Source organism: Netta rufina (genome assembly GCF_964035555.1).
Source record: "Netta rufina genome assembly, chromosome: 15".
Taxonomy (NCBI): domain Eukaryota; kingdom Metazoa; phylum Chordata; class Aves; order Anseriformes; family Anatidae; genus Netta; species Netta rufina.
The window spans coordinates 14575206-14789895 of record NC_140138.1 but is presented as its reverse complement, the minus strand read 5'-3'; the positions used below and the strand labels follow the sequence as shown (position 1 = coordinate 14789895).

Below are 214690 nucleotides of genomic sequence, written 5' to 3'. Positions count from 1 at the left end.
AGGACATGCTGCCAGGCATCACCTCCAGCCCTCAGCCAGCACACAAGGTGCAGAGCTCTCCCCTCCCCACCCACGGGACAGTTTTAAGGTGAAATACTTATTTTGGAGTTGTTTTTACTCTCCTCGCTCTGTCCTTTTCTAACATGAAGATCTCCGCTCTGTTTTTAATCGCAGACTCCTAGCAGAGCCGTTTCTCTCAGACAGTAACCTAGGGCAGTTTCATCAGATGTCAGTTTGGTGGCTCCTTTTACCTTCTCTGGCTCGTTCATGCAGAAAAAGAACACGGCAAAATGTAGAGATCCATTTTCTTCACCATCTCTTTAGATGATTTTTTTCCTCTTTTCTATTATTTGGGCCGTATCTTTGAGAACAGTTTTTACTACATTTCTTGGAAATTAAACTGCACACATTCAAAAATGACTTCAGAAACAAAATCACTACTTCCTGCGAGATGTAAGTGTCTACCACAGTCTGCAGAGATGAACAAATCCAAGCCCATGCCCTCTGTCCATCCTCCAAGGCTGGCAGTGTCACTTTGATCCAGAAGACATTTAACTCCATTAGTGCTGTGTCCTGGCTGATAAACCCAACGTCCCCCATATCATCGTACACAGCAGACCACGAGACTGCAAGCTGAGTAAGCAGTTAAAACAGCCGTTATTTTACATTTAGAAAGGAGAGGAAATTGCAAAGCCACATTTGATTGCCAGGGGAAGAAGGTGGGAGACAAAAGAAAACCGAAAGGAAAATAATCCGTGCCCTGGGTGCAACAAAAGCTGCACCTGAAAAGGATGCAGCTCTGCGAGGGACGTGGTTCACTCAGAACACGAGCAGTTGTCAGCTTTGTGAGCCTGCCTGCCACCCTTCCTCTTCAATCACTCAGAGCTAAGAAATGAGCAGTGTATGAAGAAACACTCTGGTTCCAGAGGAAGTGGTAAAATTTAGTCATAGGGTTGTGGTTTTTTTTAAGACACTTCTGCATTTTCAACAGAAGTGACAAGTCTTAGGCCTTATAAAGCAATGCTCTGAGCCAGGTAATCCCCTCCCAAGCACGGCCTGAAGCGAGCCTCAAGGCAGCAGTACAGTTAATCTTAACTGGACTGTGTGAATAAAATAAGTTATGTGCAACTGCCTCAGCGAGCTACCAAACTGAACTGAGCTTCAAAAGACTGTCACCTGGAGACAAAGGATCTGTGCAGAAGCCAGTGTGTGCTGTTACCTCTGTTAAATGTGCTTCATTTCTCCACCGGTCATTATAAACACAGAGCTTTATGGGCTGAGCACTCGGCTCTAACACGACGTGCAGGTCTGTGCAGCTTCACGGGCTTACAAAGTGATTTGCTTTTTAATTTGTCTTCCCTAAAGATCCGACTCAGCAGATTTTCGCCTCACTTTCCACACGCAGCCTTCCACACCGTATCCTTGGCACCACGCTGTGAGCAGTCTTTGTACAACTCCCAGAGGTACCTACACACAGTTCTGGTCACTTGCCTTTGTAAAACCACGACCCACTAAGCAGACAATGAAAAAGACATTCAGGTTAATTTGCTATTATTATGACCGGAGAAAATGCCAGGCAGACAGAACTAAGAGTCAGTAGGACAAAACTGCTCATCCTCAAAGATCATCACCTCAAGGGAACGATTCCCCTGAAAGAAGCCTCGTTGAACCTTCACATCCAGATCTTCAGTACTTTAGATCTTCATCTGTTAACCTGAAACTTTCAGTTAAGATGAACTCTTCCTGTTTTAAGGCGATACAACACCTGTTCAGGGGGTTTCTACACTCTTTATCTGAGTTTATTCCTGTAATATCCTTTTTAAAATAACTTAATGAACACCGAAACACAAAGGATCTGTTTTTCTTTTTTTTATTATTATTATTATTTCTAGCAGACAATTTACATAAAATTCCCCTTTTAAGTTAGTGATTCATAACGTCCTGCAATAAACTACTTAAGGAGCAGCTTTGGTAAAGAATGGAATGAAACAACCAACTGAAAAAAATAAAAAAGAACAATCACAGCTGATTTTGAAACCAACACAATTCACCAAATTTAGATTCAAAAGAAAATCTGCCAAGCTGTATTTTCTCAGTGTTTCCAAATATTCCACCTTTCTCCTCCCTTTTCGGGTTTGTGCAGATGTGGGAGCTGCATTCTGTCAAGCAGTTTGTCCTGCTAGATCACGGAAATCCATCTTTACATGATTCGTAGACCTTGAATAGAAGACTCTAAGGTCTTGAAAGAGAGAAAATTTTAAATCACAGCCTGCTACAGTATCCGGTGTCAAATAATTCACTGTGAAGGGTGATGTTAAGAAAAATAGAGCAAAACAAACACAATACTTGAGATTACTCTTATTCAAGAGCCAGAAACCACTATAATTATTAATTTCAAACTCACACACACAGACCAATGGTTCCACCCCCTCCCCCTGAAACTGCATTCAGACAGTTCATATATTACCTCAATTTCTTATTTGGCCCCTGTGCCCACCACAGCTTTTTGGCATTATGTATTATAAACAATTATTTTCCTAAAAGCCAGTGCACAGCCTGGGGAGGCCAGCAGAGACCTCTGTTGGCCAGTCCTTGGCAAAGCAAGCAGGTGCATTAAATCCTTTTGAGGTTTTGAATACAGTGCTTAGAGTATTTGCTAATGTTTTGAGGTAACTTAACTACTTTAATAAGTTAATTAAGAGATGACAGGGCCCTGTTCTGCATAAAGACAGTAGGCAGAGTCCAAAAGGACAGGAGCAAGAAGGGACAGTGGGCCTTGTCATACCAATGATCATTCCAGCCCGACTGCGGCTAAGGTATGGGTTGGAAAAGGAAATAATTAGTGGGATTCCTACAGGGACACTAAGAGATCCCATTAAAAAATTAAGTCTGGATCAGCACCATCTGCTAAGCAAAGCGTATCTGCATTTACACTGAATCTTGAATCTGTCTTCCTTATGCAATTCACTAATGGTCTTGATATTCCAGGCTGGATTTCCCGCTGCTAATAAAACTCACATTAGGGTTGAGCCCTGGAAGCTGATCCTAGAGATCAAAAAAAAAGTCACCAGTGCAACCAGTTCACATAAACATGGCAGTAAAAGCATACCTTGAAATCCCAGATGGTCATTGCTCCATCAATGCCGGTGGTGCAGAATTTACGACAATCTCGTTTGTCTATCTCATAAATAGACACTTGGCTGAAAACAGAGAGCGAGAGCTGTAAGGCAGACACCCATTCCAGAGAGCCAAAAAGCTGGGAAATTTGGGCTGAATTCAACTCCTACTCTTCCAAAGGGAAACATGAGTATAAGAGAGCTTATGCTAGATCTTTGGTACAATGCTTCAGAAAAATAAGCAGAGAAAAAGGATGCTGAAAGCTTTTTTATCGCTTGGTGGCTCTAGTCTAAACATTTTCTTTGGAAAAAGACAAATTGCTTCAGAAACGTTAGCATCCTCTGGGCTCGTGTTCTTTTTTAAATGCAAGGATATTTTACTCGATTAACCTGAATCAGCCCTTTTGATAAATAATGCATACAGAAATAACATCTGAAGTAAGTTGGTACGTGAATTCCTGTTTCAGGTGAATACTCCTGACTGGATTTTGCAGTACTACCACCCTCTTGTGAATTATTTACATATTTGATAAGATAAACTGTGTTCAAGTTACAGAACACATTAAACACGAGCAAACAGAAGTAGCATGCATGCAATGTTAATGATTAACTTTATAAGCTTCCACGATTCCCAGAAACAGGCAGCTGTCAGTGAAAGGCTAAAATGGGAATGGGATACCAGCTACACCCCTATGGTATGGCAAATTCAAGCTCTCATAGGTTTTTTGGTATGCCCTGTGAAACCAAAGCGATGAGGAGAGCATTCCTTCCCCTCATCCTGACGGCCAAGACACTCACGTTATACTGTTTTGGTGCAGTGTCTCCAGGGTAGTGTTACGATCTTCTGTAGTGGCTCTTTTATCCATATTTCGGAAGCGTTCCATGGCGGAAATATTGCGCTGGATGCTCTGTTTTGGAATGTCTAGTTTCGAAATGAAGGTCAGCGAGCCACGGTCATCACAGTTAAAAAGCATCGGGCAGCAATCATGGCCCTGCAACCACACACCAGGAAAGCGTGAGAGGAAACACAACCACCAGAGCTTCTTTATTCTGCTGCCGTTAATTGCAGAAATGCAAAGACTGTCACTACAGGAGATCTTGCTTGTTACTAACTTTACAACGCATGGTGTTTCTCACTCTCCAAAATTCTAAAACGCTCTACAAGGAGGAAATAATAGACACTTACAGCTGCCACCACACTGTTCTCAGAGACAAATGACACGCTCAGGAGTGGGAGGAACTCTGTTTTCAGCTGCGAAACCCTGAACACAAGAACATTTGTTAGAGGACTTCAGTGAAACCTCACATCTTTGGCTCCAACAAAAAAAAATTAAAGAGACTGTTCCCACACAAGGATTATTGAAACAGAAGTCAGTGTAGCTCAGTTGTCCTGAGGTGACACCAGAAGGCTGCAATTTCTCATAAAAAGTTTTGACCTAATAAAGTGTCCTGGAAGTTCTATAAATAAAAAAAATCAACTTTTCCAAGTGAAAACATCTAATATTGTACCTAAACTGTGGCCAGAATTTAAAAAAGAATACCTTCCCCCCCCAAGTTTCAAATTGACAAAGCTATTAGTTTGATTTGCAACAGAAAAGCACTTGAAGTTTTAGTGTTTGACATCATCTTTTGAGGAGGAAAAAGCCTGTATGTTAAATTAGGTCATTTTTTGTGGTTTTTATAATAAATGAAAAAGGAATTCTAGAACTTTATACTTAATTACATCCTTAGCCAGGTACTTACACAGCTATAGCCATCAGAACCACAATTCAAAATTAAGCACAGCAATGCCTGAATGATCCACCAGGTACCTCTGCTACCAAAATCTAAGTGGAAGCTCTTCCTTAGTTAGAAAGCCACAGAGACTGAGAAGTTATCAACATCAAGATGAGGAACAGAAGGAGAAATTGTTAATAAAATGCTTTGCTGGATTGGAAGGTGTAAGTAGAAACCCTGCAGCAGTGTCTGAAGGACAGTGGTTGGAATTAACATTTCATGAAATGAACAAATTATTTCCCAGACCCCGACTGGACACAGGGTCTTAGTTATGGAGCGGGCATGTTTCTGCAGGTCACTCGGATCCATTTACAAGGAAATAATTTGTTTCCAATATCACCAGTAGAACTTTTTTTTTTTTCTCAAATGCTTTTCTCAACCCCCCTTTTTTTCAAAATCAAACGACTGTGCCCTCACTGAAGAATTCCTAAAAGAAACTAGAATTATATAATCTAAAACTCTACAAATTCTACCTTATTTACGTAGGCCTCAAAGAGACTCCTGGAACGTACGGTAAAACTGTCAAAACTGGAAATAGCAGTCACAGCTTCCCTCTTGTAGCTGCGAGCACAGCATTCCACATACTGCTTCTTTCTAGTGTCAAACATTTAATAGCCATCAGAAAGAGCATACTTACATCATATTTTTTGAGGCATCAGCAACTGACACAGTACTATCATGACTGACCCAGGCTAGGCGGTTACCGCTGGCAGAGAAACTGACACTATGCACCCATCCGCCACTTCCAGCGCCCCCAAATTCGGACATCAGCTGCCCAAAAGGCATTTTGGAGCCCCATGGTGTACTGGCTGGTTTTTCATCCACCTCCTTAATGTAAGCAGAAAACACCCTGCAAATAAAAAAAAATCTGCATGAACACAGACATTAAAAAAACCTCCTGGGAGCTGCATATACATTTCACATTGGGAGCAACTAGATGCATTCTATTTCTACCAAAATAAAATACTGTATTATCTTTCAGCAGCTGGGAGGATTCAGTAGACAAGGAGAGAAAACAACAGTACAAAGGGTGTAACATATATAGGTTTCTCATAAATGCTCTATTTTTTTTTTTTTTTTTACCTCTCCTTGTTTCCAGAAGATGGCACAAAACCACAGAATATCCTTACGTTTTCCACTCTGCTAAGATTTCCCTTTCATCCTTTTGCACTGCTAATAAGCCTCAGAGTCGATTCTTCAGTTAGAGGAAAACCAAGAGGTACAATCACAGAATCATTTAGGTTGGAAAAGACCTCCAAGATCACCCAGTCCAACAATGTATAACTAGACACTAATACAAACACCTAGAAAATTACCCACTTTTTAAGAATATTCACTTCTTAGCAGGATTCCAGTGGAAAAAAAATTAAAAAAAAAAAGATGTTCAAACGCCAAAGGGGCTCTGAACTACCTTAATCTGGCTCATTACTGAAAGAATGCCTTGAAAACCTGAAATACCACCATGTTTTTATATTTTTTTTCCCAGCACTACGATTTTCAAGATATGTTTAAATAGAAAGCCTCCCCCTTTCATCAAATTCCTTCTGCATGATTCAGACATGCCACAATATGGTGTTCTCCACTGTTACCATGGAAGTTACTAGGACGTCACAAACATAGGATTAGAGTCCATCGAACAGGAGGAACAAGTGAGCTATGCCATACTACTGCCAGAGAAATATTTCAGTAAAAAAAAAAAAAAAAAGCAGTCAAACATTCACGGTTGCAGTCAAACACTAAAAGGAATTATTTTATAGTGAGTTTAAGGAAACGTTGCTTCCTCTACCACCACTCTAGTTATGTTTTTTTATTTTATTTTTATTTAAATCTCTTACATGTGTGGGGTATGCACTTCAGAAGGTGCCTACATTCAGTTTATTCAAATACAGCTGATCATTTGGTACATGAAGGGTTTAACTGCAGCTATATTAGGTACAGATTTTCAGAGAATTAAGTACAAAATTACGCTCAGCTATATCAGTTTAAATATAATCTAATGGTAATCCTTCAACAAACTTACTTTTATAGAGCTGTCTGAAAGGATGGTTCTCTTAATGTATGGAAATAGGACAAGATGTTTAAAGCAGCAGCCTTTGACACCAGGCAGAAAAAGCATTCCTAAGTAGTGAGAGACCTTGAAGATAACTATTGGTTTAAAAAAAGTCTCTTCGCTTCCTCAGCTTGAAGGCCCCAGCCTTCAAAGAATATTGGGAAGTGATTTTCATTCCTGCAGCAACGTTGTTCAAGCAAGAATATAAAATTCACACCTATATGGTGCTGTTAGCTACGTGTATTACTAAAGACAAATGTAAGAGGAGCTCATCTAGGCCAGCCACCAAAAAAACCTGCTGAATACCTATCAACTTGGAGTCTCTTCTGCCCTCCATTCTTTTTCCAAAATGTCTCCCACTTAGCTGCTTATTAGCTGGCAGTGGCTCTGGCAGATCCATTGCATAATTTTATTCAGAACCACCTATCAGAACAGATGCGTACTTCAGGCCCAGATATCTTTATCATCTTTAATACGTAACTAAACATTCCCTAGAACTGGAATTCTAGAGATCTTTATTTATCATTTATCAGAGACAATATTCTTTCATGGGTTTGGGGAAACAACAGCAACACAAGCTCAGTACCAATCTCAACTTTCCCTTTCTTCCTTTAATATTCCTGTATGGAGATTTCTATACTAAAAGCAGCAATATTATTAAATGGTTCATCCTATGGTATAATCTAAATGAGAGCAGAAGGTTTCCCAAATGTTTTAAACCAAGATCTGTTTTAGTGTTTTTTGTTGTTGTTTGTGTTTTAAATATACACCATTTTCAGACAAAAGATGTAGGACAGAATGAGTTCCCTGATGGGAAACAATAGACAAAAGTAAGTCTTCTAGAAAACACACCTAGAAAATTGACAACCATGTCTTGACTTTCTTCCAAAAAAAAAAAATTAAATCATAATGAACAGAAAATAATTCAATTCCAGTTTCTCAAAGTAGGGAAGAGGAAATAATCAGGGATCCAATGTACGTAATAAGCACTGAACAAGGCTTGGAGACAAAACAGCAGAAGTCCAAAGTCAAAGACATATCAGCTGACCTAATGTCAGAATCCCAAGAAGCTTTATGAACACACATGAAAAAAATTCCCCATGTGAATAGCAGCTGCTTCTGGAAGATGAATGACTACTTTTTACATCACATTTTTTTAGTGAAAGGAAGTGAACATTCACAGTTGTTTTAATTAAAACTGGAGATAAGGCAGGAAAGGGAGACAACTCTCCTCTTCTTGCCCAGCTGCCATTTAACCTCTCTCCTTACATAAAAAGGTAACAAAGGATTGACTGTAGATGCACGTGCTTCATTCTGAAATAAGGAATGCAATAGTTGGTCCCACCTCCCCCTCCCACTCCTTCTTAGTCATTTTTAGTACACACTTTGAAGCTTTAAAATTGCCCTATTACATAAAGAATTTAAGAAAAGCGGCTTTCATTATTATTCAAGGTACAAGTGGTAAAGTAAAATATGAATTAAAAAGTCAACCACTCTGCGTACAGTTCCCCATGCAGGCTTTGGTGCAGCATCCCCAGTCACAGAGCACAAAGCAACTCGCAGAACCTATATCCCTCATGGTGTAACTTCACAGTCAGCTTGAAAAACTACCCCATCCACCTCACGTGCCCATCTGCTTATACCAGCCTTCTTCCTACTGTCCTGCAAAAATGGTGTTTTGTTGCACTGAGTTTCAGGTGGATAGATTTCTTGACCTCACTCAAGATATGGCTGCAAGAATGTTAGCACAGGAGAAGTGGAGTGAACAAGCAACTCAGGAAAGAGAAAGGTCAGGTACCTCCTCTGCAAGCTGCAGCATTAGGATGTTGCTTTTAATACTCTAAATAATTAGTAGTGGTGTTTTTCTACAAGATAGGACCTGTAAGTCTAATTTCAGACTAACAACTCAGCACTCACTGCACATATAAGAGTGGTATTTCTGTGCACTGCTAGTAAAGAAACCCACCAGTTCACCAAATTAAGGTGTACCCCCCAAGAGATAAATGTTAGTAGCCAAATTGTGCATGCAGTAGCAGCCAGGTCAAAATCTCTTAGGCTGGACATTTTATTCTGGCAATGACATCAGTATGTGCTGAGCTGTCTTCTATTTTGATAGCAAATGTGTGATCAACATGCTTGTGTTACTAACCAGCCCGTAACCCAAACTCATTTACTGGGGCTTTATTCTCTCTCACCTGCACTTGAAGTCACAGGATCCAGCAGCCAGCAAAACGTTGTTGGGGTGCCAGTCCAGGCTGAGGACAGTGGAACGGATGGGCTTTTTAATGTGCTTGCTCACCCACCTAATTTAAAAGAAAGGAGAAGATTTACATATGAAAATATTTTACCTGATTCCCCCAAACCCAAGAACTGTGCCTCAAAAAGATCACTTCTTGCCAATGACTAAACACATCAGTTTAGCACGAAATCTCATGTTATGCCCAAATCCTTCATATTTCCTTCTACAGTCCATGAACTCTATGTGGTTATCTAAATTAAAATTGTGAATACCACCACCAAATGTTAAATATACACGTCTTCCTCTGAATCCTTTTCTCCTTCTAACTAATTTTTATAACACAGAGTGAAGTCCTTAACACAGTTTTGCACAGCTTTGACTGTGATACTGAGCTAAGGAGCATTATTTTATTAGATCACTGAGTACACTTCCTCTCCAGCTCCTTCCAAGAAGTTTTACAGTCACCTCTCTTGCTTGCCAACTTTTCTACTGTTTAATAGAACAATAGTTATAAAGCCCAACACATAAATGGGTGAACTGCCAATGATTTATCTCAATTATTTCAAGTATAATAAAAAGTGGTTTTGTTTGAACCATTTACAAAGTAGTAAGGGAATCTGTTATTCACTGGATGGCCTTTGGGATAATGGTGATTTTTCTTTGAATTTACTTCCATCAAGCAGAAGCAGTTTTAAGGATCACATTAAATTATTTGTCTTCAGCACAGGAGGGGTTTGATTCTTCTGCAGGCAAGTGAGGCAGAAAAAGCATTAATAACTGAATATACTGGAAAGCAGAGAAGTCCACAACAAGCTAAAGAGAATTTTGCCAATGGTCTCATTGTTTAACATCTCCATATGGGAGAATGCACACAGAACTCTGGGAACAGAGACCTGTGTTTTTATAGGTTTACCCAAAATAATAGATACTTAACGTACTGATTTCACCTACAGGTGATACGGTAAACGTAGCTCCAATATGTACAGCTATAGCTGTAGATCCATTAAAGACCAGAAGCACTACATTAGGTTTGAAAGAGGAAAAGAATGTCAATGGTAGAAATTTGTGCTAATCCTGTCTGAAATCTATGAACAGAAACAATAGATGACAGAACGGGTAAGTGACAAGCTTGAACATCTTCTAATAGACCACCCTGGAGATAACTGACAGACTTGAATTCTTTAATGACAATAAATGATCCAAAATAATCAATATGGAAGACTTTACTCATTCTGGAAAGGGTGTGGAGCAAGAGAAAGCACTTCTTTTTTTTTCAATCACACAGCTGTGCTAAAGAAATTTCTACTCTGCAGAAATTCTAGCACTTTTAGAGCAGCAACATATGTTTATGGCAGTCAATGAGAACACACCCATGCCAGCATGCAAAACCTGAAAACAGGCCAAGTCAAAGGCCTGCAGGTGCTACGCTACAGAAAAGAAGTAAAAATCCTTTTCCCTAGGATGTAGAAGTCTGTGAAAGAACTGATGAGGTCTATCCCCCCCTCTGTTTCATGAAAATTTTAGAATTATTAAAAGAGTAACCTGGTTACTACCACTAATCACCAGGCTTTAGTTTTCCCAAGCTGACCTTAAAGGTATAAATGGAAATAAAGCAGCTCACCAGTCGTTTTCAGATTCAAAGTAGCACACAGATATAAGTCGAGCTCCACTTCCTACAGCAAATTTATTCTCCAAGGGAGACCATTTCACAAAGGTGGCTGCACGATTAATTCTCAGGATGACAAGTGTTGGCTTCCACACGCCGTCTTTCTGACTCCAGACGTAGGCGTTACGGTCGGCTCCGCAAGTTACGATGCGATCACTTTTGGGAGCCCAGTCAATACCTGCAATTCAGACCTCACGTTAAAAATCCTTCCCATTTCTACTGTTTGCTTTATAGTAATTCAAAACAGAGAAAATCTTGTAGCCTTCTCCCTCAGAGACAGTTAATAATGTTATGTTACCATTCCCCTTGTTCACTTATTCTCCAGGTACCATTTCGAAGCGTTGTGGATATCACGTTCTCCATCTAGCTTTCATCAAAATCACAGCTCCCGAGTTTCTGGATTCCACAGAGAATTTGCCCGCTAAGGAAGCCAGCTCTGACAGCTGGCCAACAGGTGGAGCTCTGCAGACTGGCTAAAATCCGTCCACTGGCACTCTTCAAATCACTGACTTCTTCTGCAAGAGGCTGTTGCAAACAGCTGAAACCCAGCAATTCTACAGCTCTGCACAAAGCTCTAGCAGAGCTGTCTGCGCAATGCCAGACCGCAGTCTGGATCTAAAAGTTTAGATAACGAGGTGTTTTTTGCCCAGTTAGCAGTTATTGATCTTTATGTACTGATACAATCCTTACATTTAGTCCCTGCTATTTAAGCTGTGCTGTAAGAAAGAAAAGTTTACCAAGCAAAAGAAACACATTCAAAGAATAAAACCAGATGAAACCTTTGATAAACCTGCCATTGCTTCCTTCCCTTTCCTCTGCACCAAAGGACATTCTTAACTGGAAACTCTCAGGGCAGCATTATTTTTCATCTTTCTTTAGCATCCGTATTTGAGATGCAGGGTGAAATCCTAAACTCTCCTGCCACAAAATTAGATTTCGACTGTTTTCTGTGCTCAGTATTAAAAATCCAATTCTGAGACAGCCTGAAACCACAGTTCTACAAGTCAGTCTAGCACTGCTTATGAAGGAGAGACCATCGTGCCTCTTTTTATCCTACCACCTCCCCTGCACCAGCACCAGCGTTCTGATCTGTTGGCAAGTTCAGATTTTTAACTTAGCAGGAAACTAACCCTGCAAAAAGAGTGAATAATGTTCTTACTAGAAGTGAACAGAAGCAGCTCACCACCAATCCCTGAATCAAGACACAAGAAGGCCAGATCAGGGACCTCATCCCTTATGATCAGAAGTCAGAGTGGCAGCAGCCTCCTGTCAGAGGCAACAGGCAGTTTCATCAATCTCTCTCCTGTGTCTAACCACAATTTATGTCCACTCTTTAAGACAACACAGCACGTAGTATTCCAAAGGTACATGCCTTGTTGGAAAGCAGTGTGAGCTCTTTTCCCAAGCCATGGTTATTTAGCTTCTCTCTAACACCAACAAGTAAAAGAAAAATGCAGAAAAACATCTTTGGGGAACAGCATGTCATTTGTAAATTCAGCCAAGTGGCTCTTCACAAAAGAGCACGTACAGTTGTGCTCTGACAGCAAAAACCAGACAAATTGAATAAAGGTCCTGCAAAAATGCTGTGGGGCAGACAGTTCTGCCCATTAACGAGTTGAGAACAGAATAAAGGATATTGCTGTTTTGGGCAGGTGCTTGTATTAATTACGGTCACTTCCTTAGAGAATAAAGCCCTCATAAAAGGATCTCTCACACACACAGAAGTAATATAAAAGACTACCACAGAACAATGACCTTTTAAAACTAACACCTTGTGACTCGTTGTGGCAGCCCTTCTTACATTTTCATTGGGGGCTCTACAGATACCAAGGGTCTGCAGTGAAACGTGCTCACTGAGTGTTTGCCTCAAGTCCAAGACTGAGCACTTTGAGTGGAATTATACCTCAGAACGATACTTTCCTTGAAAGACCAAATTTCTAGCCACCAATGACTAAGTGTCAAAATATGAATTATAATCAATACAATCTCTTCCCAAACATGGGCAAAAGAGGCTTTTTTTTGTTATCTTGCTTTTCACTTTGCAAAGTCAAGCCAGTTCTTAGAAGTTTTCTTTCCTCATGCACCTGACTGGAAAGGTGCTCCTCTTTTTGCTCACTGAGGATGCGAATTTTTCTGCATGAGCACAAAGAAAGGGAAAGACCGTTTCTCTTGGCAGCTGCGGTAATTAAAACACTTATCAACCCATTGCCAGAGTGATGTAGCAAAGACGAAGGAAAAATGTACTGATATGAACTTGGTGCAATGAATCCCTACAAAAGGATATTTATTGCTGTCGGAAACCAGAAACCAACACTTGTATAATTCATGAAGTTTTAAGCCAGCACTTGAAAGGGAGCAGCATGTACCACCAGGAGAGTTTATGACATGACCAAATTACTTCAGGGGACTGAAAGCTTGATCTTATTACGTTATTGGGGATGAAAAATAAGCAATAATTAAGAAAGAAAGTCTCAGTTACTCTAGTCTGGAAACAGAGAAGAGCTTTTCTTCCTAAAGTTCACAGTACGCAGTCCAGGAAAATGCTGCAAAGCTCTCCATAAAGTGGGAAAGCCAACCTATAAAAAGATCTACTTACTCGACGCTTGCAGATTTCCTGTTCAGATGCTCAGCTGGGGAAAGCAGGGGGCGGACGCATTTAAAGTCTGGCACAGCGCGTTGTTCTCTTACCTGTAATGTGTCCATTGTGCTCCTTTAGCTCGTGAGCTTTTACCCACTGGTTCCCACTCTTCTTGTAGATGTGGACTTCATGATTATTAGGGCTAATGGCGATCTCTTGAAGAAGGAAAGAAACAATTTAGTAGTACAGAAGGCTTTTTAGTACCATTAAACATGGAAAGAGATATCCTTATTATACACATCATACTTTTCCAGTCTAAAACCTGTCTTCTCAATTTTCAGGACAATTACATAGGTCTTGTAACCAAACGGCTAGCATCCCTGGATAATATCAAATAATCACAGTTTTAACAAGATCAGGAGTATACTGAACAGAAATACAGAGCATTTTCATCCAAATTTTAGTAGAAAAATATGCTATTAAGGTTAAAGAAAGTAAGGGCCAGGTCAAACTCTCATGAGCTGCAGACCAATAGGCACTAGCAAGTCTCTAAAAGCTCAGATTTTGAAGATTGTAGCATGCTTTTTTTGATTATAAATGGAGCGCTTAACATGCAGCACTGTATATCTGACCACACCTTCCTTAAACATGATCCAGAACATTACAAGATCAACACACTGACAAAGAGGTAAGAACAGGTGAAAGACTAAATTAAAACAAGCATAGTACTTACGAGTACGGTCTCTGTTCCACGCATGGCAGGTGATTGGCTCCAATAAAAACTGATGCAGAGACATTCCGAGTTAAAGATGTTCCTATGTTGCAAAAAGTGAAAAAGCTGAAAGGTGTAAAAGTGAAAACAAAACTCTTCAAAATTTAATAGTTATCAGAACAAAAATCACTCTTCATCACAAGGTTGCTCCAGCCCAGCATAATAATTCAATGACACTTGCTCAGTAAATATGCTAAGACCTCTAAAGAGCTCCTTTTGCCACACTTTGATACCTTCAATAGGCCAATAAATTTTAACTGTTCTGCTCACTATAATTAATTTGCAACTGCTTTAAGATGCCCTTGCTTCTTGGTATATCCTTAGAGGTGAGAGAAGAGGTTCTTATGAACAAAACTAAAATTGTGGAACTACAATATTATAAATAAATAGATCTAGTGCCTTATCTCAGTGAATTGAATCAAAATCCTGATACGTATCAAGGCTCCCAGCACTACAGTGATATCTATTTTTGATAGGAAAATAGGAAAGTTAAACTGATGTGTCCAGAACACTGATGTGTAACTATAATCTGCTGATATGTTATTTGATTTTACATGTATCCTAGGGAAAAATGACTAAGATCAGTAATAAATTAATTAGTAATTTCTTCAAATTAATCCTAGCACTTCACTGTTTTATAGTTAGGATTTTGCCCCCAAAAGATTCAAGCAGTGGAAGAACAAGCTGAGTTCTTCTCATCTGTAAATATATATATATATAGTTTTTTAATCTAAATACCTATTTTTTTCTTTAACCTATGGCTGTAAAAGACAGTGCTGAACATCTGCAATCAGAGGTGCACTGCCAAGCGACTACAAAGCTGTTTAAAATACCGTATCGTGTTCTATGTCCTGTGTTAATCAAGGGCAGCACGCACGGATGGGAGATAACTCTGTAACGACTCAAGGTCACCTGTAATAATTAAAACGCGCATAGCTCAACGCATACAACACAACTCGGATTTATCAATTCCTCCTTCCCTACATTCCACTCATTTTCAGGGCAATTTCTCCTTGGCTGATGGTACAAAGTCTTCTTCCCCCTACATATGCATCTAAAAAGAAAAATCTCTGTGATGTCACTCCAAGACATCCACACCCATTACAGCCTGAAATTACAACATAGCCAAGTATGGCCATGTTAGCAGAGGGTGGAGACTTCAGGACAAGGTAGGAATTTGGAAGCAAACAGGAAATGAGTGGCAGTCCAACAGAAACTCAGGAGTGAATGAGAGATGAGTAAGCCCGTAAGGAGCCGAGCAGTTACTATCACTCCGCTAGTTTAATAAAGAAGCTGAAAGTGCTGAGTCTTGGGGTCAGATGATACAATACCTCACCAATGCACGCAACTGGAAAGGTTTTTTTCTTTTTTTAAAGAAATCAAGCACTGTTATTCTAAAGAAATCTGACTTACAGTTACACACTAAATGTATTCTAAATATAGCTTTTAGCTATGTGAGCTTGAAGTCCAGTTCATGATTTTAACTGGCATGGTTTTCATTTTTCTTCTAATCATCACGTTCTACAGATCAAACACAACTAGTAACTACATGCAGTCCTAAGCAAAATTATTATTATTTTTTAATTAGTGTGAGAACACTGACATAATCCGAGTTACCTCTGACCCTGGGCAGCCATGATTTGGGATTCCGTGTGTTAATATAAGCAAAACACGACTGCAAATTGCGTTTTCCACAATCTCGCTTTAGCACATGCCAGCATTCGGTAGCAGCACATTTCCATATACAGGAAAAGTTGAAGAGCTGGGCGACCAACAAGGAATGCTCAGCCTTTTCTACTCTTTCTGAAATAAAATGTAAAAATATCCCATCTCCCCTCCCCAAGGAATGCAGCTATTTCAAAACACTTTCTAATACAACCCTGGTATTTATTTCACAGGCTGGCCCTATGCATGAACGCCACTGTCCCACCCCAATAACTTCTAGCTCAGAAATTTTTAGTCCCTAACCTACAGGCTGTTCCCAAAGCTTCCATCTAGCCAAGGGACATGACCCCTTCTTGTATCAAGCACCAGAACCTGTGGCAAGCTGTCTTCTGGTTTGGTAATAGGTTTATTGAAAAAAGCAGTGATGGTAATCGAAAAAAGCATGATTTTTTCATTCACCTGGTCTGACAGTTACAACAGGATTTTCTTTGGGAAGATAAATCTTTATGAAACCTTACAAACCGCATTTCACTAGAAACATGAACTCACACTTCACTAGAAAGCGCAATTGCCTGTATAATTCTTGACATTTCATCTGTGGTAACCCCCCAGTATTTCCCTATCAGCCAACCTCAGCATCTCATTTAGGAAAGACACTGTTATGACAACTTTGTTAGCCAGGTATTTAATGCAGCCATCCCCGATCTTTTTTTCCCCTTTCCAAATGCAAAACTAACTACCCTTGAATGTCAATTGCTTTTTTAAAAGGGGAGAGAGCAGAAGTCTTGCACCTTCACACTGCACAAGCGTTTTGAGCATGCAGGCCAAGAAGCTGGAGGTCGGGAAGCACAGGACTCAGCTGCTGTCAGCTCTCAGCGGGGTGCAAAATCTGTGGCACGAGGCCATCCCTGGACAAGCGGCGAGCAAGGATGCTGATTCAGAATTAGAGACAGCATACGTGTGTGTGACAGAGAGCGAGGGCAAGAGAGGAAGAGAGGGAAGGGGCTGGGAAGGGGCTCTTTTTAGACCTCACCTCTTTTCAGAGCACCGACACCGCTTTCAAACAGGGGGAAGAGAAGCACCCCTCAATAAAGGGCTGCCTCCTGCTGCTGTCATTCCCTCCCGAATCACCCAGCGCAGCCTTCCCACGGGGGTGACCCCTCGCGGGCCAGCCCCACAGCACCCTGAGCGTTACAAAGCTGCTTTGGGGGGGCCAGCTGGCTGCGGCCCTGCCCTGCTCCCACAGGAACCGGGGGTGAAATGGGTCGGGGGGGCTGAGCTGAGGCAGGAGGAGAGGGGCAGGGATGGAAACCAAGGCAGGAGGGTCTGGGGGGGCAAGGAAGCTGAAGCAGGAAGGTCATGGGGGGGGGGGGGAAGGACGGTGGCAGCAGGGTCGTGGGGGGAATGAGGCCGAGGCCAGAGGGCCGGGGACTTGATGCTGAGGCAGGACCCGCCCGGCCGAGCCCCCCCGGGCCCTGCTCCCCCCCCACAGCCCCCAGCCCCTCAGGAGGCCTCCCCCCAGCCCTCCCCTCCCCTCTCCTCTCTTTCCCTCAGCGGCAGGGCCGGGCCCGGCCTCCCCCCAAGGCCCTGAGGCGCCTCCCCGCCGCCATCCATCCCCCCCCCCCCCCCCCCCTCAGCACCTGGGGGGGGGCCGACAGCCGCTCCCCCGACACCGGGACTCACCTGAGGCGACGGAACCGGAGCGGGACTCGCGGACTCTGGGCAGTCAACGCGACTCCGCTCCGGGAACCGAAAAAAAAACCGAAGAAACCGGGACGGGGGCGGCGGAGGCCGGGAAGGGGGGGGGGGGCGCTGGGGGGGGCGGCCCGGTCCTGACAAGGGAGCCAGGAAACGCGCTCTGCGCATGCGCGCCCCCCCGCCCGCCGGCCGCGCGTGCGCCGCCGCTGCGGGGGCGGGGGCAAGGCGGGGAGCGGCGCGGGGCTGCAGTGCGCATGCGCAGGGTGGAGTGGAGGGGGGGAGTGGGGGGGGTTTGGGGGGGGTGCGCGCGCGCGCCGTGGCCGCGCCTCATGCATAGACACAAAGGGAGGGGGCGCATGCGCAGTGAGGAGTGAGAGCCCTAATGTTAATTATCATAGAATCATAGAATTATTAAAATTGGAAAAGACCTTCAAGACCATCTGGTCCAACCCTCTACCACCAATGTCACCCACTATGTCCCCAAGCACCAACCTCTCCTCAAACACCCCCAGGGACGGTGACGCCACCACCTCCCTGGGCAACTCGTCCCAACGCCTGGCTGCTCCTTCTGAGAAGAAATATCTCCTAATTTCCAACCTGAACCTCCCCTGGCACAACCTGAGGCCATTTTATTGTTGATACTTTTCAGGACACTTCGCTATCCAGAATGCCAGCATCCCAGCTATGCGGCCAGCATTAAAGTAGCACACGTTCGTGATCTCAACAAGCATTATTCTAATGGTCACTGCAACGGGACAAGGCAGCAAGGTGGATATTTATGGGTGAAAATGCACTTCGGATGGTCCAATTCGTCTGACATTATTGTTGGCTGATGCTTGCACTCAGCCTGTGTCAGGGGAGTTCTGACACCTGGTTAAGCCAGCTACTTAATTAAACAAATAACCCCTCGCCTCCAGGTTTATAGGATTGGACTGGTTAGAAATGAAAATAAGTTTCTTATAAAATACTGAAGTGGGTCTGGCAATGCTTTTTTCTGATCTCTGAGGAAAATAAAGAGGTGAATAAAAAATAAGGAGGTGAATGCCACCCAGTGTGGCCTTGTAGTGAATGAACTGAGCCAATCTCATGTCCTCTTCTGGCACCATGACTGGGCTTGCAGACAGGGGTGAGGCAGTGCACGTCATATATCTTGATTTTTTTTTAATTTTTTTTTTAGTAGGACTTATGACACTGGCCTGCAGGATGTTCTAATAATAAACTGGAGAACCAGTTTAGGTGATACCGCTCTAAGGGAGTTGCAAAACTGGTTGAGGGAAAATGTACCTGATGCCAGTGCTTGTACGGGGAGCTACCCTGGCTCCATTACTCATCCGCAACGAAACAGGCAGTGTAATTGCTGTATTTGAAGGTGGGATCGAGTTTGAGGCTGTATCAAACAACTAGAATGCAAGATGGGAAGTCTACAAAATAAGAAAAGGGATGCAGTTATTGACAGGTGTGCTGCTGTGTACTCCAACATAACTTCACGGTTATGAGATGAGGAGAACTGGGCAGCTGGCTGTGCTGCAAGGAAGGATGGAGGGGCTGCTGTGGGTTGTGAGCTGAATAGGCATCCATTTCCTTCTGCTGGAGAAGGTTTGAACACTGTGCAGGTCCCTATAGGTATGAAATCTACCAGCAAGATGCGTGCAGGAAGCCATCCTGCACTGCTGACCTGTGTTGGAAGCGTATGTCCAGAACTGGGCTCCACAGGAGATGAAATTGGGATCACTTGGAGGAAAAAATGGCAATAATGATATAGTTTTCGAGCACATGACTTTTATAGAGCCTGTTCAGAGAACAGAAAGCTGCGGAACAACGTGGTAAGTCTTCAAATAGATAAAAGGCTGTTGCCATGAGGAAAGGAACGATTTGTTCTCTTGTGTCCACTGGGGGTAGGGTGAGAAGCCATAAGCTAAAATAACAGCCAGGCAGATCTGGGTTACAGCGAAAAAATGTTTTGGTGATTCCTTTGAACTAGTCATGCGCTGTGTTGGGCTGCCTTGGCAAGACGTGGGCTCTTCTTAGAGGCTTTTAAGAACAGATCAGACAAATACGTGCCATAGCGGCTAAAGCCCAGTATAAGATCTTACACTGAGGAAGGAGGTTAGATTCGATGGTCCCCTAAGCTAGAGTTACTGTGGTTCTGTAACCCCAAGATACGTAATCATTGCAGCCCTTATTGGCTTAACAATAAAACTAGATCAGCTGCACAGATTAAAGATACTCAACTAGGCCAAGTAAAATTACGTAACAGGAATGAAATTGCGTTTAAGCATGGTTTTATGTTTTGCACCAGATGGGGTGAAAGTATCTAAATGAGGAACTCTGCAGAGCTTTTAAGCATTAAAGGCTAAGGCCTTGTCTCCAGCATAGCTTTCCAGAGAATTTTCCACCTTTGTTCTTGCTGTATTGCTGATGCAATTAAGTGGTGATAATCCAGAAAGGATGCCCATGTTTCTTGAGATTAAGGCCTGGCTAGGGTGAACTGATATTCATAAAAATAGTTTAGATACAAGCTGACCTCAAGATATACCTGGAAAAAAAAAAAAATGAAATGGAACGTCCTTTCTGTTTCTTTGTTATTTTTATTTTTTAAGCAGTAAGTACATGCAGTTGGTAGCAGCTAGTCGAAAAGAGGTATTTTGTAAGCGGGCTGTTAGATAAGTGAACTTGTATTTGTGGATTAAAACACTTGCCTTGAGAGGCATTCTAGACGTGTATTATCCACCCCAGCAGTTTCCAACACAGAGTATCATATCGTGCCTGGTGCTTAAAAGGAGGACAGAAGAAACGTCACTTTTCCTAAATGCATTCCTTGCATCTCTAGAACTGCCATCTAGATGCTAATAACTTATCAAAATTTAATTTGCATCAGTAATATTCTTGAATTGTTGAGAACATTTGTCTTAAGATCAGATGAAGCCACTGGTGATCTAAACAACTGCAAATTCAGGATTTCTAAGCATGGAAAGTCAGTGTGTCCAATTGTCCTGCTGGTTTTGCTATTAAATACGACGTCCTGCCTGACAACTGTTTTACCTTTGTGTAGTTTGTGCAATGGTCATAATGCAAACAGAAGGAAGGCAGGCTGCTTCCACTGCTCGCAGCTTGATCGGCCTTTCACTGTGCAGTCTTCCTGCATGCTGGTTTTCTAGGAAATGCCGAGCTTGATGCTGACTGCTTTTTCCTCCCTGCCAGAGGAGATCTGCAGTGAAGCAGGTAGGAGGCTGCGTGCTCAGGCTGTCTGCCCTGAGGCTTGGGCTCAAAGTGACCACCTCTAGAGCAAAGTGTCAAGTGTGTGATGCTTGGCAGCACCTGCCCTGCTGTTAGCCTGCCGTACAAAGGTTATGTGCCTAAATGCATTTGTTCTAGCTGTCCAGGCAGGGTTTGGTAAATAATAACAAGGTGATAGTGTTCACAGCACTGTGAACAACTTCATTTTCTTTTCCATACAATAAGCTTTATTAAGACCATTAATGAGACAAATAATTTGCAAGAGACATTCCAGATCACACCTTCTATCGTTGCCTTAAAATCCGAAGATCTGTGTTACTACAGATACTTTTCAAGTAGTGATGATGTCCTTTGTTATTCAAGGTATACTTGAAGTCTCAGGTCTCACACAGGTAACTTCTATCTGCAGGTTGTTGCACACTTTTTCAGTCTCTCCTAGTCTCCTCGTGCAGGCTTCTTTGCAATCTCACACCTGTTGCTGTAATCTCAAGCAGTTTTTCAATGGGTGGCTCTTGGCAAGGTGCTCAGTACTCTGGAAGAAACGAGATTAAAGCTGTATTGCAGCAGCATCTCATTTACCTTTCAAAATCTTGGTAGAAAGAAAGTAAAATGCTATAAGGTTGTACTGGGTCTGGCCAGGACGGAGAACTTTCCTCACAGCAGCTCTCGTGGTGCTGTGTGTTAGATTTGTGACCAAAACAGTGCTGATAACACTGATGTTTTAGCTGTTGCTGGATGCTGTTTGCACATCATTAAGGTCTTCTGTGTTTCTTACTCTGTTCCCACCCAGTGAACAGACTGGGGATGTTCAAGAGGTGGGGATGGGACCTGAAGGTACCAAAGAGATGTGCCATGCCATGTAATGTCATGCTCAGCAACAAAAAGGGGAAGGAGTGGGTTTAGGAAAATCAGCCTTCTTTTGCTCAGGAACTTTCTGTGCCTTGGTCTGCCTGGGCAACGTGGTGAGTGAGTGGTTTTTCATCACTTGTTTTGTTTTCTTTCTCTATTCTTCCACTTCTCGTTTGCTTATTAAACAAGCTTTATCTCGACCCACAGGTGCTCTTGCTTTTGTTTTTCCTTTCCTCTTCCCCTGTCCCACTGGGAGAGCGTGGGGTGGGAAGGAGCGTGAGTGGTGCTTGGTTGCCTACCAGGGTTAACCCACAACAAGTGTGTAGGCACGTTCCCATCAGACCTCACCATGTAAAGAAATCCATTCATTAAGCAACGATGTGCAACCCCTTGTTTTTTTCCCCTGGAGGAAGACAGAGAGGGAGTAGGAGTTAGGTGGTACTTGCTTTGTGTAGTTTTGTCCCTTCCTTCCCTGCTAGACTGCTGGGGTGTAGGGAAGTGTCCTGGAGAACTGTGCCCCCCAGATGAGGGGGACTTTTTCCTAAGAGAGGTCCTTGCCATGCAATTCTGGTACCCTTAAGAAGATTTAGCTCTTAATGATCTTTTTTCGCAAGTAGTAGGATGCTGCTCATTTCCCCTTTCTGTTTTACTGTTAGTGAAAATACATCTGTACCACTCACTTGCCATTTCAGAGCTTATTTCCATGCATGAAAAGTGACAGATCTTCCAAGTCTGTTTATAGGGAACTGCATAATCAGTTTCAAGAACACACCTATGCTTTCTTCATCTCAGTTCCACGCCCTTTTCTGCTCTAATAAATTCATGACAGGTGGTTCAGATATGAGCTCCAGCTTCAGAGCCGATTCCTGAACAACTGACAAGGAGGACGAAGGTTTAGGCACTTGGATGATCTCCCCAGAAGTGAGCCCTTTGCTTGCTGAGGCACAATTCCTGGTGTGCAGTCTTAGAGCTGACTCAGCCACCCCATCCCTCTCCTCTGTGTCATCCAATTTGTGTATGATCTTCCCCTACGTGGACAGGCTTTGGTTGGCCTCTTGTGCCTGTAGCAGAGATATGATTTAAGGAGATAATTGTTTGCACGAGAAAAAAACTGTCTTGGAATACGTCTGCTGTGTTCCTTCAGTATGACAGCAGGGTGAAGAATATGATCATGGCCCTAAAGAATGGTAGCTAATTGCTGTGATTTATATGCCCAAGTATGAGCACAATTACTGGAGACTGTGTTTGAGGTCAGGAAGTGGCTGCGAAGAAGGGAGGGGAGAGGAATTCTTTGTGAAGAATGCTGCATGGCTTGGGGTGAGCGTCTCCACAGGGGTGTTTGAGGCCACAATGGCCCTTATGCCTACAGGGAAGCTATCAAAGTGGACTGAATGTTGACGTCCTGCAGTGGGTGTTGTGGAGAGAAAGTGCCCATGGGGCATGAGATGTGCTTGTGTGATGGAGCAGCGAGCTAGAGCAGGGAGTAAATACAACTGTCTCAATTAGACTCTCCAGGTTTTCAGTTCTTCAGCTTCTCCAGCTATTCCTGCACGTGCTTGTTGGTTTTGTTGCCATGTTTTTGTGGAAGGTCAACTCTCTGAGAGGCCTCTTGTGCAGAATTTTCAGTCTGCACATGGTGTTTCTATTCAGAGGAGTCTAACGCGATATCCAGTTCTTTGATCTGAAAAGGAGCAGTTAGGATAAATAATCACAGAAGGGGCCTGAAGTGTTGATACGGAATTGTGAGAATCAGAAAATGAAATGGAAAGATGGTGTCTACCCCGGGAGTTTGGAGGTGCTCAAGCTCTAGGATTTTGTTGCAGCTCAAAAATAAACAGCAAGTCCTACCACTGCAGACAGTACCCCTTGCAAATCTTCCTTTGTGGCTGCAGATCAGCTGCTGATACCAGTAGCTTGTTCCTGCTGTGTTCCAGTGCTGTAAAGCTCGTGATTGATGAGTTCTGCACAGGGCACAAAGTGCTGAAGTTCTCTTGCGCTCCAGTGGACTGAGAGTGTCCTACGTGCATCTTTTCTGCCTAGTCTGGTTTTCCTTTTCCCATTTTCCTTCGGGACGTGTTGGTTGTTAAATGGAAACATTCCTTTTCAGGTATTTGTGCTGAATGTGGAAGCTGAGGTGCAGGCAAGAGTTTCACAGTTGCTCAGCTGGAATGAGCTGTCTAATATATTTGTACGTGTTTTTCTTAGCCTGGAGTTTTGTGATGGTTTGCTTTTCTTCCTTTCAGGCCTAGCTGCTCAGCCTATTCAGTATTAAATTACAGACTTTTGTATTGCCATTTAATAGTTCTTAATTTCTTTCAGGTTCTTGCTGTGGTCCTGCTCCTGACATGGCTCCTTTGCCGTAGAGGAAGCCCATGAGGAAGGTATGGGACAGATTGACAGCACAGCTATTTATACAGAGCATTGAAAGCTAGATATGTAGACCCAATACCTGTATGTTGCCTTCTGAGATACTTTGCCTCATTAACTTTTCTGTGTCATAGGCTGCCTTTCTGAAGACTGGATCCATTGAACTCAAGGGAAGTAATCTCAGCTGACTTGGACAGCTCTAAACCAGGTGACAGCATGCTCACTGGAGGTAAGCAAAGGCATTATCCCTGTCTATTAAGTCAATAGCTTTGGTTCTAATAATACTTTGAGCTTTGATTTCTACCCTTCAATGGAAAGAAGGTGGCTTCAAATTGCTATAGATGGAAAGTGAAGATACTGTCTGAATGTGCTTAAAGCAGAAAGGCAGGAGGCTCATCCTCGCTTAGGGAGGAAACTGTGCATTAAATCCATAGCTAGTTATGATATTTTTGAAGTGCCAGCTGTCAGTACAGTGCCAACGGAGCAATCTGCTGAGTGCTGGCAAGTTTTCTCCCCTCTGTGCCAGTTACGAATGCCATTGACTAGCTAGAAAGGGAAGCCTGCCTACTCTTGTGTTGGAGGCCTTAGAGGTGTGATGAGTGGAATTGTGCAATAAGTGAAAGAAGGGATAACGAGAGAGGAAATGGAGGAATTCCTCAGGGTGCCATCTGTGATGTAGATTACGAGAGAGGCATAGAGGAAGTAGATTTCTTTTGTAGATTAATTTTGCCAAACTGCAATCAGTGAGCTAACAAGCACTCTGCTTTTTAGGATCATAAAGAGCAATGCAACAGCTAACATGTATAATCAGCAGTGTGCCCTACAAATAAGCACTGGAGAAAAATAATGGAATATATACCCCAAGGTTTCTAGCTACCAACATAAAGGGCAGAAGGGTGGGGAGGTGACTTGCATCAGCCACAGCTTTCTGTGCTTTCTCATCAGCTTTACAGTGCTTGCTGATGACTTCCTCATGTTCATTAACAGTGTGCTGAAGGTCAGATTCTAGCTTGCATTTAATAGCAAGCAGACTATTTCTAGAGGGCAGGAAGAAGTCCTGGAGACCCAGAATACGTTAACTGCTCAGCTCCCAAAGTGGTTTGCGGATAGGTTTTCTGCAGTTTGTTGTTCTCTAAACTTTTGCACTGTTAAGCCAAGTGGGATTCACCCCCTCTGTATCTGCATTACGGAACATTAGGACCTGCATATTTATTGTCATATTAAATGAAAGCTAAAATAAGGATGTACCTTTGAGGCAGAGATAGACTCTGTTGTTTATGAAGTCCTCGAGCCTGAGTCTGTTTTACTGGATATTTGTGTGTATGGATTTGATTATATATACCAATATTATTTATTTCCAAGTGAAGCTGCAGTAGCAGCAGCTGGCTTTAGACCTGACTGAAACCGTGTTTGATTGCAATCTCAACAAACGAATGTAGTTTCTGCTCCAGAATTTATGATATGTATGTCTTTTTATCTCATGGAAAATATGAGCTCCACAGCTCGTTTAGTGCTTACTGTTTGCTGATATGAATCATTGGAGGACTGTTGTTGCTGTAAAAATAATAATAATAAAAAAATGAGCCCCACTCTAAGGAAGGAGGACTACAAGGGCTTTAACAGAACAACTGCATTCTAGCAACATGCCGCTCTCTAGCAAAACAACATCAAGTAAATGTGCCATTGTGTTCCAGAACACCGCACAGGTTCTGAGCTTTATAGGTGCTGTATAACAAAACTTGTAAACTCCAAATTTAGCATGGAGATGGCAGTTCACTTGCTAAAAATGTGTCCTTTCATCATCAGTCAGTTGTAAGTAAATGAATTGATTGCGTTGCTAATCTATTTGAATAAAAAATGCATTTATGACCCAATTTTTATAACTGATGTCCCTTAATTGCGGCTGAGAAATGCTTTTCATGGTATCAGCCCTTTCCAGAAGTTACACTTTCTTCCTTGCAAATGTTAGCAATGTTTCCTTTATGGAAAAGAACTGCAGGCTGTAATGGTGAATGTTAAAGTGGCTTCTAAATTCTATGCACACACAAAAAAAAGACGGCAGGTATGTCATTTCATACTGCAATCTGTAAAATTTCACTAAAATGGATCTTGCTGTGGGCTACATTCCATAGAAGAAATCCCAGCACCATGGAAACAACGAGCAAAACTGTAGTTTCATTGGAGGCAGAATCTTACGCTGTCCTTTTTAAGGTAGGGTTTTCAACCTCGCTGCCCTCCAGCCCAGTCCGTACTGCTTCCAGCTCTGGCTGTAGCAGGCTGAGGTGTTGTTCCTGCAGCTCCCCGTGCTGGCGAGCATCCCCATCCATTTGCTTCCAAAGGTCCTGAAAGCAGATAAAAGATTAATGAAAATAATGAATGGAGAGGAAGCTGAAAGATGTAGGAGGTCTCCCTGCAAAGCTCTTTTTTAAGGTGATGCCTTTTTTTTGTTGTTGTTAAAAGTGCTCGATCCCCGTATCGTGTATGCCTGTCATATGACTGTAGCCACACTGACTTTAAGAGAAGTATTTCAGACTGAGGCTGATGTAACTCAGGATGGGTTAGGTTTATGTCTGTATATACACAGTGTAATTAGAGGAAGAAAGAAAGAATCTTTGTTACTCTTTTAGTTACTAAAACTGGATTTTTGGCAGCAATTATATTACTTTATTCCAGCAAAGAGTCTGGCTTTTTTTTACTAGTTTTATTTTTGAAATGAAGAGCCAAAGGAAACTCCTTAGTTTTACTTCTTGGTTAGTTTCCAGTCTGTTACATGGCTATACCATTCAAACAGGTGCAGTCGATCCCTTTCTCCTAACAACACAACTTTTCTTGTTTTAATTACATACAGATAGATCTTTGGGTTTCTACTTTGACAAAAGCTGACATTAATGCTTATCCTGTATAAGGTTTGTCAGAACTACTGCAGGTTGAATTGGTATGACTGGGAGAACCAGGGCTTTGGAACAAATTGAGATTTTATATTCAAGATGACAGTCTAAACAAGAGTACAAAACCTACTGCTTTGTTGCTTAAGCTATAAAATACAACTGGCATGCTTTCCCATTCAGGTACCTGCTTGCATCCTGTCCAGTTTACCCTGAGATGCTCTTGCAGTTTATTCAGTGTCTCAACAAGCTCACTGTTATTCCCGTTGGCACGATTCACTTGGATTTCCATTTTGTTCTGGTCAGTTGCCATCTCCTTGAGCCTAAGAGCTTCAGCACGCCCTGTCACTTCAGCCTCCAGACTCACCTGCAGAGACTGGGTTGCGTGCTGGTGATTTTCTGCGGAGTCCAGTGAAGCATATGGTGCAACATTCTGTTCTGTTGAGTCTAATCCAGCCTTAGTATCACGTTATTGCCCACCAACTAACAAAAACACAGTAGCTTTCCAAAGCTGTTCATAGCTGTGGTACCAGAATTTTGAACCGAGCCATTTATGAACACGTTTTAAATAGAAGAACGTGACAGCTTTCAAATGGCAGCTTCAACCTGAAGCAGTTCAAGCTGAATGAAAATCAGTTTACTTTATTCAGCCTGTAAGGAAATATGCAACAGAAGGATGAATAAATACTCTTTGTAGGGTTATACACACACCACCTTCTGGTGGAAGGTGAGCAGTAGGCATTGGACCTGCCTGCAGCTCTCACATCTGTACCACAGGGCAGACTCTGCCTCCTCCAGTGCCACCTGCAGTTCATCCTTCTCAGTCTCCAGTCTCTTATCTTGTGCAGCTCATGAATGCTGTTCCCTCCCTTCCCCAGCTGATTGATCAGAACCTTAATTTCCTCTAGGGAAGAAAACAGATATTTCATATGATAGGTTTATTTCAGGACCGTGAACTTTACCAAGTGCACCAGACAGATTCTTTGAATGGAAATGTCATGAAATGGTTCCAGTCACTTTACATTAGCTGCCCTTTTTTTCATTGCTAAATATTATCCTGGATTTCTGAATGAGCCACACTAGCTGCATGTGTTTGTGGAGGCGGAAGAATGTAGCCCATTAAGTCACGAGAAATTTCTTCCAGTTTTTAACCCAGCCTTCCCCTCTCCCCCTTTCAGATGGCTGCTCATACAGAATGGAAATGGGACTCTGCATCATCTCTGTGCAGCAGAGTGCGGCTCTGTGCCAGGTGATGGAGGGCAGAGCAAAGGGTTGGGGGAGATAGCCCAGAAAGCCCTGGGGCTGTGCCAGAGAGTCCATCACTGATTTCTGTTGGCTGCAAGGGCAGCAGATTGTAGCATCTTCTAAACATTTACGGTGTCATCTTTCAGCCTCCTGTAGAAGATCAATTTTTGTAATTTACAGAAGTTAAAAAAAAAAAAAAAAAGGCAGCTGCTCTCCCTATATAGTAAGTGGGGGAGAAGTGATGCCAGGAGGGGAGACTGTGCAGGAGTTTAACCGACTTCCTTTGAACTGATTTCTGGAGATGCCTAATTGTCCCCACGGAGGTTAAAGGGAGCTTCATCTGCTAAGAGTAAACGTGGTGATTGTAAATAGTCTTTTGAGGGAATTGCTCAGAATTAGGGAGAATGCTGGCAGCTGGAATTGGGACTGCAGCTTCTGTTGTATTTAAGTCTAATGAAGTAACCAGTTTATTATCACCTTACGTAGCGCTCTAGTGATGCTACGTGGCCCAGCTTGGAGTGATGACCTCCTGGTATAACAGTGAGCACAATCAAGCTGCTATTGTGATCTTGCTTTGATGGTGCAGAAAGGATCTTTCCAAGTGTTGTCCCAAGAGTCAGTTCCTGGAGGCAGCACACAGGCGACTGTTAGCATCTTGGGTGAACTGGGTGCTGGGGTGAATACAGACCCAGTCCCAAGAGCAGAATCTAACTTGTGACTTCAGTGCTTCCAATGTATGTTGCCAGGGAATGAAAAGCACTGCTAGAAATAAGAAAACTGGAATTGGTGCTAGCAGATACCATAGGAGATAAGGAATAGATAAGTAGGAATCGAACGGCCAATGATTTGCAGAGGTTTTTAATGTCAAGCCAGTACTTACCATGAAGGGCCATGTTCTTTCTTCACAGCTTCCAGGTGCTCCAAGGGTTATTCACAGCCACTCTTAAGCTCAGAGTTTCCAGTCCATGTACATTCCTTCTGTGAAATATTCACTTCCACCTGCAGCTCTTCATATTTTTTGTTGCCATTCCGCCAGCATCTTATCAAAGGCTCTCTGCTTCTTGTCCAGGGCAGCACAAGCGGCGTTGGCCTGGAAAGATGAAGCCAAGCATTCACTGGACACAAGTTTTCTTTTCACTTCACTTCTCTGTGTGTCCTGCCAGCTAGTCACAGTTAAATTGGCAGCCTCTCTAATGACTGGCAGGGTTTCTCTTGGTCACTCTGAATGGGTGATTAAAATGTTTACAAGGCTTTCTTTCCTCACCATTAGGAATTTAACAAGATCACCCAGTTCCCAGCAGTGTGATAGTCTTCCTTGCTCCTGTGGTTATAATGATGCTGCTGTGGAGCAAATGTTTTCCACTTCAGATATTCCTTGTGCAGATGTGCTGTTAGTAATTGCCTGGGTTGATTAGTGTGACTCTATTTCAAAGACGATTCAGTTACAAACAAGATGTTATTCAAGACTATTTTAGACCGTGTTTAACTGCTTGTCATGAAGGGAAAGAATAAAGGTACATTTTTCTTTCCTAGGAGCTTTTAATCACAAATATTCTACATATCTTTATGATCTGCACATGCGTTCAGATACCATGGTGATAAGCACACCACAGGAACCAAAGAATAAAGGACTGCTTCATTAAAGAAAGTGACGGTGAAACAGATTTTCAGCCCAGCACTGTAATGCTGTATGTGGGATTGTCAGCTCTTGAGACCTGTTCTAAAGCCAACTGCAGTCACTGGCAGGAACCCAAGGACTTCAGTGGATTTGGAGCAGCCTTTGTGCCTATTTTAAGTAACATTTTTATTCAAATGTCCCACAGTTGCACTGCTATTCATGCTCTTACACTAGCACTAGCAAGAGGAGAAATACTAATTTAATGAAGGAGCATTCATTGCTGGTGTTTAAGCTACACGTTGTTTAGATCTGCTTTGAGCGTGGTAGTTAATAACCAGTGGCCAACCCACTGGTACTGCAACACTGCAAAGTTCAAAGCAGGATATCATTATCCTTAAAAAGAAGATGAATACCTTGCCTTGCAGTGAGGGAGGGCTTTTGCTTCAGCGGCACTCTTGTTTCTGGAAGACAGTTAATGAGTTTACAAGAAGCATGCTGAGTGCTCCTAGGAATTTGCTGCGGCTCTCATCTAGGTTTATTCACGAGGTGATAAATCTTAGCCTTGCTTCTCAGGGCCATACAGATTACTGTGACATTTGATAGAGAGATCTTAAAATACTAGGAAATAAGGGATCAGGGAATTAACAGAAAGACTCCAGCACCAGATCTTGCTCATCAGGCTTGTGCTGGATGCTCTTGAATGGCTGGCTTTCTTGCCTTTTCCAGGTTGATTGAGGTCCTCCGCTTCTGTCTGAAGCCTCTGCTTAGTTTTCTCTGGGCTGCCAACACGGGCTTGGACTGATTCAGCTGTCTGCTCTGCTTCCTGAAGCCTCACAGCCAGCATTGTCCTGAGGGAAGGAGGGCAGAAACATCTTGGTGAGTAAGTAGCTCATGGAGTGAGGAGTAGTAGAAGTCAGCAGCTGTCACCTCCTTGAGCACTATTGCTGTTTTCACCAGTAATCTTGGAAGCAATCTCAGAAAAGGGAATGAAAACTGCTACTGGGATGTGGCTGGATCTTCCCTTCCGTGTGTGGATGAGACAGATCAGGCTGCAGCTCAGCTCTTTATTGCTGGATTGTTACCTAGTGATAGACTCCTCCACTTCACATTCAGATATCACAAGGACTGGGGTAGCATCTAAGAGCAAGGCAGCTTCCCTCCCTGTGAAGATCTGTGTAACTAAGGCAGAGATGTAGGAGCTTATTTTGTCTCAACTTGTTTCAGGCTCACAGTGAAGCCCTCCAGGTGTCTTTAATAGCAACAGGAGTTAGGACTATGTGAAAGCATCTTTGTTAGGTCTGTTAGAGAGACTGTTACAAAGATTGGCTGAACTTCTAGCCTATAATACCAGATCTCAAAGTCCAGGTTGTAATGGATTTAATCTGCTTTGGTGCTTTTCTTTCTTCTTAGGAAATGCTAGTGGCTTTTGTAGGGCTGTTGGAGTAAAGAAAGGCTATTCAACTACAAGCATTTATTGGAAAGGTTCAGCATTGGTTTTCTGTTGTTAGCATACAAGTGTTAGGTCTCAATAGTCTCTGTTTATTATTGCAAGTATTTATTTTTTCTTTTCTCTTAGCCAGAGCATTCTACTTCCTTTCTCTCTTAGCAAGTTGAGTTCCAACAGATCATGTCTGTAAGCTGTGACTCAGCAGCTAAACTAAATAATAAACCACCTTAAGTCCTGTCCCATTCTTCCTGAAAGCTGAGTGCTCACTTTGTTTCTTCCAGCTCTTTGGCTCTTGTCTTGTATTTAGTCTTCCAGATTGTGATTTCAGTATTGAGTTTAGAGACCAGGAACCACGGTTCACTTTGCCCTCCTCCTTCTCTTCCAAATGCTCTTTCATCAGGTCCAAGTCCTGCTTGGCATTGGCCAGGCTTACTGCAGCAGCCGTGCAGGATTTGAGATAGTGCAGCCATTACGATGCATCTGTCTGGTTGGATTATGGATGCACTGACCTCACTGCCCTGAGCTGGAGTGTTACACTTGAACAACTCAGTCCTGGACCAGCTAGAAACATTTCAGGTTTCAAAATATCTTCCTGGTCAGGAGCCAAGCGTCTGTTCTCCGTACCTGCTTTTTTCTTTCTTTTTTTTTTTTTTTAACTGTACTGCAGTAAATTGAATTGAGTTCATATAACTGAAAACAGAACTTGGCTTGTCATCGTCACTGTTTTCTCTGCAAGTATTTCAAAAGAATTATGACAGTAAACCCATTTGGTGATTGTTCTGAACACAGAGAGAATTCTTGCCAAGCTTTTGATATGCAGGTGCAGCACTTGAATTATTCTTTGGAGATAAGGAAAAATTTCCAAGACAGACCTGTCAGACAGAGACTTGAAATACTGATACATCTTGAGCCAAACACGCGTGACCTATGCAAATAAACTGCTGTACAATCCACTGAACAGACACTGGACCGAGAATCAAGAGGTGTGTGTTCTGCTCTTTGCTGCTGACTCATGGGAGGCTGTCTTATTTCCATTTCCATACAAGGCTCATGCCCCCACACACCCCCATCACGATTAGCTGGTGACAAGCCCAGGGATTAATTCGGATGAGAAAGTTTCCCTTTGCGAGAGCTGAAACAAAAGATTTGTTTCTCTGAAGTGGGGAGCGTGCAAAAGAACAGGCACTGCATGTCCCAGGGGAGCAGCAACCTGTGTAGGCAGTTGGTGGTCCCCAGAACCTTTGACTTTTCATCCAGCAGTCCCTTGAAGTTGTATACCACACCTGAGAGTTGAGAGGGATCTTCATGTGGACAATCTGGTTATTCTAGGTCAGATCTTCCTTGTGTGCCTCGCTCAGCTGTGAGAAAAGCTCATAGGGAAGCAGGAGAGGAATTAATTCAATCCGACTCAAGAGAAAGAAAAGCGAAGGTAGAAGGATTGGGCAGATTTGCTAAAGGAGGCAGAGCAGGGCTGCCAGAGTTACAAGAAATGCAGGGGTAGAGTAGGACCCAAGGGAAGTAACATTGCACAAAGCTGTCAAGGAATTTACCTTGGAGCCTGATGGCATTAATTTCAGCTTGGCTCTTCTCCACCTCAGCCAGCTGGGCTTTGGCTTCAGACAGGTTATCTTCCAGCTTGTGAACATGAGTCTGAGTTCAGCTGTAAGAGAAGGCAGTCATATGATGCTGAGTAAGGCTTGAAGGGCCCAAATATCCTCCCTCAGTTGCAAGCTCGGTTTATTCCTGTTGGTTGTAATTATAAAGGGATGACTAACAGGCAGGGGGAGTGCAAATTGTCCCAATCTTTAGTGAGGGGGACGCCTGCGCCATCAGCCAGGGTGGGCAGTGCTCCGTGCTAGCCTGAAAATCCAGAGAGCTGGATTCTGCCTCGCAATGATGGTTGGAGAAATTCCTTCGTGTCCTCTCCCCCTGGATTTCTGCAGAATGCTAGCACTGAGGGCACTGATCTCTACTTTCATGACCTGTTTGCCCACCTCCAGCTTGGCCTTCACACGGTGGGCTCTCCACAAGCTCTGCCATCTCAGCCACAGCATCTGTGTGCCTCCTGCACGGGGCAGAGGCCGTGGCCTCGCTCAGCAGGGCTGCCTCCTCAGCTCAAGGAGCAACTTCGGCAGCCCAGCTTCCTGCTTGCAATTCTGTTAAAGCTGAGAAGGGGCCAAGTGAGTGTTGTCAGCTGAGGTCTGGCAGCCCTAGAGCCTCAGAAAGGCTCTCGGGGATGCTTTGGAAGAAAGGCTTCTGGAAGCCTTTTATTTAGTTTTAATAGGCTCTTTATTTGGGACAAATCCCATCTTTGGTATTACTCCATTAGCAGGTTGGTGAGTGGCATCTTCCAGAAGGATTAACCATTTCTAGGCCTTTCTGCTAAAGCAGAGTTTTCTCCAGACTGCGGGTCATGTATTTCTCTTGCAGAGCAAGAGAAAATGGACCAAACAGTCCTGCCTTGTGTTTTTATGGTGTGCTTCTGAATTGGCAAATCTAACAAATCTCAGACCACCTTCCACTCCAGCTATAGAGGAACATGAAAGCCCACAGCAAATTTCATAGAGCCATCGGTGCTTTACCCCTTCCAAGGTCCACAGCGTGAGGGGAAGGTTGAGTCAGGACTCCAAGATCTGGCTTGCTTATGAGCATGGAGAAACTGCTGAAAAAGGGTCATCTTTAGAAAGTCCCAGTGATGTGTGTGTCTGTCTGAGGAGAGCAAGATGCTCAGATGCTGGTGTATGGGAAGCTGCCTGACCTCGGGGCAGTGGTTGCCTCTTCCAAGCAGTCGGTGAGATCATGGGGCAGATCCTTTCCTTGTTTCTCCACCTAGTGGGAAAGTGTGGAAGAAATTCTCCGCCAAAGAGCCGATGAGTACTTAGAAGCATAACCACGTTGGGAACTGTGGCAGTGTGAGGTACAATCAGAGGGGGAACAGGAATTCTCAAAGGCAGGCCTCTGATGAACACTGCTGCTTCTCGTGTCACCGGATGAGATCCTCTACCACCGTTTTCCCATCTGTGCAAGGTGTCTAACAACACCGACCTATCTCCTGATATGGTTGAGAATGAATTAGCTAGCATTTCTAAAGTGAATTGGAATGGAAATGTTACTTATTATTGATGCTATCAATCTGTATTAGTCATTAGAACGTGTTCAGAGCATTATATTAAAATATAACCTTTTGGGGACTAAATTACCTTCAGGCTTTTCCATTGTTAATGAATCTGATTATATATTTAACATCCACATCCTGGCAATTTGCTGAAGATTTATTAGAGTAGATCCGTCCACCACTATAAAACTGTAAAAGTAGGTGGAGTGAGTTGATGGCTGAAGCCCAGAGAAATGCCCATTTTCCCCAGCCTGCTGCACTCTTACTGGTGAGGCAGACCTCCACAGAGCAGCTGGCTTCTTCAGAGTCTTTTGTGAAAGAAGTAGTGTTTGCAGTTTGTAAGAGTGAGTTTGCATAGGCTGAAACTGGAGTTCAATATTGTCTGTCTTATTACTCTTTCATGGGGAATTTTGTTTTTTAATTAGTAGTTTCATGTCTTTAGGCCTTTTCAGATATGTAATCACTTCCCTTTGGAGTTTTTTCTTCCTTAGAAAGAAGCTGCTACCTGTGTTCTTACAGCACGCTTAGCTTCCACCTCTTCAATATGTGGGCCTGGAGAGCACACCAAAAGCAGAGCAGGGTCTACAAGCAAAAGATGCAAGAGAAATTTGTGCAAATGCAATCAAGAGTCTTAATTTCTTCACTTTCCTCTCTATATGCTACAGGATTTTTTTATTTATTTATTTATTTTCCTGGGAGAGATCTACAGCTGGGAATACTAAGCCAAGAAGATGGGAAAGGCCTGGCCGTGTGTCTCAGGAGACAAGTGGAGTTATCTGTGGTATGGTTAGCTTCCTGTATTGTGTTGGGATTTGGCCATCAGGAATATCATCAAGCTGATTTGGTGACTTGTGGGAAAAAGAGGCTCGTTCACAGAAATTGCTGCAATGTAGGTTTGTTGGTCATTTTTTTGTTGCTGAGTTTTTGGTTGAGTATTTGGGCACTGAAATACGCTGGATGAAAGAAATATTTGAATTCAGAATGGCAGCACTTTACTTTCTTTGAGCTGAGGTCCCATTCTTGGCTTTTTTTTACCGCTTTTTCTTCCATGGTGAGCAGAAGAGTGCTTTGCAGGAGCTGCTATTGAGGAGGGGAGGTCAGGATTTACCCGAGGAAAAATAAATACCGTATCTTAGCTGGTTCTATTGCTTAAGGGTTTACGGGTTGATAGGCTCCATTTTAACAGGACAGGTTTAAAAGCACCCCAGAAAGTGGGATTGTCTGTGTGCACCTCTGAAGGACAAACACCAGCACTTTATTTTTTTTTCTGTCCACACTTAAGCATTCCAGTGCTCTTGCTCTGAAGCACAAGTATCTTGTACTCCCCATGGAGTTAGGATTTATGTCAGCAAGTCCTGCCAGTATGTATTAATGATTTTACATGTTACGGTAGATATTTAGCTTTTTAACTGGGTAGATTAGTGGTTTGGATAATATGTAGTTGTAAATTTGTATTCTGGAAAGTTAATTTCTAAGGGGAAACTTGTCAGAGAAGTACTGGCAGACCCATTACTAAAGTAGTCAATAATGACATTAAAATAAATTTAATTTGTGACAATATTTTGCATTTCTAAAACAATTTTTATCTGAGGATCATAAGGCCTTACATAAACATGAATCAGTTAAGCCTCATAACTTCCCGGTGATTATACACATTTTTTATGTGGGTGACTGTGGAAGATGAATTATGAATATCAGACAATGAGTCAGAGCAAAACTTCAGAACAAAATCCTGTATTTCTGATTTGGCTTGTCTGAACAACTGAACTGTATTTCTGCTTGCTGTGACGTTAGCACTAAAGAGACCGGGGTATGACCGTCGATTTTCCTAGTGACCTTCTGCTCCAGCAACTTCACAGGTGTAGGGAAACACCAAGGCTACGGTGCACAGAGTTGGATGAGAAACTAACACTGTCCTGGTGATGGGCTGGAAAAATAAATAAATAAATAAAAATAGATTTACCTGAGGTGCTTCCTGAAAGCAGTACGAGCTTTGAATACACATTTTCAACAGGCCTTGAGGGACTTGGTCCAGCAGTGACTATTTTAGAAGAGTGTAGCTCACTCTCAGCAATTCACAAAGCTCTTTTGGGCAGTGGCACAAATTGGCAACGCTTCGCTGTGCTGCCATGAGTTAATACCTAGAAAAACACAGTTGCCTTCCTGTTTGTGCAGCAAGCTGTGGTCTCTAAGCAAGCAGACAATGATTTTTTTCTTTTCCCTAGACTGGGAGAATGAGCGCTCCATTTTTCTTTACTCTCTCCCAGTTATTTCTGCCTGATGAACTTCCTCCAAAGCGCTCTCTTTCTTTTGGAGTTTAGCGACTGAGTCATTCTGAGCAGAGATCTGAAGCCAGAGTTCAAACTCTGTGGTCTAATGCCTGCAGGCAGGGAAGGGAACATCACACGGGTTTCATGGATCTCACAAACTATTGGCGGCATCAGGACAAAATGTCACTGGAAACTTGTATTTCTTTCTAAAGAATTTGAGATTCAGTTAATAAATTCTGAAACATATGAGACATCTGTGAGTTTAACATCCTGTGGATGTTAACACTGACTTCAGAAGAAGCAGCAGACAGCCACATGGTTGCTATAGTACAGATTTAAAACTTCTCCAGTTACATTAAATGAAAACCTATTCAGGTGCAGAAGAGGCAGAAGTATTCCCTAAGGCAAGATGGAGAGCAGTTACTGGCTGTGGAGGAGGAGGGGCGTTTTGTAAGCAGAGGCTTATCAGCACTGCCATGTAAAAGTGGGTGTAATTAGTAGGGAATGGAGAGGAGATGCTGCTGTCTTTATGTAGATGGATCCCTAGAAATTACTATGAAATTACTACTACTGCGGTGGTAAACATGTGAAATGTAGAATTAAATCTGGCTCAGGTTGAATGAGATACCAGAAGACAGCATCAAAAATTGTGGGGAGATAGCTGAGTGAGTGTGAGCATCCCAGGGGGTGTTCCCTCTGGTGGAGCTGTAATGGTTGTCAGGGTTCAGTTCTTTGGATAATGAGAAAGGGGGGAAGAAAAAACAAAACAAAACAAAACAAAAAATACTGTCGTGCTTCATACATGCATTTCCTTCTTGGTTTTAGGCCAAGGTGGTCTCCAGCCCTTTGAAGTCACATTTCAAGTCCCTGAGCTCATCTTCCAGCATCTGTGTGCTACTACTGACAGCTCTGTCACAGCCAGGATTTGGCTCGGTAGGTCGGTCGGTCCGTCTTTGATTTTTGTCATTTGGGGCAGGCACTCCTCAGCACCCAGGAAGTTCTCTCATTCTTTATGAAGGGATGGGAATCCAGAATGCACCCCGTGAAACACCTTGCTGTCAGTGGCAGGAGTTGCAGCTGCAAGCCTCTATTTGCAAGAAATGCAAGTTTTGCCTTGTTTGCAGAGTTTGTTGAAGATTTCTTTAACATAACTTATCATAAATGATCTGAATCTCTGTGACTCAGAGCATAGTCTCTTAATGTTTAGGCAATAAAAATGGGGTTTGTTCGTTTGTATACAGACGGTTTCTTAAATAAGAGTTCCTATTTTAAAACGATGACACCCTTACTTGCCAAAGACCTTGCTGAGCATCAGTGGTTGTCCAGGAAGAGAACTCAGGACTTGTGAAAACCCTTCTTTTGCTTTATCCACGTGGCCTCCTGGTCTCCTCTGTATTCTAGGGACTTAACTGTATTTAAGATACAGACTGGGTGTCTGCAAACCTCACGCATCATTCCCATATGCTCTTTTTTTTTCATTCCATATTCTGAAAATGAGCTTCTTACTGAGTCACTTGAGAAGCTGATTCCTTGCCTAACTGAATTCTAAGCCTTTAACCATCCCCTATGGATAACTGTCATCCTGCAGCTGGATGGTGAGGTCAGTCTCCTGGGTGAGAGTGGCTGTCTTCTCTGTTCCTTGACACATTCTTTGCATTACTGTGTCTCTGGTATGGTGCTTCTCAGCTCCTCTTCCTGCAGTTACGTTTCCTTCTCCTGTTGGGCCCCATCCAGCAAAAGTTCCACCTGGAAGTAAGGGGTTCAAGCGATGACGTTCCCAAAACAAACTTTTTCCATGATGATGGTTCCCAAAAACATGATTATCTTGTTCAACACTTTCTTTCTTCTCAGCAGGAAATCATCTGAGGTATCTAACCTGGGTTTAAGTGAAGAGAATCTGGGCTGGACCTGCCCCTTTATGCTGACAACATGGTCCCACTTCAGAGAAGTGCACCAAGCAGCTTTGTTTCAGCTGTTAAATGTTAATGAATAGTGAAAGCTTGTGTTCCCATGTTCAGAACCTCTCCACCTCTCTGTGCTGTTTTTAGAAGTGGGAAGTCCAGGTCTTGAACTGCTAAGGTGTTCTCTTTCCAGTCCCTGGAGGTAGCAGCTAAGACTCAGCTTTCAGGGCTTTCTCCATTTACTAACTTTCCTGGCATTGATTTGGAAAGCAATCAGTCAGGCCCATTGCCCTATTAATAATTAACAAGAAAGTCACTAGCTTTCAGTGTCTTTACTCAAGTGAACATGGCTGCTCCTTTTTTTTCCTGGTGCTTATCTTCCCTGCCCAGACGTGCCAAGGTTCTCAGTGTCTGTAATTGCCACTGTTTAATTCCTCAGAACAGGACAACCTCGGAGTATTTTCCTCACCTTGCTGTACAATTTGCACCTGCCTCAGAAATGCATCTGCAGAAACTTCTGGACATTCCTCTGAATTGCCAGAACGTGTATGGTGTAGAAACAACTGTTTCCAGGCAATGTATGGAGGGGGGCTCAAAGTCTTCGTGCTCAGCCATACTCAACAGAATGCTGGAGTCAGTATATTGTCTAAATAAAATGGGATAGGCTCAGATGCCCCTCAGTTCCTTGGTGTGTAGGAGTCACAGCAGTTTGCAGACATAGGAGAAGGGATGACAGAACCGAATCTGTTTAAAAAAATACTACTATGGTTGTAGGAATTGAGATTTCTCTGTGCTGCAAGAAACAAATGCTGCTCATAAACAGGAAGCTAATTGAAAGGACCTTTTTTGCTTCCTTCTCTTTCCTCTTCTCCATCCTGCCATTGCAGATGTTAAAGGCAGTGACTAAAAAGTGCACAGACCAAAACCAAAATCTTGTGACTTGTAAACGTAAGTATTGTAATTGAATTCCATGGGATTCAATGTATCACCATGTGAATTAGGGTTTCTGGATGGGACTAAGGCTCACACCCGAATTATAGAGATCCTCCAGTTGTTGGCCTTCAAAACCTTTTCCTTAATGAAACCCAAATATGCCTTTGTGCTTTCTTGCAGCAGGAAACACACTAGTTTCAGTAACAATGGAAAAAAAAATACATATTAGTAATCTTGTGGCTGTTGACTTTAAGAATAACGTCGGGGCTGTGTCTGGCCCACTTTAACCTCCATCCATAATTTGAAATTTAAGGATGGAATAGTCTGAAGGAGTGATGAATACTGTATAATTATTATAGAAGCTAGGAAATGCAGACTTTAGGTTCTTGCAAAAAGCAGAACGCTCCATTTTCATGCCTGTTACAATAGATACCTTCATTATGTTATGACAAAAACATATGCGCAAATTGATGATATATGCTGCTAATATTAGACAGCTACAACAGTCTCCTTCCATTTTCCTTTCTAGTCTTAAATTGGATAAGTGATCAGTTAGCAGGATTTTTGCCTGACTAAGGAATAGTAAAGAGCAAGTGAGATTTATCACAAAGCTTAAGGTGTACTCCATTTGCATCATATTAACGGTAGAGTCTGATTAAAAGTCAGGTTTGGGAGCATGTGTAAGAGAGAACATTATATGCATGAGGAAATGGGTTGCTGTAGAAACTCTAACTCTGCAGCTATATCTACACCAAAGGCATGCTGAGTCATAACTGCCATCAATTTATTTAGCTCCATTTGGTAGGAGTAAACAGTACCTTGTTATGTCCAATTCTGTTCTTCTCCCCCAGGTCAGGGGAGTCAAGCGGCAGCTCTGATGACTTCTTACTGTTCACCAACCCTGGAGGGATTGTGCTGGATTCAATCTCTGGTATCTAAAATAAGAAAGACGGGCATAATGATAAAAGAGCTACAGTTGTGCAGAAAGGCTAATCACTGCTTAAGACACTCTCCGGTTTAGCTTCCTAGCCTCACGGCCACGACACTGGCGTACTGGTGCTTGTGGACATTTGTCTATCTTTGCAAAGGGAAAGTTCTCAGAGGGGGATGCAGGAGTGTTAAAAGTAGACATTTCTACCCACTGCCTCTCTTTTTTGTCATGGACAAGATCACTCAGTGCACAGGATGCATATCTCTGTCATCTGAACGTGGAAGACATGGGTTCAGTAATAGTGTTGGAATTCAAACAGCATGACTAACTGCCTTTTCACAGCAGCTTTGTTTGCTGTTCACTGCCCTTCAAGTTCAATATATATTAGGTGGAAACTTACCTTCCTCTTCCCCTTTGCATCTGTTTCCATGGTTGATCCTGTGGGGGAAAAAAAAGGGTTGCTGGAGACAATGGAGCCGCAAAAATAATGGTGCCAGTTTGTCTAGTTAAAGGTCAGGTATTGGTCATGCATTTCCTAATTCTTTGGGCTTCTGTCACAACATGAGAAGATTATTAGACATCCTGCCTCTAGTCATGGCACTGCGAGCACCTCTCAGACTAACGTTCCCTTGAAACTCCCAAGATGGTCTGTGAAGCGATGACCCGAGCTCTGTCATTGCTGAAGAAAGATTTCTGTTCAGCCCACCACAGCTTGTGCTGCAGGCACCGTGTGGCTTTGCCTGAGGATTGCTCTACAGTGCTAGACACCCACCAGACTGTTTGAATTCATTTGGAACAATGCGGTGGATGAAATGTGGGCATACACGGTGCAAAGTGTGCAGAACTAACAGGAGTTACCAAGGCTGGAGAGAGAAAACCTCCTCTTTTATAAACTCATTCACATTTCACGACTGAAAAACAAGGAGACAAACAAACAAAGCACAACAAGGTATGAGGTGAGCCCGGTTCCTCGTGGCCCAGGGGAACGTGCTTACATGCATGGTGTGAACCCTGGGTATTCGTCTGTAGAAGGCACTTGTAGCAGTCCAGGTAAATGTCACTTCGTGATTCTGGCTTGTGGTGTTATTTAACGTTTCCTTTGGGGTTACCATCATACAAATAGCTACCAATGACAAGACGTGCCATCCACCAGCAAGCCTGTAGGATGATAACAGCACTTTTATTTGCTGGGTGCACCATCCCCTAGAGACAGAAGCGTGTTACAGAGGACAGGCAGCACGTAATAGCCTCATTTCGGCTTATGCGAAAATTCCTGCATGGCTGTCAGCAATCAAGAGAGGGTGAAGTGGCAGCATGATGCATAATAAAAGCAAAAAAAGAATGCCTGAAAGGACTGAATTGAATTCATCCATACCCATATCAGTTGGCAGTCAGCTTTGGACGCCATAGAAATAATAATGCAGGACTTTCCCTGTAATGTATTTGCTCTCTTCACATGTGATTTTTCAGACCAAGATGTTGACAGGCTTCTTTAGATCTTTCTTGTACTGCTTCTAAGAGTCCTGACAGCTAGTGTAAGTACCATGACACCGGCTTCAGGAAGGTGTACCAAGTCCTTAGGGTGCTGGCCTGCATCTTGAGAGGCTGGGATGTTTTCTGGATGTCATATCTTTTTGCCCCTTGAGGATGTCCCAGATACCCAAGGGCAATTTAAAAAGCTAGATGCCAAAGTTTTGGTAACTGAACAGCATCCTTCACTCTTTCAGTGCTGTATTGGTAAAATCAGGGTACCAGGGTTAGCCAGCCTTGGGAAAGGTTGAAGATAAACTAGGCAGACAGAGCTGCTGCTCAGTACAAAAGCATTGATGGCAGTTTAAATACAAAGGCATTGACAATTGCTTACCCCGTGGAACTTGGAGGTAGACACGAAAGAAGACCCTCTTTCCTGCCTCTCACTGCCATCAGCTAAAATCAATATTATTGTGCAGAATATGTGAGAGAGGCTCTTGAAGAGGAGTCTCGCTGAAGTGGTGTACTGTAGCCTCCAACATCAATCTGTCTTAACTGACTAAAGTTAGCAGTTCGGTCCTGTCGGAATAAACTACAGAGCAAGTAAGAAATATGCGTTACTTTAGCTGCATTCTTTCTTGGTTTAGAGACTGCTCCTATTTTTTTAACTGCTCTAAGGGAATCCTCGGACCAGGATTGAACACAGCCCTTGGAAAAGAAGAGAAGCTGCATTCACAACAGTCTGTTGGCATACATGATTCTTTGCACTCTGAGTCAGTCTCCTTGGTGTTATGCTGGTACTGCTTTACCAGCTTAGCATAGGCTGAGATGGAGTTGCACATGCAGGAAGTAGAAATAAAATCTGAGCCCATCTATGTGATAGCTTGAAATCTGAAAAATGGTCTAGTTTTTGCTAGACCATTCTATATTCACCTTTCAACTGCAGAGCCCTGAGTTGAGCTGATGACAATCCTAGTAGGCAGCAAGTTTTTCTGGTTGATAGAAACCTGACATTTGTCTGGGCAGCAGAAGGCCACTGACTGCCAGGAGGGGATTATTTAGCTTGTCATTAAGCCAGGACTGCACTCATGCTTCCATCTGTGCAAGCATGTTTCTGCAGCAGTGCTTGGTATTGCCTTCGGTGAGCAAAGTGAACAGTGCGCCTCTTTTAGTGCTGGAGGGGCAGAATTTTCAAGGACAGAGCTAGATCGTCTTTCAGCATGGAAGAGAAGCACACACAGGCTGTTACCTGGATGAAGAGAGCATTACGCTGACAGCCTTAATCCTTTCCACAAAGGAATGATGGGGAAGCACTGGGGACCAGAACTGAGGACATTTACTTGCCGACGTTGTGCTGACAATATCGATTGTGCCACATAATGTTCACCCTACCTGCACCTCCTCCTTGAAGAGGTCCCAAAGCACGCTGGATTTCTGGGGCAAGCCTGCCACTGCTTCATTCAGGGGATCCTCCCTCCTCCCCAGCCACCCTGCTACATGGAAAGGAGCAGGGAGAAAAGACATGACCAGTCCAGACACAGAGAGAATGTAGCAGTGCATAAGAAAGCAGATTTCTTCTTGTTAACCTGGCTAAAGAGAGGAAGAAATCCTCTGTGGGTGTAAGAAAAGGAAGCAAGTGAATGCTGGCATGAGAATAACATCAATGCATTCTTGGAGTCTTGGGACTTGTGGGGGGCCCTTGCCATGAAAAGCACAAATGCCCTGAATGAGGGATTCTGCAGGATTTTCAAAGGAAAGGATGTTGTGGAGAGATGATATTTTTACCTTTTAGGCTCGTACGTTTATACGCTGACAGGGGACAATGTGGCTTATAGGCTGGTATAGCCAAGTGCAATCAGAATGTATCTTGGCACAGTCAAATGTCACTTGCAAAAACCCGCTTGGTAGCAAGAAGGGAAATAGCTGCTAAGTGTAAAAAAGAGGGAGTGAAGGGCCTGTGATTCATGCTCTGATCATGTTCTGTCAGGATGTCTGTGCAGCGGAGTCATATGAATAACTAGTGGAGATTGATAATATGCTTAAATACTGCTCCTGCTGCTAAGCATTAGCATGGCTGCTTGACAGCACAGCAGAGAGGCAAGGCACATTCACCAGGAAAGGCCAGGCAAGCTGCAGCGAGCTGCAGGGCTCTGGCTCTTCCAGCAATGCGTGAGCAGCAGAATCAAAAACGAATTTAATCCTTTGGCTACCGTGCTTTTTGGGTAGCTTTCCGACAGCTTAGTGTTACTGGAAACAAGCTATGGCTTGAGTTTTTGGGGTTTTGTTTCTTTTCAGACTATCTGTAAGGATTATATTTTAAGCCAAGGCCAGTGGCAACATGTTGAAGAGTCATGAAACTGCCTTGCTAGTCTTTGTACATTAAAATGCCCAACTGTTGCGTCACTGTCAGGCATTCGCAGTGTTTTCAATTAATTGTTACTGAAAAGGATTTCGGAGCCACACATTTCTGTGTGGCAGAGCCAGTGTCTGGCTGCAGTACTCCTGTACAGCAACAAAGCCACATTAATTTGCACCAGCAAAGTACTTTTCCCAACGTTTCTGTATGTTAAAACCCATGGAAGTTTGATGTGATCCATAGGGCTTGGCCTCATGTCCAGCCTTGCTAAGAGCACGTTCTTAGCATGACATGCCAGCTCAGGGGAGCTTCTGCCCCTTCACGTTTGCCTCCCTTGGGCTGGAGGAGGCTGGGTGATTTGCCCAGGTGGTTATAGCTGGCAGCCTTGGGGAACGTGCACTGCTCTTTCAGGATGGAGAAAATGCCCATGGGCTGTGGGGATGGAAAAAAAAAGCATCAGGGTATTGATAGAGTCGTGCCACTGGTCCATTTTTTGCTCACCCTGGGCCTGGTGATGCTCTTCTGGAGCTTGCCAGAATTCAGACCACTAGGGAAGCAACTTTATCAGCCACTGTTGAAGGGAAGAAAATCACCCTTCCCCTTAATCCATACTCAGGAAAATGGTTATAGCCTCTGCTTTCAGGGACAGGCAGGCTCTCCAGCCCTGCTGGGGACAGACTAGGAAGGACAGAAGGACAGAAGTCTCAGCTCTGTCCCTTCACACACAAACACACCATTCTGCAGAGCTCGCTGGATGGAGAGGAGGCAACAACACCCACCTCAGACAAGGTGTTACAGCAACTGCTCTGAATCTGGGCACCCATATGCTCCGAGAGGTAGGCGCCTCTTTGCTCCAGCATGCCTCCAAGAAACACCTGCAAAGCAGGGCTCTTCAACAAAGAAGGATCCAGTCCTGAGCTGACAGCTCAACCATCTGGCTGGGCCTGCTGCCCCGTGGCAGCTGTGAATGCCAGCTCTGACTCTCAATAGCACATCTGTTCATTTAAACAAAACAAAGAAAAATAAATCAGTGTGTTGTTTAAGGTCATTTTATATTCCCTGGAAACAGAGTCTGGCTTTAGCAGCTTCTCCACTCCTAGCGAAGTGGCTGAGCTTGTAGCACGCTGGCTTTGTCCTGGTGTGTAAGCTCTCAGCCTACCTTCTTGGTGTCCACTTTCTGCCTGCTCCTCTCTTGGCTCCTGCTTGAACCTCGTAGCGCTGAAGTGCACGCTACCTCTCGCCAGCTTGTAAACACAGATCTTCTCTTCTGGACCAAAGCCCGGTACATCAAAGGCCACCTGGCAGAAGGGACACAGACCCGCACAAGGGGATTCTTAATCTGCACCATAAACTGGAATCCGGCCCATAATGCTAGACATCTAAAATAATTTTCCAGCCCATTGAAATTTGACCAGCCAGGTCCCTTCAGACTAAAATGGGACAGAGTAGCTTAAAGTTGCTGTAAGCCAGCACTCTGCTCGGCTCTCCTGTACTGATTTATGCAAGCTCAGGACCGGGTGCTTTGACAGCAGTTGTTCTCAGTGCCTCTGCGATCCCACAAGCAAAATGCGACGTATTGTCTAGGGTATCAGCTCGTTCCGCTCTTCACCACGCTTTTTAAAATCAGCAGGACGTGAGCAGCAGCATCCCCTCGCAGCGACCGTCCCACATCTCAGCTGGCACTGATAAGGAGGAGGCGGCAGCTCTGCTGTGCCTTGCTCCCACCGCCTGCCCAGGGACGGGGGAGCTCACGGCTTCCAGAATCCTGCAGACAATGTGAGACTCGCGAGCCGTGATTTGGGGCTGCCTGTCTTAGCGGCTAGGAAAATCATAGCTGCTTTGTGCAAAAGGCTTGTTTGCAATGTACAAATCCTGGAAGCTGTAAAATACCAACAGCTGCTAGAAAGGGCACTGTAAGTTCAGCAGCTGGAGACTGTTTGATCTTTCTGTAGCTCAAGTCCTGCTTATAATAATAGTCTCAGGAGCCAGCAGATATTCCCAATAAGCTCTTTTCGGTATCAGATACTCTTCAAAATGATATTAAAAAGGAAAATGTGTGTCAAAACCAGACAAAGGGTCAAGTCTTCCTTTACAAAATCTGCTCCTAGAGATTACATATGCACGTGAGACGAACAGGTTCTAACCCATGGTCCTTGCCTCAGTTTTCAGATCTGTCAGTTTTCGGGCTTCAAACAAACACCGTAGCCAGCTTGTTTGAAGTCCTGCAAACCCCAGGCCATTGAATGTTAACCAGAAACTCCTACGTCAAGCTCATTTGCTCTGGAGCAAATGTTTCACATCCAGGCTTCAGCTGAAAGAGAACTGAACAAATCTTTACATTATTACTAGCTGCTCTTCCAGTAGTTCATTTATCCTCAGGTTGAAGAAGCTGAATTTTATTATTAGGGGGACCTCAGGCTGGGGGCAGCGTCGTGTTTGCTGCATCAATTTCATCGATGTTTCTGCAGGCTAACATTATTGAGAAGTGGCTCTTCCCATTGCCCAGGTTGTCTGCTGTGATCCCACCTCGCTGCATCACGGATTAGGATTGGGCACAAGCAGCAGTTTCTGCAGCAGGAGACAGACCAAGAGGTTATTATACCAAATGCCCTAATCAAGGCACAGCATGAGCTTTTTGGCTGCAGACTGAGGGTTCTTCTAGGTTTCAATTCCTGAGCACATTTTGAGTGTATCACTTTAGAAAATAAAAATAAAAATCCATTTTGGGGATGAGTTGCTCAGGCTGCTGAGATTCTGACATAGCAGCCGCATCAATGTAAGTGGGATTGAATGCCCAAACCTTTTCAACATTTATTGAAAACCTTGTCCTGGCTGTCTTTCCTGTCCTGAGGAGATGTAAGCAGTTGACATGAGGCAGCTCAGCCCTTCAGTTTGAAAAGGATCGGTTTTACTTCAGTGGCAGCCCTGCCAGAACAAGAGGGACCTCGCTGTGCATTGATCAAGATACGGGAAGACAGCTTTCTTTCCTCACTCTGGCCTGCCTAAGGAGAAGTCACTTGCAATCCTCTTCTTCCTGGACATGAAGCAACAACCCCTCCACCGCACAGAACCTGTTTCAATCCCTAGCCAAGCACACGGCTCCTGTGGGTAGGTTTCTTATTCTAGAAACAGAGGATCGAGCAGGGAAGGCTGCAGGAAAGGGATTGAATCACTTGAACACAAAGTGCCATTATCAATAAATTCAGGTTTCTTCTTGGAGATAATCTGGTAGAAGAGGTGATAACCTCTCTCCTCTGCTTCCTGGGAAATGGCACGTGTCTTCTCTGGGTCTGAAACATGGGGACAAACACATCCAGGTGCAGGTGGCAGCCAGAGCTTGAAAAATTACAACCCTACATCAGTGGGGCTTTAGGTTTTGATACCAGTGAAACCAGCAGTTCCCCGATGTCCTTTGGAAGTCCTGTAAGTGCAGCATAGCTCATAATATCCTTCACTGATGCTCTCAGAGAGCGCTTTTAAGCTTCTCAACAGTTCCCTCTGGGATAAGTTTTAGTGCAGCTATTTTGGCAGCTCGTGACGTGGAGGCAAAAAGATGCCATCGCTTTTCCAGTTGTGTCAGTGCTGGGTTCAGGAGCGGGTCTCCAAACTGACTCATCCCACTGCTAAGCACCCTCTGAATTGCCAGTGCAAGGTTTGGAGATTGATCTGTGAAAACACCTCCCTGTACTGCCCTTTCTTTCTGAGAAGAGCTCTGGAAAAGATGTTTTGTGTGCTGTAAGCTCTCTGCCAATACCTCCTGTCAGGCCCTAACGTGGTTAGTTTGACTTCTGATATTGACAAAAAGCACGTGTCCCCAGTCCTCAGGGTAGCAATTCGTTCAGCTGTACCAAATAACCTCGCTGGCTGTCCTAGCTGGGCGTTTTTGTCTTTGCCTCTCGGCTAAGTCTTCTGCCCACATAGGTGTGTAGGTGAAAGGGATCGTGTGAGTTCTTCAGACAAATTTGGGTTAGATTATTGTTAATTGTTGCTAGTCCAGGTGACACAGATGCAATCCCTGCCAGCAGAGCTCCAGTGAGGGTACAGAGGGACCCCGAGCCAGTGCTGCTGCCTGCACAGAGAGGGTCTGCCCATGCCCTTGCTCTCCTGGCCAGGCTGGAAGGAGCTGCAAGCTGCCAGAAAACAACCTGAAACCTGCCTTGGCCCACGGTCCAGAGAGGCAAACCCAACATATGGTCTCTTGGTGTGATGCAAATCTGGGATGAGTTGAAAGTAGGAGGGATGCAGACAATCCCACATTAAAGAATAACCGGTCCATATGTTTCCTCTCTCCTTTTTCTGCGTGCTGAAGGGCTTTAGTCAGGAAGCATAATGGGGTCTTTCTACCTTGCGAGCTGGGATTTGAGGTTCTCATTTTAGTCTTAGGTGCACGTGTGCAAACAGAGAACAATGCACCTTCCCTGGACTGTTATTTTTAGGATCCTGATTGCAAGACAACTACAATGTTGTGCTGATGAATGTGAGGAACGGTTGCGATGTAATTGTAGAAGGAAAAGTGCACAGCTTTGGGGGCAAGCATTGTGCCCTTTACGTGTTCACACGGAGCCTCAGAGTCAACTAAAGAAAGAAGAAATAAATTTGTCATCATCTAAAGCACGTAACCCCACTGTGGAACCAGATTTGGGGTTCATCTAGAGCAGTGCAGATTCCTCCAATTAACAGAATTTGTTTCAGATTTTCTTGAGCCTGATGTAATCAGAACAGGGCCCGTTCAACCCCAGAAAAAATCCAAGGCAAAACGAATATAAAGAATTTTGTGGTTCCTCAGAGCTCTCAGCGCTAGCCCTAGCCAGCCTGCTTGTGCTACCAAAGTGAATTTGGATAAATTTGCCCTACATGAGAAAATAAAAGATGAGTCTGTTAATCAAGATTGCAATATCGGTAGGAAAACAGAAAGGAGCTGAGAGGTTCTGTGCGTTCATCAGGGAGAGACAGCAGTGCCCGTAGGGGCAAATTTGCAAGTCAGTGAGAGGAAATTTAATCTTTTCAAAGATCAGATCTATAAAAAAACTCTTTCTTCTTGGATTCTGTATTAGAGCTTAAAGAAATCCTCCTTCTCTGCAGCATATGGCAGAAGTATGTAGCACACAAACAGAGAAATGAGACTTCAGTTGAAAACCCCAGTGTTTTCCATTTTCACTGTCAATTTCAAATTTAAAAATAATAATCTGGGAGAAAAAAAAAATGAAAGCATTTTGAGTCTGCAGAAGTAAACAGTGAAAGGGCATTGATTTGGGATTGATCAAAACAATTTTTTTCTTTTGACATGTAAGAACATGAAGTCGAGACGAAATCCACTGAAACACTTGGTTCAAGGAAATGTGAGATCTCAGAAAATACACACAAACCGCAATGCTTTAGGAAGCACTTGAAACAAATTTTTGTTTTTATTTTTTTGATAGGGAATATCTTTGTATGATCTGCCAGTGACCTAACGGTGAAATCCAGAGACCCGGTACTTACAAAATGGGAGGACTGTTGTTCCTCTTAGTCTTAGCATTACCACAGGCCTCCAGAACAGGTTTGCTTGGATGATCTGATTTCCCAGTGATCCCTCTAGAAGGAAGCAGATAAAAGTCAGTGTCAGCAGGATGCCGAAGACTTTAGGCTTTGAGCACAGCTCCTCCTCACCATCCAGAGCAACCCAGTAAGTACATTTGCTGTCAGTCGGCTCCCGCTGAAAGCTGCCGTGCTGCTGGGAGGATCTCTGCAGGCTGTGCTCCTCCATCCATCCGGCACCTCTGCCTTCCCATCTGCAGCCTGCTTGCCAGCGCTGCTGACAGCAGCAGAGCACCAGATGACCTTCTCGTTTCCTTCGCCTTGCCAGCTCCAAATTCTCCACTAGGCAAAGTGAGTATGGAAAACAAGTATTGTGTTGGCACAAAAATAAAGCAAATAAAAGGGCAGATTGTACAGCAGCAAGGGGAAGAATTCAAGAGGCAAGCAATGCAGTTCCCGTGCTCTGTGCCAGGCAGGCACTTGAAAGGGGTTTTGATGCACCCTAGCCCTGCTGTGGATCTTGGCAGGTATCGAGGTCACCTTCAAGACCTTCTCAGGTTCATCCCTACTAAAGGCTTTCCCCAAAAGTCTTGTGGATTTGGGGCAGGCAGGAGTCTGGTTGATCTCCCCGGTTCCAAGAAGCAACACCAAATGCAAGGCACGATGCAATTTTCAGTGCTCAGTGCTTCACCCTTCCAGAAAAGGTTTTTTGGGACATGCCAGGAGTGAGAAGTCCACAAGGGAATGGCAGGGCAAGGCTGGGATGGGCAGGCAGAAAGCCTGGAAAGAAGGGTGAGCATCATTGCTTGCAGGAAGAGGAAGGTTATTCCAAGGATAGAGGGCAGCATAAGACAGGCTAGGAATGCGAGCGCGGTCGGGACAGCCTTGGGGGAGAAGTTGTGGAGGAGGAAAGAGGCGCAGAAGTACAAGCTGGGACACGACAGGCCAGAGCTCTGGTGGTAAGGAAGCTGGAAGGAGAAATAGGAAGCCACTGAAGGAATCCCACAAGGCTAGAATAACAGGATTTTTGCTGCAAGGCCAAATGTAGTTGGTATTGATGTTTGTAGGTTGTGAACTGTGTTACTGACCCCCCACAGCAGGGTCGGAGAGGAGGAGAGAGAGGAGAGGAGAGGAGAGGAGAGGAGAGGAGAGGAGAGGAGAGGAGAGGAGAGGAGAAAAGGAAAAAGAGAAGAGAAGAGAAGAGAAGAGAAGAGAAGAGAAGAGAAGAGAAGAGAAGAGAAGAGAAGAGAAGAGAAGAGAAGAGAAGAGAAGAGAAGAGAAGAGAAGAGAAGAGAAGAGAAGAGAAAAAAGAAAAGAAAAAAGAAAAAAGAAAAAAGAAAAAAGAAAAAAAGAAAAAAGAAAAGAGAAAAAAGAAAAAAGAAAAAAGAAAAAAAGAAAAAAGAAAAAAAGAAAAAAGAAAAAAGAAAAGAAAAAAGAAAAAAGAAAAAAGAAACGAATGCTGTCAGCTATGGAAGCTGCAATGCCTGTGGGTGCTGAAGCAGCCATTAGCACGGAGGGCTTCTACTTGCTCCCAGCTTCATTGCTATTACGAAAAAAAGGCCGGGTTTCCTCCCTGCTTATTGATGCATATGCCTCTCTTATTATTTGGACAACTTGCTCTTCACGTTTTACCCAGATAAAACACTTTTTCGGCAGTTTGTTTTTGCAGGTGGCAGGAAACAAACTGCCGGGAAATCCCGCCTGGCCCAGGATCCCCGAGGCTGCTCTCCAGCTCCGTGCTCTCCGGAATCGCCATGTCTCTGCAATCACTGTGATTAATCCTCCCACTGCTATATATTTCAGTTTCCAGACCACCTGCGAGTCCCCAGAGCTCTGTGTGAGGGTAGATCCGTGGCAGCCACAGATCAATATCACCCTCTGTTTTATGAATGAGAAAAAAGAAACGCAGGGAATTCGTCTGAAGGCAGAGCAGAGCAAAGCAGGGAACTCAAAACGTCCTGGTGCTTTGCTGCTTGCTTTTAACAAGTGACAGACGGGCAGAGAGAAGGGACCAGGACCTGATCTGGAAGATTTAAGCCTCACACACACACAATTCACAGCAGCACAGACTGGCCAGGTCAGGTGCTGCTTTGCTGTTTCTCTCTGCCCTTCCCCATGCAAACCTGTGGGTGTAGGGCTGCCACCGGCTGTCCAGGGAGCTGGCCCTGTTGAGGAGGGTCCCGTTGGCCCTGCCATCCATTTGGTGAGCTTGGGCATGTTCTTCTGCTAGACATCTATCCATCTGCTGGCCATTCCTCACCGTGAAGGTGTGCTGGGGAGCGGGATGGAGCAGGGGAGTGCATGGACATGGGTCATGTCCCGGGGCTCTGCATTTTCGGGGACCTGTCCCACGTCGGGAGCAGACTGTCCCCCACTCCACAAAGCTTTCCTTCGCAAAGCACCTGAACCAGCTTGAACGTTGTCAAGGCAACAGCCAAACTGCTGATGCTGAGCTGTCTCCGGCACTGTCCGGCTGCCTACAGACTCCTGGGCTGCCTCCTGGGGACCTCCGGGACCTGCTCAACGTGTTGCTCCGTGCGGAGACGAAGCTGATCTTGTCACGGCTATTATTGCCTGTGTTACCTAGATGAAAGGGAACTCGGGCTGTGCTGTGGCTTGGTTTCGCTGTGTGGACACGCTGCTCAGGCCAAGAGCTCCTCTCCTTTCCACTGCTGCCAGCCCCAAGCCCTGCTTTGTGCCAGCCTCCTGAGTCACGGCGTCTGCACAGGGGGAGAGCAGTGGGAGTCAGGAGAAGCCCCCGCTGTGGGCAGGGGACTCTTTGCCATCGGGGTCTGGTTTTAGAGGCTACAGCTTGGGCTGAAGTCAGAACAGCCTTGCACTGGCCAGGGACGATGCTAGTGCTGGCTGCTCTGGTGATCTCGTTTTCCCTGCCATCCTCCTGAAGATTTGGGTGGTCTGAAAATACCTGTGTGTGTGTGTGTGTGTGTGTGTGTGTGTGCAGGGACTCCCAGGCAGCAGTGCTGCCCCTTTGGAAACTGGTTTCAGGGATCAGCAAGGTCCTGGTATAATGCTATCAGTTGTGGTCTGCTAGTCCGGGATGAATTTCACCTATAAACCAGGAAGGAGACACTTTCCTCTGTGCGTTTCCGCTTCTGATCAGGCAGAGATAAGGAGCTATCATAGCTCAGCAATCACTTCCCCTTTCCACGTGTCCTGTTAAATCTGTAGGTTTGAGATGCCCAGATTTGCAGTGTATATTTGGGACTTGATCCTGCAGCCCCTTCCCACCCAAGGCCCAGGACTGCAGGCTGTCGCTCCCCTGCCGCACACGGACTGGCGTGGTCTCTGAAGCAGATCAATGAAATGTTAAACCAAACTCCTACAGAAGATAAACGCCTGTGAGTAAAAATAGCTCGTACACACATCAAACAGAGCTTTTTGGTGCAGGTCTCAGAGCTTTATGAATTTGAAATTCGTAAATTTGTGTCTCACCATCCTTCTGCAGCTGGGGAGATCGAGGCACAGCATGGGTCAGGGAAGTGGTAAGGCCATGCCAGTGAGGAGGTGAGTTAAAATCCTGAAATTTAATTTCCCCCAAATCACACGGAGTTTAATAAACGTAGAGTTAAAATACCCGTGGGTTCAAGCCTGCCTGATATAAAACACAGTGAATATAAACCCGGGCTGGCTTCATGTAGACCAGCAGGCACCGTGCTTTTGTCTTTTTGCCTCTGCTTGCAGTTTGTGCCCCATGGAGGTGTAAGGTCCTTCCTGATTCCACTGCACACCTCTTGCAGCAGTCACACACAGCACGTACCTGCTGGGCCAGGCCCACGATCCTGGAGGACGTGTGTGTGTTTACAAGGGCTGGCCGGGCTCTTTCATAGCTGTCCAAAGGGCCTGAGCCAGCACTCAGGTTTTAGCCAAGACAACACGTTCCTTATCCACGAGTTCAGCAGGCTGTAGTGCTGGGAGCCTGACGGGGAAAGCTTGGGTCCCTTGGGTGAGATCAGATAATGCCTTGTTTCTTGGGATTTCTTGTCTTTCCTTCCCTTACAGGGTGCCTTGGGAACTCAGCTGCTGGTGGATAAGGATGAGAGGCTGCAATAGAAAGATCATCTAATGAAGGCTTTGTTCAAACCACCTCTCCAGCTGCGCCCTTCCTGCCAAGGTGGACGGGCAGATTTCAGCGCAGAGAGGAGCTTGGCAAAGATCAGACTGAGTCCTCGGAGGGAGCAGGCAAGTTGGTGACCTAACTGGCTTGTAGCAGAATAGAAGTTTAATTTTAAAACCATTTCTAGCCCCCGTGTTGAAGATGAATAAATTCCATGTTTGCTATGAGCAAAGAGGATAAAGGCTATTGGTGAGTGACAGTCCTGCTTGTTTCAGTTGCTCAGTGAATTGTGAACTTCCCGAGAAGACAATTGCTTTGTATCAGCTTCAAGCATTTCTCTGCTGTGCTTGCCTCTGCTGGAACGTCTGGGATGTGGCTGGTTACTCTGCAGATATTGTCAGCGTGAGTGTTGCAGGTGAATACGCTTGGGATTGGGTTTCCAAGCAGGAGGATTCAGAGAAACAGTCCCTTTGAGGTGAAAATTAGAGAGTCCGTGCTACACCCACCTTGAATTTGTAACCGGCTATTCACACCGAAAATCTGATCCTAAGGACTCAGCATGTCCTGTCAGGAGCAGGATAATACCGCAGAAACCGTGGCCAGCTTGAGTGCTGAATATTGAGAACTGTGATTAACTCCCCAGGAATGCATCTGCAGCAAGTCATATTTTCTGGGCTTTTTTAGGTAATTATTTCAGACCTTGAATCTGTGAATGAAGATTGTAAACAGTTCTCAGGCAAACATCTTAAAGAAGGGCATGAAATGCATCTAAATAATGGGTTCTGACCTGTTCGCTCATGTGTAGCACACAGAAGTGTCTGTTTTGGCTGCACAGGAGGAATCAGCTGCAAAGGGAGCAATCGCGTCCCTCGGTGGAGCGATACAGGTCAAAATGTCAGATGTTTAATAGACACGAGCTCATCCAGCCCGTGGACAGATCAGCACCGGCTAGAACTCAGCCAAATTGCTTCCTGAGTAACTCAGACACCTATTTATTTATAAATGCAATTTATAATTTAATTTAATTTATTTATAAATGCTGAGTTTAATGCAATTTCTGCAATTTCTCTAACCCCGTCCTGCATCTCATCACTGGCCGCAGTGCTCCAGCACAGCACCACGCTGCAGAAATCCTGCTGGGACAGCCTGGAATGGACGGCAGCTCCAGCCACATCCCCTTAGAGCCACGCTGTTACCCGGGAGGGAGCCTTTTGGAGGATCTCTTAGAAAAGGAAGGAGCCGTTCAGCTTGCTGGGTCCGGACAGCACTGCACAGAAGGCAGCAGATCATGGGGAGGGAGCTGTCGGCTAGGCAGGATGTCTGCCTGCCACACGGGCTCAGTTTCTTGCTCTGACACTGATTTCTTCGTCGTAAAGTGAGCCTGAAAGGCCAGCCTTCCTGCCTGAAGGGACCGAGAGCATCACTAGGTTTGAGATTGGAAACTGGTCTTCAGATAAAGGGGCAAATCTGTCCCTACAACACAACCCACGCAGAAGAAAGGTTCTGGCCTCTCGCCCTGAGGGACGTCAGGGTTCCCAGGCTAAACAGCGACCCAGGTGTCCATGAGGGCATCCCCAGTTCCAAAGCAGGAGGTTGTAGCCGTGCAGAGAGCCGGGAGAGGAGCAGCCTGTACAAAACCGCTTGTGATGGCTCACTGCACAGCTTGGGCCTTTGCACTGTAGTGGCAAGCCTGGGAATAACAAGGAACTCCCTTTCGGATGCTGCCTTTCAAGGCTGCGTTTAAGCAGCAGCCACAAACCCATCTCCGGTGCTTAGGGGAGGAATGGCACTCGGGTCAGAGAGCCCCGAAGGATCACAGGGTTATACAAAGATCTGGCCCAGAAGGCAGCAAGAGGTTTGTGCGTTTGTTAATCGTTCAGAAAACGATGCTGGTTCTGTAATGAAAGCTGTATCCTCGTCCCCAGCTGGTGTCTGGTCCTGGCTGGGGAGGATCAGCGTATTCCTGCGAGGGCTGGAGGGGCGCTGGCTGCACGGGGACGGGGCTGGTCTCTAACCAAAGCAGGGGAGATCGCGGCTCCTGGGGCAAAGAGGAAGCTCTGAGCCCCCTTCTCCCCTTGTTTCCCTTTTTCCTGGGAGAAAAAGGGAGGTTTTACCTCAACCTCAGAAAATGGGGTACACGAGGACCTCACAAACTACCTGCCCTGCTCAGAGCACCGTGCAGAGTGTGAGCACACGTTTTTACCCTCCTAGTCCCAAAAAACAGGCTGTCCTAGTCCCCACAGCAGGCTCAGCATCCTGCCCACGTCCAGGGGAGCAGAGAAAAGCAGGGGCAGAAAGGAGACAGCACAAATGGATGCAGTGATCCCCAAAACCTCGTTACCAAGCCGTCTGAGATGTGAAGCAGTTGAAACGGAGATGATTATCACCCCCAGACACAGCAAAAACTACCTTCGGCTCCTAAGGGTCAGCTACAATACGCAACCTGAATCTTCTTTTTAGCATTTCCTAAGCAGGGCTTTCAAACAAAGGCCCCTAAATACACATTTTGAACAAAGACACCGATTTCTGGGGGAATGCTGTCCTTGGCTGCAATGACCAGGGATGCCTGAGCAAGGAGAGCCCACGTCTGGGCTGCTGGGGGATCTCAGCTCCCCCTCAGTCCCCTGGCAGCAAAGAGGCATCCAGAGGCCGGACACCCTGTGATTTATGGGGGTTTTCTGATATTTTTGTTGGGCTTTTTCACCTGACATGATTACAATATCCTCCACTCCTTTAGGAGTGCCTCAGCCTTTCCTCTGCTGGGTGCCACCCGGCAAGGTCACGCAGGATTTTTCCGCACGTCCAAGGTTTCTCCAGCACCCCGTTGTGCCTCATCCCCAAATTAACCACTGATTTTTTTTTCTGTTTCAGTTCCTTGAGTTACAGATCCAGGGGCTAAAGGAATAATCATTACTGGGCCCCCATTAAAAAATAAAAAAAAACTGTGAGATTTTTGGCCATAAGTGATTATAGTTTCCGCAGCTGAATAAATCAGTGTCCCATAACTGACAGAGGATAATGGGTTTAATAAATAGCTATGATTAAGTCTGATGTTATTTTTAAATAATTTCAAAAACTGTTACTCTAATCCCTCCGTGGCTGGCAGAAAGGATGCTGCTTAGAAGTTAAAATTAGTTCCTTAATGTTCAGCCTGGTGTGGAGTTACAGGCCCTCCAGGGCTGTGCTAGTTTTCGGAGGCATCCGCTTATGCTGCCTGCCTAATGGACGTTAACAGCTGCACTTGGCAAGCCTTAAAGGCCTCCCACAACTTATTCTCTGCTTTTTTTCTTCTCACTGGGGCTCGATGAGCTTGTCGGGAGCTCCCACCGACCGGTGGTGCCCAGCGGATGGGGTAATTCTTGGTGTTACCCTTCATCCTTTAGCCACTTCACAACCCAGAGGCTCCAAATCGGTGTTCGCGAGCTCTCTTCCAGCACAGCAATTCCCTTGTCCCTAATTCCCGGGGAACTCACAGCCCTGCCGAGTCTCTTTATCAATAAATGCGGATCCCTTTTGTGGGTTTTATCAGTGGGGCTTTCCAGCTCTACCTTTCTGAGTGAGCGATCCTGCTCTTGGCAGGGAAATGGTGCTGAAGAACTCTCGCCTTGAAAAGCGCGGCACAAAGGGACAAGTTTCACGGTTTGTGTAACCTCAGGGAAGCGTTGGATGTGAACACTGAATTTATTCAACCAAATACAAAGTCCTAGAAGCGAGCTTGGATGTCCCACGGTGCAGCAGTGGGACACCACGGAGCCACAGCAGGATCGATCTCAGCCAAACTGATCAATGTTTTTAGGAGGAACTTATTAGGAGGAACGACAAGCTGCACCCTGAGCCTCGGGAAATCCAGCTGCCGTGCTCGGCTTTGCCGCTGGCTCAGCAGTAAGACAGGGATAACAATAAATCCCTTCTCCCACCTTCTTTCTGCACGCCCTGATTAGACAGGCTGTAACGGGCAGGGGCTGTCACTTATTATGTGTGTGCTTGGTGCCCAGCACAACGCAGCTCTGACCTCGACCTCGATCCACGGCTGCTGCAGGAACAACAGGACCGCGACGAGCCCCGCGGGATGGATTTGGGGACATCACCAGCTGAGGGACCTCCGTACCCCCAGCAGGGATTGGGGCAGGCTGCTGTGCCAGGAGGAGGCTTCCCAGCCCCAAAAAGAGGAATTTTCAGGCTCCGTCCCCTCTGGGGCATCACCCTGGGGGTGCTGTGTGTGGGTTTGGCAGGGCAGGAGGAGAAGAGATCTGGGCGCGTTCGCGTCCAGCAGCCCTCACCCTGTGTGAACGCGGCTGCTGCAGCTGGGCTGGGCGGTCCACACGGGTGTTGCCTCGGTTGTACTGTAACTAATAAGGGAAATTAATTTGTTGATGTTAATTTAATGGACTACGTGAGAGCTGACTGAGAAAATACGCCGTCGGAGAGCGGGCGTGTAGGGCGTTGGCAGGGATCCCTGCCCGTGGCCTCCCTCTGCCAGGTGAGGGTTTCCTCTCGGGAAGGATTGCCCCGAATTGTGCCTGCAGCTGCACAGCCTCGGGTGAAGGAGCCTGGGCTGGGTCTGCCTCTTCTCACCCCGCTGCAGAGCTGCCACGGATGGGCTTCGTTCCTGGCCAGGTCCTTCTGCCATGTGCAGTGGGGACAGGATTGTTAGAGAGATGCAGACACAGAATGGAAAGGGAAAGGGGAAGGGAAGGGAAAGGGGAAGGGGAAGGGGAAGGGGAAGGGGAAGGAGAAGGAGAAGGAGAAGGAGAAGGAGAAGGAGAAGGAGAAGGAGAAGGAGAAGGAGAAGGAGAAGGAGAAGGAGAAGGAGGAGGAGGAGGAGGAGGAGGAGGAGAAGGAGAAGGAGAAGGAGAAGGAGAAGGAGAAGGAGAAGGAGAAGGAGAAGGAGAAGGAGAAGGAGAAGGAGAAGGAGAAGGAGAAGGAGAAGGAGAAGGAGAAGGAGAAGGAGAAGGAGAAGGAGAAGGAGAAGGAGAAGGAGAAGGAGAAGGAAAGGGAAAGGGAAAGGGAAAAGGAAAAAAAAAAAGAAAAGAAAAAAAAAGAAAAAAAAAGAAAAGGAAAAGGGAAAAAAAGAAAAAAAAAGAAAGAAAAAGAAAAAGAAAAAGAAAAAGAAAAAGAAAAAGAAAAAGAAAAAGAAAAAGAAAAAGAAAAAGAAAAAGAAAAAGAAAAAGAAAAAGAAAAAGAAAAAGAAAAAGAAAAAGAAAAAGAAAAAAGAAAAAAAAAAGAGGCAAAATCAGTGCATTTATCTCAGGGATTCAAACTGGTGTTTTCGGCCCTGGCACCAGTCAGTGTCCAGCCACTCAGTGGTGCTGTGCTGGGGGTGCTGGGCGCAGGCTGGGAGGGAGCAGCCACAAAGCAAACCCCCAAGCTGGAGCCGTGGCTTTCCATACCTGTCACCATGTGGATTTTCAGCCTGAGCACACAAGGCTGAGCTCAGGGGACGCTGTCATGTAGATTTAGGGTTTTATCTCCTTTCCTCTCCATTAGCTCTGATACCCTCTTATTATGCTGGAAACCGAAACGCTTTTTTCCTCCAGCGGCTCTCCCCTTTCCCCGTGGGCAAATATCGATCTGCCCGTGTCCTCAGCGCGGGTTGAAAGCAGCCCCACTCACCCTGGGCCTGTTTGGGGACCGAGCACCAAGCCGTGCCACCTCTGGTGCCATCAAGGATGGAGGAGAAGGGTGGGGAGGAGGGCACGGTGATCAATTCGGTTTTCTCTCCCCATCCTTTCTCTCTCCCTGCTCTGGCAGTGACAGGGCGCCGAGCAGGACGGCTCCGATTGCACTTGGCAGGTGGAATTGGGGATGAAAAAGGATGGAAAGGGTAAAAAGGGAAAGAGCAGCTGGGGTAACAGCAAACCTCTCCCAGCCCGACAGGTCCTGCAGCACCTGGAGAGCTCGGAAGGCAGCAGAGCATCTGCTCTGCTCCCAGCTTGGGGCTGGCCGGCGCGAGAGGCTGCCCCTGCTCCTCCTGGGGCCTGATTTTGGGCCAATTTAATTAAACTGCTTGGAAAAGTTGCAAGGACTCATCTATTTCGGCTCGAAGCAGGCCTGTTTTGATTTAGTGCTGGCTGATGAGGAATTAGCCGAAACAAACCGCTCAGGAAACCAAATTAGAGGGCGCACACTAACTTTTGCACCAGATTAAGTTGAATTAAAAAGCAATTGAAATGTAATTTTCCTGTCTCGGGCAGCCAAGAAAAGGAGAGGATGCAACCAATGGCACTTGAAACTTAGAAACACGGCAGCGAGGATCGGCACCACCAGCTCTCAGCGCCCACAAGCAACGGGTTTATTGGAGGTCTTCTCTGAAGCCCCCTCCCCACGCACCTTCTGCGCCAAGCTTTGCACAACCTGTATCCTTTGTCCCGAAAGGGAGCCTTGAATCCACGATGCCACGAAGGCCCAGGTGCTGCACAGGACCTTTCCGTGGGTGTTTCCATGCTGGAAATAGCCTCACTGTGGAGTTTTTTTGCTGTAATTCTCATAATTTACGTGGAAACAGCCACGGTGCTGCACAGCCGGCGGGGTCGGAGGGCTCACTGTGCTCCCAGGGGCTGGGGGCAGAGGGTGCCGACCCTAGCGCTGCGTCCTGTCATTTAAAATGTGTTTTTAATTACATATTTTAATAGTTCCTTGCCCCCCATTTGCCAAGTGCTGTTCTTCCTTCTGCCCCAGCCTCTCTGTTCATTCCAGGCTGTGCTCCCCGCACCGTGCCCCTGCCTGTGTGGGTTTTACAGGGCTTTGCCCAAAAGGGTGACGTTTTGGAGGGCTGGCAAAGCCAGGCTGAGTCCCCAGAGACTCTTCAGAGTCCCCAGAGCTGCCCAAGTGCCACACCAAGCAACACTGTGAGCAGTTATTTGATGCCCTGGCTGAAATCTAAAGGATTTGTGCAGACCACAGGTCCCTGCTGGGTGTCTCCGTGCCACCTCCTGCCACAGCCCGGTCAAAAAAGAGGCCCCCCCAGGCTGCTCACCCGAATAACACCAAACTGGGCGATGTGTAAGTGCATGGAGGGGGTGTTGGGGTGTGAGAGGGGTGGCTGGGGCTGGAGGACAGCTCAGGAGGGAAGGCACCACTGCTGCTCCTCCAGGTGCCCCCAAATTGCCTCGCCACACAGCAGCTGGAGCTAACGAGGAGGCTGCCCGGGGAGAGCCAATGCTGGGGCAGAGCAGGGCAGGATGAGGCCCTGGGGGCAATAAAAGGGGCAGATGAGGGGGAGGTGGGCAAGAGAGAGGTTGAAGGGTGAGTAGTTTCTTCTCTAGGGGGTTAGGGGCAGCTTTTTGTTCTCTGTGGGGTTTTCTTTGGGTTCCTTTGTGCAGGGTGTGGGGTTTTAGGTGCTGCTTGGGGTTGTGCTGAGTCTCCTCCACCTGCTGAGGTGGGCTTGGGGGAAGCCCCCAGAATGGAGAGGCTTTTTGGGGTCTTACTGGGGCTTCTTGGACATGAAATGGAGGCAGGGAGGAGTTTCTGCTGGGTGGAAGCTGTGGGTTTGTTTTTTTTTTCTGGTTTAAGAACTGTCTGGAGGTCTGGTCCTGGTCTTATTTGTGTGTATGCCTGTGCTTTTCTTACCCTAATAGGGTTAGAAATAACTCTGCCTGTCCTACTTAATTCCCCTCACCTGGCAAACCCAGAGCTGGGTCTGAAGGAGGATTTATCTGCTTGGCTGAGCTTGGTCACCCTGTGTCCTGTGTGTGACCCCATGCATTTACACAACTGGGGGTGGTCTCTGGTGCAGGAGCCCCCCTGGGCTGTGGGGTGAGGTGGTAGGGGTGGATGTGGGGCCTTGAGCTGATGCTTTTTGGGTGTCTCTGCCAGATTTGGGCTCTGTGTGTGTGATCCAGAGCTGGAGGAAGGTGCTGTGACCGTACTCATGAGAAGTGGGGTGCCCTGCTTCCTGCAGGGTTGTAATTCTCCTTGTTAAGTGGTGGTTTGTGCCTGTGTTTAGTTCAGAGGCTCGGCTGTGGGGTGTGAGGATCTCACCGAGCTCTGCATGGGGCAGGGGACCTCAGCACCCACATTGCTGGGGTGGTGGCTGTGCCCTAGGGGTGGTGGGGGTCCCAGATCCCCTGCAGATGGAGGTGGGTGTTGCTGTGACCTGACCCTGCTGTCCTGCACCCCAAAAGCACGTGGAAGCTCTCTGGCTGCTCCCAAGCCTCAACAAGATGCCAGTCATGAACGAGCCCAGCGAGAGGATGAAGAAGTTCAAGAACAGGGGCAAGGACGCAGCTGTAAGTACGGACCTGGGGCATCTCCTCCCAGGGCAGGAGAGCCAGAAGGGCTTTGGTGCCAGCAGAAGCTGGTGAGAAGGCTTCTGAATGGCAATCACCCCCAAATCCACCTGTATGGGGTGTTGGGGAGCTTAGAGATGTGGCGTGGAGCTGGGTGAGAGCTGGCTGGGCTGTGTGGTGGCAAGGGGGACTCAAGTTTGGGGTGGGTGGCTGTGATGGGGATGATGAGAATGGTCCTGCCCAGCTCCCAGCAGCAGTCACCCCAGCTATGGGGTTTATCCCGGCTATGGGGTCTGTCTGCTTGCTCTAGGGCAGTGCAGGAGATGAGGGTTTGCCTTCCAGCAAATCTGACTTTAAAATCAGCCTCTGGTTGCTGGTTCAGCCAGCCTCCTTGGGAGGCACCCAGTGAGATATTTCCTCCTGTGTGAGCCTCCAGGCCATGGTGAGGAGCTGCCTGAAAGCAGAAGCTGCTTCTGCTCCTCCTGAAGGAGATTTGGGGTTGTGGAGCTGGACCCGAATCGGGTGCTGTGGGCACTGATGTGGTGGTGTCCCCTTCTCCTGCAGGCCCTGCGGAGGCAGAGGGTGGAGGTGAAAGTCGAGCTGCGGAAGGCCCAGAAGGATGAGCAGATCCTGAAGCGCAGGAGTATCTCCATCACCTTGATGGAGAAAAGCCCCACTCCAGAGGACAAAAACGTGGTGAGTGCTGGGTGCCCTGCACCTGGACGGGATTGGTGCTGTAGCACACTGGGTCTTGCTGATACTTCAGTTTTTGGGCCATCCCCAGGTCTGGCTCAAAGGACCTGGGTTAAAATGGCCAGTGCCCTTCTTGATTCCCCATGCCCAGCACTGGGGAGTGCTTTACAGGTGGCTTAGCCCTTTTCTGGGTTATTTTGCATGGAAATGTGCCACGCAGCTTCCCTCAGTGGCAGGTAGAACTGGCTGGAGCCCCAGCTCTGGGAGCTGGCGGTGGTAATTACTGCTCGTAGGGCCAAAACGGTGTCAGTGACTCTTCCAGTGCTTGATTACAAGGATTAGTTGCCTCGAAGGTTTTTGTGGATGCTCTCCCTCTGCATCATCCCGAAACTGCGTTGCATAAAGAGTAGACACCGCTTAGATATGGAGTGGTGACTGACTTGGGTCTAGACAGCTGATTGACTGCGGAGATTAAACTGGAGGGAGCCTTGGCTTGCTGTCTGACTCTGAATCATTCCCCATGACACAGATTATTCAGCTGTCCTTGGAGGAAATAGTCGAAGCTGTGAACGGGAACAACCCTGAGCTCCAGCTGCAGGCTACGCAGGCTGCCAGGTATGCTGCCTGACCGGGAGGGACTGGGCTGGCTGCGGTGGGTCCTGCGGGCTGCAGGCATTTCTTCCTGTTGGAAGAGCTCTGGAGACATGACAAAGTGCATGGGGAAGGAGCCCGGTCACCCTGAGGGGCTGCAGCTGATGGCTGAAGCCCTGCAGTGTGCCCTGGGTGCCTGGCTGGGCTCCATCCCAGCCCTGGGTGGTGTGGTTGGAGCCAGCCCAGGGCTTGGCTGTGCCTCCTGGAGCCCCTGCGCTGGGGCAGGGGTCGTGGTGGCTCCAGCCAGCTGCTGAGACCATCAGGGAGGACCAAGGTGTCTGCTGGAGGTTGGCCAGAGCAGACCCTTCCTAAAGGGATGAGTGCTGCCTGGCTCCCCAGGCTGCTCGACAGCATGGAGCTGGCCTCCTGCCTACTCACACCCAGCCTGGCAGCGCCCTGAGCTTGCACCATGGGGAGATACCCGGTGGAGGTGGAGAGGCAGCTCTAAGCCATGGATTCCCACCTCTGCACTACCCTGTGCCAGCACTGTGGCTGCAGAGCGAGCCAGGCTGGGGAGTAGATCTGGCTGAAAACACTTTTTCCAGCTGTTTTTGAGTAGGTCAGTGTCCTGATGGTGCCTCACAGCCAAGTAGGGCTTGGTCTGCTCACGGTGGGCTGTGCTGTGCCCTCTCTTGCAGGAGAATGCTGTCCAGGCAGAAGGACCCTCCTCTCAACCAGATCATCGAGCTGGGCATCATCCCCAGGCTGGTGGAGTTCCTCTCCTGTGCTGACAGTGCTCAGCTGCAGTTTGAGGCCGCCTGGGCGCTCACCAACATCGCATCTGGCACCTCTGAGCACACCAAGGCAGTGGTGGAGGGAGGTGCAATCCCAGCCTTCATCGCCCTCCTCTCCTCCCCGCACATGCACATCAGCGAGCAGTCCGTGTGGGCGCTGGGCAACATAGCAGGTAAGCAGGAGCTGACATCCCCAGTCAGGAACTGGGGTTACTGGGGCTCCTCGGGATGGCCTTGTCCCCTCCTGGCTTTGTCTTCAGGCTGCTGATGCTGTTGAAACCCCTTCATCCCTTCATGGGGGACTTGAGCCTTTGAGATCTTGTGTGGGTTCTGCAGGAGGATTTTGGCCAAAGCCAAGTGCAAGCGTCCATCCTGTTGGGATGGTGTCCCCTGCTGGTGTCATTAGTGGGGGAAAACAATGGGATGTCTGGCTGGCCATGATGGTGCTCAGATTGCCTGGAAATCCTGAATGGTGTGGGGCTGGTCAGCGAGCCCTGGCCTCTGGCAGCAGGTCTGGCTGCTCCCTGATGTCAGCATGTCCCTGTCTCATGACTGGTGCAGATGCAATAAACTCCCCTTTCTTTCTGTGCAGGTGATGGCCCTCTGTACAGAGATGCTCTTATCAATTGCAATGTGATTCCTCCCTTGCTGGCTCTGGTGTCGCCTGTAACTCCAGTAAATAACCTTCATTTTCTTGACTTACCAGCTCTTAATCACTTGGTTGATGGGTGAATGGTGACTTACCAATAACCAGCTGGTTGCACAGTTGAATGAGACCTTTCTCTAAACAGTTTCTGGTGATTCTGCTTCTAAACTACATACAAGACCTGGGCATGCCAGGGGGTCTCCAGGTCGATGCAGTGACTTATTCCTGGCTTGAGATGGTCAGAGCTGGATGGGAAAGCTCAGGCTGAGATGTCACTGGGACGTGCACATGCATGTGGAAGGGCTGAACTTGCCCTTCAAGCTTCCTCCTGCTGCTTCTCGGGTAGCTCCAAGCTGTTGGCTCTGTGCCTTCTCCTGCCCTCCTGCAGTGGTCCTGCCCTGCTGCTTGCTCGGGGGAGGCAGGAGGTGGACACCGCAGCTTTGAGAGCGGTACCGATGCCTCCAGGTGTCCCACCCCTGGGTGTGGTGGAAGCCGTGTGCTTTCTGTAGGCATACCTACAGCCTCGCAGGGTAGTGTTAAGAAAACACCCTCCAGGCCTTCTGCGATTTTTATATTGCAAAATCCTTTTGAAGGACTTCTCTGGCTGCTGTTCCTGACTCAACCTCTCCTCTTTTTGGGGGTGCCCTGTGAAACAGGGCAGGATACCAGCCAAAACAGGGCAGAACACTGGCCCCATGCACACCTTGGTAGCTGGGATGCTCTGGAGGTAGCTCCACTGCTCTCCTGGAGCAGCTGTGACTCCTTGCTGAGATGAGCTGGATGGGGCAGCTTCAATCCTTGAGGTGCCCTGCTCTAGAACAATGAGCTGCTGATACTTAATAATGCTAATATTAAAATAACAAATTCCTGATCTTGTCCAAAGAATGCTTTGTAATTTGTCCCAGGGACCCAGCAAACAAGCTGTTGGGCACCTTTGTTAGTCATAGGAGCTTGTCACACCACCAGACTTGAAGTTATTGGAACTTAATATTGGAGAGGGAGGAGGGGAAAGGTCTTACTCACTTGTTTCATCTTCAAACAAGCCTCAGCCCTTATTAAGAAGGCTGCTTCTGGCTACTCCGATAACATCTCTGAGCTGCAGGGCCCAGAAGCAGGGTGCTCCCTCTCCTGTGCTTGTTGCTCCTGTGAGGCTCTGTCGGCCAGGGAGGATCTTACACCTTGTTTTTGTTCCAGGTTGGCTTCCTGAGGAACATCACGTGGACCCTGTCGAACCTCTGCAGGAACAAGAACCCTTACCCACCCCTGGATGCGGTGAGGAAGATGCTGCCGGTCCTCACCTGCCTCCTGGAGCACGAGGACAAGGAAATCATCGCTGACTCCTGCTGGGCAGTTTCCTACCTGACCGATGGCTCCAACGATCGCATCCAGATCATAGTGGACACGGGGATTCTCCCAAGGCTGGTGGAGCTCATGGGCAGCCCGGAGCTGATCATCATGGTAGGAAGCAAACTCCCAGCCTTGGGTTCCCCTCCTCTGATGCCCTACATCAAGGGAAGGGATGTCATCTTGCTGTGTGTGGCTGGCTGTTCCCCCAGACCCCAGTTTAGCTTGGTTACTGGTCAAGCCAATGCTCTGTTCCAGCTTGCTGTGGCTTACGGGCTCTAAGACTCTAAAGCTGCTTAGAGCAAAAGAGGAGGCCAGTAGGTCTGTAACAGTAATCAGCCATGGTGTTTCCTTTGCTTGAAAGATAAAGCACTTAGGGAACTTGTCCTCCTGGCATGTATCCCTTGAGATAAGGATTCTCCTCACCTCCTTCATCTGTTCTAATTTGTCTAGACCCCAGCTCTCCGTGCCATTGGGAATGTTGTGACAGGGACCGATGAGCAGACCCAGGCAGCTATTGATGCGGGCGTCTTGTCTGTCCTGCCCCTTCTCTTGCGACACACGAAGCCAACCATACAGAAGGAAGCTGCGTGGACACTCAGCAACATCGCTGCTGGGCCTTGCCAGCAGATCCAGCAACTCATCACCTGCAGGTTGTTGCCACCTCTGGTGGAGCTGCTTGATAAGGTAAGGGTGCAGTGCTGCCTGTCCTGCTGCTGTAGGAGCAGTGTTAAGCTTCAGTTGATGACATTTGGTTTGTGAGGCACTTGGTGTATGCTCCAGAGCCACCTGAGCGATCTCTGGAACAGTCTGAGCAGTCAGTATGCCTGCATGTGGCACCACAGCATGGCTTGGAGCTGCTCTTGGCAGCTCTGCGAGGTGTCACCAAGCTCTCCGACTGCTAGGGACCTGTCCAAGCTGAACACAGACTGGCTCTTGTCTCCTGGCCCCTCACCCTGCTCTACGAAGGATGCTGGAGCCTGGCAGTGCCTTCACTGTGCTGCTCTTTCAGGGGGACTTCAAGGCTCAGAAGGAGGCCGTGTGGGCAGTGGCCAACTTCACGACTGGAGGCACCGTGGAGCAGGTGGTGGAGCTTGTCCAGTCTGGGGTCCTCAAGCCTCTGCTCAACTTGCTTTTGGCTAGAGACAGCAAAACTATCCTGGTCATCCTGGATACAATTTCAAATCTCTTCCTGGTAAGATCTGGTACTGTTTCTTGCATCCTTTCCCCCTCAAAGCAGCAGGGTGTGAGATGAAGGCTCACATGGTGTGGCTAGAATAGCTCCTATGTCAGACAGTGGTCTTGCAGGAGTTGGGGTTGGACTTGATCTAATTTATTCTTGGATCCTATTGGGTTGTCTGGGCTCAACAAGATTAAGTTTCCAAGGGTTTTGGCAAGGAAAAGATGTGGTGTGCTGATCCCTGAGCTGCACGGAGGTAAAGATCTAGGAGAAAGAGTGTTGCTGGGGTCTTTACAGAAACTGAGTAGGGTTTGGCTCACTTATTTGTGCAGTGAAGCCACAGTACAATAATCCTAACAGGGACTGTTTCACATGCACAGTAATTGTATCCCAAGGATTTCTGCTAAACCCAAGGCAGGGAGGGATCATAAATGCAAGGGGCTGCAGACACTTGACTCCTAGGTTCAGGGCCTTACAGGAGAGATCATCTTGGGCCTGTTACTGACATGAGGTTGTATTTGTCTCCTTCGTCACAGGCAGCTGAGAAGCTGGGAGAGACAGAAAGGCTGTGCCTGCTGGTGGAGGAGCTTGATGGCCTGGAGAAAATTGAAGCCTTGCAAACCCACGACAACAACATGGTCTACCGAGCTGCACTGAATATCATAGAGAAATACTTTTCTGGTGAGGTATGTGAGCTCCTGCTGTTTCTCATCTGAAAATGAGCTATTGCGTGCTGAAATGAAGCACGTCCTTCAAGGATGCTGAGTTAGGGCCTTAGAAGAGATCTCTACATGAATAGGGTAGTTCTTGCAGCTTGCTCCCTTTACTTTTAGAGCTTTTTGAAAGCTATGATTTCAGTTGTCAGCTGATTAGTTGTGCAACAGCTATGGATGCCTTGATAGCATCTTGCTGCTGGAATTTAAACTGGCATCAGCTGGGGTTACTGCAGTTGCTGGTATGAATACCAAATGTGGAGAAGTTTCCTCCTTCAGAGCTGAGCTAGCTTGTTGCTATGAATGGAAGCCTCCTACTCGGCTGATAACTGTGCTCAGGTTCCTTCTGGATTACTTGACCCTTCTCACATTAACGAACTTGTGGAAAAAGAGCATAGGACATCAGCTAGCAGTTGCAAGAGCTCTGTAACTGTCACAGATGCCATTCTTGGATCTAGCCTTCGAGTCTTGCAGATGGGGGGAACACCAGGGAAGAGGCTTAGTGGTTTGGCAGACCTTGGAGCTGAGGCTTGGTCTAGATTTGAACCCCCTGCAGCAGGGAGCAGATGTCTGTCAGCTGTGGTGTTTGCCCAGCACCAGGGTGTCCTGGTGAGAGGGTGTGGAGGAAGCTGTCCTACACACCAGCACCTACCTGAGGGGCTGGATGCCAGGGCAACGCCTCTCCAAAGCAGCCCTGGTTGCTGTTGGAAGCAGACTAAACTCAAGCAAATTCTGCCACTCCAGTTACTCCTGTCTCCTGCCCCAGGTGTCTGAGTCTGTAGATTTGTTCACTTTGGCACCTGAGCCACGGGGACAATGACAAGGTGTGCTGTACAGAACAGGAGGACTTGGTGAAGCTGCTCTGCAGCTGTAACAGGCTTTTAAAAGGAGAATAAAGCAGCAAGCTGCGGCAGAGCTTTAGGCAACCTGGTACAATAACCTTCTGCTATAAAGATGCAGAACCATTAACTAGAGGCCATCAACTTCCTCCTAGGAAAATCCAGATCTGCAGCCTGGGACTGATGAAGACGGACTATATAAGTTCTCAGTGGAGAAGCACGACTTCAACTTCTGAAGATGAGGCACTGCACAGCTCTGAGCTAGGCAGTCTTGGTAGAGCCAGGATGTCCAGATCAAGAGGAGCAAAGATGTGGGATCTCTTTACATTTGAAGCTTATCAATAAATTGCACTTCTGGGTTTGTACCTTTATGCTTCTAATTGGTTTTGTTCCCCCCCCCATCATAAGCCACTGTTGCAGAGTTGTTGCAAAACAAATTCTACAGGGCCTAAACATAGGAAAGGTGTTAGAGCTCCTGGGTGCCTTTTCTAGGTGAAAAAGCACAGCCTGAGACTTCCTGCTAACTGCTTGACTAGAGTCAAATCCCTAAAGAGTGGGATGTTACCACCAAATCCAGCTTGGTTTCAGTACTTGTGCTGAAATTTCTAGGCTTGATTCTGAGCTGTTTGAAACAGCTCAGAAGCTGTTTGAGAGGCTTTGTCCTGCTATTCCAGCTCTCCTTGGATGCAGCAGGATCTGGACACAGGAGCTGAGTCAACTTGGGCCCTTTAGCAGCACAGATGCTTGCAGTGGTTGCTGCTTTGCCTCACAGTTGCTGCCCACTTTCCTGGAGCCCATTGATTCAGCTCTGCCTAAAGCTGCCCTCTACTAGCAAGGACCTGTATTCCAGGTGCCCATTGCATGTCACTGCTGTGGAGTCCTCCCTGTATCCAATCCCTCTAAATTCAGCCTCCCTCCATGGGCTGAGGAGGGTGGATGTGGCTCTGGGGTCTCAGGCTGGAGGGCTCTGCTGGCACCCAACAGGCCCCAGGGGCTGAAGCATTTTAAGGACTTTGTTTGATGCAGAACTGGGGGTGGGCAGCTCTATCATCCATGCTTTGCGAGGTTTGATTCTTCAAAAGGACCCCAGGTGCTTCAGGGCTCTGCTTTCTCAGATGTGGGGGGAGGTGGAGTGACAGATAAATTAATGTGAAGGGAAAACATGATTTCTGGAGGGAAGGACCTCTTCCTCTGCCCTGAATTTGTTCTCCACAGGATACAAGCATTTTTCTTCCCAGGCTGCCTAGGAACAAGGAGCAGAGCCTGGTTGTTCTCTGTGAGGGGCTGTGCAGCCCTCAGCTTGTGGGCCAGAACTGGGCATCACTTATTTAATATTAAAATCCTGGAGCTGCTGAATGGTATAGGGATTTATAGCTGTACTATATACTAAAACTATGTACTGAAAACTATGCCAAAGCCTGAAATGTGCACTGGAGACAAGTATCTCTGCACATCCTTTGTTCGTGCCCATGGCTTAACACAAAGGCCTTGGCTGCCTCTGCCTCCTTGTAGCGTGCTGCTGACAGGGCTGATGCAGCATCTGGAAGTGATCGGATTTCACCAGGTAAAAAGAATCTGAGGCAGGTGCTTCCTCAGTGTAAATGGAGATGCAGCCTGGAGCTGGGCTGTGAGTTCAGGCTGTGGAGCTGCACAGGCAGCCCCAAGGTGCTGGGGCAGCAGGGGTGCTGGTGCAGCAGGGGTGCTGGTGCTCTGAGTTGGGGCAAGTCAGAAGGAGGGGATGCAGCTACTGAGCTGTTCCCCTGCTTGCCTGTGTGTGCTGGACGTGAGGCTGCAGTAGAAAGGCTGCCTGCTTCCACCATCACAGCCTTAAGCCTCAAGAAATTAGTGTCTTTGCAGCTCTGCATGGGACAGAGAGGAGGCAGCTCTAAGGTTAGGGCCACCATCTTGTGGAGTCAGTGCCTTCCCCCTGCTCCTGGATGAGGTTGGCTGTGTTAATTAGAGCCCCTCTCCTTTACTTTATCCTGGGGTATGGGCTGTGGGGGGGATTTTTGACTCCTGCTCTGGGTGGGATGGGGTGGGTAAGCACCACCCTCACGCCATGCACTCACAGTGTCCCTATACACCCACTGTGCCAGCCTAAAATCCTAGACTCAAATCCTAGACTCATTAGGGTTCAAAAAGACCCCCAAGATCGTCTGGTATCAACGATGTCACCTAAACCCTGTCCTTGAACACCCCCAGTGACCCCACCACCACCCTAGGTGACCTGTCCCAATGCCTGACTGCACACTTTGAGAAGAAATACCTCCTCATTTCCAACCTGAACACCCCCCGGTGTAACTTGAGGCCATTCCCTCTACTCTTATCCCTAATTCCTGCGCCATTCTCCCATTTCTGCCCATTTTCCCCTCCAAATCCCCCCCCCACACCTCGCCAGGGGGCGCTCCCCCCTCCCTCCGAGTGTGGCTTCCCCCCCTCCCCACCACCACCACCACCCTTCGACCTTCCCAAGATGGCGGCGCCGCGCCGCCGCCACGCTGTGCGCGCTGACGTCACGCCCCCTCCGGCGGGCGCAGGGCGGGGCGGGGGCGGCTCCAGCGCCCTCTCGGCGGCCGGGCCGGGTCGGGCTGAGGCGGGCGGGCGGGCGGCGGCGGCGGCTGAGGGGAGCGGCTCCGGTTCCGCGTTTGGCTCCGCGGTAACGGCGGAGAAAGGCTCCCGGAGCGCTCGGTGGGGGCTTAGGCAAGGCCCGCATGGGGTTGCGCGGGGCCGCCGGTTGATCTGGGCGCGATGTCGAACCCCGGGACGCGGCGGAACGGCTCCAGCATCAAGATCCGCCTCACAGGTAACGGGGCCGCGGCCCGGGGGCTCCCCTAAACCCGCAAAACCCTCGGCCCCATCAACCCTCCCCTCACGGCGAGCTCCCCTCAGCTTCCCTCGCCCCCTCCCCGGCCCCCTGGGCGTGAGGGGAGGGTTGACCGGGCCGCCGTGGGCCGGCTTCGGCGGTAGCCGGGCCCCAGCCACCGCTCCGTAACTTTTATCCCTTTAAAAGCCCTTCTCCCACCCCCGGGGCCCTGCGGAGGTTCTGTATTTTGAAGTTATTTCTGTTAATTTTCATTTTTTTTTCCTCCCCTCGTGGCACGTTGTTACCTTCCCCCCCCCCCCCCCCCCCCCCCAACACAGCCCACGGGCTGCTTCAGCCCCTGGCTCCCTCAGATTTTGGCCTTCCCTGACTTTTAGGAAAGCTTTTCCTTTCATAATTTACCCCACTTTGATTTACTTAAACCATTTACCTTCCCCTTTTGCTGCCGAAGATAACCCCATTGATCTTTCCTCTGAGAAAATACCCGTTTCATTGCTTTTAGCATCCCCCCCCCCTTTTTTTTTTTTTTTTTTTGCTGTTTATCCTTTTTTTTTTTTTCTGCATTCTTTTTTTATTCTTACCATTCCCCACGACTCGATTGCCTTTTCCAATGTGACGCGTTCAACTTCTGAAGTTCCTTTCCCCGAGCTCAGGGTGACGAGAAGCGGCTCCTCCGAGTGTCGGGGCGTGCGTGCACGCACGGATAAGCCAATTTCTGTTGCACCCTCAAAAGGTCTGGATTAAATCTTCCACAAGCTGCTCCAGTTGGTGCCCAGGCTGCAGCTTAAACAGAAAAGGGGCACGGCATCTGCTTCTTCAGGCTGCGGGGTGAATTATTAATAAATAAGGCCCCATCCGGCCTTTCAAAGGCAACAGGTGGATGCTTGGAGATCTCTGGGTGCGAAGGAAGCGCTCAGCCACCGGCATTGATCTTCACAGGGTTGATAGAAGCTGTTGGGTTTAATTTTAAAGAGGCTGCAGGAGCATAAAAGGTGGCCAAATAATGAGAAAATGGCACTAGGTGAACTTCAGGGACAGGGTAACGTGCTCCTGGCAGATGCTGCAATCAGGCAGAAGCGTCTCTTCAAAAAATCCCTTTTTTCTTTTAATCAGTTCTCTGGTTCTGCGCCGCTCGTGCTTCAGAAGGCTGAAGTTGGTGAGGGAAATGTAAATCCGAAAGTCCTTTTGGACACGAGAAGGCTGAAAATATTTTGAAGGTGGATGGCTGATGTTTGATCTGAAACGAGTTGTGTGGCGATGGATACTAAATGTCGGATCTGTCATTAATGTGGCTTATTTTTATGCAAGTCAGTCAATAAAAATGTTGGGAGTTGAGTAACTTATGCTGCGGTCATAGCCCTTCTGAGCAGGAGGATATTATTTAAATAACAGATAGAAGCTGTTGGGTTTAATTTTGAAGAGCGAACGCTGCTTCAAAGTGCTCTTTTCCTTTTAGCATGCACAATTCTTCTCTCCTAGCTGAGAATGTTTATTGGAAGGGGCTGAAGTTTTACTTTATTGAGCAACTTGGTGGATTTTCTCACTCGTATCTTTTTTTTTTTAATAATTAAAGAAATCTGCTTGCTCAAACATTCCTGTATTTCATAAGCATGCGACCTGCGTAGTGTGAAAAAAATGCTGTATTTAATCACAAAATAAATTGCTCTGGGAGAGATTTCCCTTTAGGATCATTAGGAAACGTATTCTTGGCTTCGCTGGAGGCCAGCGTGCTGACTTACCTGTTCCAAACAGTTGTAGCTGGAGTGGCTTTTTCTCCCCTGTTTTGCTATTGGGAGATTGGAGTGGAATGAAATCAAACCGAGGGCTCCTTCCGTTATGATTTACTCCTTGCATTGTGTTTCCTGTGATTAGAAACAATTTGGTTTGCGCTACCGAAAATAGCTGTGTAAATAGCACTTAGTCTGAAGGCGCCTGTGAGCGGTACTTTGGGGAGTGAACGGGAGTCAGATCCTTCGTGCTTTTTCTTCGTTTTCTTGCATATTGGAAATGTATTCGTATGACTGGGATGTTGGGAGTGTTTTATTTGTGTGAATCTATCTAAAAGTTCTGGATCCTGTGGTTATTTTCAGAAGCAGTCTTTGTGCTTATACAGAGTGGTGTCGGTCCTACCCCGACGAGGACTGTAAGGAGGTAAAATGGCAAATAATGCTTCCTGTTAGAAAGGAGGAAGCAGCAGCAAAACCCAACAGCAAGTAACTTGGGTGACAGATTCAAACGATTGGTGTCCTGTGGATCACAAATGCGCTGCTCTCTTGTCGTATCTCAGTTTTTCCAAAAGCACGTGCGAAATTTCTCTTACTTCCACTGGAGCTTCACCACCTCTATTGGAGATGCAGGAGCCAAAGATATTTGTGGCCTTGTCTCTTGCCACTTAGAGCAGTTCAAGGCAAAGGAAGGTAAAACTTGGCGTTCAGTCCGTGGTCTTTTTGTATTTGTGCTGCCACCAGGGTAGTGTAACAGGGATGGATGTCTCAAAAAAGGGATGGAAATGATAAAATGATGTAGTGCTTGAAGAGTCCACCTGGGATCTTCTGGGTCAGGGAGGAATGTGACCCACAGATGAAGGCGCCTTTGTGGAGCATGTGTCTATCCCTTCTTTAACTGGTGTGCTCCTCTAAAACCTTTGTTTGCTGCTGCAGTCGCTCCCTGGGGAAGTTCCTGAGGGTTTATCAACTCCAGGGCTTACACGCTTCTTACTCATACTGTTCTATCACGCAGAAGTGCTCGTGAAAACTGCAGTCTCATTGTGCTGCTATCAGAGACACTCCTAGTCCAGGTAGCCTGCGGATGGAAGTTGCAAACGGAATTGGAAAAATTGTGAAGTGGACTCAGCGTGCAACTGCTGTACCCAAAAAAAAAAAAGCTGGAGGTTGGATTCTGACTTGGTCGCTACTGGCTTTTTCAGCGGTGTCTCGGCTGAGGTGTGGAAAGCTGGCTGCCTCCGGGGAGTGCAGAGGAACTGAGGACACATTGGGAAGGAAAAAGAATTGGTTCAGCCGTTACGGATGGCTTCAGACATGGAGCAGGAAGGGGAGAGGGGCTCATGTGTAAGTCAGAGCCCATGAAAACACATAGATGGCGTGTCGAGGGCTGATGGCAAAAGCAGTTTCTTTCCCAGAAGAGCAGCAGTTGGTGGAACAGAATATAAATAGTCAGCTCTGAGTGTTCAGCGGAGGCGTCCCTCGTCCCAGACCTGGTCTAGGAAGTGGCCGGGCCGCTGTTTGTCATCGCCTTGGTGGAGGTTTGGGAGGGAGGGTGTACGTGAGAGAAAGGAAATTCTGGTGTCGGAAGAGCCAGGGAGGAATGACAAAGCTGGTGTGGAAGTGGGTGGTTTGTGCGAGCTGCGGGGGCGTGTAGGCGACGCGTTGGATCGCTGCAGGAAAGGTTTTGGTGCTCAGCAGTGGCAAAGAAAGGGAACGAGGGAAGAGGTGGCACAGATAAGGAGCCTGGACACCGCTTTCGGTTCCCTGTAGTCAGCACGGTTTAGGGAAGTCCCATTTGCAAAGCACGAGCGGTTTGTTGCTTCTAGATGGGCGGCTTCAGGTCAATTTGGAGATATCCATTTGTAATTTAAGGAACCCGTTAAAGAGCACAGTGATTTCTGGTAGCAACTAAAATATTACGTCTCTTTCGTACATCCGTTTCGGATTGCTCTGAAGGCATATGTTAAAACGTGTCCCAAAAGCTTCCATTTCGGGACTAATGTAGTATTGATCGCTGCAGCAGAGTTACCGGGCTGATCGATAGCAGCGCTGATATCGACGGCCTGGGCAGTTTTCTGTCCTGTGGTCAGCAACGAAGAGCATCCACGTCGGGATCAGCAGCAGTACATCCCTCATGGGCTGCCTGTACTTTTAGTTTCTTTTACATTAGAAAGAGCTCTTGCAGCTGATGGTGTTGGTGCTAGTGCAAGGGAAGGCTGAAATGGCAGGCTGGTCAGCCCCGCATTTGGGATTTAAAATCCTACAACGGGGAGCACAACGGGAAGCAGCAGTTTAGTAGCTCCAAACTGATTTTTGCCTAGCAGTCCGGGAAGATGTTGCAATCTGTCCCGTTGCTTGGTTTTCTTCACGTGTTTGGGAGCGAGGTGCTCGATGTGCTGCTGGTTGGGGCGCTGGATGGAGCTGGGTCCTGAGCCCTGCTGAGCAAGGCGCTCAACCTCCCACCTCCATTCCTGTCTGCACCGTGGAGTACTGGCCTTTTTGTGAAGATAAACGTGGGGCTGCTCAGAGGCCCTTTGATGGGGACGGCCAAGAGGCTTAGGGCATGTAACTGGGGGGACTTAAAGAAAAAATTCTACTACTCATCTTGCTTTCATGGGGAGAAGTCTGGGGAGCAGCCTTTGCAGCCGGCCAGCTGGCAGCTTCGGGCTGCTGGAGTGGGAATCCAACGAGCTGCCTTTTCCTCTGGGCAGGCTGGTGGGTAGCGAGCCTCCTTTTGTCTTCCTCCCAGTAAGCCAGAGCCGTGCCAGCACCATTGTCCTGGTGGAAGTAAATTAAATCTCCAAAAGGAGTTTGCTTGAATATTCCCCTCAGGCAGGGAAAGTAGAAACAATAACTACTTTATTCCCGACTCGAAACTTTATTTTCTCCAACTGAATGTCTTCATATAAAGAGATGTAATTTGGGATGTCGCTCTGCAGTTCCTTAATGATTTCTTTCTAATTCCCTGCTAGCCACCAGTCTGCGAGCAGCTTTCTCCTCCACTTCCTTAAATGGCTGCATCATGTTATACAATTCTGTAGCCTCACGTTTTCTCCGGGTTGCAAAATTGAGCATTCCAGGGTTGTACAGCAATTCCCCTGCGAGGAAGCCAGTTTTACCCTGGGATTTTGCGAGCTGGTACCTGAATTCTTCCTGACGGCGACCGAGAAGCTGCTGGAAGTGCCCTTGCAGGTAAATCTCAGCGAGCCCACGGTGGTTGGTGGCTCACAGGGCGAAGAGGAGCTGTGCAGAAACACCACGTGTGCCTGTTGGCAGCCGGAGTTTCGGAGGTTTGTCTGGATTGCTGCCCAACTTTTAAGCAAGTCCAGTCGACGTGCTTAAAGTTGGATTAATCTGGTTAGATTACTTGCTACTATTTATGGTTCCAGACTTAAATACTCGCCCGGCTGCCTTGTTCTTTTGGGCCGCGTTGGTCAAAATAGCGTGAGAGGGAGGATTGGTTTGGAGAAGGTAAGGTTACATCAGTGTGGTAGGCGTGTGAAGCTTGGGTATGTACACTTCAGAGCAGCTCATTTAAGACTTGAGTGAAGAAAATATTAAAAAAAAAAAAGTCTGGAAGAGACTGTTCTATCTGCCATTTTTTTTTCCTAAGTTAGGAATTATTTTTTTCTTGATTTATTTATTTTTTTTCCCCACGATGATTCCTCTGGAACCGGTCAAAATGTTGTTGTGGAAGAGGCCCATGATTCTGCAGGATCATTGAAAGCTTTTATCTGTATTAGTGCTTTTGGTAATTTGCATTTGGGAACCGAAAACCGCTGCTGATTTATTCTCCTGGAGTGGAACCAAGGCTGAATGGCCCCATTACTGCAAGTGGTTTGTTCTCCCCTCTACCAACAGCTCGGGGTGTTGGGGGCAGGAAAACATCAGTGAGACCAGAAGTCTCGAGATCTTTGTTGGCAGCCACCCTGTCGTTTCTCCTGCCGTGGGTCTGTTTATGTTTTGGGGTACGTGCCGAGGTCTCAAGTGTAGCCCTTAGAAAGCCCAAAGGAAGACACACACTTAGTTAGGACCAAACGTGTTCCTGCTGGTGGTGGGGAAGCGACGCTGCTCTCAGGTGATGTTATCTCAAGATGTTATCTCCTTGCTAGCCCGCTGCCCCCCGTTGCCAGAAATTTGTCACCCACCACGAGAGAAGTGGTGGAAGAAAACCTGTGCTCATGCTTCACCTGCGTACGTGCAAGTCCAGCTTCTCGCTGTGAGTCTCAAGAATTTAAGGCAAGGTGCTGGACTTTGGAAAGCTGAGGTGTGAGCGTGTGTTGTCTTCTGGTAGGGGGAGGTCAATTTGGGAGAGGAAAACGGGAGACAGAGGGACAACAGTGATTTAAACCGTGCAGCAAGCTTTGCTGGAGCTTGCCTATTGGTATATATCAATTTATGAAAGATGAGATAAATATTAATGTAATAGGAGAAGAAACCTGTGTGTATGTTTGCTAAAGACCAGTCAGTAGGTCAGTAGCAGGTTAAGATGCTACCAAAAAATGTTTATAAGCTTCGTTTCCCGTTTATTTTGAACGGAAACTAGTAATTTTTCAAAGGGGATCCCTGGGCGTATTTCTCTTTTCCAGCTCTCTCTTCCCTTGTGAAAGTCTTCAAATGCAATGAGAGGACAGAGCAAAAATGTTTAAGTTTTTCTTCTGCATATTCTCTTAAGAACTGGCATCTGCATTGGGAATATTTGGGGATATTGGAGCAGGATGATAAATTTGACGATACTCGAGTTGAATTGGCAAAATAAGCTCGCATGCTGTTTTAGAAAGAATCTCTCCACAGGGCTGTAATAGCTTGATGCCTTCCTCTTCAGTAAGTCATTTTTGTCAAGTTAAAGGCCAAAATTCAAACTGGCTTGTTGTCAAGGACACTAAGCACAGCAGGCAAAAAATCCCCAAGGCTACCCAATTCACAGCGTCGATGGATAACGCTGGCAGAGCGGGCTTTGCTCTCCCCTCCCCCCTGAAAAAATCCTTTTTCTTTTTTTCCCTCTTTTTTTTTTTTTTTTTTTTTTTTTTTTTAGAGGATATGGACACTATTATGCATACTAATACAATTTACCCGAAAGTATTTAAATGGGAGGCTTGTTCATCTGTTTGCGGGCGAAACAATCCCTTATTGTCTGGGAGTAATGCTAAAATAATGCACAATCCCCCCAGCGACCGCGCGGCGCTGCACGCCGCTCCCGGGCCAGCTGTGCTCACCTCCGCTGCAGCTGAAGGCGATGGCAGGCGGCCGAGGAGCCTCTGCAGCAGCATCAGGGCTCGGTGAGCACCAGCCCTGTGCCTCGGCTGTGCCGTGGGGACGCAGCCCTAATCCTAAAGCACCCAGAAACGGTGAGAAATCCCGTGGAAGCAGGTGTTTGTAAGAGCTTTCCGTCTGATGCTTTGTTTCCCGGTTGTCACTTAAGCTCCTGCTACAGCTCGTTTAAGAATAAAGGGCAGCACTAAACCATGCTTTTAACTCCAAGTAGTATTGACTACTAGGATACTCCAGGAATACTACGTGGCCCTGGATTTCCTCGCTGATGCTCAGTTCTGGCCATGGTGCTTGTTTTTTTCCTTTTGAATGGTGGATGCTTCTTCCCCCCTGGATTATGAGGAAGCCCTGCTGAAGACAATAACAACACTTCGTTCTCTCACTTTCACGGGTAGCCTGGCATTATCTGATCTTGCAGTAATTTTTGCTTTTGCTGTTAACCCGTAGTAAGTAAAGAATCATTTTCAATAAGACGCCTTTTTTTCCCCCTCGAGTTGATGAGGGCTGTCTTGGTACACTTTATTATTTGGAATAAAATGACTTCGTGTGTGTGTGAGTGAAGGAACAGCATTTTCTTTGACCTTTTCAAATGTTTGCATTTTAGTCATCCATAAAAACCTGCCTATTCCCTCTAAACACTAGACCAAAAAACTGCATAGATTCATATCAATTTAAAGTTTCCATCTCTTGTTTACTTCATAATTAAATTTGCGTGTGTTAGAGAAAATCTATTCTCCTAATGAACCTTCCTAATTTCCAGGACACTATATTGAAAGTTCTCCATTGGGCTTCTTCCTCCTTAAAGCAAAGGTAAAAAATTGTTTCAGATAGTTGCCTTTGCGTTTATTTTGAATTCAAGGCGGCTGCTAACATCACTCCGAGCTCTTTTCTGTGGTCCTGTATTTTCTTCCTCGAACCCTGAATGTGGCCTGTGTCGCATCCTCAGTGTAAAGTGGGCATTACAGCAGGAAATTTAGTCCCTGTGGTCAACATGTTTGCATCTTGTAGTATGCAGGTGTACGGCTCAACAAGTTTCTTAAAAAGGAAACATCTTTTGAAATGCATATGCTTCATTTTACTGATGAGCATAAGCAAAAAAAAAAAAAAAAAAAGAAGCCCAGACTGCAAGACTGCACATGAAAATTAACTGAGTACATGGATTGTGCTGTTGCTTTAACATTTTTTTTTCGGCTTCACAAGTGCAGAATTTAGAAAAGTGAGGAATTTCAATTCGATTCAGACTGCAGCCATTGATTCATTTGCAGTGGAAGCTTTGTTCTTGATTCTTAGAGCTGATGTGTTTAGCTTTGTTTAACATGTGGACATTTTTATAAGGATGTGGGACCTTCACTTTAAACTTAGACTTAACTTTAGACTTACCTTTAAAATGAGAAGTCAGAGGTGTCATACTCTACAAGTGTAAGTCTAGTTAATGGATACCTAGTTGTTGAACAAGGCTTCTTGGGAACTTCTAGCATTAATGGGGAGGAAATCCATTAGATTTGGTAAAATTTGAGCTTGGTATTGAGCAGGTGAATGTCAGCTAAAGATATATCAGCCATTGAAAGAATAACTTGAATTTTCTGGGCTCTTGAAATGATATTTATTTCAGCATTATTGTAGCAGTAGGAACTACAAGCAGTATCTTTTGTAACTTTCTTAAAATTGTCTGCGGACAGGTAACGATCAAGCTATGATGGGCATGTTCAGACTTCATGTGTCTGAAAATACCCTATGAAATAACAGATCGGAGAGAACAGAACCAGCTTGGTGGCAAAAAAAAATTAAAATTCAGGCTTTTTTTCTTTGGGGGCTTTGAATTTGTGTATCTAATTTTTCTCTTTTTATCTCTCAGCTTTTTTTTTGTCTGTGCAAAGAGTTTTGATGCTGTGATCTGGTGACGTATTTAACCAATTCCTGAAATATTTTGACCAAAGACTGAAAATGCTTCCGTTGGGTTCCCCGTTTTACAGATGAGTGCTGAAATGCAGATGAGATACGCTTGAAGGTGTAAGCGAAGTTACAGAGCTGGTAGGTGCTAGCAAGTGTGTGGAACACAGCGTGGTCCTCCCGACAGTGAACACATCGGATTCAGGAAAAGAGTGCAAATTATAAACGTACTCTTTAATGACTGTGTTCAACTTGGGTAGCTGTGCGATGTAACCAAGTTAAATTTGGGTTTGAAAACGTGCCCGTGATTCGTTAAATAGTCTAATGTTAATTTGCTAATGCAAAAGCACAGGCTACAGGATTAAATGTCTGGCTGCCTTTGGAAGATTTGACTTCACAGATTGTGCAATAGCTATCGAAAATATGCCATGCTATATCTAAAGTTAATATGACATTATAGGAGCACCTACACCTCTTATTCCTCCTTTCCAAGATTTCTAAGGGATTGAATGTTAATAGACTTTTTTTTTTTCAATATATATTAATTAGATGGGTCTGTTGCAGCCTGATAAACCGGCACAGGTAGGAGAGTCAGCCAGACAGACTGTCACGAGCGTGCAGCCTTTAGATCTACTCAGGGGAGCATAATAAGTCCCAATAATTGTGCTGTCACCAGGCCTTATTAGCAGTGCTTTTACCTGGTCTTGTACAAGACTCAGGCAAACAAAAGAAACGCGTAAATGGGTGCTTTTTTGTGGTGTGTTCTCTCGTTCAAAATTAAATACCTTCTCAGAGTTAGAAGGGGCTGTCTGGTAACAGGATAAATAATGCTCCTGCGTAATCCAGCAGCCTGGCTTGGACTGGCAGGCACAAGAGATTTTTTTTCATTGTTGTTGTTGTTCAATCACAGAAGTAATTTGACTTGTCTACAAATAATGTTTTGATAAACTTCAATGGAAATTAGCAAACTGCCCATCAAATGGGATTTATAAAAAGTTGCTTGGGAAAATGTGCTGTAAGTAGTCTGCAATTCAAAGCATTTCCTTCGCAGGATGCTTATCAAGTCTGCCTGTGCTACTTCCAAATTGAACTAGAGCGTAGATGAGAACTGTTTTTTGATAGAAGGGAAAAAAAAAAGAAAAGGAAATAAAGCCCAGCTGAAAAATAGTACCAGGTTCCCTTTTTATTTATTTTTGTCATTGCTTTAGGATGTAAATCGTACAAGTGTGCAGAGAGAAAACAGACTTTGAAGCACCAGAAGGAATCAGATTAATCTGTGATGCTTGAGATGCTGCTGGTAGTGTAAACGTGATTGAAATAGTCATTGCAGGACTGGTGAGTAAATACACTGGAAACCTTTAGATAAACTGACTTCTCTTGGATAGCCTCTGTACCAAGGAAAAACAAAATGCCCTGCTTGTTTCTCTGATGTTTCCTTACTGCAGCGGCTCTACCAGGCAAAGCAGCTGCCAGTTGTTAAGACAGCCATGCTTCCAGATGCCTATGTAGAGCTTTTTTTCTCTTTTTTTAATGACAGCAGTGATCACAGAATCATAGCATAGACATGCAGAAGGTCCTGGTCGTGGCTGCCAACCCCTTCCGAAGTGGTGGAATTATTTTAAAAGGCCAGGGGGAAAAGGATCTGGCAAATAGTTTTGCAGGGACAGTGCTAGATCAGAAAGCTGATATTAATCAGTTTTCTAGGCTTCTGGAGGTTTTGCCAATCAGCAGTGAAACCTGGCACATGCCGAGCTGTCCGTGGCTCTTGGAGGACAGCACTGCCTTAGTTGACCATCAGGCTGATGGATAAACGGAGGGGACAAGCTTAAGCTTCTTTCCAGACTGAAAGAAAATAACCAGGCTGAAAAGGGGATCACACCTGTCGTTCTCTAAATAATTTGGGGGTCTTTATCCGATTTCAGTCAAATTTGGTAAGGGCAGAGATGCTCAATATACAGTCTCCACGCCCGCTGAAGATGTGGGGCTGGGCACAATCACTTCTCTTCTCCCTCACCCACCTGAGCTGCGGGCAGGGTGCAGGACTTGGTCCCTGTCTCACCAAAAGGCAGTGGGCTTGGGTCTGCAGGGATGGAAATGGAAGAGGAGCTCCGAGGTGAGCCACAAACCTGTAACGAGTCGCACTTCATGCATTTAGCTCGTAATCCAGCAACTGGAGCGAGCGGGCTGTTGTCTTTTGGGGGTTTTGTTTGTTGCCCAGAACGTCACGTCATGCTCCGAGGGAAACATCCAGAAGACTTTATCAGTCACCACTGGTAACACCTTGTCTGCTTCTGGTTTCACGTAGGGATTTCGTTTTGCTTCTCAACCCAGATGAAATTGCGCGGTAATTCCTTACCCAGAGATTCATCTGCATCCTGCGAGCCTGTCGCTTACAGCAGCACACAATGCATCAGCCTCCTACTGGCATTTTTTAATTAAAAGAACAGTGCTATCACTTCAAATTAACGCCACGTAGCTTATTTTAGTAAGGAGGGAAACGTTGTTTATAGGCTTTTCGCTTATGAAAATTGCTTATTAAATTTTGCTCTCTTTTGGTTCTGTCTAGCCGTTTGTCATCCGGAGCTCGGACAATATCAGATTGCTAGGTGTGCGAGCCGCCTCAGCGATAGGAATGGAAATAAAGGCTCACATTTAATATCTCGGCTCTTTGATAAATGGGAATCACCTTAATAAAAAAAATAAAGTGTTATTCTACAGCTCCCACAAAGCCTTTGCTTGTCTTCAAGTGCGTTCCCTGTGCTGAGTACACAGTGAAGAAATAGGTACTTCTAGGAGCTTCTGTGTCGAACTGTGAAGAGCTGGTTTTTGTAATCGTGTTCAGTGAAATTGTCAGGCCTCTGTTATACTAAATTACTGTGAGAGCAAGTAATACATCTGCTGAGAGCTCGCCCTAATATTCCTCGCAGAGCGTTTCGTTTTATCTAGAATATTAGCACTGCTAACCACCCATGCAAAATTTAATGTATTGAATCTATTTAATCAATTTAAAATGGAAAGCAAACTTCTTCGGCTTTGACTGAAGCGGCTGGCTCCATGTGTTGTTTTTTAAGTATTAAATTTTAGACATTAGACTTATACAGCAGGTCGATGAGACCAGTTTGTTTAGGAGAACTTCCTTCATATTTTATTGCTCCGTGATCCAGCAAGCGAGTGTTGTCACTTGGGTAAAATCTGAGTATGAAAGGCGTACACGAAGGCTGCGTAGGAAGAGACACGGCATCTTTTCATTCATGCTCCCTCTTACATACGTAGCACCTTTGATGGAGGTATGAGCGCAGTAGTGGGTTATAATTTATTGATGGAGTGGACGCTGACATTTCGTACAGGACAGGTAGCGAGCCCTCTCGCAGACAAAGTGCTGAAAGCCTAATGTCGAGGAAAATTGTAAACAAGCACCCTGGTCAGAATAATGCAAGAAAGCATTTTCATCAAAATCTCAGCCTTTGTGGCTGCAGATTCACTCGGGATTAGCAAGGGGGTTTCCTGCATTGAATACCTCTCATGGTGTTCTTTGAAAATTGCTGGGGGTTTCCACATCCCTTGCTGTTAAGCTGCTGTTGAGAAGCTGTTTGCAACGAAAGCTCTTTTTTTTTAAATTTAAAACCATCTTTGCTGGGAGGCTGCACGCACACTGTATGCTGTTTGTGTTCTGAACTATTTTTATTTAGCTCATCTGTAAGGAAAACAGTCCGTCTGCTGGCAGAAGGTTTAGTCAAGGACATTTGTCATCCTGCTTTCAAGAAGGTGGTTCCGGCCTTTCCCGAAGCGGCTCCAAAGCAAATTTCCTTCAGCACTGGGTACGGTGACAAGGAGGGAAGTCACTGCTTATGGTCCAAAGGCTTCCCGATGTCCCCTTGCTGTTGCCGTGTGCTACCATGGCTTAATCTGAAAACAAATGTGAAATATTTAACGTAGCTAGATGGTAGGAGATAAGGCTCGGAGTCCTGTATCCATGATGTTTGTCACGCTTGAGCTCACGCAGCTCGCAACTTGGCCATTCACAGAGCAACACGGATAAATGTTTTATGGACACGAAGGGAAATGGGGTGTCTGGCTGTGGCAGGGGGCTTCCCTCCCCAGCCCCTGACTAACTCGCAGGCTATTTGGTTGTGGATTTCTCATACGCACCTCACCTCAACTGCAGATTTGCTGTAACCAGCCTGTTTGTTTTGCTCTTCATCCCTGGTGACCGTCAGTAGCGCTGGGCTGAATAAACAGAGCCTATTGATCAAATTTGAAGTCATTAACTTGGCAGTTTAAATAGATGCTGTCCTATATAATTAGAACAAGGGAGTAACACATCGGCTGATACGGCTTGATTCGGAATCAAAGCCCGCTTTTCATGAAATCTTCTTTGGTGCTATTCAGCTCGCAGCCGTTTTGTGCCTCCCCGTAGGTCACGCAAGAATTAGCCGTTTTGTTGGAGGTACCTCAAGTGGAGAGGCCGGCGCTGCTTGTGGAAGAGAGTGATGACACGGATCTGGCGTGGACCCGCTGAACTTTGGTACTGCTGGGGAGTGCTGCTTGGCAGCAGGGCTGGCTGGCGAGCTGTGTGAGGTTACTGGTTAACCACAACCACTGCTGGAAGGAGGCGAGGGGATGCGTTCAGGGCAGGGTCCCGCTCATAATGTCCTCATTGCTTGCAGCTCTGGAGCAGCAGCAGCAGCCTGGTTGTCCATCTTGCTGCTGCTCGGCTGAGCGAAACACACGCCTGTTGGATCGGGATGTTTATAGGCAAACACAACGGGTGATTAATTGTTTTTTGAAGGCAGACGTTTCCTTTTAATGGCTACTGTTGCGTGATGTGCCTGTCGGTGTTCTACATCCTTCTAACATTCTCAGTGCTGTTCAGTACGGCCCTAACACACAATATTTTGCTTTGTGCGCGCTGGGCTCCTTGAAGATCTCTTCTAGCTGACTGGCAGCGTGGTGTGGACACGCCGGCAAGGCACGGTGATAATCTCATTAACAAACGAGCATCCTGAGCCTGCAGCCAGCCCGCTGCTCCTGAGTCACGCCGCCACGAGTCCCTGGAGAGCGCACGCTGGGCGGTAGGATGCGCGCTCGCTGACCCACATTTCCTCGGGCACGTGCCTCTCCGTGCCAGGAAACGCATCTCACTGCCTGGAAATCAGAGAGCTGGTGACATTGGTGACAGTCTCCCGGCTGCTGCGTGACCCAAGCCAAAGCACTTGTAGGGAATTACCAGTGGGGTGACTAATAGGTGATTAGGTAGATTGTGGAGGGTGAGTGTATGGGCTTCCTGAGGACATGGCTAACTGTACAACAGCAACAAAAACGTTTCTTACTCAGTGTTTCCTTCTCCTGTTAGACCTTTAGCTTGGACCGATTGTTAAATCAGATTTTTCTTCCTCCATGTACCAATAGCTTTCGTGCTAATTCCTGGGAAAGTTCATTACAGTACAAGGAATGTCTCCCCTGCAACAAGTGGGCAAACGTCGTGTAGAAGAAAACAGCGACTCCGTACTGGTGTTAATAGAAAGAGCAAAAGTAGGTGAATGAATTAGAAACTCTTGCCTTCCAGAAGCTATTAATATCCCTGTAATTACAGTCTTTTTTTGGAACAAGCCTCGCTTCTGTCCCATTCTTTTCCTTTCCCCTCTGCCGCAGCTTCCTTATAGCTCCGTGCCCCTGCTCCTGCCGGCTGAGGGGTGCCACCACTGTCACCCCCCGACTTGTCCCCACGTCCCCCTGGTGTTCAGCACCTGGCAGCAGGCCCAAGCAGTGAGCTGAGATGCACGTTGCCACTGGCAGGTAGCCAGGGTCACCGCTCACCTTTTCATGCTGGTCCCCTTCACCAGCCAGGAACAAACACTGGCGTGTGTTTGGGGCTTCTGTGTGTTTTTTATTTCATTTGCAAACAAGAAGGGTTTAAGCTGAGCTCTCCGAACAAATGAGGGGAAAAAAACGCACAAAGAAAGCGAGGAGCAGTTTGTAACATCTCAGGCGGATGTTGAAAGGGATTATAACGGACTGAGTAATTAGCAAACAAACCTAAGATTGTGGAGTTCAGTTTTTCCAGGAGTTAAAAACCAATGTTCTAAACCAGGCAATGTACTTCATTCAAAATCAGAAGCGATGCCAAGAATTTAACTTGAGCAAACAAAATTCTTCCTTTTCTGAATGTAAACTGTGCACCTTTAACTGGTGTTGGAATTCCTGGAGTCATTCTTCCATTTCTGTAATTTAAGTGCTTAAATTATCATTACTTTTGAAACTTTACCTGGGCATTTGAGGTGTCTTTTCCTACAGCAAGGTATCTAAATGGTATTTTGAAGTACTCTAGGGCGTTTTTTATAATAGTATTTTTTTATTGATAAAAACAGGCAATCTTCCCACTTCAGTGCTCCATTCTGTCTGTTTCGTATTGACAGCATCTGAAACGCAGCAAAAGGACTGAGGTTAGAAGGGTTCACTAAACGTTACAGGTAACGAGGTAATCACCGAACAGAGAGGTCGGTGGAATTCTTTAATTCCATCTTCCTCGGGCAAATCCTACAGTTTTTCCCACAAGATCCTAGGAGCAGTTATAACTCAGTCCTGAGGTCCGAGTTAGGATCAAAACGTCGTTTATTACGGGCCATTAGGCTGTGCCACTTCTCTCGAGCGCCAGCTCGATGCTGATGATCCGTGCGCTTGTTATCCTCAGGTTGATAACTGCAGCCCGGGGAGCTCTGGGAAGCAAGAAGTACTTCTGAATGAATTCCAGCTGGTTCAATTTTTGGCTGACCGTTTGCTAAGTAGCCCAGAACAAAATGAACTCATTGCTAGAGGCTTTTGCACGCTGTTAACTCTTTGCTGAGTATTGGCTTTCAATGCCCTGATTTTAAGTCGGAGCTCGCTCGTGGCCTGTGCAGAAAGTACTCCTCCACCTCATCTGTTTGGTATCGTGCTTACCGCAAAATGAACAACAGGTTTGCCAATGAGGAAGGCAAAAGCTGTAAGAGCATGAAAAAGGGTTTCTTGGTGGCGGGGCCTATGGCTTGGAGGAGCATATATGACAAGGCTTGTGGCGTTTTGTCTTTCTATCCGAACATGCCAAAATGCGCTCGGTATACCGAGACGTTTTCCTTAATTTCTAGCACATAAAGTATTTTTCCATACCCATATTCTAAGTCGTTCTTTACCTCAGGTATGTGATTTTAAAGCACTGATATGGTACTGATGCCTTGCTTGATATCAGGAATGCTTTTCATTTACTTATGAAAGAATTCGAGGGTGTTGACAGTCCCTATTGAAAAGCCATCCAGTATCCACTGGAATTTGTTCTGGTAGCAGTTGCTGAAGCTGTAGTAGTGCTAGAAGAGGTGCTTCATGAATATTATTCTCTGCAGAAGATTTTGAGCAAATACTTATTGCAAGAGTTACTAAAGAAACACAAAATGAGCCCAAGTTTTAGAAAAACAGCTTAAACACAGTACATGTTTTTTCTTCCCAAAGTCTGTTCTTTTTATTTACCAGGCATTGTGTAGGTTCAATTTCTGCTGGAATTCTACATTGGAATTTCTTCACTCGGATGATTTAAGAATGAATGAAGAAATGTAGATTCTTGAATATGCTTAAACGTGATGGTGGTTTGATACTTCTAAATTGTTTGGTTGTTCCTTACTTTGTGTTTTCAAAGACTTGGTTGTTGTTTTTCCTTTTGCTGGCGATTAATGTCACCATCAGCAGCATCCTAGCTCACCCAAGCAGTTCCCTTGCCAGCTTCCTTTCCCTGGTTCTCTGTGCAGCTCTAGGTTAACCCTGAGCTGAGCCCTGCCCCGACCAGGGCCCAGCCTGGAAATTTAGCTGTAAGGCAGTTTTCCATGGGAATTGTTTAACTAAAACTCTTCTAGTGATACATCTGAACCTGCATGACTAATAGTTTACATAGTTTACAACTTACACATGACTTCACACCATTCATTTTTGAAATAACAATGTTCGTGCTTTTAAGCAATCTGCTTAATGTTTGATGAAAACCAGACGTGATATTTTTTTTTTTACTGTTTATTAAAATACCCTCACTGGAAAATGTTCTTCCTTAAAGTTGATTTGTACTATATTTAATTGCTGTGAGATATCAAAGAAGCTAATATTGGCTCTGTCCGGAAAAACAAATCTTAGCTTTAAAATTGAGATTAAAAATGTGTTAAATTGCGTTCATATTTCCTTCCCTAGAATAGTTTTTTACAGACAAATTGGCTGAAATATTGACCCTACCCGCATATGAAGGCCTGTATATAAATACCAGCCACTCTTCGGAGATACAAAACACCTTTTAGGTTTTAAAGTGAGAAATGTGGTTAGTTTTAGCTTGGAAATTTTAGATTTTTTATTATTTCAGAGAAATCTAGTGGTTCTGTTGAACTGTTGCTTGGCTAGTCAAACTTTGCCAAGATTTTTGGTACCATGTTTCTGCTTTCACCGTTTTTGGCACATTTTGCACTGGAAGGTCAGATTTTTTTCTGCCTTCCACGAACCAGGAAGATAGTTTGAAGCTGGACGGTAGGTACGTAAAGAGAGCTGGAGGTAATGCTGGGTCAGAAGATAGAGGAGCTGTAGTTCCCTGTAGCCTGGGGTGGAACAGCTGACCCGTGGCTCTGTTTGTCCCATTCTTGCAGAAATGTTTTGCTCCGTGGACAGGACCCCAAGGCTGGATCAGCTTTAATTGGTGTGGTTGCATGGTCCGCTAATTTTAGCCGCGTGGTAAACATCCTCAAACGCGTTGCTTCTGGTTTTGGTCTTCAGTTTTCCACGTTTCCCTCTTTTATAAAGCAACAGAGAGCAGTTGGGCAGCTTTTCCTATCAGGCTTCGGCAACGAATGTCTTATAAAAACTCCAAGTCCATTAATTGGATGGTGTTTTTTGGGGGGGGAAAGCTGCTGTTAGCGTCTAAATGCACTTGGAACTGGAGTCTCACAAACTGGTTATAAAAAATATAGTCGTGCTAATGGTATGGGTAGCCCCACAGAGAGTATCTGCAAGGAGGGGAATCTTAAAGTTCTGTGTTTTATAGCGAACATAATGTTTATTGAAAAGCCTTTTATGTACTGAATTAGTAAGCAAATGATCAGCTGCAAGGGAGCGTCCGTGTAAGCTTCTTTTTGATAATGAAAATAAGGTGTTGAACGCTGTAGACATTTAACTTATGGAAATGGAGATCAGAGGCATTAAATGAAACACACCTAAATTAAACGCTGACTTAGCAGTAGGCTGTGCTGCACAGGGGCTTTCATTCCCAGAAAGGAGAGCCAGCTAGTTAAAATGTAATTCCTGCCAAAGTGGTAGTGAAAAGCAGCATAGCTTTGTATTCATCTCTAGAGTGGGTTGTTTGTTGTTTTTTTTTTTTTTCTGTATTTCCTTTGTAATGTACTGTTGTTCATCTGGTGCTTTCCAGAGAAACAAATACATACGTCTGAAGATTTGGATCCTTTCCTTCTAGACAGGACCTGTTGTTTATTGAGGGTATGGAATGGGGCTGGCTTTGGGCTCGATCCCGGCTCTATTTGTGAGCAGGGTTAGGCTGAGAGTTCAGTCCTGTCAGGTAGTGACACTTGTACGGCTTTGCAAAAGGTGCTTTGAAAGCTCCAAGTGTTAAAAGTGCAAAATATTTTTGGCAATCTGAGTAAAATTCAGTTTGGAATCTGAGTTATGAGTGCATGTGGGTGGAGGAACATGTTTTTCATGCTTCAGGAATTTTTTTCCAGATGCTTTTTCAGCACTTGGGTAACTATAAAAGCAAAATATTAAGACTTCAACACGGTTTTATTCCTTAGTTCTAATGTCATTTAAGAAAATTGAGCCCCGCAGTCAGTCCTGTGGCACGCTTTCAGCTTCACAGCAGCGATCTTGCACAACGCACGGTGGTGTCTGTTTCAAAATGTGAGCACAAGTAAGTGCAAGCCGTGCAGATAAGCCTATCTTGAGCAACGTTATTTGCTTAAAAATATAAATTATTCAGGTTTGTGTGGTGGGAGATGCGAGATGTGTACGGGAAGCAGTGTTGCTCCCAATAGCTACCACTTGCACAATGAAATGGGGAGTAACTGTAAAATGTTTTGTGTTTCCAGTAGGAATTTTGTTATTGCAATTGTTTTATTTAGCTGTCAGCTAAGAGGTTGAATTTGCCCTGAGAATAGAATATTATTCTGTGTGGTTTTAACAGAAATTTTGAGTTCTTTCCAGTTGTTTCTCTTTCTTACTCGTGTATACAGGCGCTGACAATATAGCCGAAGCCCGAGCATTTGCTCTGTTTTCAAGGAACTGCGAGGCCGTTTGTGGACATCTTCCCAAAACAAAAACTTGACTGCATTTGGTAAATCTCTACAGAATTATTTACGCCACTTGGTTGTGATCCTGGTGGATGTGTTGGTGGTGGAGGGCTGACTTTTAAAAGCCGTAGGGTAGTTCCCTCTGACTTCCCCTGCTGTTAATGTGTTCTCTGGTAAAGCCGTGAGCAATGGGGTATTTTTTGGGAGCGGCTCTCTTTGGATATGGGTTTTCCAGGTGCTGTAAAGTGAGGACAGTGACTGGTGACTCACCTCTTGAACTCCAGTGCTCAAAGAACATGTTGGGAGAAGGTCTGCAAGGAAAAGGTGAAGGAAGGTGAGGGTGGCCGATGCTGCAGGGGCACTTTGCTGATGGCAGCGGAGGCTTCACAAGGCATGGTCTCGCTCTTGTCCCATTACCTCTGGAAATTGCCCCGTTGTACAAGGGGCAAATAAATTCCATGGGTGGCTCCTGCTCTGAGGCTGTAATGCTCCAGCCGCTGGGGTTCTGGCGTTTGGTGTCTGACTGGGAAATAGAGAACAGGAGAAGGTTCTTGGCCTGGGTTAGAGGAAGCATAGCAAACTCGTAAGAAAACTGATGTCATAGCTAGGATTTGATGAAAAATCTAATCTGGGAGTTCGCCTTTGTGTCAGGCATTTGTTATGGGTGAACAGAGGGGGAAGGAGAGAAAGAAGAGTTACTCGGAGAGATAATTGGATGTGCTTATTTCCACTTGTCTGATCTGCGCGCCTTTCTCTGAGTCTGTACATCAGCATTAATTCAGCTTCCTATTGATCTCCTCTTTTTGTTTAATCCCTGCAAAGATCTTCAACTAATTCCATAACCGTTCATGTATCTCCAAGGTTGGTGGCAGTTCATTCTTAAACTTTACTCGCCATGCTGCGTGCAGTCTCAGGTAACTGGGAATTTAACGAGCCTTCTTCTTCCAATGGCCCCGTGCCGTTTGTTTGTTTATTTTTATTGTTTTACTGATTTACTTTCTTGAGGGCTAAGCAGCCCTTGCTGGCGTGTATCTGGAAGACCTGTTGGGCATTGCCCAAGAGGATTTTTCAGTTTGAGTACGTCTCAGGAATCCCGGAGATGAAACCGCTCTGTTTTGTCAACCTGGTGGTGTTTGCTCTGCGAGGGCTCTCTCATGCGTGACGTTTTTCTGCTTAGGTAGGATGGAATTTTGATTCTGGGCTAAGGAGATACTTTAATGACATGTTAATGGACTAATAAAAATGGCTTTTTCTGGGTGTGTGGTTTTTTGAAGATCTCTTCAAAGTTGTCTAGTGTTTGCGACTGGCTGCGTGAAGCCAAGTTCCAGCCCACGAGGAAAGCATGCCTTGAAAAGAGGCTTTGATTTTTACTGCAGCCTACACAAAAGGGCCACAAAAAGGCTTCGTGTACCAAATCTAGCAGCTCTTTGAGAGCTGAGGTTTTCTAATGAAGCACTGCTTTAATCTGCTGGCTGAGTTCAGCTCTAGCCTGAGTTCAGGCAGAGTCTTCAGGTGGTGAGGTGTGATGTACACAGCCCTGAAGTCGGAGGGGATTTGGGGTTTTTTGGGTGGCTTACCTGTCAGATTGCAACTTTCTTGGCACCGTGATACCGAGATCAGTAATGAAGGCAGCTCGGTGTGCACATCCATGCATCCGTGTCTGTAAAATGAGTTCTGTACAGGTAATTGCTCTGTTTTGCAAACGTAACGTAAGGCTTGGGGTTGTGTCTGTTCTGGGCGTTAGGCACGGCAGCGGTTCAGGCTCGGTTACTGAGAAGTTAAAGCAGTCTGTGGGTTTATGCGTTGCAGACAGAGAGGAAGACCAAAAGTATTCCTAAAGCAAACAAGAAAAAGACTAGAATAGAAACCTTGGCCTTTGTGGTGACAACTTAAGCTTCGATATGTGAATAAAACGGGGTGTTTTAGCTCAGTGATGTGGTTAGCTGCAAAGAAACCACATTTTTACACACTTGCTGCCTTTAGCCATCTTTCCTTTTCCATTCAACTTGCCTCTTGTACCCCATCAAACATAAATGATTGTCAGCCTTAAAAAAAAAAACAAAACCCTTAAAAACCTTCACGGGTTGCCTGGTAGTAGAAATAAAACCAGACGTTTATCTGCAGAGAAGTCTCATTTAAGGTTATGTGCAGGGAATAGGGACGCCAAGTAGAGCCGCTCGTAAAGGCGTTTCGGGGGGGGTGGCTTGTGGTATTCAGAGTATTTTCCACACAAAATGCACCGAACCGTTCGGATGAGAAGCGATCTCATAAAACACATCCAGCAAAGATTTTAATTGTGGGCTGCAGTGCCTCGGGGGGGCCGGAGCAGCATGCGGGAAATGGCTGATGCGCGCTCTTTTTTTCTTTCTGGGGGATTATTTTTTTACACTTGGAGCACGTTATTTGTCTGTGCAGTCTTCTGCCACCCTTTTCAGGATGGAAGAGCCTCGCCGAGAGGAGCAGGCAGCGCGGGGCCCTCCCCACCTGACCCACAGGTTGCCAGCCCCACGAGCCAAAAGAGCCCGGCAGGCTTCGACGCGTTACCAGCCACGTTCCCATCGCCTGCTTGCATCGCATTTTGCAGCCTTTTTAATTTTCAGTGGTATGCAGTAACTTCAGTTTCATTTTACGATGGGTTCCTTATTCCCCTCCGCTCCCAAGAAAGCTTTCCCTTGGCGTTCCTTGCACCTCCAAGCACTCGGCCAGCCCGTGGGGCTTTCCGTGGTCACGCTGCGTATCTCCGTGATTCGAGATGGTCTGCGCAGAAGTAAATATTAAGTCAAGTCCTTTCTACGTCACCAGCCCGCTGGCCTCGTGTTTACTTTCTGTCAGAAAGTAAAACGAATGTATCCTGGAATCCAGCTGCGTGTTTGTACAGGCACAAATGATTAACCTGGAATATCAAAGGAAGGCCGAAGCTGACTGGGAGCTTTGCCTGCCCGCGCCTTGCTGTACGACCTTCCCCCCGCTCCTGCAGCCGACGTGGACGCAGTGCTGGTTTGTCTCGTCTTCAGAATCTACTCGAGTGCTAAATTGAATGCTGTCGTTGGCTCGGCTCCTATCCACATGCAAAAAAAATCCTTAATTTGAGCAAGGAGGTGCTTAGCTTTAACTCAGAGCACAGAGCAAAGGGCGAGCGAGCGCGGCCCAGTCACAGATTTGGCCGCTCTGGGCGCAGACGAGTCGGGAGGAGGAACCTGCCCGCCCCGGCTTTGATTTGCAGCCTGGGCCTGTCTCTGCTGAGGGTGTTTGAAATGGTTCCTCGCCCAGGCTCTCGTCCTCGGCCTCCTTCCCGAAGAAGGATGGGTGGCCTGCTGGTGGAGCAGCAGCTTGCTGATGCAATTCTCAGCCCGGGTTGTGAAGGCAGCGGTGCCGCCGCGCCGTCCTTCCTGCGCCTGGCTGCTGGCCCTCCCGCAGCACCTCCCGAGCCACAGCAGGTGATTCACTCCTGCCCTGGGAGCTGGGTGGACAACAGGGGCTGGCACGGGCACGGCTCCACGCACTCAAACTGCACCGAAGACATCCCCAGGGTGAATACCGACTCCGTCTACGGCTCGTCCTTTCTTCACCTCCTGCCAAATACGCTTTCACGCTAGTGCTTTTCCCCGGCTGGCTAATTTACCCTTTGAAATTATCTCAGTAATGTCAGGTACTTTAAAAAAAAACATTCCCATCCCTTTATAAATATTATAATCTCGACGTGAAGACATTGTTTGAGCGGTGCTGGGGCTCTGCCCTGTAAAAGCAGCTCCCCAGCGCCGCGCGGCAATGCACAGCGCCGTCCAAACAAATCCCGTGTCAAGCCGAAACAAGTCCCTTGGCGTTCAGGAGGCAGAATGCAAATGACCGAGGCAGGAGAATCGGTAACTTCTGTAACTCTGCAACACACACGGGGAGATTCCTGCTGCTGACACGGAGCCGTACTGGCTTAGAAGAAAGTCGTGCACAAGTCCTGTTGGAGGTAGTGTGGTTAAGAAGTAAATCTGGCACGAGCACGGCTTTGCAGAGCAGGGAGGGGCTCTCAGCCTGGCTCCTGGCACAGTTTTGTGCCCAATTGTCCTGTTGGTGACCTTTGTCACCCGTTTCTCTACTGGAATTTTGAACTGTGTAGCTTTTAAGCGATGGGGCACTTGGAAATATTTTTGCCATAGCGAGTTCAACGTGCAAATAGTAGAGCAAAGCCACCGGTCGCTCTTGGGCAGGCTGCTTCTAGAGACAGCTCTGTCAAGGTTTCTTCCTGCTACCAGCTGCTGGGGCAGTGTTTTTCTTACTAGAAAGAGTAATGATTTTTGCAACCTGAAATTGAGGGTTTCACAGGCTGCAACTGGAAAATTGGCAGCCGTGCTCCTCTACTGCGGACCGAAAGCCTGTGGCAGAGGGAAAAGCATTAAATGCAGAATATAATTCTTCAATAATAGCTTATGAAACTTGGGCTGCTGGTTAGCTCTAGAGAGCACACCTGAAATACAGAATAAATGGAATAATTATAAAGGCTGATGGTACTCGGGTTGTTACAGATGGCGTGGAAAACCAGCTTAATAATGGATTCTTAGAACTGGGGATAGGACACGGAGTGAGTTATTTAGGAAAGGAGAAGCTCCACCACTCACTGGTACTTTAAAATTCAGGTTCTGATTTTACCTGTACTCGTTCCTTGGTTTTCTGGTATTTTTTCTTCCAAAGCGCCCAGGACAGGAAGAGGAAATTAATCTACAGAGCAGCAGTCTGTGATTCTGTAATCCTGTTTGAGTTCAAATCACACTGCTGTAGTCCTTCAGCCTCCTTGGTTTTGGTCAGCTGTTGAAATTGAATACTTGAGAGGAGCTTTCTCTGATTCTGCAGTTTGTCAGTGTTGGAAGTACGGAATTTTTAATCCCTTGGAACAACAGTTTCCTTTTGCAGCTGCTTTATTTATTGATAAAACAAAGGATTTGTGTATTTTTACACTAATTTTAACTTATGGGTTAAGGCTTCGGTCTGTTGACGTGTGAGACAAGGTAGATTTTATTCTGCCAGGTATTTTAGCAGGTGGGCATTGCTCTGGAGTTGAGAGGTGAAATTCCTTCAGAAGTGCAAAAAATGATGATAAAAAAAATTACCACATTTTGGGGGACGTGGCCGTCTCGATGTTTTCTGAGCATTTGTTCTTGTGCTGGAACATCAGAACTTGGTGGGGGAAGAGGCTACCTCAAAGATAGTTGGGTCTTTTATAATCTTTCTTTCTTCTTTCTCTCTTTCTCCCAGTTTTCGATAAGTTATAGCTCTAATATTTTCATCTTTGGCTCTGTGGTGACTTTTCCTGGCCTGCTCTAAGAGTTCAGCAGATACTGAGCAACTTGAATTGCTGAGATCGTACAGAGCAGCCCTTACTGAAAAGCAAAATGAGGCTTGTAGCTGGTAACAGACCTAAGAGAAAGAGAGACTGATGCAAGTTTCCTGATCTAATTGTTGCTTAAACTACTTGGTTATTCAGTCCAATTGGAGAAAGGGAAATGATGTCTTGTTTGTGGCCCTTCCAAAGGAAAAAAACTTGATGCTTTTTTTTCCCAGTACATCTTTTTTTTTTTCTCCTGAATGAGGTCCTGTGATACCCATCCCCATACCTTTCTGTATTTGTGAGGTGTTGGGCTGGTACAGCAGCCGCTGATGCTTTCTTTTACAAGGTACCACAAACCTTCTGCATGCAAAGAGCAGGAGGTTGCACAGCCTTTGATGGGACTCCATACAGAAGTCTTCTCCAGGAGCCCCAGAACCCTTCTTGATTCAAAACCTGCTTAGTGCTCGTTGTAAAATGGGTGGGTTCTGAAACAACGGCAGCAAAATTCTGTTTTAGCACTTGTGTGAGCATGTAATATAGAGAGTTTGCAGGCTTTAATGCAATGGCACATTCCTTAAATCTTTGCAACAATAGAACAAAAGCAGCAAAAGGATTTTCTTCTTTCTGTAAGCGTGAATTCCCATCGCAGATGAAGAAAACAACGCTTGTGTATAATATCTGTGTTTCTTTAAGAGTGCAGGTCACGTACTGTTGTAACTGGTATGATTGCTGGAAGGTTTTATTTATGGTCTTAACATTTCTTTATCTGGTATTTTGTTTTGCAGTATTATGTGCCAAGAATCTTGCAAAGAAAGATTTCTTCAGTAAGTATGCCCCAATTGTGTAACTTTCTGCTCTTGATTAATCAGGTTTGTTTGCAGATTGTGCATTACTGTCATGGCTCATTTGTGTATGTGATTTGTTCTGTGGTTCCCTGCTTGCAGTACTACATAAATGCACATTGCTCTGAATTGTATTTGGGTGATGTAGGCTCTAGCCTTGGAATGACCAAGGACTTGCAAATTCAAGTTGGAAGTCTGGCTGATGAGACTGCAAGCAGGTTGCTGTTTATAATTTTTTGAGGGTTACCAATAGCATCTATCTCATAGGGATGTAATTGTTAAAAACCAGCCAACCAAAAAAACTTGCCAAAGGTCCAACTGGAGTCTCAATGTCATGTTAAGGACTGAATCAAAATGCCCACTTTTTGTATGCATGGGCCACTTAAGCACTGTTAAATTAAGCACATTTAGCCTTTTGTTTTCTAAATTCTTGTACAATTTATGGGAGTTATCAATGTGTAGGACAGAAGTACCTTGTTCTTTAATTAGGAACTCAGTTTGGATTTACTAAAATAGTTTTAGGATAATGGCACCTTTCCTTTCCTGAGAATAGCATTGTATTGGGAGAAACAAAACAAAACAAAAGGAAGAAAGAAAAGAAAAAGCATCGAGTTTAACGGCCCCTTTTCCCTTCCACAGGACTTCCTGACCCGTTTGCAAAAATAGTTGTTGATGGGTCAGGTCAGTGCCATTCAACTGACACTGTGAAGAACACGTTGGACCCCAAATGGAACCAGCATTATGATCTGTGAGTTAATTCTTAGGTCGTAAGTAAAAACTCTGAGATTTATCTGTTAAACGAAGTGCAGGGATTACCACTGCAGCTTCATTTTTTGTTATCAAGAAGAATCACATTTGTTGAGGAGTACTAATTTTTGCAATAATAAAAAATGAGCTGCAAATAAAGGGTTACATCTCTTGCTTCTACGTGTTTGAATGTGGCAATATCTGTGTGTTAGGTACACAGCGCAACTGCTTAGAGCAAGCTCTACTGGAGCAGTGCAGCCCAGCTTTTAGAAAAGATTGTCCTTGTTGTAGTGATTTATTTTCTTCAAAATATTGGAAACATAAATTTAAAAATTTTGTACATTAATTAGCTTGACGCATAGGTTTTAATGAGGCTGTCTGTAGTTAATTCGTGCTGCAGAAATATCAATTTAATGTGCTGTGTAAGATCATAGCACAGTAATTCATTAATAACACTTTTTCAGCCTTAAGCGCTTCTGCATTTATAATAAAGAAGCATGACCAATGGACTGAAATGTATCAGAATTTGTACCAAATAAAGCATAAATGCTGTGGAGTAAAAAGGTGATATTTTTTTTCTAAAATTACTCTTCCAATATGTGTTTTTCTAGATACGTTGGCAAGACGGATTCCATAACCATCAGCGTATGGAACCATAAAAAAATCCACAAGAAACAGGGAGCTGGCTTCCTGGGGTGTGTCCGACTCCTCTCCAATGCCATCAGCAGGCTAAAAGATACTGGATGTAAGAGCAGTCCCTGCCTGGCACAGCCAAGAGCCTTCAGTGCCGTGTGTTTGAGTAGTGGGTAGTGTTGTCCCCCAGTCCCTCAGTGTTTTGTTGATGTTTCCAATTCTCATTTGCAGACCAGCGTTTGGATCTATGCAAACTAAATCCCACAGATACTGATGCTGTACGAGGCCAAATAGTGGGTAAGAATGCTCTTGGTTAAACATTTATCTTCTTAGGTAAATACAGAACATGGGCAAATGCTGTATTAAAAACAGAAACCCCCAGACATTGCTTCAATGCCTTTTCTGTGCTGTTTCTTCAGACTTTAATGGGATTAAATTGCATAACATGATTTTTTTTTGTGTGTTGTACTCCTACATAGCAGTTTGGTTTCTCTCATTAGATAATGGGAAACAATATTAAAAATAGGGAGTGCATTTGGCAAGGGTTCTAATGCAGCTCTGGAAGGGTGAATGGTCTGAAAAATTGATTGTATTAGGATGGAGGTGACAGGCAAACAGAATGATACCTGGAAAAGAGGACCTAAAGGAGAAGAAGAAATGTTGTGAATTGCAGTTTTAATACCATTCTTGATCGTTGGCTCATGTAACCCCTTTCCAAATTTCAGCAATGCTAGTTGTACGCCTAACTTAACCCATTTTACCACACTGCGGTGCCTCTCCCCCACATCAAACCCAAGCCCATAAATGTTTGGCAAAGCCTAAATTCTAACCGTAATGATGACATCTAGTGGCGAGCTGTTTCTTTCTAGCTAACCTTTCTGAATCCTCATGAAATGCAGATGTAGAACCTGGCATGTTTGATATTTACAGAAATAGACTCAGCTTAAGTTCTGATGATGTGATGCCTCTGGTTTCTTTTCTCCCCTTTTTTAAATGAATAATGCTTTAGGGTTTTAGAAGGGGTTGTGGTAAGTGGTGTGCTCTCGTGCGTACTAAGATTTAGTGTTCCTTAATATTTTACCCTCTATAAATGTGGGTTGTGCAGTGGTTGCTGTTATTGTTTAGGGAACAATTGTTCTTTTATTATTAACTTGTGTTTGGTTTTTATTTCAGTCAGTTTACAGACACGGGACAGAATAGGCACAGGAGGTTCTGTAGTAGACTGCAGAGGGCTTTTGGAGAATGAAGGGTAAGAATTGCTTTCTTTACACTTAATTAGAAAAACAGTTTATATGTGGGAAGAATATAAGGAACGCTCAAAATATTAAATAGTAGTGTGACTAATATCTTGTCTGGGAATACGTAACAGGTAGTAAGGTTATAGCTGAATACTTATTTGAAGAAAATATGCTAAACCGGCTAGGACTTGATATTTCTTGTTACCAGTGCTTATGGCATTTCTGTTTAGCTAAGAAATTTGGGGTATAAAAATGTTAGTGTCATATCCTGTGTTCAAAGTTGTGGTACTTGAAGTAACAGATAGAGAAAAAGTTATTTCTGCATTCACTTCTTTGTGATGGAAACTCTTGAAGTTTCCCCATTTTCAGAACGGTTTATGAAGATTCCGGACCGGGAAGGCCACTGAGCTGTTTTATGGAGGAGCCAGCACCGTACACAGACACTACCGGGGCTGCTGGTGGAGGCAATTGTCGCTTTGTAGAGTCCCCCAGTCAAGATCAGAGGCTTCAGGCACAGCGACTTCGGACTCCTGAAGTCAGAGGTCATGTACAGACACCTCAGAACAGACCCCATGGTCACCAGTCTCCTGACCTACCAGAAGGCTATGGTAAGAGTTCTCCAGAACTATTAAATTTTGGTTTTCAAAAGACTTCAGAGCAAAAAATCTCCCCTTTTAACATATAGTTGTGGTTTGCCTGTCAGGACATGCAGTATGTGTGTGCATCTAATGGCCTGCATTTTGGAAAAGGAACTAAACAGTGCAGATGCAAGTCTGAGAGTGTCTAATTAGCAGTTGCCTACTCCAGGATACACTGAGGGGTTGACGGTGAATTAAACATGAGTTTGTGGTTTGATGCTGTTATAGAAAATTCACTGCTAATCTTGGCTGTGTATCTAGGGAGAACGAATGTAAAGAGCTCTTTAAACTAGAGCAGTAATGCTATTTTTTTCCTTCCCCCTTGGCATGTCGTGTAAGTTTGAGCCCACGTTTGAGAAAAGATCGGGAAAATATAAAAGCAACAAAGAAGCCAGTAGTACAGAAGATTAGGAAGGATAAGATTAAGGGGAATTTAAAGCTCAGAAAAGAGCACGCCAAATCTAGGAGGAAAGAAATCCAGTTTGGGGGTTTGGGTTGTCTGAAAATCTAAAAATACAAACTGAAACATGTTGGTGCCAGGATTTGTGAGTTTGAAAAGGATTATTGAAATGTGTAGTCAAGTAAATTTGTGATGACAGCGTTTAAAGACAAAGTAGTCCATGCTGCAAGACATCAGGTGGGATGGCTCAAGTGCTTTCTCCTAGCACTGGCAGAAAGACAGTATATACACTAATGGCTTCAAACAAACTGTTATTCAGGGTTGTTTATTTCAGATTTGTAATTTACACTAATCTTTTCTCTCTTTTTGCAGAACAAAGAACAACAGTACAGGGACAGGTTTATTTTTTGCACACACAGACTGGAGTTAGCACATGGCATGACCCTAGGATACCAAGGTATGGATTTATAGTTGCAAACTCATCGTTAGGGGGGGAATTGTTTGTGTGTGTACAGAAGTGAGCTGAATCGTAAAGAGCAAAAATCTGTAAAATGGACTATCTAAATTCAAAGGGAAAGGTGAGAGCAGAGGAATAAGTTTTGACCTCTCCAGTTAGCTTTTTGCCATACATTAACGATGACTTTTTGAAAGAGAAAATTATTCACCTGTGAATCATGTAAAACAAAAGAAAGAAACCTGTGTAGTCCTTTGGGAATTCCCATTTGACAAATTCTTCCCAGAATGTCGATGTGGCTTCCTTTTTTTTTTTTTTTTTTTTTTTTTTTTTAAGTTACAGATTTCTGAATCTAACCCAAACTTTGTCCAAAACCAGTTTGAACTGTACATGAAAGAAAAAGGTGACCACTGCCTTAAAGCCATTGCTTCCTGAGTATTGAATTTGCAGCTTCTCATACAATAGTGCCCATTCCTGTATAACTGAAACAGAGATCACTTCTCATCTTGAAACTTGAAGTAGCATTGGGGTTTTTGTGCTTCAGACCAATGATTTGCAGCTAGAAAATTTGAATCCTCCACATGATTAATTTAGTAAAGCCTCTTTAAAACTTAACCTGCAGTTAATCCAGGTCTTTGTGACTAAGGTCTGGCTCTCTTCCTTGAGGGGCTCTGAGTCTGGGCTGTTTCACTGGGCCACCTGCACGCCAGATTCCTGGTAAAACACAAAGTTTGTAACTCTTCAGCTGCTGTGCTGGCTGCATAATACACCGGCGTGATACAGGATATTAGAAAAATTATATAAAGCAGTGTAGGCAAAAGCGTTGATATAATAACAGCGTATGGGAGGATATGAGAAATAAGGTTTAGAGAGAGAGAAAATAGCTGATGTTAGATTAGCTGCTGTAGTTGGAAGAAGAAATGACAGTGCTCATTTGTGTCACTCACGGCAGGCTTGCGTGCCCAAAGCCGTGTCTCTTCTTCCAGTGATGCCTAACAAAAGTTATTGCTTCTTTTCTGTACAAATCTTAGATTTTGGGGACCAGCAAATAAGTGGACACAACAGTTTCTTGTGCGTCACAGGTCGCTTGTTTTATTTCAGTTCAAGGTGGCTTTTCTTTACTAGTTACAGTGCAAAACCCTAACCTTGGCATTTAGCACAGATGTAGGTTAAAACTTGATGTAATCAGATCTCTAAAGTACTTTCAGATGCACAGCTGATTGAAACAAATGGTTACAACTATAATCTTCTTTTAAGGAGCCTAACAAAGGCTTGTCTGTCTCCCTGTGTACCCCCTGCTGGCTTATACTCACTCTGACAGTAATGAAGCCTTTGATGTACAAAGTGTTTCTACCTTTGCTGAAGCCTCTCAGTTTACTTGCTTATGCTGATGCTGGGTGGTTAGATTTAGGTAAGGAAATCTATAGAGTGATGTCTTCAACCCTGGATAATAGATGAATCCGTGTCAGCTGTCTAGAGAATATTTTGCTTAACAACAGCTTTTCTGTCTAAACAACAATCTTCAAGTTCCTCTCTTTCCTTTTCTTGCCATTCTTTGGTGTTTTATTGTATTAGGTGTCAGGGGTCTTAAACATTTTAAATTCTCTAAATGTCAATCCATCCCATGCATTGAATTCACATGTTAACATGCTACCTGCAAGTGAGTGACTACCTTTAGCAGCACTTAGAAAGGATGATACCTTAAAGCTATCTGGGATGAAAGGGATGAATATGTCACTAAAGCCTTACTCTGGATGATTTCTTGGTCAAATACTTAGGATTCTAACCTTGCTAATTAAGGAGGTGATTTTTTCTTTTTAAGTGATCCTAGTGTTTGGCTGTCTTGGCTTCTTAACCTATTGGGCGTTTGGTGTTGAGACCTTTGAGACCTGGTGTTGAGTGGTTGGTGTGGAGACCTTTGATTAATTGTTGGGTTTTCTGCACATAGATCACCCTGGTGTTAATAGGATTTTTCCTTTAATTTTTTTTTTCTATGGAAAAAAAAAAGACTCTTCATCCTTTTATAGCCCTGAGAAGCCCTGTCATCACCTGAATGATGACATTGCATATTGAAGTTACTTCTAAGCTGCATGGCTTTTTTACTTTCAAAGACTTAAAAGGACAGACATAAGGAGTTGCACTGCTTAGACTGAGGATTCTAAAAAGGCAACATTAAAACAGCTATTCTCACCTTCCTACCAAGACTTTCATAGCTGGAATCACTGAGCACCAAATGCATTCCCCCGCCCCATCCCCTGAGTGTAATTGGTTTCATCTCAACTTCAGAAGTGCTTTAACTTTGTTTACTTTTCTCCTTAGAGACCTTAACAGTGTGAATTGTGATGAACTAGGACCTTTGCCTCCAGGCTGGGAAGTTAGAAGTACAGTTTCAGGAAGAATATATTTTGTAGATCATAACAACAGAACCACACAATTCACAGATCCACGACTACATCACATCATGAAGTAAGAACCTTGTATGATAAATAACTCACCTCAAGTTTGGATTCTTAAACCATTTATTTTTGTACAATTTTAACTGCAGCCTGGGAATCATGAAGGGCTGAAAAAAAAAACACGTAATAATGATATTGGGGAGCAGATGGAAGGAGGTAGGTTCCTGTGTGGGTCTAGTTGGTCTGAATATTGTTTGTCAGCATCAGTTTTGGTTAACCTTCACAGAAAGACTCTTCAAAAATGTTTTTATTATCATTTGCAGTCAAGTTTAAGGCAGGGCTTGTGTATTTTGACACAACACTTATCTTTTAAGCTGGTTTGGCAAAATTGGACCACGATCTGCTGGAGCAAATAGGCAGTTCTAGAAATGCTGGGGTGCAGGGTAGGGGTTCTGCTAGGCAGTTCCACAGCAGTCAGCTCATGTGTCTCTGACAGCTCTTATAGCTCTGTGCTAGCTCTGCTAGACCTGAACTGGCTTTGTGCTTCCTTGAGCTCCAGACAACAGAAATATAAAGCCAGCCGCAGTCTGGTTGCCTGGTGCTGTGCACAGCCAGCTTGGGTTTAGCAGGATTTAATAAGTTCAAGCTCTGCATCACACAAAAGCAGCTGAACTGTTACAGACATGACCCTGGAAGCAGTCTGACAGTGCTTGTGCCTGAGCTAAGAATTTTTTGTGGATCTGAGTTGTCTGCTTGAAGCCAGCTGTGGAATCTCTGGATCAAAACAAAACACAAACAAAACAACAAAAAACAATCATCCAATGAAAAGAAAAATGATCTGCAACCCAAATAAATCCCTGATGGATAAGGATAGTTGAATATTTGAAGTTGCATCTATTTGGGACAAGTATTTCTTTCTCTTCTAATAACCATAGATGCAATTCTTTTTACTGCATCAGTAATCCCCAGCCTTATTTTGGGTGGAGCTGGAAAAAAAAGTTCATAGCAGTTGTTAGGTGGTTCCATTTATAAAGCTGTTGTTGTGTTAGAGATCTCTTTTCATGTTACACTCTTGAAAGTTGTCTCCATATGGGAGAAATACCACGAAGTCTTTAATTACTGTTCAGTCAGCATTCAGTGATCTTGCTCCATAGTAACAGAGAATGCCTTCTGCAGCCTATTACCATTAAAAAAAAAAAAGGGAAAAAAAAAAAAGAAAAACCTTATCTGGAAATTGCTGAAACTCTTGACTATTGTAAAAATCTATATCCCTTATATCCCTGAATGTTAGGTAGTGATGTTATAGACAGTACCCACCTGAATATACGTTTTACTCTGAGTTACTCCTAGAGAAGCTTGATGAGTTCTTTCCACTGTTGCTTTTACAGCTTTCTTATTGTTATGCTTCTAGAATAAATGTTTTGCTTTTCTTTCAAAGCCATCAATGCCAGTTAAAAGAGCCCAGCCAGCAGCCTCTGCCAGCTCCAAATGAGGGGTCACTAGAAGACGGTGAGGAATTGCCTGCACAGAGATATGAAAGAGACTTGGTACAAAAATTGAAAGTTCTTAGACATGAGCTCTCTCTTCAGCAACCGCAGGCTGGTCACTGTCGCATTGAAGTGTCCAGAGAGGAAATATTTGAGGTATTTGACTCTTTACTACTAATAGCAGCTTTTGTCGTTCAAGAGATAAATAAAATGGATCTTTTATTACATCAGGTTTGTTTAATCAGAGAATTGGTGAATCTGATAGCATCAAATGAGTTATCCGAACTCTGATAAAGTAAGAAACTAAAGGAATGGGGTTTAATATGGGAGTTGGTAAGAACGAATTCTGAGTACAGATTGCTTTTGTACTCTTTTGCCAATACAAAATTTCAGTTGCTAAAACTCCTGCACCTTACAAAAGGACAGCTAAATTGCATACACTTCACAAGGGTTTTACGGACAAATGTGAGCGTTCTTTTTCATTTAGAAATGGCAGCAGTTGAAGGGCATCTGTAGGCTTGCTGTTACAACTTGTATATTTAGGCATGTAAAAGGTGGCTGTGACTGGGAATTCTCCTGCTCTTGGATTGGATTACTTTCTATGCACCTTTTGTGTAGCAAAAGGGAATTAAATATTCGGTGGACTTTATACTAACAAATATTAGATTTGTCATTGGAATGTGCTTTAGATTAGCCCTTTAACAGAATGTTTTCTGTAGCTGAGTAACAATCCAGGTATTATACTAATGCTTCTTAGTAGAGTTTAATTATAGAAAGGAAATAAAATGTCTAATCTGTTTTTAAAAAAAATTATATGTTTATATATATCTATACACACGTACAGGAATCCTACCGTCAGATAATGAAGATGAGACCAAAGGACTTGAAAAAGAGGCTCATGGTAAAATTTCGAGGAGAGGAAGGCCTGGATTATGGAGGAGTAGCAAGGTGAGATTTTGGGTTTGTCTGGCACTTTTTAACTGTAAAATTGTCCTTAAAGTGACCTGTGGCTGATATTCCCTTTCAAATGATCTATTAATAGTATATGCAAGTTTTTGGTGATCTTATTTATAGATACTGGTCTTGGGTTCAGTCTTTGTTCCAGGGTAGATTGGAAAGTGAAGGCTTGTGACTTAACAGTTGTCCTGCAGCTCTCGTGCTGTCAAAGGCTCATACTAAATGATTTGGTATGCTTTGGATTTGGGAATGCTACTGGAGTTAACACTAGATTGAATTGTTTCCATTTCTCCTCTTCCTCATAAAGAATCTGTTTTCATCACCATTACCTGGTGATTGTAGGAGGCTCGTTTAGGGTAGGCTATTGATCTTGCTGTAGAAAATGCTGGTCTCAGCAACATGATGCAGTTTCAGCAGTGAAAGTGAGATCAGCTAAAATTGCAAGGTCTGTCAAGAAGCATACAGACTCTGAAGTAAAATCCAAACCCGAGTACAAGTTTTGTTAACTACACATCTTATTTTCGGTGAAAGGATTCCAAGAGAATGGGGCTTCTTTTTTAATCTATAAGACGTATTCAAGAGAGTCCTGATCTGTTGGAGCAGTAGTCAAGATGAACTAATCCTAAACAAAGGCTAAAGTTTTAGGTCAGACTTGCCTGCCTGTTAAAAATAGTAATTCCTTAAAAGCCGCAGCAGTTCTGGAGTCGATTGTAACATCAATGCCAGAATGCTCATCTGTGCAGTGGCTGAGATGCCTCACATAAATTCACTGAGGGACTTTTCAAATCCACAAAAGCTGCATTGCCCAGCAACCTGTGGCTGGACAAAGGAAAGAAGCTGGAACGTTCTGAGCTGCCTTACATGAGGCAACCTTGAGGGTCTTCGCTGTTGATGTCTGTATTTCCCTGATGTCTTTCATAATCGCTCACTGGCTGGAAGAGACTCTTTGAAATTAGTACTGCTCCACTTCAAAGCATTAAAATTCATAGTTCTCTCAGAATATTTTGCACCTGCAATGGGTGTTCTCTACCAAATTTAATAAGAAAGGAGTGTTTGTCATGGGAAGCGGGGAGGTCAAAAATAGCTTTTGTTCAGTTCTGGTCCTTGTATGTTACTGAGATGAGAGGAGAATTTACCAGACCCGTCTTCTTTTAATGGGTTTGGTCTCTGCCCCTTCTGAATTCTTTGATGAAAGCAGAGATTCTCTAGTCATGTATTTGCAGAAAAACAGCTTTTTTAAAAAGACCTCTAGTGAGTGAACTGGTTTTAAGCAACAGTTTTTCTCTGCAATATTCAGGTTGCAGAGGGTCAGGCCTCTTTAGCCTCCAAATATTCAAATTCTGTAAAAATATTTGTTTGTCTTTGAAATGGATATTGTTCAGATTCGATTTGTTTAAGTATGCCTCTTTCAGGTGAGGAATATGATGGTATTGCCTAATCGCTTACTAACTATGCTAATTGATGTTAATTCCTTCAGTACTTACAAACTAAACCAGGCTGCCTGTGAGTGAAGTAAGTCACTTGATAGCCTTCTAAGCGTACCTCTTTGGTCTGCAAATGGAGGGCAGTACAAAATGATTTGATTAGAAATAAGAAACTCATATCTGATAACTCTGTTGATGATTCACAATAACTGTGTTGTCTCAAACTTAAGTTGATTGTTGTTCTCCTTTCTAAAATACCACTTTTTTTTTCTTTTTTTTTTTTTTCAGAGAATGGTTGTATTTACTGTGCCATGAAATGTTGAATCCATATTATGGACTCTTCCAGTACTCTACAGATAATATTTACATGCTGCAAATCAATCCAGACTCTTCTATCAATCCTGTAAGTATTGACTTCTGAGCAACGTACCTGCTTTAAGAGATCGTTCATCCCTTGCAGGCTTTCGTTACAACTGTCTTTTCACACCAAGAGTGTAAACAGACAGTGAAGAGGGGTAAGGATGTGTTAACAAATCTTATATTGACATAGCACAGAGGAGAGGGGGTTGTACAGAAATAAAAAACATGAGAGAGGAGATCTCCTTTGAGATCTGAAGTATCTGAATTCTTTAGGTTGTCATTTGAGACTCCTCACTACTGGATGGGGCTGCACATTGATTCTGATATGATACGTGTAGGTAAAAATGTTCATCACTTTACATGCAGATGATCGTGTAAACATCCTTGCATCACGAGCAGTGTTCACTTCATGACTGTAGGGGCTCATAAGTCTTGCTTGCCCTTTTGCAATAAGCTGCTGTGCTTTCTCTTTTTTCCCTTATTGGAGAACTTGTATTGATGCAGAACATAAAAGGAGCAGCAATTCTATACTAGCATGGGGGATTTTTTCCTGACATGATTAATTTTCTGTGTGAGTTGGGGGAGATAAATGGGAGATAGAACTTAAACTAATTTGAAAACTGAGGCATATGAGTAATGTAAAAGACACGTGAATGAAACAAGCACGTGCCCTGCTTCCTCAAGAGTAAGTGAGCACAAACATTTTGGTTGTTAAGCAAAGAATGAACTAATTTGCTTGGAATTGTCATATATTTTTGGATTCCGGTGCTTTCATGGGGATTTTCTTTCTCTGAATTTTGCTGTTTGTGAGGTATAGAAGACTTGCATCCAATTTATTAGGTAATGCGCAGACACTTGTTTGAGATGTTTAATTATTAAATGCTTCTGTTCCTGGTTATGTTATGAGGAAAAATGGTGGCTCCTAGTGCCCAGAGGGTTGCGGATAACTTGCACTTACGTAGCCACAAGATGTCAGTGTTGGAGTGTCTTCCTGCTGCCTGATTTTTCTCTCCTCTCCCTGCAGGACCATTTGTCTTATTTCCATTTTGTTGGTCGGATAATGGGTTTGGCTGTGTTCCATGGACACTATATTAACGGGGGTTTCACAGTTCCCTTTTACAAACAGCTTCTGGGGAAACCCATTCAGCTCTCTGATCTGGAATCTGTTGACCCAGAACTACACAAAAGTTTAGTCTGGATTTTGTAAGTACTGGATTTATCAGTTGCCTTGCTGTGGAGGAGATGGGGCAGGGTTTGCTGGCAGTAGTGAGAGAGTGCTTTATGGAAAACTCTCACAAAGATCTTGTCATGGGGGGAGAGCTGTACAAAATTACCAAATAACTGTTTCTATGTCAAAAAGCTCAACGTAAGTGAGGGAGAGTCTCATGCAGAACTCTTTGTTAGCCCTCCTTGCAGCAAATTAGGTTCTAACTCATTGTGTTACATGGGTGTGGTAGAATGCGACAGTTCCAAAATCCAAACTCAGAACAGAGTAATGAGGAAGTACAATCTTTGTTCAGAAGAAAATGTGGCTCAATTACCAATTTTGATTAAAAAGGAAATAAGTGGAATTAATTTCAACTGCTCTACATTTACAGTTCAGAACAAAAATCATCATTATTTGTAGCTTTGGGACTCTTCAGCACTGCTTTGTATTGTCTCTATTTTCACAAATGCTGGTTTAAATTTTATATTTTAAGTTATTGGTATATTGTCCACATTCATTGAATGCAACCTCTTCTGTGCTTCACACCAACACACGGCAGCAAATTGGTTTATTACTGTGCACATGTGGGCATGTATAGGATTTAATCATTTATTCATTATCCTGAGCACTACTAAAATTAGAAGAGTGACAATGACATGCCTGGTCAGGCTCTTTCAGCACGCATTAAGCTATACAAAAACTGATGATCATGGCAGTACTGCTCTAGTGGTGTGAAATGCAGATGGGTAGTTGCTAGGTTTATCCTGAAGACTGTCTCAGCATTCAGATAAAAAATATGTCAGCATCAGCACAGAGAGTTATCAAAGTATCAAAAATGCTAAGTTTACCTTCCATTTTTCATTTGCTAGAGAGAATGATATCACCCCAGTTCTGGACCACACTTTTTGTGTGGAGCACAATGCTTTTGGGCGGATTTTACAGCATGAACTCAAACCAAATGGCAGGAATATTCCAGTGACAGAAGAGAACAAGAAAGAATATGTCAGGTATTGCAAAACAAAAATATTTCCTGCAAATGTAGTAGGAAGAAGGTAGCGAACACTTTTTTTTTTATATATAGTGAAACTAATGGAATGGGTATTTTAAAGGGAAATACCTGAGTCATAAATTACGTGAGTGTTTTCACACAATGTGCTATTGTAAGACCTGGGAAGATGAAGGTTGTGAATTGTACTTTGTATTTTCTGTTGATGGTGCAATAATTAATTGTTGATAGAAAAAGGAACTAATAAGCATTTCTTTCATAAAACAAAATGCGTCTATTAAAGCTAGTTGGTCTGTAAAATGAGCTTTTTCCAGCTCTGCTATAAAAAGCCCAATGCCATCTAGCTTGTCATCCCTGACTTTTTTTTTTCTTCCCCCAGGTTATATGTAAACTGGCGATTTATGAGAGGAATAGAGGCACAGTTCTTGGCTCTGCAGAAAGGTTTTAATGAACTTATTCCTCAACATCTCCTCAAGCCTTTTGACCAGAAGGAACTTGAGGTATATATATTATCCACTTGGAGTATTATTTTTTAATTTTTAAGATCAACAAAGCACTGACCTTTAAAAAATGAACAAATAAATTTAACGGCGCAATTATAGCTTGCATACCAAAAAGCTGTGTATTTATTTAACTAAACGTTTTGTGTTTTATTCTAGACATTCCTTGGGTTAGCGTTAGTGAGAGGGCTACTTAAAAAGGGAAAGACAAACACCTCGTGTTGTGTAACCAAGGGCTAATGCTCAAAGCAGGTGGTCTGGGCAGAGAGGGAGTACTGAAAGGCTGAGGAATTGTTGGCAAGACCTAACCTGTTATCTACCCCAGAACATGTTTTCTTCGGTAACTGTTTTAATACATGGCTGTTCCTATATGCACACAGGGCATGGTTTCCAGTGGGTAAGACAAATGTTAAAGCGTGTAGAAAAGAACCAGAGTTATTTTCACATATAATCCTGAGGTATAGAATGCTACTCCTTCAAATAACTCTTATTATAGCCTTTTTCCATCTGTTGTTTTTTAATAAAGAAGGTGTCTTGTGGAACGTGGACCATTTTGGAGTATTGGAAGAAACAGCTTCATGTTGGTGGTTTTTGCATACCAGTTAATCAAAAAGTTACTGCACTCCCTGTAGTAGCTGTTTGAAAAGGCAGATTAAAAATCCATTAAATATTTCAGTGTCGTCTAAGTTAGGATAGACACAACTACCCTAATAATCTAAATTAATCTAAGTGGGTGCTATCTTGGTGGCACAAAAAGACAGCTGCTAAATGGTAGCTCTCAGAAATGTGATTCTCGATATGAGGTACTATGGGAAACTTAAAATATGACACACGTTTTGTTTTGAGTGATGATGTCTTCTGTATGCCATTTATTTGTTGTTGCCAGGGTAGCTGGCTAGATTCGTGGCCATCAGTGACTTCCTTTTACGGTATTTTGCAACCTGGTTTCATCTGGAAGAGAGATTGAAGTAATACATCCAGTCTTTGTCAGAGGATCTCACAAAAGACATCAGAAAAACATATGCAAAGTTTTTGTAGTTTGTGGTCAGTTCTGGAACAACAGACCAGCTAGGATGTTACCAGAAACTGAGCAGGATTTTCTCATAGTTGGTTATTAGCACTTCTATGACAAACCCAAATCAGGGAGATGATGTGTGTAGCTCAACAGATGGCATGCCTTCTTCCAAGTCTGTGCTCTCATAAGTCTGTGCAACAATCTCATAAAGATTGGCTGTACTTTCCAGGTAGGATCAATTTTAAAAGCAGGTCTTGAATGGGCCTTTAACTCTAGTTTCCTGTGAAAATGTCAGTTCTGGTAGGTGTAATCCTCAGCCTCAATTTCATTGCAGGTTAACTGGAGAGATTTACTTCCTGTTCTAAACTGTTTTGGAGCGTTACTGTGTACCAAAAAGGTGGCTCAAGAGTGTTAAGAATGCTGGCCTTTGTGAAATAGCTTGATGTATGTTTTTATAGCTGAAAACCTGCACCGGCTTTGAATGTTAAAGCATTTCCTAATCCTTTAACAGCTAATCATAGGAGGCCTGGATAAGATAGACCTGAACGACTGGAAGTCAAACACACGTCTAAAGCACTGCATGGCAGATAGCAATATTGTGAAGTGGTTCTGGCAAGCAGTCGAAACATTTGATGAAGAAAGAAGGGCAAGGCTGTTGCAGTTTGTGACGGGTTCAACGCGTGTCCCACTTCAAGGTTTCAAGGCTTTACAAGGTGACTGATGTGGAGGCCGAGTTAATGTGTGGTGGGAGAAAGATAAAAATCGTGTGGTATTTACTAGGCCCTTGTAGAATATCAGCGTGTTACTGGATAACTCAATTACTTACAAACTTTTGATCCCAAGAGCAGTTTTACATTTGTCAGCAGCTGCTGGTGACCACTTTAGTTGTTTTGCTGATAGTGATACAAGCTGGAAAATCTGTCATCGTGTAGCACTTAGACTGCTGTCAATATTAGCTTATCAGTCTCTTACAACTTTCTGGACTGATGTTAGCTAGCATGCACATGATTATAGAGCTGAACAACTCTTTTAAAAGTGAAAAGTGTGTTTCCTTCATTGTTTGGCAGCAAACTATTAGACTTTAAAGTAAGTTTCTGAAAATTGGAATATTTGTCACCAGAAAAGGTGGCAGTGTTTTAGGCTGTTGAGATTCTCCTGATAGCGTTCCAACTGTTTGCTGTCAGTAAGCTGATCTTCAGAATTAAAATGCATAGTTCTGTTTTGCACGGAAAGTCTGCTTGCAGTTGAGTCTCCTCATTTCTGAAAGTGCGATGTTATTGATGTGAAATTTAGCTGCCTTCCAAAACAGAAGGCTGCAAGTTTATTGTCATTAAGAACCCCATCACTTCTGTTGTCTCTTCACTAGCTGCAGATCTGACCTATAGATTTAGTCATATAACATACTTGTACTTGCATCTGGGACTGTAATTTTTCTCACTTTCCTTTTTGTAAGTAGCAAAATGTGTGTACACAAATGAGGTTTTTTTGAAGTGCATTAACTAGAATGTCTGTTTGTAAGGTTCTACAGGCGCTGCAGGCCCCAGACTGTTTACCATCCATTTAATAGATGCAAACACAGACAACCTTCCAAAAGCCCACACTTGGTAAGATGAAAACACTTTGTTTGTCAGTACTTGCTTGCTCGTTGTCTTGGTTTAAAGTAGTCATCTCTGTCGGTCCTGGCTGTGGATTAATCCACGTGATGTGTCTAGATGAATCCAAGTGTGTTCTGCTAGCTTGGAAATATCTGCACTCCGCAGCCAGCAAAATGATTGACTTCTGTTCTAGCTTGATTTACGTTTTCGGTAATATCTGTGGGTTTTGTTTATCCCAAGGTTGATTAGCTGCAATAGTGAGATGCATAGTTCCACATGTTTAGGATTACAGCGAATAGTTTTCAGATGTAAAATGTAGGATATGTGTGCTATTGGTACAGTATAAGCACAGAACTAAGCTCTCGTACAGAAATCTCACTCTATCAGGGACAGGAAATCATTTCAGCAGAGGCACAGAATATATGCAGGCAGAGCAGGGAGGAGGCCTGCCTGATGGCTTGCTTTATTTGCAAGTCTCCTGCATCGGCCACCTGTCTCCTCCCAAATGCAGCCCTGGTAAGTCACACATTCCTGCTGCAGAAATAGTTTCTTTGATCTTGTCTCTTTCAGCCATCGACGGGGCCGAGGCTTTCTTTGACATGGGTTTTACAAATTCTGCCTATATGTAGCTGATCTAGGGTTTGCTTGTGTGTTGTTGTTTCTTTATTTGTCTTGTTTCCAATAAATGTGTTAGATCTGTGTGCTGCAACGTGTTGCTATTTTACCTCTAGCTTTAACCGGATTGACATTCCGCCTTATGAGTCATATGAGAAGCTTTACGAGAAGCTGTTGACAGCTGTGGAAGAGACATGTGGGTTTGCTGTGGAGTGACAAAGCAACCAAAGGAAACAGATGCTAGCTCATGGACCACCAAATCAAAAGCTAGAAGAAGCTTGCTGCGAACTTCCTGCTAAGCTGTCTGAAGCATCAGAACTCTAGACAACTTAGAGATGGGTTGTTTCCCTTCCACTGTTGGTGGATGAGGGTGGGGGTAGGGGCTTTTGTTGGTGGTTTCCAACTCTCTTTCCTCTTTGTTACAATAAGCCCTTCCCTCTTCTTCCATCCCCCATGAAACGAAATGCAGCCAAGTTCAGCATTTGGCTTTGGATACACAGGATATTCTGCTAGATTTGTAACACATATTGTGATAGGGTCAGTGACCTTTTTTTTTGTTTGTTTTGTTTTGTTTTGTTTTGTTTTTTTTAAATAGGAGAATCAAAGTGTAATTAAGAATGAGCTTGATTTGCTGAGGACTTGCATCTGGTAGGTGTACCTGGTTAGTTTGTCTTAAATCAAGCTTGAGCCCTGTAGAGTCCAGTGGGTGCAGTGTGTCTGACTGGCACTAGAATTTGCATTGCACATTTTAAAAACCTGTTTAAAAAGTGAACTTCTAGCAGAAGATGCCTCCGTATGAACACTTAACTGAAAGGTAAAGAAATACAAGTTCTGCCTTAGCAGGAAGCTCTCAGTGGAAGCTGTGGCTCACCTTGAGAAAAGTGAAGGAATTGGGGACATTGCTTAAATGGTATTGTATGATTTCTTTTTGGTTGTCCTGGATGAAACCGAATTGTTTTGCACATGAAAACAATTATTTCCTCCTGCAGAATTACTTTCCATAGTTTGTTCAGACGTAAGTACCTTGCAGAGAAGCTTTGTAAGGACGAGACCGAGGAGAAAATTTATTCAATTCCAAAGCTGTGATTCCTGTGCCACTGTTTTACCCGAGATGTTGGTGTGACTTCAAATTCTAAGACTCAAAATGGAAATAGCTAAAAGCTAAGTCAACAGAGCAAGCTTCTGTTCTGAAGTTTTTGGCCTTCTGAAAGGTCTGTTTGGAGGCTGTGGTAAAAGGGTAACTATATGGTGAATACATTTGAAGTGTTATGGAAAGCTATTGGAAGGATTTATGACTTCAGTTCTGTAGGGATAAAATTTCTCCAGAGAGCCATATAAGGCAATTTTTTCAAATATCCGAAACTAATATTAAAAGGTTGGTTCTCTAACATTGCTAAAATGACTTCCCAGGGGAAACAAAAGCAAATCAAATACCTGAATCACTAACATTTTTTCCAGTTTGCACACCGAGATGAGACAGTATTCTAACAAATAACACAGCTTCAGGAAGACCCGGTTATCTATCAAACGTGTCTAAACTTAAGTAAAGCAGACTTGCTTGTATAGGATTCTTTTTTCTTTGGCAAGCCTGATTTTTAGAAAGCTTCATTACTGAAACATTTAACAGATGTTTTGTTTATGGAATAGTGTATTGAAATTCAGCTGTGGGTTAAGAGGTTGTTCTTAGAAGACGTCTACTGGAATACTTCTATTTTGTCTTTTTTAAATTGAATTTGATAATAGCTTTAAACTGTGATAGGACAGAAGGTAGACACTTGTCAAAATCCCGGCATCTTTTCCCAGTTCCGTTTGTTTCCATTGACCATAATTCTTGTGATTTGATGTTGGGAGAGAGGATTGCGTTGGAGGTGTAAAATTGTACCATGTTGTGAGACTCGCGCAGGGTGGCTGAAGGTGCTCATCTCGACAGATTGTACAGGAGCGGTGTGCTTGGCCCTGTGTTCTGCAGGCATCTTGTTGCACTTGGGGACCAGCTTCCACAGTACTGATTGCGGGGAAATAAAGGAAATTATGTGAGTGTCTTGCAGGAAAGAGAGGGAACGCAGCTGTCTGCAGGTGAGCACCTGTGCGGTCTGGGGCTGAGTAGCAGAATCCCCACAGCCCTGGCTTTTCAAAATGCCTGCGAAGCCGTACCTGTGCATAGGGTGTATTTAATCCTTTCAGTATGTTTGAATGTGCAATAAACCAGTCAGATAGGAAAAACGCGAAATAGATTATCGCCCCAAAGCTTTGCATGCAGTCTCATGTGGATTTTTCACTAAGGGAGTTTGAAAACCAACTACTAAAGCCCACCACTAACAAAAAGCCTGTCACACAAGCTCTACGTGCAGCACAACTGGCTCAGAAAAAGCCAAGCGAGGTGAAGGTGAAGGCCCTTGATTTGGAAATCGGTAGGTCAAGTAGCTTTATGCCAATGACCCGGTTGGCATACGATAGTTCCTGATGTCTTTGCTAGGTCAGTGTTTTATTGAATGCACAAGATAAGAATAGGCAAGGATCGTTGTTTTGAGAAGTCTGTATGTCTTTTGCTGTATTTAAAAGCCCTCGTCAAGGTACCTCCTCCTTGCTGACGATAATGAGCATAGGGCGCTGTCTTCTTAATTATTTCAGTTCTCTTTTAAACAGCTTCACCGCCCCTCCCGTCGTGTGTTGTCTTTGCAACTTTGTGCCACTTCAGTGATGATGAAGACCTTTTTTCTTTTTTGTATTGTTCTGTACATGCAATTGAGGCAGGCCTTAAAGCTGAATGGATGGATGGAGAAAATAAAGAAGCGAGGCAGCGCGAGTTTTAAATGATGAGTTCTTCCAGTGGCTGCTTTCAAGGCCAGGGAAGGATGAAATGCAAACAAGAGTTTGCACGGCTCGAGCCATTGACTCTCTGAGGTCTTGGGGGCTGTTCGGGTAACCTCAGCTGTCCGAATTTGTGTGTTCATTCCCACTTGGTCTGCCAGCACTCGAACTGGTTGTTACTTCTCAAACTTGCCCAAAGAATAACATGAAGTCTGGTGTTCATTTTGTCATTGCGTTCCACCTTTGTACGTCTTGGATCAGACCTGAAGGAAAACACAAGGTACAACGTGTCTTTTGTTCCTGTCCTAAAGGCAAACCCAAAAGCTGGTCCATTGGCACAGACCTTCAGTGCTTGCCCTGATACTGCTCATCAGCCTATTCTACACGCTCAGGGATGCAGGAAACCACCACTTTGCTCGTGTTTTAAACCGGGAAGAAAGGAGACTGTTCTCTGAATGTTTGCGTCAGCTTGGGCATTATGATAGCCGAGACCCTGCTTCGAAGAGGCTGCTCGAAGCTCCAAGTGGTGAAATCAAAGTTCGCTCAGCAGTATGTACGTCGTTCAAGTTCGGGGTGGTTGTGAAATCCGATAGGTTTTGTAAATTAGTGATCTGGCCACCAGGCCCTCAGTGCCCAGGTTCAGGGCCGCATGGCACAGCAAGTTCCCAGAAACACAGTATGGATCTGTTTTTAATTTGTTAATTTTTTGTTCCTCAACCACTTTATAATGTATTTTTTTAATTTATTATTTTGTAATGTCATGTTTAAGTATTGCTGCTATCCTTGTTATTCTTCCCACTGTTTTTATTGCAGATTTATTTTGTGAAAGTTGTACACTAATGTTTCATTTTATGTCTAAATCAAAGTATTTAAAGAAATACTAGTTCTATTTAATGTGGTTATGGAACCAGCTGGAATAAACAGTGATTGTATAGTAGGCTGGACCCAGGAGGTCATGTTCATTTTTGTTACATATGCAATAAACTCACAACTTTAAACTCTCGGTGTCCACCACTTTGTTAACGTATTTCTGGAAGCTGTAGGAAAATCGGTGGGCTCCAAATGAGAGGGGGGTAGCGCCGTGCTTAGCTAGGAGGTGAGGGTGGAGGACAAAGGCAAAGCATTGCTGACATGAAAAAAAATCTGTAGTATTATGAAATATTTTGTACGGTTAACAAAAATAATCCCATTTAGGTTTAAAGACCCGGAGTTCAGGGCAGTGAAGCTCGGCCGGTGTTTGCGGTGAGTGGGCTCAGGAATATCGAGGGTCAGCGTTTTCTCCCAGCGTTGGCTCACCGCGTCCTGAGCAGAGGTGTCCCAGCGGTGGGGGAAGCTGTGGAAACCCAAATTCATTTCCCAAATTTACCCAGAGGACGGAACGCCTCCGTTCAGCCCTGTGCTTACCCGCCTTAGTCCACTTCTGTTCTTATTTTCCCAAAACCTCAGTTTTCAGGAAAAAAAAAAACAATAATCTCCCCTTCACGAAGGCTGGAGAAAGATGGATAAGTATTTTTTTCAATATTTTTTATTATTTGAGTAACCTCACAGCGTGGCCAAACGCACTGACGTGCAGGGCTTCCTCCTGCCCCTCGTTTCAGCAGGAGGGGTTGAACAACTCGCCCCTGGTGGCACGGAGCAAGAAGCACTGTCAGCCCTTCGGTGCCCTGTCACACGCTTCTCCTGCCTCCTGTTTTCGTTAATAAAGACGTTTTGGGGAAGCATTCCCGATTTTCTGCTATCTCTTTCATTTGCAGACATAGCTAAGATAAAAGAGGACTCCTGGAGCCTGCTTCAGATCGGGTGTGTCGGAGGCCTCTTGCACCACGGGGACTTCTTGAAAACAAAAACAAAATTGAAAGAAGAAATCCCACAGCTCAAGGAATTCGCTGCCTCCTTTATAGGAGCTTGGCAGGTCAAGTAAATTCCTCAGGTTGGATTTTCCAGTCTCTGCCTCGTTCTGCAGGATGTACGAACCCTCCTGTGAGGAGTGCAAGCGGCCGAAGCGCAGCGGGCCCCGCACGGGGAGAAATGTCCCCAAAGGGCCTGGGAGCCCCTGGAGATGCTCTGGGGGTTTGGCCGGGTTCTAGAACGGGATCTGCAAAACAAAGCTGGGACAACGGTGAGAATGAAATCAGATCAGGGTCGTGGTTTCTGCAGAGGTAACCCTGGTGGGGGTAAGCCCCCTATGTTGAACCTTTGGGACCCCACAGGGGACATAAGACCCCCAATAGGGGCTATGAGACCCCTGTAGGGGATAGGAGACCCCTCAATGGGGTTATGGGACCCCAATAAGGGCCATGGGACCCCTAGAGGGGATAGGAGACCCTCCAACAGGGGCTATGGGACCCTTATAGGGGACACGAGACCCCCCAGTAGGAGATGTGGGACCCCAATAGGGGACACAAGACCCTCAATAGGGTCTATGAGACCCCCTCAATAGGGTTATGGGACCCTTATAGGGGACACGAGTCCCCCAGTAGGGGATGTGGGACCCCAACAGGGGCTATGGGACCCTTATAGGGGACACAAGACCCCCCAATAGGGGATGTGGGACCCTCATAGGGGACACAGGACCCCCAATATGGACTATGGGACCCCTATAGGGGATGTGAGACCCCACAACGGGGTTATGGGACCCCAGTAAGGGCCATGGGACCCTTATAGGGGACATGAGACCCCCCCAGTAGGGGATATGGGACCCCAGTAGGGTCTATGGGACCCTATAAGGGGACACAAGACCCCCAATAGGGGCTATAGGACCCCTATAGGGGCCACCAGACCCCAAAAGGGGCTCTGGGACCCCCCCTTACCCCGCTCCCCTCCCCCCGTAGCCCCTCCCCCCGGGAAGGAGGCGGGGCTTCCCCTGGAGGACCTCCCCCCCTGCGCACTCTATGGTAAGCTGAGCGCGGCGGGCCGGCCGCTCTACCCTCCCACCCCCCCCCGATCCCACCGCTGCTCTCTATGGTGCGGGGCGGGGCGGTCACGTGGGCCGGAAGGAACCGAGCGGCGGCGGCGGCGGCGGCGCCTCAATGGAGCGGGGCCGGCGGGGGGGCGGTGAGCGCCGGGACCGGGACCGGGACCGGGACCGAGGGGTCGGGAACCGGGACTGGAGGGCGGAGAAGAGGCCGCAGCCCTCTGGGGAACGGGAAAAGCCCGGGCCCGCTTCATACCGGGGCTCCCCTGCGCGCCTCGCGCGGGCCTGGCCCCCCCCTCACAGCCCCCGGGCCTCCCCCTCAGCCCCCTCAGCCCGGGCCCGCCTCAAGGAGCAGCGGGGCTGGGGGGCTCGGAGGTGGTTTCCCCTGTCCCCTTAGTGCCCCCCCCGGGCCCTGGGAGGGATGAGGGGGCTCAGGCTGTGGGCCCCCGGGCCTGCTGGGGGTCTGTGGGGGCCTTTGGATGCGGTAGGGGGGCTATGGGAGCACGGCTGTACTCCCAGCCGGGGGCTCTACCCCACTAGGAGGGGGCTCTGGTCCTGTGTGAGGGGCTCTGCCTGCATAAGGGAGGCTTTCTGGCTCTTTTCCCCCTCACCGTTTTGATTTCAGCGCTGTTTTGGTTTGGTGGGGGAGAGTGAATGCTAGAAAGGCGAAAATGTGCGGTGTGTTAGTGTGGGGAGGCCTGGTGCAGGTTTCTGCCGTTGTCGTTTCTCTTTTTCCCCCCCCACGATTGAAATAAGGTCGGGGTTTTACACCTAGAACTGCAGAGGTGAAGTGTTGTGGGACTGAGGAGGTTCAGTGAGCTCCCAGCCTCTGGTGAGTTAACCAAGGCAGCGTGCCCTGTGTTGCCGTGCAGCAGGTGAGCTGCAGGTCAGCCTAAAAAATCCCCAACGTCCCGCTGACCTCCTGGCACGCAGCTGGGTGCTGAGGGAGCCCGGTGCTGGTGTTGGCCGGCCGAGTGCTGACTGCAGTCAGGAACCTGCCCTGAGCAGCTTGGGCCCGCTTTGTGAGCAGCAGCCTCTCCAAACACCTAAAAACCGACCCTGAAACGGAATTGAACAACTCCTGTACCAGCAGCAGAGTTCCCAGGGAGAAGTTCCAGCATCCACGTGGCTCTCTGCATCCTTACTGCTCGTCAGGAGAGGTTTGGTTCGGACGTGGAGCGTCACAGATCAGCCGCTGGTCTGAGGCTGCCGCTGTTTTACAGCAAAACAGCCGCTGTGTGCTTTTAGGTCCGTTGCTGAGGGGTAATGCTCAGTGAGTGCAGCTCAGCTCTCTGCTTTTCACACTCTCTTCCTCTGTCTTTTGAAGCTCGCTGACTGCCACACAGCCCAGCAGGCTTCTCCTGCTTTATTTCAGCCAGCGAGCCCGAAAGCAGCCGGAAAGTTGCCTGGAGAGCTGACAGGAGCAGGCAGCGCCCCTCTGCTGTGTCTCGTGGCGCTCGGTTCCTCTCCCTTAGCACCCACGAAGGGAGCAGAGCCCTTCCCTGGAGCCGCTGGGGGAGGCTTCCCGTGGGAGCTGCTCTCTGCAGGGCGAGCGGATTTGTGGGGACAGCTTTTAGGTTCGGAGCTGCAGGATTCAGCCGAGCTGCTCGTTTCTAGGGCCGGTGCTTTGCGAATTCTGCTGCCTTTTGCTGTTGTAAACATCTTAATAGGTTGCATGTGCCGGGGGCCTGCGCGGCGTGACTGGCTCTTCGTAAACAATCGTCTTGACAGGAGCTTGTGCCTGGAATCCCGAGGCTTTGGGAGAGGATTCAGCCCCGCTTCCTGAGGACGATCTGCAGCGACGCTCGGCCCCGCAGCGCTGCGTTTCGGTACTGGGCCGCCCTCTGCCTGCCTCCCTCCCTCTTTCCTACAACGCTTTCCTCTCAGGGTGGCTTCAGGCATCCTTCTGGGGCAGCTGCAGGAGTCAAAGCGCGAATAATCATCCCCAGAGCAGCGGCTGGGGCAGGTTTGCTGCTGCTGAGGTGTGTTTCCAGCAGGGTGCTGGCAGCTGGACCCGGCCTTGTGCTTCAGGAGCTGCCCCAGAGCTCCCAAATTCCTGGGGAGGAGGCCGGGGGATGGCTTTGTCTGCCGGGGAATGCGGTGGGCGTTGCTGCCACCAGCCTGTAACTGACTCTGCCTCCCCCGCCTCGGAGCCTTTGAAATTGGACACAAATCGCCAAAAAGTCCCGTGGCAAGAAGAGGTGGAGCAGCTGAAGGGAGGCAGGAAGCGTGTCCCGGGGGCCAGGAGCCTCTTCCTAAGCCTGAGCAGCTCAAAGCCAAGCGAGAGAGAGAGAAGTGGAGCCCTCTGGACGTTCCCAGTGCCTGCTGGAAGACGATCCCATTCATTAATTTGGGATGGGTGGCTTCTCTTATGTTTTTTTTTTTCCGAGGCATTGTGCGTGGCTCGCCGCGGAATGGCACAGGCAGCTCGGGGGCTGAATTCTTCTCGGGACAGTCAGAGCTGTGCTGCTCCTTCTGCCAGGCAGCAGCTCGGGTTCTGCACCTGGATTTGGTCTGGAGGTGTTTAGAGCTGGAATTTAAATGGATTCAGGCGTGGGCCCCTGTTCTTAAATGCTTCGAGGAGGGGCTCCAATGGTCTGAGAAAGCTGCGTGCCCTAAATCATTAACTCGGTGTCCACCTGCCCTGATGGGCTCTGCGGGCTGCTAGGTGGCATTTTGGCTGTTCCTAATGGGATTTCTGCCCAGTGGGGGAAACGCAGGGCTTGTTTGGGACTCTGGCTGTCTGCCAGGAGCCGAGTTTCTCTGTGCTCACAGCCTGGGTCCTGGCTTTGACACAGAGCCAGTCCCGTGCCAGTCAGCCTGATGAGAGGTCGGGTGGGGTTGTTTGAAGTGGGTTTTGGGGATGGCTCCACGGCTCTGGGACACACGGGAGGGGGTAGGTGAGGAAAAGGGATTTTAAAAGGCCCTCAGCAATGTCCTGGTGGCTTGAGTCAGGTCTTGCCAAGGCCCTGAGACGTGAGCTAATGAGGAATGTTGCGCTGAGCTGAGCTAATCGTGTGCTCAGCCACCTGCACGGCGCTTTTATAGGACCTGGAGTTGATTTTGGAAGTATCTCAAGAGTGCTGCGTGTCCTGTGGGTCAGTGCTGAAGAGCTTGTGGTGGTCAGAAATTCAGAACGGTCCTTGAGGAACCGGAATTCCTGGGGACTGAACGGCTGCTGCTGACCTTGCTCCTGGGCACCAGTGGTTCCGTCCTTGTGCTCGCAGGGGGAGCAGCCAGTGCCTGATTCAGAGGAAAAAACGTTGGGATTTGGGCAAAGATCCCAATGAGGGGAGGATGGAAATGCTGTCCTGAGTCACGCTGCTGTCCCTGGGTGTTTCTGACCGAGGTGCTTGGGCTGGGTCCGTGCTGAGAGCAGAGCTCGGGATGGCTCCTGGGTGGTGGCAGAGCCCAGCTCTGCCCGTTCCCTCCCAGAGCCTTCTGATCACTCTGCTTGGGGAGGGGAAAGGGAAACGAAAACGAAACGAGGCTTCCTGCTGGCTTCCTGGGGCTCGTGTCTCTTCTGTGGGGTGACTTCTAGAGGCTGTCCTTTTCAGGAGCAAAGCCGGTGAGTCAAAATAAGCCTGGGAGTGCCCGTAGGTGTCAGGGGGACGGACGGGTAACCAAATAGCCCCAAAACGTGATGACCACTCCGTCAAATACGATGCAACCTCTCCCTGCTGCTTGCTGCAGGTCATTTTAGCCCGGAGGGACCCGCCGGCCACCTCTCCAAGGAGCCCTTTACCCACCTACCAGCAGCAGGTAGGAAATGTTGGGGGCTCAGCGTGTTGAGTTTGGGAAACAGGCAGCAGTGCTGCTGCCCGGGAGCCTTCCCTTCTCTCCCTGCTGCTGCCGTGCTGTGCTCTGATGCAATTTGAGGAAGCTGACAGCAGCAGCGTGGTGGGTAGGCAGGAAAGGCAGCTCTTTCTGCAGGAAACCAGCAGCGCGGGGCGTTTCGTGCTTCCCCTGCTGCTGGGATTTCCAGCTGCAGCTGACCAGGACTGGCAGGATCCTTCAGCAGCAACTTGGCTGGCAAAACCAGCTCGTGTCCCCTCTTCGACTGCGATGACCAAGGGAGAGGCACACAGATTGCAGCCTGGAGGCAGTCGTGTCCTTAGCAAATGGTCTGAATTCAGTCTGGGTGATCTCGTAGCTGTTGTGGTTCTCGTAATCTTGCACGTGCAAAGGATTCGTTTCCTTTGGGCTGAGTTTTGGGCCGTTGTGGTCTCCTGGGTCTGTGTGAGCGTGGAGCTGGAGAATTGATGCGCGGTGCTTCTTTGCTGGCTTTTTACTGGTCAGTTGGTAATTCGTTCTGCCCTTGTGAGCTGTAATAGGCTCAGAAAAGAAAAACGCTGGCTGTGGAGCAGCTCTAGACCTGACCACGGGCTGGTTTTGCTGCTGTCAGTTCTCACAAAGCAAAGCCTTTGTGCTGGGCAGCTGGAGGTGCACAGCATCTTCTGAAACAGAGCCTGATCCTGGCTGAGGAGCACTTTTTGTTTGATGTCCCTTGGCTCTGGGCTGGACTCATGCCGTGTCTCAGCTCTCAGGCTGCCATTTAAGACCCCCCCCTGCTTGCAGCTTATTTTAGCATCTTCTTTCTGTTCTCACAGTTATGCCACAGCAGACATGTGGAGAGAGATGGTGTCACATCCCAGCCCTGCAAAGTTTTCCAGGGCTTTTCATGCGAAAGCTCTACCAGCTCCTGGCACGGCTCAGCACGAAGGGAGGTGACAAGGGATGGAGTGGGAATGGGAACATCCTAGGCAGGTATTGCAGTGAGACACTTCTTAACGTGCAGGCACAGCTTCTGGCCACCTCCAGTGACCTCTGGAATTATGACAGGAGCAGATGCTTGGCGTGTCTCCAAAAAAAAAAAGGGGCTGCAGTAAATGGAACGTGACCTGGGAAGGCATTCGGTATGGAAGTCCCCAATTCTGGGCTGTTTGACACCTGCACGCTGCAGAAGAATGGCTGGAGGCAAACTTTGAAGCCAGCACTTCTGAAAGGACTGCGCGGGCTGACACAGAAACCTTTGTTCCCTTTTGCTGAGGTGGGCTGCTGCAGAGCGCTGCTTTTCTCTTCTGTGCCGCCTCAAGGTCAAGTCTCGGCTTTTACTGTCGGCAGCGCTGTGAGATGAGGTGAGGTGTCCTCTGCAGCCTTCACCCAGCCTTGAATGCAGAATTTCACGTGAGAGCTTCAGGTCACCGTTTGAAAAGATATAAGTTAAAATCCCCTTGAACTTCCCGTGTTTGCTGCTGGTGCATTTTGGTTTTGTAGCCTTTTAGCTGGCCGTAAGCAGCAGCCTCAAACTCCTTTATTTCCCGGTTTACTCCCCAATAAAAAACTGGGCTGAGATGGTAACCCGAAGATGTGCACGCGACTCGTTAAATAACTGCTTGAAAGGTTGCCCTTCGTTCGCTTTGTTCTCTTACACCTTTTGAAAGCAACACTTGGGCTTCCTTAAAAAAGGAAAGAAGAAAGGATAAAGACTACTGAGGGTTTGGAGAGGAAACGCAGCGTCCGTTCTCCTGGAGAGAGCTCTGTGAAGTGTGAGTGCTGGAGAAGCACTCTCCTGTGTATCCCGGGGCACGCAGGTCGCTTCTTGTCTTCTGTTCTGCCTGGCCTCTGGGCTGATGGGGAAGAGGAGGCAGCTGCAATTAACATCAGGCAGTGGCAGGAACGTGGAGCACCTGGCAGTCCGCGGAGACAGCTGTCAGGGGCCTTAATAACGGTGCTGCTCGTTAGGAAGAGCCTCACCCGCCTTGGGTTGGGGTACACGTGAGCTCAGGGCAAAGAAACCAGAAGTAAGGCTTGCTCTGGAAGTGGCAGAGCTGCAAATCACGTGGCTGCACGCGCTCTTCTGTTTATCCCTGCCCTGAGCCCACAAAATCAGAACAAAACAGTGCTTCAGAACGGTTCGGGGGAGAACACAGGTGGGAAACCTGGGTGGGTTTCTCTCCTCTTGTACTTGGTGCTAATCGCTTTTCAGGAGTTACAGCTGAGTTATACTTTCACCTTAATGAAAGGACAAACACAGATGAGGTTGTTCAGATGCCTCGTGCTGTACAAAATGCTTCCTGCAAGTCTTAAAAAGGGAAAACCTGAGTGATTTGTACCCAAGTCATCCCAAAGCGTGCCCTCTTGCTGCCTGTAGGCTGATCAGTTCCCTGGAGCGTTGACACGTGGAAGCAGCCCATACCTTGCTGCTCCTTAACCTCGCTTGTCCCAGTGTCTTACAGCCTGTTCTTGCTGACACCACGGACTGAGAAGTGACCAAAAAGCGGAGCAGCGGTCGGATCCCTGCAGTGCCACGCTTCTGGCCTTGTTCCAGTCACGAGCAGGCTTTAGTAAAGCTGGGCAGCCCCGTGCTAGCGCTCGTGGCTTGCTTTTTGTCAATGAAGTGATAACGAAGCACTCTGCAGTTATCAAAGGAGCCTGCATCAATGGCATGCGTGGTGAAAAGGGCACACGGCTGCCTTTGATGTATGATTCACAGCGCGCCTTTATTCCTCGGGAAGAGAGGGCGAGGAGTTGAAAACTTGCAAGAGATCACTGGAAGTTGTGATTACTGCCAGAGGAGCTCGGAGGCTGCCTGTCCCTCTTGTCCATCTTAACGACGTTCCAGTCTGGGGCGCTGCTTCTGAAGTCACTGCCTTTCCCAGAGGTTTTCTTGCACGTGCAGGGGGGTGACCGTGAGTAGGAGCAGCCCCCAGCACACACAGAGCCCTTGGAAACGTCTCCCTGTGATGCTTGACAAGAGGTCGGGCTGCTTCGTTTCACTTCTGGTGCATTTCGTGGCTTTGTTACTTCATTTTTAGGGCTGAGCCTTAGCTTGTCACGAGCCATGCATTATTGAAGCAGCTTCTCTTTGTCTTAGCTGCTTGAAACGAGGCAGGAATTCACCTTGCTCGCAGGCTACCAGGAGACAACGTGTGCTGCCTGCAGGCAGGAGGTAGGAACTGGTGCTCTGCTGCAACACAGGTGAGCAGCAGCGGTGGTGCTAAAACACGCAGCGACTCCTTGCTGCTGACATCTCTTCCATGGTGCTCTTTTTTTTTTTTTTTTTTTTTTTTTTTTACCCACATTTAGTTGGGATTTCAATTCCAGCCTCTCCTGCAGTGCTTTCTGTCTGGCCCCGTTGCCTTGAACCAGGAGAGAGCGCTCACTTTGTGCCTAGTCCCATCCTGGGGATGTGGGAGTTGGAGATCTAAATGCTGTGAGTGGGAAAAACCACACTCCAACATTTCTCCCCTCCACTGTGGCTTTAAATCCCAGCCCCAGCTGAGGATGCTCGTCACGGCACAAACGGAAGACGGAGGGAGCACGGTTGAGTTCTGCTCCAATTCCTGCCATCCAGAAACTTCTGCATACACGGGGACTTGAAATATATGCACAGCACCGCCGCCTGCTATTTTTAGGGCAGGCTAAAAATACCCGACGTGGTGCTTGCGGGGATTTGGAGCGGGTTTGGGAATTCACGTGTAAGCGAGCTGCCTGCACCTGGGACCTGCTTCACCTCCTGGCAGCAGCTTTGCCAGCTTGGAGCCGGTGGCTGCGGGGTTTGTATGTCTGTGTGTGTGTGGTTAGCTTGGAAATGGGTGTGAACAGGCAGCCCGAGACCTGTGTTCAGAGCGGGGTTACCCCTACGTCCCCCATAGTCTCTGATTTTTCCGGTAGCTGTTCCGTTAATGCCGGTTTTCCCTCCCAAGTTGCTGTAGGAAAAACCTTAACGGAGAGGATTTGATCTCCTGCTCGGTGAAATACCTCGGGCGTGCGGCGTCCTGAGGCCGTGGAGCGATGTGGGAAGCAGAGGGGTGATTTTGTGCACTGCATCTCCAGCCTGATGCTGTATCGTGCCGTCTGCAGGTGACCTCCAAGTCACAATAAGGGTTTTGTGTCACCCCGTTACTTTTCTGGGGCTCGAATCTCTGCAGTTTGCTGTGCTGTAGTGCTGGTGGGAGATTTTGGGAAGGAAACCCAGCTCGTGTGCTGCTTCAGGTCGCTTTCATTTAAAATTATTGTTGCATTCAGTCCTAGTCTGCATCGTGAAGAAGCTGATGGCTGTGTCGGAGCTCACTTACAGGTGGCCTTATTCTGTACCTAAAAATAGGCATAAAAATCACCGAGGTAGCGTGGGTAGCAGCTTTCCATCTGCCTCTTTTGCTTTTTATTGTGTTGTTTATGTAGGGCAAGACCCCAGGGTGGCTTTGATCTTGTTACTTCACGGTCTTGGCAGCCTGGTGCTAGAAACACGACCAAACTTCGTATTCATGCCACTGGATGGAACTGGCCCGTGCTTATAGATATTTGTTTAAACTCCAGTCCTCTATTGCCTATTGACAAAACGAACTGCTGGCTTGCTGGAACCGTGCTTTCTACCCCCCAAGCAGAGCTTTATTAAGATGCCTGGGTTTGTATGGGCTCTGTTTTGAAAGAGAGAAGTGGTACGTAGCCAGCTCTTCCCAGGCTTGGCCTTTATTTTATTTTTTGATGTTGCTTTGGCTGTGTATTGTGGCTAGTGCTGTTCCGTGAGCCTCTCGGTGGTGTGCAAGCACCTTTCTCTTGTACTGGGGGGAGCAGTTTGTTATCCCAAGCTCTTTGTGGGCCTCTTTCTTGATGTCCAAGTTCCTTTCCAGGTAACTGGAGCTGCCTGGGGGGAGAGCATTGCCCTTGGGTGTGGGCAGAGCACCAGTGGAGCTGTTTGGGAGATGTTTTTGCTGACTGTGCCAAGCGTTTGTGGTGCTGACCAGCCCACACGTACTGACCTCTGCTAACTCATCGCATGCCCCTGCAGGGGAAAAACATCCCAGCCACTGAGCTTTGCTCAGAGCCGAGCCGAGCAGACACCTGGCTAGCCTCTGTCTGCCCCGTTTGGTGCTGCAGGGGCTGATTTGTGGCATTCACGACCAGGCTCGTCCCTCCCCAGCCAGTCTCGGAGCAATCCTTTGCCATTTGACAGGTTGAGTGTTGTTTTTTTGCCTGCCAAACCATTGTTTCGTCTAGCTTAAGCCGGGGTGAGGCTCTACAGGGTTTGCTGACTGCTACGAGGAGCATTTTGGGGGACCAGCAGGTGGAAATGGTTGGTGTGGATGCACCCGCCTGGATCTGAAGAGCCTGGGTGCTATTCCTGGCCCTGCTTCATGACCTTGGCCGCGCTGTTCCTCTCAGCGCTTCCATTTCTCCATCTCCTAAATGGCAGGAACAATATTGATCTTGTTTTCTCAAGTGCTTGGAGGGCTACGGAAAGGAAAACGCTGTGCGGGGCCGCGTGGTGGCTAGCCACAAGCACCAGGGAAATGGAACGATAACAACGTGGATGTGCCCTCGTAAAAAGGACGCTGTTTTCACCAAGGATGCTCACAATTAGCCAGCCCCTCAGCTGCCACTCCAGCACCTGTCTGCAGGGAGGGAGAGCAGCACTTTGGTGCCGTTCTGGCAGCTGAAGTGCTGTTCTGAGTGACCTCGCTTGTAATAAGGCAGAAGCTGAAGAGCCTTGTGGAAACAGCCCCCAAACCTTGTTTTTTTGAAGGCTTTTCAAGGCATCAATACGTCCATGATGTTTTTGGGGCTGCTTGCTGAAGCCAGAATCCTGCCCTACAAATGGGAATGCACTGCTTCCCTGCTCGTTTATCCTATTACCTGTGGTGTGAGGCTTTGGGACTGTGTCTGTGCGTGCTGGAGACCTGCGGGTTCCCACCAAGATGCCCAAGTCTCAGCACTGCCTTGCAGTGAGCTTTGCCTTTTTTTCACAGATGCTTTTGTATGATTATGCATTTTTATTTCCATGATTTTACAGTGCATTAAAATATTTTGAGGCTGGTGATGAGTAGCTCCCGGTGTGTGTACGGGATATACGTGTTTAAGTTCCCGGAGTCTATCCGAACAGATTTCTTCATCTGCTGTGCTAGCTGCAAATGGCGTTCCCTGCAGAGAAGGTTAAGTGGAATTATTGAGGAGGAATTTGTGCTGCTCGTGTGTGCTAGCAGACAGGATTTTATAGCAGACCACCATTTTCTTTCAGCTTAGGCGTTGGTAAATAATGCAGACACCTCTACGCTCTAACAATAAGGCAAATATTTCCCATTAAAAAGACCTTTCTCGTTGCAGTGATCAAACTGCTTGGAGTTCACGTGTACTCAGCTGTTCTGTGATAGAGGGAGCTGGCAGGGCATAGAAGGGAAACCAGGTGTTGAGGTTGTGGTGATTCCTCAGGGCTGATCCTGCCCCGGAGCCTTCTGCCAGCACGTGGAGCCGATCTGGGAGCAGGTGGGGTGGCAGAGCAATCCCAAAAGCTGACCCGTGAAGGAACTTGAGCCCTGTTGGGTGTCTAGTTGGAGAGCAGGTGGAATATCCTGGGATTTGCACCAAACCCCCAGGTCTGGCTGATAGGACCTCGATGCTGGTTGTGGGTGGCTGTCACGGGTGGCAGAGGTGGTGCTGGTGTCCTGGGGCAGCTCAGGCAAGTGGCTTTTGCTCCTCTTACCGGCAGAAATGCCCCTGGGGGGGTTTTGAGTTCTTGGAACCAGGAAAACAGCTCTGAGCACAAACACAGGGGCTGAGGCTGGCAGGGCAGAAGTGCCTCTCCCTTCCTCCTGTGGTCCCGGAGCTGTGAGCGCCTCCAAATTCTCCTCTGGGGGACTTTTCAGGACTAATTATGCTCGCTGGTCTTCCTGTCTTAACCCTCAGAAGAGGACCTGAGACGTGCCTTCCTTTGGGCATGGAAAACATCTCCTGAGAGCCACGAGAATCCCAGAAGGGATCTAGCAGGGGAAGCCCAGGGTGCCACCGTGTTTGCCTTACTGTTCTTCTCTTTTGTCTTCTAGTTCCTCGTTCCAGCCTACTTGCCATGCCTGGGCCTTGACACTTCTGGGAGCAGCTCTTTAAAATGGCAGAGAGAGGTGGAAATGAAGAAGTCATTCACTTAAACAGCTTCCGTAGTCACCGAGGGAAAGGTGAGCATTGATTTGTGTGCGTTTCCAAAGCTATCTCGGTACAGCTCTGCTTCCAAGCACTGGGAATAATAACCATTAAACTTGCAGGGGTGATGTTAACAGGAAGCTGCTCGTGGGCTGTTCTGCCTCGTGATACACCGCTCTGTTTTGTTTAATTTTCTGGAGGTAGCCACGAAGCCTCTCCTTTTACGCTGACGTGAAATATTTGGCTCTTGTCTTTCTGGTGTTGTACTGCCTTAAGGTAGATTGCGAACTTCTTGGGAACACCCAAGCCACGCAGAGGTATTTCAGCAGGTCTCAGGGACTCGTGATGTTCCACCTTCTTAAGAACCTCATTTATAAGAACCTGGTTTGGTTCCTAATAGGGCTGGATGCACTGTCACCCATTGCTTCGAGTAGAATTCAAAATGACGCTTTCTGTGTGTCTGAAGGGTAGATAAATAGGTAGATAAATGCTCCAAGTTGGTGGATGCTTTAAGCTCTTGAGTGAAGTGGTTGTGTGCTGGTTTGCTGCAGGGTTACAGAAACGTAAACCAAAATGTTGTGTTAAATCCTAGGGAAGGTGTGGTTGTTTGCTGCTGTTGCAGTACAGAAACCCTCTGCTTCTGCCTGGCATGTTTTTCCCGAGTTCCAGCAGCTTTGCTCAGTAGCATCTTTATTTCCCTCCTGACAAACCTTGAGGCTTGTCATCCAGTAGCAGGATATCATCTGCACTCACAGCCAGGGGCCCTATCTCAGGCTGGCACAAGGTCCTCCCACAAAGTCACTCTCAGAAGGCACCGAATCGCACCTGGAGCCTTATCTGCCTGCTACAACATACTGTGCATCAATAAAAGAAAATGCACAGCCCCTGAGATACTGAATGTTCAGGATTCCTCTCCAAAAAGTAGGAAGAAGTCTACATGAGTTAGTCAGAATCGTTTCTGCAGCAGCTTGACTCGTGCTCACGTTTAGGGTAGAAGACTTTCTGTGCAGGACCACTTCATGCACATGCCGTTGTGGTCTCTCGAGCTGTGGTTTGTGCAAGGTTTTTGCTCAGAGGGCTGAGGGACGTAGCAGTGGCTGTGGCAGTACGTTGCAGAGGAACCAGGGACCTTTGTGTGCTTCTTCCTTGCTGCTGCAATGACAACGTGGAGATGGCTTTTCCACGTGTTCCAGCACTTGTGCTGTGTCACTTGCAAGCAGCTAACTGTACTGACTTTGCTGCAGACTGGATAAACCGCAGGGATGACGGTCTTATCACGATATCAGATTCCTCGGATGAAGAATTACCTTTGTTGTTGGAAACGTCAGCAGAACAGCAGCACGAAGAAGATGATGATGATGTGGTTATCTTGGCAGAGGTAATTTTTCACTCTTGTACGTGTTGCTGCTTTATTCATGGCCTTTGTAACCACCTCCTGTGCAAATATCTGATGCGTTCCTTCGAGAGTCCTGCCTAGTTGCAGTAATTTACTTAAGAGGCCTTAAATGAGTGTTGAAATGATGGAATTTTGCTGGGTTTGTGTATTTGTATTTTGGGCACAGGCAGGGAGAACTAGATTATTAGCTGTATCATAAAGTTATACGTTATGTAAGCTAGAGCCTTCTTTATCTATCCTTATCCAAAAAAAAGGACTTGTTATTTAGAATGCAGGTGTTCAAAACCTGCCCTGTTTAACCTTGCGTGCTTTATATCTGCTGTTTTGAATAGTTCAGTTGGAAGGGGACCTTCAAAGATAATCTAGTCCAGACATAACTACCTCAGGGCTAACTGAAAGTTAAAGCCTTTTATTGAGGGCATTACCCAAATGCCTCCTGAATACTGACAGGTGGGGACATCAAGCACCTCTCTAGGAAGCCTGTTCGGGTGTTCAGAACGCTGGATTCTTGTTGGGCTGTTGCAGGCACCTGAATTTTTGCAGCTTTACAAAGCCAGCCTACTCGGTAAATCTCTTTCCTTGGGTGCAGGCAGTCACACAGAGGAGGGCCAAAGGCATTGGCTTAACCTTAGTACTTTATGTTGAATTTCAAATGTAAGCTGTGTTAAGAATATATTTCACTCTTCTGTTAAGATAACGAGAGTGATTGAGAAAATGGCTTGTAAAGGTAACTTTTCTGTTTCTTACTTGAAAACAGTATCGGAGAGTGTTCAAACTCTACTTGCATTCAGCAGCCTTAGCTTGCCAGAGGCAGGAGCAAGGCCAGAGATTAACATTTTGAGCTTTGGTTCTTGCTGTTGGTTAAAATGAATGAATTTGCTGAGATGCAAATGCACCATCCGTTAGCTCCTAATTTCCAGACTCTCATACCAGGAGTGTAATGGAGATTGGGGTGAGCTCTGGGAATTATTCCAGTGTGAAAGCCCTGTGTGTCCCCGATTGTGCCAAATATACACTTGGCACCTGGGGACAGGCTGAGGATGGTGTCCAGTGAAACAAAGGGTTGCAGTTTTATGCCTTATGCTCTTTGCTAGAACAGATTTTTCATCTCTTTCCCATCAGAAACGTGATTAGGTGCAAAAGACCATCTGGAGGAAGGATTCTGACAAGTAGAAAACTCCTACTTACTCTTGTCTGTCTTCTTTTTAGACCCCAAAGCATCAGCAGCTTGTGCGTCCCAATGTCATCAGGCCTGCTGCTCAGTGGCAGGGTGCAAACGCTGTGGGAGAAGGAGGATCCAAACGCACTGTAGGGCCCTTGAGGGGCACGTATCTGCAAGATGAGATGTCAGCTCTGCTCTGCCAGAAGGACCAGCGTGATTACAAGGTGGAGAGCAGCGCTGGACCAAGCAGGGATGAGAATGTGAACTTTGCCTTGCAGCAGCCTGGGCCATCTGAACAAAACGGCCCCAGGTTTGAACTTACGAATAACCTGGAGCCTGACCCAAGTTTGCTTCCAGCATTAAAGATGAGTCCACAGGTTGTCATCGATGAGGAAATCATTAATCTGGAGAAAGTAGACATACCACCGCAACAGGAGGAAAAAGTGGAAGCCCAGGGCTGGCAAGGAGAGGACTTGAAGCCAGAGCTCTTGCAAAATGCTGAAGGAACAGTTGCTGCACCCAGCACGGAGCAGGAGCTCCAGCAGAACGGCCGGCTGGATCGCTTCCAGCCCTCAGGAGGGGAGCCCCAGGCCCTTGTAAATGGTTGTGCTCCTCCGCAAGGGCAGCCTGAAGCAGACTCAGGATCTTCGAGGGTTTATGGAGAGGAGGCTCCTGGGCCGGCTTTCCCCAGACCGGAGCCGCAGCAGGATGGGATTCCTGGTCCTGCTTCACCCCAGCCAGCACACCCCCCAGAAGAAACGAGGGGGCAGCAGGCAGCAATAGACAACGAGCAGCCAGGCCCAGCGTTCCCGGCACAGGGCTCGCACGAACTCGGTTCTAGTGATGTGCCAGAACAGGGGGCTGCTGGGCAGGACCAAGACCTCACTGCGCTGCTCATCAGAGAGACAGTAAGTGCTCCCAGGCTTGTTTGCCTTCCATGTGTGTGTTATTTTCAGACAAGCTTTTCAAACAGATGCACCCCACTGTATCTGGACCAATCCCCTCTTCCCCCTGCCGAGTTCTTCCTCCCTATCCCATACCTGATTCTATTTGGAAAAGACATTGAGAAAATGTTCGTGTTATTTTCCAAGTAGCAATTTGACAAAATTCACTTTATTTCAGAGTAAGACCTTGTTGATCACTGACTTGCTTTAACAAATGGACAGGTAGAGATACTCCTGCATTGTCAGGGTTTTTTGACCAGCTCAGTCTTGCAAAACAAAATACTATAATGGTACAATCAATTGCAATACCTGGACGAAAACCCCATGAGAAAGCCAAGAGCACCCTTTACTGCTCTGTGTGGCTAAAGGTAGAAGAGTTTTCACAGACATGCAAGTAAAAGTTTGTTGTCATCTCTGATCTCATCGCTAGTGTCTGGGTGCTTTGAGTGGGTATATGCAGTGTGTTTTTCTTCCCCCTTCTTGCTTTGGAATGTTGTGTTTCAGCACCCAACCTGGAAGTCCTTAATCTTCTATCTAAAGGTAAATATTAGTTTTGCTTGTGGTGTAGATCCTGTGTGCCTCTCCTCTTTCCATCCACCCTGAATCACTTGTTAGGCCAGCTGCTCGTGACTGCTCATATCACTGCCCCCATTTTTCTTGTTGGTGTTCATCCTGTGGAGCAAGGAAAGCCAGCAACGTGCAGTATCCAGGTTGGATGGGTAGAAGGTGTCTCTTAAAACCCATTCTAGCCCCTGTCTTGGGAGCACGTTAGATAATTTCCTATATATTTCTGTCTTCGGTGCTGTTGCTAGGTTGTATCGCACAGCTCCTCTAATGCCTGTATAACCTTCATCTGTTCCTACTGCAGGAAGCAAGGTTCCCAGATGTGAAGAAGGAATATATTGAAGAGTTGATCAATGTCAAGAACTGCTATGACTTAAATGTGTAAGTATAAAGCTAAGAGCCAGAGTGTATCATAAAACAGGCTGGCTGCAGTCACGCTTCCATTTTCCTTCCTGCTAATAATGCTTTGAGCATATCCAGGCTGGGAGTCAGCACTATGCTGGCAGTGCCAGAGAGCATGGATTTTTTTTTGTTTGTTTGTTTCCCACCTCTTCATGCCCTTTTATGGCTCAAACTGACGCTGTTTTGGACTTGCTCATTTGATGTCATGATGATTTTTATCCCATTAACTTGACTGAATGGCAGTGGTGCTATTCAAGTTCCTCTCAAACCCCCTTTTGCAGATAAAAAAAAAAAAACGCAGTTAAGGGCTAGCAGGATTGGTTGCAGGTGTCTTCTGATGGACAGAGTTGGTCAAATTGAGCAGAAATCTGAGCCAAGAAGGGAAGTAAAAGCAATGGAAAATCATCCTGAGTACTGTTGCTTTCCCAATTGTACTAGCAGCTCAAGGATTCCTTAGTGTTAAGAATCATATTTGATGTTTTTGGGAGTTCACTTTAGAATCAATAGAGCAAAAAAAAATCATCAACCTTTGTTGATAAGTTGCATCATCACCCTCCCCTTTTGGGTAAAGCTTGCACAGCTGAAGAGTGAAAGATGGTGGGTGTTGGCACCAGCCAGCACCGAGGGGAGAGTGGTTTGAAGTAAATTACGTCTGCCTTGGGTCTGATGCTGGGTGGCCCCTCTCTCTGTCTCTCTGCAGCTGTCACTGTCTCAAACATGCTGAAACTAGTTATGAGATACAAGAATGAGGAATAGGTGTTGGTTGCCAGAGGTTTCATTTTGTCTCGTATGAATCCCGTGCCCTTTACAGTAAACTAAGGCACTAATTAAGCAGTACTCAAGCGTGTGAGGCTTTCAGTTACTTTATTGAAGCATAAATAAGGTAACTGGCAAGGAACTGAGCCTAATGTATAAAATAATAGATGGGATCACCCTTAGATTTCCTATTCTACTACTTTTGCCTGTGTAGTCAAGTCGTGCCTTCAGAGAAGGACTTCTTGGTTGGAAAATGATGAAGTTACAACTATCCTTGTCTTCTCAAAGTGCTTTCCCTGCAGCAGTGACATGTTCAGCTGTGCCTCAGAGCAATTGGTTATGCTGGAAATGAGGAGGACGGGAGGGCAGCAGCCAGTTCCTCGGGGTGATCGGGCTGTTGCAGCTGTGCCTAGCTGCTGCACCCTCGCACGGATTGTGTGAAAACCTCCTTATTGTATCCTGCAGGGCCTTAGTGAAGCCTGGTAGACGTAAATCCCAGTATCAGCTTCTCTAAGTCTTAATGTGTTCCTTCCCTTTCTGCTCCCGAAATCTCTTCTCTTCTATTGTGTGCCGCAGAGCCAGGGAGATGAAAAGGTGCTTACAGGCTTCCCCGCAGGCCATCCACAGTGCCTGCTCAGTGGTGCATTACGGACTTACTGGATGATAAAGATTTCTCCTCCATATTTTTATTCCTTTAACCAAACTATCTTTTGAATCGTCACTGCATCTTTTGTGTGAGCACAAACGAGTCAAAGCACTGGTCAGCCAGGCTGGCGGGGTCCCTTTGATCTCCACGGTGTGTCAAGCTGAATCAGGCTTGAAATATAAGAACTCGGGGTGGCTGGGTTTGGGCAGGGATGAGGCTTTTAGCTGCTTCTGTGTCCTGTGGTGCGGATATTAATGAACGGTGCCACAAGTGTGCGTGCGGTGCGTGCTGGGACCCACTTAACTAATTGTCAGACACCGAAGGTTAACACCTCCGAAAATCCCAAGCATTGAGGTGGCAACATGCAGGATGGATCAGATCTGCTCCGGCTGTGCCACAGCTGAAACCCTGGTGTTTGAGCTGCAGTGCTCGGAGCTCCTTGAAGTTTCTGTTTTGTCGGATTAGAATAGATGGCCTTGACAAAAGGGGGAGCTGGTAAACGCTCGGCCCGAGATATTTTGTTGTTTTCCAAAATGATAGTCTTAAAAACTTTCAACCCATGCGAAAGATAAGATGTGAGAGCTCCTCTTAGCAGGGTATCATCTATTCAGCTTTTGTGTGCAGAAGCATTCACACTCGGTCAAAAGCTTCTGGCTGGGTATGTCAATACCTGATTAAACAAAAAGAAATGCCTCTGCTTTGAATGTGAAAGCAGGGCTAAAGTAATCACGCCTTGATGGTGGGTTAATGCTGCAAGCCAGTTCGGATTTCTTAATTAGGGACTGATTTCTGACATCAGGAATGTAAATTAGCAGCAATTATGTCTTTGCTGCAACCTAGCACCTTCTCATTCAAAAAGTTTCACAAATGTTAATTGCTCCTCGGAGCTCCTTTCAGGAGGATATGATTCTAGAGCTGGGGAAACTGAGGATCAGCTTCTGGTACTCGACCTGTGGAGCACAGCTGGTTGGTGGCAGTTGAGAATAAGCTGTGAAAGGCAGGTTCAGATCGCCTACAGCAAGCTTCCCCCTTCTAAAGGGCCTCAGAGGTGTTTGTGGGGTATTCTGCAACTACTTGCTGCAGTCAGAAGCTGCAATGCTCAGCTGAGCTACCTGACAAAGTTATGACTGTTTGCAATAGGACCTCAGGCATGCTGCATTTAGCCTAGTATGTAATTTTCCAAGTATTTTTAGTAATTTTTTCTAAATGCTTTTTCCCCTTAGAGCAGTTTTCAGGCTGAGTTGGACAATGGCAGTGTGATTTCAAGCTCTACTACAATGAAACCCGTGTTCAGAGTACACAGCTTAAGTAAACAGCATTCAACATGTCTCTGCCTCTGCTGCATTGTGAAAGCAGATAAAGACTGGAGGCTCTAATTCAAATTTGAAGCAGTAATCTTCTGACCAGGAAGACATCAACCTGTCACATTTTTTATAGGGGTTTGTGTGCTTGTCTTTCCATAGCTGGTTTTGTGTTAGCCACAGTAGATGTCAGCTGTTACAATTAATGCTGCTCTGCTGTGATTGTTCCTTCTTGTGTAGTCCTGACAATGTTAATTCCACAGCGGCAGAACGTTAGCACACCTTGGTGCTTAGTTGTGAAAGATGAGAGGTAGATAGCCTGAGGAAGTATCACTTCACGTGGTTTTAGCTGTGGATGTGAGTGGGAAGTAAGCCCAGTTGTTCCCTGCTGGCATGGAGAGATTTGGGCTGGTTAGTAGCTCACCCATACAAGCTCCTCTTATGTAAACATAATTGTTGAAAGAAGTCTATTTGCTTTTCCTTCTGCAGCCACACAGCTGATCATTTTTAATTCTCAGTCATTTATTTTCCATTCGCTCTAGCCTGAGACCTCTCTTGGTTCTTGCAGGGCAAGCTGTGACTTGCCTGCCCAGCCTTTTAATTAGAGGATGCTAAAAATTTGACAAGTGAGGAATGAGCCTGAGCTCCCAGAACCTGAAGTAACTGTATTTATCTTTTCAGACTTTGCAACTTTCTTCTGGAAAACCCAGATTACCCAAAGAAGGAAGGCAGAATGGTTTTAAATCCCAGCAGCAGCCTGCTTGCCAGCCAAGACGAGACAAAGGCAAGTGAGAGTGACCTTATCCACAGCGTGCTTCCCGTCAAATCAGTCCAATCTGAACTCATCTTGGGGCATATGGGTCTATTAGTGCATACTTGCGGAGTGCCTAACAGAGCCATGCTTTGTTAGGAGGCCTCTAGGTGCAATTAAGATAGTGTTAAATAACAATAGGTAGTTGCTTGCAAAATCACGTAGAGGTTTTGGTGTTGTGCAGCTGCCTTTTGTCTGCTCTTCTGCCTTCAGCGAGACCCCCTGGCTTGCCTGCCCATCAGCCACCTGCTGTCTGCAGTGTTCGTTGTGGTAACTGGTGTAAGAACTCCTTGGTCATTCTGTCGCATGAAGTAGATTTGGCCCTCAAGTCTATCTTGGGTGACCTTTAGGCATTGATTTTTAGTCTCTTAACTGCAAGTCTATTAACTGCAAGTCTGCATACAGTTACTTGATTTTATTAACTGATTTTAAAGCCCATTCTCCTTTTTTTTTTTTTTTTTCTTCATTTGAACTGCTTTGAGTATGTTGAGATGGCTGCGTGTGGACTACCTTCTCTTTTGCATTTTCTTCTTAGGTGCCTAAAGTGGACTACTTCGACTTTTCCAAGCTTGCTCCACTTGATCAGCGGTGCTTTATTCAGGCAGCTGACCTCCTTATGGCGGACTTCAAAATGCTGAGCAGCCAAGACATTAAGTGGGCACTACATGAACTCAAGGGACACTATGCAATCACACGAAAGGTTCTCCTCTTCAAATCCCTATTCTTTCATAGAGCTACCTCCCATATCTGTGGAGAGCAGTGTGAAGTCTTCTGCTGTACTGTGCCATCTGCCTGTGTGTGTGTGTAGATGTGCTTTGTTCTTAGGATCTTCTTTTCCTTTCAAGAAGTGTTTGCTCATTTAGTAGAGACTTGCAGAATTTATTGGCCAGACAGAATGCTGCAGGAAGTTCTCACTCTTCTGTAACAGGAGAATTGAGGAAGCACTGGCTACTTGATGATAGGTGATGCGTTGAACTCAGAAGTGTTCCTGTACTTTGCTGAAGTGGGGGTATAATTGCCAATAAAGCCAAGACATTTAACTAAGTCTTAAAACATTTAACTGCTGCCATTAGTTTTTAACTGACTGCATGTAATTAAAGAGAAACCCATGTCTCACTGTCCTGTTTAATTATATGTGTGAAATGAATCATATATTGCTCATAAAAGTTTTACTGTAATGGAGCAGCAAAGAAACTTGTTCTTAAGCATCAACAAACTAAATATGAATGTGGTTTCAAGCTTTTGACTCGGAGCTACTCTTCTGATACGCTTTTCTTGCTTGAGCTTCTCCCTCCACTGTTCCACAGTTCTAAAATCTAAATCAAAAATACCATGCCTCTTCGTTTGATAGAACTGAACAAAATCAGATTCTAGCTCTAGGCCTTCTGAAAAGAAGCTCCTTTTAAAAACATAAAAGGAAAAATATCAGCTCTGTTGCATCAGAGTGGACACCGGCTGTATTAGAGTTAATAGCAGAGGTGTTGTGAAGCATCATTCAGCTCTGCGTGGTGACAATTTTGTTTTTATGGAATGATTGGTGGACAAAGGGAAGAGGTATTCATGCCTCCATGGGGTGCTTGGCTTTCCTGTTTTAGATCAGTCCTGTGTGTGTTTGTGCAGTGCGTTGATGTGAAGTATGTGCTTCTGCTTTCTTCCAAAGAACAGAAGGGGTTTAAGTCTGCATGTTGTTGGTTGTTTTTTTTTTTAGGCCTTTTCAGATGCCATCAAAAAATGGCAGGAGCTGTCTCCAGAAACCAGTGGGAAACGAAAAAGAAGAAAAGAAATGAATCAGTATTCATATATAGATTTCAAATTTGAGCAAGGTAAATAACAAGCAGTGTGTGTTGTGCTGTCTGTGTAGTTATTGTAAGCAGAACTAGATTACGCTAGAAAGTACTGTCCTTGAAAAGGGATATTGTCCCAGAATAGCTATGTTTGTCACTGTCTGGTATCTTATTTTGGAGACGTGCTTCATTAGTATCTCTGCTTGGTACAGTTCTGAGGCCTTGAAGTTATGCAGCTGGTGGTGTGTAGAGGAGGAAGGATTTAAGCTTTTTTCTTGCTGCTTCATCCTGCCTCATATAGTGCCTGTAACTGTGCTTTAGGTGATGTGAAAATTGAGAAGCGGATGTTCTTCCTGGAGAACAAGAGACGACACTGGAGAACCTATGACAAGCTCTCGCTTCTTCCACCAGTGCTGCTGGAGCAGGAATTCTATGAGCAAAAAGTTAAAGAGATGGCAGAGGTGAGTGGGAGGAGCTGCTTCAGTTTTGTGGTGCAAACAACTTCAACTGTTGCAGAGATCTTGGCCCCGAACATGGGAATTTGCCTCTTCCAGCAACTCAAATGCTGAACAAAATTTTGAATAACTTAGTACCTTTGTCCCTTTACTGCCTGTTAACGTTTATGACTTTTTCCAGGTGACTTATTTTTGAAAGAAAAAAAGGCAAGCACAGGGTTTCAGATTTACTTACATTAAAGCTGGCAATTTTGTTATTGAAAACCTTCCATGTGTCTGCTAATGTTAATTTATAGCCCATGATAAAACACCTTACTGGACTCCTTTTAACCGCGTAGTAATAAAAGCTATATTAATGACTTCTTTCCTCTAATTGTTAGCAGGCTTCTCTGCTGCTTTAGGGCTTGTAATTGCAGCTCATGTTGGTGGCTAATAATGACCAGGCCCGGGGCAGTCTGTCCACTCACTCTGCTTTGCAGAAGCTGGCAGTCTGGTCTCTCCAGAACAACTTGTCCCTTGCTGAGGACTGCGTGTTTCAAAGCAGAACCCAGCAACACCTGCTGGCGTGTTGTCTTCATAGACCGAGGGATGACTAAATTCACTCCTCTGCACCTACAGGCCTTTTATAAAGCAGCTTCTTGAAGACCAGCATCTCTTAAGCAGTTGAATAGTACCTCCTTGTAAAAACAATGTTCCTTGGGGCTTTCTCTGGAGGTGCCTGTTGAGTAAGCTCTTTTCTGCCCATAGGAACCTGAATGAGCAGCCCTCATGATGTAGAATTTGGTTGTTCTTGCTGCCTTGGCTTCTCCCATCTGTTTTAGCTGAATCATAAATAGCTTGAAGGACTGGAAGCATGGGGCTGAGTGATGTTGAAAGCAGACAGTGCACCTTTTGTGGTGGGCTGTAAGTTGTGAGATAATGTAAAAGAGTTTAGAGGCTGGAAAATTGCTTTATCCACTCTGTAAATACAGATGCACGTCTCTTTTCCAGCATGCAGACTTCCTCCTTGCTCTGCAGATGAATGAGGAGCAGTATCAGAAGGTCAGTATCCATAACATCGTCCCTGGAGTTCAGCTTCTGCAACAGATGCTGTTTTGCACTTACCACTTCAGACTTTCCTGGCTTCTGGAAGGGAGCTTTTCTGAAGGGCTGCATTTGCACTGTGCTGCTTTTGCTGAGCAGGCAAAACCTGCATAGTGTGCATTGGCTGGCTTTTAGAAAAGGTAGACAAAAGCTGAGTGCAGCAAGACAGTATTGATGCACGTAACGATCTGTAGGAATTCGGTCAGCTTGTGTCTTTACTGGCCACAACAAACATTGTAATAGAATAGCACCAGGTTTGCTCTTGCTACCACCGTTATGGCTGTTTAAAACAGATTTGTTGTTCTTGGAGCTCTGCCAGTGGAAAAGGCCTTTCTCATTTGCAGAAAGGACTCTTAAAAAAAAAAAAACAAAAAAACAAAAAACAACAGGTCTTTCCCTTTAAATGATGAGAAAATGTAAAGATCAGTTCAGCAGCTGTGGATTACATTTTTCCTTCTGATGGCTGTTTCTCTTCAAACTTTGGAGAAGACACGGGACCCTTGAAGAAGTGGGCATGCTTATTCGTAACGGTGGCAAGCTTCCCCACCCCTGCAGTGAAGGGGCCAAGACAGGGTCTCTGCAGGCAGCTGGGTAAATGTTCCTTTAGAGGGCAACAGATTTGAAGCTTGGTTTTTCCCACGTGAATGGCATGTGCTCTGCAGCTTCCCCAGCCCAAGATGCTTCTATGCCTGCGAGCTAAGAATTATCTAAATACCAAGCTCTCGAGCATTTTGGAATCTGTTAAGCAGGATATGTAGATATTAAGTTACTTAAAGCTGAGTTCCTGGTTTTGCTTAGTGGGTTTTGACCACTGAGTAGGATATCTGCTGGAATGATGTACATCTGTGGCTATTTTTTTTATAATTAACGCTGGCACTGTTTATGGCTTGCCGTTATATGTGCCCGCATCGCTGCGTTTTATTTGCAGCAGAGTGTGTTGGTATGTTGCTCTCGGTATTGATTTGTATTTATTTATTTTTTGCTGTAGCTAACACCTCTGTTTATGGCTGCAGGATGGTCAGATGATAGAGTGCCGCTGCTGTTACGGGGAGTTTGCGTTTGAAGAGCTCACTCAGTGTGCAGATGGTCACTTATTCTGCAAGGAGTGCCTAATTAAATATGCTCAGGAGGCAGTCTTTGGCTCTGGGAAGGTAAGAATTTCCCAATTGGATGAGGGGAAAATGGATGAATTGCTGTTGGGAGATCACATTGCTGTTTGCATAGTTTTGTTGCTTAAACCAGATGTAACTGCACTTCCCAAGAAGTATTTGAATGGAATTGTCTTGAAATCCAAATCCAACAAGTCAGTCTCACCGAGTGAACAGCCGACGACTTCACAATGGATTTTTTGTTGAGTAGGTTTCTGGTTTTGCTGACCTCAGTCTTCTCTGTTCCATACTTAGCAATTTTTAATGGATTATTAGAAAAAAACTTTTTACAGTGTTCATAATAACTTAGACTCATCTGGTTTTGATTTAATGCTTAATAAACCAGTGATAAGTCTGCACAGAGAATGTGTTCTCATCTCTGACTCAGCCAGTCTCTTCATAGCTAAAGAATGTTTGTCCTTCATGAGTTCCTTGCAATCCCAACCCAATTTGGGGGTTGGTTTCTCAATGGTACTAGTAACCCTAATCCCATTTAGAGGTGCTGCTGTTCCTAGGACACAATTACTGGGGGTGGTCCAAATGGCAAAGGAGCAGCAGTTAACAGTGTCCTGGTACTTAGCTGAGCTACAAATGAATTATTGACTGCTCTGAGGTGTGCGTGCTCCTTTGCCTCGGGTATGATAATCAAACTGTAGGATGCTTTTGTACTCTGGCATCTATATTTCATGTGAAGATAAACCAGACAGCTTTTATATGACTGTATTGACAGGAATGTAATGTGCTGTTCAGAGTGCTGGTTCTCAGTGGAGACCACACAGAAATAACAGGCTACTGTGCAGTCACAGCAGGTCTGGTGCTTGTGGACTGTGATCCCAGCTATCAGCAAGCATCTTCATGTCCAGAGCTCGTTAATTAGCCACATTCTTACCATAGTAAGCCCGTTTTCTGGCCATTATCTACTGATTTATGCCCTATTATCTCTAAGGAAGGCTCTGCTCTGGTTTACTTGCAAATGTTCTAGGTACTAACTCCTGTTCTGTCACTACCATCAGACTGAAACTGAGCTCTCTTCTTCCAACCGCAGTCAGAGCTCAGCTGCATGGAGGGCAGTTGCATGTGTTCATTCCCCACCAGCGAGCTGGAGAAGGTGCTTCCAGAGAACATCCTCTGCAAATACTACGAGAGGAAAGCGGAGGAGGAGGTGGCTGCTGCCTGTGCAGATGAGCTTGTCAGGTAAGTGCCCAGTGCAAGACGCAGGCTGTGCTTACTGTTGTGCAAAATTAACCCCCCAAACCCTGAACATGCACCAGACGAGGGGTAGGTAGCTTTTAAAGAGCTGCCTTATCATTTCAGGCTTCAGACTGTTTTTATTCAGCTTGGTCTGCCTTTGACTAGGAGCGGATTAAAATTCAATAGAGCCGTCTCCCCCAAGACTTGCTTGCTAGCTCTGTGCTGATCCTCTAAATTACGTGGTCTAAAGTAGTGCTGAGCGTATAATATTTTGATTGCAAACAGGGAAGTGATCGAAGAAAAATGAGCAAAAAGACAGCAGTCAGCACATCCTGGCGGCAGACGTTTGGTTGGCATCTTTCTTAACAACCACATAGCTGTTTGACTAAATTCACTTCCAGTGGAGATTTGTTTGGCATTATGCATGAACAGCACCTTCTTTTGGGCTGCAGGTGTCCGTTCTGTAACTTCCCAGCTCTCCTGGACAACGACGTGAAGCGGTTCAGCTGTCCTAATCCCCGCTGCAGAAAGGTAATGGGGTGGCACTTGCCCCTTGGTCTCTTCTAGAGTGTTAGGCAGCAGGGCTGGAACACAGCTCGTGCTTCCTTAGTACCAGATGAATGAGGATCTAAAGCGACTGCATGGGACAGTGATACAGGTATTTTGCTGGATCTGTTGATGTTCTATAAAACTGTGTAGCTGGTGACTTGTATTTCAGGGCACTGTTGATGCAGACAACAGTATCCCTTTCATGTAGCAGACTTGGAAGATACTAAAAAAGCGTCTAAAAAAGCTCTAGGGAGCTGTCATGCATATACAGAACTTTTTAGGTGAACAGGGAATGAGCATAAAGTCCAATTGTAATCCTTTGTGTAATGAAATAATGAAAATTCTGGTGAATGACCTGAAACAACCCTGTGTACTGTCCTTAGCATCTTACATTTTTGTTTTATGCCATCATTTGAATACGGTTTTGGTTGGAAGGGACAAAAACTTAGTTGAATGCATCCATTCAAAGGGCAGATTTTTTTTTTTGTGCTTCTATCAAAAGCTGCTATTAGCCATAACAGAACAATCACCAGGTTGAGTGGGGGTACAGAGTGGGGGAAACTCGCTGCTGCTGCTACTTCTGCACATTCTGTTCTGGGGGAAAACAGAAATGTAGAAATGTGTTTTCTCAGTTTCCTTAATATATGCAGAGCCTCGCTCACATCTGGTGCCAGCGAGCTGAGGCCAACACAGTATCAGCATTAAGAGCTGGAGCTGGGAGGCATCTTGCGTAACTGTAGCCACAGCGATGAATTCTCCTGCAGTATTGAGAGCTGCCCATCCACCAGCAGAGATTTCTGCTCATCACAGAAATTCCTCTCGAGTGCATTAACCGTATGCTTGTAGCTGCTGTAGCTTTGGGTTCTCATCAGTGATTCCACCATTGGCCTTATTGAGGAAAGTAACAGGCAGTCCTAATCTTTTGTGTGCAGAAAGTGAAGTTGCCAGCAGTGAACTTTCCATTTCTTAGTGAAAAATTAGCATATGGGGGGGGGAGCTGCTTAAAGACACACATTTTAGGTCTCGGATATCCAGATAATGTTTTGCTAACATCCCTCTCTAGCATTTGGGTAAGAAATCCAATTGTGGTCATCCAGACTTCAGGAGCAAGGAGCTCTGCTAGTCACTAGGTGGCACTGTTGATTCATGTGTTAAATCATTTTTTTTTCCTTAATCTGTTTGTGCAAAACCCAAGCTGTTTTCGAAATGCACATATGTCAGCACCACCGAACAAAACTCAGGCTCGGAAAAACATGAATGTTTCAGTATGCAAAAAGAATGGAAGTCTTTTTCCTAAATCATGTAATGTGGTACAGTAACTGATAAGAGAGGTCAGTGCTGATGTGTTCCTTTCCTTCTGGTTTGCTGTCTCATTTCCTTCCTAGCGTGCTGTCTGTTCCCCCTTCCCTGGGGTTGCAGCATTCCAGTGGGCTGGATTTCTGGTTTCCTGGACAGCTTGTGTTGATTCATTAGCTGAAAATCTGCTGAGTAGCTCAGTGCTCTTCTTAGAAGTCTGAACGGGTTGAGGATTCGAAAGCGAGGATGAAGAATTGGGATAGCAGGATGTGGTGGTGTCTCATGGCAGCCCCTGCAGTGCTTCTCATTCCCTGCTATCTTGTCTCTTCCCAGAACGAAGAATTTCAGTTAATGCTCTTGCTTTCAGGAAACTGTTGCCCTGAGGGAGGAAAGGACCGGATTAGCCTTTCCTCAATGGGAGCACTACAGAGGTTGGAGAGGATGCGCTGGCTTTGCTAGCAGTGCCTCTGGCAGGCTGTGGTGGTGATGACTGATCCTGGAAGGAGTCCCTCTCTGGTTGGAAGGACTGTGCTTGCACAGCTGAACCTAAAGCGAGGGGAAGTATAGAAAGCGAAAGGTCAAAATGTGCCGGTCTTGAAGCCTCGAGGCTCCTAAGGGGAGTTGAGAGGAGCAGCAGATGGTGGTCCTGAGTTTCTGTGCTCCATCACCTTGCTCCTTTGTCTTGCTTAAAGGGTTCATGTTCATACTCTGCCTTTCCTTCAAATCTTGCAGAGAGGTTGATTCATATTTGGATCTGATATGGCCATACTGTAAAATAAGTGGTGGAAACCGGTTGGAAGCCTTCATTTTTTGGCTGTGGATGTGTGTTGGGCTCAGTAGATCATCTCTAGATGTACCCAGGTTACTCCCCATGCATCTCACCTATGGTCTGCTGTAGTTCCAGTCCTTTGCACCTTGCAGGGACCGGAGTGTGGCTGGCTGTAACCCCAGCAATGGGCAGAGCTCCAGAGGCTGCCTGTGACCGACCGAATGCACCCGGCGTGGCTCCAGTGAGGTGACCAGGGCTTGAATCTTAACATCACCAACTGCAGGGCGGAGGAAGAGCTTAATTAGTCAGGAAGAATTGCTCCAGCTACCCCCTGAATGCATTCCCCTGGGTATTTGCAGTCTGAGCTGATGTGGGATGGAGTCAGCGTTCGCTCAGCAGCCTGCCATGAGACCTGTTGGAGACCTGTTGGAGCTTCGAGGCTTTGCTCTGCACCGAGCTGCTCGCAGCGTGTTCCCAGGAGGCCTGCAGGCACTCAGCCAGGCTGCCAGCAGCAGGCAGGTTTGCTGCCCAGCTCGGTCAGCCTCCGTCTTGCCCCGTGCGAGGTGAATTTCTCATCCCTCCTGGGGCGTGTTTCTCCTCCCCGCGTTCCCACAGAGCGATTCTGGGAGCACTACAGCAGACACATGTTGCTCCTTGGCTTCTTAAGCACTGGGCTTGCACTTTTTGCATGCTGGGGGAAGCAGAGCAAAGGAAGTCCTTTCTTTCCGCTCTGCCTCCCTCCTCCCAACATCCTATATTGTTCGGGGAAGCCTTTTGTTCCCAGGCTGCTCGCCGCCGCTATCCGATGCGGCTGGGGGGGTGCCAGCCTCCTCTCTTTGCAGTCTCAGCACAAAGCACTGCAGGGCTTTCAGCCAGCCAGGAGATGGGGAGGTGAAAGCTGCTGTTGCCATGGAAATCCTGCATGCATGGAGCAGCGCTGTCCCTCCGGGCGAGGAGAGCTCCAAACCCACACCAGTCGCTTCATCCCCTGGCAGGAACCTGCAGCCACAGTGCAGGGACTTGCATTTCCAGCTCTTTTCCTTAAAACTCCTTTTCATCCTTTTTATGCCTTAGGATTTCTGTTCCTTTGAGTCGGCTGCTTCAGTGCAGGCGGGATGTGAAGGAGTGGTTACGTGTGGCTGCGTGGTGCTAAATTGCATGGCCCTCGGACCGGGCAGCTGCCACCCCCGTTCTCAGGGCTCCTCGGTGCATCTGCTAATGAGGCTGGGTTTAGGGAATGAGTTTGCCTGCTGGGGGTCTGAACTGTGCTGGAAAAAGGAGCTGATGAGCCTGTGTCAGGTGGATAAACTCCATGCCTTGCCTCTTTGTCTTCAGGATGGGCTCTGGCCGCAGCAGTCCTCGTGTGTGCTTCTCATTTGCAGCACTAAGGCATGGTGGTAAGAGGGGACTTGTTCCGAAGCTGCTAATACCCTGCAGGATTGATTTCAAGGTGCTTGCTAGGAACAGATGCACCCAGCTGCTTTTACCCTTCATTTTCTGTTGGAAGCAAGACAGGTTGGAGCTTGTACAGAGCTCTGCCTAGCGAGCGATGCCTGAACACGGCTTTTCCTAGCAGGGTGCTAACACTGCATCCACAGCCTGTGCTAATAAGCCACGGTGCGTGGTTTGCAACAGCTTGGATGCCAGTGTGGCCTTCCTGGCTGAAACACGAAATCGTGGTAGAAAAAACTGCAGATGGAAAGCTGCAGGAGCAGCTTTTGGGGCGTGCTGCAGGGCCTGCGATCTCCAAACCTGGTGCGGGACCAGGGCACGCAGCTCTGCCTCGCTCGGGGGAGGAGATAAGGAGGCAGCCCCAGCCACCTCTGAGCCAGTTCGGAGTGTTTTATAGGGTGCAAGGGAAATGTTTGTGTAATCGAGTCCCCGGCAGCTGGGGATGTGCTGGGGGTGACATATCCTTCCAGGGATGTCATCCAGCACATACCACAGCGCGATTACTTATGTGCTAGAGGCTGGGCTCTTGCTGCCCTGCCCAGCTCCAAACACGCTGTGGTTTTAGGCTCAGGCACTATCACGATTTGTCACTGGGTGCGTGTGCAACATGGAAAAAAAAAATTAAAAAAATCCCTCTGGTTGGAGAAACTGAGCTTGTCCAAAATGTAGGATGTGCATATGGAGAATTACTTAATTCTCCTCGTTTTGCAACATGTTTTCCCAGCTGCTGAAGTCTGCTGTCTCGTTCAGCTTCCTGACAGCAGTGCAAACATTTTGAAGGTCCCGTGGTCCTGTCTCGTTCTCTGTTCAGACATTCTTATCGCTGTTCTCTGTGTGCTTTGCCTTGAGCCTGGTTATTTGGGTTTCGTTGTTACTTGTGACTTAGCCCCGCAGCTTTAGCGGAGAGCAGAGCCGGCAGGGGCATTTGCTTATGGCAAACCCCCGTCCTTTCTTTCTGTTGGCAGTGACCTCAAGGCCCAGCTCCTATGTTTAAGTTCCCATCCTCCTGTGTCTGTGCGAGTGTGGTTTAGCAGAATTTGTTGGGATGAGGAGGGAAGAGAGATGTGGTGCTGCTACTTGTCTTACTGCTGGGGCTTGGGAAGGGAGCACTCGTGCCTGCGTGTGCTTTTGCCTGGGAGCCTGTCACCCCCTTATCTCACCCAGGAAACGGGTCTAAGCTGTATTTTCAGGTCCCTGCCACCTTCCTCCTCAGCTCTGCAGGAAGAAATCTGCAGCTCCGGAGCTGCGAGCTTTCTCCCCCAGCTCGGTGCCTTCGCTGCGCCCTTTTTAAACAAGCGCCGCGCATGGGAACGCACTCCCCTCTTCTCGTCCTGCCAAAACCACAACAAATGGCAAGTTTCCGTCTGTCATCTCGGCGCTGAGGCGCTCGTGGCTGGGCAGGCGATTCATTTTTCTTCCATAAAAGGCCACTGAAACTCGTCTGCAGCGGCGGGGCTCAGCGCCGCAGCCGGCGAGCAGGGCGAGCGGCGATGCTATCGCCCGCAGCGCTGCGGCAGGAGCACTGCTCATTTCCCTGCCTCTTCCCAAAGGGATGGGCTGGAGGGGAGGGACCGAGGCCGAAGGTGGGGTGGAGGTGATCGTAAGAGGCAGATAACGCCCCGTTTGGCGTTTTCTTGCCAAGTCCTAAAGGAAGACAGATAACAGGAGGGCTGCTCCTGCTGCTGCAAAGCCTTAAAAGTACAGTCCCGAGCAGGAAGAGCGCGCGCGTGCTACCCCACGTGCTCGTCCCCGTGGGGCGTGTGGGGTCAAAGTTGCTTGGGGAGTGCTGAGAGTCAGGAGATCTCCTCATCCCGGGCCTTGTGCTGGGTGGTTCACTTACCTTTTAGGGGAGCTGTAGGGGAAAACAGGGGAAAGCCATGTGCCAGGGGCTCTCCTCGCTCCCCAGGTGCACGGTGCGTGCCTGCTTGCTGTGCTGGCAGCTTGCTCCCTGGCCGAAAGGGAGCCCCAAGAAGTAGTGACCAGGAGTGAATTGTCCCCCTTGCCACCCAGGGCAGCTCCCACAGCTTGCTTTTTGGTGCGTGCTTGGTCTGGGCCAGGAGCAGCTACAAAAATTGACTGATGCCATTGGTGGCTTGCTCCTGAATGCCATAATAATCAGCCTGAAATCGCTCCTTGCCTTGTGTGTACGCCTGCCATCCCTCCTGGGGACCTGTAGGAACGGGCTGTAGGTGTCAGGACAATTCCTCACCTGGAAGGAGGGTAGCAGCAGGCTGGCTTCTTGGCTGGGGGGGGCTGGAGAGGCTCCATCAGTGGGAGCTCAGGTGCTGCTGCACAAGGTCAAGCCCGTTTATGCTTTCCGTGGAAACGCTTCGTTTGATAAATGAGCCTGACGGAGGAGGAGAGGGTGAAGCCCAGCTTGGAAATGGACCTGAGGAAAGAGGTCAGCTTAAATGGGGTATCTGTCTCTGAAAGGAGAAGAAAAAAAAGTTGCTGAAAGCAAGAACTCAAACTAGTCTCTTTAAAAATAGACCGTGTAAGTCAGTGCAATTTCAAGCAACAAAGCTTGCTCCTGTCCTTGGCTTCTGCCTTATATAGCAATATCCACTCGGTGGAAAGGCGATTCTTCTCCTGGTCACCGACCAGTGAGCACCTCTCTGCCAGGTCCGTGAGCTGCCCTCCCTTCACAGCTCTGTCCTTTGCCAAGGAAAGGTTCGGAGGTAAGAAGCTGGGCGCTTCGTGCAGGACGAAAACTTGGGCCTCAGCTCTGTGCCCAGCAGTCACCTTGCCCTCTCTCCAAGGGCACAACCTGCAAAAATTTAGGTGAAAAAGAGCTGTGAGGGCTGTGATGGTCAGCGCAGGCAAGGTGGCAGTGTCCTTGGAGGTCAGTTGATGGACTCCAAGAGGAGTCAGGTAAGAGCACGCAGGGCAGGCGGTGCCTTGAGGGTGGCACCCTGCAGGCTGTCGTTGCTCTGGATAGAGCAGAGGCCCTGCTGCAGTCTGAGATTTGCTTCAAACCTTGCCTTTTCCTCCTAGGTTTACTTGAAAGAGGAAGGGAGCGGTGGTGTTAGTTCATTTCTTGTGGGAAACAAGAGAGGGAGCAGCTTAACACGATCACTCTAACACCAGGGAGAAAACCTAAAACCTCTGCATGGACCAGGGTGCTCAGATTGCTCGGGTTGATTTTTGGACAGTGAAGTAACTCGGCCTCTGCTGCTCGGGCCTGTCCTCACAACAGGTAACGGTGGTGCTGAGCTCCTGGGACGGAGGTGGGAGCTCAGCCCAGGTACCCTCCCCAGGACTCGATACAGAAGTCGGGATGAATTTAGGGTTAAAACTCTGCCAAGTGCTACTTGTATTCGCAGGGCATCTGAGCAGGGTTAAGGTTTTGCTGCTGCGGTGGAAATGGAGCTTGGAGAGGATGGAAAAAGGCTGTTCCCAAGCCAATTGAAAAACATTGTTCTGACCTTATTCAAGAAGCTACATCTTCCCTCTCTCTTTCCTCCCCCTCACATTCCTCTCATAGTAATCACTGATCTCTAACCTCAGCTTCGTCGGCCGCAGCTAACCACTTAAAACTGAAAACTAAAAACCCAACAGCAGCAAAAAAAAAAAAAAAAAAAAGGCTGCTTCTGCAACACACCTCGTCGTGTACCTGACTGCTTCCAGAGTTATCTCTGGAGGCCATGAGTCAGTGGTGAAGGTTTTGGATAGCTTTGTGGCAGGGCAGCTGATGCCTGCCTCTTCCTTTTGGGCCAGAGCACCACCAGGGTGGCTCAACCTGGGGTATGCAGCTCAGGGAGGTGTTTTTGCTTCTCCTTTCTGTTTGCACATAAACAGATTGCAGCAGATGACACAGTCACCAGACTTCCTGGGCTAACACAAGGCTGCTGCAGCCGATGTCCATTTTGGAGGCTGTCAGTTGAGTTTGTTGCCTAATTTGGTCACAGTGTGCTTGGGGCTGGCCTGCTTTCCTTTTTTTTTTTTTTTCTTTTTAAAGAAAACACTCGTCCTTTTCTATCATTGTCGTGGAGGGGAAGCTGTTTGTGTTGGAGAACCTCCTGCTCTTCTCACTTCCTCCGTGCAGAGGAAGCGATACTTGAATGGTGTCTTTCAAAAAGCCATGCAATGCTGAAGGTGATCTTTCCAGCCTTTTCCTTCTTTGCCACCCTTTCATGAGCTTTCAATAACCCTAGCTGGCCTTTTATCCCTCCTGAGTAGTCATTTGAGTTATTAATGCTGGAGGACTTTGGATTAGTTCTCTTACTGACAGAGGGAGCTGTATGTGCTGAATATAAAATAGTTAAATAATAACTGATAAGTTGATGTATTTGCAATACATGCTGTCAGGGGGAGATGACAAAGATGCAAACCCAGCCTTAGCTAATGGAAGGAGCACGTGTTTCCTCTCATTACCACTAACGAGAGGCCTGGCACCGTTTAGGACCCTGAAAATGCCAACCACTGGGGGAGAAGGAGCGCGACTGCTCTGCTGTGCTGCGTGGCCTTCACGAGTTAGCTGCTGCGTCATGAAAACTACAAGTTGCAGGGCCCTTTGGAAATTTCTGCTTTGCATCGAACCAAGGTCAGCCCAAACGAGCTGCCTGCCTGGCATGCAGGAGGCAGGTTGCCCTTCCATGGTCAGTGAGATGCTGGGCTGCCTACTGCAATCCAGCCCCTTGTTGTAGGTCCAGAGTACACGTAATAAAAAGCTTCAGCAGAGCCACAGGTTAAGGTACACCATGAGTATTGCTATAATCAGCCTTAAATGTTTGGCAGCGGATGGGCAGGCACGGGCTGGTCTCTTCAGAAGATCCCCTGGAGAGATGAACCTTCAGCATGCGTCAAGTGTTGGTAGCATTGACCTCTGAGACATTAGTAATGGAGAAACACGGGCGTAAAGTGGTGAGGCAGCAACTTTACAGGGGAAAGGGAAGGTGAAACAAGTTTTCTTCTTTTTTAGTAAAGATCTCCTCTGTGTGTCATTCGGCATTTGCATATCATCTGCTAATTAGGCAGGACTGACTCACCCACCATTTCCACCTGAAAGGCACGATGTGTTTTGAAGAACACAGTTGATAATCTCAGTAGGCCAGCACTTCTTCTCTTCCTCCTCCCTCCCCTCCCAGTGCCCCCCAAAATGCATTCCCGTCCTGCTTTTAACCTTCAAGCCTCTTTTCTTCTGCTCTCTCTCTGTTACTACTCCTGCATTATTAATGGGGCTCTCGCAATCCAGCCAGAACACTGACATTACTAATTACTACTTGTAGCAGAGGAGCGAGATAGAAACTGGGTCAGGAAATGTTGTCATCACAGTACGACAGTCTCAGAACTGCAGAGCAGAACTGTTCAATGAGCAGGTTTGAGTTGGAAACCTGTGACCTTGCTCCCTTGCTGCACGCCAGTGACCAGCTTGCGCACACACGAGTGTAAACGGACCTGTAATTTCCAGGAGCTGAGGGATGGAGTGAGTAAAACGTGTTGTGATCGTGCTTTGAGCATCACAAAATTCACGTGTGTGGTGCAGAGCCCCTTGTCCTGTCGGTGTCAGAGGGGGAGGAAGCATCAGTGGCTGCGTTTGTGTTTGCATTCAGCGGGAGCCTGCCTGTCACACTCGCTGCATTCAGGTTGTCCTTGGCAGCACCAAGGGCATCCTGCAGCAGCAAACAGCTCTCGTGCTCTGTAAGAGAATATGGCTGCTGTGAAATCAGAAGGAGAACGTTATTTGGGGGATGCAGCAATTAACCCACAAATACTGAGCTGTTGAAAACACGAGGAACAGCCTGGCTGTCCTGCTCCTGGCTGGTGGAGCTGGGCCGTGTCCCTCCCTTGGGCACAGCATCCACGTAGGAACCCAGCGTCCCCGGGAGGCATTGCTGCCTGCAGTTGTGCCGTCATGATAGCTTGCTCCTTGAGCGAGGGGTGAGAGTGAAAAGGGGAGTGCCACTTACTGCCAAACGGGTTGTCTCGGAGGGTAAGTGACAGCATAAAGGAAGCAATCTCCTTAAATTAATGCTTTCATTGCTCGCTCCTTTGAAGTAGTTAAAACAGCTAAATGTATGTCAGTAATAAAACACGAATACAACATTTTGTGCCTGCTGGCAGAAGAATGAAGTCCCTCTCCCCCAAAAGATCCTTTTAAAAAAAAATAAAAAAAATGAAGTCTAATCTTTCCCAGAACCATCACATTCCCCTTGCAGGATGGGAGGTTTGTGTAAGGCTGCTTGCCAAGCTTATACGAGCGAGCTGCTGCTGAGAGGCTGAGAGCTTGTCCCTGGGGGCCGTGGCTAACTCAAGGTGGCAAACTCCTTACCAGCCTCTTGGAGAGGAGGGAAGGAGCTGTGCATTTCTTCCTTCCCTGTGCTGCTGGTAGCAGCAAGCAGCTTTTCCTACATCCTTGCAGCATCCAGCACACGGCAGCCTGCTCTGGCTGTGAGTGTAGGTGCTGCTGCTTTTGGAAGAATCCAGGAGGCATCGAAGCAACTTGTGCAGTCCCTGCAACAAAAATTATCCTCCAGGCCTTCGGCGCCTGCCTGAGCCTTTTGTAAGGATGAGCAGTATTTAAAAGAGAGACTGGCTACTCTAATCTGTGCTCGGTGGGCTCAAAACTCTGTCCTGATGTGGCTGGCCAACTTTATTTTCCTAACTGACAATTGTACGTGTAGGGCTTTTAAATCCTGGCTCGTATTTTATCTGTGCTGTTGGTGGAGCTACCTTGAAGCGAGCCCAAAGCAGAGCTTTGCCAGTGCAGCTTTGGGTATTTCAGGAGGGCAGGCACTCCCTTCAAGTACAAGCTGATGAGGGGCACTGATTTCAACCACGTTTTTAATAAAGCCATTGTGGAGCTGAAGAGGTCTAAAGTTTACGACCCTGGTATTCTTTTTAAAAGGTAAGTACTGACTTGCCATAAAAATCAAGCATTGTCAGTAAAGCAAATGCTTTCTCTACCCAAAATTTTCATCTGCACGTATTTAATTAAAAGGTGACAGGGTTAATGAAGCTTTGAGTGCATGTGGCCTCATTCCCTGAATTTAATTTTCTTTAATTGCTCCAGAGATTGAAATTCCCAGCTATGGTCGTCCCCTAACATGTGAATTAAGGAGCTGGAAAGGAGCAATCTCACTCGGTGCCAGCCTCTTCCTCGTCTACTAATTTTTACTCTTTCACTGAAAGAGGATTAGATAAAAATCCCTTCCTTCCATCAGTGTTTTAGCTTCGTGGTGGAATTGGCTGATGTGAGAGCTGCTGCTACCTTGGGCACTGGGAAGGAGGTGAAAAGTGGGGTGTTCTTGCCAATTGTGTCACTTTTCCCTAAGATATTAGAGAAGATTGAGAGCAAGGAATTTTTTGTCTCTTCCCACCCTGATACCTGCCATCACGTTCAGCATCAGTGGGGTTAAGTTGACTGAACTGCGAAGCCAGAACCCGAATCAAACCAGCCTTCCTTAGCAGTCTTTAAAAAAAAAAAAGACATTTTTAAAGCACTGCAGGGTTTTAAAATAAAATTGGGGGAGGAAGGTTGTTTTGCAGTGGACTTCATGTTGGTTTGCAGGAGCTTTTGAAGAGTGGTTTTAGTGCCTAAGACCTCGGTGAGAGGTTTTGTGGTCCTCGTGTGCTAAGTGCTGTGCGAGCTCACGGTCCGAGCCCTGCAGAGCCAGACCAAGGGGAGCAGCGAGCGGTTTTGGGTTTTGCACAGCTTTGAGTCCTTCCGGAGCTTGAGGCTGTCCAAAATCTGTGGGAAAATGTAGCAGCACCCGCTTGGTCTGGTGGAGACTTGTCATAAGTGGCCGGCACGTGGTGCTGATAAGTACGTGAGGAGGTATTTGAGAGCTGTCAGGGCTTCCCGGTGAGAAGTGGGGGGCTGCTGGGGGGCTGTGCTGGGTAAGTTGGTGGTTGGGGTGTGTTTTGGGGCTGGAGGGTCATTTTGGATGAGCTGTGCTTTGTCCTCAGAAAGGATCGGGGCTCTCCCTTGCTGTGGGAAGGTGCCCCAGCATCAGAGGCAGGCAGTGGGTCGCCTTGGTACCCAAAACTCTGCTGGGATGCGTTTGGGGAGGCGGCACAGAGAGACACCCTCAAAGTGGGAGCTCCGACATGCCTCAATCAGCCGTGTCCATCGAATCTCTACCTAAACACATGAATCCATAAAGCAGCTGGAGTTAAAATCCTGAATTCCTTTCTGCTGTGCTTTAATCCTTCCTCCCTTCATCCCCCACTCAGCCTGTGCATCTTCAGACGGAGTCGGCGCAAATCCTTGCTCGAGCTCGCCCTTCTCCTGGCCTTAATCAAACCACCTTCCCCGCTACCTCCTAACTCCTCTCCTCTGCCCCGATGATTTAAGTGACCCCTGCCCTCCCAAATAACTCGGGGCCAGCTCGATGTGCTGAGGGCTAGGAAGGCCAGGGCTTGGCTTGTGCGCGGCCGCTCCTCCTGCTGCGGGCTCGGGGAGCAGAGGTGATGCTTAAGTGGTCTCGGCGCTGCTACCAGCGTAACCAGAGCAGCTGTTTTTCCCCGAGCCAGGGGAGCATTAATGGAATGCACCAGCCCCGGGCTGATGTAAAACATCGCCGCGCGTTTTGGGGATGAGGTCAGCGGCACGGCAAGCTGATGGGAGTTTAATGCCGAGCCTGCCTCTCCAAGCAGAGGGGTCAACCGAGAGAGCCGCGGCTAATGGAAGCGCGAGCGCACTTGTCATAAATCAGTGCCAAAAACCCCGAGCAGGCAGAGCTGCCTCCGTATCCCGCAGCCAGCGATGTTTCTGTAACTAGCCATTAGCTGTTCGGAGGCTGCCTGCCTCTCCGGGTGCTTTTAGTGTCAGTGCTTGACTTTAAAAGGGCCAAGGAGAGGCCGGGAGTGGAGGGCTTGAGGAAAGCTTTCCCCCCCGAGTGCTGGGAGAGCGCTGCTTCGGCGGCTTGTTCCGTGCGTTGGAGGGGCCCCGTAATTACTGCTGCCCATCCTGTTGGGAAGTGGAAGGAGGGTGGCTGAGAGCTTGTTTTAAACAAATCGTCCTGCTGGTAAGATGGGATCGGCTGCGAGGTTGCTAGGAGCTCCCAAGGCACGCAAGAAAGCGTCGAGGGGCCGGAAGCAAAGCGCACTTGGCACCGCTCAGGGATCATATGGCTCTTAAAAACAAACAAATCTTGTAAAAAAGTAAAGAGCAGCATTTTTCTAGACAATGAGAAGTCCGTTTGCCTTCCAGACCAAGCAGCATATTTCCCGTAAGGCTGGACGCTGCAACCTCCCGTTTGCCAACAAGATAAGATGGTTGTATTTGTGCAGTGATTTATCCTCTGCGAAGCTAATCTGAAAGAATGCTTTATTGCTCTATTTATTTTTTCAAAAGAGGCTTCTTTGACCTCCTTTTTTTTTATTATTTGTGTTGGAGGCATGCGTGCCTTTAAGCCAAATCTCAAAGCCCAGCTGAAATTGGGGTCTGTCTTCGGGGATGCTGCTGAAAACACCACATCCGTGGGCTGTTAGTGGCGAAGATGCCATTCAGAAAAGAGGTGAGCATCCCTCCCCGAGGCCTTTTCTGTAGTGAAAAGCCTCGCCACCGCGATACAGCCTCGTACAAACCAACAAAGCCGGTCGGCAGCTAGAGGGTTTTTCCTTTCTGGGCCCTCCTCAGAGGGCAGAGGTTAAAACAAAGCAGCTGCTCTCGTGGTGCCTGCGCTCCCCTGCTAAGAGGCAGTTGCTGTAAGAGGCCCTGCCCTGCAGAAGGAGGATGCTGCCTCCCGTTTGCAAGTGGTCTTTGGGGAGGGGGAAGGTCTGCAAGGGGTGATCCCGTGGAGAGAGAGAAGGGTTCTGGGGGTGTCAGCGCATTACCTTCACCCTGAAGCTTGTGTGTGCAATTACCCACGGAAGTGAGGGCTGGGAGCGCCTCGTTAGGGCACGCTGTCCCCAAAGAAGGGAAAGGATCGCGGCGATCGGAGCGGCCTGCTGCGAGAGGGATGGATCTCAGGTAGCTGCAAGCCGTGCCAGTTTGTTTGCTGGTAGCTGGCTCCTGCGACTATATTTAGTTTCTTCTCGCCTCCCAGGGCGAAGGCATTGAAACCTTGCTAGATATGGAGATAGGCACGCCACCAAGGAGCTCTAAACAGCAGCCTGCCAGCCTCCCCAGCTCTGCAGTTGTTGTTTTCAGGCTGGGTCCTCGCCGTTCCCGTGTTTGGGGTTGAGCTGTGCTGGCGAGGAGAGGCTGGCTAGATGAGGTTATGTGAACGAGGCTTGTTTTTGTAGCTGCTCCGTCTGCACTCGAAACCTGGTGTGTTTTTCAAGCGAAGCTTCCTAGGGAGTATTTGGTTATCCTGCAACTCCCGGCCCTTTGTGGCGTGTTTCAGGTGTGCAGAGCAAAGAGCAACCTGCAGGAGTCACCGGGTAACTCGGCGGCTTTGTACCACAAGCAGCTATTCAGATGCTTTCAGAGGCAGCTTTGTTTTACTGTGAGATCCCTGTCTTGAATAATTCTGACCTCCCTGTGTAATTAAATGAAGCGTTTTTATTTTTTTTTTTGCATCCTGGAACTTTATTTTGGTTGCAGCTGTTGTACGAGCTATAGATTTCGAGATTTGTGTCAGAAAACCATGACTTCAGACCGCTGGGATTTTTGTGGGTGGGTGAAAGTGATAACAGATTAATGAGTTTTGCTTAGCATCTCCATCTGCCAGACTAAACCACGTTCTGCACAGGAGACTTAACCCAGCTGTTTGAGCTGGTCCTCTAAAAGCAAAGCGCCATTTACTGAGTCAAAGCTGACCCCTAAGCGTGGCAAACAAGCACTGCTCTCGAAGTGGCCTTCTGCAAGTTAGTGCCTTGCACGTTATTACACTTGTTTTCCTTTTCCTGGTCTAATGTGATGAACTCTAATCATGCAAACGAGGAATAGCAACGACCACACGGAGAAACACAGGTGATTCCCTGAGGACTAGGCAGAAGCCCCGGATGCTCACCGAACACGTGGATCAGGTTCCTTGTCTACAGTTCAAACTCATTGCTGTGACACTTGCGATTGCCTTCCCTGTGCTTTACCCTCTGTAAGTAGATAAATTAAAAGACGTGGTGTGAAATCAGCTATCTCAGCCCCAGTGCGGATGACTTGTGGCAGAAGAAGGTGGCTGAGAAGCCCTGGCTGTGCACAGCCCCGTGTGTGAGCACAGACGTCCTCTCTCCAATTGCGCTGGGCTCCAAGCTCCGTCGTGCCGAGGGGCAGCCTGAAAGCCCAGCTGCGAGCAGAGCCAGGGCGAGGAATGAGATGACCAGATCAGGGGAAAGCTGCTGCGCATTAGTTGTGGCTGTTAGCTTCTCTATTCCCTCCTGTGAGCCTTGGAAGCTAAATGGGAATGAAGTAGTTGAGTACGAGACGTGTTAGCCTTCGCCTGCATCCTGTTACGCGTAGGGAGTTGCCGTGGCTAGATGCTGATCAGATGTTATTTTGATATTAGGCTTTATTCCTCAGCTTTTTTTTCTAGAAATGGGTATCTGTCATCTCCAGTGCCCTGAAATTATCTTCAAAAAGGCTGATATTAGTGTGCATGCGCTGCGTGTGCTCACACATGCCCGTACCCCTGCAGTTCCTGCACATTCTGCTCTGATTTCCTCGCTGCCCGTGGGATTGCCTGAACAACCCCTGCACCGAGGAGCCTGAAAGCACTGGGGAGTTGGAGGGTGTGGGGGAAAGGCTGCCTCGGCTGATTTGGGTATGGAAAACTGAAAGGTATTTACCCAATGCTTTGGTCGGGCTGTGCTTGTACGCAGTGCGTTGTGCAACGGTGCAGCTGCACCAAAACACGCTGAGGTCCTCTGCCTCGTCTCCCACATGGACTCGTTACAAAAACTTGTCGGGAAGCTGCAGAAGTCCCATGGGCTGGTTGTGTGTGGTATTCCAGGCTGCTTTCTGGTCAGAGTGCCTGTCTGGAGTATTGGGGGCCCTTCTCACTGCCTTCTACAGGCTTTATTGCAGATGCTAGCCCTGAAATTTGGATGGGGCAGTTCCTCTGAAGCACATCACGTCACCGTGGAGAAGTGAAGGGAAGCAAAGCAATTGCCAGGAAAGCTGCTGTAGTCCTTGGACTTGCATGCTGGGCCACGTGGAGTCAGAGAAAGGTCCATCTTTCTGGTTTGGCACCGTTATTGACACCAAGTGTTTTGTTCTGGTTCTTAGTTAAGGATGACAGGGAGCTAGAAGACACTTAAAGCGTACAAAAAACATCCTCCGAGGTGTAGAAATCCTGCCTTAAAGTAAGATGTTAAAGCTAACTGTCCAGAGAAATGCTGTGAGATCACTTGATGAGTCTGTAAACGTACCCAACAGGTAACAATCAGGTGGTATTCAAGGTCTGAAAGCCAAGCTGGGTGAAAACCTGTGCTTTGAGTCAGCCTGGAGCTCTGGGATCAACCTGAATACCTTGGTTGAGAAGGACCGAGGGAGATGTTAGAGTTGTAAATGGGATCTTTGATACCAGGCGTAGATGCTGGCATCTGACTCCCGAGTCTGATGGTTGCTCTTGGCTTCGTTCTGAGCTGCAATCTCTCGCTTTAACACCATCCCAGCCTGCAGCCCCAGCATTTCGAGCTGTGATTCAGCCAGGGTGTCCGGGCTCAGCCAGCCGAGGTGCGAACAGATGTGGCTGGATGACAGCCAAGGAGCCGGAGAGCTGCGAGAAGCGGCGGCCCCGATTCAGGAGGTAACAATCCCCTGGGGATCGTGCAGCGTTAATTAGCACTGCCGTGGGGGAGAAAACCCAGGAACCCGTGGGATTCAAAGGCCACAGGACAAGCTCAGAGAAAGAAAATGGACGGAGAGCGATTAGACAAAGCAGCAGCAGGGGTGCGGGATGCCTGCCCTCTCCGTGGGGCGTGCTGTGTCCTCCTGTGCTGGTCTAGATGGGCTGCTGATGTATGATGCCACGTTCAATCACATGGATTTTGCTGCTGGAGAAAATGACAACGTATTGATACTGAGGAATAAGAGATCCCTATGAAAAGGGCTGTAGGTAGTGGCTGTTTCTAGACCTCCACTTCTGGCCTGAGCTGTGCAAAACCAGCCTTCGTTTTGGGGTGGCGTTCTGTTAAACTGCTGCTGTTCTGGGCCAAAGGAGTCGTTTCTGTATGTGTATGCTGATAGGTAACACTATTAACACCAGATTCACTGATTTACTTTTTTTTTTTTTCCTGCTAGTAGATGTGGGCATGCAGGAAGGTCGTGCTCTGGATTCTTTGTGCAGTTTCGGTGTGGTTTTGTTTTTTTTGCAACTCTCCACTTCACGTTGACTACAAATGTTTATGCGTATACTTAGAAAAGGCAGGGCTGGAAATAAACTCCTCTTTGCAGCACTCCACCTCCTGCTTCATATTTTAAGAATCTCCATTCCATCGCAGTAATTTTCCAAGTGGATTAGCACAGGTCACCGAGGCATTCACATCAGGAAAACGCAGTGAGATGTTGCTGTCATCCTCGCAACCGCTCCAGCACTCCACCCCGCCGCTTATCAGCCCACACTTCAGTAATCCTAATAGCTGTGTCATAGCCAGATTAACAGAAAATCCAGGCAAATATTTATGGTTCCTTTTGAGGTACGTATTAGCGCAAGAATGCGAGGTGGGATAGATGCGTTATTCGGGGAGCCTGCAAACGTTGCTCACGTGGGCTGAAGAAGGGATCCTGCCAGGCTGGGGAAGCTGCTGCCAGCTTGGGGAAGGGGCAGCTGTGAGGTTAAACTATTTGTGAGCACGCAGGGCACTCTGTGTGCAGCATCCCCCAGGCAGGGACGGGGAAGAGGCAGCAGCCGTGGCTCTCGGGAGAAGGGAGAAGAAGAAGCAGAGTTGGAGTTGCTCTCGGTGCTCCGCCAGCATCACACAGCGCCTGGTGATGAGCACAGGAGGAGAAGCACAAAGGCAAAGCGAAGGAGGAGTAGCTCGAGGCTGGAAGACAGAGGAATGTGCAAGGTGTCATTTAGCCCTGAATGCCTGGGGAGGCGGTGTTAGCTGGGAGGTGATGGCTTTAATTTTAGGGAACGCTGGTTCCCTTTTTTTTGTTTTCTGTGGGGCCGTGCAGATTTCTGGACTTCAGGGATGATGCAGGCAGGCTAACGAGGTACAGATTCCTTCCCCCAGAGGAGCACAGCGAGTCCCAAGGGGATCGGGTGCCAGGCCCCAGCTAATGAGGAGGGTACTCAGCACTAATTAGAGCTGTGCACCTGGGGACTGCTGCTGAGCAAGGCCTGGTGAGGGGCGTGGAAGTCAGGCAGAGCCCAGTCTCCAAAGCTGAGAGAGAGAAAAAGAGCAAGGTCAAAGAGTTCTTTATGCCTTACAAAGCCACAGTCATTTCTAATTCAGGTAAATATTGCACACTTTTTTTTTTTCCAGAGGAGAAAGGAAGCAGCATTCCTTGTATTCTGTGTGTTTTTAGGGGTGATTTATTCTCAATCAGCTGCAGAGCTTTGACAGCAGAGGGAGCAAGCGAGCCTCAAATGCTTGCTTTCAACAAAACCCAGCAGCAAATAATCACAGCCTTTGCAAGAGGTAAATTAAAACCATCTACTGCTTGGGAAACATGCACAGCTCAGCATCTTCCCTCCATAAATATTTCCTTGCTGGTGAATCTCTGTAACCCCTTCGGAGCCCAGCTGCTGTGCTCTTCCCTGCTAGCAGTGAGCCTCCTCCTCGCCCTGTGCTCTGTGCCAGGCGGAGATTTGGGCTCGCTGAGAACAGCTCTGTGGCTCTGTTGGACCTTAGTGGCCCAAAAACTCAAGAAAGAGTTTGTGCAAAACCAGTCCAGCCTTTCTGCATGCCAGTGGAGAGGCTGTTGGTGCTAAAGCAGCAGCTTTTGGTAACTTCCTTGGCACTGCTCGTGCATCGCTTTTGCTGAAGTAATGTGGAAAAAAACGAGGGGGTCTCACTGTCTTCCGTCATTGCTCTTAAACATGAGTCTGCACGCACATCAGGAGCAGTAAGGTAGCTGAACGTGTGCTCTGTTCCTTTTTTAAACGTTTTGTGGTATCAATATTCACTCTCCGGGTATGGTTTTTCCCAGCCTGTTTGAGCAGCACTGCATTCTTTTCTACAAAGAGATGATTTGGGGCGTGTGCTCGGGGTTTCGCTCCAAGGAAGCTGAGAGCAAGCTGCCATAAGAGGGCTCCAGAGCCCTGTTCTTGCGTCTGCTCTTTTGTGGAGCAGTCTTCCCCTCTTTCTTTAACAGTACATCCAAGCTGCCTTAGCAAAAACCCCTTACACCTACCCTAAATTTTTCCCCCCACTGCTCAGATTTGTTACGAACCAGGCCTCTTCATCTTACCAGGTGTAGTAGAATGGAGCATAAAAATACCTTATTGCTAACAAACCTTGCTTCTTTGCCTGAATAGAGAAATTGGACCTAGCAAGACTCCTTCCTTTGTGCTGTCCTAACTACACCCACGTCGTGGGAGCTGCTGGCGTCTCGGGCATCCTCGCCCTGGCTACGAGTTAGGGGCGGCGTTGGTCTGCACATGATGTCTGGTACCCAGCACAGGAGCTCTGGGCAGGAGCTGTGTTGCCATGACGATGGAAATTGCAAGGGCTGGCTCTTGGGATGCTCGCCTCGTGGTTCTCAAAGGAGAAGAAGAGAGGTGGAGGAAAGCAGCAGCAGTGGCAACGCGGCGCGAGTTGTAGCTGCAGTAGGTGGCAATTACGAGCCCGATGTGGGGCCGTGGGTTGTAATCCCCAAATGTGCTTCCCCCTGGGGTAGGAACAACATGAAGAACACCGTGCAGGAGCCAGGCAGCGTGTGAGTAAGCACCCAGCCAGTCTTCCATGCAAATTTTTGGACGTGGAGCAATGAGTTCCAGTAATAGCTCGCTGCTGACTCGCAGCGCTGGAGATGTTATGAAAACGGGCGCTGATAGCGTGTTTACCCGGAAAGATCCAGCTGCCAGGCTGGGCCATGCAGCACGGGGCAGATGGCCTGCTATTTATGCTGCTGGCGTGCCTGGAGCAGATTCCTCCGTGTTGCCACTGTCTGGAGGGGAAAGGAAAAAAGGAAACGTCCCCTGGAAGCGGTAAGGACGTATTTCCCAGGCAGGACAGGCAGCTCCAGCACACCTAGTGTGCTTCGGGGGCTTTTTAGGCATCTCCTCCTTGGTCCTGTTCAAGTGGAACACTTCTGGTCCTGGCGTGGATTCTTGTGAAGGGATGAGTTTATTTTTAACCATGGCCAGCGTGAGGTATGTCTGCTTTGATCTGGCACCTGGCTGTAAGCTTGTCCCTTTTTAACGCAGACTCCCGAGACAGTAAGGCAGGCTCTTTTTAACCGTCCTTCTCCCAAAATTGTTCACCAGGAGACTAAACTTCCCCAGCTGCCTGTAATCAAGATGTGTGATGATTGCCCTGGTGAGGCAGCCTGTTGTGTCTTGTCAAGCACAAATAGAAATTCCAAGGAAGGATGGGATAATTAGAAGCAATCCAGCGACTCTTGTGACTGCATAAAAATAACAGGGCTTTTTAAGGATGGCTTATTTTTAGCAGCCTCATGTGAAAAAAAAGTTTTGTGGAGTCCTGTGGCAGAAGACAAATGAGGTATTGTACCTGCTTCTCTCTATTTTTCTCTCTCCCAGAGTATGATGTGTGCTGAGGATCTTGCTACATAAAGCCAACTGGCTCTGCAAGGCGTTGGGGTAGCTCACAGCCTGCTGCCTTTCTTACCAGCAGGGCGAGAAACACTTAGTGGGTCGTGAAGGTCTGATTTAAGGCAAATGTGGTTCGAACATTATGCCTAAAGAAACTTTGCAGCCTGCAGCCCTGCGACGTTGGACCCGATGATCTTGGGGTTGGACCCGATGATCTCCTGAGGTCCCTTCCAACCCCTGCAGTTCTGTGATTCTGTGATGTCTGTCTGACCCTTTAATTTTGCTATTTTATCACGTGTTGGAGAGGTTGACTCTCTTTCTGTTGACTCTCTTTCTTTGTAAGACGAATTATTTTCAGGCTCGTTCTAAAAAGCTGCTTTTCCGAGGGAGAGAGTCCAGACTGGCAGCCAAAAGTAGGAAGTCAAGTTTCAGTTGATTTTATAATATATCATTTAATACACAAATATCATTTGTGCATTCCTGGGAAATCAAGAAATAGTGGGTTTATATTAAAAAATAAAACTTTAAAAAAATGGAAGGGGGGGATTGACTGTAGAGTGGTCTCACCAGCAGCTCTGTAGCCACCGGACAGGGTCCAGCCAGCAACACCAAACCATTTTGCAAATGTGCCTTGATGTAGTGTGTGTTACCAGAGGTAAAGCTGCACCTGAGCAAGGCTAAGCAAAACTGAAGGTAAATCCTAGATGTGCTCTTGGGTGCTCTGCTGGTGAGGTGTGCATCGAGAGCAACGCTGGCTTGGGGAGCTGCAGGGGGTGAAGCAGCTCCTGAGATCTGCTGTGGGACAGAGCGGTGTTTCCACTGGAGCGAGGTGAAGGACAAGGATCCTTCTGTGGTGTCTGGCTCCGTTCTTGCTAAAAAATCTTCTGGTTTGAGAGGCTGATGCTGGGGACGGTGGGAAGCACCGCAGTCCTGCGTGAGGGAACCACAGCGGGGAAGAAACTTAGAGACACCGAGTGTGAGGTTGTGTTGCTTTCCCTTTCTCTTAATGCCTTTCTAATATAAAGCTTCGGTTGTGGAGCCACCTCATCCCATGGAGAATGACAGGAGGTGTTGTCTTGGAATCCTAACGCTGATTTCCCCCTCCAGATGCTGTCGTGCAGACATTGTCTGCCTGGCTGAGACTTGCCAGTCTGAAGCTGGGTTCGTTGTTACTTCTGGAGTCATAACGAGTTTTGTGGTTTCCACCCAAATGCTGCTGCATTGTTTTATGCGATTCTGAAAGCGAAACTAGCGCTGTACGAAAAATGAAATTGTCCTGTCAGCTGTTGTGGAGTGTCTGAGCTGCTGGATGTGCAGCGCTGATGGCAGCCAGGGAGCGCCTTCAGCTGCGGGGCCGCTCAGCCTCCATTCATCCTTGTGTATGCAGGCTTCCACGTGGTTGTGTTTCATGGTACAAAGGTAAGAAAATGCCTTTTATTTTTCTTTTAAGTTGTTATTCCTGAATAAATTCGCTCCTGTCAGCTCTTACTCTTGGAACAAGCACACCTGTGTTTCAGCTCAGGACTTCAGCCTAACGCGAGAGGGGAGAACCAGGAGTTTGCTGAGCGGACAGAAATATGCCCCAACTAAAAGGGCAGCTGATCCTGATTTAGAAGAAACTCTCAGCTTGTTGAACATCATTTTCCAGTAGCTACGTAATTAGGGCTGCTTGGAAAGGAGGTGTCAGCCCCCGGTGAAGCAGCGCGTTGTGCAGCCAAGTGCCCCCGGTGCCGGACAGAGCGCTGGGCGCTGCCTGCTCGCTGCTCTCCCTTTTGTTCTCCTCCTCTTTTGTCTTCCGTACAAACAAGACCCCTGTCCTTCTCTGCAGCCTGGTGTCCTTGCCCGTGTGCATCCCTTACGGAAGAAAGGGGAAAACCCTTTAATCCTTAGGGCGTGATGGCGGTGGCCTGCTGCGTTTCCGGAGCTGTAAGGAAGTGGCTGAAGTTCCTCCTCGCTGACTCCCCTCCGCAGAAATGTGGCAGATAGGTCTTTTTCCTTTTATGGCCAATAATGCTGGTTTCCCTTTGCAATAAAATCCCGGGTCAGAAGTGGAAGCGAGAAGTCGGTCAGGGGGAAGGGGCTGGTCTTACCAGCTCCCAGCGGGTGGGGATGTGATTTGCGACACAGCAAGTTCTCGACTAAAATAAACCCGAGTTACAACATCTACCCAGAGGTGCCTGCTTTGTTTGCTCGAGGGGTGCCTCAAGCCTTCAGTCTTGCTTAAGACAGCAATTAGGCATCATGACTAGTCTTAATTTCACGGGGAGAAGTTTATCTGGTCCGAGCCCAGCTAAGGAGGGTTTTCAGATGCTCTGATTGTGTCTAGGAAACTCTGATTGAATCTAGACACACGCAGGAAGACAATGCCTCCTTTCTGACAGTTACTTTTACTGTTTCGCACCAAGCGAAGTGTCTCGGCCTCTAATGGATGTCTCAGAATAGTTTTCTTCCTGGGCCCTACGGAGCCATTTCATGCAGCAGTTAATGCGGTCTCGGTGCGTGACGCTTGGCACCGGCTCCGCTCCTTAGCTAAGGAGAGGTAATGACCCTCTGGGTGGTAATTGCACGGTGGTGGTAAGCCAAAAGACAACTTTCTCAGCCAATAATGTCTCTTACAAATCATCTGTGGCTGCAAATGGCTTGATGAATTTGAACCTTAAAAGTGTTTTGCTAATAAAGCGAGCCTCCTCTTTCTCGCTACAAAGTGCTTCACATCCTGTTTCACGGCTTTAACGCAAATGGTTTATTTGGCAATCTTTTAAAATAACCACTCAGTTCTTAAGTGGCACGGCTCTTGCTCCTTCCCCGCGAAGCAGGCTGGCAGCTGCTTTAGTTTCACTTCTTATTCAGCCCTTGAACTCTGAAATCAGGAGGAAAGGCTGACTGCTTGGGAGAGCCTGCCCTGATGTTCCCAGGGCTGCTGGCGAGCCTCCTCCGCTGCCGGGAGCTGCTGACCTCAACAGGACGGATCGCTTACGGGCTGCTCTGCTCTTCCCTGCGGCAGGCAGGAGGGAAAGGCTCTTCCCACCTGGTCGGGCTGGTTGTTACGTCCCCGCGTGCACCTCGGGCCAAACGAGTTGGATATCCTGGAGGATGAGAGCTCGCGTAACCATCTCAGCACCTCACAGATCTCCTGCTTCGTTCCAGCCGCCCCCTCAGCAGATAACAGCTCCAGCTGTGGGCGTGTGGCTTCTCTTCCAGGGGAAGGTGGCTTTGAAGATCCTGATTCCTTGGCTGCTGACTGTAGGAAGCAGCAAAGGAATCTGCTTTGTTCACATGGGAAGCTTCCTCTTGCTTACCAGCTGGTCAGTAGGAGCTGAGCACTTCCCCACGTGTCGGGGAAGCACTTTGGAAATGGTTTTCAGTAGCAATTGCACATTCTTCAGCTCTGGTTTAACAATAGGCTATTTGTGATCATGTTTTTTTTTTTTTTTCTCCTCCTTCCCTTGACTTTACAGCAAAGGTCCAAGGGGAAAAAAGAACACAATCTCTAAACTGCTCTGGGGCTGGGGAGATGGTAAAAACCAATCCTCTTTCTAAATACTTCGTTTGTGCTGCCAGAATTGTTGATTTAATCTTTCAGTATCCCACACTGCGTTTTTGTCTGGGCTTGGTTACCCTCTGAGGGTACGGCACTTAATCCTTGAGAGGGAGCTGCCTGTGCAGTGTAAGTCAATAATCCAACCTTTTGATAAGGTAACCCCCGAAGGTAACTAATCTCCATCCTCGCCTACTTCCAGCTTTACAGAAGCGCTCGCTACTTGCAGGCTTTAGATTTTTCCTATTTAATTACTGAGAGTCTCGGTAATCTTTGCTAGGTCCTGGGTTTGGACTGGAAGGCACGCATCCAAAACTGGACATCGGGTGGAGGTCTGCACCCAAATTCTCCTGCTGCCAGAGCTTCCCGGTGGTGCTTGCCTGAACCAGAGCGTGGGGAAGAATGGATGAAGCCTGACGTTATTTAGGGCAGCGACAGCCATCAGTGGGATTCGTGGCAAGCCTCCTTGGTCTGGAGGTGGAACAAAGGGGATGGCCTCTGCTGGGTGAACGTGAGCATCCAGCAGACCCCATCTCATGGAGCCTGGCCTGACAGCAGCGATACAACATGAAAATATTTTGCTGTTGTGGTCGGGTCACGGCAGAAATTGCTGCTGCTCTTTAGGAGTTACTGCTGCTTCTTAAACAGGTCCCTGGAGAGGAGGTGGCTTGTATTTTTATTTTATTTTTTTTGTCTTTTACAGAAGGCAGCCTTGCAACAGCTCTGGTTTGCAGGCTAGCCGTGCCATGCAAATAGTTGAGCAGGGCATTTAGTTAAATTGGTGCTACAGAGAAGCAGGGGAGGGGAACCAAGCTTTCTGCTCAGTGTTTGCAAGTGTAGCAGAAAGGGAACTACTTCACTTGGGATTTCACAATGTAAAAGCCTTGCAGCTCTTCTTCCTGTCTCACTTCTGTTCAGATGAGCCTTTTTCGGAGTGACGCCGAAACCTTGCAAATGTTTCGGTGTTCGAGAGCTGGGTTTTTGTCTCATTTTCCCAGGCTCCTGCCCCGTCTCACATGATTGCGTGGAAGCGAGCCTGTCTTGCTGGATTACCAGCTTTTGTTTCGGGGCCAGGCAGGGTGGAGAGGCTCCCCTTGGAAGCGCTCGCTCAGTTTAGCTTTATTTTAGGCAGATCCAAGATGTTCCTCCTCTTATCCCAAAGTGCTTCCGACCGCTGCATTTTTCCAACACTACTAAAAATGCAAATCGAAAGGGATTATAAGATTTAAGTGAAAACTAAATTACAGATTAAATGATTCTTCTAATTAGGAGACAAAAGTGTCCTGAGCTGGCCCTTGTTTGGCAGGATACTGCGGCACCACTGCTTGAACCTGCCTGCCCTCCTGCAGGATTTAGCTCAGCCGATGGGTTTGGTCAAGACTGGACAGGTCTGGGTGTGAGCCCGCACGGTGTGGGATATCCTCGGGTGGCCCTGGCCCCTCTGCCACGCTCCTTGCATCCCCAGGTGGATTTGTGGGGTGTGCAGGGCCCCTCGGTCGTTCCTGTATCACTCCAAACCTCACAAATTGAAGGCTGGTGTGTTCCTGCCTGCAAAACACCCACAGTTGTTCACTGGGATGTGAGGGCATATGTACAGCAAGGGTTGAAGTTGGTCTTTTTCACCATATGGGTAAGAGACTTTTTGGGTGTTGCAGCCCCTGCCTGTGCCTCCTGATTTTGGGTCTTGTTTGTCTCACCCTTCCCTGAAAGCTGCTCCACCCTGATGTGATGAGAGGCACTTCACATCTACCGAGGCTGTAATAGGGCTTCAGAAACCCTCCTGAAGCTGCACTTTTGGGGTTTCTCTTGCCACCTTTACACCAAAGGGAAACCCGTGCCCAGCCGGGGTTGATCTGGACTCGTGGGTGCTTTGGGTACAACAGGAGGCAGTGCAAATGTCAGCTGGGGGCTCTGAAAGAGGAATTGGTCAGCTGCCTGCACACTGATTTCCCTGGTTAGTTCTTAATGCCTTACTCGGCTTTACCGCAGCGCATGCTCATTTGTTTAGTGTCTGTTTTTCTTTTTTTTTTTTTTTTTTACCAGGTGCTCAAATAGCTTTTGTTCTGTGGGAGGAAGCCCAGTGCCTGGCTGCACTGGAACATCAGGTCCAACATCTCCCACCACGCTGCACTGCCTGGTGCTTTGAGGCTTTCAAAGCCTTGCCCAGCACCCTCCGTGTCCGCACAGCACCCCTTCGAGCCGGGCTGTTCCAGCAGGCTGCGCTAGCATGGGGCCCCCCTGGCTTTGATTTTACCACTGGCTTATTTTAGGGTAGCAAACGAGTTGCAGCTGGCTCGGTGTCACACTGGTGAGTCTGGGAGATGGAGGTGAGAAGCTCAGAGGGCTGTTTTCACCATTTTCACTCTCTGCCATAAGCACTGCCTGCCTGCTGTGCTGTGCAGATCAAATTTTGGGGCTTTGAAAGTGTTTTCTCTTAGCCTCTGCATGGAGAGGAACAGGTAAGAGGCAACTCTCCCATGCAGGCATTAAAACCAAAAAGTTGTACAAACTTCTGAGATTTCAAGGAGGCCAAGTATCATTTTGTTCTCATCTTCCTGCAGTTCTGCACCCTTGCTGGTTCCCTGCGTTGTTTGCTTTGAATTGTGCTTCTTTTCTTGTTTTGTTTTTGTTATGGCTAGCTTAAATCTAGGAGCAGCTTACTTGCGGGGTTTCCCCTTGCTCAAGGTTAATTTCCCTGGCAAAGCAAGCTGTACTCGCACAGTTTCTGAGGGTTTGTTTTGCCAGCATAGCCACCCTGCTCAGAAAGCTCACATTTTTCATCCCTTGCAAGTGTTACGATGACCTGGGGTGTTAACTTATGCTGTAAGCAGAGAGCACTGTTGAAAATAAGGCTCTAAATGGGAAAAGAAGCGTGCTAATGCTGCTGGATTACTCTCCGAATTGCCATATTGCACAGGCTCATTAAAAGTGGTCGTAGGTGTGTTACATAAACCTGGGCCTCCACGCAACTGCTGCTGGAGGAGAGGACATCTGGAAACGAGTACCTGGTGTGATCCTTTCCTAGCACAAAATTTGGGAGCTGGTAAGGGGAGAGAGACCAAGGAGACGAGCAGGACAGCTGGCTCTGGAAGAGGTTCTGCAGTTGCTGCCCCAGAAAGCAGTGGGGAGGGATCGGTGTCCGGGGCAGGGCAATGGGGGATTTGTTTGTCTTGTGGTGGTGTAAGAGGGAAGTTTCAAAATTAACTCCAGGGATTGTTCCTCCTCGTGGCCTTACAATGCTTCATTAGCAGGTATCTCTGCGAACAAGGTGCCTTGCTTTTGTACCACCTTCACCATCGCGTTATCTCTGGGTGCAGTCCCTCGAGTTATCCTGAAAAAATCAGGCTGCTTATCTTGCAAGCTAAATCTGGTCCTGTCCCGAGGTCGGCATTGTTCCACCAAAACCACAGTCACTGTTACTTAGCCCTGCTAGATTTCATGATCTGGACTTCAAGCAATTGTAAACAGCATCGCTTGTTTGCTGTGTGCAGGCTTAAATGGACAACCTCTTAGATCTCCTCTGCTGAGTGGAGTAAGGCAATCTGCAGCGGGGGGGAGATGCAGGAGGGTCAGCTGCTGAGAGCTTTGAACCAGTTTAATTATTTACTTTGGCTGGGCAGGCACACGGCTGATACCTGCAATCAGTCCTGCAGATCTGAAGGCTGGTTACCAGCTCCGCGAGTGACTCCTGTAGCAGGTACTGAATTTCTCTGCCTTCCTGCCCTAGCAGAGAGTGCTGCGACTTGAGGTCTGTGGGTTTAAATGTCTTCAGCGTGAGGTCACAGCCTATATTTAACCCACCTTTATAAAGTGATCAAGCAGTGGTTTCCTCAGGCTGCCTCGGGTTGCTGGATGAGCGCCGTGGAAGGTGCCTGAGCCACCCCACCAAGCTGCCCCCAAACTTCTCTGCTTGGAGAGCTGCTGGATCCTGCCCGGAGGCAGGGGATAGCTTTTGAAAAAGTGTTGTTTTGGGGGGTGAAGCTTACCTGTACAATAAACACTTTTTTTCTCAGCTTAGGGAAGGGATCCTGGTGAGATGAAGGAGTGATGCAAATGCTCCAGTGCCCATTCGTGCAGCCGTCCTGCTGCCTGGGACCTGTGGTGCATTCCTCATGGGGCTTAAAAGGAAGGAGCTTTGAATCAGAACTAATTCTTTCAACTATCAGTAGTGGAATTCTTTAAACTTTGGTACAAGATGACATTAAACCATGTTTGTTCTCAGCAGCAGAGCCATGTCTCTGGTTGTGTTACGGTAAGCGAGCAGTTCCTCGTGCTAGCAGTTTCCTCTCTGCCCAGCAGCAGGGTGTTACTGGTGCCCAGCAACACTTCTGGTGTGAAGCTGCGGGTATTTTGGTTCTGTACGTCTCTAACTACTGCAGCCAAAGCACCAGGTCAGCCAGCCCTTTAAAGCTGAGCTCTGGGGAGGGGAAGAAGCTTGCTTTGCTTTCCTCTGCGTTTTGGGCATCGCATGTCTCCGTTGTCTTAAAGGTAGGGGGGATTGTGATATATTTAATTTAACAAAAACGTGTGAAACAGGAGGCGTTGGTTGGAGTTGTCATTTTCGGTAACTCGGTTTAATACATGGCTGTAAAAGCTTTGACCAGCACTGTTGATGAGCGTCAGGAATCAATGTGGATTTTCCTTATCCCCGGCCCCTGCAGGTCTCCAGTTAGGTTTTCACGCTGCCCCATTCACACAGACTACTCCAAGGCTTCCTTTCCCCTCCCAGAACAAATCATGGCTGTGCTGAGGAGACGTCACTTTTTCTCCCAGCAGCTCGTCTCCTCCTTTCTCTCCTCCTTTTCCATCCCCAAGCCCCGAGAGCTGCGCTGTGGCCGGCGGCCGCTGAGCGGCAGCGCTGCCTGAGGAACAGCAGCTCCAGCAGGAGGAGGAAACCACCCAGCACTGATTTCCTCCCCGCTACCACTTCATCACTCCTTGTCCACCCGAGGCATTGTGTCCGTTTTGCCACGCTCAATGGGTTTTGTGCTTTTAGGGTTGGTGCCTGGGGCCGATCTAGGCTGCTGCCCGCCGCGGTGCCAGCTCTTGGATCAGTCGGGTGCTCACCGAGCCCCCTTTTCCTGTGCTGGGTGTTCCTACGTATCTAAAGCAGGTTTTCTCACCAATGTGGATTGTTTGGGGCTGGATCGTGTCCTCTTTATCCTGGTTTAACATAGAGGAAATCCCAGAAACAGCTCTGAAGGAGTTTGCCATGAGAGCGTGTCCGTGCTTACGCTGGGTTCCTGGAGCTCCTCCTGCACCCGCTTGTACCCGAGGTCGGTGTGGTGTTAAGGGAGCAGGGAGGCTGTGCTCGTGTTCTCCCTTTACCTCCTCTGCTTGGGAATTGCAGCCCTGTAACGAAACCGGCGCAGCACAGATTGGCCCCGAGGTGCTGTTCCGAGACTGATGCATTCACATCTGGTTTGGGGTAAAAATTGGCCGGTTTGAGGCCAGCCTGCGCTGTTGTGCGTCTGCGAGCAGGAAGGAGCAGGGAAGGAGCAGGGAATCGAGCAGGGAGCGCAGCCACCGACATCCCCACATGTGCCATCAGGGACACGGGGACCTGTGCAGTGCTGCAGCAAAAGGATTTAATTCCCCAGCAGACAGGGAGCTGAGGCGAGCACCGGACCCTGCTCCACCACCGCTGAGAGCTGGAGGGCGGTGATGACAGCCTGGTGTTTGAGAGGAGCTTTTTTTTTTTTCCTTTTTTTTCTTTTTTTCCCCTCCCCTCTTTGCATTTTGCTCAGTCAGGACGTGGCTTCGTGTAACCTCCCCCAGCAGCAGCAGGCACGCAGGAATGCCGTGGGCAGCCGCTCACGGAGCCCTGTGCATCGGCCGATGTTTTCGTGGTGGCTCGTGGCGGTGCAAACAACAGCCTGCCTGTGGCCGAAAGGACACGAGGGCTGGCGGGGGGAAGTTCATTTCTCAGGGCTTTCTTCCCCCCTAATGCACGGGCTGGACCTCGGAGTTATTTTTAGGAGAGGGTGGAATGAAAAAAGAAAAAAGTTGAGGCTGTGTTTTAATACTTCAGCATCTGCGGCGAGGATCAGTGGAAGTGCTGGGGAAGGCTGGTTCCCATAAAACACTTCCTTGTACCTTCACTGGAGGCAGGGACAATGAACAAGGGCCATTTAGGATCGGGGTGGCTGCGCTGCAAGGCAGCCCCGAGCACAGAGAGCCCCTGGGAACAAAGGATCCTCCTGAACCCAAACATGTTTGTGCTAATCCCGGCTGCTTCCTGGCGGCCGGCGAGAGGAAACGGAGCCACTACCTCTAACAGATGTACAGTGAGGAGATTACAGGGTGATTAAACACCCTCTCCATCACATCCTCCTCTCCGCTGTCCCAGCCCGGCGCGTTAATGGACTGTCCCAGGCCGCCTGCCAAGCCCGGGCAGATGTAACAGGCAGGAGATATTTAATCTCCGGCATCCGTGCCTGGTTTGGAGCTGCTCATGAGTGCCAAAGCTTCTCCAAACCGTCCTGGAAGTGCGAGCTGTGTTAGCTCTACCTGCCTGTTAGGCTGGCCCTGCCTGCGAGGAGGGCTGGGCTGCGGAAACGCAGTGAATTCACCCCCCTGGAAGGGATTAATTTAACCAAAAAGCTTTTGTTTTCATTAAAAATAAAACATGCTTTCCCACACCGGGTGCCTCTGTATGACAGGGTTGGCTCACAGACAGCTGCAGGAGAAGCCGGATGGGATTTGGGGGCAGGATTTGGTTTTGGAGGAGCGATGCGCTCCCCGGCTGTCAGCTCTGGGGGTGGGAAGGATGCGTCCCCCCTTTGTGCGCACCGAGGTGCTGCCTCATCTCGCGGCAGCCTTGTCGTGGTGCCAGGATTGCACAATAGAAATAATCCAGGGTGCTTGCAGAAATCAGCCGTCCTACCGCGTGTTCAGGTTAATTAATATGGAAATGGCAGAGTACATTTCTTCACCGAGCAAAAAGCTGCTGCTGAAATGAAAGAGCCCTCTGTGGAAGCGCTGTCGAGATGGAAATCGTCGTTGGGCGAGACGGGCAGAGCCCTCCCCGACAGAACGGGTTTGGTTCAAGTAGGTGTAAAAATTCCCGAGGGCATTTTTGTGTTCTCAGGGAACGGCTGTGACCTGAGCTATGGCACTGGAGCAGCTGCCTTTGTCCGAGCCGTGCACTCAGACACTTTTTCCTCTCCTTTTTGTGCCGAGGGGTCCGACACCAGTTCCTGTAGCTGCTAACAATGGGCTGTTGTCTCGCTTACACCAAGAGTTACATCGAGCTCTCAACGGCCCCTGCGTTGCCAAAATGTTCCCTTCTCTCTCCTGGAAGGGGGATGTTGAGGCCGGAGGTGTGCAGTAGGTGATGGTGGTAGCTCAAACCCCGGGGATGGTGGTGCTGAGCCCCAGGCAGGGCCAGGATTGTGCCATGAGCCCACCCGTGATGGCTCTCGCTGCGCGGAGCTCGCCGTGAGATGGCAAAACTGACACCTCCAGGTTCACCAAGTGCCAGCACATCTGGGAGCCCGCGAGGCTCTGTCCTTTCCCTTTCTCCTCAGCTGTTAAGGAATCCGTTCCCCTGGGTGGAGGAGACAACTGTTTGGCAAACGGCAGCAGCCTCAGCTCCAGGGATTGCGCTGTTTTTAAATACCCGCGGCGTTCAAAACTGGGGTGGTGGCGGTAACCAAAGGCAAAGGGAAGGACTTGGTGTGAAGGAGAAGTGGCTCCATCTGCTCCAGAAGGGCATCGCTTCTACTTCAGCAGCAAAAGAGGCTCCTGGAGCTCAGTAATTGGGGATTGTAGGCTCCTGGCCGCAGCGTGTGCCAACCCTTCTGGCAGAAAGCTGTGAAATCTTTGTTGCTGGCGTGTGAAAGTGGTTGTGGGTAGCAGGGCCCCAGCGACTGGTTTTAACCCTTGATGTGTGCAAAAAAGCATGCAGCACTTCTGATCTTGGAGTGGCGTTTGGCTGGGTGTCGAATCAACGGGGAGGGAGCTTCCTCGCCGAGGAGGCACCCGAAATGGTGCCAGATTGAACAGCTCGAACGGGAAAACGCAGCATAGGATGGGCGATTCACAGGGATCACCAGAAACAAGGCACCTATAGTCCCTTAAAGCTTGGGCCTGCCTGCACGAGGTGTGTTTGGATGGTGAGTGATAACAAAATGCTGTGCTGAGCTCCGGGACGTGGACACACGCTCGGCTCTCCTCCTCCAGCCCTGTGCCTGTGGTGTGCAAACACATCCAGCTCCCCAGCCGGGGCGAGGAGCCTTTCATTCCACAGATGAAAGCCGAAGCTCTTAAGCAGCTCCCAGCGAGCACAAATACAAACAAGTCAACGTTTTGCACTCCCCCTCCTAGGGGTGGCTTCCTTGGAAGCTTTGGGCTTCATCCTGTTTGGCTGATGAGCGATCAAAAGCGCGCTGCTGCCTGCGCCTGTCTTTAGGCAGAGGAGGCACCGAGAGCTGAGGAGAGCTTTTGGTTAGACTAACGAAGAGTTTCAGAGTCTTGGGTAATTCTTATCTATCCTATGAAGCTCCTTATTAAGATAAAATGAAGGTAATGCACTCAGAAAGGTGTCTCTGCAGTTGTCATCTCACTAGCTGTGCGACTGGAGCAGGGCAGGGCTGTCTCCAGGGACCTCCCTTGGTGTGGAGGGGAAGAGGACGCTTCACAGCCCTCTGGTTTTCCTGCCAGGGGGGAGAAAGCTGGATGTAAAAACCCGAGTCCCAGCCCTGAAGATGAAACAGTTGGATCGTGAAACGCGCGCCTCTTCCAAGTTTGATTTGGATGCTTTTTTAATCGTCCTCAAATTAAAGGAAAATCTCTTGTTTGACCCAAAACAAAATTATGTTTTCTTTGGACAGCCAGCTGAAAAAATCAACTGTGTTGCCAGTGTTAGTCCAAGCTCCCTTGCCAAGAGTGCCTCCACAGCTCTCTGCTCCGTGAGGCTTCACCAGCCTGAGCTGAGTCTTGGTGCCGAAGAGCTTACAAGAACAGGAGAGCTCAGTCGCTTGCTCTAAATTTAGTTTGGCTATTTTGGTTGAATTCGTAAATACTTTTTCATATGCCACCGCTGTTCTGTGGACACTTGTCCACATCCTGCCTTGTAAAACATTTACTCGCACAAGCTGCTCTAACCATTTCGTGAAGTTTTACAAAGCAAAATATAGACTGGCTTGTGAGGTGAGGCAGAGTTTTTGTTGCAACCGCAAAACAGCGGCAAGCTTTCCATCACAAGCTGAACCAAAAGCCCCTTGTATGCAAGGGAAAGATCTTGCTCAGGAAGCATAGGAGCTTGGTGACCTTTAGCATCGTGTTTTTGTTTCTGCAGTCTGCTCCTGGTTGACCTGGTGGCCATTCCATGAGTTGGAGGTGAACTAGGATTTACAGACTTGTTTTACACAGTCGCAGATAGCTCCAGATGTATTTTGTGCCTGGGTTCTTGTGCCTTGGAAACCCCTTGGCTCCTGTTATGGGTGGTTTCATTCTGGTCTCCAGTGTGGGACAGACCCGCGGACCTCTCTGAGGCCTTGTGCCTCGATGCAGAATTGCCAGCCCCATCCTCAGCTGAGAAGCTGCAATGTGGTGGGGGAAAAGATGGGAATTTTCTAATCCCCAGTGCTCTCAGTGGTGTGCTGGGTCTTCTCTTCCTTTAACACTTGCTGTCTTCTTCAGGAAACATGTCGGAAGTGCCAGGGGCTATGGAAGGAGCACATGAACCTCACCTGCGAGCAGCTGGCTGAGAAGGATGACATCAAATACAGGACGTCCATGTAAGTAAAGGCCACAAACGAGCAAAAACAGGGGGGTGGGTAAAATTAATAATAATAATGGTGATGTGCAAGACAATAAACTGGCGTGGAGGGGGTAAGAAACTGAGCTGGTCTTGTAAACACTGGAAGCCCTGAAGCTGGGTGTCTTTACCTCCATCGGGGAGGTACTGGAGGCATCAAAGCTGAGGGGTCAGGAGGCTCCTAGGATGGGATTTCTTTCTGTGAAAGATACTTGGCAAGGGATCCAGGCGGTAATCTGAGAAGGTGGGAGAGTTGTCACCAGACCAGCCTGTTCCCCTGGCTAGCCCCATGTCTCGCAGGCTGGCACCTGGTCCTTCTCCGAGGTGAGAAACCCCCACTGCGTTGCTCCCGTTCACTTGTGGGGAGAAGGGAGGTGTTGTGCTGAGCCAAAGCAGCATCCTGAGTCAAAGGAGCTTACCTTCTGAAAATCGAGACTGGTGACAACATGCTGAAGTGTGGCTTGCTCAGCTGCTGCTTTGTGGCTTTATGGAGGGATGTGTTTGCTCTCAGAAGTTTCTCTGTTTCTAACCACTCCGTCTGTAGGAATCTTTACAGAATCAAGTCACGTTTTGAAATGCTTGTGTGTAAATCTCAAGCGTTACCCCCAAAACCTTCTGAAGCCTGAGCTCTCTTGTTGCTACCATAGATAACAAAATCTGCTGGCTTTAGGAGACGAGCGAGGGCTGAGCCATGAAGCTGCATGTCTGTACAGTCAAAGGGGAATTGCCTGCGTTGCCCAATCCTTTCCTCTCTGATTCAGCGTGTCCGGTACGAGCAGAGTTTGGAGAGCTCCTCCACTGGGAGCCTGAATGATTGCTGCTTGCTCATCTCACAGTCCATAACTTAGAACAAAATACTGTCCCAGATTTGATATGGTTTCTTTCTCTTGTCACTTCTTTCCCTGTAGGAAAGAGGGGCGAGAGGGAGGAGATACAAGTTGTCATGTCCCCAACAAGGAAAAAAAAAATCAGTTTCAAAACCTTTAGAAGATTGCTGCCGTAGATAGATGAGTCTTACTGCACAATAAAAGCTTCCTTTTGAAGCCCTGCGTAAGGAAAGGGAAGCACAGCTGGAGTTCAGGCCAAACTTCCTGCTGGGCTCAAAGTTTCCAAAAAAAAACCCTGCATCAGCAGCATCCTGTTGAGCAGAGGAGGGAAGAGCAGCTGCAGCTCGCAGAAATCAGTCTCAAATTGATTATTATTTTTTTTTCCTTCCTGTCTATTCTTAGCGCACCTCCTAATACCTGGGCACAGGTCATGCTGGATATAACCACACAGGAGCTGGGGGTAGCTGAAATTCCCACCTCCAGCTGCTCCTTTTTCCACCTCGCCACTCGCTGCTTCTCCGGTTGTGCAGATGGAGCGATTTGTGGGGCTGTGCCTGCTTTGGCGCTGTGATCCTCCTCAAAAATACCTCTCTGTCATCTCCCAAACACATGTTGGCTTCGCAGGGCCACTGGAGCAGCTGGGTGGAGGTGCTGGCTGGGGAAGATCTCTCCCTGCTTGGGTCAGCGCAGCCAAAGGACCGTGCCTCCTCGGTTGGTGCAGTCCCTTCCCCCTGCTGTCATCAGATTTCAGTTCTAGATGGCGAATTAAATTGTAATGTGATCTCCCGTGGTCAGAAAATGGGCCCTCAGGATGACAGCTTGTACTCTTAAGTCTTTTAATTAAATGACCGAGGCTTTGCTCCCTTTCGGTGCCAAAATAGCATCGCCGGGGGCTGAGCCTTTGCACTGGGGCGTGTTGCTGCCAGGCTGCCTCTTCGGGACGGGACCACGCGTTGTCCTGGATTCCACGCCTTGTTAGAAGCCTGTCTTTTGCACCTAAAGCAATAACCTCTGGAAGACTTATGTGGGGAATTTTACTGGGAAAGCCCAGTCTCAGTGGGGAAAGACGTGATTATCTTTCAGTTACTGATTTAAATTTAACGAAAACCAAATAAATCTGGAGCGTAGCAGCCAGCATTGAAAAAAAAAAAACGACATGGCCATGGCGACTTTGTAACCAGAGCAACAGCCAAACATAAAACTATCGAGCAGATGACAGCAAACAGTTTGCTTTTCCTGAACTTTTATCTCCTGGACCATATTTCTTTGTGGCAGAGTCAGGAATCCTCATGCCCTTTGGTCCCTTGACTTACGGTTTAAATTCCTCCCGAGCCAGAGCCTGGCACCGCTGTGTTTTGGCTCGCATGGAAACCAGAATCGGGGCTGTAGCATGCAGTAAGTGATTGACTTTCCTTCACTTAATTTGTTCTTGAGTTGTCATGGGCTGGCTCCAAGTGGAGCTGAGCCCAGACCTCCTTGGAACGGCGATGGACTGTGGGGATAGCGTAGGAGGGGAGAGAAGGGGGAGAGGGGGTTAAAGCCGTGCTGGGATGGTGCAGCAGCAACTTCACCGCAGGCTGGTGAATGCAAACAGCCCGTCTCTAACTCTTCTCCCTCCTCTTGTGTTGCAGAGAAGAGAAGATGACAGCTGCCCGCATTAGAAAATGCCACAAGTGCGGGACTGGCCTCATTAAATCGGAGGGTTGCAACCGCATGTCCTGCCGCTGCGGCGCTCAGATGTGCTACCTCTGCCGGGCTGCCATTAACGGGTACGACCACTTCTGCCAGCACCCCCGCTCGCCCGGGGCTCCCTGCCAGGACTGTGCCAAGTGTTCTCTCTGGACAGATCCCACAGTAAGTAACGGAGGGCTTTTGTCCACGATTCGCACCCTGATTTCAATTACCGTCCCATGCCAGCGGGTTGAAATGCACGCGTTCCACCAGAGGAAAACAGCCGGTCGGAGACAGCAAAACATTTCTTCTCCCAAGGCAGCTAAAAAACACACTGAAAGCCTCTCCCTCAGCACAGACTTAATCTGACCGCGACTTGGAAGCAACTGGTGTTGCTTTAGGAAAAAAAAAAGACAAGGGCTTTGGTTGGAAGTGCTCTGAGCGCCGTTCTGGGGAGCAGACTTGTGAAAAGAGCTGGTGGGCAGCGTGTGCTGGCAGCAGGGCACAGCAGCAGGCGTTGGGATTACTGGAACTGGCTCCTGCCTTTTGCAGCTGAGTTGCTTTTTGGTTCAGCTCTGCATCTGCTGTCTTGCTGGTGCCCAATAGCTTTCCCTGTCCGCTCAGATGACTCTGTGAGTCCCTTCGCAGAGACAGAGCTGCTGAGAAAAGTGCCTGCGAGCCAAAGGTCCCGAGCTGCAGTTGTGTCCGTTCTCACGGCTGTTACCAACAGCTGCAGGGGAAGAACTGCAATAGGGACTGGGCCGTAAGGGGAGCTGTAGTAACTTAAAACTTCACGCTGTAATGCATCTTGTAGCTGCAGCAAGCATGGGATGGTGCTTTCACACAGCATTTCTGCAAAGGTAGTCTGTAGCAGAAATCTGGAAGGGAGTGTAGGCTGGAGCAGGAGCTGAATCTCCTTATTTCAGCAAAGTAGCAGAGCATTGTGGACGTGGATCTGCCTTCGCATGGCCTGTCTGAGCCTCAGTTGTTCCAACACTTCCTTGTCTCAGGATGCCGCAGCTTGCCAGGCTGCTCCCAGCATGTCTTGCAGGAAAAGCACACAATCCTGCACGGGTGTGGAGCAAAGCCACTTGAAATGGCTCCCTTCTTCCTAGGAAGTGTAAGATTCCTGGTCCTCTGCTTGCCTGTCTTTGTTCTCTGCCTTACCCTGTCACTGAGAGGTGCTAAACTAAGCAGACACCTGCTTCCAGGCACCCCTTAGCCCCACATTTTGGACACCTGGCTCTGCAGTCCCTGCAGTCCTGTCCCCCCTTTTCCCTGGTTTCCTCCGTGATGCGATTCGGCAGTGCTGGAGTCCTTTGTTCCCGTCAGGCTGCTGATTGTGCTCAGTAATGGCATTTGTTCTGAGCCAGAGAAAACATGAGGCCTCTCAAAAAGCTCATACTGTACTTTAAAATAAATAAATAAGCAAGCAGCACAAAGAGGGCACTGTCACCGGCCCCTTTCCAGCTCTCTAATTAACCAATGTTGTGGCAAAGGAAAATTTCCCACCGTCAGCAGAGAGCTGGCACTGCCTCCTTTTTTTCTGGATGACGGAGCAGTGGTGGTCTGGGGAGTTGACGTGGGGTGACTGTCCTCGCTGCGGTGCAAAGAATAACAGGAAGCTCTGCTGTTGGCTTCTAAGCATAAAATCATCGGTACCTGTTTGCATCACCCTCCTTGCAAGGGGCTCAGTGCCATGAATGTGTAGTCCCACCTGGGAGATCTGTGTTCTCCTGTGGGACACGTGAGAGGAGTTAATGTGGTAGGTATGAGGAGTGGGAGCAAGTTTGAACCTTGACATGGGGATATGGAAGAGCAAAATGCCACTGTAGTGTCCGTCCTTTGTCAGGGATGATGCCTGTCCAAGGGTTTAACCCCACCCCAGCTCTGTTGGCTGGTATGTGGCCATTTTCTAATGTGTTTCTCACATTTTTTTTCTGGTTTTGCTCAATCTTTTTTATTCTGTTGAAGTCGGTAGATGGCTAGTGCTATCAGCGTGGGAAGAGAGTATCTCCTGTGGGTCTGCGTGTGTTTGCAGCCTTGCTGTGCACACGTGCAGAGAAGACAAGGCTGGGGCAGCTGTGGAATTTGCAGCCATTGCTCAGGAGCTTCCACTTGTCTCCCTGCATTAAGCTCTGCTGCAAAACGGGGAGGGCACACATGTGCCACCAAAGCGTGGCTGTTAGAGGGTGACAGGACATTGTTCTGATTTCTGATGTGTTCATGTACACCCCGCCTAGACCAGTCTCCCTGGCAGAGCAGTGGCATGGTCGCAGTGCTGTTGTCTTGTCAGTTTGTGTTTCACGGGTGCAGGTTTTAGCTTTCTGTCAGACCTGGGTAATTTCACACTTCTGTGAAGAATCTGGTTTGGATCTAACTCCCCATTATTTAAGGCAAAATTTGGGTTTCGTTAAAATGGGGAGGCTTTGTTCCTTTCCAAATGTTTAACGTTTTCTCAGTCTAAAATGATCCTTGAGAAGGGATAAATCAACCTTTTCATTAGCTTGGCTTAAAAAACCTATTAAAGACATTTAATTAGGATGTATTAGAGACATTCTTCTAGGAACTGCAGCATCTGTTAGTCTTTGTCTCAAATGATCTTGGGAGAATAAAGCAGACACTTCAAAATTCCCCATAATAAAAGGTTAGTTCCTATGTTGTAATCAGCCTTGAGTCTAAATTAGAGGTCTAAGTGCAGTATTTGCTGGCTCAGAGACAAGCTGCAAGCAGGCTGTGGTCAGCGGCTTCCAGGGTAGCAGGCAGTAATCGCTTAATCGCTGCGTTTCTGCTACAGCTTATCGTGCCCTGCACCTCTGCAGGACACAAGCACGTGCCAGGCACTCTTGCCAGCAAGCTGCTCAGCCAAAAGTCCCGCTGCACGTGTTCTGCAGCCCATGCTAGCCTGGGCTCGGCTTGCTTGCCGAGGCATTGCTGCTTGCACGAGAGGCTGATGCAATAAGGGACAAAGCAAAGGATGGAGCTGTGAGGACTGATTCTGCAAAGAGCAAGCTCAGGGGCTGAGCACTCCCTGGTTTCTGAGTATCTGTAGCAAACCTGAGGCTGTGTGCACGGTGCTGTGTGCAGTGTAGGTGGTTTGCACTAACCCCACGGTGCAGTGTGACTAACGCGTTTTGACTGCTTCGATAAACCAGGTTCTGCTCTCCTATGTGTTATTTTTAATGCAATACTTACCTTCAGACTCTCAGTAATACTGCATAGTAGTTGTGTTTTTTTTTTTTACTGTAAGATGTTTTCAGTAACTCCTAAAACGCTCCCAAGCACCCCTCATTAAAGTTCAAAGCAGAGGACTAATCATTTTAAGGTGTTTGCAATTAACCCTTTCTCTAGTATTATAACCAGAAGATGTTGAGTGAGGACTATGTAAAAATTAAAATCCGTTAGGGAATTGCATGAAATGCCTACACAGCACTGACCCTAGCGTTTGGGGGGACAGAAGCTTGGAGCATTGGGGGAAAACTCCCCCAAATTTAGCTCCGAAACGCCCTAATCGCAAGCACAAGCTTACTTCGCGGTAGCGACGGCTTTCTGTGGATACAGCATGTCTGCTGCTGAAAGAATCCTGCATTTCTTAGGCACCAGTGTGTGCTTGGTCCCCGTGCTGGCCCCCCTTTTTCCTGCAGCACTGCCTGAGCCCCGCTGGAGTCCCAACACAGGCGGCTTTCATCCCCCTCCCTGCTGCACGGAGCAAGGCGCAGCAGACAGCCCGCGCCTGTTCTTGCTCAGGCTCTCCACGGCTGATCTGGGAATGATTTGAAACAAAACCCCTTAGTCCTTTTGGAAGCCTCCGTCGTGAAAATGGTTTCGAGTTTATTGGGAACGGCTGCGGCCACACATACGTGGAAAAAAAGAAAGCAGTGAAAAGCCAGGAAGGGGGAGGCAATGGCGGCCGACGCGCCTCCAGCCCCTCTGCAGGGCTAGGCAGTCGGCAGGTCTCCTGTTTTCTCCCTTTCAGGAGGCAGGCAGCCCTTTCCCCGTGACACTTAATAATTAAAGAAGATAACGAGGAGCACAATAGATAACAGCAGAGCTTTCAAAAGCTTTGCCGGGGCACTTTTGTTCCAGGCAGAGGAGGTTTCACTTGGGAGCTCATCCCTTGCAGAGCTATGGCTGCTGCGTCCCCTTCTCCCCTCGGCCTCATTGTGGCATTGAGAGGCCCTTGGCTTAGCAGCCCAGCTCCTGATTTAACCCATCCACAACCCAGCAGAGCCCAGCCATCCTTTCTGATCGTCTCCATGCCCTCTGTATTTAGGTTCAGCAGGAGATGGTGGAAAACAGGAGCCCTCGGGGCCTGTCACAGGCCTCAGGCCGGTGAGCGGCCTGCTGTCAGGCAGCATCTCGCTCCCTGTTTGGGGGCAAAGCTCCGTCCTGTCTTCTCAATTAACGTGTCGATGCTATTAATAACCTCATTCTCTCTCTGCAGCGTTTGCTGATAAGGAGGGGGATCGCATCTCCTAGATCCTTTGCGCTCTGCCTTGGCCACCTCCCTTCTCCCGTGATGCAGCGGAGCACGGGGAAGGGCCGCGCTGTCACGTTGCCCTGCATTTTCTCTCTCACAAAACAGCCCGTTTACCTCCTCCTTGCTCAGAAACACACAGGCCAGTCATGCTGAGAGCCCCCTGGGGCGTGGGGGGTCGCTTTTTTCTTTTTCTGTCTTTATTTTTGCTGCAGGCGAGGCAGCTGACAGGAAGATGACTGTTAACTTGACAGGATAAACCCCTCCGATCCACGCGGCCTGCGAACAGGCTATTAAAATTATAATCTAATCCTTTATTCAGGGTCTTGATCCCACTCAGGAAAAGGGACACAAGAGGCTTTTAAAATTGTGTTGGAGACTCCACCCCATCAGATGACATTAGATGGTTTCTTACCACAGCAACCAGCCGTAAGTGCTGTAATGAAAACTTAATTTTCGGTGCAGATGCTTTGCCCCTAAATGAATCTGTCATCCCTCTCCAATTACGGTGCGATCAGAAAACAGCCTTTGCTTCTCAAAAATTAGAGGTGTATTGCAAAAATACCACTGTTGTGTTTGTTGTATATTTGCAGCCCTGAGACTTATTTGTTACTTCTATGACGGTGCAGGATGTAGTAGCCAGAACTTGCGGCCTCAGCTTTTCTTCAAAATAGCCTAAAACTATTTTAATGTGCACATATCCCTGTTTTCTCTTTTGTTCCAGCTGGATCTTTCCTAAACGCTGCATGTATTGAACTGTGCTGAGCCAAATGTAATGTCAGGTTCTGATTTGAAGTAGGAAGGTGCATATTGTGCAGTGTATTTTTGTTCTCTTTATATTAATGGATACCAGTTTTTCAGAAATACTGATGCAAAAAGGCTCTAAGCCAACGCTTGGTATGTGGGGTTAAGTATAAATGCTTCTCTAAAGTGTATCCTAGCGTTGGAAGGTTAGCAGCAGAGAAGCAGCAAAGCTGCTAACTTATTTTCTCAGATGTGGCTTGTTATGCCTCTGCTCTGGTGGACAGCCACAGAACTAGTCCAGAACTAGTTATCCTCACCCAGGTCTGTATTTGTCCCCCCATGGGTCTGCAGTCAGCAGATTTTTTGCCCCAAAGGCGTGCTGCAGGGTTTGCCCCCTCTTCAAGATGAAGAGGGGACAGGGCTGAGCAGGGCTTTCCAGCAGTTGCATTTGAGGAGATGTGTTTTGCGTTACCCTTATGAGACAGACCTCATTTTTGGAGGTCTGGCAGATGGGGTTTGCAGTTAGGCATTTGCCCCATGCTCTGGGAGCTGCAGTAATTGGAGCCAGCAGCACCCGGGGGTGCCTGCAGCTGGCTCGCCTGCCCGGGGCAGATGGCTTTGTCGATCTGTCATTAGTGCAGAGGTCAGCTGCAGTTTAAACCGGGGGTCAAGCAGCCCTAGCTGCTGGAGGGTCTTGTGAAGTTGTGCTCTTGATGTGTCCAATTCCCCAGACTTCTGCAGGGCTGACTTCATCAACAGAAGGGGATGGTGCAGCCTGGCTCTGGGATGGGATGGACGCTGTTAGCATCTGAGCTGTGCTCTCCATGGCAGCAGGGTGGTAGTGCCTGGAAAGGACCAGTTTGGAGGGTTAGTCTTGGACTTAGGCTGCAGCAAAAGCTTTGGTTAGAAGGGACTTTTGCATATTTCTAGGCTTGAAGGGGAGATTTTTACCTTTGTGCGAGGGAAGGATATAGGAGATAGCTGTGTTCAGTTGTGCTTAAAATACCAGCATCTTTCCTGTCACATAACTTTAACTTTAAAAAAAAAAAAAAGCAAGTGGCAATAAGATAGGAGAGGTGCCTTTCTCACTTTCAATGGCACAGAAAAACAATATTTTGGGAACAAATCAAAGTGAGGTCTTGAAGCTTTGGGGCCAACCCCGGAGAGCAGCACGGGATGCCTGGTTGCCTGTTGTGGAGCACGCCCGGGTCTCGTGTTGCTTTCTAGCCCAGGGAGTGCTGCAATCTGATACTCGGAGGTAATCAGAAGTTCTGCATAGGCTCAGAAGAGCCATTCTTCAGCACTTTTTATGGAGATAGATAGGCTGTAATTAACAGCCTGTGGAAGCAGCCTGCTTGGAGAAAAAAAAAAACTTGCCGGAGAATCTTAATTTTAACCATTGACTCAAAGAATAATCAAAGGGAGGGAAGTACTGACTTTGATGGCTTTCTGCAGATTAAGATAACTTTGGTCTCCCAGGGAAACCTTATCTGGTAGCAGGAGGAGGGCACATCCCAGCTTCCCAGGCACTGCTGCTAGACATGTGCAGCACAGTGAGATGGGGAGGCCGACTAGACCTAATATCATTTCAGTGTAGATACACACAGAGCATATCTTGAATTTAGTCCCAGAGCACTATTCAAAATAGAGGATATTTTCCACGTTAAGAGTGCTCAGGAAGAAATTTATGGGTTTTGGCCAGTGCTGGAAGTAGGATGAACAAAGCGAAGCAGCCTTGCGCCTTGTGGGGTGTGCGGAGTGTGGAATTTCCCTCCTGCTCCACTGTTAGCACTTGCAAATGAACTGCTGAAGCAAACCAAATGCTCCTTCGGATGCAGGTAGGCCCGGAGGGGCTGGGGGCTGGTGCAGGTGTTCTGTGTCATCCAGCAGCTCCCGTTCTTGGCCTTCTTCCCCAATCACTAACACGAGAGCGCAAACACTGTCGGAGATGTTTAGCTTTTCTCATTTGTTTTCTGGCCGTGCCAGGCCGTGTTTCATCCCAAAGGACACACAGCAGCAGCGAATGCAGCCTGCAGAGGCCAGGAGGACCTCTCGCTGCCACCAGCGCATCTGCTGCCTGGCACTACGAGGGAGCTGTCTCGTTAGACCCTTGGTGGGATCTTGATTACCCTGATGGCTGTAGCATGCTGCGGTGCAATGAAGAAAATCATTTTTCACCTTTCTTACACGTGGACAATTGATGCTGAAACACAAATCAGAGTGATTGGCTTTATGTTAACGCTGGGGTGGCTCTGAGCAAAGCCTGGGAGCTGCCTGGTCCCTAGGGGCTGCTGGTGCCCGTGGCTGTCCCTCCAGGCACGCCTGTCTTCTGCTTCAGGAGTTGCACGGTCTTCTTCCAAGACTTTATCCATCGTGCTCCCTGGATTTAATAAAAAGGAGGTGTAAATGTCAGCTCCCTGCAGCCACCTGAGGCTTTACTACACTGCTTGGTCTGGCTGCTGCTACTTTGGGTGGAGAAGAGCAAGGGGCAGAAGGATGCTTTCAGCTTCTAGCTGCTCCTGTGTTTTCGTTGAGCAGTGGGTCTGAATATTCTTGTCTGAATATTCTTGCTATAACGTCTAGCTAGACGTTAAACGTATGGTGATTTATGTCCTCCTCAAAGTTACAGATAAGATCTAAATGGCCTCGTTAGAGCACCATTTAGCTGGTGGAGCCAGGATTTAAGCTGTGTTAATTCCAGCTGTTGGGCCAAAAACTCAAGAAGTGCTAGCGTAGTGTAAATATTTAATAGCCTATTGCCATTTAAAAGATTAACAGCTCTCCAGCAACTCTTGGGCTGGGCGGAGCTGGGTTGCAGTTCTCTGGTTTCTATCAAGTCGATGAATTTTAGCACTGAACTCCCTGGAAAGCTGATCTAAACCTCGTAGTCATACTCTGTAGAGTAGGCTTGGCTCCGTGCAAGTGATTTGTGTGCAGTCCCCTATCGCAGCCTTGCTTTTGACTGGATCATCCCCAAACGAGGACGATTCAGCTGAATTTGCCTCTTCCTATACAAACACCTGGCGAAAAGAAAAGCAGCACTGGGAGAGGAGGAAGCTGCTGCAGCAGGAATTAGCCCACTGACTCTTTATACTCCTGTGGTTTCTAGGAAGATGACGAGAAGATAATTCAGGAGATTCAGAAAGAGGCTGAAGAGGAACAAAGGAAGAAGAACGGGGGTAAGTCACAAGCTTTATCTGTGCTTTGCTATCAGACTGAGGACGATCGGAGAGACTGGGGTTCCCAGCTCTGGTTTTCTTGGCTTCTTCCCACAGCCTGGCTGCCTGCAAGCTGCGCTGGGCATGGCTGCTCAGCACCAAACAGCACCAAAACCTGGCTCTAGAGGTGTGCCAGCCATCCCCCTGCTCCTGCTGGCAGCCCCTCGAGCTTTAAAGCTTGCAGGCTGTAGCTGGGACCATGGGGAGCCAGGAGGCTTGTGCGTGCAGTGATGTCTCCTCTCCGCTCGGCAAAGCAGCTGACCAGGCTCAGTGGGTTTTGTTTGTAGGATGACCGCTTCTTTTCCTTCCTCCCTCTGCAGAGAACAGCTTCAAGCGGATCGGCCCTCCCGTGGAAAAGCCCATGGAGAAAATCCAGAGAATCGAGGTCATCCCCAGGCCCGTTCCTCAGAACCTCCACCAACCCCGGATGCCTCCGTACCCCTTCGTGCACCCCCCCTTCCCTCTCCCTCCCGTCCGTCCCATGTACAATAACATCCCCCTCAACATAGGCCCCATCCCCGCCCCCTACGTGCCCCCGCTGCCTAACATGAGGGTGAACTACGATTTTCCCCAGATCAACGTTCAGCTGGAGCACAACTTGCCTATGCACTTTGGCCCTCAGCCCCGACACCGGTTCTGACCCGGTTCCAATAGCATCTGACACAGAGTCACCGCGGGGCAAAGCCACCCCGGTAACGTCCCCCCCAGTCCTGCTTCAGCCCCCTGGGTTAGCCAGCTGCGAGGGGAGCTGCTGTGACTCACGTGTCCCTGCACTACACCCCCCCCTGGTCGTGGCTTCTCCGGACTTTTTGCAATTAAAACATTTCAGCCTGTGCCGCAGCGGGGCTCGGTGCTGCATTTCCAAGGATTTCTTCCCGTGTTGAGAGTCCAGGTTGGTTTTGTTGGTTGGTTGGTTTGTTTGTTTGGCGAGGGCCGTTCAGACAGCTGTTGGGAGGGAAAGTGAGACGTGTGGAGCACAGGGATGCAAGCATGCCTCGGGAGTTTTCCAAAAATCCAACCTTCCTGCTGGCCAGAGCAGCTGCAACAAGCCTGAGTCTTGGGGGAAGGAAGGAGAGACTTGGCACCTGAGTAAGACCTTCAGGATCAAGATAACAGAACTCTGCTGCCCCAGCCCAAAGCAGGGTTTCCCGTTTTCTCCAGCATCCCTGTAATCTGCTAACACCTCCCAGCAGAAATAAATTGTTCAAACCCAAGCAGACGTAGTGTGTTCAGCATTTCTCGCTCTGCAAGAGGAGTGAGGGGATGCGGCAGCCACCTCGTTGCTCAGATCTTGGTGGGCAGCCCCAGAGCCACGTTCCTGTCTCAGGGCTTTCCGAAACAGCAGGAGACTCCCTACCCTGATCTTTGGGAACTGAGCTTGCCCCCTTCCAAGGGCTCAGGTGTTTTCCCCAAGCGTGGCCTTGGCTTTGCTGTTATCCAGGCACCCCAAACACCCTTCTGCACTTGGGGGAAGCACTCAGAGCCAAAGCCAGCTCCCTCATCTCCAAGACTGCTGGGGCAAGCCCGCAGGCAGCAGCCTCGTGCTGTCGGGAGCTGGCTGCTTCCGAAACATTTAACTCCCGAAAACTTGAATTGCAGTTTAATTGGCTTCAGAAGGGCGTGTTAAAAGGCAAACACGAGCATCGCCGGGCTCAGGAGGCGAGGATTTAGGGGAAGCAGAGCTGTGTAAGGAGCAGGGGTTGTGATGGCTGCCTGAGCTTGTCAGTGGGGTGTGTGAGGAGCCTTGGTGCAAAGCCCTTTCCCCAGACCTTGGCTGTACTGTCTGGGACCCCTATAAAAAAAAAAAGGCTTGGAGGGAGAAAGCCTCTTCCCAGAAGTTCTGGGCTTGTTTTGGTTTTTGGTTTGTTTTTTTACCAGTCCGGTTGCGCAGTTGTTCCTGAGTTTTGATCCGTGCTGCATCCTGCTCCTTCCTGCTGAGAGCCAGCTCGCTGCACTTCCCTGCTGGTTTCCTCCCGCTGTGTTTTAGCATCCAGGTGTCTTTTGCCTGTGGTTTTTTTGTTCAGGTAAAACTCCCCTGCCTCTGCCTCTTGACTCCTGTCAAGCCTTCCCTGGCACAGCATCTCCTCGGCGCTGTGCTGGCAGCGGGAGCTCCCAGAGAGAGGCCTGGGACAGCAGCTCCAGGTGGCAGGAGAAGATTTCCCCACCAGCCGTGGGGCTGTGGCCTTGGGAGGGTTTCACAGCGGGCACTTCCCTGCCTTTTGGAGCTGAATCAGCATTTTCCCTGCTTTCAGGTGTTTCCTACGGTTTGAAATGCGTCCTGCGAAGCGTTGCGTGTTCCTCGGTGCCATGTTCTGTCTAGCGTTAATAACCAAGTGGTATTCACTTGCTGCTATCTTTTTTTTTTTTTTAATTTTTCACTCTTAATGTATTTCTGGAGGTAGCCACGGGGTTGCGGTGGCTTCCCCACTCTCGTCAGGATTTTAGCCAGGTTTAAATCCACCAAATGCTGCCCTTCCCAGCACCATCGGGCGCTCAGAGGATCGACCCAGTTCAGACGAAGCGCGGGTGGCTGCCCCTCGCAGAAAGGGAACCTCGTTTTTTTTAGTAGCTGAGATCTTTTGGGCTTGAGGGCTGCCTTAGGTGAGGCTTAGATGACCCCTGGGAGCTGGGGACACCTCTGTGGGGCCGTGGCAGCTCCTGGTGCTGCCCTGGATCAACGCTCAGGCTGCTGGCAGAGGGGCAGGGAGGAAGGGAAAGGCTGGAGCCCCGCAGAACCACGAGCTGCTTTGTGTCCGAGAGGAGAAATCGGTGCTGGGGAGGTGCCTGGCGGTGTGTGTGGCTGCTTCTCCCACCGAGAAAACCCCCAGACCACTGAAAATGCATCCGCAGCCGAACCGTGTGGCTGCTCCTTCCCTCCAACCCGCCTGGCTTCCAGCAGTTGTGCTTTCCGATAGCATTTTGGGTCTGTTCTTGGTTTTTACTTTAAAAAAAACAAAAACAAAACAAAACAAAAATGATTGCACAACCCACAGAAATCCCCGCTCGGGGCCCTCCAGTTCCGCGCCCCGTTTCCCTCCCGCCCTGCCCTGGGTTATTTGGGGCGGCGGGGGGGTCGCTGTGCCCAGGTTGCTCCCCTCCAGGTACTCGTTATGGTTAATTGCAGTGTCCCGTTTTACTTGCCTTAAAGGTGGAGAGAGAAACTTAGTATTTGCACTTAGCAAAACGTTATATTAAAAGAAAGAAAACCCTGTAAAGATGTGCATGTTCTGCAACTTTGTATAACGATAGCCGAAAACAAATAGGTGTTTTATTAAAAAATAAAAACAAATTAAAAAAAAATATTTTTCTTTACCTTCCGGTAGTAAACCATTCTAATATTCCATGTGTAAAAAGTTTCCTGTATTATATTGTAATTTGAATTTTTTTGTAAATAAATTTGTGCACTCTGGCTTTCACCTCCGTGCTGTGGTTGCAGCGGGAGCCTCGGCCCCGCCGCGGGACGGTGGGGACGGGACTTTTTTGGCCCCTTTTTGGGGCCGAGCGGGGTGGGGGGGTTGCAGGGCAGAGCCCCCCGCCCCTCCTGCGGGAGCCCTGATGCCTTCCAGCCGCTGCTGAGAGGAACGGAACAGAAAATGGTTTCCAGTCGCTCCTGTAAATGGAAACCAGGAGGTGTGAGCAGCGCTGCGCCAGGCTTCGGGGACTTCCCCCTTGCAGGAGCAGCGGTGGAGGCAGGCTGCGGGGCTCCGGCTTCCTTTGGCTCAGCAGCAAAAGGAAAAAGGAGACGGCTGCTGGCAGCTCGGGGACGGGGGGGGGAGACACCGCCGGGGGGGCTCCTCTGCTCTCCGTGGTGCAGCGAGGGTCCCGACATGGGAGCGGTGGCTGCCGTGCAGGAAGGGATCAGTGCTTGCTTTGTGTCGTGGAGGGGGGAGGTGAACTGAAGTTAGATTTGGGTTAAAAACCCTGTTTCCAGGGATTTGGCAGCCCCCCACCAGCCGGCTGTGGGGCAGGGGGAGAGGGGCCAGGAGGGAGGCGCTGGGTGCCCGTGGCGTGGCCGGGAAGCTGAGCAGAGCGAGATGCTCGGCGCTTCCTGCACAGCATTCTGCTTTATTTTCCCCCTGTTTATAGCAGCAGCCCGACATCCTTCCTTTGTTCAGCCCTCGCTGCCCTGCTCCAGTGCTTCTTCAAAGCTCAGGTCCCTCCTGGGCTGTGCTGCAGCTCCAGCTCTGCTCCTAGCAAACCAACTTCACCTTTAAAAGCTGAGCAAGCGGCTGCCGGGGCTGGGCTGGGGGCACATCCTGCTGCCCCGGCTCATCCGCCTGCACGCAGTGCTTGGGCTGGGCTGGGCTGCAAATGCATTTTGGTTTTTCCTTTTTTTTTTTTTTTTCTTTTTTCTCTTTTTTTTCCTTTTTTTTCCCCCTGTCACCAAGCAGAGCAGCAGCTTTGCCTCCCAGGCCGCTCGCAGGAGGGGTGGCTGCAGGAGCATCCCTCGTGAGCACCTCGAGGACGCACGTGGGCTTTTGGGGGCTGGGGACTGCCCCGAGCATCTTGAAACGTGGCCTGGGCTCTGGCCAGCTTTGCTTTTAAGCCTGCTCGCTGGAAGCAAGCCTTCACCACGCCACCCACGATCCTCAGAGCCAGCTCCATCTCTGGGACGCTCTCTGGCCAGCCCCCAAATTCTCTCAAGCCTCTGTGCTTCGAGTGCCCTGGGCTCAGCCCCGATGCTCCTCGGTCGCTGTCCCCAAACCCAGCCATCCCCACAGCCCCCCGACAGACCACGCAGCACCGCTCGTGTCCGAATGCAGGTTTTTTTTTTTTATTCATTTTTCTCCATTTGAAGCTAGTTTTCTTTTAAGTTATACAAATGGCACTTACAAAAAAAATAATAATAAACAAAAAAAATTAAAAAAAAAAAAAACGAACGAACCCCAAACTTAAATTTCAGAGTGAGATGTTTTCGGAGAGTCACGACACCCGAGGAGAGGAGACGGGGAGGGGGGGGAGGAGATGTCGACCTAGTGTCACAGGGGAGAAGCCGGAGCAGGGGAGGGGGGGACACGGATTGAACTGCCACTGGGGCCGGGGAGGAGGGGACGCGGCGGGTGTGAAGGCCAGCGAAGAGTGAGCGCCAAGTCCCGGGGTCGCTCGGGGCTTCATCAAGACACTTGGTTCCTTCGAGAGGCGCCCTCGGCCCCGGGTGGGCGCGTTTTCCAGGGCGCTGGCTGGGAGAGCCGAAATAGGGCCCCGGCGGGGACCCCGTGGTGGCGAGGGACCCGTCTGCGAGCTGTCCCCTCGCTGGGACGGGCCGGTCGCTCTCCGAGCTGAGAGTTTAGCACCAAGCTCCCGCGGAGGCTGCCCCTCGGACAGGTTTTAAGGCTGGCGAGCCCCGAGCTTGCGGCAGGCGCCGGCCTCGTCTTGGCACAGCGGCGGCGACGCCGTGAGCACCCTTGGCGTGGGGGGGCGAGGGGTGCGGGGAAAAGGCTCCGTGGTGTGGGGAGCGGCCCCCCAAAGGATTTCGAAGTGCCTTTCAACACCCTCGAGGACGCTTCAGCACCACCCGTCGCGAACGCTCACATCGTTACACGCTAATGCAGACCTAGTACAGACAACAGCTGGTAACACAGTGCCATGGAGAGCATATATAAATAGATACTAACAAAAATACTGTTTTGGTCATTATTATTTTTTTTTTTTTTCTTTTCTGTTTCCAGTAAGGACGAGATGGCATGCTGGCGAAGCCGAGGTGCCCCCGCGGGCTGGTGGACCAGGAGCTGCCCCTCCTCGGGGGCGCTTCCCAAATCAGCGGTGGGCATCCAGGGATGCGCTTCGCTGTTCCAGTATTTGTATGAGAAAAAAAAAAAGAGAGATAAGAAAGAAAAAAAAAAGAGAGAAAAGAAGAAAAAGTACTGAGCAAATATCACTGTGCAAAGTTTGCTAAGGAACTTTTCTATTCTGTAAACCGAAATCTGCAGCTCTTGCCTCCAGCCGGCGCCCGGGGGAGGCTGTGCCCGTTGGGGGGGCACGTGGCCCCGCACGCTGATGGGGACGGGGGGGCCGGTGCTGGAGCCCCCCCAGTGTGGGTTTGCTCCACGTGTCCCCACCCCGACCTCTGTCCCCTCCTGGGCACCGCATCTCCTTCGGCACCAGGGGCACCGCGAGGGGCAGGGCTGACCCTGAGGAAGGGGAGGAAGAGGAGGAAGAGGAGCGCAGGGTGGCAGCGAGATGAATTGCCGGGGCTTTCCAGATGGGATCACCCCAAAAATTGATTCCAGGTGTGCCACCTGCACAGCCGGGGTGGGGATCAGCTTGCTGGCCCTACTGCAGCACGTAAGGTCACCTCTTGTGCCTCGGCTGGGGACGGGGCATCGGAGGGGTCTCCGCTGCCTTGGATCGGACGGGGACCTGGGGGGACCCTGGCAGCGCATGGCAAAGTGGCACCGGCACTGCTATGGAGAGGAGAGCACGGAGGTGACCTCATTCCCTTTTTTTTTTTTCTTTTTCCAGTTGCAGAGAAGAAAGTAAACTACTGAGGTGGTGCTCGGGGCCGGGACGGGGTACAGCAGCCTCCGAGCTGAGCGAGGCCGGGGCGAGGAAGGGCCCTCGGCAGCCCTCCAGGTGCAGGCGGCAGCACCGCGCGCTGCCGGGTGACTGATCCAGTTCTCACAGGGGTGCAGGGGGGGGACCCACCTCCGACACAAGGCGCTGGGCTCTACGGCGGGAGGGGAGGGCAAAGCCAGTCTGGAAATCCTTTTACAGAGAGGAGAAATTCAAAACGAAACGAAACCGAACCAAAAAAAAAAAAAAAAGGAAAAAATAGAAAAAAAAAAAAAAAAAAAGAGAGAGGGGAAAGGAAAGTTGGCAATGGGAGGTACGCTAAAGTGCATTAATATTCCCAGAGGGTGGAGGCGTCAATGGCGTCGGCGGATGCCTTGAGGACCCCGGCATGGTCGCCCTTCAGGTATTTGCCATTGATTTTGATGGCCACTTTGTTATAGTCGCAGAACTCAAAAAAGAAGTCCACGGGCGTGTCGCTGCTGCTGGTGACGGACGACTCGCTCCCCACCATCCAGTACTTCCCGGTGGCATCTGCGGGCAGAGGGCACCCCGTGAGCCGCCACCGCCGCGGGGACCCCCCCCAGGGGCGATGCCCACGGGGATGGGGACGTGCACGGAGCCCCCGGCACGAAGCCACGGCCTCACCTTTGATGTTGTAGGCTCCGTCGTTGAACTCCAGCTGGAAGACGTCGTAGGAGGAGCGGTTGGAGTCCAGGGTGCCGGTCACCTTCCGGCAGCCGATGAAGCCGTGCTCGCCGCGCAGGACGATGATGGGCCTGTTGATCAGCTTCATCACGAAGTGCTCCGTCTCGCCTGCGCCAGAGGGGAGAGCGGCGTGAGCCCGTGGGGACACAAAGCATGGTCCCCAGGAGGAGGGCGCACGTGCCCCGATATTTCTCACCCACCCCACAGCATCACCAGGGTGAGGTGCCGCGTTTGGGGACGCCCCTGACCCCATCCTCGCTGCCATCCCAAGCCGGGGCTGGGGTCCCCGCGGGGTCCCTCATCCACGGGGTCCCTTACCCGCTGTCTCCATGGAGGCCGCCAGCTGCCCGTTCTTCTTGGCCGTCACGTACTTGCCATTGGCGGCTTTCAGGGTGATGCGCTTGTCGCACCACTCGATGTCAAAATAGCAGCTCGCGTTCCTGAGGGGGCACAGTGCAGTCAGCAGGACATTTCAGAGCAGGGACCCCCAAAAACACCTCCCCCACTGAGTTCAGAAGCGGGATGTCCTGATCCAGCTGGGTTTTGGCAGGACGAGGGAAGCTGCGGCGTCCGCCTGGGTTAAGCCCTCGGCCCCCGGGCTGTCCCTGGGGACACGGAGCCGGAGGCACTTTGGGGCCTTTCCGCCCAGCTCCAGCAGCCAGCTCTAAGTGCAGGGTAAGCGTTTTGGCCGCCCCAGCCTGCCGGGAAGGATGACGTGGCCCAAGGGACTTCCCGAGCACCGCGGGGGCGAGCCCAGGCTCAGCCCCGGCTCTCCAGGGAATTCGCTTTGGGGTTTTCGTTTTGGGGCGAGCCCCTCGGAAACGCGAGCGGGTCCCCGAAGCGGCCGGGGGCGCGAGGCGGGGACTCACTTTGTGGAGGCGGTGGACTGGATGCCCCCGTTGGAGGTGAGGGTCCAGTACTTGCCCGTGTAGGTCCTGAAGGCGCACTTCTTGGTGTCCTTGTTGATCTCCAGCTGGTAGGTCTCCTGGTCGCCCTCCTCGTCTTGGTTGGCCGAGAGGTCCATGCCTGCGGGATGGAGGCGGAGGTCAGGGAGTGTCACAGGGACCCCAACCCGTGGAGACCCAGCTGCCGGGGCCACAACCAGCTCCTGCTTCCATTTGGTGACACCCAAGCCCCTCACACATGGCCTCCCCATGACATTTGGGGTTCAAACCCGGGTTTCCATTTGGGTGCTCAAGGAGAAGGCCAGAACCCAGCCCCAGCTCAGGGCTCTTGGCTCTAGGAGAGCAAAACAAAGACAATTTGGGGTATTTTCACATGCAAAAGGGCTGTAGGTTGTTTTTTTTTTTGTTTTTGTTTTTTTGTTTTTTTGGTTTTTTGTTTTCCAGGAGGTGACAGCTGGGTTATCCAACCCCTTAGCTGTGGCCACTGTGCCACCGATGGGCTCCCAGCTCACCTCCGTGGCCATGACCCGGCAGCCAGTGGCTGCCCCCATTTTCAGGCACCATTTTTGGGCTGTTTCGGACATTTTGGAGCTTACAGTGCCTCACAGTGGGTTTTCCCCCAGGCCAGGAACCCCACTCACCCCAGCCCTGCCGAGCTGGATGCAGCCGGCCCCGTGGCCACCGGGTGCAGTGCCAGGGCCACCGCTGGCCCCCGGCCACAAGCAAATCTGCCCGCAGGCGCTCAGCCCAACAAACCTGCTTAGTCAGGGCTGCCGGGGCCAAATGCTGGCAGGCAGAGCTCTCCAGCTTGGCGGGTTTTTTGCCTAAAAATACTTTCGGGATGGGAGTCACAAGCCATAGCTTGGAGCCGAAGCGGAGCAGCCGAGTTGGCCGGGTTGGGTTTCGAGGAGGGAGCTGGATGCGGCCCCTTCCCCGAGAGTCCTGCTGCCTGCACGGGCTGGGCTGAGCCTTTCCGAGCTGAAAGCTTGGAAACATCCCTATTTCTCCCCTGCTTCATGCGAATTAGGGGCTCAAACCCCATCGTGCACCCCTTGGAGGCACACACAGTGCTGGTGCCAGCTCCCGCTGCCCACAAGGTGCTGGAGGAGGAGGCACCACCTCTGCAGGACAACCCAGCACCAGCTGGCTCCCGGCCTTTGAAATGGAAATGCCTTCCCCCGAAATGTGTCAGACACGGCTACCTGGCGGCCTGATATCTCTGGATCTGCATCTCCAAACCCTGCACGCCAGACGGGCAGGATCTGCTGCCTGGGCTTTGCATATCAGCCTCCCACCCCCTTCTAAAGGGATTAGGCTTTGAAGGCTTTTCTTTGTAGTCCCTCATCTTATCTCCCCGTGCCCAAGCTGTCCTGTCACCTCCACAATGCTGCCCATATTCGCACCACCTCCCCCCCGCCGGGGGTCCCCCAGCACCTCCCCAGGGCTCTGCTGCCTCCCAGGGCTCCATCCCAGAAAAAATATGGGGCCAGGCATGGGGCAGAGCTCGGGGCTGGCTCAACCATCCCATCGTGGTGCCGCCAGCAGCCCCGCTCCCGGCCCCATCCCCGTGTGCTGAAGCTGCCCGGTGCCACGGGGCCGGGTTTTGGCTCCTGGGGAGGCGCAGGGCGCAGCGTGGCCGCACGGCGGAGGGGGAACATTTGAACATTTGGTTTGGATTTTGCCCTCCCGCTGGGAAAGCAGCGCCAGGCCCAGCTGCTTGCAGCCCCACGCTGGCTCTGCCGAGAGTCGTGTAACCGACAGCTGAGAGCTAGCCAAAAAAACCTTTGTGAGCAGAGGCCTCGGCGAGCCCCGCGCCTCCCGGCACGGCACGAGCCCGGCTTCAGCCTCAGAAAACGCTGCAGAACCCAGTCCCCGATGGGACAGCGGGGACGGGGACAGCTCGCCCCACCAGCTGCATGCCCAAGCCCCTCCACACCACGTTTTTGGGGAGCTCCTCAGCCTGGAGATGCAGCAGGGAGCCCGGGAGATGCTGCAAAGCGCCACAGACGGGCCAGGGATGGAGCAGGCGGGTGCTGCGCCATCGCCCCCGGCACGGCGAGCCCCCTGCTCCCACCTGGAGCAGGGATTTTGGGGAGGTTTTTTCCTTTATCCCGTGCCAGGAGGAGGAAGCGGCTGCGCCTCGCAGGGCCTGCTGGCGAGGGGGGGGGGGGTCTCCCACCGCCCCCAGCCCGGGGTTGGGTTACGCCGAGTCAGCAGAAAGGAATGCAATTATGGGGAGGCTTCAAAGGGCTGTAACCGAGCCCGAGCTGAAGGTTTGGGGGTCAGGGCTGGAGGAGCTGGGGGATGGCGGGACGCTGGCCGTGTCGCCCTCTCCGTGTCCCCCTGTCCTGCTCCCAGCCCGGCCACGTGTCCCCCACTTTCTGCAGCCCAAGGCACCCGCGCCGCCCTCCCGCAGCGCCCGGCCGTGGTTCCTGCTGCAGGCTTTAATTAACGCTCCTGGTGAAGGCAGTCTGGAGCCAGCAACGCCTCTCCCTGACCTTGCCAAGGCTGCTAATTACAGCTGGAGGCAGGAGGGGGCCGAGCACGGGGCCGGCTGCGGGGTGATGCTCCAGGAGGGGTGAGAAGCCTGCTGGTCCCCCCAAAAAAATTCCCTGCGTGGGTGCCCTGCAGCTTGGGAGAAACCCGAGGGGTTGCTGCGGGGTCCTGTGCGCCTCTGCCCTGGGGATGGGGAGGAGGCTGGAGGTGAGCGTGGGCGCAGGAGCAGGAGCAGATCCCATCCCTCCAGCCCTTGTGCCCGGCCACCTTCCTGGCATCGCCCTCAGGCGGGTTTACGCTACCCCAGGAAGGCAAACCAGGAGGGGTTTTGTCGAGGAAAAACAGCCTGGAGAGCTCACGGGGCCGCCCCAGCACCCTGGGGTGCAGCTCTGCAACAGGTCATGGGCGGAGCTGCACCCCACAAACCCTCCCCTGCACTCATCCTCTTCCTCCACGGCATCCCCCAGCCCCAGCACACCACTGGGTGCCCCACGTGTCCCCAGCTCCATCCTGGAGCCGCTCCTCATCTCCACCTGCTTTGTGCCTGCCCCTCCTCGCCCCCCACCCATCCTGCAAGCTGCATCCCTGGACCTCCCCTCCCCAAAAATTCCTCCCTTCCGAGCACCTCTCACCCTCTTTTTCCCCCCTCCCCAGGCAGGAGGGGGGCTGGCAGGGGCGCAGCGAGCCCTCGGGGACCCTCCTTGCCACAAAGGGCCCTTTGTTCGGAGCCATCCAGCAGGGGAAGGAAGCTGCTGGCTGCTCACAAACACCCCCGGCTCCTTTTTAAGGTGCGGTGGGGCTCAGGACCCCCAGGGGCACAGCCACAGTTTTGGTGCTGGGAGCCACGGGGCCACCCCCAGCCCCAAGGGGGGGTCACAGGAGCTACCAGGGCTTGGGGAGGGGGAAGAAATGCCTGCAAATGCCTCCTTGGCTGGGTGTTTGGGTGTTTTGGTGGCTGCCAGCCCGTTACCCCAGGGACCTTTCCCAAGAGCCCAGCAGAAACCCAAAAGGGACCCGAGCCAGGCGGTGCCGCTCCCAGCACCCCGCAGGATGAGCTCCCACCGCTTCCGCAGGGAGCGCGGGCGCTTGGGTGGCTGCAGCCCCCTCCTCCTCCTCCCCGTTCCCCCCCCTTGCGCCCCCTCCCCGCTTTATTTCTCTTGGAGAGGGCCCGTGCTCAGCGGGGGGACCCCTGTTGCCGGGGAGATTTGGCTCCCCCCCCCCCCCCTTTCTCCGCAGCACACAAAGCCGGCGGCTTGGCGAGCGCAGCCCCCTCTCCGCGTCCCCCCAGCCCCCTCTCCACGTCCCCCAGCCCACTCCTCGCCCCACATCTGGTTTTCCCATCTCCCGTGACAAAGGGCTGCAGCAACCCTTCCCCCACAGCGCTGCGGCAGCTTCGCGCCGCCATCGCCAGCATCGCCATCGCCTTCCTCCTCCTCCTCCTCCTCCTCCTCCTCCCCGAGCCCTCGGGCAGGGCTGCCCATCTCCTCTGCAGCAATCTCTTTCTTTCAGCGCAGGATTTATTCTCCGAAAGGAGAAAAAGGCTGCAAGGTCGCTGCCCGCGCGCAGATAAGGGTTAAGCTGCAACCTTGAAATATATAAATATTATTTTTTTTTTAAGAAAAAAATCCCCCCCCGGTGCTTTTTGGCCCGGGCTGTGCCGCAGCAAGGCATGCTCGCACCCATCCCGCGCCCGGCGTGCGCCGGCCTGACTTGGCATGCCGGCGCCGTGCCCCGGGGCTCCCACGCTGCGGCTGCTCAGCATCGCCCTGCCCGCCGTGGGCTCGCTTTTTTGGGGGCCCGGTGCTTCTCCGTGCACACCCCAAAGCCCCTCTCCGAGCCCCAAAGGTGGGATTTGGCCCCGCCACCCACCCACCCACCCACCGGGCGCGGGGCCGGTTGCGCTTTGTGCTCGACGGTGGCCTCGTGCCCAGGGAGCGGTGGCGCACAGATCGGGGCACGGGGTGGCTTCACCCATGGGATGAGGGGATGGGGATATGGGGACGTGGGGACATGGGGACGTGGGGGAGAGGTGGTGGCAGCATCACGGCCGCCTTTGTGCCGGCTCCATGTAGGTCACGTCCACCCCGCACCGCCAGGAGATTCGGCGAAGCCATTTTATGGATTGCTGCCAGTGCCGGGGGGGTGGTGGCACCCACGCCCCCCACATTTATCGGGGGGACACAGCCCCATCGGGGGGCACCGCAACCCTCTCCAGGGCCCCATGCATCAGGGTGCGTGGCCCAGAGATGCTCGGGGAGGAGGGGGGGGTTGGGAAGGGCTTTGTTGGTGAACAATGAGCTCCGGAGGCAGCGAGGCGGCCGGCAGCCCTGCCTCCTCCCCGGCAATGGAAGACCCCATGAATCCCCCCCCCCCAATCCCCTCTGCCCCCCCAGGCAGCCCCTCACTGTGTGTGTGTCCCCCCCCTTCCCAGGGCACCCCAAGGAGGCGACGCTGCAGGGATGGGGGTGCTGGGGGGGCGCAGGGGGAGGGAGAGGGATGTGGGAGGGGGCTGGGGCAGGATGTGGGGGGGCAGGGGGAGGGACCCCAGGGTGGGGGTGCCACGGGGAAATGGGGGCTTCAGGGAGGCGTCTGTGGGGCTCAAGGGGGGGGCAGAGCCCCTCACATGGCCATGGAGGAGGGCGGCAGGGGGCACCCTGCGGGGTCGCTGCTGCCCCAAGGGGGGGTCCCCATGCTGGGGGGCTGCAGGGGGGGCACCACGGGGGGCAGCAACGCCCCAGGGATGTGGGGGTGTGGAAGAGACACCGTGCTGCGGGGGGATGCAGGGAGCGGGGTCACGGGGCCGTGCCCGTGGGGGGACAGCTCCCGAGGGATGCAGGGGGGGCGCGGAGGGGCCGCGGTGCCCCAGGGGTGCCGGGGATGGCGAGGAGACGGTGCCGGAGGGCTGGGGGCTGGAGGTGATGCTGAGAGCACCGCGGGGGCGCACTGCCCTGTGTCCCCAGCCCTCTGTCTCCATGTCCCCAGCCCTCTCCATGTCCCCATTTCTCTGTCTCCACATCCCCATCTCTCCGTCTCCATGTCCCCAGCCCTCTCCATGTCCCCAGCCCTCCATCTCCACGTCCCCATCTCTCCATCTCCACGTCCCCATCCCTCCCCACATCCCCATTCCTCCCTCCCCACGTCCCCATCCCTCTCCCACCCCATCCCCATCCCCTCACCTTGCCGGGTGGACACGTTGCGATCGTTCCCGGCGCGCAGCACGACCTGCGGGCAGCTCTGCTCCAGGGCGAAGAGCTCGTCCTTCCCCACCTTGCTGCTCTTACCCGCCTTCAGGGTACCACTGGGGCCCGAGGGGGCCAGGTAGCGTCCCTCACCGTCCCGGAAAGCCACCTTCCCGCAGCGAAACTCCAGCGTGAAGGCGGTGCCGGGCTCGGCGGCGGGCACGAGGCGGCCGTCGCAGCGCAGCAGGCGGTGGTCGCAGCTCTGCAGGCTGTAGCGCTGCTCCACGAAGAGCAGGGTGATGAGGGCGTCCACCCCCCAGGGCACGTCGCGGTCCACGGCCAGCTCGTCGCGGCGAGGCCCTAGGTGGGCGTAGCGCTTGCGGGCCAGGCTGTAGAGGTTGGCCTGCGGGTGCATGGCCAAGTGCACGCTCCACTTCTCGGCGGCCGAGACGGCGGGGGCGAAGCAGGACAGGCGGTCCTCGGTGCCGCCGAAGAAGCGGCGGTGGGGCTCGGACTGCAGCGACCAGCGCCCGTCGCCGTGGGCCACCACGAGGAAGCGGCAGTCGGGGCCGGGCTCCTCGCTGTCACAGCTCACCCGGCCGTCCTTGTCGGCCGCCAGGTAGCGGCCCAGGTGGCTCTTGAGGAGGACGGCGCTGGAGTCCTCGCCGTCCTGCTCCAGCGTCCAGATCTGCTTCTTCTTCATGCTGGCGGCCGAGGCGTTCACCTTGAAGCCGAAGGCCTCGGCCGTCAGGTACTTGTTGCTGCAGTTGATCAGCCCGAATTGGATCTGCACCGGCTCCGCCGTCCCGTTCGCCGTCATCCTGCCGCTGCCGCTGCCGCCGCCGCCGCCACCGCTGCCGCCCCGACGCCGCCTTTTATATGGCCCCGACGCCGCCTTTGATACGGCCCCGCCGCCTTTTTATATGGCCCCGCCGCCTTTTTATACGGCCCCACTGCCGCAGCGCCGCCCCCCCCCCCCCCAGCCCCTCCAAGCCCCCGCCTCCCCCCTGTGCAGCCCCCTTGCTGCCTCGCAGGGACCCCCCCCTTTCTTTGCTGCAGGACCCCCCCCCCCCTATAAAATTGCACGAAACCCCATTGCACAGGGACGGCCCCCTTGTGCTGTGGGACCGCCCCCCCCTGCTGTAGGAACGCCCCCCCCTCTGCGTGGCAAAGCCCACCCCATGCTGCAGGGACCCCCCCCTCCGCCCCCATTTCCACGCTCCCCCTTCCTGCAGTGCCCCCCCCCATAATGCAAGACTGGGGGACCCCCAAAATCCCCCCCCCTGCAGTGGGCAGGGGGTGGTGGGGGGCTGGGGAGGGGGCTCAGGGGGTGTCCGGGTGCTGATGTGACCCCAAATTTGTGCTGAGTCCCCCACAGGGATGTGGCAAAGCAGGGGGACCCCATGGGGGGGTCACTGTGTGCGCAAAGGGGGTCTGGGGGGGTCCGGGGGGGGGGAGTGGGGTGGGCACAGCACTACGGGACAGAAAATTGGGGGAAAACAGAGGGATGGGGGGGGTTTCCCAGCCGGATCAGGGAGCTGAACCGGGCTGGAGCAGGACAAGGAGCCGCTGGCACCATCCCCAGGAACGACTGCGTTCACCCCCACCACCACCCCCAGGCCCCCAGGCTGCACTGGTTTTGTACTGGGCGTACTGGTTCTGGCAGCTCCTCCGCCTGCAGGATGCACCCAGCCGCCCGCCCTGCCCGGGGGCTGCTGCCACAACCCCCCCGGGGCAGAACCAGAGCCGGGATGGGTGCCAAGGGGGTTTGGGGCCCATCCAGCCCGCTCGTCTTCCCTGCTCCTTCTCCTTCTCCTTCTCCTTCTCCTTCTCCTTCTCCTTCTCCTTCTCCTTCTCCTTCTCCTTCTCCTTCTCCTTCTCCTTCTCCTTCTCCTTCTCCTTCTCCTTCTCCTTCTCCTTCTCCTTCTCCTTCTCCTTCTCCTTCTCCTCCTCCTCCTCCTCCTCCTCCTCCTCCTCCTCCTTCCTCTTCGCCTTCCCCTTCCCCTTCCCCTTCCTCCTCCTGCTCCAAATCCACCTCATTTCCAACCAGAAGCAACCCCACGGCGGGGCTGGAAGCGAAACCCTCCATCCCCAGCGAGGCAGGGGTGTTTCAGAGGTGTTTTTTTTGTTTTTTCCTCCATCCTGCAGCAGCAGCAGCAGCGGGATGTTAGGACCCGGCCGCGGGGCCGTGCAGCTGCCCAGGCCCGCAGCTGCCTCCTCCTGCCGCAGATGGTGCGAGGCTGGGAAAGAAGCGGCCTTTCTGCTCAGCAGGGAAAAAAAAAAAAAAAAAAAAAAAAAAGTAATTATGCAGGAGAAAAAATAATAATAAAGGGTTTTCTCCCCGGCACTGGCTGGCACAGCCAGCGCAGCAGGCCAGGGGGATGTCCCCGGGTGTCCCCAAAGGGGACCGGTGCCCCCCAGGCTGGGGGTGCGGTGTTAAAATCATCTCCCACGAGCTGCTGCGTGTGATGGAGCAGGAGGGAAGGAGCTGCCTTTCCCTGCTGCCTTTCCCTCTCTGCATTGCTTTTGCAAGCTGCTGTGACCGAGAGCTGCAAGGCCACGGGAGCTCAGGTCCCCAGCCCCGGGATGAGGCCATAAATGAGGCCATAAATGATGGGGGCTTTCCGGAGCACCCCCACGGCCCCGACAAAGTCTGGGAAAAGCCCAGAGGAAAAGCCCAGCGCTGGCTGCAGAGGGGTTGGGGCCTGGCCCCTGTCCTGCCCTCGCTTTTTGCACCTTCCCCAGGTGTTTTTTGCTGCAGCTCGGCTTCGGCTGCAGAAAACCACGCAGCTTTGGGGCAGGAGGGTGAAGTCGGGCTGAAATCGGGGCTTGGGGACAGGCGTGGGGGCAAGGAGGGCTGGCTTCACCCCCGGGTGTCCCCTGCGTCCCCTGGCCTGGCGGGGAGGTGGCAGAGCCCTCGCTTGTCCCTGCTGGAAGGATTTTTTGGGGCATTTTGCCGCAGGGACAACACACTGGGGACAGGTTTGGCTCCTTGGGGACCCGGGGCTGTGCGCATCCCTCATAGGGGCAGCGAGATGGAAGCCCCCCAGTGCGGGTACCCCCTGCAGGAGCTCAGCCGTGGGGCTGGGGAGGGCCTTTTGCATTTTTTTTTGCATTTTTTCCCTGTATTTAGTTCAATCCCGTGGGGTTTGGGGTATTTCTGAGCCCCCCCCCCGGCAGCACAGCGGGTGTCACGTCTTCACGCACACCCCACGCACCCGCCAGCGGGGCTGGAAGGGGCGAGGAGCATCGCGAGCTGCTGACAAACCAGGAGGTGATTCAGCTCCTTTATCCCCCTGAGATTTCGGGCTTTCCCCGAAGCACCCAGACCCCAAACCCCGGGCAGAGGCTGCGGTTCCTGGCAGCTGCAGGGTGGGGGACACACACACATGGATGGGGACACCCCGGGAGCCGGCTGTCCCCGGGAGCCTCGGTGGAGGCTCTCCCAACAGTTGGCAGGCGCCCTGGCCTCATTAAAATTGCATTAGGTGGAATTAAGGAAGGGGAAAAAAAAAAAAAAAAAAGCAGCACGAGGAAAACAAAGGGCAGCCCTACAAGGGGGTCCCAAAGCTTTGGGTCGAGCGCCGGGGGCTTCCCATGGGGGTGCGAAACGGGGCACGGCGGTGGCAGCGCCGTGTCCCCACATCCGGGGCCCACGGGAGAAGATGATTTGGGTTAAACGCAGGGAAGGGGCACGTTTCTGGCCCGTGGCCATCGCCCCTCGCAGCCATCAGCTGCTGCAGCCCCGGAGGAGGGCCAGGAGGGAGGGTTTTGTATGGTCCCCGTGTCCTCCCCCCACCAACTGCTGCTGCAAGGAGCCGGCGCGGAAGAATTCAGAGCGCAGCCCCAAGCGTGCTGCCAGCACCTGCCCACGCAGCTCGCCAAAATAAGCCGGGAGATTGGGGAGAAATGCCCCAATCCCAATCCTCAGGCTGCTCCCTCGGGATTAAAAAGTGGTGGGAGCAGGGCTGGGACCGTGGTCCCGGTGCAGCATCAAAGGGGTGCGGGCGCAGCGCATCCCAAAACGGGGTCGGGAGGAATGGGGGGAGCCTTGGGGTGGCTGGAAATGAGTCAGGGCTGCGGGGAGGATGTCGGCGTTTCCTGCCCAGGCCTGGAGGAAGCTGCTGAGGATGGGGGATGAAGAGGAGGAAGAGGAGGAGGAGGAGGAGGAGGAGGGGGCTGGTGCTTGCAGCTCGAGCTTTGGGGCTGGGGCACGGGCACCTTCTGCAGGGGGTGAGCGCAGAGACCCCCGTCCCCACAGAGGCTGAGCCCCGTGGATTTGTGGATTTGTGTTCAAACCTCTCCTGAAGCAGCGAGAGGGCTCAGCCAGGAGGGAAATAGAGCCCAAGCCCCCCCAGGACCGGGGGTGTCCCCCCACAAACCCCCCCAGAGCAGGGCCCCATCGCTTTAAGGGTGCAGCCGCCTGTGGCTACGAGCCCTGAGCTGTAACAGGACCCAGCTGGGAGCTCCCTATAAAGGGCTGGGAGGGGCTGGGGGGCGTTTTGCAGCCCGTGCTTTGGGGTTTTGGTGAGGTGAGGGGTTGGTTTGGCTGCCTGGTGGGGCTGGGGGTGTCGGGTGGGGGGAGCAGGGGGACAGGGTCCATCCCTGCAGGCAGCGGGGTGGGATTTGGGTTCAGGGAAGGGGGCTGCAGTTTGGGGATGGAGCGGGGGGCACCAGCTGTGGCTTCCTGAGCCCGGAGATGGCCTTCCAGATGGATAACCCCATTGTGGAGGTGAAAAGGGTCCATTAGTCAGGATTAGGAACGGGGCCTCAGGGATTAGCGCTGCGCCTCCCACCCGGCCTCTGCTGGTTGCACCAGGGGACGGGGCTGGGAAATGGGGGAGCTGGCAGAAAGGGCCGATTCGGGTCCCCAAATGGCTTTATGTCCCCCCGGGGATGTCAGGTATTGTCTCGTGTGCTTGCAAAATGCCCCCTCTGGGAGGAGGCTCCATCTGCTCCTGGGGTCACCGTGGGGTTTGGGCTCTTGGGCAGCCTTTGTACCCTATTGCCTCTCTCTGTGGGTACATCTGTACCCATTTCTCTTGCAATGGGGTTTTGTGCCTCCCTGGTGGGGCTGGAGGGAGCCCTGCACATGGGGAAACTGAGGCACAGGGGGGCTGAGGGGCTCGCGTGGAGGTACCTGAGCACGCAGGGGATGCCCAGCGGTGCTCCCCAGCCAGGCTGTGCCCATATTCCCACCTGCATGGTGGGATGGGGACCTGCAGTTTGGAGTTGTGAGTTAAATTTTGGCTTTCTGGGGAAGAGCAGGGGCCTGGGGGGGGGCTCCTTTTGCAGGAGGGAAGGTTTCACTCCCCGAGACACAGCACCTCGAGCTGCTCCCTGCTTGGTTGTAGGGCGAACAGCCGTGGGGACACGTCACCTGGGGTGCAGGGGGGGCTTTCCCTGCTTTTACAGGGCCTGGCTGCAGGGAGGCCCCGGGGAAAGCAGGAATGTGGGGCGGAGGGGCTGTGCTGAAACCCAAAACCGCCTCGCAGGGGCCCTGGGTCTGCGCATCCGGCCCCGTGCTGCTGCAGCTGGGAGGCCCCCGGGCTGATGGGGAAGGGGCTGCAGCTCCACCACCACCACGCTGCTGTGCCATGGGGATTTATGTGGTGTGTATGTGGTGTGTATGTGGTGTTCCTGGCTTGCAGCATCACCCAGCCCTGCCTTAACGAAGGTGCTCGGCCAGCAGCCAGGAGAATAAAGCCCTGCTGGCGTTGGAGATCCTGGGTGAACACGCAGAGCTCAGGAACCAGGCATACACGTGTCCGAAAAACTGCGCTTGAGGCTGGGGTCCCAGCAGCCAGGGAAGGCACCGGGCCCCCTGCAGACCCCGTGGGGGTGAAGCGGGGGTGGCTGCTGCCTTGCAGGGCATAGTAAAGGCTCGGGTGGGGAGCAGGGGTGATGTGGTGGGACTGCTCAGTTCGTGGTCCCACTTTGGAGCGTGCAAACCCTCGTGCAACGTGCGTGTCAGCGCGTGCGATCTGTTTTGCAGCACGCCCCTCGGCGTGCGCAAAGCCCTGCGTGGTGTTCAGCTGGGAGTGTGCAAATCCTGGTGCAGCGAGCATGTAGTGAGCGTGCTGTTCCTGGTGCAATGTGCACATCAGGGTCTGCAATCCCTGGAGCAGAGGACACCTGGGAATTCCTTGCACAACTGCATGCTGCAGGGTGTGCACTCCCTGGTGCAGTGAGCATGCAATTCCTCGGACAACGCGGTGTGTCCGCAATCCCTGGTGCAGCACGCACCTTGGCGCACGCATTTCTTTGTGCCTTGCACACCTCGGAGCGTGCAAGGCCCTGGGACGTGTGCACGGCAGCGTGCAGCCCGTGGTGCAGCAGGCAGCTGGGTGCATGGCTCCATGCTGTGCCCCGTGCTGTGCGCACGCTCCTGCGCGCTGCGTGTCTCGCCGCCGTGCACGCCCCTGCGCAGCGCAGTGTGCATCCCAACACTGCCACCCAGCAGCCCGGCCGTGCTCTGCAGCAGCTCGGGTGGGTGTTGCAGCTTCTGCAAGCCCCGGGCAGGGTGGACAACATGGAGACGAACAAAGCAGCTGAGGGGAGCCGGCGGCGGGGGTTTTGTTGCCTGTGCTGGCAGCAAGAGGGGTTGGGGGTCCCTTTGGGGAGGCTCCGGGGTCAATCCCTTGTGCCTGTGCATTGGTGGTGAGCACGAAGCACAAATCCCACAGGATTTGGGTTTAGGGTGGGAGTGAGCATCCTGACAAGGGTATTTTGGTGTTCCAGCACTGTTTAATCCCCACCAATGAAGGGGGATCTTGGACATCACTGGTGCTCCCCAGCCTGTTCATCCTGCGCCCGGGTTGCACAAAGCACCAGCAGAACCACACCACAGCCCCACCGTGGTACCCAGCACTGGGACTGGAGTAGCCCTACACGTGTCCTCAGGGTTGGCCAAATTCCCAAGTCCTTTATCTCTCCGGTGAATCATTTATGGGGCCGGGCAGGCTGCACACAAAAGCCTCATAAAACCCGGTGCCAGCTGAGCGCAGCAGCTGATCGCTTCCCTGAGTTCCTGCGAGCCCCCGGTGCCGTGGGTGTTTCCCTGCCTCGTGCAAGGAGGGCAAAAGGGAGATTTAGGGCAGGGGTTTTAGGCTGCTGGTAGTTCTGGAGGGGTTGATTTGTTAAGGTTTGGGGAAAACTCAGCAGTGGGATCCCAGACAAAATCCAGCTGCCAGGGGAGGCGGCGTGGTGCTGCAGTGGCCGTGTGTGGCACGTCCCCCCCTGGGCATGGCAGGGAAGGAGGGGACAGCTCAGGGGTCACCCTGGTGCCAGCCTGGGGCCGGGACTTTCTCCTGGTGCTGTCACCCCCTTGTATTTCCAGTGGGCTCCCTCACCTGCCCCACGGACACCGAGCTTCACCCCCCAACTCCAGGTGCACCAAGATGCCCCCGTGCGTGCGCTCCCACTCCAGCCCCTCCATCCCACTTCTTATTTTTATTCTCTCATCCCAAAGCGCTGTTTTATCACCTGCACACCCACACCACCACGTGCCAGCCTCGCTGCCTTTCCCAGACCTCGCCCCAGGGCGTGTGTTCCCCGCAGACCCCACGCGAGGCCCTTTGCCCGGCGGGTGGTGGCGGCGATGTCCCTGCTGGGTGCTGGGTGCTCCCCATGGGGCTGGGCCGCTCCTCCCCGTCCCCCCCCCACCAAGAACCGAGGGGAGGAAATGGCTGCATGACGGAGCCGCCAGCAGCAGCCAGCCGGGCTGGGGATGACTAAGTTTGGCAGTGCTACCTGCCGCCTGTTTTTCCTTTTAAGGAGGATTTGAGCGAGAGCCCGGCCGGAGCGAATTCTCCTGCAGAACCCAGAAGGGATCCACCCTGCCCTTAGGGACTGCCACCGCCGCCCCTGGGGACAGCGGGGACGACGGGGATGGGAGCAGGGTGGGTGGGTGGCGAGGTGCTGGAGGCGTGGATGGGCACCCCCCCCACCTCCTTCCCTCTGTCTCCCCGTCCGGACGGGGCACCCGGGTGTTTTCGCTTTCTATTTTAAGGAGCTGGATGCGGCCCCAAGCGGAGGCCTGGCCGCTCCGTGCCACCCTCCTGGGAGGCCACCCCTGCGGCCCCGTGTGGCTTCCCCGGCTGGCTGGTGGCCACGGGGGGGGTGTCAAGACCCTGGGTGCCCACCTCGTCCCCGTCCCCTTGTGCAGCTCCGTCACCCCGCACCCTGTCCCAGCCCGGGGATATTTGCGTGGTGCGAGCTCAGGCTGTGCTCCCCGTGCCTCAGTTTCCCCTTTGCAGCGCCCCGGGGGGAGGATGGAGGGGACGCCCGAGCACCCAGGAGCTGGAGGAGCAGAGGGGTCCCCGTGCCACCCGTGGCCTCAGCCTTCATGGGGTTTTTGGGGGGCTTTTTGGGGGGTTGGGGTGGGAACATCCCCAATTCTCCCCCTGGGTGGGTGCCTGCTGGGGGGCTGCGAGGGGACAGCGTGACACGGGGTGGGGACGTGTTCGCAAAGGGACCCGCAGCTGGGAGGTGACAGCACGGCAGGGGGCACGGCTGGTGAGAAAGGCAGAGAGCAAAGCAAAAAGGGGCTGGGGACAGGGACGGGGACAGGCAGAGCTGTCACCTCTCCCCGGGGTGGCCACCGCGGCCCCCAGCCGGCGCAGGGGGGGGGCCGGGAGCGCGGCTCCCCGCGCTGTGTCCTGCATTCTTGGCATTATTCTCCTTTTTTTCTCCTCCTCCTCCACCCCGGGACGCGCTCTCAAACCTCTCCATTTATGGCCAGGAGGTTAGGTCAACGGGGAGGCTGAGGGGACACCCGGGGAGAGGGACAGGGGGTGTCACCCACCTGGGTGACACGGCCACCCCAAGGTGGGGGGCTCACAGCGGGGCGGGATGGGGACACCTGGGCATGGCCCCCCGGGACCCCCGCCACCTCTCCAAGGGGCTGTGAGCGGGGTGACCCCCGGGATGCTGGGGGTACCCAGAGTTTCTAGGCAAAAATCAGCCCCCCCGGGGCGGGCAGGGCCCCTCCATCCTTTTTATTTGATTTGATTTGATTTGATTTCCCTTTAATTATAAGCTCAGCGCTGCTGGCTCAGGGGCGAGGCTGCAGGGGGAGGCTGGCGGTGTCCTTGGGCCACCGAGGAGTCACCGGGGCAGGGTGAGATGACTCCTGAGCGGCTCCAGATGACGAAACGCCCTGATTCATTCAAATCACTGATATTAAAATAAAAAATAAAAGAAATAAGTCGGTGACTCAGCCGGTGGTACCCCGCCATTTGGCGGTGATGGGGTGGTTTGCTCGGGGTTAGGTTTTCGGGGTGGGTTTTCCCTCGGTCTCTAATAACACCTTGGGGTGTTGCTGGAGGGAACGGGCTGGGTTTGGGGCACCCAAGGGACCCGCAGCTCCCCTGTGCAGGCAGGGCTGGCAGCCGGGGTGATTAAATCCCTGGGACAAGCCGGGATGCTTAAAGGGGGGCACGCACAAGCCCCCCATCCCCAGGAGGTGCTGGGTGGGGAAGACCTCAGCACCTCGTTAATAAGGGCGAGGTGGATGAGCTCGGGGTGTCCTCCAGTGCCATAACCAGCCCTGCACCCCTAGGCCGCCGATGCCCAAACCCCGTCCCCACGGAGAGGGGGGGACACCCCAAAATTTGGCCCCGTCCCCCGCGGGGACCGGCTCGTTCCCCTCACAGCTGACTCAGCCGGATGGGATTCCCACAGTTTCCGTCAGGTGCTGCCCGGAGTAAATGGGGAAGAGATTTCACAAGCCCCGGTAATTAATGCTAATTACAGAGCAGCAACATGGGAATCGCTCCTTTTCCCCCGGTGCCCTTCCAAAAATGGCTCTCTGCAGGTGTGGCACCGTCCTTCGCCTGTCATTAGGTGCTGCTGCGCCGCGGGGAAGGTGAAGATTTGGGAGGCTGGGGCTGTGGGAACGGCGTGGTGGGGACGGGTCCCCAAGGTCCCCAAGGTCCCCGAGGGCACCCAGCTGCTGGCTTTGGCCGCAGGCAGGGCTCACGCAACCCCGGGTGAGGGAAACCCATGGGGAAAAATGGTTTTCTCCTCGTCACCCCCCAAAAAAAATGTGCCATATTGGAAATAAGGGGTGGTGGAGCGGGGCTGGCAGAGCCGAGCTCCAGACCCAGCTGGGATGGGATGGAGAAAACCTCTCCTGCCCCCAAAACCTGGCTTGGACAAGGGGAGGTGGCTCGGAGGTGACCCGGTGACACCGCACGGCACCGGCTGGCGCTGGCGTCGCTCTTAGGGGTGGAAATCACCACCCCAGCTGAGAAACCCTTCTGGCCGGGTGGCAAAGCACTGGGAGCTGCTGGGACCTCTCTGCTGGCCCTCCCAGCCCCGCTGTGGTGTTTAAAATTGGGTTTAGGGCAGTGGGATCGGGGTGCCTGTCCCCTGGGGCGGTCGTGCCCGGTTGGAGCGCACGGGGAGGTGAAGGGGACGGCGTGGCCCCGCCTGGCCGAGGACACCCAGGCTGGAAACACCTCATTCCCGAGGGATGGAAAGGGTTTCAAAGGAATCAGAGCTCACAGGAGAGGACGTCTGACGGGCATTAAATCCACCCCGAGCCACTTTCTGGGTGGTTTTCCTCCTTCTCCAGCAGGAAACGCTCCCACGGCCGCGGGTGCTCAGACGGGGTGGGGAGCGGGGAACCGGCCCTACACGCAGCAAAGCCAGCCCCAACGGGGCCCGCAGGGAGGCAGCCGCCTGCGTGGGTTTTGAAATAAGCGTTGACTTCGCCGAGATTTGTTTTATTTAATTTCAATTTTGCTTTTTTTTTTTTTTTTTTTGATGTGTCCGAGCATCGCCCTCCGCTTGCGCATCTCGCCCCTTGCGGCGTCGGGAGCCGCTGCCCATCGGCTGGGTAGGCGGGAGGATTCTCACGCTGCCCCGGCCCGTCGGGGCCTGAGAGAAGAAGGGTGATCCCAAAACGGGTGCCAGTTCCCCTGGGGATGGCTGTTTTAATGACACGTCGCCGCTAACGAGCCTGCTGGCAGGGCGCTCGCGGAGAGGGAGCGCGGTGCGGCTCCGGGGCTGGGCGCACTCTGAGTCAGTGCAGGAGAAGTGTTGGAAACCCCAAAAGAGGAGGGGGTGGCCGGTAAATGGCTGGTTTTGGTGATTCCCGGGTGTTGGCTGGGTCGGCATCTCCTGCGTTTTGGGGCCGGAGCAAGCTGCAGGAGCTCCCTGCCGATGGATGGGTGGAAAATTGTGATGTCCTCCAAGGCAATTCCCCCCCGCCCACTTCTGCTGTTAAACCCGAGGCAGAGCACCCACCAGGCACACCAGTGGCTCCCCTTTATGGACTCGGGGCACCTCCAAACCCCCCGGGGATAAACCAGCATCACCAGCACCGTGCCACAGCACCATGGGGGCGGGGGGCTCCTCTCCTGCCCTGTCCCTCGCTCTGGGGGTCCTGCAGGGGTGCACGGGGCAGGGACCCCGTGAGACCCCATCCCCGTGTGCTTGGGGTGCAGGGAGGATGCCGGCCACAACCACGGGGCCGAGGGGCCGGGCAGCATCCAGGTGTGCTGTGGGCACACAGACAGCCGACGGGGAGGAGGAGGAGGAGGAGGAGGAGGAGGAAGGCAGGACGTCGTTCTCTGCCGACGAGGCCCCAGCTGCTCTTTGGTTTCCTGTTTCCGCCGTTTTTTCCCCCAGCCAGGCCCATCGGTTACGCTGCAGCCAGGTTTTGCCATTTAAGGCTGATTTCCCCGGGTCGCTGGCAGCGCGAGTGCTGCCAGCTCAGGGCATCCAGTGGCCCCTCGGTGGTCACCAAAACGCACGCCCAGGGAGGTGGGCGAGCACAGGGGACCCCTGCCTTCAGCCCCCCCCCACCCCATCCTCTCCTTCTCGCTCGGCGGGGCAGGAGGTGGTGTTTCCTCCACTTTTATTATTTTATTTTTCTTTTTGCAGAGCGCAAAGCCGCGGGAGGAGGTCTGGGTTTGGCCGCGGGGCGATGCCCTGTGTTTGGTGACCCAGCTGGGCAGGAGAAAACCCCTTCCTGGCACAGGTCCGGGCAGGGCACCACGGTGTTTTGGGGCCCTGGTTGAGGTCTCACCCTCCTCCCTGTCCCCCCAGCACCCCTCGATGTGGCTGCCCCGAGGCTTCCTCATTCCCAGCACCGCGTTTGGCTGC

At 48.9% G+C, this 214690-nt stretch overlaps 5 protein-coding genes across 9 annotated transcripts; 3 read left to right on the top strand and 2 right to left on the bottom strand.

Annotated features, from left to right (window-relative positions):
* Window positions 1–1854: 1854 nt before the first annotated feature.
* On the bottom strand, window positions 1855–17666 carry ARPC1A (actin related protein 2/3 complex subunit 1A). Of its 2 annotated transcripts, none has more exons than XM_084295854.1 (10): window positions 17546–17666; window positions 14159–14240; window positions 13536–13640; window positions 10803–11025; window positions 9138–9245; window positions 5530–5742; window positions 4303–4378; window positions 3915–4108; window positions 3110–3200; window positions 1855–2239 (listed from the first exon to the last, which is right to left on the bottom strand). In XM_084295854.1, exons 2-10 carry the CDS (start codon window positions 14220–14222, stop codon window positions 2201–2203), a joined length of 1113 nt encoding a protein of 370 aa, XP_084151980.1. In that variant the 5' UTR covers window positions 14223–14240; window positions 17546–17666; the 3' UTR covers window positions 1855–2200. The 2 variants fall into 2 exon arrangements, with proteins under 2 accessions (XP_084151980.1, XP_084151981.1); XM_084295855.1 differs by having other exon boundaries at window positions 14159–14263; window positions 17546–17643.
* A 44272-nt stretch (window positions 17667–61938) lies between these two features.
* KPNA7 (karyopherin subunit alpha 7) lies at window positions 61939–69066 on the top strand (the record flags this gene model as incomplete). Its single annotated transcript, XM_084295708.1, has 10 exons — window positions 61939–62004; window positions 62569–62700; window positions 63227–63312; window positions 63987–64255; window positions 64675–64757; window positions 65923–66186; window positions 66526–66759; window positions 67085–67267; window positions 67789–67938; window positions 68960–69066. 10 exons carry the CDS (start codon window positions 61939–61941, stop codon window positions 69038–69040), a joined length of 1548 nt encoding a protein of 515 aa, XP_084151834.1. The 3' UTR covers window positions 69041–69066.
* Window positions 69067–71427: 2361 nt separating this feature from the next.
* SMURF1 (SMAD specific E3 ubiquitin protein ligase 1) lies at window positions 71428–117394 on the top strand. Of its 4 annotated transcripts, none has more exons than XM_084295739.1 (18): window positions 71428–71607; window positions 96911–96949; window positions 97607–97715; window positions 98326–98459; window positions 98579–98644; window positions 99521–99596; window positions 99955–100193; window positions 100996–101080; window positions 103397–103543; window positions 104912–105116; window positions 105805–105908; window positions 107630–107744; window positions 108726–108904; window positions 109778–109915; window positions 110294–110414; window positions 111941–112142; window positions 112958–113033; window positions 113756–117394. In XM_084295739.1, the coding sequence occupies exons 1-18, from the start codon at window positions 71553–71555 to the stop codon at window positions 113853–113855; spliced, it is 2190 nt and encodes a 729-aa protein (XP_084151865.1). In that variant the 5' UTR covers window positions 71428–71552; the 3' UTR covers window positions 113856–117394. The 4 variants fall into 4 exon arrangements, with proteins under 4 accessions (XP_084151865.1, XP_084151864.1, XP_084151863.1 ...); XM_084295738.1 differs by having other exon boundaries at window positions 112949–113033; XM_084295737.1 differs by having other exon boundaries at window positions 99940–100193.
* A 2055-nt stretch (window positions 117395–119449) lies between these two features.
* On the top strand, window positions 119450–192133 carry RNF216 (ring finger protein 216). Its single transcript, XM_084295734.1, has 17 exons — window positions 119450–119504; window positions 130188–130316; window positions 131526–131659; window positions 132887–133747; window positions 134652–134728; window positions 138134–138236; window positions 138799–138963; window positions 139972–140086; window positions 140369–140508; window positions 141493–141543; window positions 142599–142736; window positions 143779–143927; window positions 144377–144455; window positions 177724–177821; window positions 180300–180522; window positions 188670–188739; window positions 189099–192133. Exons 2-17 carry the CDS (start codon window positions 130250–130252, stop codon window positions 189416–189418), a joined length of 2790 nt encoding a protein of 929 aa, XP_084151860.1. The 5' UTR covers window positions 119450–119504; window positions 130188–130249; the 3' UTR covers window positions 189419–192133.
* Window positions 192134–195619: 3486 nt separating this feature from the next.
* Window positions 195620–203396, bottom strand: FSCN1 (fascin actin-bundling protein 1; the record flags this gene model as incomplete). Its single annotated transcript, XM_084295768.1, has 5 exons — window positions 195620–195822; window positions 195937–196104; window positions 196315–196436; window positions 196866–197022; window positions 202574–203396. The coding sequence occupies 5 exons, from the start codon at window positions 203394–203396 to the stop codon at window positions 195620–195622; spliced, it is 1473 nt and encodes a 490-aa protein (XP_084151894.1).
* Between the last annotated feature and the right edge of the window lie 11294 nt (window positions 203397–214690).

What these genes read in the sequence shown, in the direction of transcription:
- ARPC1A (XM_084295854.1), bottom strand. Translation starts at nt 14,222, where the DNA reads ATGTCTCTGCATCAGTTTTTATTGGAGCCAATCACCTGCCATGCGTGG. An exon ending in GTGGAACAGAGACCGTACTC is followed by an intron (nt 13,641 to 14,158) that starts GTAAGTACTATG and finishes TCCTTCTTCAAG; the next exon opens with AGATCGCCATTAGCCCTAAT. An exon ending in GATGCCTCAAAAAATATGAT is followed by an intron (nt 4,379 to 5,529) that starts GTAAGTATGCTC and finishes TCTTGTGTTCAG; the next exon opens with GGTTTCGCAGCTGAAAACAG.
- SMURF1 (XM_084295736.1), top strand. Translation starts at nt 71,553, where the DNA reads ATGTCGAACCCCGGGACGCGGCGGAACGGCTCCAGCATCAAGATCCGC. An exon ending in TGGAACCAGCATTATGATCT is followed by an intron (nt 97,716 to 98,325) that starts GTGAGTTAATTC and finishes GTGTTTTTCTAG; the next exon opens with ATACGTTGGCAAGACGGATT. An exon ending in TTGACCAGAAGGAACTTGAG is followed by an intron (nt 110,415 to 111,940) that starts GTATATATATTA and finishes ATCCTTTAACAG; the next exon opens with CTAATCATAGGAGGCCTGGA.
- RNF216 (XM_084295734.1), top strand. Translation starts at nt 130,250, where the DNA reads ATGGCAGAGAGAGGTGGAAATGAAGAAGTCATTCACTTAAACAGCTTC. An exon ending in CCAGCCAAGACGAGACAAAG is followed by an intron (nt 138,237 to 138,798) that starts GCAAGTGAGAGT and finishes TTTTCTTCTTAG; the next exon opens with GTGCCTAAAGTGGACTACTT. An exon ending in ACAAAGGAAGAAGAACGGGG is followed by an intron (nt 188,740 to 189,098) that starts GTAAGTCACAAG and finishes CTCCCTCTGCAG; the next exon opens with AGAACAGCTTCAAGCGGATC.